This window comes from Ambystoma mexicanum, chromosome 6p (genome assembly GCF_040938575.1).
Source record: "Ambystoma mexicanum isolate Mex_15411 chromosome 6p, UKY_AmexF1_1, whole genome shotgun sequence".
Taxonomy (NCBI): domain Eukaryota; kingdom Metazoa; phylum Chordata; class Amphibia; order Caudata; family Ambystomatidae; genus Ambystoma; species Ambystoma mexicanum.
Window position 1 is genome coordinate 427,754,494 of NC_090935.1, and position 288,358 is coordinate 428,042,851.

General features: G+C 45.4%; 1 long non-coding RNA gene across 1 annotated transcript; it reads left to right on the forward strand.

The window, feature by feature from the left end:
• Positions 1-91,785: 91,785 nt before the first annotated feature.
• LOC138510932 (uncharacterized) lies at positions 91,786-237,943 on the forward strand. Its single transcript, XR_011280477.1, has 4 exons — positions 91,786-91,896; positions 91,985-92,195; positions 237,249-237,336; positions 237,796-237,943. It is a non-coding gene; the product is annotated as an uncharacterized lncRNA (long non-coding RNA).
• The last annotated feature ends 50,415 nt before the right edge of the window (positions 237,944-288,358 follow it).

Genomic DNA, 288,358 nt, shown 5'->3' on the forward strand with positions numbered 1-288,358 from the left:
ACAGTCCAGGTGCTTCTCCTTGGAGTTCCACAGCAGTCCCCATATCGGGTCAGTAGCCTGTCGAAGGTCTGTCTACCAGGGAGCGTTGGCAAAGATCAGCTGTGTACGATGGTCCCTCATAGCTCGGGAAGAGGGTGCCTTGCCAGGTCCTCTCTGGGTCAGTCATTGGAAACACAGCAGCCTTCAGATTGCGAGGGAGATTCACAGCACTCCTTCTCTTCCAGCAGGCATTTCAAGGTCAAGCGTCAGTTACTCCAGTTACTCGTCGTAGTGGACTTCAGCTTCTGAACACGATTCCTAGCAGTGAGAGGTCCCCAGATATACTGTTGATCTCCCATTCATTCCGCTGGGTCACACTCAAGCATCCAATCACGACTAAGGGCATTCATGCAGGCAGGCAGCCAATCAGGCACACAAGGTATTCAGGCCATTCACTTCTCTCCAGACACTCACAACAAGTTATGTGTATTGGGACAAGTACCGAGCCATTCAACACTCCAAGCTGCTTTCATACTGGTTTCGGGCAGGGTTGTCTCAGTCATTGTGTCAACCACCAGTTACTAGACACCCACAACACAGAATGCATATTCGTCACACACTCTATTCACCCAGGTCCCACCCACAGGAGGTACCCACAACATACATCACCGGGAAGGCTCCAGCTAGTCTGGCCGGGCCTTCACAACAACACCATATATGGCATTTCCACCCAACAGCCAGTCAGGGGGAAGGGACAGAGTCAGGGCTTCCCAGGACTTTGGGAAAACAAGCTAATGGGTAATAGAAAGCAAGAGGCCACCGGGGCCATCTTGTTTTCCATCAGGAATCAACGGATCCCAATGGCAGGGCCGGGGTATCCCAAAATGGAGGATACGCTGTGCACCTGTCACATTCAGCATGGAGCTGCCATCAGCCCATACCCTGCTCTGTGGGCCACCCACAGGCGCCCAAAAACATATACTAGGGGCACAGGGTTGTACCCCCACCCATGGGTGCTATAAGGGTATCCCACAGGTCCGTTCACCAAACCAAAAGAAACAGAGCTGCACCAGCAGGAGTCCCACATGAACTTCTGTGTGGAAAACATGACAAAACACACGATAAAAAGCAGTGAAGGACAAGGATACGGAGGCCCTGTCCCTCCGATGCATTTCCAGCATCACAGGCATCCACTGTCTATTCCAGCAGGGCACATGCAGGCTTATCCTGTCTTTGGGTTAGATGCTTGGGTTCCTGACACACACACCCCTCCTGCTTCCCTTTCCATGGGCTTGCAAAGGGTGTGACCAAGTGACAGTGACTTACACAGTGACATTGGGCTCCCATGAGCTGTGTGGGCAGTCTGTAGTCAAAACTGTGTGGACATCCCTAGTGGGGATTGTTGTTGTATTGAACACTGCATGGTGTATTGATATGTGCTTGTGTATCTATGTCTTCCTCCTTATTCACAGGTACCTTCTTCATGTCTTCACAAGGCTGTCTCCTTTGCAGATGCAGTTCATGTTGTATGCAGTACACTGAGACATGTGCCTGACAGCAACACTCTGCAGTTGGAAGGGGTCGATGTGCTGGCTTATTCAGGTTGTAAGATTTGCACTACTTTGATTTGGTACTGTCATATTTTGGCAATGTTTCATCCTGTGTTGCTGTATTGTGTTGCTGGTAAGTATTTGTTCATGTGTGCTGTTTGTTATTGATTACTGGGAGCATATTGTCTGTGACCTGTTTCCATTTGGGACAGTGCACTTTGTGACACTTGTGTCATGTGTTGTGCATTCCTTTGTTTGCTTTCACATTGCATGACATGCTATGGTGTGTTGGGTAGCGGAGATGGGGAGGGGTTGGGTGACATGGCACTCTTTTCATGTTGTATTTTGCAAGGGGGTAGTCATTCATGCAGCATAAATATGTGTCTTTTTGTGACACAGCATTGGTTGTCTTTCAGCAGGTAGGGATGCACACAATGTAACACTTCCAGGTGACCAATCTCAGGCTGGTATGGTTGTGACAGTTGACTGTCCCTTGTGTCATCATCATTGATTGTCAGCTGGTATGTGCCAGGGCTGGGTGCACTCAACAGGGGTGTGATTTTAGGAGAAGTAATTAGCCACCAGCTGCGTACGGGCTGCCTCACCACGTGCCCTTTCCCCTCCCATGCGCAGTGGACGTGCATGTGGTTGGGGATGTGGGGTCACCACCATGTCCACCAGCAGGCCCCGGCGGGTTGCAACGTTGTGCAGGACACATGCTGCCACTATGATCCTGCACACTACTGGGGGGCCGTATAGCAGCTACCCACCAGAGCAGTCAAGGGAGAGAAAGCATGACTTGAGCACTCCTAATGTGCGCTCCACTATGCCCCGGGTTGCAATATGGGCTGTGTTGTATCTTACCTTGGGTGGTGTGGTGGGGTTCCGAATTGGCGTCATCATGTGGGTGCTCAGAGGGTAGGCACTGTCCCCTGGGGAGGTGATGATGGGTATAATTAGTGAGGTTGTGACATTACTCAGTATCTGACATGCATGCATGTGCAGAGGCATTTATACTCACCAAGCAGCCATGTATCGCCATGCTGCCCAGCTTCTACGTCCCGGTTTAGGGGTGATATTCTGTAAATGAAACTGTCATGTGTGGACCCTGGATAGTTGGCATATACTGAGGTGATGATTCCCTTGGCATCACATACTACCTGCACGTTGATGGAATGCCAGTGCTTGCGGTTTCTATAGATGTGATCTGTTGCCCTGGGAGGATGTAGAGCCACATGGGTGCAATCAATGGCACCTAGCACCTTTGGGGAAGTGTGCCCCCCCCGTAAAAATCCTGGACGGCAGCCTGCCTTTCTGCAGGTGTTCTGGGCAGGTATATGTGCCTGCGGACTGAAGAGCGTGCATTCATGATGGCCAACACCTGGTGTAGGCGGCGTGACTGCGTGGCCTGTGACACCCCCCCCGCTATGGCACTTGTCCGCTGAAATGAACCAGTGGCCAAGAAGTGCAGTACATTGAGCACCTTTTCAAAGGGGCTCAGTGCTTGGGAGCATAGGGTGGGTGATGTGAGGTCATCATCCCACTCACTCACCAGGTCGAGTATTATGTGAGGTGTAAACCTGTACCTCCCATACACCTGGTCATCAGGCATCCCAAAAAGGCTGGTCCTGTGTGGAAAAATTCTGGGCCTGACTATCCTCCTCCTCCTGCGGTGTCCCACAACCACTGCTGTGAGGAACTCCACGCAGGATTTTAGCGCACATCCCTGGATTTACACGCGCACTGTCTTCCATGAATCGATGTGCGCGGCTTTCGCACGCTTGCGCTGCGATTTTCACACTTGCACTGTGATTCGACCGCTTTCGCACGCTTGCGCTGAGATTTTCGGCACACATTAATTCCATGAATCGGCCTGAAAGTTTTGTTTGGAAAGTCTTCTTTCCACTATTGAATGGTGTGCAGGGGACGGGAGTTCCTATTACCGATAGGAACTTTGTTTCTCCCAGACCTGGTTATAACCCAATGTAAGGGTCTGGGTCATCTTTAAATACTCGCATCCATTCATGCCCACAAGAGAAGAGGAATAAGCGACAAAATGACACATACCAGAATGCACCTTGTAGTCCTTCAATGATTTTGAAATCTATCAAGACTCTGATTAAACCATTCAAAAGGGAAGGGGATTGTTGTGTGGAAGATCATTTGAAGATGTTTCCTGATATATTCAAAGCTCTTCACAGTCCGCGGGAAAAATATAGGCAGTATTTGCAGCTCCCTCTAGATGCAGCATCTGCTAATATCATTCGTGGTCTCAATGAACAGGAGAATTTGTCATGGGCAGATTTTGAGAAAGAGATTAGACACCAATTCTCACCATATCAGTCGATACAGAAAGCCAAACAAGCTGCTTATATAATGGCAGCACAGCAAAATTAATCGCCTCACCAGTTCTTTCAAAACTTAAAAAGAGCATTTTCACATTTCAACGTGACTTTTATCCCTAACTCAGTAGAATTTAAAACTGCATACTTTTATGGGCTCCAAAAAGAAATTGTCTCCCAATTAGTCTGTGAATTTGACAGGGAAAAACCACTAGAATGTATGATAGAACAGGGGACCAAACTGTATGAAGTGATATTTGGTCAGAAAGAGAAGGGTACTAGTAATAAAGAGGTAAAACCAACCTCTTAGGAATCTACATCAGAGACTTTGGAGATAAAGTCTGTAAAGGTGCCACTAGAATCAGCCCAAACTCAGGCAAAGAACAACATGAAACATAATCAAAGGGGTGTTGCTCCACAAAGGACATCATGCCAACCTATGATGTTCTAATCTATAGAACCCAGTGACAGTCCTCGATACCTTGGTAGTTCTCCCAAAGTCGGATTTTGCCATGATATGCCAGGCCTAAATAACAATCAAAATGAAATGTACAATGTCCCATACCAGACACTAAGGGACCGGAGTAGATTTGACCCTAACACAATGGTGTATGGCCACCAAGAAAGACCAAGCTATGTGGATAGATTGATTGAAAATGGAAATCAGCTTAGGGAACTGTTCTTACCAAATGAAAGACAAAATATGAATTTTGTACCCTGCCAATATAATCAGGGCATACCTCAGGTTGACCATGGTTAAAGGTTTGTCACTCCACGTTCTCCACCTCCTGTGCCATGTGAATTCAGATGTAACACAAATAGAAACCAGTCTCCTGTAAGATATCAGAACAGACCTAATCAGGGTGGGTTTAATCATTACAGGCCCAGACCACAAAGAGAGGAATTCAGAGACGTTTACAGGTTTCAATGCTTAGAGGCCCAAGTCAAAATGTTGTCTGAACAGATAGGAAAATTATGTGCAGTTCAAAAGCAACAGCCAAGTGAAGGTGCAGACGGTCATAGAAGTAATCTTGTACAAAGCAACAACAAGTGACTAGCTAATCACCTCTGCCAAGATAAAAACGCAGATGCCCATGAATGGCCTTTGAATAAAAATACTGAATTGCTTGCCGATGTAAAAACAAGAGAACAAACAAATGAAAGTGAGACAGGGAATTATAACATACACAAAAAGGGAATATGGGTTAATTTGGAGTTGCATCAGACCATTCGGGTGTGTGAAGATGAAGAGCAAAAAAGGGAAAATGAGCAAAACAAACCCAAAGAACAGAGAAGCAAAACAATAAAAGAATATCCAATGTTAAAATGAAAACACAAAATGAAGAATTAGGATCAACAGATAGATTATCCTTACTTTATAATCAAAATACTGTTGATACCCCCACAGAGGAAACAATTGCCCAAAAGGCAGGTGCAGGTCCGTCACCTGAGGAGTATTTTGAGCCACAGATGTTCCAAGGAACAGAGATAACAGGCTTGATACAAAATGTAGACAAGTGTCACACACCAGAAATTGACATGCTGTCACATGACATGTGAAAATATACAGCCAATAGGTTGCAATGTGGAAGTAAGTAGAGAGGACCGAGACAATGGGAAATACAAGATGAGAAATTGGGGTGTGAACCCAAGTGGTCCCAAGTCAGAGGGACAGTCATTGGCTACACTCCAAATGGGTTCTGTAACCAGGGGAATAGACAAAGAAATTCACAGTGAAGTGGGCAAAAAGGAGGGTAAAATGTCTTTTCATGTGCCAAATTGCATAGCAAAAAGAAAAAAAGAGCTAAGAAAAGTAAGTCCTAAAATTAGTAGAAATTCACATTTTATATGTATACTGGAAGAGGTTGAGGATAGGTACTATGCTTCTATCACTATTGAAGAAAAATGTAATGCAATTGCAAAGAATGACACAGGTGCCCAAGCAACACTAATGTCAAAAGAACTGGTGAAAAGTATCAATGAAAGGAAATTCCCACCAAATCATGTAAAGGTGAGGCAAAGTGAAGGCCCCTTGTACAATTTCAATGGGGAAGAAATACCTATCGAAGGTGTCACTGAAGTTGACATAAAGATCGTGAAGCATCGGATGAGACAGAAAAGTGTTGGTCACACCTATCAATGAAATACACTTCCTCATAGGGACAAATTGCCTGAGGAGTTTTTCGCCCTTCATTTATAGGGTAAATGGGACATTTTCAACTGATTGAATAGTTTCAGCCAGACTTAGAATTGACTTCTGGACTGTGCATGTAGTTTGAGACTGGTTATAGTATCAGGACCCTAACAGAGTATCCTTCTCTTTATTTCTATGTCCCTTCCCCCCTGTCTCTCAATCGTTTCCATTTGCTCTGACTGTTCGTATAACTGCTTCTTTTCGGGGGGGTACCTTTATTCTCTGTTCACCCCGTAGTGCAGGGTGTTCATTTGGCTATCATGCACTTTACCTATATATATTCCATATTTATTGTCTATTTTTATGCTGTTTTATCATGGATTCAGCACTATGTGTTATGTGATTTAATATGTGAACAATAAAGATAACTTGATTTTATATTATCCTTGACCTGGCCTATCCCCTCATTGAGCTCTCATACTGATGGTCACTTACCTTTTTTGAATTTTCTAGTGGTTTGTCCCGCGTGACCCCTTCTCCCTTGGTTATTTGATCAGAGAATCCATGACAGGCCAAATCCAATGCGTAGTGCCTTTGTCATTTCTGGGATTGATTTTACATCATGCCCACAATGCCATAACTGCAGGCCACAGAGGTACACAGACAACTTTGGACATTTCAAAAGATTATGCCCATTGGCCACACAAGTCTCAAGATGTTGAGCTCTATACCAGAGGGTATTTAGTGTGTGCACAGTTTCAGCCTGCGTCACCAGCTCATAGAAGTCATTTCACTAGTTCATTAATGAAAAAATGTGGCAAATCTTGGGTGTAAAGAGGAATTTACACATTTCTTACCGGCCCTCCACTTCAGGGGGAGTGGAACAGTGTAACAGATAGATAATTGACATGTGGAAAAAGTTTGTAGCTGAAGCAGGATCCATTTGGGATTTGCAGCTTCCTTTGGTATTAATGGCTCTCAGGTTGACGGCATCTAACTCAACAAATATCAGCCCTCACAAAATGTTGATAGCTAGGAAAATGGTTTTGCCACAACACTTGCTCTACAGCACACATGAACAGGTTCTTGTAAATGCGTCCACCATCCATGAATATGTGGAAGAACTGAGGAAGCACTTGCAATACTGTTTTGCATTTGCACAGCAAAATGTGAAAAGGCTGCTGACAGTGCAAAGTCATATTACGATAGGTAGACATCTGTGAGCGAATATGAGATAGGAGACCAGATCGATAAATTCAACTTTGGGAAAGGTAAGCATAACAACGCTAAATTTCTTGCAGCATGGCACGGGCTATACAGAATTGTAGATAAGGTTTCACCTGCGGTCTACAGAATTGCTAGAAAGGAGGGAGAATTAACAGTGGAACGTTGTGCCCATGTTAATCAGATTAAACCCCTCCACCCAGAGCATGAGCTGAAAAGGATATAGCGAATTGAGACTAGCAGGGAGTGAAACATGTGATGGTATGAAAGAAAAGTGCTTACTTATTAAATGGATTTGCCATAGCACGTGGGTAGGTGTAACAAGTTAGTTATCAAAATGGGGTTTAAAGGGATAAAAGGGGAAATATATATCAAATTAGTAAACACACATGTAAATAGGAAACTAAGAGAAAGGGGGTTTGAAACGGTTGCCTGAAAAAGTGCTGTGTGGTATTAGTGTGTTTACATAATGTTATTTTTAGAGGGTCCTAAAGAGATGTCTTCGCTGCATCATATGGTATTTTCTGTATAATGTGCATTTGTGTGCATAATTAATTTTGATTTCAGATATACAAATAAAAATGGAAAATTAAATGGATTGATGTACTAGATTCTTAACTTGTTTTTTTCTTTTTACTATAGATAAATAATTGTTTTCCCTGATAGCTCTCTGGGCATTAAAGTGTGCTGGATCCCTGGAATCTCTGGATTTCAGTCCACAATTCAGTCATGTGGCCTCATTACAGGTGTTGCGGAAAGGCAACAACGGCGCCGCTAGTGCTACCGGCGCCGTTGTTACCTCTGCGCAACATTACGAGTATGCCTTCGGGTGCTGCTCTGGAATGGCTGGTCAGACCAGGCGTGCAGAGCGGCACTTGTGAGCAGTACCGGATGGCAGCAACGGCCCTGTTATTAACGGGGCTGTTGTTACCATCCTCCCCATTCAATTTGATCCCTATGGGGGCTCAAATGGGAATGGGGACGTACCGGGTCCAGGACCCACGAAAGGGATTTACCGGTCCCTCCAAGGTCGTAATGGCCCGGTAAGTCCCCTTTTGCGGGACACAGACCCGGGTTTGGGTGTAGGGCAATGTCTACCTCCAAACTCATAATGAGGCCCATGGTATCCTCCAAATGACCTCTGCCCCAACGCCAGCAAGACTGAGATCATTTGCATTGGGCCCCTGCTCCCGCTTTCTTACTCTCTCTCTGGCCAGCCTCCCTTGGCCCTGTGCCCGCACCCACCTGCGAGGCAAAAAAACTCAGGCTCATATTTTTCTCCACTCTCCCCTTCTCCACTCTCCTTTTGGATATTGTCATGACCACTGGCCCCAAGGTGTCAGACCTAGCCCAACATCCTTGGAAGCAGGGTCATGATCCTCATTCCAGGCACCAGCCGGCCCCCGTAGGGGCCTTTTGGACCTTGTCCTGGCGCCAGTGGCGCCAGGCTCATGCTCATAAAGGGACCCAGTCCCGGCACTGGAAGCGCCGGGCTCATATAAAAGGGATTGGTGCTTGGGTGGACTTACCTGCTGCAGATCATGCTGCCTTCCTACCTGCAGGATGAACTCTTCATCCAATCCTGCTGGGACTACTTTAACTGCTGGGTGGGGCCAGCACCACTCCCAAGAACCACATACTGGAACTCTTTTCTTACCTCTGGAGGCTGTGGAAGAAGACGCCTAAGCACTACTGAAGGCTATTTAAACCACACCCGATTGGTTTCACGTGCTTCGCGTTATTCTGCAATAGCAGCAGGACGCTCACGTGTCGGCTCCAGCTGATCTTCTTCTTCTGCACCTGAAAACAGGACAATCTTCAACTTACCTTCCTGAAATCCAGCTCCAGCCTTCCGTGACATCTGAAAAGGAAAACGAGAACATTAGTGTAGCACAAGAAAATACCAGAGCTGCTCTTACCACCCGTCGGCGCCTTCCAAGGCCCTGTGCCGCGATTCTTCGTTCTCCAGCCATCTGCAACAACAAAGAATACAGGTTAGCGATAACTCCATGATATCTGCTTACCTGTGCCACGGTCTCCGCGAGCTCCGTTCTGCGCCATTTGTCCGCACCTGTAAAATACAAGAAGGACATTATTAGAGCTAAGGACTCCACTTCTACTCACGTGCCTCAAGTGGTCCTCCGGCACGATCCTTCGGCATCAGTCTTCATCGCCGGTTGCACCGCGACCTGAAAGAAAAGGGGAAAAAGACATTTAAAAGTGCATTTAACTTCAGATGAACCTTTTGCTTGCCTGCAAAAAACTCCGGACTTTTCCACTTACCGGATCAACATACCGGACCTGCAAAGAGGCAAGATTCTGAAAGGACAATAAAAGACTCAAATAAGGCACTTACCGTTCGTGCAGCTAACAACGGTCTTGCCTTCTGGACTCTACCTCCGCAATAAAAGGCTGAACTATCGTCCAGTGAAGTAACTGGCTACAGCGCCCCTGCACAGACGCAGGATGGAGAGCGCCGCATTTACTTACCTAAGGTGAGCCCGTGCGGCCTAGGGGAGTCGTAGGAGTGTCAGGAAGGGGAAAGGGCCGAAACCCCGTCAGGCAGACGTTAACCCCTGTTTCCTCTCTGCCCGCAGACATCTCACTCTCCGGATTAAGATCACAGTAAGGAGGGGGCCCTTCCAGGGTGGTGCCAAAGACCTGCGTGTGACTCTGGAAGGTTTGGAGAACGCCCAGACCAGACCCGCGCCTCCGAGGGATTCAGGTGAGCGTTACAGAACGCGAAGCCTACCACAAATATCCCACCCAGGTGCAATGGAAACCTCGGATACAGACCAATTGGCCCAATTGCTTGGGGAGCTGAGGGCCGAGGTACATGCATCTCGTCAAGAAACAAATGCCTTACGAAGGGAATTGATCGTTTCCAAAGAGCGAGCGGACGACCTGGCCAGGCAATTGCTACAAATTCAAGCTGGGCAAGCACCTTTGCCTACCTCGGGAGGGAATTATCCACATACAACCTCAAGCAATCCGGTGCAGATTAATCTGCCAGGGAACGTGCCCCTGGCTCCACCAGAACGTTTCTCAGGTGATCCTAGACGCTACGCAGTATTCATCAACCAATGCCGCTTGCACTTTTTGTGTAGACCCGCTGCATTCCCAACTGACCAAGCTAAAGTAGCGTTCGTACTTTCTTATCTTAGTGGCAATGCGGCTGATTGGTCCATTCCTTTAGTGACACAGGATGATCCGATCCTCCAAAACTTCCAAGACTTTCAGGCCAGTATGGAAAAGTTGTTCGCACGGCATTCACAAGGGCAGGCCTTGGACAATGAACTCCTATCGCTAAGACAAGGTAACCAAGATCTCCTGGCGTACATAGCATCTTTTAACAGACTGGTGGTTGAAACCAGGTGGCCTGAAGACAAGAGGATCATGCTTTTCCACAGGGGGCTACGTGGAGAACTTAAGATGTCTTAGCACAGGTAGTAAATCCTCCGCAAGAGTGCTCCGATTATATCGACTTAGTAGTTCAATTAGAGTATCAACTACAGAATAGAAAGGCCGATCGCTCCAGATTTGAAACCAGGGCGTTCTCAAAGACTCAAAACCCTGCTAAAGGAAATGATTCAGTGGAACCCATGCAGATAGGCATTGTGAAAGGACCTTTAACTCAAAAGGAACGAGAAAGGCGAAGACAGTTACAGCTATGCCTCTACTGTGGGAAGTCTGGACACTTCCTTCGAGATTGTTCAGTGAAACCGGTCAAGAAAGCCTTGGGAGCTTCCGAAAAGGATGCAAAACAACAAGAATCGGGAAACAACCTCGCCCGGCAAGCGTAGAGGTCCGCTTGCCGAGCGTAAAAACCAGTTCCTTGACCTCGCATTTCGTACTGCCTATGGTCCTCATAAGCCCCGACCAACCAGATCGTATGCATGCTATTAAGGCATTCATTGATAGCGGATCAATCGGTAACTACGTGGATCAAGATATGGCAGCTAGGATGAATCTTCCTTTCTGTCCTAAATTGGTAAAAGATGTAATCACTACAGTGGATGGTACAGAAATAGTTTCCGGACCAGTCTCTCACACCACCGTGGAAGTGACGCTGCTCTGCCAGGACGGACATCGGGAAGGAATCGTGTTTGATGTAATCAAGGCCCCGCAGTTTCAAGTAATTCTAGGAGTTCCTTGGTTGGAAAAACACAATCCTCAGATCGACTTGCGAGCCAAGGTAATCCGGTTTCCAGAGTGCGCCCAAACTTGTTATTCTCGGCCCGACATCAGGCTGTCAGCCATCGCTTCCGAGAACCTCCAATTGCCTCCTGAATATCAAGAGTTTAGTGATGTCTTCCAGAAAGATCAGGCCAACACCTTGCCTCCGCACAGGTCATACGACTGCCAGATAGACCTGATACCCGGATCCACTCCACCGTGCAGTAGAATATATGCTCTTACTGAGCCAGAAAATCTTCACCTCAGACAATACTTGGACCAGTACCTGGCTAACGGATTTATTCGTCCCTCAAAATCTCCAGCTTCTACAGCTTTGTTCTTCGTCCCGAAAAAGGAAGGTGACCTGAGAACGTGTATAGATTATCGCGCCCTGAACCAGATTACAGTCAAAAACAGGTACCCGCTGCCTCTGATTCCCGAACTATTGGACCAAGTAAAGGGCGCCTGCATTTACACAAAACTAGATCTCAGAGGAGCCTACCACTTGGTACGAATCAGGGAGGGGGACGAATGGAAGACGGCCTTTCGCACAAAATACGGATTATTTGAGTATCAAGTAATGCCTTTTGGACTATGTAATGCACCGGCCGCCTTCCAGTTCTTTATGAATGACGTTCTCCGAGAGCTTATTGATGTTTGTGTAGTCGTCTACATTGATGACATCTTGGTATACTCCTCCTCAGAAGCTGAACACCGACGACATGTCACCGCAGTTTTGCAGAGGCTTCGCCACCATCGTTTATTTGCTAAGTTGGAAAAGTGTACCTTTCATGTAAAGGAAGTCGAATTTTTGGGGTTCATTTTATCACCCAACGGTGTTCACATGGACACAAGAAAAGTGGATACTATCACCAAATGGCCGTCTCCGACTTCGGTAAAAGGAGTACAGAGCATGTTGGGCTTCGCTAATTTTTACCGAAGGTTTATCCCCGAATTCTCTCGAATAGTCCAACCTATCACGGCTCTCCTAAAAAAGAACAAAAAATTCGAGTGGACTCCAGAGGCCGAACAAGCCTTCCAAGATTTGAAAGCCAAATTTATTTCTGCTCCAGTCCTGAAACATCCTCGTCCAGACCTTCCTTATATCGTCGAGACCGACGCATCTAGCCTTGCAATGGGGGCAGTTTTGTCACAAAGAGATCCTGAAACACACCAATTACACCCTGTGGCGTTTTGGTCCCGCAAATTTTCAGCCCCGGAAATCAATTACACAATCACGGACAAGGAACTTCTGGCAATCAAGTCCGCCTTTAAGGCCTGGCGGCATTATCTCCTAGGAGCCCGGCACACTGTCACTGTAATTATTGATCATCGTAATCTCCAATATTTGAAGTCAGCCAAGGCCCAATCTTCAAGACAACTCCGTTGGGCTTTATTTTTCGCGGAATATGATTTTGTGATAACGTTTCGGCCGGGCGTCAAAAACGGAAAAGCGGAAGCCCTTTCACGAATAGGTGTTAACGAACTTGCAGCTAATCCAGAACCAGTACCCATAATCCCCGAACAAAAGATTTTGGGAGTCATCAACACAATGTCTCTTGACGACATAAAAAAGAAGATCAAGCAAGTAATAACTCCCGAAGATTCCTTGACTTGGCTGCAGAAAGGAAAGGATTTTACGATAGAACAAGATCTATTATACTTCCAAGGCAGACTTTATTTACCGTGTGATGACTTACAGAAACAGGTCATCACCTGCTATCATGATTCCTTAATAGAGGGACATCCGGGTGTAGCCAAAACCTCAGAAAAAATTAAAAGACATTTCTGGTGGCCGTCCTGGAGAAAGGATATCAAAGACTTTGTGGCCTCATGCAGCATTTGTGCACAAAACAAGAGCCAGAGAGAAAAACCAGCCGGGCTACTGCATCCGATAGACATTCCACCTTGCCCTTGGCACACCCTCTCAATGGAATTTATCACGGATTTACCCCCTTGTTCCGGATATAATACAATTCTAGTAATTGTCGATCTCTTTTCAAAGATGGCTCATTTTGTTCCACTGAAAGGATTACCCACAGCTTCCATTCTAGCCTGAGAATTCCTTGAAAACATCGTTCGCTTGCACGGGTTCCCTTCAGTCCTAATCTCTGATCGAGGGAGCCAATTCATTTCCCATTTCTGGAGGAGTTGTTGTCGTCTTGCACAAATTGACGTGCGACTCTCTACCAGTCACCACCCTCAAACTGACGGACAGACTGAGAGGACTAACCAAACTCTGGAACAGTATCTTCGTTGCATGTTACAACAATCAGAGGGTACTTGGAGGGACATTCTTTGGATTGCTGAATATGCGTACAACAACTCAACACATACCGGAACAGGTAAAACCCCTTTCTTCCTGTTGTATGGGGTTCATCCTCGGACCTCTAATTTAGATCCGCCTCAAGATCTAGGAACACCCGCTGTGGACCATCTTCATGCGACCATAACTCAAACATTTAAGGAAGCCATCGCACACCTTCAACGAGCCAAAGAATCTTATAAGAAAGGTGCTGATCAACATCGGAAAGAGGCCCCTCAGTACCAAGTAGGAGACCAAGTCTGGCTGTCTACTAAACATCTATCTCTAAAAGGACCACGCACCTTTAACCCAAAGTACTTAGGACCCTACGCGATCACGGCTGTGATAAATCCTGTGGCAGTTAAATTAGAATTGCCCACTCGAATGAAAATACACCCTTTATTCCATGTTTCACTCCTGAAACCTATGCAACCCGGAACCCGTCTGACTAAACCTCCAGAGCCAATCCAAGTAGACTGAGAAACCGAATACGAGGTTCAGAACATCTTGGATTCTAAATTTTTCAAGTCAAAACTGTATTACCTGATTGATTGGAAAGGGTATGGCCCCCAGGAGAGATCTTGGGAACCTTCAGAAAATGTCCATGCTCCTCGTCTAATAAGAAAATTTCATCGGACCTTCCCCAACAAACCAAAGCCTCCGGGGAAGACCAATTTGGGAGGGGCCTTGAGGGGGGGTGCTGTCATGACCACTGGCCCCAAGGTGTCAGACCTAGCCCAACATCCTTGGAAGCAGGGTCATGATCCTCATTCCAGGCACCAGCCGGCCCCCGTAGGGGCCTTTTGGACCTTGTCCTGGCGCCAGTGGCGCCAGGCTCATGCTCATAAAGGGACCCAGTCCCGGCACTGGAAGCGCCGGGCTCATATAAAAGGGATTGGTGCTTGGGTGGACTTACCTGCTGCAGACCATGCTGCCTTCCTACCTGCAGGATGAACTCTTCATCCAATCCTGCTGGGACTACTTTAACTGCTGGGTGGGGCCAGCACCACTCCCAAGAACCACATACTGGAACTCTTTTCATACCTCTGGAGGCTGTGGAAGAAGACGCCTAAGCACTACTGAAGGCTATTTAAACCACACCTGATTGGTTTCACGTGCTTCGTGTTACTCTGCAATAGCAGCAGGACGCTCATTGTGTCGGCTCCAGCTGATCTTCTTCTTCTGTACCTGAAAACAGGACAATCTTCAACTTACCTTCCTGAAATCCAGCTCCAGCCTTCCGTGATATCTGAAAAGGAAAACGAGAACATTAGAGTAGCACGAGAAAATACCAGAGCGGCTCTTACCACCCGTCGGCGCCTTCCAAGGCCCCGTGCCGCGATTCTTCGTTCTCCAGCCATCTGCAACAACAAAGAATACAGGTTAGCGATAACTCCATGATATCTGCTTACCTGTGCCACGGTCTCCGCAAGCTTCGTTCTGCGCCATTTGTCCGCACCTGTAAAATACAAGAAGGACATTATTAGAGCTCAGGACTCCATTTCTACTCACGTGCCTCAAGTGGTCCTCCGGCACGATCCTTCGGCATCAGTCTTCATCGCCGGTTGCACCGCGACCTGAAAGAAAAGGGGAAAAAGATATTTAAAAGTGCATTTAACTTCAGATGAACCTTTTGCTTGCCTGCAAAAAACTCTGGACTTTTCCACTCACCGGATCAACATACCGGACCTGCAAAGAGGCAAGATTCTGAAAGGACAATAAAAGACTCAAATAAGGCACTTACCGTTCGTGCAGCTAACGACGGTCTTGCCTTCTGGACTCTACCTCCGCAATAAAAGGCTGAACTATCGTCCAGTGAAGTAACTGGATACAGCGCCCCTGCACAGACGCAGGATGGAGAGCACCGCATTTACTTACCTAAGGTGAGCCCGTGCGGCCTAGGGGAGTCGTAGGAGTGTCAGGAAGGGGAAAGGGCCGAAACCCCGTCAGGCAGACGTTAACCCCTGTTTCCTCTCTGCCCGCAGACATCTCACTCTCCGGATTAAGATCACAGTAAGGAGGGGGCCCTCCCAGGGTGGTGCCAAAGACCTGCGAGTGACTCTGGAAGGTTCGGAGAACGCCCAGACCAGACCCGCGCCTCCGAGGGATTCAGGTGAGCGTTACAGATATCTCTAAAAAGTCCAACTACCTGCTGCACCTCTTCAGAGGTACTCTTCATTTTCTCACTTTCCCGCAGTGGTTCACTGTCTCCAGAGCCCTGGTTCTCTCAAGGGTGGACTACTGCAACATCCTCTTTTTCAACTTCCCTGCCTCTGCTTTGCGCCCTCTGCAACTCATCCAGAACAGAACCGCAAGACTTATCCTTGGCCTTAAGCCCAGAGACCACATCTTTCTGGCATAGAAATCCCTCCATTGGCTCCCTGTGGCTGCAAGGATCAAGTTCAAGACCCTCTGCATTGTCCACAAGGCTTTCTGAGGCATGCAACCCTCCCATCTGCAACAATGCCTACCTAGATATTGTCCTTCCTGAGCCCTCTGCTCATCTACCTTCAACCTTCTGTGTGTGAGCCGATTCTCAAAGCAGAGATTTGGATGGAATCTTTGCCCTCAGCAGGGATCTCCCTCTGGAATAGCCTACCTGCGGCCCTCCATCTTGAGCCTGCTCTCCTGCAATTCAGGAAACTCCTTAAGACATTTCTCTTCTCCTCCTCTTTCTCTCTCCCTCTACCCTGCTAACCTCTCGCTAGGCTCTTTCCCTCTCTCCCTCCTTTTTCCACACAGTTTGCTGACTGGCCGCCAGGAGTACCGCAGAGTGTCACAGGTCCCTGGCAAACCCGTCAGTCCTCTTGCACTGCTTTTGGGCCTGCACTTGCTTCATTGCTACTGCACTTGCTCTATGACCCATGAGAGCGGCATCTCTAAGCACTTAACCCAGTTTTCTGACTGAGTGGGTGCACTGGGAGCCCCCACCCACTGCACGTGTTCCCCTCTCCCCTCACTTGTACCGTTTGTGCACTGGCAATGATCTGAATGCACCATGCTCTGAAGATCGTCTATCTATCTTCCCTGTCTCCCCTCCTTGCATGGCGGCACCTCGATGCACTTGGAAAAACTGCAGAATCATTATCAGACCTTTTGCTGTTATCTCTAGCATTTAATCATATTACATGCACTTACTCTGCCTCTGCTGACTGGTATTGTTCAGAATTTCAAGGGCTCTGAATGACTTTTTTCCTTCCCGGTTCCCTCCCTCCTTGAGCGCCTCGAAACACTTCCCTTGTGTATAGGTGCTTTACAAATAAACATTACCAATGCCTATACAAAAAAAGTCAGCTAAAACTTAATTCATTTTAGCACCCATGAGCCTTCACTTTCAAAAGTGCCTGTGCCTATTGTTAGCTATTAAAGTGTAATATGTTTTTTGTTTGGCATGCATGCTGGTAAAGCGCTATCAAACTACACATTTAAAGGTACGTTCCTGACCACATCCAGAAGGTGTCTGTTTTGACGTCAGCACAAGCACTGTGGTGATTATCTAATTGATTGAATTATGAACCTTTGAATTAAATACATTGTGCGTCCCTTTACCCCATAATTTGGGCCCACATGTGTAGACACATGGCCCACTCTAATAAAAGGGCTGAGCGATCTCCCGCTCAGCAGTTGGAATAGAAACTGGTATCTGGATCCTTACTGTACCGTGGCGCAACGCACCAGCAATGAGCCAATCGGTCAACCACACCAGGAGGGGCATTCACACAATGGCAGGGGCCAGAGACCCCGGTCCCCCGTAACAACTGACAACAAGGTTTCCATCCCCTGCATGCGGCCCGTCACCCACAGAAAAAGAAAAGGAAAGGACTCAAAACACAGTGTCTGCACACCCTACAGGAGGAGCCAGGGCATGTCTTGCATGGCCAGAGAGCCGGTGCCGGAGAATGGAGCTTGCCCCCCGGTGGCAGTGCTGTTGTCCCACCGCACTCCAAATAGCCACACTTAGAAAGTAAGTCTCCGGGCGGGTGGGGGGAAGCAGCGAGGCCGCCATAGTGATAGTCAACAACTCCCGCCTCAGCAAGAGTGAGCGGCATGGCCTCTGCTGCATGAAAAAGAAAAACATTATTTTCAAATTGTCTCACCTCATAGGAGGGAAGTGGTGTGATGAGCGCTGCCACCATGATGATGTGAATCTCCCACCTATGGGAGAGTAGGGAGAGTGGCGAGAGTGGCCTCTGCCAGTGCTGCAGTGGGAAAAAAATTGAACAGATGCTCCCGACTGGTTGAAAGAAGCGGACCAGCAGGATTGCCTCTGCAATGAAAAGTGAAAACTCCCCGCACGAGAGAAAGTGGTGCATCCTCTGCCACTGTTCCTTCCATTGTTCACCTTTTTGACCCTTTGAAAGGTGAACAATGGAAGGAACAGTATCCCACCCGGGAGAGCAATGAAGTGGCCCACCACTGACCTGTGGTGATGTCGCAATGATGAAATAAGCTCATGCATGGGGAGCGACGGAGCGGGCCTCTGCCGTGGGACCGTAATAAACAATGAATTCTCCTGCCTGGGGGAGAAATGCTGCAAGGCCTGTGACAGCCGCAACAAACAGGAATAACCAAAGTGAGAAGCTTCCCTCCTGCCTGGGAGAGAGGAGGGGCTTCCAGGCAATGGGGGCGGCCAGAGACCTCAGTCCCCCAACACAGTGTCCTCCAAATAATACATTGCTTTAAAGTCAACAAATTTAGTTTTTCTAAACCTCTCACTGACCTTTTCTGGAATTAACACAGAAATCAATTTGATGGAAAACAATGAGGCCTCAAATAAATGGTAGCCATGTGTTTCTAAGGGCAGGGCTTTGAAGGCATGCCCCTGAACGCTCACATCAGAGAGAATACAACCTAATAGGGGGGAAAGACCCAAGTCGATCTTGTAAGGATAACAAGTTTTAATCTCACACAAAGATGAGAGCAAGAGCAAAGAACTCTGCTGCTAAGAATATTCTGCAGAAAGAGGGTACAAGCAGGGGCTTAAAAGGAGATACATTGTCATCATGATGCAATACTAAGCAATACAAACCCGCACGGCTGGATGGTGTTCACCTATACAGGGTCCACCTACTCCAAAAGGGATGCCAGTACATTAGTTTCAGCCCAGTCCGTCCGTCTTCCATCACGTGGGTGCTGCAGAGATCATCTACTTCTCATCGATGAAGGTCAAAGAACAAATTAACTACACTCCTAACACAATGCTACTTCATCATTATACTGTGCACCTGGCAGGCTTTAATACTGGCGCAAAGGAGGTTCTGGGGCACTCTTACCTCCACACACATATTTCATTCACTCCCCTTCATGCCATCGGGCTCCAAGGTCTCCACCCTCGTTTTGAAGAATAATGTATCCCTCCCAGCACCTCACAAAACAAATCAAATGGTAGTAGCTCACAGACGTACAATGTACCTTCTCTTTGAACATCCAAGACTTGTTTTATAGTTGATGGTCGAAGGTCACCTGGTGAGATACAATTTAAAAATCTTGGGAGTCAGTTATATGGGCTATAACTCATGGTTGCCTGGCTGTGGCCGGGTCAGGCGTTAGCCAGTGTGAGATAACATGCACACCAGGCAGCGGTCTATGATTGCAGCCTTGTGGGACACATTCCTTTCTGGTAGAAAAACATCTTTGCAACACTGTTAGAACAATGAATGAGCCTTATGGCGGTTGGGGGTGTGGCTTGTCCTCATGGGAGCTTGGGCATGGCTGGAATTTTCCATCAATTAGGGCTTAGTGCATGAAATGGCACATTTTCTTTCCATGCCTTGTCCCCTATCTATGGTTAATGATATCTGCACAAAATGCACTAACATCTACGCAAAATGGCAGTCTTGCTTATGCCTTGCGCTACACTACGTGGGTTGATTATATTAGGGTGAGGTCCTACCACCGTCTCCCCTCCCCCTGGCCCATCATAGTGCTTTGAATGCCACTTGCCTTACTCTAAAGCACTTAGGGGGTGGGACGAGGTCGCCCCCTTCCCAACAGCTTGGTGAAAGGACCCACAGCATGTATCAAGCCCAAAGACATTGCATTTGGCAATGCTGGTTGAAAAATCAAACATGTATTGATTCGAGCCACTTCAAGCAGATTGAGCTGAAGTGCAACTACCATTGAGTTGCTGATGCTGTTCTACTTCCCTGTAGACTATGGCCTGTGCTTCCAGGTATGCTGCCACGTGTTGCCGCTTGGAAAATCCAGGCATACCATGTAATAGAAGCCAATTGCCACTAGTCTTCACATATAAGGCCAACATCTACTAATCATGACTGATTCACCGGCATAATTATATATAATCCAAATGTCAAGCGATTGAGCTGTGGCAACTGGAACCTCAGCCACCTCCATCTGGACATTGGCGAGCTCCTCAAAACGCCCATCAAGAGCAAACCATGCACCAGTGACCATATCCAATCGAGCCACTTGCCTTACTAGAAGCATTGAAAAGGCGAGCAGAGGCATGATGCTGCCAAAACTCAATAAAAGTCTATGGGCCTCATTACGAGTTCGGAGGTAGACATGGTGCTATTAGCGCCATGGTTGCATCCAAACACGGGTCCGGGTTCCTTGAATGAGGAATTACTGGGTCATTCCAACCATGGAGCACCCGGTAATTCCTAATTCAAAAAACCCATCCCCATTCCCATTTCAGCCCCCATAGGGCCCGTTATTAGCTCCCTGGTCCCCTCGTGGGACCCGCAAAGGACGTATGGTCTGACCAGACGTTCTGAGCGGGTCCCACACGGGAACCTTGTAATAGGGCGGAATGGGTTTACCGGCACCATTACCGGTGCCGTTAAACCCATTCCGCCCACCTCGTAATGAGGCCCTATGGTAGTGTTTTGAATAGACTAAGAGTTCAATACAAGTTTCTTTTTTAAGCTTCTACCGCACTGTACATGTTTCCTCCCTTCTGTCAGTTATACCCAGAGTCACCAGCATATAACTACGTTTCCATTGGAGTGTGTATTTACAGGTGTGGCAATGTTGTTAACCAACTGTTCGTCTTTTCAGCAAAGCATCTTTGTGTTATGAGAACTCTGTAAGACCACTACGTTTCGTTTGGTACCACTGGGCTAATGTTGTTTGGATGCTTCCATACTGGTTCACAAATCCCCTAAGAGTATAGCTTGACCTCCGGCCATGCTACTATAGGAGGTGAGGAGGTATACAATTAATTTGGGCGCCAGTTTCACTGGATCACTGTTGCACTGGTAGCAGTGCGGGATGAGGTACAGTGCAGTGAAGACAGTACTATTGCTGGTCAGTGGCCATCTTGTCACAATGAAGAAGGCTGAAAGATGGTCCAGTGTACGCCTGGAACCTCATACCTCTCCACATCTATTGTGTCTGTGTGGTTGGTATATGCATAGGGTTTTGGCTCAGCATGTTTTGCACAGAGAACATGGGTCTTGAGCAAGTTTGGTTATGCTACGTGAATGTGAGTGAACTATATCATATGCTTTAACCAGGTTGGAGAAAGTTCGGTTTACACAGTCCCTGGCTATGTGTTCCCCAGCAGGAGGATCTTGGAAGGTTAAACGTTTCAGAGGGTCAGTAGATGCCTTCGAGTCCAAAGGTCACACCCAAAGGCTGCACCATAGCATGTTCTAAGTAGTCCAATCTTGCCGTACCTGCAATAATGAAACATTAATAGTTTAGATCATATTGACAGCACTGTTTTCAAAGTGCTTCCTCCCCTTGTTCAAGCAGGTCCCTAAATACTAGTGTTTTGACTTTGAAGGTGTGGTAAAGTAGTGTGTCGTGTTAACGGCACTTCAGTGTTTCTGTTGAGTATAGATTGTTAGATTAAAACACCAAATAGTTCTTCTTAGCCCCCGTTGCAGATTTGAATGGCGATGGTGCCTAGTCGACAGATATGGGGTCTCCCAAGCTTGACAGCCGGGTCCCTAGCTGGAGCTGCAATTTTCCCTGAAGCTGGAAGGAGGAGTCAGTTTGTTAATGTGTTATCTGAGCTGCTTTAAGAGAAAGGAGATGTTCTATTGAGTATGATGGGTGCCATTGTTTCTCAAATCTGTGGATGCTGGTCTTGTTGGCATCTATGTCTTGTATATGGATAGTGACATACAGGCTCCTGTCATCTTCAAACGAGTATTATGCACCCTGCAGCACATCTTGAAGTAGCGACAAAGATGGCTGACAGCCATGCCACACTGTATGCTCCGAAGTGGCAAAGAAAAGTGAAGTTTGTTGGATAGGAAGGAGAGATCAAGATGGTTCTAAATGCCTATTGTATTTTTTCTATTACGGTAGGAAGGGGGCTGGGGGGTACTTTGAAAATGATTTGTACTCTTTGAGTCCCCTGTTGGCTCTTCCTCAGCAACCAATAATGCCCCACTCCGGAGGCCACTTAGATTTACTCAGCTTAAAAATCTTAGGCACAATCATGCACTACTCCCTACCATTAAATCAATGAATATTGCAGTTTTGGGAGCCTCTAATTATAATGAATGCATGGACTATACACTCATAAATGATGACACATGAACACATGAAAGTGCATTTGATCATTAAGGTCCGAAATTAGTTGTCATTAGACATCATTAGTCATCAAAAGTCAGAATGTATGTTAATGGCTTGTGTTTTGGGCGCACACACAATGTGTCATAGTAGGCAAGCATTGAATGTTCAGTGGCACTATGGCATGCTCTAACCACTGTCTCAAATGTACAATTATGCCATGGTTTCCACTTAGCTCTTTATGAGGTGGGAGGGATCCTCAGGCTCTGTGTCACCTCCCAGTGTTGATAACAGACTGCTTTGCCAGGCTTGGGCAGCTGTGAAGGAAGCTCCTGTTTCTCTGGTGGTTCTTAAAAAGCAGGCACGTACCCTCAGCCATGGCATAACTCCCAGGGAAGCGACAGCCAATAATGCCTTCCCAGGTGATATATGATATATGATACATGATATATGATATGGAATTTCTAACGCGCCTATACAGTTTGCATCAAAGGAAATGTAGTTCCTGAGGAGGCCCAACACATGCAATTACCCCTTGATTCCACAAATATCACGTGGGTAAATAACAATCCTTGGGGTGTGCCTTTCCAGGGATACAGAGCAGTCAACCTTAACTCAGGTTTCCACCATGCACTGTATGTGAATGAACTGTGTGACACTATATAAGGTAATGTTGTGGGTGTGCAGGGTTGCCCTGGTGAGTCTGATTGTGTTGGGTGGCTTTTGGGCCTATACTTCCTTCCAGATAAAGTATTGGGATATACTGACATGGATGTGGTTGTGTTAAGTAATACTAGTAGGAATGAGTGTGAAATGTGGTAGCGTGTTGGCCTGTATTGTGGGTTAGTTGTATGGTGTCAATAGTGATGGCTTTAACAGCCGTATTGGTAATTTATGGGGCTTCTCCTTGGCATTTCTATGTGTGTTTGTAGTATGGTAAGGTAAACAGGATGGCATGGTGATACAACCAACCCAAAACACCACGATCCATGCAGGGAGGAAGGGATGTGTTCTGAGCTATTGAGACATGAGGCTGTGTGTGAGTCGCCTTTGAGGGATAAAATAGTAATATCATTGTTTTCTTTTATATCCTGCATCGCTGGACCACCTGTCTGCAGCACAGTCAGATATGAAGCCTCCTAATCTAAACTGGAGTGTGTGTCCTGTTAGGACATCATGTAGGCACTCCATGGCAATACATTTGATACCTAGAGTGAGATTAAGTATTGCTATTAGGGTTGGGACTGTTGTAGGCTGCAGTAAAATCAAGCAGGATGAGTATCAAAGACGTATCAGTGCCCAAGGCTTTACGAATGTCTTCCCTCATGAAGATAATGATAATTTCCATGGTCCTGTGGGGCCTAAAGCCTGATTGAGTATTGTGGAGAAGCTTAATGAATTTGGGCCTTGAGGAAAATGTTAGAGATTGAATGGCAGCTATTAAGCTATTGAATATTGCAACGGGTCATCACGCTTTCCAAGCTGGTATGTGTTGCAAGTATGTGATGAGGGATTTCGAAGTGTGAAGTCATCTTTCCTTCTTTAAATTAGTTAGGGGGCATTAGCAAACTATGTGTAGCGACAGTGTTGATATGACACTTAGTGGGGACTTTTTCTGTTAAATGTTAAATGTTAAAGGTATTTGTACCGCGCACCGTCACCAACGGATTTGGTCCCCAGGCGCTCTGGCGGATCTGCAAATGAGAAGGTTGGATGGGTTAGCAGGTAAAGCAGGATTAGGATAGTGAGAGGAGTGGTGTTCTGTTGGCAGCTTCAACTCGGTATACACCGGGTGCTGAGCTTCGGTGCGAGTATTGGATCGATGTCAGTCCTCACGTGCTGTTGGTGTTGCTTATGTGTTGTTGCGGTGTTGTGAAGTACGTGCCGGTTGTTGTGCGAGAGATGGTTGTGTGAGATTTTGAGTGAGATAAGTCTGCAGAAATGCTGAGTTTTTTGTTAGTCGGTTGTATGAAGGTTAACAGAAGTTCAGAAATCTGTCCGAGTGTGGCACTCGCCTATCCTCCCAATTTCATCCGGGTAGGCAAATGGGCTACGCTTGGCAGGGTTTTGGTTTGTGTGGGGCACTCCCTGTGCTGTTCTAATGCGCTTTGTAAGTGTTATGATTGCTCCGTGCCGTTCTGTTCTAGCGAGCTCTGTAGGCGTTCTAATGCCGATGGATTGATTAATGTGGGTTGGGTGGCTATTCTCCTCCTTGGGTGCTGGGCTGGTGTGGTGGACTCCTCTCTAACTTTCTATCTAAATGCGTTTTCCATGATGGATATGGTACGTCCGGGGGTAGTGGGTGAGTCATTTAGGGCTTACGTCTGGGTCTGAGTATGTGATCAGTCTCTGGAGGGCTGCTTTTGTGGCTATTTCCCATGATATCTTATGGTCTGTCATGTGGTCGGTTCTTTGGGTTCAGTGTTTGTCTATTTGAGAGTGGCTGAGGTTGGTGTTATTTTCGTTATTGCATTCTAGTGCGTCGCTGTTGTGATTACGCTGTGAAGAGCCATGATTTGAGGAGTTTCCTGAATGCTAGGTGGTTTGTTGTGTTCTGTATATTCTTAGGTAGGTCATTCCAGGTTTTCGGTGCCTGGTGAAAGAAAGAGGATCCTCTGAGTTTTCTTCTGTTATAGGGTTTTGGTTCCAGGTGGATGTCGGTGCTTGATCTCAGTGTTCTTGTCGGTTGATGTAGGCATAGTTTATCGCTTAGGAATTCTGCGCCTTGTTTGTGTATTGCTCTTTGCGTGATGCACATGGACTTGAACTTTATTAGCTGTTTTAATGGTAGCCAGTGTAGTATTTTTTGCGCAGGTGTGATGTGTTCTCTTCTTGGTACCTTGAGGAGGAGTCTGGCTGCTGCATTTTGTATGCGTTGTAGTTTTTTTAGAAGTCGTTCGGGCATGCCCAGTGTTAGGCAGAATCCAGTGCAGTTCCCTTAGGGAGCACTAAACCAGATTAGGACTACAGGTGTGATCAATAAATCTCCTTTGGTATCAGTCTGTACCACAAAGATTTAGTTGGTAGCTGTAGCTGAGTAGTCAGACTTATCTCAAGAGCAGTATTCAAGGTTTACACAATAGGTATTACAGTACTATGGAACAAGGAAACACTGACCAAAGCTTTGTATCAAAAAGAGAATATATTTATTCTATACACATCTAGTTTCAACACATAGATCACATAGATCACAGTTGATAAAGTGATTTAAGTTTAATCAAGGAAAAACATACACAACTCCCTATTCAATTGTAGACAAGTTTGCGGTAGAGTGAAAACTGAGCAAAATGGCACAGTGAAAACAAACTACAAATGGCACTCTAAAAATTTAACGAAAGGGAGGGAAAGCACAAGTTAAACCGAAATATCTTCAGACACCCCCTAGCAACACTTCCCTGAAGTTTTGTGAACAAGTAATGCGCAGTAACACTTTAGCAGAAAGATACGTGAATGAAAAGTGAGCAAAATGGCACTCCACAAGTTAAAACAGTAGGAAGGAAGAGGGGTTTAGAAGATTTAGGTGCATCAACACATTTCTCATTGAAAACCAATCTAGTGAGTGCAGGTCTAACAAATCCGCCAGAGTCAATGGGCCTGAGCCAGAGTCGGTGGTACAGGACCAAGAGCTTAGGAGCAAACATTTTCTTGTAGCTGCAGTCAAGTCTTTAGTAGAAAAATATTGAAGAGGTAGATGCAAGGCGAAGGACAATGTTAAGAGAGAGGGCGGCCAACCCAACAAGTAGATAAAGGTTTTAAAACACCTTTAGGGCTACCACAGAGAAAGGGCGGCATGGTGGAACAATGTACCTTAAATGTGAAGAAGTGGCTCCTGCGGTGGCGGTTCTTCCTGGTAGTTCCTGCAGGTCGAGGGGTCCAGCAGAGGAAGAGAGGCTCTCGTCGCGGAGGAAGGTTCGAGTCACTGCACTACCCAGGGATGAAACGAGCCGCGGTGCTGCCAAACGAAGTTCAGAAGGTACGCTCCTTTTCATCGCGGTCCGGGTGGATAGCTGCCTGGCTATCCGGTCTCCAAGTGCTGGGCACTGTTGATTCGACCAAGGCAGGTCCGGAGAGCGATGCGTGAACTGGTTGTTCCCACCAGCTCAAGGGAAGAAGGCTCTTTCGATGAATATCTCCTCTCGTCGTGTGGAAGAAAAGTGGTGAGACGATCCGGCAGGGCTTCACCAGTGGTGTAGATGCTGAAGATGTCTGTGGCTTCTCTCCCCTTCGGTTCCGTATTTCCAGTGGTGGCGTCTTGCTCTTCCAGTCCTCAGGACCATGCTTTTATGCAGAAAGAGACCCATTCATACAGCCTAGATGTCACTCACACAGTGGAATGGTCTTCTTGGTGACCTATCAGGTTAGAGTGTGATCTGGGTTGCTGTAGCAACTCTGCCCAGGGGCTCTACTCCCCCTCCCAAACAACAGACCCACCCCTGACTCCGAGGCACCGAAAGGAGGGCTTCTTGGAAGAAGCCCACCAATAGAGCGAACAAAGGATCCCCGACCTGGGTTAGGAGTATGGAGTAAGACTCGAGAAAGAAGTTCTGGCAAATAAAACCTACCGGAGTAATGTTATAATAAAATAAACCGGCGGTATGTTAAAGGCTGTCTGTAAAAGTATTAGCCTCGAACAATGGGAAAATCCCATAGGAAAATATTTGCGGTTGAATATTTCTGGTAGTAACCACTGCCACCAGCCAGAAACTTTAAAGAGCGGGACTTTAGGGTACCTCCTCGAAAATTAACCCAAGGGAAAAACTATTAACCCTTTCCAATACCTCCATAGTAAGATGGGTTGTACTTGTTAAGTTCGTAAGATTTGACTAGAAAAGTCAATGGAGATTTACATGCTCTGGGAGACAGTAGTCAGTCCTAGGGTATGGAGTCTTTGTTTGGGGGTTGCTACAACACCCCTGTGTCACTGCACGGAGGGTGCTGTGTAACACATGAGCATAACGATGGTTCCTATGGGTGAGGGAAAAATCCCATAGGTATTAAACACAAATAATAGCCTAGAACACACATAGAAAAAATGCCTAGTAGTGGGAAAAAGAGTCTCACTCTTAGCAGGTAAAAAGAAACAAACACTTCAAATCCAGCAAAGCTGCTGGGGGACTCTATAGGTAAGCAAAATTAGCCATGAAATGAGAATTCTCCCTAACACTCACCCCCCCCACCCACACTAAGGGACGGGAGAATCTAATACACTCGTGGATGAGTCTCATACCTCTAGTCAGTTATAAACATCCTAGAGAGACCATCAGAATTTTGGTGGTGACATCCTGACCTGTGCTCAATGGTAAAATCAAACCCTTGGAGGCAGATTGACCATTTTAACAGTTTTGGGTTTTCCCCTTTCATTTGCATCAACCATCTCAAGGGTTGGTGGTCTGTTTGGATGATGAAAGTAAATCCATACAAGTATGGTCTAACCTTCTTCAAAGCCCACACAATGGTAAAACATTCTCTCTCAATAGTTGCCCACCTTGTCTCAGGCTCCTTCAGATTCCTTCTGATGAAACAAATGGGGTGCTCCCTACCTTTCTCATCCAGTTGACTGAGTACTGCACCTATACCTATATTGGAAGCATCTGTCTGTACAATGAAGGGTTGGTGGTAGTCAGGAGCTCTGAGAACTGGAGCTTGACAAAGGGCTTTCTTTAGGCTTTCAAAGGCCTGATTGCACTCCTCATTCCATTTGACCTTTTTAGGGAATTTAGGAGAAGAGATTACATTCAGTGGAGACGCTATGGATCCATAGTTCTCAATGAAATTCCTGTAGTACCCAGTGAGGCCTAGGAAGGCTCTCACCTGGTTTTGAGTAGAAGGGGTTGTCCAATTTTGCACAGCTTCAATTTTGCTGAGCAAAGGCCTTATTTCACCACCCCCTACCTCATGCCCAAGGTAGACCACTTTACTCTGACCAATTTGACATTTGCTTGCCTTTATGGTCAGATGGGCCTGTTGCAGAGCCTGCAAAACATATCATTGGTGGTCAACATGTTCTTTCCAAGTAGGGCTGAACACTGCAATGTCATCCAAGTATGCCATGCAGAACTCCTCCATCCCATTCAGAACCTGATTAACCATCCTTTGGAATGTAGCAGGTGCATTCTTTAGTCCAAAAGGCATCACCTTGAATTGGTATAAGCCAACTGGTGTGGAGAATGCAGTTTTCTCCTTGGCATGTTCAGTCAGGGCTATTTGCCAATAGCCTGACGTGAGATCAAATGTGCTGAGGAACTTGGCTGAACCAAGTCTATCCACCAGCTCATCTGTCCTGTCCTTGGCAAAGGATGGGCATCAGTCTTAGTGACTGAATTTAGAGCTCTATAGTCCACACAGAATCTCAACTCCTTGGATCCTGCCTTTGGTACTAACACAACTGGGCTAGACCATGGACTAGTAGAGGGCTCTATTACCCCGAGATCTGGCATCTTGTTGACCTCTCCTTTGATGTGGATTCTTACATTTTTTGACATCCTGTAGCCCCTACTTTTGACAGGTAAAAGTCACCAGTTTGAATATCATGCTGGCCCCAAGGGGTCAAGCCTGGCGCTAGAGAAAACAGGGAGGCAAATTGATTCAACAAAACTTTGCACTCATCCTGTTGCTCAGGTGTCAGATTAGAAGAGAGATTGACTCCTTCTATTTTCTGATCTAAAGGTTTGCCTCTGAAGAGGTCAGGTAGAGGTTCACTCTCCTCCTCCTCTTGAGCTGAAGCTAGAAGCAGAGCTCCCAGTTCTGGTCTCGAGACATAAGCTTTTAGACGGTTGATGTGAAAGACTCTAGGAGCCTCCTTAGGATTGCCTAAATCCACCAGATAGTTCACCTCTCCAAGTTTTCCCACAACCTTGAAGGGTCCCATCCATTTGTCCTGCAAGGCCCTCTGCCTTGTTGGTACCATAACAAGAACTAGCTGGTCTTGAGCAAACTCAACCATGTTGGCCTTCTGGTCATGCCAATATTTGACCAGAGCCTGACCTGCTTTCAAGTTATCACTTGCTTCAGCCATCATGTGTGACATTCTCCTCCGGAGTCCTATCACATAGTCAGTGACTCTGACTGGTGTGGGGGAAGGAGCACTCTCCAACCCTTCCTTGATCAGGGCCAGTGGACCTCTGACCGGAAATCCATAGAGAAGTTCAAAGGGACTGTAACCCACTCCCTTCTGAGGGACTTCTCTATATGCAAAGAGAAGGCATGCAGTAACAGATCCCACTTTTTCTTAAGAGGGTCTTCTAAAGCTCCTATCATGCTCTTCATGGTTCTGTTAAACCTTTCTACTAAACCGTTTGTCTGAGGGTGGTATGCTGTTGAGAACTTGTAGGTAACTCCACAGTTTTTCCACATGGCTTTCATGTAGTGGGACATAAAATGTGACCCCTTGCCGGATATTACCTCCTTAGGAAACCCAACCCTGGTAAAAATACCAAGGAGGGCCTTAGCTACAGCTGGAACTGTAACAGTCCTCATAGGAATTGCTTCAGGGAACCTAGTAGCATGGTCTACTGCAACAAATATGAACCTGTTGCCTGAAGAAGTTGGAGAATCAAGGGGACCAACAATGTTGATTCCTACCCTTTCAAATGGTACTCCCACCACAGCGAGAGGCACTAGAGGGTCCAAGTTCTTGGATCCACTTTTACCAGAGGTTTGTCAAGTGTGGCAACTCTTGCAATACTTATCTACATCAGCCCCCATTTTAGGCCAATAAAAGTAGAGAGCGAGCCTTCCCTTGGTCTTCTTGAAGCTCAAGTGACCAGCCAAACGTATCTCATGGGCTAGTTGCAAGAATTGGAGTCGGTTTGCTTGGGTCACTACAAGTCTTTTGTAGTCCCCAGGGAGTGACTCGGTTGGTTCACTATAGAAGAGGCCATCTTCCCAGTGTAACCTATACTTCGCAGGCTCTTTCCCTTCAAGCTGAGAAGCTGCCTGGTGGCAAAGACCTTCCAGAGCTGGACATTCTCTTTGTCCCTTACTAAAGTCTGCCCTTTGGGGTCAACCTTCTGCCAGTAACGACTGCAGCTCAGGATGACCCACAGGGTCAAGATCTCCAAAGAGTTCCTGGCCTCCTACTAGATCTGAGTCTTCAGGCTCTAGTTCAAACACACAGGGTTGTACCTCACTACCAGCCTCAGCTGGAGGAGGAATCACAGGTGTGATTTCTGCTAACCTAGGAGATTTCCAAGTTGGCAGTACTGGAGTGTGTTTCTGCTGTCTTTTTCCTGGAAGTCCTGGGTTTCCCCTTTGCTTCTGGTTGCTTGGAAATGGCAATTAGTAACTCCAGTGGTGTAGGAGTGATTTCTTTTTCTATGATCTCCTCAGGAGAGCCCCTCAAGGTCCTCTCTCTTGCAGGTCTGGTAAGCTCCTGTAATCTCTTACTAGGAGGTCTGGGAGTACTTTGCACTACTCCCAGGTCTTTCAGATCATTGCCCAACAGCACCCTTCCTGGTACTTCAGATTGTACACTTACAGGCATCCTGACAGTTATTTAATTGCACTGGATGAGAGCTGGTAATTTGGGAAGCATTGAAACATGCCCTCCAGCTAACTTGGTGAGGCGTTTGGGTGCCTTAGCAACATCCTCCACCTTGAAAAAAGATTCATCCACCACAGTTATGCTGACCCCAGTATCTCTAATGGCAGGAGTCTCCTGACCATTGACTAGGACACTGTCTTTATAATACTCGTTAGTATTTTGAGGGATAGAATTATACACATCTAAATGTTGTTGTTCCCACAACCCTAGAGATACTAAAGATACACTTGCTGAGACTCCAATGGGATCATCAGCCAGTAGTTGAAAGTGTCCACTGGCCATCTGTACTTCCTCCTCTGGAGCGAAGGCTAAGGAGACAGTGTGGTCCCCTGAAGGTTTACCCTTACATCTGGGATCCCCTTTCACATGATCAGTTGAGCCAAAAACATAACATTTTCCAAATGTCTTTATGAATGGTGGCTTGTTCTGACCTCCTTCTGGTCTGGGACCAGAAGGTGCACTAGCCTGATTAGGTTTCCCTTGTGGCTTACCCTTGGAATTTTGTTTGTGGCCCTCTTTGGAATTGGAACTATTTGAATTCTCTTTGTTGTCTTTCTTTGGCTGCTTTCCCTCATCCTTTTTCTGAGTTCTCCCTGAATCCTTGTGAGTAGCCCTGTTGGCAACCCACAAGTCTGCAGCCTTAGCTAATTTCTTAGAATCTAATTCCTTTGAATCAACCAAGTGCTGTCTGAGCTCAGGAGAGCAGGCATCATAGATAGACTCCATCATAACAAGATTTCTCATTCATTCATAAGTGTTAACTCTCTAACCCTTAATCCATCCCCCTAAGTTCTTCAAACATTCATTCACCCAAGTAGCCCAAGGGGTACTATCATGCTTTTTGAGGGTCCTAAACCTCTTAAGGTATTGAGAAGGAGTCTTCCCAAATCTAGCTATCAGAGCTAGCTTTACACATTCATAGTCCATTCTATCCACCTCCCCCAACTCCATTACCACATCAGATGCAACAGGGGGAGCCTAGAGAATAACCAGGGGATCAACTGATTCCCTGTGATATCCTGGAACCCATGATTATATTCAAACATTGCAAGCCAATCTAATGCATCCAACTTAGGTTCATACATACCCACAATCTCTTTAGGCATCCAGGGTCTTTTTGGACTGGAAGATCTAGAGGATTCGGGGAGAGAAGCATTTTCCAAAGACAATTTCTTCATCTAAAGCTCATGGTTGAGCTCCATTTCTTTGAGCCTTAGTTCTTGATCTCTCTGTTCTGTTTGGGCACTAATCCGTTTGAATTCAAGTTCAAGTCCCATTTTTTCTAGAGATATAAATTCAGGACTTAATGTGGGACCTGGTAAGGGTCCAGTAGCTACAGGTTGAGGCCTTTGAGCAGGCAGAGGACCAGACAGGGTGACATTGTTATCCTCCTCTTCCTCATCTGTCTCAATAATAACATTTTCAACATTATCCTCATTACTGTTTGCCACATTTGCTGGAGTAGTAGGGCCTACAGCACCACTATCCAGACTTTGTTTCTCTAACAGTCTATCAATCATTTCTGTTTTCTTGCCTTTGACAAGAAGACCTTTCTGTCTGCACAAATATTTAAGATAATCAGCAGTTTTTGCAAGGAGGGTCTTCTGACTACAACTTTCCATCTTTGACTTTGTTGTTAAAATAACGTTTGTGATTGTTAAACTTGTGGTTATTTGAACCAAGGTACTAGTAGCACACTAAAATGTAAATCCAATACTTTTAGCCTAACTGCTGTACACCAGTGTTAGGCAGAATCCAGTGCAGTTCCCTTAGGGAGCACTACACCAGATTGGGACTACAGGTGAGAGCAATAAATCCCCTTTGGTATCAGTCTGTACCACAAAGATTTAGTTGGTAGCTGTGGCTGAGCAGTCAGACTTATCTCAAGAGGGAGATGAGCAGTATTCAAGGTTTACACAATAGGTATCACAGTACTATGGAACGAGGAAACACTGACCAAAGCTTTGTATCAAGAAGAGAATATATTTATTCTATACACATCTAGTTTCAACACATAGATCACAGTTGATAAAGTAAGTTAAGTTTAGTTAAGGAAAAGCATATACAACTCCCTATTCATTTGCAGAAAAGTTTGTGGTAGAGTGAAAATTGAGCAAAACGGCACAGTGAAAACCAACTACAAATGGCACTCTAACAATTTAACGAAAGGGAGTGAAAGCACAAGTTAAACCGAAATATCTTCAGACACCACCTAGCAAGACTTCCCTGAAATTATGTGAACAAGTAATGCACAGTAACCCTTTAGCAGAAAGATAAGTGAATGAAAAGTGAGCAAAATGGCACTCCACAAGTTAAAACAGTAGGAAGGAAGAGGGGTATAGAAGATTTAGGTGCATCAACATATTTCTCATTGAAATCCTATCTAGCGAGAGCAGGTCTAACAAATCAGCCAGAGTCAATGGGCCTGAGCCAGATTCAGTGGTACAGGACCAAGAGCTTAGGAGCAAAAATGTTCTTGTAGCTGCAGTCAAGTCTTTAGTAGAAAAATATTGAAGAGGTAGATGTGAGGTGAAAGACAATGTTAAGAGAGAGGCCGGCCAACCCAATAAGTAGATAAAGGATTTAAAACACCTTTAGGGCTACCACGGAGAAAGGGCGCCTGGTGGAACAATGTACCTGAAATGTGAAGAAGTGGCTCCTGCAGTGGCGGTTGTTCTTGGTAGTTCCTGCAGGTCGAGGGGTCCAGCAGAGAAAGAGAGGCTCTCGTCATGGAGGAAGGTTCGAGTCACTGCACTTCCCAGGGATGAAACCAGCCTCAGTGCTGCCAAACAAAGTTTAAAAGGTACGCTACTTTTAATCGCGGTCCGGGTGGATAGCTGCCTGGCTATCCGGTCTCCCAGTGCTGGGCACTGTTGATTCAACCAAGGCAGGTCCGGAGAAGCAATGGGTGAACTGGTTGTTCCCACCAGCTCAAGGGAACAAGGCTCTTTCGATGAAGATCTCCTCTAGTCTTGTGGAAGAAAAGTGGTGAGACGATCCGGCAGGGCTTCACCGGTGGTGTAGATGCTGAAGATGTCTGTGGCTTCTCTCCCGTTCGGTTCCGTAGTTCCAGTGGTGGCGTCTTGCTCTTCCAGTCCTCAGGACCCTGCTTTTATGCAGAAAGAGACCCATTCATACAGCCTAGCTGTCACTCACACAGTGGAGTGGTCTTCTTGGCGGGAGACCCTCCAGCCTATCAGGTTAGAGTGCGACCTGAGTTGCTTTAGCAAATCTGTCCAGGGGTTCTACTCCTCCTCCCAATCAACAGACCCACCCCAGACTCAGAGGCGCCGAAAGGAGGGCTTCTTGGCAGAATCCCACCAAAAGAGCAAACAAAGGATCCCCTACCTGGGTTAGGAGTATGGAGTAAGACTCGAGAAAGAAGTTATATTAAAGTTCTGGCAAATAAAACCTACCGGAGTAAAGTTAATAATAAAATAAACCAGAGGTATGTTAGAGGCTGTCAGTAAAAGTATTAGCCTCGAACAATGGGAAAATCCCACAGGAAAATATTTGCGGTTGAATATTTTTGGTAGTGACCACTGCCACCAGCCAGAAACTTTAAAGAGCGGGACTTTAGGGTACCCCCTCGAAAATGAACCCAACGGAAAAACTATTAACCCTTTCCAATACCTCCATAGTAAGATGGGTTGTATGGTTAAGTTCGTAGGATTTCACTAGTAAATTCAATGGAAACTTTACATGCTCTGGGAGACAGTAGTCATCCCAGGGTATAGAGTCTATCTTTTGGGGGTCGCTACAACACCCCTGTGTCACTGCACATAGGGTACTGTGTAACACATGTGCATAAAGATGGTTCCTATGGGTGAGAGAAAAATCCCATAGGCATTAAACACAAAAAATAGCCTAGAACACACATAGCAAAAATGCCTAAGAGTGGGGAAAAGAGTCTCACTCTTAGCAGGTAAAAAAAAAAAAGCCCTTCAAATCCAGCAAAGCTGCTGGGGGACTCTATAGGTAAGGGAAATTAGCCATGAAATGAGAATTCTCCTTAACACCCAGGTATAGGCTATTGGCATAGTCTACTCCGGACATGATCAGAGCGTAGATGGTAAGTGTTTTGTTGGCGAACGACAGGAATGGTTGGATCCTTTTTGCTGTTCGCAGGAGGAAGAAACATTTCTTGAGTAGAGAGTTAAGTTGTGGCTCTAGGGTGAGGTTGTTATCCATCAGACCCCTAGGTTTTTAACAGTTGATGATGGTTCTGGTGTTGTGCCGAGCTCTTGGCCAGGGGATGTAGCTTATGTCTACTCCCTTTTTTGAAACAATATTTATCTCTGTTTTGGCTGGGTTGATTTTGAGGTGGAAGATTATTTGAGTATCGTCGACGGAGTTGTAGCATGTGAGGCCGTGGTTTTTTGATGAGTTTGATTAATAGGTACATGTAGATGTTGAATAGAAGCGGCGAGAAGGATGATCCTTGTGGTACACCGCCCGTGGAGTCTCTAGGCTTGGATTTAAAAGGTTTCATCAATACAGTTTTGGTTCTGTAAGTTAGGAAGGATTTGATCCACAGTAAGGCGTTGTCTGTTATCCTAAGTCCTTCTAATCTCTTTATGAGGATGTCGTGGTTGACAGTGTCGAAAGCTGCGGACAGATCAAGGAGAATCAGGGAGGTGCTGTTGTCCGAGTCTGCGTTCGTTTTTAGGTCGTTCCATATTGAGAGGAGAGCTGATTCTGTTCCTCTCATTGGTCTGAAGCCAACTTGTGCCTGGTCTAGTAGGCAGTGCTCTTCTATGAATTCTTGGGTTATTTTGTAGACGTACGTTTCTAGCAGTTTGGCTATGTAGGGTATATTGGAGATGGGTCTGTAGTTGGATAAGTCCTCTACGTTTCCTGTGTGTCCTTGAGTATCGGTTTGATGTACGCTGATTTGAAGGCCTGTGGTACTTTACCTATTGAGATTGAGGGGTTGAGGAGATTCCCGTGGTATTCCATGGGTGTTCCTTGTTTGAGAATTGTGTTGTATATGTCCGGGGGGGCAAGGGTCTTCAGGTTAGTCTGATTTGTTGCTTTGGTTTACCAGTTTGGCGAAAGCCTCAACTGATATTTCTGGGAAGCTTTGTAGCTTGTTTGGGTGTTCCTCGTCGGTGTCGCTGGGGTTTGAGCTGTGATTGCTTGGTCTGTTTTGTATGGTGTGTTGGATGGAGGTTATTTTGTTTATTAAGCGGTCTCCTAGGTTGTCGCAAAGTTTCATCGATGGAATTGGCGTGTTTTTGCAGCTCCGGTGGGTTTTTCATTTCGTTTAGGATTTTAAAGAGTTATTTTTGTGCTTTTGGTGCTCTGAAGATTCATTTGTCATAATGTTTCCTCTTCGCTTTTTGTATTTCCTTTTTATATGAGCGGATCTGTTGCAGGAATTTCAATTTGTTTGCAGTGGTGTTGTTGGTCCTCCATTCAGATTCTAGTTTTCGTTTCTTTCTTTTCATGGCGTTGAGTAGTGGCATGAACCATTTTGCTGTTGTTTTCTTACGTGATCGGGTGAAGGGATTTTCTTTGGCGATGTTGTCTAGAATTGTTGTGATCCAGGTGTGGAGCAGGGCAACATTTTCGTCTAGGTCTGCTTCTTCCATGGTTGATGTTTATGGTTTGCTGAGTTCTAGGAGCTCAGTTAGGTTCGAGTTTTTTATGGTTCTCCAGTTTCTTTTCATCATGATCAGTGGTTTTTCTTGTTGCTTTTTTGTTGGTGCAGCCGTTGTGATTATGAATGGAATGATGAGGTGGTCGCTCCAGAGTATTTGAATTGGGGGTGCCGTGGTGATGAGATCCTTGTTGGCGAAGATTGCGTCAAGTGTGTGCCCTGCTGAGTGTGTTGCTCCTTTGACTAGTTGTTGTAGGTTCATGGCTGCTAGTTGGGTGGTTAAGGATTTTGTGTGGTTGTGGTTTCTTCGTCGAACCAGATGTTAAAGTCTCTGACGATGATCAGATGATTGTACTTGATGGCTAGGATGGTGATTGCTTCTGTGAATGCGTCTATGAACGTCGCATCGTAGGTTGGTGGTCTGTATATCAGTATGAATTTCAGATTAGTTTTGGGGTTTACTGCTAGCCGTAGTATTAAGGATTTGCATTTATCAATGTTTAGTGGATCTTCCAATTTGATGGCCAGTTGTTCCTTGTGGATGATCGCTACTCCCCCTCCTCTTTTGAATTTCTTTGTTCCCTTGGATGCATTTGAAGTCTTCAGGCAGTTGTTGAGGGTGATCTTGTAGTTTTCGTATAGCCATGTTTTGGTTACAAATAGGAGGTCTATGCCTTCTTCTGATAGGAGGTCGTATATTTCCGTTGAATGTTTGGACATTGATATTGCGTTTATTAAGTTACACTAGATTCTCTGGGTGTGATTTTGTTTTGTGGCTATTCGTTGTTCAAGTTTGTAGTTGTCTGGTCGTGGTGCTTCCGCATCGGTGTTGGTGGGATGAAGAACGGCGACGGCTGCTTCTTCATTGAATCGGTCCAATAGGTTGATAACAGGGCTGGCCAGTCGTGGTGTTTCTGCTGTGATGCTGTTCGGATGGAGATCAGCGATAGTTTCTTCATTGAGTCCGATTGTTGGGTCAGAGGTAGCATTGTTGGTTGTCGGGGCTTCGCCGTATTGTGTGGGATGATTTGGAAATCAATGGTGCCCCTCTGTTCTTGTGATGTAAGGGGTGGTGGGGTTGGAGCCCTCCTACTCTCTTGTTGAGTGCTCCCATCTTTTTTCAGGTGTTTCGGGAAATTCTTTGCATGTCTCGAGGTTTCCGTGTTGAGGCGTTGGTGTTCTGCGGTTGTCGCGAGGTAAGGTGTGAGGTATAGGGATTTTTCTCTTACAGATTTTGTTCCGGTTATGGTTGCGTTAGGCGTGTTTCCTTCCAATGGGGCTGCTTCTTCTGGGTTCTGTCGATGTTGTGTGTTCGCGTCTCTTGTTGAACAATCTTGTTCTCTTTCTCAGTGTCTTTTTCTGGGTCGGGCCATTTTTCAGTTTAAGGTGCATGCGTAGACGGGTAGTTGGTCCTCTATGCTGTGTTGTGCAGGCGCAGTGATCTTGGCTTTTTCCTTCTCTGGATACGCTGGGTGCTTTCTAGTTCAGTTTGTCGTTTCTGTCGGTGGGTAGGGTGTGTTTCCTAAGGGTGCACTGTCGGGGAGGGTTAGGGTATTGAACGGTCTGGTGGAATGGGACTTGATTAAGCTAAGTAGTGGTGGGTTTCCGGGATTAATAGAGTACTGAACTAAGCACAGTTAGATTAGGGCCCTGTATAATGGGAGAAAGGTTTACACTTATGAGGGTGACAGAGTTCTGGACTTAATAGAGCTGGATTTGATGGTCAGCTGAAACAGCAGAGCACACTACTAAGCACAGATAGACTCGAGGGTCATGCACCTTAGGGAGGACGCCCACGGCTAGGAGAGCAACAGGGTATCAGATTGAGCAGCTGTATTTGAGGGTCAGTTGAAGTAGTACTGTCTGATACCAAGCACAGCTAGATTTGAGTATCAGTTGAGGCAGTGGAGCACGATACCAGTCACAGCTAGATCTGGGAGTCCTGCACAGTGGACGTCTCCCTTGGGTTCACCGCGGTGAGCTAGCCATGTAGGTTCAGGGGGGCATGTACTGTTTGAGGAATGAGTTTGAGGGCGCAGCTAGGACTTACTAAATATCTTACCATGCAATCTGGACACAAAGCCCAACTAGGTTTGAGAGACCTGCATAGTGGGAGAGAGACCTATCAATGCAATCTAAACATCGTATAATGCAATTTGGATACGGAACCCCTACTGACTTTGAGAGACCTGTATAGTGGGAGAGAGGCCTATCAATGCAATCTAATCATCATACAATGCAATTTGGAGACAGGACCCCTGCTAAATTTGAGAGACCTGTATAGTGGGAGAGAGGCCTAACCATGCAATCTAAACATCATACAATGCAATTTGGAGACAGAACCGCTGCTAAATTTGAGAGACCTGTATAGTGGGAGAGAGGCCTAACCATGCAATCTAAACATCCTACATTGCAATTTGGAGATAGAACCCCTACTAGATTTGAGAGACCTGTATAGCGGGAGAGAAGCCTATCAATGCAATCTAAACATTATACAATGCAATTTGGAGACAAAACCCCTGCTAGGTTTGAGGGATTAGTGTAGTTGTAGAGAGGCCTATCAATGCAATTTAAATGCCATACAGTGCAATTTAGAAACAGAACCCTGCTAAATTTGAGAGGCCTGTATAGTGGGAGTGAGGCCTAACCATGCAATCTAAACATCCTACAATGCAATTTGGTGATAGAACCCCTGCTAGATTTGAGAGACCTGTATAGCAGGAGAGAAGCCTATCAATGCAATCTAAACATTATACAATGCAATTTGGAGAGAAAACCCCTGCTAGGTTTGAGGGATTTGTATAGTGGAAGAGAGGCCTATCAATGCAATCTAAACGTCATACAATGCAATTTGGAGACAGAACCCCTGCTAAATTTGAGAGACCTGTATAGTGGGAGAGAGGCCTAACCATGCAATCTAAACATCCTACAATGCAATTTGGTGATAGACCCCCTGCTAGATTTGAGAGACCTGTATAGCGGGAGAGAGGCCTATCAATGCAATCTAAACGTCATACAATGCAATTTGGAGACAGAACCCCTGCTAAATTTGAGAGACCTGTATAATGGGAGAGAGGCCTAACCATGCAATCTAAACGTCATACAATTCAATTTGGGGACAGCACCCCACTAGATTTGAGGGACCTGTATAGTGGGAGAGAGGCCTATCAATGCAATCGAAGCACCACACAATGCAATCTGGAGACAGAACCCCCACCAAACTCCAGAGACCTGTATAGTGGGAGAGAGGCCCAATCTGCCTGGCTAGATTGGTACAGTATTAAATAATTATTACGTTTGGGGTGAGGGAACGTGATGCAGCAGGGGCTAATTACCTTCTTTACTTTGCGTTTGGTAAGTGGCTCAGAATCTAGGGTAGAGTAGTTGCTTTACTCCTGACCCAGGCCACTCCTACCTTACTGGTCCATTGTAGATGATGGTTGACGGCTGGCCACTGCTTCCCCTGCAGAAACCTGCTGACACTTCTTGGGGCTGCCTCTGTTGGAGCCGCCCTTGGCCTTAGGGCTTTAGCCGAAGGGCGGCATGGGCATAGGGCTGCCCTGGGAGGAGCAGTGATGAGGACCAAAAGGGTCCCGGGTGGCGGGACAGGAGGCGGGAGTGAGAGAGAACCAGGAAGAGGGCACCGGGTGGGAGCGGGCTGGAGCGGCAGCCGCAGGGTTTGCAGAGGGCCTCCGGGCCTATGAGGAATCCACAAAAGGACCTTAGCAGCAGACAGGGGAAAGACTCACCATGCTTTTGCGGGGGTTATGCTGGAGTGGCGCAGCGGTGGCGAGGCAGCAGGGTCAGCAGCCCTCTGCTTCCTGATGGCCTAAGTAGGCCCAATCAGAGCACAGGTGTGGAGCGGGAGGCGGGCTGGGGGATTCAGGGAGTGGGAGACTTCTCTGGCGCTTTGCGCGCTTTTAGGACAATGCCGGTGATGTTAGGTGGGCCTCTGGATGGGCAGGAGGCACCTCTCATTCACTGTCCCGCGGTATGCTGGTGTGGCGCAGCGGTGGCGAGGCAGCAGGGTCAGTAGCCCTCTCCTTCCTGATGGCCTACGTAGGCCCAATCAGAGCGCAGGGGTGGAACGGTAGGCGGGCTGGGGGATTCAGGGGGTGGGAGAATTCCCTGGCGCTTTGCGCGCTTTTAGAAGCAATGCCAGTGATGTTAGGTGGGCCTCTGGATGGGCAGGGGGCACCTCTCACTCACCATCCTGCGGTATGCTGGTGTGGCGCAGCAGTGGCGAGGCAGCAGGGTCAGTAGCCCTCTGCTTCCTGATGGCCTAAGTAGGTCCAATCAGAGCACTGGGGTGGAGCGGGAGGTGGGCTGGGGTATTCAGGGAGTGGGAGACCGCTGGGGCGCTTTGCACCCTTTTAGGAGCACTGCCGGGGATGTTAGGTGGGCCTCTGGATGGGCAGGGGGCTCCTCTCACTCACTGTGCTGGGAATATGCTGGAATAGCGCAGCGGTGGAGAGGCAGCAGGGTCAGTAGCCCTCTGCTTCCTGATGGCCTAAGTAGGCCCAATTAGAGCGGGGGGGTGGAGCGGGAGGCGGGCTGGGGGATTGAGGGAGTGGGAGACTGCCGGCGTGTTTCGCACGCTTTTAGGAGCACTGCCGGGGATGCTAGGTGGGCATCTGGATGGGCAGGGGGCTCCTCTCACTCACCGTGCCGGGGATATGCTGGAATAGCACAGCAGTGGCAAGGCAGCAGGGTCAGTAGCCCTCTACTTCCTGATGGCCTAAGTAGGCCCAATCAGAGCGCGGGGGTGGAGCGGAAGGCGGGCTGGGGGATTCAGGGAGTGAGAGACTTCCCTGGTGGTTTGCGCGCTTTTAGAAGCATCGCCGGTGATGTTAGGTGGGCCTCTGGATGGGCAGAGGGCACCTCTCACTCATCGTCCCGCGGTATGCTGGTGTGGCGCAGCGGTGGCGAGGCAGCAGGGTCAGTAGCCCTCTTCTTCCTGATGGCCTACATAGGCCCAATCAGAGCGCAGGGGTGGAACGGGAGGCGGGCTGGGGGATTCAGGGTGTGGGAGAATTCCCTGGTGGTTTGCGCGCTTTTAGAAGCATTGCCGGTGATGTTAGGTGGGCCCCTGGATGGGCAGGGGGCACCTCTCACTCACCGTCCCGCGCTATGCTGGTGTGGCACAGAGGTGGCGAGGCAGCAGGGTCAGTAGCCCTCTGCTTCCTGATGGCCTAAGTAGGTCCAATCAGAACGCGGGGGTGGAACTGGAGGCGGGCTGGGGGATTCAGTGAGTGGGAAACCGCTGGGGCCGCTTTGCACCCTTTTAGGAGCACTGCCGGGGATGTTAGGTGGGCCTCTGGATGGGCAGGGGGCTCCTCTCACTCACTGTGCCGGGGATATGCTGGAATGGCGCAGCGGTGGAGAGGCAGCAGGGTCAGTAGCCCTCTGCTTCCTGATGGCCTAAATAGGCCCAATCAGAGCACGGGGGTGGAGCGGGTGGCGGGCTGGGGGATTCAGGGGGTGGGAGAATTCCCTGGCGCTTTGCGCGCTTTTAGAAGCAATGCTGGTGATGTTAGGTGGGCCTCTGGATGGGCAGGGGGCTCCTCTCACTCACCGTGCCGGAGGTATGCCGGAGTGGCGCAGCGGTGGCGAGGCAGCAGGGTCAGGCGCCCTCTGCTTCCTGATGGCCTAAGTAGGCCCAATCAGAGCATGGGGGTGGAGCGGGAGGTGGGCTGGGGGATTCAGGGAGTGGGAGACTGCCGGGGCGCTTCGCTCGCTTTTAGGAGCACTGCCGGTGATGTTAGGTTGGCCTCTGGATGGGCAGGGGGCTCTTCTCACTCACCGTGCCGGGGGTATGCTGGAGCTAAGTTGATCCAGCCAGTCACATGACATAAAATAGGCATGTTCTCAGTGGCAGTACAGTTTTGCTGCAAGGCTTCATAAAAATGGAGACTTCATGCCAGAGACCAGCATCTAAGTGCGGGACCACAACTCAAACCCATCACGCTCTGTATTGTCTTACTTCCAAGACAAACGCAGTGCCCCTAAACTATTCTCCCAGCTGCATGAGGGCAGCTAGGGGGAAACGGGAGGAAAGAAATCATGATGTGGGAGCCCAACGGCCAGCTCTACTTAACGGAACTTGCCTGCTTCTCTATGATGATTAAAACATATGAACCGGCAGCCATTTCAAGTAGGAGTGTACTTTCCTCTTCTGACCATCCACGTGATTTATGGAGTGGCAAACATCAGCAGCGGCATTGTCGTGGCTTACAGTATCACAGGGTTGGGGCAAGCAGCTCAGAAGGGCAGAGATCTCTATGTGATGGTAGAAGTCGATGGTTGGGCCTACTCTGCTACACTGGCCAACATCACTGAAGTGATTCACATACTAATAAAGGCATGCTTTAGTTTAATGCACTTGTAAGCAGTTAGCATTGGGTTCAAACCTAAACAGTCAATAATGCCTTTTTTGTACTAAAGTCAACAAAATAAGGGCCAAGTGCCCAATCAATTCAATGTGTGCCTTGCTTGTTAAGCACATCTGTTAACTAATTTGGCTGGCTTGTAGGACATCCGTAAGCATTGCATTATTGCTATCAACTGGCAAATGCAGCAGCAGCGCATCATTCTGATCACAGGCCTGTCACTGTTGTGTCTACTGCTATGTGGGAGGTCTGCGGCGTTTCTGTCACAGTTGGCCCTTCTGTCAGTGTTTTAATGTATAGACCCTTAAAACCTGTAGTCACCTGGACCAAGAACACGATTAACACGTCGTCCATGATGCTGTACATATTGATGGGGGACGCCTTAAACATATTATTTACACAGATGTTACATTTACTATTTTCAAGCAATATGGCCATAACCTTCAATCAAGGTTAATCTTGACATAATGACCACAAGCAAAGTGTATGAAAATGTATCACTTGCTGCATTATTTTCAAATCTTGCCCCTTTGGGTTAATTTAATCAAGGAAGAAAAAAAACAAAGCAGTCATTCTTACACAAGACTACAGTTCGGTCGGTTATATATATAAAAAAAAAACATCTTTCTGCGAACGGCTCTTTAAGAACATGGCCTGGGGTTTAGTCCTACAATTATTCACAGGTGGGATTTGCTCGTTTTGCAAAATTCCATGAAGGCATTTACATTCGGCCAGTCGAAGCCATAGGATAAGATTTCTATGGGGAGGTTTTTTAACTGAACGGTGAAGTAACAGTGTCTGTTTGTAGTTACTGGGCTGTTGTGCGTTTTGTTTTGTAGGTCAACACACTGTCGTCTTATTAATTTGTGTCTGGGTCTATCACGCACAGGCAGCGGCTTCACAGAAGGTTTCAATCAAAGCAGCTCCAGAGCAGCAGAATGGATCATCCTGGGCAGGGAGAGTTTCCCAACCTCACAGTGAACTGATGCTTTTCAATACTCTTGGGTGAACACTTTATGAGCTAATAATTATATCATGCACATGTCGGAAGCCATGCCAGTACTTCGCAATAGGTTTGAGGTTATCTCATGTCACACAATTGGAGGCCGAGCAAAAACGTAATATTTCATAACATGCGTTTACTGAAAATGCGTTTTCGCAGCAGTCGGTGGCTGGCATTACTGTTTTTTAAATTCACTGTACTGATTTTTTGACCCAAAATACCATAATTTCAACTACATCACTACGCAACACATCGGAGGATTTTAGTTTAAGACTGACCATCCAATTTATAAACGTTGGGGTCATGTTCAACTGTCATACACATGATTATTACTCTACTGCACATTTTCATTCATTCGGATAGTGGAGTGAGCACACAAACTGGAATTCCACAGGTGGAAAGCCACATATTCAATATTTTTAAAACTCAACGTCAAAACGTGTTTCACTGGTGGAAACCGAGAGGATTGTATTTACTCCACATTCTATATCAACGCCATTCTGTTTTCCTTTTTTTTCCAGCTCAATGGGCCTCATTACGTGTCCGGCAGTAATCGTGGCGGTAAAACCGCCTGGTTACCGCTGGACTCATATTACCATTCCGCCTCTGTGACTCCCGGAAATACCAGGGCATTACGATCCTGGTGTCCTGGGAATCCCGGAGGCGGAATGGTGTAAATCCCCATTCCCATTGAGTCCCATAGGACTCAATGGGAATGGGGAAGTGGAAACACCGGCACCATCTTTTGATGGTGCCGGTGTTTCCACGTCCGCCTGCAGGCGGGAGGTGTTCAACCCGCCAGGTCAGACCTGGTGGGAAGATCACCTCCCGTCTGCAGGACTCGGGATCGGGCGGTCCAGAATTAACAGTTGCGGCGGGTTTACCGCCACTGTTAATTCCGGACCGCCCGACCTGTAATGAGGATAGCAGCATTGTCCTGTTGTCATAGCTTTTGTTCTCCATATTTATGGCCCCCTTCTCTATCCTTCAGATCAGTCTTAAATGCGCACCAATCAGGCCTCGGTTCATTTTATCCAATTAATTTGCAAGTTCTCTATGCTTCTGTTTACTCCTGAGCACACTGACATTTCCAATAAAAAAATTCTAAAATGGCAGTTTCGTCCAACTAGAGGCCTCTCCATGCTGTCATTCATTGTACCATGCTTATGCTTCCCCACTTTAGAGGATAATATGAACCTTTCATTGCTTGCTAATTTTTGCTTTGCAGCTGGCCCACATTTTGATTTCGTTCGGGCAACAATGGCTTGGCATTACATGGGATAAAGCCTAGTCAGTTAGGAGACACAAGAAACAACATATCGCAGAAACAAGACCTGACTTGTAGGAGATATTTATGGGGGAACAGTCAATGCAGGTAGTTTGCCCCCCTGCTCCCCAATCAAAAGCACCACACAAATATCTAAATATGTTTGGGTTCTTAACTAACGCTGTCTTTAATACATATAACACCACTATTATCCCTCACCCCTTTTCCAATAGGCAAACCAAGAATCAGGCCATCATGCAGAAAGAATAAATATTTGTTATTTATAAGACAACATTTTTTATCACACAATAAGTATCAAAATGCACGTCACCTTACTCTGTGGTTCCCAAAATGTACTTCCAACAACTTCAATACAAACAAGTTGGACACAATTCTCTTTTGGTAGATAAATTCACAGAACATCTATGACACATCTATGACACAACAACATGTTCATTTTTCATCTTTACTTTCTATTCTCCCTTGTTAAATAGAAACACAGGTCTATAGAAGACTTCATATACTTGGGTCACTCACAAAATACTCTTAATATCAAGTTAATTTCGGCAGCGCCTGCGAACATGATATATCAGTTTTGCTTAACATTATAGATTTTTAAATGGCTGACTTTAGATGACTTTGAATGCCTTTCTATTCGTCAACAGAGTAGACATGCGCAACACTCTTTATTTCGGTCCTCCCACCAAACGTTTCAGTTCTAGTAAGATTCTGACACAACAACATTAATCAACAACCACTTTTCTCAATACATAATTAACCCTTTTCCTTTACCCCGTGGCATTGGACAATCTCTCATTCAATTTGAAGTCTCACTCTGACTCTCATTAGAGAGTGTGCTTTTAAATCAATTGTTTCACTTTGTTTAACCTAAAACCTAAACCTAAACCTAAAACCTAATACACTTTCCTGAACAACACAGACTCAGACATTCAATAGGTATTATGTTCCTTGTCTGCTTTAATGCAAGGCACCGGGAGTGTTTAACAGTTTTAGATTTTGTTTTGCATCCCCCTTCCCTTAAGGGACATTTTGAGGATTGCAACAGGGATACAGGTGGTCGAATGTTACTTTATAGGACTATACCGTTATTCACACTGGTAGAGAGATTAGAGATTTTGAACTTCTCCAACATCACCCCGTGTGATTTGTCTATGTGGGAATTAATTACATTATTAAGACATCACAATGGTTAGGGATCTACTCCTGGATGCCCTCCCCACAAATGTCTCTATGGGAAAAGATACCAATTGAACAAGACCTCACAAATGGTTTGTTCTGTTGGGATTAGGTACTTACACTGAAGATCTCTCTGTATAAATGCTCAGGAAAGTCATCACACTCCAGGGTCATCTCATGGGAAGCATAGGAATCTGGTAAAACTTCCCCTGTAGACTCAGCTATAGATAGCCTCCAGCATCAATCCCTCTGACTTGGTTCCCTCGAGATTTGAGTCTTTCTCCTGGTCTCATCCATCGCCTTGTGTCTGTTAAAGTATGATTATGCCCTTAGTGGAAAAAAATGTAACAATCTCCAGCTCAGTAGTTTTCTAGGAAGGAGAGCACTAACCTGGACATTCAGCAGTGACCGGGAAGGAAAAGGAACAGACGAATGCAAGAATACCCCTACAAGCCCAATCACTTTCTACCCGGATAATGGTAACCAGGAGAAGAGAGGACTGCGCCCCCAGGGAAACCCTCTATGGGAAGAAAACCCTGGGTTGTGGCGAGAGCAGTCTGATGTTGTCTGGTCGTCAAGAACGGAACCCCTGTGGGAGCTTGTCGTTGTTTCAGATGTTCGGTTTCTGCAGGGAAGTTGTTCTGTGAATGAGAAAGGACAGGTAAGAGAGGCGGAGAGAATAGCAAACTGAAGGGAGTCCCACGGGAGCCGTCACCCACCTCAGATCCGCCTTGGAATCTCTAATGCTGATCAAATCTATAAACTGCGTTCTGTGAATCGGAAGACTGCAAGAAAGGGAGGAATGATCCTAAACAGGAGGGAGAAAAGGGTAAGTCAAAAATATCTGCTGTTAGAATGCATGAAGCGAATAGACGGTATTATAGTTAGGGAGTAAGGGCAAGATGGGAATATGTACCCCGGTGTGAATTTCAGTTGCGGATCACTTGAACAAGTTCCAGGCAGTGTTCCAAAGGAAAAGGGGACGAAGCCTCGGAGAGCGGGGCCAAAGATTTCCCGTGATCTGGATTAACAAAGGCGAAGCATACAAGAGGTAAGAGGTTAGGATTTAGACAATAGTCAGAAGGTAAAATCCCTAGGTGGCGGTCACTTATGAAGCGTCTGGACTTGGAGTAGCGACGCACTGAAGCAATACACTGGCCCCCCCTATATTCGGTCACATGATTGGCAGGCAAAGTAGGGGGAATACGTGCAACAACTAGACCGGTGCTCATAGAATGACAAGTAAGAACACCCGCATCTTAAAAGGACTCAAAATCGCGGCACAGCAAATTCGGCACGATGCCAAAAAGACCAACTTTTAAAGCAAGATGTAACAGTGTCTCCCTTCCAATAATTATATAGAGATCCAGTCACCTTGGACAGCTCAGATCATTTCAGACAGCTCTCCACTTTTTCGTCAGCTCATAATTGTGGACAGACATTCCTCATTTTGGCAAGAACTCCTTTTTTCCCCATTGTGCATCTACTTTTACACCCATAATCACACCCAAAATATCTCAATTATGAGGTGCCAACTTATTGGCACATGAATCGGATTGGACATCTATTTGTCCTCCCCCTTAAACAAAACCTAGCTTCTTTTCTCTGACTGGTCCCTTTGCGTTACTAGGCTCCATTTCTGGGAGTTACGGCTCGACCCATTTGGGATAGCATTTCTAAACACTTCAAATGGTCTGGTCTCATGTCGGCACGCAGTTGCTGGTGCAAACGGGAGATTTGTATGATTTATTCAAGCAGGATCAAATTTAGCATCACATGATTTTATATACAGTTGTCTAATTTAATAAGCTACCATCTTCCCAAATCTCCACTCCGTATTTATTTCTGGGAAGATATAATCAAATTTTTGCTTATACTTCTGGTTGCCACGGTCAAATTCAGATGGGTCTTTTCATTAGCTTTTCCAGCATATATGAACCATGTTTATAAATGTTGCAGCTCTCAAGTTGATGGACAAAATATGATTTTCTATATACATTTATGACATATTTAATAATGAAATACACACTTTCACTTCACTTAGTCAAACATATGTTCTTTCCAACACCCTGATGTGGCCCTGGGCACTCAGTGTTGATTCAGCCTGCAATAAAACAATTAGCTTATTTCAAAGTTAATGACCGGGGCCTGGTATCCTTATCTCCCTTGAACATAAGGGTACAACTCTACCCCCTCACTCATGTGACATTCTCTGATGCATGTGAATTGCCATTCGCTCAAGATTTCACTGCAAAATTGAATTTCATTTCATCTATTATTCCGAGTTCACATCCATTAGCAGCAGTTTTTGTTGCCTCAGTGGTCATCTGCTCACCCAATAAACCTTGATTAGGCACAAGCTACAGCCCTTTCTGAGCACTTTAGAGATTCAAGGAAATTCCCAGATGTCTTGCAAGCGTAAGGGGGATGGGGAGGGGTTTTGAATCAAATGGGGGGAGATCTCTAGACTTAAACACAAGTTTTAATGTCCACTCTGATTACAAAATATTGTGCATTTAAAATGCATTTTTCTTTCCACAATATACATTTTTCTTCAATGTCTTGCATCACACGAGATGCATTTTGCTACCATCTTCATTCTCGCAGCTAATTTTAAAACAGTTTATTTGTTTTGTAGCCACCAGTTTCCTTAATGTGTGCCATCGACTTTCTCCTGCAGGGGAGTTTTATGTGTAATCTAGTCATTTCCCTCCAAGCTCCAAAATGCACACATTTCTCCCTGGCATCTCTTTGTGGTAGCAAAGCTGCCTTTACAGGAATTAGGCCTCAGGCTTTTTCGGACTAGTTATTTGAAAACAAGCCACACTTAATTTGTATTTTCCTGAAATCAGCCCTTTTATGTTTGGCAGTTGAAAGTTACATGCTGGCCTTGGGGTCTGGAAGCCAACAATGCACGTTTGGGCTTAACTTCACAATAGACTGTTCATTTGCACCTGGGGCTTAAAATACCCCACCGACTATTACCCAATGATTTCACATTTTCATTTCATCCTACAGTTTCCTGCTTCATTGAACTACCAACAGATTACATCAGTGACAGGACAACAAATAAAGAAAACAAAAAATAAATTAACATTTTGAGCTGAAAAAATACATTCCTTCAAGCCTTAATAGATGTCTTTAAGCTGGACATGCAGGGACTAGTTCATGAGAAGTAGAAAAGAAAACAACTTGTGCAGATCATTGAAATTTGTAAAAATGAAATAAACGCCTGCAACACATTCTGTGTCATTGCCTTACTTCTTGCTGCATCTCGGTCTCCAGGTATGAGGACGCAATATATTTGGTGACTATCCCTGGTCATTTCCAAAATGTTCTGGTTTTCATCTGGTGAAGTATGCTGCGGCCCCTTCAATGCTCTTTACTGCTTTCCCATGGGAACCACATACTTTTTTTAAAACAGCAATTGCTTGCTTCCCTCTGTGCTGGTTGACCCTGGAGCGCAAGAGGTGCTGATCTTCATGCCAGCACTGCATCAGGCCCTTCACCCACTCCTGGTTCCTGCCATTGCACTTCTGGGCCGAATTTCCAATTCAGCTCTCTGTATGAGGTGGATCACATGATTGGTTTGGTCTGCTGGTACATCATGCTGCCATGGTGTTGGCTGTATGATCCTGGGGCCATCTTGGACTGGGAATGCACAGAATGTGTTGAGTACACAGTTTACTGTCCCCTCATATGGTTTACCTCATCTGAGTTTCCCTGTCAATCAGACTCTACATCCTGTACATTTTCAAGGCCATGGACATTGTGGTGAATATAAGCTTTATGATATAGAATGCAGGTTTGAGTTATGCTCTATCTGGTCTTGGTGGTGTTTTCAACTCCTTGTTCGGAGGTCAAACTAACAATGACATGTGAAGTAATTGGGTAGTGGGTACTTGTTTCTTTTATGTTGTCATGTATCCAGTTCCATGAGCATGGCTGATGCAGAGAGCAAAGCGGTTTCTGTGTTCCATTGCCCACCCCATTTTAAAATTCTGATGCTCAAGTGCTGGGGTTCAAATGGTAAACATAGGATTTGTCATTTTGTAAACTACTTGGATGAGCAGCAATATTAGTATTCTGACAAATGTGCTCTATGCCTCCTAATCAAGTCGGTGTAAAGTCTCATAGCGCATTGGACTGTGGGGCATGATGTTAATTATTTGGTACCTACCTTACCAAAGGATAAAATAAGATCTACTAGGGTTTGAAATACTGGGCCTCATTACGCAGTAGGCGGTAAGGGATTACCGGCACCGGTAAGGGTGCCGGTGCCAGTAATCCCTTACCTCCATATTCCGAGGTCCCTTAGCGGGTCCCTTCCTTAACGCCTGGTCTGACCAGGTGTTAAGGACGGGACCCGCTAAGGGACTTCAGAGCTAAAAACGGTACTGCAAATTGCAGTACCGTTATTAGCTACTTCCCCATTCCCATTCAGCCCTATGGGGGCTCAAATGGGGATGGGGAATGGTTCTCATAATGGGGATTTACCGGGTCCTCCAAGGTTGGAATGACCCGGTAAGTACCCATTCTGAGAACCCAGACCCGGTATGCGGTAAGGGGGTAGCCATGGTGCTAATAGCACTATGGCTACCTCCTACCGCGTAATGAGGCCCACTGTCTTTGGTAATACTTTGATCCTCAACAAAATATAACTGATGAGACACACACAATCAATTTGGTTTACCAACTACCTGGGGAGTCAGTAGACACATTTGTCACATTATTTCATAAATTCATAACAATTGCAAAGGCAGTTCTATCTACCTATGCATTATTCAGGGCTGCTTATCTGTGTCAATGTGAAAAAACTCCAGAAGGAACATATTTATATATTTATTTACATTGTTATAAAATGCCACATGCCCATGGCCTCAGAGCGCACATAGAAGACAAACAGAAGTGAAGCAGCAGGGGATCGGTGATCAGAGTGAGAGTTAGGGGATGCCAACTTAAACCTGGGTTAAGGTTGAACAGGTGTGTGTTTATTTGCTTCTTAAATAGTGCCAGGTTGTTATCCAGGCGTATATGGAAGTGAGTTCCATTGTAGTGGGACCTGGATGTCGAATGATGTCCCCCAAAAACGTGCCAGCTTGTTTCTGGTCTGTGCAAGGGTGGGGTAGGTGGAGGACCGTAGCTGTCTCCCTGCTCTGTGGGACTTCACTCAACCAATTAGATATATTGGAAAAGCATTGGTACCACCTTTAATTGATAGCGTCAGGATCTTTTGGGTGATCCTGTGTTGAACTGGCAACAAATATTAATGTCCTCCTAGTGTCGGACACAGGAGCACATTCGGACATATCATGGATGGCCCAACTGCATTATTTTGAGCAATCTGTAGTGTCTGTAGGTTTGAGCACATTGTACCTGCTAGAAGGCTATTGCTGTAGTTGAGTCTGGAGTTTATTATTGCAGAGGCCAACAGTGCACAATTCTTGACAGTAAGAAATGGATCAATGTAGTTTAGTAACTTGCTGATCGGCCAAAAGAGGATCGGAGGTAGGCAATGTGCGGTCTCATGGAAAGTCCATTGTCCAGGATAACCACCAGTGTCTTTACTTTCTTAGAACGGAGATCACGTTACCCGCAATACAAAAGATAGCATAGGCTGGGACCAGTTTACTAAGTCCGGCTTTAGATGCCACAATCAGAAGGTCAGTTTTGTTACAGTTCAAGGCAAGTGAGTTGCTTGCCACCCATGCCTGGATAGCATTGTAGATTTTATTTATGGCAGACAGATCCTGCTCATATTTCCTTCTGAGCACAAGGACGACCTGAGTGTCATCAGCATAATTCATATACTGGACACAAAGGGCATCCAGCAAGTCCAGCAGGGGCCTGATGTATATATTGAACAGGGTAGGCGACAGGCAAGAGCCTTGTGGGACGCCACATGTTTGAAGGACGGGACAAGAGCTTTCTTCACAGACTGCTACCCAGTCTGTCTGAGGACCGTGGAATGAGGATATGTAATGGGATGCTTGATATGTGCAATGTGCAATCTCCCCAAGCCTTGTCACCAGTAGAGTGTGATCCATCAGGTCGAAGGCTGCAGAGAGATCCAGGAGCATCAGCAAGGTGGGGTGACCTCTATCCACTATGCCACCCAGGGTGGATTTAAGATCTAGCATCGCAGTTTTCATCCCATGCTGAGCTCTAAAACCCGATTGACGAGAGCCGAGAATCTGGTGGTCTTCAATGTGTTTCTTTAGCTGCAGATATGCTAGTTTGTCCATGATCTTGAGGATAAATGGCACATTTGTTATAGGTCGGTAGTTGGCAATGAGGCAGGGATCTGAATTGGCCTGTTTTAGTAATGGTGTGATCCAAGCCTCCTTGAGAGAGGATGGTACCACACCTTTGTCCAAGTAGAGATTGATTTTTGGTCATCAAAATGGGCCAAAAGCTCCACTGAGTCCTTAAAGGCATCTGCCGGACAGCAATCAACAAGGCATGAGGTGGGTTTGAGATCTTGAATAACTTTGGAGACATGTTCCTCTGAGTAGTGGGCACAATGAAAGATGGGAATTTTATGAGGTACAGTAGTCGGATCCTGTGAGACATTCATGTAGGTATTACATTCCTGTGATGGAGTCTGGATGTTACTAATGGTCTGTATGTGGACCAAACTCTTGGCTAGGAATCTGTCGTGGATTTCCTGGCACAATGCAGAGTCCCTTATTAGATCTTGGTTTGTAGAGGGGGAGTCCTGAAAATCTGCCAAGATCTTAAAGAGTTCACTGGTATTAGAACGTGCATTGTTAATCCTGTTATTAAAGTAGGTAGATTTGGAGGTAATGATGGGAGTTTTAAATTCCTTTACTGCTTGTTTGTAGTGAGCTAATGTGACCAGGCTAGGGTTCTTGCGCCAGGCTCTTTCTTGTGCTCTCTTTGTCTGTCTGATGGTGATAATGTCATCATAGAACCACGTGTTTTTGTGTGCCTCAGGTTTGCTTTTCAGAGGTGCCAGAGCTGAGATGACTTGCTTTATGGATGTAGTAAGGTGTTCCACTAAATGGGAGGACTCTGAGAAATCGATGAGCGCTTTGAGGCTGGTTGATAAAAGGGTGGTGAATTTGGCAGGAGTGACATTTTTAAAGTTGTGTGACCGTTTTTTGACTCTAGGTAGTGTATTCATTTTTGTTGGTGGTGCAGCAAGATGCACAGTGCCGTGAATCAGGAAGTGATCAGACCATGCACATTGTGTGACATCGAGGCGTGCAACGGATGAATGTTGGGATACCAACCAGTCAAGCATGTGGCCACCTCTGTGTGTGGCCTCCTTCGCCCTTTGTGTGGGCCCTGTGGAATTCAGAGAGTCGATGAGTGAGGATGCCTGTTTGTCTGAGGATCATTTCAATGGTTCGATGGAGGATACAGACTGAGGCTCAAGTTTCAAAGATGGAGCAAGAAAAAATGAAAGCTGGGGCAAAGATCTGTCATGTGTCAACAAAAACATGTTTTAAAAATGGCAAGTTCTCAAGGCCTTAGACTGCTAGCGGAAGGTGTAGCAACTGGGATAAAATAAACAATTTTGTGAGCATGTGTAGAGCATATGTATTTTCATCGCTAAGACAGATATAGGGAAGCCACTGAATGACCACTGGTGGTGAATAAGAAAAGTCGAATCCTGGGACCAAGCAACATCTGCATCACGTTCTGGCAGCAGTTCAGTGGAATACATCTACATGATATTGATAAATCACAGAAAGAGATGCAGAGTTGGTGTGTTTCCATATGACCAAATGTGTAGTAGGCACTGGAGCCATGTTCAACCCCCTGTAAATATCTGCGTTTGAACATGTAGCCAACAAACCAGTATTGCCTCATTGAGATTTATTAGTATTCACCTGGGCTGCAAAACGTCCCATCAAGAATCACAGAAAATTCATAGCAACATAGTTCAATTGTTTTGGGTGAATAGAACAATCTGGGGGTGTCAGAGAAATTGTTGGAGGCGGTGGTGGGCAATTAGTGGCAGGGTGATTGACTGTGTGACACAACACAAAGCACACCACCTGTTTGAGTAATCCAAAAGAGAAATTTACTCTGGTCCAGCTTGTTTGAAAGGGCACACTCACACACAAAACAATCAGTTACATTGTTTTGATGGAAGACACACATCTTGGAGTGCTGTAAACATTGTTGGAGGTGTGGTGGGATCTTAGTGGCATGTTTATTGGCTATGGAATACAACACACAATCCTGCTGGAACTCATATTTTGAGGCGCTGCTGCACAATGAGTAGCAGGCTGATTGGATGTGTGATGCAACCTGCTTGAGCACACTGTGAGCAGCAAGATGGGGGAAGCATTGGCACTGAAGCAACTTGTCTGAATGTCACTCACACATAAAACAAGGATTTGATTTGTATTGGGGGATGAGAACATTTTGGAGGTAATGGAAAAAGTGCTGGAGGCGTTGGTGAGCAATTAGTGGGAGGTTGATTGGCTATATGATACAAAATACCACCTACTTGAGCAGACTGTGAGCCTTAGGTCGGAAGAGCAATTTGCATTGTGCCAGCTTGTATGCATGGTTACACTCACACACAGGACAAGTAGTTACATTATTTTGGGGGAAAAGAAACATTTGGAGGTGCTGAAATTGTTTGGAAGCAATGGTGTTGGGAATACAGCACTACTCTCTTTTGTAAAAGGGGATTTGAGTGTCTGTGGTGTTTGAGGCAAAAAAGAAAAGGACAAATGAAGAGGAATTTGCAGTGGAAATGTGCATGGTGTACTGAAATGCCTAACCAATAGTTGTTGCATTTTCTGGGGATGCATGAAATTTGGGCAATAACGTAGTACAACGTTTGTCAATAACCAAACGTTCATCCACCACTGCTACACGTTTTTGTAACATTCAATCTCTGGTTGTTGGGGCTGCGTCTAGTCCTTACAATGTCTTGTCTCCCTCAGTTTTTTTTTATTTTTTAATTTTTATTGTGACATGGTTTGGAAAACAAAACTTATACACATTTATGAAAAGACACATATAAAAAAATACAACGGAAATGCGAGAATCCAATAAAGTTCAATCATAACATAACCCATCAAAACCTAAACCATCAATAGCAGCATCTCATCAATGAATTGACACAAATCAACTATCAATAACACATTCTCGCCTAACATGAGAGCGACCAAAAAAGAACCTTTGAAAATTTGTAATTAAAACATTCCATATTTCTAAAAAATAAATGTTCCCTTAGTGTGGTAAACATCTGGCAATCCATCACCCAGTGCTTTAGGGTTTCAACCCCATCTGACTGCTTACACAGGCGATGCTTGTAGCAGTTACCAGGGTTGCCCACCATTTTCCAGCTTCTAGTTCTTTCTTTTGAATGGAATTGATTGAGCATAAAACGTAGGTAGACAGTTCACAGCTTACTATAAGGAAAGGTTTCAAGGTATGGAGCTAGCTGAGATCTTTTATGGGGGAAGCTCGCATATTCAGAATAAGATGCAAAAGATGCAAGCGCCTCTACCGTAATGCACCAGTCCTGTCTCAGCAGTTTCTGCTTGACTATCTGGGGAAACTTAACCAGATCCTTGTAGGAGGCCTCAATGGACTGCAGTAGCGTCGACATCCTAAGATTAAATTGATTGACTGAACCAACCGAAGACTCCATAATGATTCTCCCCAGGTCCATGTAAAGAGAGTTAGGGGTAGGCTTTAAGCACTTGCCGTAATTCGACAGATGTCACCAATAAAAGCAAATTTTTTAAAGAAATGAATTCCAATTCATGTTGAATAATGGCATTTGGAACCAACATAGCTAACCCCAAGACTCTTTTCCAAATGATACCTCGCACCATTCCAGGTAGGGGACTAGGTCTAACATGCACATATCAAGACCATATAAGATAATACGTTAAATCTTCTGTAAATAGTACTTCAGAATGGGTACAATCGAAAATGTGCAGAGTTTGCCATAGATGAGCTTCATATGGGATAGTACAGGACGCAGCCTCTCCTTAATTGCTGACTTCCACATCTATATTAGACTTGTAGCCCAAGTACATCATGTTGGACACCACTTCCACACATTGATCCCCCAGAAACCATTTCAGTGTTTTAATTTCCTTGGCAGCCCTGAAAATCACCACCCTCGATTTTGCACCGCTGGCCTGCAAGTTATTTAAGAAAGTGTATTGCTTAAAGGCATACAGTTTCCATTGCAGGCCAGCCGGTATTCTATCAAAGAGGATGATGTCATCAGCAAATGCCAACCAATGGAGCCTCAGATGTCCCAAACGAACAGGGAAGGTGCCATTGTTCCACCAGAGAGCCCCGATATCATGGAGATAGATGTTAAAAAGAGTAGGGGTGTGAATACAACCCTGTTTTAGGCCAACTTCAACTGGGATCCAACTGGTTGTTATCCATTCTCAATTATAGCGGACAATGCGCACAATCAAATGCAGAAGATGAGTCAAGCGAGGCCAAGTATATGTTCTCTCCATCATCATGTTTCACAGTGTAGAGTAAGTGGGCCAGAACAGTGACATTTAAAGGGGTGCCCAAGTTAACTCTAAAGACAACTTGACAAGACTGATGCATCAAATGGCTATTCAGGTCTCAAAGTAATACGAGTGAAAAGGCCTTACTAACCGCATCAGTCAGCGCAATTGGCCTGTTGCTTGTAGGATCTGTGGGATCCCCCTTTTTGTAAAGCGGGATAATGCTGGAAAGAGCCCAATTGGGAGGATGTTCTTTTGACCTACAGATGCTGTCAAACTGGATCTTAAGAATATATGACCATATCACCGGATCTTTTTTCAGAACATAGTTAGGCAGACCATCCAGGCCTGGGGATCTTAAAGGTTCAGGTTTTCCAATGGCTCACGCTATAGCCTCCCTACACCAGGGACATGTACCAAGGCATTTCCTGGGGATCAACCTGAACAATCATTTGCATCGGCAGACAACATTTCTTAGAACAACATTTAGCCCATTTGTCAGCAGGGGTGCAGTCCCCCCTAGAGGGGGTCGGGCTCCCTGTGATGTTGTTAATTCTCTCCGAAAAGTTCCTTGTATCTGAACCTATCCAGTATCTTAGAATCTACTGATTATCGTTTGCGTTAAGTTCATACTTCAGGGATTTAAAAACATTTTTTATGGTGCTGCAGAATAGGCTTTTTTTTCAAGATACGCGTCAATAGGGAGACACATGGATTTTAGAATGGTCAAGTTCTTTTGCTTCTCCAGTTTAGAAGCCTTGATTCTAAGATCAAAACGGTGTAAAAAGGGAATCTTGGGGGAGGAGTTGCCATCAGCTAACACCACCTTTACACATTGCGATACAATTTCATCCAGTAATGTAAAACTCAACACATCTGTTTGAATCCAAATTCTGTCATACAGGGCATCCATCTGTTTGCTATAAGTTCTGAAATCCCACCTACAAGTGAGACCATTCCTATTGAAAGTGAGCAGTCCCCAAAATGCAATACAAACTCCCCAATAAGAGTCAATAACGGATACACAAATGATCCCCTAGTTTAGGGTAAAAACCTGAATACCACCACCCTCTTGTAAAAACTTTGCAGAAACAAAGAAATAGTCCAACCACGAGGACGCCCCTCCTCTATGCCACGTGAAGGTGACGCCCTGGTCAGGCGGCACTAACTTGTAATTCCCAATCCCTCATAAAACAGTCCTAAATAGCCCCTCTCAAAATGTTCACCTTAGCTTGTGAAGGAGTGCATGCCCACTCATTATATTTCATTCCCTCTGCACAGTCTGCATTGAAATCCCCACCTACAATTACAGAGTGATCATGGTCATTCATAAGCCATGATTCAAAAATAGCGTGCACAGAGGACTGATATTGCTCAATCTACTCCATGGCAGGATTCTAATAGATGTTAACCTATGAGGTTTGCTGACCTGTCTCAGGGTCCCAAGTGCGGACTCCAAAACACTTAGAAAGGCGTGCCAAACCTCTGATTCCAGATTCAAGGAGACATTGACAGCAAACGCCAGACCCCCACACGGGCGCCATGACACTCCCTGGAAAGCTGGTGTAATAATGGACTTGAAACCCCTTCAAGTCAATCGAACCCCTTGTCATTGTTTCTTGAAAATACTGGAATCACTCAACATGGTAGATTCTTTCCAACCCCATAACACATTTTTCAGATCACACACATTCTATGACAGAACCCTTAAACACTGCTGGTTAGGGTTGGTTTAGCCTTGTTTCAAGGCCCCAAACATTTTAATTGCTGAATATAGCCAAGACCAGTCCTGTCCCTCATTAGGGGGTGAGAGAGATACTATAGAAATTACACCCACCCTCTTGGAACACCCCACCTTAATACACAGCGGTGCAGCCTGATAAATCCCAGAGTCTTCTTGGTAGCTAAGCCCCGAAAGTTGATAACCCAGTGTCTTAAGATTCTCCCTCTGCTCCCATACCATACCAGCCACCATTTCTGAGGAAAAGTATGAAACCATCTTATTATTATTCACCAGGGGAAGAGAAATACGGTTTATGTCCTCTGAGATCAGAGATCTAAGGGGAGGAATCTTGCAAAAGACTCCATCATCTTCAAATGATTAGGTCTTGTCAGTGCATGGGTTTCCAATGCCATCTCCCAACCCAGCATTTTGGCCCCACACAAATGTGAGAGGTCTCCCTCTGAAAGGGGCCCCTAGGGGACCCTGACGTCTATGGAAACAAGGCGAGTCACCACACACGATAGATACACCAGACACAAGGTTGTATTCCCAAAGCTAGGGTTTATTGCAAAGCAAAAGTCTCAGTTGGCCAACTCGGTCTCACGCCCCGCGACGTGTATCTCTAGACCTCGAGGGACGCAAGAGAGTGAATTACGTATATCAGATACATATATACAAAATGCATATCAAACAATCAGCTATGACATGTTTAACACCTCCCTTCTATTGGGTTTCTTTGAACTTGGTGTGATGATGGACATCTACGACAACTATGACACCTTCAAACATCTATTCTAGTATCAATTTGCAATTTGTGAGTGCGAAGGCATCTTTCAGTTGTTGAATAGAACACAGCACTTCTGTTCTTGGAAGCGAGCTACATACGGGGGGAAGAGTTGCATTCCGGACCTTGCTATCTATTAGGTGGCATTCGTGTCCTGGGAGCCGACACGCTCTAGCGGGCTCAGCAAAGGAGGGCCATAAGAAAAGCATAATTCAAGCCTTTAGCGGTATTATTCTAACATATTCTACCATATAACAAGACTGGCTGGCAGCTGCGAAATGATTAAATGCCCTGCAGCTCTGCTTCAAGGCTACATTCTGGAGGGAGCCGGGCATTCTTCCTGGCGCTGCCTACGTTTGTGTTTCAACAACCTCTTGTCATCCTCTCGGCCCTGCGGCCTTGTCCTTTTCACATACAGACAACAATGTTCTACAGTCGAGCAGTGTAAGCAGAAAATATACTGCAAAGCAATAGGAACTGAAAGCAATGAGCAATGGTTAGAAAACAAAATGGCGATTCTTGTTACATCAAAATGGCCGTTCATTGGCAAACTTGAAAACCGATAGTCTGTCATATCGTGCATTAGACGGTTGGCCCACGGCCACCAAAATACGTTTGCGGTCACAAAGTATAGGTATCCATTTTTCTAGACTGACACCTCCTCACAGTTGGAAGAATCACTGGCATTCACCTGTACTGGGTGAGCAGCCAACGGTACCTCAGTACCAGAGGAAACCATCAGATCAATTATGGGACACCCCACCACCGCAGAGCAGCAGATCCCTCATCAGTTATGGATCGCTTTGTCGGAAGTACCATTATGTGGCTGCCCTGCTTTGGGTTTTGAGATTGTCAAAAAAGATGTCATGTCATGTCAGAGGTCATTTTTGATTGTTTGGCCAAGTCCAAAGTGGCAATGGATCTTCCAAGACCCACCCCCCACCCCTCTGTTGCAATGGACTCCATCCCGGTACCCTGAGCCTCCTCCATTTCCTCGCCCCACCTAGCTGGATCAGTACCCATATCAATAGTCTTAGGACAAGCCTTAGTTACTTTGGTTGAGGGTTTAGGATTATGCTTACCCAATCCACTCCCCTTCACCTGGGGGCCCCTGTGCCTTGGCTTATCGACCCTCCCCTCCAATGCCTGCATGTCTCCCTCATTCTAATTAATCTGTGTGTTTAAGTCAACAATGGAGTTGCCACTAGACAACTGCCTAATTCATCAGTGTGAAGAATTGGGGGAAACGTGCTTAGATGGTGGCTGGTTCTTCGACTTTTCTTCCTGGCCACCTGTGCTTTTTTGGCTCTTTTGGAAGGAGGGGGGAGAAACAGGTCTTGCATGCTTACCACCTCACCATTGTGAGACAGCATACTTGTTTCAAATAACAGGAGGGAGACACTCAGCCGAGTGACACAAGGCAGCAAATCTGAGGAAGTATTTGAACTACAGTCAGGTATAGAGGGAACCGGAGACCTGAGCACCTGATGATCTTGACCAGATAAAATAGCAATACCGCCCCTCCTCGGAGTATCCGTCACAGCATTTGCCATATTTCCAGACACCTCCTGAACAGCCCCCATCCTCATATCATCTAAGCATGTAACCAAGGATCCCAACCTTTCGCTATTTGCCCGAACCACATTACTTAACATTTGGAAATTATTCATATCAATCCCAATTTTTCCCTGTTTGCTGCCACGGATACCTTTTTTTTGTCATAAAGTCTCAACATAGATTGCAGCACTAGATGTAGTGCTGAAATAGATGTTGTTCCCATCCAGTGACTGTCTGATGCAGGAGTCTTAGCACTGTTAATAGCCAGGGTCGTAGGTGTCAAGAGATCTCTTTGGATCCTTGATCCATTCAAAATAGATTGTGGTATGAGACCAAGTTGGTGTTTATGAGAATCTGGAAATGGGTCTGCCATATGGGAATGAGGTGGGGATCTGGCCATCCATGAAATGTCCATGTTTTTAGACAAGTTCAAGAATGAGGCAACCAAAATGGCAGAGTGTTCCAGGCAAGGTGACTTTGCCTCCTGGATTTGATTGGCAGTTGAAGTCAGCTGAGAAAGTTCCTTAGGCCTAATGTGAAAACTATCGCCAACAAAATCAATTGCTGTGTCTTCGGCATTATGGACTTGAGGGCGTGCTGGTAAACCGCCGGGTAATAAAAGATGAGGAGCCGCTTCTATCCCGATAACCATGGCAGATGGATTAGGTGTCCTAAGGTCACCCACATTCGAAGGCTGTACGTCCACTGCCAGGATTTGTGTATCCGCCACAGTATCCCTTAGACCAATAGACCCTGAGTTTACAGGAATGGCACACGTTTTGTCAACTGTCAGCACCTTGGACGCAGCGTCACATCCATTGCTCACCAGTACTTTAGAAACTTCTCTTGACAATTCTTGTCCTCGAACACCAAATGGACACTGTGTGAGAACAGATTGATAGTCAGCTCTAAGGTTAAAACCCGCAGTTGCCGACCGTCGACTGTAAAAACACTTCCAAATCTTAGAGATACAAGGGCACGTAGAAACCAAGATTCAAGCCATCGTTTCAAAGGTAGCAAAAGCTACAGTAACCAATAGTCAAAGCAAAGGCTTTTTAGAGCAAGTTCATGGTCTTCAGGCCTCATTCGCCACCTTTGCCATCAACAAACACTTCATAAGTTAATTGGACAAGACATATGCGCGGCAGGTCTGGGTAGATTAATCTACAAATACATGTGCCGTAGGTCAGTTAAATTGGTGTGCAGTGCTTACCAGAGCTCTCTCCTCTGTTGGAAGTGCTGAGTTGTCCTTGACCTAAGACTTAAGGCAGACTGAAGTGCCCCACTGCATACAGCCAGTGCAGTGCGCAAGCAACAGCCAGTGCGTCCCTATGCACCCGAACTCCAGAACACTTTGCTCACCTCGCCCACTTCGCTTCCGGTGGGTTTAAGTAGGCAGTTCCGTAAAGGGGAAGCTTTCCGTGTAGCCAGCAAGCAGGATGAAATTCAACCACAGAACGCAGTGTAATAGACACACCTGAACACATTGCTCACTTCCTTAGTTGTTTCCGCCACATCAGTGCATCCAGTGTCACGGATGGCTTGATAATTCCACCAACAAAGGGAAAACAGTAGAAGGGATTTTAGTTTTAATTTGTCAGACGATAGGGTGGCTTGAATAATTGAGGCCCCTTACTCTACCCTCAACTTCCCGAGGGTTACCTCCAACCCATCTCATGTTCTACTATTCCCCATGGTATAATGCAACTAGTGATCAGTAACCCCTACTGTCTAAGCTTACTTACTCTATTGGTGAGGACGCACAATCTGCACCCTTATTTAGCTTACTCCATCTAGGACTTTCTAAGGGTTCCCTAATCTCCTGGTGCCCCACAATGTGATGAATGATGTTCAAGAGGTTACCTGTCCCTTCACACCACACACTCTCTCACTCTTTCTTTCACTCCTGTCCCTGCTCTAGTCCTTTGTCATTTCTCTCCCTTGCACTCATCATGCTATCTCCTCCTTCCGCACCTCTGGCCTTTCCCCTTCCTCTCTCTGCCTCTCTCTCGCTCCCTCTCCCTCATGCTCTCTTTCTCTCTCTCTTTCTTTATGCTGTCACTTGCTTCTCTCCAAAACCCTCCTGTCTTTCTCTCTCCCATCCGTTTCCTCTTCCCATTTGCTCTTTATGCACTCCTCCCTTCTCTTTCTCTACACTCCCTCTCCTACTACTACTCTCTTCTATCACACACTTCTCTCCTCCTCAGTCCCTCCAGTCTTGTCACCCTCCTCCTCTCTCTATGCTCCCACTCATTCTACTACTCTCTCCCATCTCCAACCTCCCCCTCTAAATGTCTACTTTTATGTTTAACTCAAAATGTCTCTCTACCTATCATTCACTCTAATAATCTACCAATCTCACCTTTCACGATGTACCTCTACTCATTCCTATCTCGCACAACAACTCTCTACTACCACTCACAATTTAACATACACTCTCACAAGCACAACATCAAGCTTTCACCTGGTACAACTTTGACTTTAACATAGTACCTCAACTATGCTCATACCCAGCAGCTCCACAGACCTCTTAGCAATCCACTCCACCTTCTGCATTCCTCGTGGTCTCTTTGTCCACTACTACACCTCCTAATCTCACCTGAATACCTTTCATAACCTTTTAGACCCAGCCCCATTTTCATTCACAAATGTTTGTGCAGACTTACTGGTCAGGACAGGTTGGCGTTCGCTGGGCGTTTAACTTTCCCTTCTCCTTGAGATGCTACAGTTTTTTTTTAAGTAAACTGGAATTTGATGTGATCAGGAGATTCCTGTTTAGCGTTTTTCTCTACCTGCTCATTTTGAAAATGGTAAAAGACAAACACGACAGCAAAGAGGCTGGAAGGTATTGGGTAAATAACAGTCGAACCAACAGTAGCAAACAAGGCAAACTTATGAGGGTCAGGGACGGGGTCCCACAATTCCCTCACGTGTGTGGTGGCATTGGCTCTGGCATACATCCTGGTAGGCTGTTTACAAGAGCTTCACATGTTGCACCCAGAACTGAGAGGTGTGTCAGTCACATAGCAAAGTAGTCTGCCAGGTCCATCAACAGCCCCCAAAGGTGAAGCAATGGTCGGAGAACAATATCTATGTGCCAGCCCAACCTCAGTAAGTCATTTGAGCACAGACAGAAATATAGTCATGACCATCCTTGAAAACATCTGATCAATGCTAAATTAGAAATAATGCTGGCATATGCATTTGTTGAACACAAAGGTTTCAGAGAGCCAATGGCAAGTGCTGATGCACAGCCAGACAACACACAAGGTTGTACCTGCGTTGTGAAATATAGTAGTTCTTGTGTTGAGAAAGGCATTGGGCAGGTCAGAAGGTGGGCAATCCCACTCTGCTATGAATATCTGGACAAGTGGGCAAATCACTGATGACATGGCTGTAACAGTTCATTGTGTCACCTTCCCAACTAGTGAGTAAGCAATGGGAAGTAATCTAAGGGCTTCATGCTGTCCATCAACAAGCCTCTTTGTGAATGAATGCAAGATGTCCATGATAGGAGCCACACAGGAGCAGACATCTGGGTAATATGGAGCAGGTGTTGATAGAGTGGCTAACTACCGAGTATCTAGTATAGGGCCTTTTGACAGCAGATAATGGCTCCAATTACAAATGTGTAATACTGCACTTGAGAGGCAGTTGCAAAATCACTTGATTTTATGACAGTAAAGCGCTCTGTTGCTTCCCAAAGCTAGGTTTGTGCTCAATAAATACCCAAATAATAATAATAATAATAATAATAATAATAATAATAATAATAATAATAATAATAATTATAATTATAATTATAATTATAATACTTGGTTGCAGAGCAGAGCCTGAAGGCGAGGGAACAGTAGCCATAAATACATCTGATATCACCCTCTCGACTGCAATTGTGTCACGTGCAGGAGCAGAGTATGTATGGTGTGCAACTCTCACACATATCCCCTGCTGATATCTCTTTCAGATTCTTCAATGTTTAATGTTCTTGAACCCAGCAGAGCAACAGGTAGCGATAATGGGTGTACAGCTACACAAATGGTGAAAGTATCACATGCCAGCAACACATAACAGCTTGGAAAGGATGATGATCTGTTTCATATTGGTCCTCTATGTAGTCTGTGTGGCCAGCAGCACTTGTATATTTAGCGATTGACATTATAATCTTCCTCCTAGCTAGTGGAGGCAGTTGGTGAGCTGGTGCAAGTAGATCTAGGTCACATGACCTAAACCCCACCCACCTGTCAATCACTGCTAATCCTTTGCTGCCTTCTTGGTTTTCCACCTTTTCCCCACCTATTTAAGAAGCTTCCAGCCACTTTTCTTTTGCAGTTAGTGAGCTTGCACAAGACCTAAACATGACCTAAACCACACCTGCCCACTAAGGCGTGCCCCTTCCTTTCCCTTTTTTACTGTTAGGTCACAGGGCTCAAAATGAAGGTCAGTCAAGGAAAAGGACAACACCTATTTGGACCTGGTTGGGCCTGGTAAGTGCCAAGGGCCAGTTACTCTGTTTGTGCTACACCAGATGAATATCACAATTTGTCTCCACTCCCCACAACCCATTCCCATTCTCTCTAGGGATCGCACAGCTAAATGCCCAAAGCAGACCAGGACAGCTAACGAGGAAAACCTCATCAATACACCCCTACAACATGCACCTTCTATTCACATCCGCCCGGTTATGATAGTTAATGCTCGCTCGGTGGTCACACATGCTGCCGATAGCTCTGACCTCAGAACCAACAATGATCATGATGCCCTTTTCATTACTAAACTATGCTTTACATCCCCCTTTATCTTTGATATCCTCCTACCACACATCTACAGTATCCAACATACTAACTGTACATCCTTAAGTTTGACAGCACCTTTATGGTAATCCTAACGCCTCACCTCATGGTACGGGGGCAGCTACTTCAGATACGCATGCAAACGTAGCCCACAAAGGTCCTTTAAATCTCTGCCATGCCTGTTCTCCATCTCAAACAGCGACTCAGTTATATTCCACCTTATTCACAGGCCACCACAAGGGAGACAATTTTGATCTATGATCCTTCTAACTTTCTCTCCTATGCAACAGTTTCCTAATATAATAATTTCATTGTCATTGATTTCAACATCCCTGAGTCCCACCCAGCAAAACACCTACATGACTCCCTGGTCTCTCTGACTGACACTGTGGATCCTAACAGATCATTCCTCAATGCATGCCAAAGGTCACACAATCAACCTAATCTTCAGTCATGCCCCAACCCCCTTCTCCTCAACTGGACTGACCATGCCGCAATTCCCCTTCTCATATCACACATAAGGCTGCCCCACAAATGTCAGGCCAAACTCCCTGGTATTGAGTGCCGATCCTTCAAATCATGTCCCACTAGACACACTAGAGGCAGTGTTAACAACATTCCCCACCAGAGGGAATACCCCAGCCCTTATCAGTAATGAAGGTGGGGAGAATCGACAGTTGCCGTGGTACCATCCTTGCCTCCAAGAACAAAGCAGCGTCAGTGAAATCAAGAGAGCCGGTGAGTTGGCGAGACCAATACAAGACTGGTCTGTGTTGAAGCCAATGTTGCAAGCAGAAACGTTAAGCGTTGGAATGAACATTGTTAAAACGTGTGTGATAAAAGACAATGCTGAACGGTGATGAGTGATTGAACTTTGAAACCAATATACGATAACTTTGAGAGAGTGGTCCGGCACCACGTGCGTGCTCAATCCAAGTTCTCTGTAAGGTATCCAACTGAGAAGTGACATAAGTGAAAGTTAAAGTGTTGTTAGGAGAAAGAGTTTGTGAATCAAAGAGGTCCTGTGATGGGTCAAGCATAATCCTGCGCACAGTTCAAAGCCCTGTTGAAGTTGAAGTAAAGAAAGCTTGGAAAAGTAGATAAAGTTGGTCCGAGCATGGCAGAGGTAGATCAATTGAAAGCTCTGTGTTAAAGTGGGTCTGAGCGTGGCGGAGGGGGACCCTGGTTGAAGCGAAAATCACCTGAGAAGGTTTTGTGTTAAAGTGGGTCTGAGCCCGGCAGAGGGGTACCCGGGGTGAAGCGAAAATCACCTGAGAATTTGTACATGTAAAATCCCAAGAATAAAGAAACATTGATCTAGAGCATAGGTATTGAAACTTTGGGGCACGCCCCCGATGGGGGCAATGGCCGCATCCCTGGGGGGCCGTGGGAGCCCAGCATGAAATGTAAATTTATTGGAGGAAATGGGAAGGGGCCGCTCACATGGTCGGTCTGAAGCTTGGAACTGTCTCAGGCACCAATGAAAAAGTGGCCTGCAGTTGTATATGGATAGTCATTCCTTTAGTCACAGACTGTTTGAATAGTACCCAAGGTGGTGCTTTGTGTTAAAATGTAAGAAAATGGTGATATTTAAAGAATATTTATTCAGCAACAATCATCAAAATGAATAACTGCATAGTGAAGTAACTTATCAAACTGGGCCACATTGGCCAGAAAGGTGGCACATTTGGACTGGCCTACACCAGCATTTTGCATTTTTGGTACAGGCATTGCCCTATGGGCGATCCAAGCCTGGTGGCTCATCAATATTGCTGAGGAGGTGCCCACCAGTGGATCCCTCACTCATTATGGATGAGCTAATGAGCCAGCCCAGTGAAACAATGAGCACTCCCTCAGCTGCATTTTCCAGCAGTGGGAGTGCTCCTGGGCTAGCTGAACTGTCAAACGGAAACACTGTTTCCCTTTGACAGTTCAGTTCAGTTCGCCAGCCGCACTTGCACCCTGAGCCATGCAAAGCTGGGGTGTTTTGCTTTGCCAGTCTTGCATAGCTCATTGGAAAGGCTGGCTGGGGCACTGTATGTCAGTATGTGCAAGGGGGAGCTCCTGCACCTCCTCGCACATATAGACAGAGCAGCCTGGAGCAGGGCGTTCCAGCGCCCACACACAGGCCCCATCAAAAGGTATGTTTATGTTCATTTATTTTTTATTTAAACATGTGTATAGATGCATGTATGCTTGTGTTATGAGTGAGTGTATGGTGATGGATGTTTGTGTGAATTCTAGAGTGATTGCTGTATGAATGTTTGCGTGTTAGTTTGTTTTGGCCCGTTGAGCTGATTTTGGCAAGTGGTGGATAGAGGGGGAAGGAGGGTTGCACAAAAAGGCATTTCAAAAATTCCTAAATGCCCTTGTTGCGCAATCCCCCTACCCACCTGCAAAAATCTGCTCTCCTTCTGAGGTGCTGCAGAGCCCAGGGAACAGGGATGGTATTAAATTACTAGACATCTATCATAGATGTCCAGTCAAAAATACCATGCTTTCCCCCTTGGCACCCCAGCACCTTTCATACACACATAATCATGTTGATTGTGTTAGGCCCAGTGGTGGCCAGAGGACAGGGATGGTATCTTTTTACTGGGCATCAATCATAGATGTTCAGTAAAAAATGGCATGCCTGGCCTCTTGGCCCCCCAGCCCCAATTGCAAACGGTTTGGCTATTTATCCCTTTTCTTTTTAAAGTATGCTCTACAATGCAGCATTTTAACCCATTATTGGTTCTGGCTCCCTCGCTACGTTCGGTCGCTATGGCATTTTTGGGGGAAATATTTATGCCCCTCCACTTAAAAAATTCACCAGCCACCACTGGCCCTCAGACTTTGTTGGGAACGGGGTGGGGGGGGCCCAGGGACTGTGGTGGGAGCAGGATGGGCGGGAGTCATGGGATAGTGGTGGGAGCAGGGTGAGCCCAGGGTCTGTGATGGGGTGGGGAGTGGTATGAGGAGTGGTATGAGGGAGCCCAGTGACTGTGATGGGAGCAGGTAGAGGTGGAGCAGGTGGAGGAGCCCAGGGACTATACTGGGAGTAGGGTGCGGTGACGGCACGCAATAGTTCATAGCCATTTGTACATACTGTCCATTTGCAAAGGCGGGGCCCAGGCCAAAAAAGTTTGAAGACCACTGATGTAGAGGAAGAGTCAAAAGCCCCTACCAAAAGTTCTGCACCCATGTTGCCTATATGTTGGGAACTGGAAATTGAAACACGTGCAGTACCAGTGAGGATTCCTGTAGCACAGAGAATTCTGGAAACAAGGTTTCCATTGAGAAAACCCTATATGCATTCACAACGATATGATGGTCTTCTAGGCAGAGTCCCAGAAGAAGTGTGAAATTGAGCAGAAAGAAGACTGGTGATGTCATGCGGAGCAGAACTGATGCACCCTGAAAAGTTACACACGACAAAAGAACATAGACTTTCTATAAGATCTGAAGATGAGGTGTTAAAGATGAGCAACATTTTAGGCTCGAAATGAAGATACTCATGCAAAGAAACACGAAAAGAAAATACAAAGACATTTTACAATTGTACAGATTCAGTAACGCAAGTAGACAAAGTAATCTTCAGGCTGGCTGCATAGTGAATAGATTGTGGCGATGCGCGAATGTATATACATAAGAATGTATAGAACCTGATGTTGCACGATGCACTTTAGCAAAGCTTGAACCCCATGAATGGAAAGGGTTTCAGTATGGCACAGTTGGAAAATAGCTGATGGTGAAGGAGAATCCAAGAAATGCTGTCTGGCCCAACACCAAGAGTCGAGGCTACCGTGAGCCTGGTTGTCTGTCAAGTAGCTACATGAACATGAGAAAGAAACAAACTTCTGTTTGAGGTGGAATGAAAAAACACTGAAGGTGTCAAGAGTTCATCATTTAATAGTATTGTATCCAGCAAAGAGCTCGAAAACGTGGTCTTCAGTCCCATGCTCAGATTCAAATAGACTTTGGGTCGAGCTACAATAAAACCAGAAGATAAAACCCTGCCACACTCCCTTTAATTCTCAGGCATAGAGAGCTTCTGCAAGGCCAGGTTCAAAGCCTTAATTGAATGGCAGACAGCAAGACCAGCCCACAGGCACCTGGGGTACCAGCCTACGTGCTGCAAGCGTGTGGAATTTTCCAGAAAGGTACAAGCGTGCCAACCAATTATAGAGGGCCATGTAACAGAGCCCCCTATAGTTTGTGTAACCAATGGATTTTCGTGTATTTTGTAATGACAAAGATGACTTGCACTAGAGGAGGGCTTAGTTGTCCACCTGATGTTAGAGACCCTATCACAACCCCCGTCAGTATGGTACGTTCACCTAGATGTTCCCTGTAAGCCTATCACATCCCCAAGTAGGTTTTTGTAGTTTGCCATGTAGTGTGACGTCAATGATGATGGGTTGTGACTATAAAAATTGTGTTTTTTTTAAAAATTCACAGAGATTGTGCTTTTCGACATCCGTAACTCCCTGTTTTAGATCATTTCAAATAAAATAGTACTATCTTTTGCCAACTTCCTGAGTCATTTTGATTATTGATGTATGATTAATTTCTGCATCCCCATCCATCTCTAAGTATTGCTGCCTCGTCTTAAAGGACCCAGGTCTATGGGTTCATGTGGTAGCAGAGGTAGGATGGTTTATGATCCGTAGACTCAGTAGGCTTTTAAGGGTCTCGGAATATCGGGCATCCTCCGCCATTTAGCTGGAGGACCAAAGGCTTCCTGTGGATAGGGGTTGAAGAAAAGTTCTTGCAAGACACGAGACAGGTGGCATGGGTCCCTCTTTCACTGAATTCCCCTTCCACTTTCTACTGGCAGCTTGGCCGGTTGAGGAGGAGACGATCCCGAGGGAAAGAAGCTGAAAAGCGAATGGTGAGTAGATTGAGAAAGGTGGCAAAAAGCGATATATGCATATTGAGTGGACAAAGTAATAATGGGAAGAAAGTAACGGAGGGCTGGTGGGGTGGGGTATTTAGTTAATGACGAAGAGCGTCAAGTAGAAATATTTAGTTAAGGACGAGGAGCATCATAGATTAAGCACATAAAGGTTACATCCAGGGATGTCTAGAAGAAGTTATTTCAAAATCCAAGTGGATATACCTAGGCTACGAGCGAACAAGGTTTGCTAAGGGAAATAACTTACACTCTGGAGTAATTTTAGGGGTGAGAATAAGCAGCAAGGAGCGCTGAGAAGAGATATATGTTGGGGCCGGCCAGTCTGTCTGTTTGTATATTGTATGTGTTGTATGTGTTAAGGAAATGATGAAATGTCGCAGAGCGACAAATAATAGATTGTGGTAAAATGTTGAGATTTGTTTATTTATTTATTTGGTTGACTAATGGTGTTGATTGAATAGGTAGATTGAAACGAAGTGAGACATAGAGGTTTGGAGCGACGACGATTGGTGCACGCTCATATTATATTGTTTTTCTTTGTAAAATAACGGTAAGTATTGACTGTCAATTGTGACTTGTCATGATGAAGGATGTTACTCTGCTCATGCACCTGTGCAAACAGCTGCCAAAATACACATCCAAGCTTAAGCAGTATAGTGCAGAATGCGTTAAGGTCACGGCAGAAAAAATGTTAATGCCATGGCCACAGGGGGATAACTGTCAAAAGCAGTTTTGCAACACATGACCACATACTTTCATGCTGCATACACGGGAAAGAAATTGGAAAAAAGCTTAGCTAGCCTAGAGCTTTGAAAAATGTATCAGGAGGAACAGGAAGACCCACCTCCAGAAGACTGGATGCTTAACCAGGGAAAAGAGGGGGGTGTTGAGCCTTCTGTTCCCCCTAACGCAGCTGAAGTAAATGGCATTTGTGCGAAAGATGAAGGATTGTATCCATTTAGAGAGCTTGAGGCAGCAACAGGATACAGTAATCTGATACATGAGCCACCTGCGTATAGCAGTGATGAGAGTCCAGAGAGAATTCTAGAAAACAATGTGATCTCTAAAGTCCCGCGGGACAAAGAGAAAAGTGAACAACCAAGTATGACTCTAGAACGAGAAATAAAGAGATGGAAAGCAGAAAAAGACAAAGCTGACGAGATAGCGCTCATACAGAACACATTGATGGGTGGTCAGATATTGCTCAGACTTGATGGGAAGATCATCAAGGAAGTTCAGCAAGGGAAGATCAAGACGAGCAAGATAAAAAAGACAGGGAACTGAAAGAAGATGAGTCTAAAAGAAAGAGTAGACAAAGAGGGGAACACATGTATCAGGAAGAGCAGTAAAGAAAAGAAGAAAGAACAGAAGAGCAAAGAAAATATGCCAGTAGGCAGAGAGAAATCGAACAACAAGACAGGCTAAAAAAAAAGAGAAGATGAGGAAGAACAGAAATTAAGAGATAAAATAATACAAAGACGCAGAGATGAGGAGGTGCATAGAGCAAATGAGAGAAGAGAAGTGAAAAGACAGGAAGAGGAAAGGACTAGGGAGCAAGCAAAGAAACAAAGAGAATTTGATGAGGAAATGCAACATAAAAGAAGACAGAGGACATGCGACATTGATCGCATTGAGAGAGAGTTAATGGAACCAATTCCAGTAGTATTATGGGAGGATATAGAGGAGTTCCTCGCATCGCATCGCAAGAACCGATGCGAGGACCCACTAGAGTAGATCTAGCGGCGAATTCTGAGATAGGAAGCATCAGAGACAGAATCGAGAAGGCTTATCAGGAGATGAGGACAAAAAGTGAATCGAGAAATAAAGGGAAAGACGATCGATCTGAAGGTGTCCAGTCACAAGGCAAGGACGGAGGCCTGTTTAGACTCGATCATAGAGCCCTGTCTTTGGACAGGCTAACTCTGAACAGAGAAAAGAAGGATGATAGCCATACAAGTTGGGGACAAGATATGTCAGACCCAGACAAGGAAACCATCAGCGGGGAAGAGGGTGCTGGTGTGTGCGGTCCCGAGCGGTGTTCTCAGACTGATAAAGTGAGGTGGTCAGATTTGGAGAGATTTAGATTTGCCTAAAGAAAGGACCTATGGCGTGACCAGAGTGACCTAAAAGGCGACCTCTTAGTGAGAGGGGGGACTCGCCACCCTATGTGAGCAGGCTGAGGTCATTACCAGGAAGAAGGCGATCAGGAACCATTGTCCCTGCTATGAACAGACAAACGATGGGAAACAATTGCGATTTTGGGATTTTACAATTTCCCTTCTTAGAAAAAGGAGGGGCCAGACCACAGTTTATCCCATGGCCCCAGATGGACAAGGATAATCTAAGGTGTAAGCTCCTGAGATTGACTTCAGGTGCTGGAAATGGATCTATCAATTAGAGAAAATGACGGGAGGATGCACTTTCGCTTTAGGGGACATCAAGGGTCTTCTAGCGGCTATCCAAGGGGAGAGGGCTGACGATATTTGGACGAGAGCAGGATACTCAAGTGTCACAGCACAGAACACAGCGCATAATGGGGCGCCGTTCAATAATTGCAGAGTGGCAGTTTGAAAAGCGCTTAGAGTACAATATCTAGATATGGGCGCAATTATGGCACGTAAAATACAGGAATGTGAACAGACGCTTGCTTACATTCCGAATTTTCAGGAACAGTGGTCTTTGGAAACTGGAGAGCCGTGGGGGAAATCGATACCTGTATTCTATCATATTTTTTTGTCAGGGATTGCCAAACCAGGTATAGAGACAGCTCAAGAAGCTGGTGGGTATAGAAGCAAAGCCATGGTTAGAATTACAGCTGACCGTTGCGCAGCATTGCTGATTGTTGCAAGAGAAAAATTGAAAGAGAGAAGATGCTAGGAAGCTTGACCAAGCGAAATTAGTACAGAAAAAGCTGTTGAAATATGTATTGGAAGGGGCAGTGCTGACTAGTGGTGAAGGGCCAGGATCACAAAAGGCAGCAGTATGCCGCAGGTGAATAACCAACAACAGTTGGATCAAAGAGGGAACGGATTTATGCCGAGAGGCAGAAGAGGCTTACGCAGAAAGGCTTTCAGAATAATCAGGAAAACTTTCAGAATAACCAAGGTGGTTTTCAGAATATGCAGAATGGTAACCAAGGCATTCAGGGAGGGCAAATTAGAAGACCCCCTCCTGTGTGTTGGACATGTGGAATGACAGGACACATTGCGTGATCATGTGGGAGCCAAGGGAATGTACAGAATGGGCAATTCCCAAGAGGGGGGACAGCTTATCCTCCAGCATACGCCCACAAAGTAGGGACGGGTTCGCCCAAGATCAGACAGTGTATCAAGCACAAGTACCGCTAATGCACAGGCTTTACAACCACACCATTGAATCCGCCTCAAGGGAATTCACCCATGCAGATACAGCAGAGTGCAAACACAGGACAGTTATTGACTCCTAGAGTAGGGGGTGTTACTGTTATGTGACAGAATCCTTTTACAGGTACCGGAATAAGTATGTACCCACAATAGGACAGCTCACAGGGTGACTTGATGTGTTCAGTAATATCGGTGATGCCAAATCCTCAAGAGGAACCAAGGTTTGATGTTACCATAGGAAGCAAGTTCTTTTCTTTTTTAGTAGACATTGAGGCAACTCGCACATGTATACGAGAAGGAACATTTTTGTGATCAGAAAATGCCATGAATGCTCCAGGGATCTCTGGAGCTACAAGTAGAGTTCCTTTTACTGAGAAATTATTAGTCTCTGTAGGAGAGTGTGATATGTCTGTCCTGTTGCTGTAGTCAAGGAAGACTGGTTAATATCCTGGGCCGCCATTTAATGACAAAGCTAAATATGAACATTTCCTTCACTGATGAAGGCAAAGTGTGTTCACCGCCAGGAATACATTATTTAAACGTGAGCAAATTTATCGCTGCATTTACTGGACAAATAGCGCATTTTGTTAAGATGGTTAACTGGTTTTGTGGGCAAGATTGTGAGAATACCTGATTAATTTCTGTTCAGGCCACAGATACCTATGGACGAAGAAGGGGGACAGGCTTTTCCCTTGGAATTACAGGCAACCGAAGTGCGAGGGGAGTTGGGCATGCTCGAAGGATTTGATGATTAGGGCAGGCCATGGAGAACAGCTATTGGGGAAAGATATAGATTGACTGATGTCACTGACGAGGATATGTTTAAAGATGACACGTCAGATTACGAAGCAGTGTTCGAAATGAACATTACATATTGGATCAGGAGAGAAAGATGAGAGATTCCACAGAAAATGGTGATAGTGTGACAGTGTCCCGCATTATTTTGATGAGGATATGGAGAAAGTACCAATTTCCATATGGACTACGGCCCTTATGACATAGGCCTGTTAAAAGGGGTGGGAGAAGTTAAAATCAAGTTGAAACCAGGAACAATTTTACCTCGAGTATTGCAGTAGCCTATGTCTCGAGAGGCAGATGAGGGTATTTTCAAGACTATATCGGCTATGATGGAAAAGTTATCTTAGTGATGTCAGAGTCACCATGTAATACCGCAGTGTATCCTATCAAAAAATCAAAGGGTGCTGTTTAATTCAGGACATGGACTGATTGACCAGATTGTAGAGGCAGAGTTTCCGAATCCTGTGACGATTTTGTGCAGCATTCGCCCAGAAGCATGATATTTTACAGTGATTGACTTGAAAAATGTGATTTTCTCAATCCTGTTGCATAAAGATTCCCAAGATCTTACGTCATTTACGTTCCATCAGACTAAGCTGAAAAGTACACATTTGCCCCAGGGGTACTGTGAGTCTCCATCGATTTTCAATAGGGTCCTGCAGATGGACCTAAGCAATATTGATTTGCCAAGTATTGTACTGCAATACGCAGATGATATTTTGGTCTGTAGCACCACAGAAGAAGAGTGCAGAAGAGTCTCGATTCAGTTAATGATTATTTTAGCAGACAAAGCATATAAGGTGGATAAAGAGAAATTGCAGTATTGCCAGGAAGAGGTGTTGTACATAGGACCGTTAATCTCGCATGAAGTAAAGAAAGTTACACCTGAAAGAGCTAAAGCAATCATGAAAACATCAAAACCGCACACGATAAAGCAAATGCAACAGTTTTTAGGACTATGTAATTATGTTAGGGGATGGCTATTTGATTATAATTCATACACAAGATCTTTGTTGCAGACCCTGAAAAAGGCACAGGTGAATAAGGAAAAAATTGAATGGACTGAGGAAATGGAGGAGGGGTTTGATGAACTAAAAATTCACGAATTCCCAATTATTCTGAGGAGTTCTTTTTACTCTTGCACACAAATGGGACAGTCATGAAAGCAGTACTTATACAGAGAACTACATTGGGGTATTAACCCTTAGCATATTACAGTGGGATTCTGGACCCAGTTATGAGGGGTCACTTCCCTTGCGAACAATCGTTGGCAGCAGTCGCGTTTGCTATTGAGAAGTCTGCAAGCATAGTAATGGGGTGTTCCATGATATTATTTGTTGAGCATGCTCTGTTTTCTGTTTTGGAGAAACCTAAGGGTACACTGAAGTCTCAAAGAGCTTCTGCTTATGAGGCAGTCATATTGAATCCAGCGATCAAAATAGCCATTTGTAAAATGGTGAACCCTGCCACGTTTGTAGCTGAACCACTTGTAGAAGATCGGCAAGTGCATTAATGCTCAAACTCTGAGGATTCCTATGACGAAATCCCGAGAGTGAATGAAAATACTCTAGCAGCTGGGAAGGTTATTTTTATTGATGGTTCTTTGAAGATCAATCAAACTGATGGGGAAAGGCATTCAGGCTCATGTGGTAAGACACAAATTCACTGAGGAATTTCAAGTGGTAACAAGTGTGTGACTACCCTCTCATTTTTCAGCACAGGCTGCAGAATTGGTGGCGCTCAAGAATCACACAGGGCAGGAAGTGACAGTGTACAGTGACTCCACCTACCTGACATCAACCGTGCATGCAGGGTTGGCACATTCGAAAAAGGAGGAGCTACCTCCGAGCAGACAGCACCCCAGTGCAAAATGCCACATTATTGGACAGGCTCATTATACTGGTAGCCATCGCAATAGTTAAATGCGCAGCACACACTAAGAGAACTGACTTTATTTCACGCAGAAAGCAAGTCCGCAGATGAAGAGGCCAAAAGAGTTGCATATTCTTGTGATATTTTTAGTTTTGATACTCCTGATGTGAAAGAGAAAATGGTTGTAATAATGGTTGTGAATGAAAGCTTTAATCAATTTTTACAAACGCAGTTAATGGAGGTTTAAGGTGGAGCTCCACAGGAAGAGAAAAACCTGTGGGTGCGCAGGGGGTGTTCTTTATCCCCTTCTGAAGCATTGTGGTGACAAGACCGCACTGGTAAACTGGTGATGCCTGTAGCCTTATTAAGGGTGGCGTTTGAACAGCTAAACTGCCCTGCACATGTCACTAGGGAGCGCCTTGCAGCAACCACTGTGTGAAACGGTTACTGCTGGGTACACGCTGCAAACAGTCAGAGGAGTAATTCCTCAACCAAATGGTCCTTTGCCAGTGTTCCAGCATCATCTGCCTACTTTAAGCAGCATTAAAAAAGCGAAAAACAAAAATGTTCCCAAAGTGCATTTTGCAGTGAAATTTAATTTAAAAATAGCACAACAACACTGCACTAGTTTTGTAGAATGTTCCACCTCCTGCTGCCTGTATTTGCATGCACAAAGTCCTCAAAATCGATATTTTCACCTGCAGTTGCCATGTTTCAAATATGGCTGTCAGCTTCTTTGTGTCTGTGAGGTAGTGACTCTGAAGGGCCTTCCTCCACTGTCTTCGTTGATTGGCTGCTGTTGTTCCCTTTGAGCCAATTGGGACACCGGCACCCATTAGCCGGCCCCCTCTCCAAAGGCCCACTTCTAAGGCCAGGCCCCTGTCAGCTTCCCTGTCTGTTTACCAGGACACTACATGACGCTACTACAACAGCCTGACCCTCCCTGGAGCTGCCAGCTCCCTCAGCTATGAAACTAGACTTCCAGGACTCTCTTACTTCCCTCTCTATTGGTTAGTTTCCCTCCTTGTGCCTACCCTTTCAATTTCATTAATTGACCTTCACTCTACCTTCTTCTTATTTACAACGGGCCTTCCCTTCATGCTCTCGTCTAAGCACTCTCCTATAATCCAACCTCATTTCTTTTACCCATTGGTGCCTTAGCAATTGCCTTACAAGTCAAATGTGGGTGTGTTTGGGAAAGTCAAATTTGGGTGTGTTTTTTGGAAAGTCAAATTTGGGTGAGTTTGGGAAAGTCAAATTTGGGTGTGTTTGGGAAAGTCAAATTTGGGTGTGATTGGGAAAGTCAAATTTGGGTGTGTTTCTGTAAATAAAAATTGGCTATGTTCTTTTTCTCACCTTACCTCAGCCCTCAATTGTAACCTCCTAGCCCAGTGACTGCTCCATAGCTCTGATCTCCTCTCTCTGCCTGCCCATGGTGTTATCTATTTCTCCTATCTGTTCCAACTGTTTCTCTATCATCTTTCCTTCCCTTCTCACAAAGTCAGGTAAGAATAAATTCAAAAAGGATATATTGGCTTCCAACCCTGGTTCCCCCCATCGCTGATACCTATTCCAGCGCCTCTGCCAGATAAACCTTCACTGACACCCTCTTTTTCATACCCTCACCAAATCTCTGGACCCCTCATATGATATGTATGTTCTGTCCTGTCTCCTCCTCTCCCATTAATGGTGGCACCCGTTGGGAAGTCTGTATGGATGTCTTTGACCCCTCCAGAGTCTTCCCCTCCTCTTTGATAGGCAGTTCCCTCGCCTCATCAACTTCCTTTCATCTCCAGCTTTCCCCTACTCTCTTCCCTGGCTACCTTGCCCTCCTCCACATCCTCCTCTGCCCCATCTCAAGCTCCTTCCACATCTGTATCCCTCCCCGGAAGGTCTTTAAGGCTGGCATCCTTCTCCATCTCGCCACTCACAATTCTCGCTCGGCTGTTAAACACTCCTCTGGCATCTGTCTCATCCATGAAGAACTCGACCTTGATGCCCTCGGTCTCACTGAGAGGTGGTTCATGGGCAGCTCTGTCACAAGTTTTGACAGTCTCCTACCTGAGGGCTATAAGATCCTCTCAGCCCCCAGATCCAAAAGCCCTGGAGGGGGAGTAGCCCAGATCTTCCCTGAGTGGATTCCTGCCTCTCTCATTCCCACTCATGCTTACTCTTCTTTTGAATACCTAGTCTGCAGACTCTCTCTCTCTCTCCTAGCCACACTCTTACTGTTGCTACCCTTTACAGGCCCTCTGGTCAAATCACCTCTTTTCTCTCTGATTGGGCTGACCTCTCCTCCTCCTTCTTGGCCTCAACCACTCAACTTCTCCTCCTTGGTGACCTCAACATCCATCTTGATTTTACCTGCCCCTCATCTGCACTCTTTTGCAACCTCTGTGATTCACTCTCCATCTCTACCCTTCCCTCTGGCCCCACTCACTCTGCTGGGCACACACTTGATATCTTGATCTCATCTAGCCTCCCTCTCTCTCTCCCCTTACCACTCCTCTCTCCTGGAGTGATCACTGCCTCCTTTCCTCTCATCTCTCCATCTCCTTCCCCCAAGCCAAGTTCACTCCTAGATTGCCACCCACCTTCTCGGATATTCATCCCATGAAGCGTGTGTCAGTCGAGGCCTTCGCTGCAACCTTCTCCCCCCTCCTCCACCCCAGGCTGACATACACCCTGACACAGCCCTCTCTCTCTTCTCTACTCCTCTATTTCTGCTACTCTTGATACTCTTGACCCCGTCATGAGGATCTGTTTGAAGGCCAAATCCAAGTGCAATTCTTGTTATGACTCTGACCTAGCTACACTTAAAAGGAAGTGTAGGGCAGCAGAGAGGAAATGGAGGGCTGCTTGCTCATCCTCTGACAAACTGGCCAGCTCCAAAGGCAATACCGACTCGCTGTCCGCTCTAAGAAGAGAGTCCACATACATACCCGCGTCTCTGCGGCATCTAACAATTTGGCCGAACTCTTCAAAATCTGCAAGGAGCTGGCCAACCCTGCTGCAGTCGCCACCCCTCCTCTTGCCTCCCAGGCTCTTTGCAATGCCCTTGCCTCTCACTTTATCTCTAAAACCCAGGACATCCTGTCCACTCTCTCCTACGCTCCCCCTCCTCCTCCCTCTTCTTCTCGTCTTGCTGACCATCCCTCAGCTACCCCCACCCTTTCTCTTCCTTTCCTCTTTTTCTCCCCTGATGTGGTAGCTAGACAAGTCCAATCTATGGAAACCTCATCAAAACAGATCCATCACTGTTCCTCTAAAACCATTAAGGACCACATTGACACCCTTGCTCCAGCCCTTGCCGATTTCTGCAACCTCTCCTTTGCCTCTGGCTCTTTCCCCTCCCCTCTTAAGTACTCTATTGTGCATCCTCTCTCAAGAAACCCACTGCTGATCAATCATGTCTGGCAAACTACCGTCCAATTTCCATTACTCCCCTTTTGGGTAAGCTCCTGGAAAAGCTGCCCATCTCCAAGATTAATCTTCCTTCCGACTCTGTTGGCTCCCTCCATGACCACCAATCTGGCTTCAGAGCATGGAAATTGCTCTCCTGAACATCCGTGAAGACCTGCTCTCCAACCTCGATTCTAACATTCCCTGTGCCCTCATCTTACTTGAACTCTCCTCTGCGTTCGACACGGTCAACCATACCACCCTGCTCAATCATCTCTGTGACAACCTGGGTATCACTGATCAGGTGCTGGCCTGGCTGACCTCTTTTCTCTCTGATCGACCCTCCCAGGTACAACTTGGGTCCTTTCTATCTTCTATCTCCCTCTCCACATGTGGTGTCCCCCAGTGGTCTAACCTCTCACCCTGGCTTTTCAACCAATACCTGGAAACTCTCGCCTACAGCATCTACATTTTCTGCTCAACTTTCCAGTGCTATGCTGACGACACCCAACTATTTTCAAGCTTCCTTCAGCATCCACCTCTCCTTCCCTCATCTCTGATTGTCTAATCGCCATTCAAAATTGGTGTGCCGATCTATGTCTAAATGCCAACAAGACTGAGATCCTCCTTATTTGTACACCATCTCCATCCTTTCCTCTCACTTTCTGGCCGGCCTCCCTTGGCCCTCCTCATACACCCACCTGCGTTGCCAAGAACTTCAGGGTTATCTTTGACTCTACACTTTTCTTCTCCCCACACATCTCTGACGTCCCCAAAAAGCCATACTTTTTATTGCACCTCTTTAGAGGTACTCTGCCTTTCCTCTCCTTCCCTCAAAAGCTCACTGTCTCCCAAGCTCTAGATCCCTACAGAATGAATTACTGTAACAGCCTCTTTCTAAATCTACCTGCCTCCACTCTCCGCCCTTTACAACTAATCCAGAACAGGACTGCAAGACTTGTCCTTGGTCTCAAGCCCTGGGATTCTATCTCTCCAGCTCTGAAATCACTTAATTGGCTCTGAGTGGATGCAGTGATTAAATTTAAAACCCTCTGCACTGTCCACAAGGCTTTATGGTGCCTAGGTCCAAAATACCTTCAACAATCCCTCTGTAAAAACCTTCCCTCTGGAGCCCTTTGCTCCTCTACATCTAACTCCCTCTGGGTTAGTTGTTTTGCAAAGAAATGAGCTGGGGGTAGATCTATGTCTTCTGTTGGTGCCTCTGAGCCACCTTGAAACTTGAGGAAAATCATCTCAGGTTCTGGAAGTATTTCAAGACCTTCCTCTCAAGCCCTTCCTCTTTGCCTCTGCCTTTGTCCCCCTTCTTCCCTGTTGATCTGTTTCTTCTCTTGGCATTGTGCACCTGGCCACCCTCTGTCATTCGGGACCAGGTACCTGCTCACCCTGCCACCCTCCTGCACTGCCTCAAGGCCACCTTCTGCACTAGGGTTCTGTATCTGTACCCATACAGTCACCCCCACTTTTCTTCTGCATTTATCAGATATAACTTATCTGACCAACTTTCACCTGCCACTTGCTGGCTGCAATACCATGGTTTTAACGCCCTTATTTATTCATTTATTTTATTTAATATCTATTCTGTTTTCTCTCCTCTGCTCCACACTTTCCACTCTCCCCTTCCATGTACTTTCCCCCTTTTCCCTTTTCCATGCAGTTGCGCCTTCTTCGATGTCACTGGGCCAGTAAGCTTGCTGTTTTATTTTTTTATTCTCCCATGTTTCCCTCGATTTTGCCTGGTTGCACTCTGGAACACGTGTGTATTAGTGCGATATAAATAAAATATAATTTCATTTCATTTCAGCATCTGCATATCGATTATGTTGATATGCTGCAGATTTGTAATGTATATAGGTATATTATAGTGGTAGTGTGCCCGTTGTCGAGATGGATTGAGGCTCGTCCATGCACACATACTTATGCCACTGGCGCTGCAAAGTTCATACTCCGAGAAGTATATCCTATATGAGGATTATGTGAGGTGTTGAGATCAGATAATGGCCCCCATTTTGCGAATGAAGTATTTGAACAGGTTAGCTTATTGCTTAGCATTAAATACAAGTTTTCTTCTGCTTATCACGTGCAAGTGAATGGAAAATGTGAGAGACTTTATGGTCTGCTCAAGGAGAGAATAGCAAAGTTGATACTGACCCTCAAGAAGTGGTGGCTGTATTGCCCGCCCCTTGCATTATATGCATTACGGAATCGGACTGGCTCTGACGACCACCTCACACCCCACAAACTAGTCACAGGAAGGTGAATGAAAATGGCTCTGACTCCTCATTCGAGGACAAGGAGTGATGCCCAGACAAATGCAGAATTTTTAGGAGATGAATTACGTGCGTACTTAACATGTATGACTGGTAGTGTCTCTGTAATTTCAGCTTACCCTGCTCTTGTTGGGTGTAGCACTGCCGTGCATACTTTTGTCCAAGATCCTAAAAATGGCCCGACAATTAGATGATTATTGGCAGCAATTATAGAGCAGATAATACTATTACCTGAACATCCTTCCGGACACACAGATGGTCCCATCTAACGACAATGCCCACCAACCACTTGTGATGATCTTTTACTATTTACTTCAAGTACATCCTTATCTTATTTGGCGAAACACTAACACTTACGTGTTTATGCGAGATCCTATGCATCGTCCAGCAAGCAGCCAATTACTTGTGGAGATCATAGAGCAAATTCAACAACTAATGGAGCATCTAACAAGATTGCCTGAATGAAACAAGTGTTTCCTTCCTTAAAAGTAATTACAGGCAATCATGTGGTCTATAGAGAATATTTCAGTTCCAGAAAGTGAGCAGAGTCAAAACGACGTGTGGAGAGCCATCGATGGTGGAGCCTAATGTATTGGTGCATAATCTATGCCTGTTCAGCATCCATTTTTCTGCTTCTATTGATTCACACTGTTTACTTTAATGGTTCCAGAAGGGATGGAGTTCCGTTAATCATTCCCACTCCAGTTACTTTGGCAGAACTAGACACTGTAAGAAGGCCAAGGCCTTATGTGATTGCTCCTACTCCAGTAGCTCATGTGAAGGCACCCATTTCTCTGACAAGTGTCCCTATGATTCCCACAGTAGGAAGAATGTTTACTGATGTCTTTCATTAGTTGCTTATACGAGCTCATTTGGCAAGAAAGAAACATAAACGAAGTGCAAGAAAGGATGATTACAAATTAAATGATTATTTAGACAGTACAGCATCATTTGGGGAACAACATATGGTATCAGCACTTGAAAGAGATGGGGAAAAAATACTTTCTCAGGAGGATTCCTATGTATGTGCACTCCTGCCTTATGCTCTGGGGAGGTCTAAGCTATTCATAGCTATTGAAATAGATGTTCAAACAGCTCATTGCTTGACTCGCCTTGCACTCTGTCATACAAGAGGTCAGTTCCAGGGTTAAACGGCATCCCTGCTATGGGTGACAGAATGGACATCCCCAGATGAAGATGATTATGAAGATATGAAGAGCCCGGCATAAAGGGAGCTGGAATCAGATGGGAGATAAACAGGAAGCTCAACTGCCAAGGAAAGACTGATGAGGAAGTTTGAAGCTGCAAGGAAAGAGGCCAGCTGTGAATCTGGGGAACAGTACTTTCTCCAGATGGCTGAGAAGAAGTCATAGTCATATGCAGAGCTGTGGCAGTAACTGCTCATCACAAGCAAGTTATTGAGAGGAAAATGGATGCAAACCTCCAAGGCCAAGGCTTGCGAAGCTTCTGACATGGTTCGGAGACAAAGGAGGTCCACTACAGATAATGCAGTGCTATGTTTCAGAAACAACGGCATGAGAAAAGTTGGAGAGAATCAACAGTGCAGACAAATTTTTGATGTACGGGGAATGAAGGATGGGACAGTAGTGATAATGAATCACTATTGGGCCTGCGGATCCAGAGCATACCTGATTTTACCCACTGACTGGGGAGGACTATGTTCCATTGTGATCTTTCATGTTCCAGCATTGGTGATTGCAAAGAGTGATCTGAACATTAGCGAGTTCTCAAAGGCAGATACTCACCTGAGTAAAAAGAGATCTGCTAAACTCCTGAATCAAATGAAGAGAGAAAACTATTTCTCAGCCAAATCAATAGAAGTCCTTGATGCCATTCCATAATAACATAGTTTGCTCTGTCAGACTTCAGCAATATTCTCAACAATCTATATGCCCAGGATCCAGGTGATGACTGTGATGCTGGAAATGCATCGGAGGGACAGGGCCTCCGTATCCCTGTCCTTTACTGCTTTATATTGTGTGTTCTATTGTGCTTTCCACGCAGGAGTTAATGTGGGACTCCTCGCGGTGCAGCTCTCTCTTTTGGTTTGGTGTACAGACCCATGGGATACCCGTATGACACCCATGGGTGGGGGTACAGCCCTGAGCCCCTAGTGTATGTTTATGGGTACCTGTGGGTGGCCCACAGAGCAGGGTACGGGCTGGTGGTAGCTCCGTGCTGAATTGACTGGTGTCGTTAGCGTCCTCCATTTTGGGATGCCCAATCTTGTCAATGGAAACGGTAGATTCCTGATGGAGACAAGATGGCCCCCGTGGCCCTTGCCTTCCATCACCTGTTACCTTAATCTTCCTGAAGTCACAGGAAGCCCCGACTCTGTCCCTTCCCCCTGACTAGCTGTTGGGTGGAAGTTCCATATATGGTAGTGTGGTGAAGTGCCGACCAGACTGGCTGGAGCCTTCCCAACGACCGTAGGTTGTGGGTACACCTGTGGGTGGGACCTGGGTGAATGGATTGTGTGACGAATATGCACTTCTTGTTGTGGATGTCTGGTATCTGGTGGTTTACACAATGACTGAGACAGCCCTGCCGGAAACTTGTATGAATGCAGTGTGTAGTGTTGAATGGCGTGGTACTTTTCCGAATCCACATTCTCTGTTGTGAGTGTCTGGATGGAGAAGAATGGCCTGAATGCACCGTGTGCCTGATGGGCTGACTGACTGTCTGGGGACCTCTCACTGCTAGGAATCGTGTTCAGAAGTGTTCAGCTGAACTACGAAGAGTAACTGGAGTGAAACTGAAGCTTGCCCTTGAAACCCTTCTGGAAGAGAAGAATTGCGTTCCTATTCTTCATCAATCTGAAAGCTGCTGTGTCTCCAAGGACTGACCCAGAGAGGACCTGGTAAAGTGCCTTCTTCCCGAGCTACAAGGGACCATCATGCACCAGCTGATCTTTGCCAAAGCTCCCTGTTAGACAGACCTACGACAGGCTGCCGACCGGAGACGGGGACTGCCGCGGAATCCCAAAGAGAAGCGCCCGGACTGTTGTCCACCACCATCGATGACCACTGTCGCCGACCTGAGCCGCCGTGCTCCAGTTACTTAAGAACTTTCGATTAACGGATGCGCTCGTCCGCACCGCCGCCCGCCTTATCCCTCTGGAGAAGGGCAGGCCGTTGATGCGCTGTGGAGCATTCGCCAGTGGGTTTCCCACCACCCAAAGACCACAGAGACGCTGACGACTCGACGCCCTTGCTGGGCCACAGTTCTTCAAACTCTTTGCGTTCCAGAACTATCGATACCGAGGTGGCCCACACGCCTCTTCCTTGCATGATGTTTACGCTTCCCCATCGACAAGCACCACTAGGAGAGAAGCTGCCACCTAACCACTGTAGTTCACCCCGTTCTCCGTTGGACGTTTGAAGACCCATGACTCCTGCCTTAAATGGAGGGCACGCAAGAAGGGTTGTCGATTCCCCGACGAGGAACACTACAATGCCAGGTACTTTGGGGTTGCAGAACTATTGGAAAGTCTCTTGTGAACAATATATGAACTGGGCTTGTGATATATCTTTATTCCACAGGTTGCCTAGGTGGGGGGATCTCCACACAGAACTGTGTCTAGGTAACGGGGCCAGTATTCTGCCAATTGCTCTCACCAACTGCTTTCCTCTTATATCTATTGTTGGTTTCCTTTACAAACGGATATGTGTGACATTTTACCATAGAGTTGATGCACTTCAAAGAGATCAAGTAGTAATTGTGGTACCATGTAGAACTGTATATTTGCCATAATAGATAACCGAGTACAAAGTGAGTTATCGTGATATTGTACAAAACCTTCTATCTATCTATCTATCTATCTATCTATCTATCTATCTATCTATCTATCTATCTATCTATCTATCTATCTAGGTTCTTGTATTGCACCACTAACCCAAGGGCCTCAGGGCGCTCACAGAAGAGAGAGAGAGAGCAGACAACAGACAACAATGACAAACAAGTAGCACAAAAAAGACAGTGACCAAGGGAGGCCAGTCATCACACAGGCCAATCATGATGAAGAGAAATGACAGAAAGAAGACCAGATATCAGAGTGCAGGGTCGGAAAAGTTGAGAATGTCCTAACCTTTATCAAACAAGAAGGTCTTTAGTTGCTTCTTAAAGGTAACCACGGAGTCGCTGTTAGCAAAATAGCTACAGAGTGAATTCCATAGAGCCGGAGCCCAAGAATCAAAACTAACACCGCCAAATCTTTTCAGGGCAAATGGTGGTTGAGCCAAGATGATGTTACTGTTAGAGTGCAAAGAACGGGTAACTTGCTTCTTTCTGAGCTTATCTGTAAGATAAGATGGTGCTTGACTGAACAGACATTTAAAGACTATGGATAAACCTTTATGATCTAGGTGCTGTTTAACTGGCAGCCAATGCAGACTACGCCTAGCATCGGAAATGTGCATATTACGCTTAAGGCCCATTACAGCCCGAACTGCACTGTTTTGAATAATCTGCATGGTTTTCACGTTGGCCTGCGAAGTACCAATCATCAGACTATTACAATAGTCCAGCTTGCAGTTTACAATGGCAGCTGCGATCAAGGCAAGATTTTCTTTAGACAGAAACGGACAAATCTGCCATAAGAGCTGGATATAATAGTAGCAGGAAGATTTAAGGTAATTGACCTGACGGGTGAAGGATAACTGAGGGTCAAAAAAGACCCCTAGAGTTTTTACAGAATTAGAAACAGCAATGACGTGTTGGCCTATCAGGAAGTTGTCATACTTTGTATCAAGTTTCTTTAATCTCTGCTGGGTGCCTAAGATCAACAGCTCAGTCTTAGCGTTGTTAAGGGCTAATGAGTTAAATGCCATTCACTTCTGGATTTCAGCAAAGATAGCATTAATATGTTCTGCATCTTTTACGTACTCACCAGTAAGTTGGACAACAATCTGCGTGTCATCGTCATAGTTGGCAAAATAAATGCCCATGGTTGACAAAAGAGCACAGAGGAGACGTGAGTAAATGTTAAAAAGTAAGGGGGAAAGACATGAGCCCTGTGGGACACCGCATAACAATAGGGATGCTATAGAATGAGCATTACCTTTGTTACCCTCATGTTTCGTGGGCCCAGAAAAGATTTAAACCAAGCTGAAGCTTCTGGAGAACATTTACCAATTGTGATAGATCTAATAAAAGCAGCAGGGCTGTATGACCTTTGTCAACAAGACCGGCAATATAAGATTTTAAATCTAAGAGCGCAGTCTCAGTCCCATGATTAGGGCGAAACCCAGATTGTTGTGATGCCAGTATGTCATGTTCCTCGACGAAACCTTGAATATTAATTATATAAAGACTGTGTTTTAACTAATACAGTGTGCGGGCATTCCTTTGTGGGTGCTTGGGGACTACACTGTACTTAAGAACCAGCCCGCATCAACTCCTGAGAAGCTAGGTCTTGATTGCTCGACCACGCACCAATAATAGAGAATCTTGGCTGGGGTCCTCTGTGCCTCTCCTCTACCATATAGAGAGCAGAAGTACAGACTCCCCCTCCGGTCCTTTACAATGGCCAAATGGTTACAGATAATCATATGGGAGCTTCTGCAGATGATCAGAACTGCCATAAAGGGATTTAATGCCATCAAGGAGGAGCTAAGATCCATACGACTAATGACTCTACAGAACAGATATGTCTTGGATATGATTACAGCTATGGATGGAGGTGTTTGTGCCAAAATTGGAGAATCATGTTGCACATTCACACCTTCTCACAATGACGAGAATCGCACCTTGACAGAGGCCATAACCAAGCTGACAAACCTACGCATCAAGATGGAAGATTAAGTGGAAAGCATTGCTGATGACAGCTGATTAGCGTCAATGTTCTCCTGGGTTCCACAATGGATGGCGAACATTTTCAAGTTCCTTGGAGCCATTGTGGTGATGATCATGTTTGGGTTCTGTGTGATCAGGATAATAATCATACAATGCAAGAAGACTGTGAATAAAGAAGTAGGAATGAAGATTGTGATTGATGTTGTATCGGGATTTGAACCTAAAGAGCTGACAGATGAAGAAACAGAGACTACGTGAAAGCCAGTATTCATGCACCTGAGGGAATTAAGTTCCTGTACCCGAAGAACCTCAAGAAGTATGTGGGAAGATGGATTTACTGCAGTCTCAATTGACAATGCAGTCGTATGACCAGGAGTGTTGATGAGCATGTGAAATCAGCAGGATGCCTGCAAGGCGTCATCAAGATATGGACCCCAAAGAAGCATTTCTTCAGACCAGGATGTCTTGATGTGAAAATTGATGAGAGAGTGGTTGATGAATCACCCAGAGGGGGGAGTGTAGAGGAAGAGTCAAAAGCCCCAACCAAAAGATTTGCCCCCCAGTTGACTATATTTTGGGAACTGGAAATTGCGACTCATGCAGTACCAGTGAGGATGCCTGTACCACAGAGAATTCTGGAAACAAGGTATCCATTGAGAAAACCCTTTATGCATTCACAAAGAAGAATTGTGAAAATAAGCAAGAAAGAAGACTGGTGACGTTATGTTGAGAAAAACTGACGCACCCTGAATAGATACACAAGACGAAAAAACATAACATTCTATAAGATCTGAAGAGGAGGTGATATAGATGAGTAACATTTCAGGCTCGAAATGAAGATGCTCATGCAAAGAAACGCTGAAGAAAATGCAAAGTCATTTTACAATTGTACAGATGCAGCAACGCAAGTGGACAACGTAATCTTGAGGCTGGCTACATAGTGAATAGATTGTGGCGATGCACCAATATACATAAATAGGAATGTAGAAAACCTGGATGTTCAACGATGCATTTAAGCAAAGCTTGAACCCCATAAATGGAAAGGGTTTCAGTGTGGCACAGTAGGAAAATAGCTGATGGAAAAGGAGAATCCAAAAAAGGCTGGCTGGCCCAGCACCAAGAGTCGAGGCAATTATGAGCCTGGTTGTCTGTCAAGTAGCTACATGAATGTGAGAAAGACACAAACTTGTTTGAGGTGGAATGAAAAAACACTGAAGGCATCAAGAGTTCATCATTTAATATTCTGATATGCAGCAAAGAGTTCAAAAACATGGTCTCCATTCACATGATCAGATTGAAATAGACTTTGGGTCGAGCTACACCGAAACCAGAAGATAAAACCATCCCACACGCCCTTTTATTCTCAGGCACAGAGAGCTTCTGCAAGGCCAAGTTCAAAGCCTTAATTGAATGGCAGAATGCAGGTGTGATGATAGATGTCAGGCTAACTAGGTGGGAATCTATGGTCAAGATCAGCTCACAGGCAACTGGGGTACCAGCCTGCGTGCTGCTAGCGTGTGGAATATTCCATAAGGATACAAGCATGCCAATCAATTATAGAGGGCTATGCAACAGAGAGCCCTATGGTTTGTGTAACCAATGGATCGTTGTGTATTTTGTGACAACAAAGATGATTTGCACTAGAGCAGGGCTTAGTTGTCTACCTGATCTTAGAGACCCAATCACAACCCCAGTCAGTATGTAATGTATAACTAGATGTTCCCTGTAAACCTATCACATCCCCATATAGGTTTCTGTAGTTTACCACGTAGTGTGACGTCAATGATGATGAGTTTTGACCATAAAAGTTGTGTTTTTTATCAAATTCAGTGAGATCATTGAGATCACAAAGCATTGAAACGTCAGTTGATGTCCATTGTAACTCCCAGTTTTAGATAATTGAAAATAAAACAGTAAAATGTTTTTCCAACGTCCTGAGTTGGTTTGATTATTGATGTATGAGTAAGTGCTGCATCCCCATCCATCTCTAAGTATTGCTACCTCGCCTTAAAGGTCCCGGGTCTATGGGTTAATTGATGCTTATCATGTTGCATCAGGCCCTCTGAAATAAGAGACTTCGGGGGTAATTCCGAGTATGGCGGTAGGGGGTTAAAGGCACTGGTAAGGATGGCAGTGCCGTTAACTCCCTGCTGCCACATTCCGAGGTCCCTTAGCGGGTCCCACCAGGAACGGCTGGTCCAACCAGTCGCCCTTAGCGGGACCCGTTAAGGGACCATGGAACTAATAACGGGCCCTCAATTTGCATGCCTGTTATTAGCTTCTTCCCCATTCCCATTGAGCCCTACGGGGGCTCAATGGGAATGGGGAATGATTTTCGGAATGGGGACTTACCGGGTCTGCATAGGTTGGAATGTACCGGTAAGTCCCCAATCCGACTATCCGGACTATTGGTATGGGGTGGTCTTCCCTCTGGGTTGTTCCTATTTCCTCTTCGGGTATTCACCCTTGAGTATCCCTATCTTCTGAATCGGTGCTTGAGAAGTTATCTGTGCTGCTTCTGTTCGGTTTTCTCTGTGGTGGAGCCGCGTATCTGTCCATCCACGTATAGACATCCCCACTTAGGTAGTAATACGTGTCTCTTCTGAATTTACTGTTTTGTATGATTCAAGTTTCTCATTGATATCTTTCACTATTTCATCAAGTTCTTCGTTACCTCGTGTTGTACTTAATTCACTCTCAATTTCTTCTATCTCTAAATTAAGGGTTGTAACATTCTTAGTAAGAACTACGAGGAAGTGACAAATAAAAGAAAGAAGATAACCCCATGGTGTTAACATGAGGACATAACAAGAAGGCTCAACCAACGTGAGTCTTTTTGGATAGACAGACTGGATTCAATCAAACCGGGTGGAATCAATGAAGAAATAAACTATGTATGCTTCCTATAGCATGCACTGGAAGGAGCAACATGCAATAGTAAAGAATTATATTTAAATACTTTGATAAAACGTGTGGAGCCATTGTGGTAATATGAACTGTATTCTCTACATTGGACTATTATTTATGTTATTTATGTTATTTAGTTTCAAGTTCCTTGGATCCTTATATATACATGTTTATTTCAACACAACCTTAATAAGCCTCGACAAATTTACGAGGGGTGAGATTCCCATTTGTAACGCACATCCAAGCGGGACCCAAGGCAGAGACGATGTCTACTGCCGAGGTTCACCCCGGGATTATGACCACGTTATGCATGTATTTACTAACACTGTAATGCAACAATATGACTTAAGCTGTTTGTGCCTTATACTGCATACGGCTAAGGGAATTCAATATGAGGGTCCCAATAGTACCCGATGAACACGAGTGAGACAATAGCAATAAAGTTCACGAGGGGTGAGATTCCCGTTTGGTACACACATCCAAGCGGGAGCCAAGGCAGAGACGATGTCTACTGCCGAGGCTCACCCCAGGATTATGACCACGATATGCAGGTATCCAATAACGTTGTAATGTAACAACTCGTGCCTCAAACCTATTTAGGCCTAGGGGGTTCACTATGATGGTCCCAATAACACTTGGTAAACACAGAGTGAAATGATATTCTCATCCATGGTATTTAGTTCAATTTATAACAACAATTATGAAGCTTATTTTATTGATTAAACTGCAATTAATACATAGAAAATATAGTAGAAGTACCAAAGTCACTCTAATGGCAGGTATGCAAATGCCTAAATGACACTATGTTCTTAGTTCATAACAGCGTTAAAAGAATTGGGCGCACTGTCACTTTAACTGACAGTGTGTCGGCGGCAACGCGAACGCGCTAGATGCGAAACTAACCCTTCACCTGGATCTGCGCACGCGCGGGTTGCCAGGCAACGTAAGTAAACACTTATAACCAGCGTCTGCTAAGGACTGTGTTTCTCCGAATCCAGCACACTCGGCGGCACAGATTTAAACGCAGGTAAGCTAAACACTAAAGATAGCAGTGATAACAAGACTGGGAATATGTGGTACACACATAACTAATATCGAATTGTGGCTTTTCACAGGCCATCTCTTGCGAGCCTGGCTATGAGGCAAGACGGGATGAAATAGAACGGAAGGCACACACATTACTTCTAAGACAGGAACACCTTTCGAAGTTCATATTATAACGTGCTTCAACTAGTAACCATCCATAAGCTTACTGGTATTTTGTCTGTTTCTGTTTTCTGTTACTTACGGTGATACAAACCTTGGTGCTTGGAATTACGCTAAATGGTATGTGTTTATGCACATTTATTATTGAACATCTTAGTTTTTTATTGCAATTAACATTCCACAATGATGCATGTATTATATGAATGACATCATTGAGAAATATGCTGAACTGATGTAATAGTTTTTCACCTTCATCTCAACTGTCTATCATTTAAATGCGAAATGGGTCCCTTTGTACATGAACTAAATGTGATTATGATTTGATACTTGATTTTTTCATTCAACAAATGATGGTAATTTGTATAATGATATGAAGGCTAGTGCCTAGAGCCCTGATGACGGACAACGTCCGGAATGCATTGGCATAACACACTGATAGGCACAATATTAGTGAAGAATGCCTAAGCCTCAATAATAAAGAGAAGACAAGATTCTTCATAATTTTACCAAAGAATACAGAGTGGTGTTTTTGAAACAATATTACAAAATACTACCGCGGTATTAATCTAAATTGATGCAACTCGCTTTGGAGGGCAGAAGAGAGCACACCTAGGGCCAGATTTGGTTCTGATCCCTTCTTATTGTTTACACTTATACCTTGTGCCAAGGTTTTAAGGTGTGCCCCAAACATATGAGTATGAATAGAAATATAACAGAAGGAACTGTAATTAAGCACAGCTGTGCCCACCCTCTCCAATTCAACTAATTCTCATGTGCTTCGAAGGATTCACCCCTCAACTGTAAAACTCAGCCCTATCACTGTGCTTCATTGTTGACAAAAGCACATGGCCAGGAAGGCACAAACAGCATGGCTACAGATCCACATACTCTGCGCAATCAAACCCTTTATTCCCACAAATGAATTCCAGTCACTGGTCATAGCCCCAATTATCTCACACATCAATGGGGAAATTACAATTACATGTGCATGCAAATTGAACTGTATCTCTCCAACACTGTGCACACTCCACTGGCTCCCCCACCCTGCCAGGATCATATTAAAAACTGCATGTATTACCTACAATAGAGTCTTAAACGGGACACCAACATACTTGACGGCTAAACTGCACACCTCTGGATGCTCTCGACCCTCACATAGCAAAACTATCAAAAGGTTGCCCTAACCATCCTCCAGTTCTGCAAAACACTAAAAAACTGTCTCTTTTAACAATAACTGCCAGAGGAATAAAAAAACCCTCTCTCCCTCTGTCCCTCCACCAACAGTACTACGTTAATGTTTAAAATGTCAAGCACAATTCTGGCACAATCCTGTTGTAAAGTGCTCCCCTGCCGCAGGTAAGAGTACTCATCATGATATATTTTCCCTTAATGTGAGTACAGCGACTTTTCATCTTCGAAGCAGGTGAGTGCAGCTTCCTCAGCAACCCCATTTTGTTCCAAATTTTGTTTAAAAAAGGATCTCCAGCTCCTGTGTGCCTGTGTAGCCCTGGAACCTCTTCCTGGTCTCCCTGCCGCCTCCCCACCTGCGCCCCGCCTCCCATAGGCTAATTCTCCCGTTGTTCCTCGGGTCTAGTGACCCTCTTGCTGCCCCCTGCTTCCACTTTTTATCTTGAAAGCAGGTGAGTGCAGCTGCCCCAGCGACCCCATTTTGGTCCAAATTTTGTTTAAAAAAGGATCTCCAGCTCCTGTGTGCCTGCGTAGAGCTGTGATCAGTTCATGGTCTCCCCGACCACCTCCCAACCTGCCCCCGCCTCCCATTGGCTAATCCATCTGGTCATAACTGACCCTCCCAGGGCAGCCCTCTGCCCGCAGCCTCTGCGGCTAAGGCCCCCAAGGCAAAGGGCGGTTCATACAGAGGCAGCTCCAAATCGTATCTGTAGGTATCCACAGGAGAAGCAAGAAGCCAGTAGCCTGCCATCAACCAGCACCAACCAAAAGTAAGTGTGGCAAGGGTGGGACTGACTGAAGCAATTACTTCACGCCAGAAAGCCCTACCACTCTTCCTTAAAACTTAAAGTTTTTACTATGTTACATCGTACAGTCGCAAATTAAGGTCAAACGATTACTCGTACCCTAACATCATCACTATACTGAACCTTGCAGCAAGACTGTGCTCCCAACAAAATTGAGTGTGCCTAATAGCATCACTATGTAGAAGTTGAATATAGAAAGTGTGCCTAATAGCATTAAAGTCAAATTAAGAAAGTGTAAATAATTGCCTCACTGTGTTAAAGTGGAATTCAGAAAAGGTGACTAATGGCGTCACTGTGAGGTTGAAGTTAGAAAGCGTTCCCAACAACATTGAGTGTGCCTTATAGCTTTAAAGTCGAATTGAGAAAGTGTAACTAATAGCCTCACTGTGTTAAAGTTTGAATTTAGAAAGTGTCCCTAATAGCGTTAATGTGTTAAAGTTGAATTTAGAAAATGTGCCTAATAGTGTCACTGTGTTAAAATGGAATTCAGAAAGGTGACTAATGGAGTCACTGGGCCTCATTACGACCCTGGCGCTCCCGTAATGAAGCCGGAACCCTTCATTACGGGAGCGCCTGTAACGAGGTTCCCTTTGTGGGACTCGGAACAGACGTCTGGTAAAACCAGACATTCTCTCCGGGTCCTGCGAGGGGAACAGGGAGCTGATATCCGGCCGTTATTTACGTGTCCGTTATTATCTCCCTCCCCATTCCCATTGAGCCCTATGAGGTCTCGAATGGGAATGGGGAATGGTTCCTTCAAGGAGGAATTACAGGGTCCTCCAATGTTGGAATGACCTGGTTATTCCTCATTGAAGGAACCCGGTATTTGAGCCCAGTATGGAGGCAGCCATAACGCTAATAGCACCATGGCTGCCTCCATACTCGTAACAAGGCCCACTGTGTTAAAGTATGAAATTAGAAAGCGTTCCCAACAACATTGAGTGTGCCTAATAGCGTTAAAGTCGAATTAAGAAAGTGTAACTAATAGCCTCACTGTGATAAAGTTTGAATTTAGAAAGTTTTCCCTAATAGCATCACTGTGTTAAAGTTTGAACTTAGAAAGCGTTCCCTACAACATTGAGTGTGCCTAATAGCGTCACTGTGTTAAAGTTGAATTTAGAAAGTGTGCCTAATAGCGTCACTGTGTTAAAGTTGAATTTAGAAAGTGTGCCTAATAGCGTCACTGTGTTAAAGTTGAATTTAAAAAGTGTGCCTAATAGCGTCACTGTGTTAAAGTTGAATTTAAAAAATGTGCCTAATAGCATCAATGGGCCTTATTACAACTTGTGCGGAATGGATTTAAAGGTGCCGGTAATGGTGCCAGCAGCGTTAAACCCACTCCACACTATTACGAGGTCCCCTCACGGGACCCGCTCTGGATGTCTGTTTTTTCCAGACATCCATAGTGGGTCCCGCGAGGGGACCAGGGAGCTAACAACAGGCCCGTTCGTAATGGGCCCGTTGTTAGCACCCTCCCCATTCCCATTGAGCCCTATAAGGACTCAATGGGAATGGGGAAGGACCGGACCCTCCATATTCAGAATGGCCCGGTATTTCCCCATTCTGTGAACCCGGACCAGGACACGATTTTGAAAGCAGCCATGCCCTTATTAAGGGCATGGCTGCCTCCAAAGTCGTAATGAGGCCCAATGTGTTAAAGTTGAATTTAAAAATGTGCCTAATAGCATCACTGTCTTAAAGTGGAATTCAGAAAAGGTGACTAATGGCGTCACTGTGTCAAAGTCTGAAGTTAGAAAGCATTCCCAACAACATTGTGTGTGCCTGACAGCGTTAAAGTTGAATTAAGAAAGTGTAACTAAAGCCTCACTGTATTAAAGTTTGAATTTAAATAGTGATCCCTAATAGCGTCACTGTGTTAAAGTTGATTTTTGAAAGTGTGCCCAACAACATTGATCAAGGGATATCATCGAGTGTACCCAACTATTTCACTGTGCTGAGTTTCACATTTAAATTGCGTACCCAAATAGCACTGAGTGTACCCTAACTGCTTCAACCGTGTTGAGTCTCACTTCTAGATAGTGCGCCCAAATATCACTGAATGTACCCAACTGTTTCACAGTGCCGAGTTTCACAGCTTGATAGCTGCCCAAATAGCACTGAGTGTAGAAGGTATTCCAAACATCATGAGTGTGCCTAATAGCGTCACTATGTTAAAGTTTGAACTTAGAAAGTGTGCCTATAGCGTCACTGTGTTAAAGTTTGATCTTAGAAAGTGCGCCAAGACCATTGAGTGTACCTAACAGCGTCATTGTGCAAATATTTGAACTTAGAAAGTGTGCCTAATAGCGTCACTGTGTTAAAATATGAACTTCGAAAGTGTGCCTAATAGCGTCACTGGGCCTCATTCCAAGTTGGGCACAAAGGGATACCGGGCACCGTTAAGGACATTGGTGCCGGTAATCCCTTTGTGTCCTATTCCGAGGTCTCTTAGCGGTTCCCGCAATGGACGCCTGGTTTTTATCAGGCGCCCTTAGCGGGAACCGCTAAGGGACCAGAGAGCTAATAACGGTACCGCAAATTGCGGTACCATTATTAACTACTTCCCCATTCCCATTGAGCCCTACGGGGCTCAAATGGGAATGGGGAATGGATTTTTCAATGGGGATTTACCAGGCCCTCCAGGGTCGGAACGGACCGGTAAGTCCCCATTGAACCAGGTCGGACTCTGACCCGTTATGGGAGGTAGTCGTGGCGCAAATAGCGCCATGACTACCTCCATACTTGGAATGAGGCCCACTGTGTTAAAGTTTGAACTTAGAAAGTGCGCCCAAGATCATTGAGTGTGAAAAGCTTACAATACCGCAAATGTGAACTTGTAGCTATATAATACTGTTACTAGACTTGTAAAATAGGATCTACGTGATTTTACCGAACCGAAAAGTTTGACTCCCAAAAGTCTTTTTATTTATTTATTTATTTATGTATTTCAATTTTCCTCAAATATATATTTTGGGGGAGACCCCCCACAGACCCCCACCTTACCCCTATACATTTTTTATTCACTTTACCCCACCACTATAATATATATGCGGAAATTGGGGGGCAAACTTTTGGGAGTTGAACTTTTGGGAGTAGATCATTTTGTACAATACCTGTAAAATAGACCAACACTTATTTCCTGTGATGTGGAAAGTTTCCATTATTTCTATGAGGCTTTGCTAAAAAAAAAAAAAAAACAAGAAGACGTGTTACTGGGCATATTGAGCTGAAAGAAATGCTGGTGGGAATGTCGATCCATTTATACTGTTAGAGGTATTCGACAATGACAATATTGACATAGGGTAAGCATCAACATGTCACACTTATTTGGTGTACAAAACTAGGAATAACTGCAAATGTGTATTTGATGCTGGCAGGTGTGAGCAGCCACCACTGTAGCCCCACAACCACTGTGTGTGTCCTCTGTGTACAGCATTGTCTTGCTTCCTGGTTAGGTTCATGCTTTCCATAAACCCATAAATATATTTATACATACATGCATATATACATACACGCCTGGTGGGAGAATTAGATGGAAGAGAGAAATGTGTTACTGTAACCCCCTACACTGTAGAATGGGAAAATTATAGGCTTATAGACTGAGTGATAATGACCTGCTGTCAAGTGATGGCGAAGCAAACGGCCATGAGTTGGGAAGGGTCATTATCGCAAATGAAAATGACTTCTCCCAAGGTTTATAAGGCTATTAGTGTGCCCTAATTGTTTCACTGAGGTGAGCTTCACATCTAGACATGTGTCCAAACGGTTTCACTGTGTTGAGTTTATCATCTAGATAGTGTGCCCAAGTATCATTGAGTGTGCCCTAATAGCGTCACTGTATCAAATCCTGCATCTAGATTGTGTTACAATTTGAATTTAGAAAGTGCGGCCAACATCATTGAGTGTGCCTAATAGCGTCACTGTGTTAAAGTTTTAATTTAGAAAGTGTTCCCAACAACATCGAGTGTGCTAATAGCATCACTGTGTTAAAGTTTGAACTTAGAAAGTGTGCCTAACAGCGTTGCTGTGTTAAAGTTTTACATATGCTATCTACCTGTATCCCCATGTTATCTGTATCACATGTTTACCCTACCCATCCTGTAGCTTTATATATGTATCCCGCTATGTACGCCCTCCTGTCCTGCTCTCGTGCCTGGTCGCAGGCGCTTTACTGATAAACACCATATCACACTACTACGCTTATTCTCTTCTATACACCATCATTCAACTAGAACACAGCTATACCATGATAAATTAGGTCTAGCTGTTCTCATACTAACATGACCCCACAAGCACCTCATCATCCTATTAAAACACAGCTAGCTGAGCAAATTCCGGCTAGCTTAGGCATCACCACAGGCTTAACACAACCAGAACTCAGTCTGTGTGTCCACCCTCCAGACTGAACACATCCAACTGATTCCTCAGCACCACACCTACCGCTAAGAAGCAGCTATCATGCAACAACCACACCAGCTGCACACATATCCGGTGCACCCGTGCACCATACGACACTCTATCTCTCTACTGGCTTGAACTGCGGTTCACGAGGGTGTTCAACCTACCAGTGCTTTGAGGTCATACCAATGATTTATAAGGCGCTATATAAATGTCAATTAACATAAGATAACTTAACGAAATTCCATGCCACAGTATAAAAAGATCCAGACTGCCAGCCCCAATGTAGTACCTTCCTGCCACTGCAAATCCCCTGCATGTAATAACACTCATCATCATCGCTTTGCTTTGCCCAAAGATAATACCAGTAAAGCATTGCATGCCCTTGTCAAAAATGTGTAATGCTCCAATGCTAAACTGGGTCCCACCTAAGCATGCACACACACATGCAAGCGCAAACACACATCCATACGCATTCACCCACAAGTCAGAAACCCACGCAGCTTCTCCATCTTTCGCACTCACACCCAGAACATTCACTGTGCATTCTCATTCACATGCACACTCATACCCATGCAGACGATACACTGCATGCATTCATCTGCACACATTTACAGACACTCCATCACATACACACATACAAACATATGCACACATATGCAGACACCCTCTCGCATGCATGCATACATTCCTACAAACAATCCTCGCACACAATCACACACACGGATAACATATTTTTCTTTTCCTTTCCTGTTCCCTCCAGACTCGACAAGACACCCTTAGCTGCTCTCTAGACCTACATGCTACTGGGCTCCACACAGACAGGAACCATGATGCCGGGAGAGCTTCCTTATTCCAGACATGCACTGTGGAGCCAGAGAGCAAGCCCTGCTTGCCTGTACTTAAAACCGGTTTATTTTCTGGAATGTGCCTATGAAGTTTGTAAATATTCTTAGGGGAAAAGCATTACTAATATTCATAGGAAATCAACACATTTATAATCGAGTGGTTTATCTCAGCATACCTCAAAGTATTTAACAGCGATCTCACATCAGATCTCTCATTTTTGTTTTATCTGGGATCATGACCCCCCCAAAAACAGATTTCTGGATATGGGTCTGTTTCTAAACCCATACAGTTAATCTCACATACTGAATAACATCTTGATGCAGGATTGACATATATGCAGCTGATAGGAAACCTTGCTCACATGTGTCCACATCCATTCTACGTGTGTACTTTCACACCATTTATTCCTACAATTATGTATAAACCGATTCCTGCCCATAAAGATTTGAAGATTATGAATCGGAAGGCCTGAGAGCTGCAACATTGACATCTGAAAATGTCCACTCAGCACTGCTAAGTTGGCATTTACAGTTTTTAGGTGGGCCCTTGCCCGCTCAGGCCCTACGCTGTCTATGCCTCTTCATACCCCTTGCCAGAAGACCGTAGTATGTGGGAAACCTTCTGCTAGTCAAAGACAGCCACAGCCATCTCACCATACACCAGAACTGAATCAACGGGCCTCATTACGAGTTTGGTGCTATTCGCTCCATGGCTGCCTCCAAACCAGGCTCCATTACCGGGTTCTTTCAATGAGAAATAACTGGGTCATTCCAACATTGAATGACCCGGTAATTCCTCCTTGAAGCAACTATTCCCCATTCCCATTTGAGCCCCCATAGGGCTCAATGGGAATGGGGAGGGAGGTAATAACGAATGGCCCGTTATTACCTCCCTCTTCCCCTCGCGGGACCCAGAAAAGAAATCTGGTTTTACCAGACGTCTGGGCCGGGTCCCGCAAAGGGAACCTCGTAATCGGCACTCCCGCAATGAAGGGTTCCGGTCCTGAACCGGCACCCTTCATTACGGGAGCGCCACCCTTGTAATGAGGCCCAAAGATTTTTCAGACAATGGGCCTCATTACGAGTATGGCGGTAGCTGTGCCTGTAGTAAAGGCACGGCTGCCGCCGGTATTGATTTTTATCCAGCGTCCAGAAAAGGGCAATTACCGGGTCATTACGACGTTGGCGGACACGGTAATTGCCCTTTTCTGGGCGCCGGTAAAAATGAATCCCCATTCCCATTTGAGCCCGATAGGGCTCAATGGGAATGGGGAGGTAGGTAGCAACGGTACCGTTATTAATGGTACCATTACTACCATCAGGTTCTGCTCGCGGGTGCCGATACGGCCACCCAGTAAAACCTGGTGGCTGTAAGGGCACCCACGAGGAGAACTCATAGTATGGTGGTACGGTAACAATGGTGCTGGTAGCGATACCGGCAACGTTGTTGCCTTACCACCATACTCGTAACGAGGCCCATTGAGTAACATCACTCCTGTTCCTGTGGCAAACTTGTGTTGGCCCGGTTTATGGCTCATATCCCAACACTAACAGCATGGCTGCAATTGCTAGGTGGGCAGGATAGCTGTAGAGGGGCAGAGGCTGTGTCCAATGACACCTGCCTCTCTGATAGATAGACACGTGCAAGCTCAAGGCAGATGTGCGTGTATTGATTGCACTTTTGGAAACAGCTAAGGACCCATATTGTTCGTATGTAGGCCACAATTTAGAAAGATGCCGCCTTCCCATTGCTATACAGGAACCAGGGATGTATCCTGATAGCTTCCCTCTTCAAAGATCTACCAGAAAGTTCAGCAGCTTCCACTTCACCAGATCATATTTGCTGCTGGAGGAGGGGGAGGGGGGTATCTGCAAATATGTGTTGCTTGGCATGTGAAGCACTGTTCAGCATGTGGAAGCCTATTGCTGGAAAGTAAAGTTGCCATTAGTGTCTCTGGGTAGCGAGAATCTATGTATACCCAATACTGGGCAGGAGCAACTGGCAATCCCTGGGAGGAGGCATGTCTGGTTGCTAATTTGATTTGCGTGCATGTCAAATTGCCAATACTAGCCCTGGGCATTCAGATGCTGGCAATGCTGGTACTCAGCATGTGGACATTTGTTATTTGATCTACGAATACTCAATACTGGGCATGAGAAAATGCAATCCCTGGGATGAGGCATGTGTGGTTATTAATAGTACTGGCTTGCATGTCAGCCCTCGGCATGCGGTTGCTTGCAATACTGCGACCCAGCATGAGGAAATGTGTTATTTGACATGCAAAACTAAGACAACTATTAGTCAGAGTGTGCAAGATTGTTATAATATTAGAGAGCTATAACGATGTTAAGTTGTCTGCATAGTAACTGAAATGAAAAGCTTACAATACCGCGAATGTGAACTTGCAGCTGTTTATTTATTTATTTATGTATTTCAATTTTCCTCAAATATATATATTGGGGGAGACCCCCCACAGGCCCCCACCTTACCCCTATACATTTTTTATTCACTTTACCCCACCACTTATATATGCGGAAATTGGGGGTCGAACTTTTGGGAGTTGAACTTTTGGGAGTAGATCATTTTGTACAATACCTGTAAAATAGACCAACACTTATTTCCTGTGATGTGGAAAGTTTCCATTATTTCTATGAGGCTTTGTTAAAAAAAATAATAATAAAAAAAATAAACAAGAAGACGTGTTACTGGGCATATTGAGCTGAAAGTAATGCTGGTGGGAATGTTGATCCATTTATACTGTTAGATGTATTCGACAATGACAATATTGACATAGGGTAAGCATCAACATGTCACACTTATTTGGTGTACAAAACTAGGAATAACTGCACATGTGTCTTTGATGCTGGCAGGTGTGAGCAGCCACCACTGTAGCCCCACAACCACTGTGTGTGTCGTCTGTGTACAGCATTTTCTTGCTTCCTGGTTAGGTTCATGCTTTCCATAAACCCATAAATAATACATACATGCATATATACATACACGCCTGGTGGGAGAATTAGATGGAAGAGAGAAATGTGTTACTGTAACCCCCTACACTGTAGAATGGGAATATTATAGGCTTATAGACTGAGGGAGGAGTTGTTATCTCTGGATAATGACCCGCTGTCAAGTGATGGCGAAGCAAACGGCCATGAGTTGGAAAGGGTCATTATCGCAAATGAAAATGACTTCTCCCAAGGTTTATAAGGCTATTAGCACATGAGGATAGTAGCAATTCATGTTTTGGAGATTGTCTGGTGAAGTTAAAAATGGTGCTTTAACAGTGAGTAAAGTAAATAGACAAAACTGAGCTACTAAATTAAATGTGATTTTATTTTGTAATATTTAAATAACATAGGGCCTCCTTACGAGTTTGGAGGCAGCCATGGAGCTAATAGCTCCATGGCTGCCTCCAAACCGGGTTCCTTTACGGGGTTCCTGCAATGTCCCATTGTTACCTCCCTCTTTTCCTCGCGGGACCCGGAAAAGACGTCTGGTTTCACCAGATGTCTGATCCGGGTCCCGCGAAGGGAACCTCATAATACACGCTGTCGGAATGAAGTGGGCCGGTCCTGTACCGGCCCCCTTCATTCCGGGAGCGCAAAGGTCGTAATGAGGCCCATAGTCTTTATAAATTAAGTATTTTAATTGCAATTTGGTTGAACTGGCACAGGTGCACATGAGCATGCATTAAGTGACATATAAAAGTAAACAGTTTCTCTATAAGAAACTGGAAGCATTTTCCAATGCTTTCTCTTTTGTGTGTTAAATAGCATGTTGCTGCAAAAAATAAAAGGTACTCCAAGTGAGGAATTGTCCTGCTGAAACAAAATATTGCCTGGAAATTGCTTTGTTGTTTCCCTGTCTGCTTCTAAAGACAGGATGCCTCGAATGCAGTCAAAAACAGAATACATTGACTGCATTGAAGCCAAACATTCTGATTGGCTAGGAGGAGGTCAATAACTATGTCCATGTGCTAATTTGAATTTCTGATCCCTGTACTAGAAAACTGAGTTTAATGTTTGTCAAAAGTGAACCACATATTTTGATGGAGACTGAATGAAAGCCAGGAGTTTCATTAGACATGCTTTTCCTCCAAAATCCCAAACCTCTAACTTAGCATGTGAATTTGTGACTATTGTTTACATAAACAAGCTCCAGAAGGAAGGGCCTGCCATGTTGCCAAACTACCCCTTCACTCTCCATTAATAAAACATATGCAGGTCAAAAGTTATCTAGGCAATTTTGGGCCAGTTAATGAAACATATAAGGAGAGCAACAATCAGAGTGCAATTCGAGATAGATGAAGACATGAAGAGATAAAGAGATGAGGCAGCAGAGGTGTGAAGAGATGAGGCTGCCAAAAGCTACAGAAAGATCGACCAGTATGCAATGTAAATCCAGCGAAAATACAGCTACATTTTCAAATGCAGTTTTTGTTAAATGCACATATGGATTGTAGGTTAACTTTAAAACAGAATGCATATTATTTTTAAGTGTCACATTTTACATATTGAAGGCACATTAGTATCTGTACACTCAGCAACTGTTTAATCAGTAGTAACTGTGCAATTAGTTGTAACTTTTTAAAAAATTATTATTTGTAAATTAGTTATACATAAAACCTTACACAAAAAAGAAGACATAATATACTTAATCACACAGAATTAATCCTTTGAACTAAACACACATAACATCCCTAATATCAATTGACAACATTAATATAATTAATTACATCTACAGAAATAAAACATTTAAAATTGAATTTAAAAAAAAATGTAAAACCACAATGGACAAAGAGGTTAAATTCTCTAATAATATTCTACACCAAAACTGGTCTGTAGCAAGATTTTGTCCATTATGAAAAACATGCCTAAATAATTTATATGTTGAGGCCGACAAACTCTGACATTCAATATACCAGTGATATAATGTCTCAAAGTGGGAAAGACCAAATCTGCATTGTCTTTCACATCTTGGTATATTAAGTTGTGCTACTTTGATTTCATTTGTTAGAACAAGGTTACATTAATATCTCATTAAATTCATACTGACTCTTTTATCAAGAACGCATATTAAATAATCTCTATATTTGGAGTTCTATGGTTCCGTCTTTGCATGAAGAATCAATATGACAGAAGATGTTGTCTAATTAAAATCCAATTGTGTATCCATAATTTCTTTTTAATCTTGTCAGGATTGACAATAATGTATTGTTTGTCAGCCTCAAGTGACAATAGTATCATCGAACAATATGAAGCCCATGTGTTTAGTGTCTCACAGAAGATAACCTGCATTATTTTATGTCAGCTAATAGTGAATTCAAGGGTGAATTCAGTATCTTCTGTAATAATTGCTATGTTTTCCAGTCAACTGGAACTTGTAAAGATATGAGCCCCATTTCATATCTAATAACTGTGATTGGGAAACCTTGAGGTAGATTTAAACTCTGATGACACACACAGGCGTTATTCCAGTTCATTTTCAAGTATAGTGATTCAGTTCCAAAAACTATGCACAATACAATTTTAGCGTCATAAAAGTTTAACATAGACATCATGCAGACTATGTCAAATTGCTGATCCACTGTCTTTAGCTAAGATGCATAAAGTATTGTTCCTGATTTTATGTATATATATACATATATTACATGGACAAGTTGGTGTTTCCATAGGAAGAGCACTTTTTGGGTGGCTTATAACTTCGCTCCCTCTGGACGAATCCTCACTAAACTCTGCAAATAAAGTATATGGCCCAGTCTCAATTATTTTACAAACTTTGGAGAGGTTTGGTCCAGGGGGGCAAAGTTATAGGGGGGGTCCCAAAACTTTTGTTTTTTCCTATAGACATAATGGGAAAAAACTTTGCGCATGGCTACAGCCCGAACCGCTGGACGGATTTACACCAAATTTGCAGCAGGAGCGGCGGCTTGGTCTCAAAAGCGTGCTTTTGCAAATTTGGTGTAAATCCGTCCAGTATTTTTTTTAAAATGACCAAAATGTAAGGCAAAAAAATGAGTGATATCTGTGTTCGCTTCGCGGATGGACTTCCCTGTTCGCTTCGCGGACAGCACCCCGATTGGCCCATGGGCTTGCGTCATGTCCGCGGACATGCAACGTGTTCGTTGATTGGATGGCATGGGGCGTGGGGCGTGGAGTGCGTCAGATTTTCTGTGGCGCCCGCCATCTTGTATTCGCCGTCGACCGCGTCAGCGCGGTGAAACTTGGATTAAAAATTGTATTTAGTGGAGTGTGTTGGTGTGTAAGAGTGTTTGGGGAGGGTGGGGGAGTATGAGATAGGTTCAATGTTTTGTTTTTTTATGTGCTGTACTCTTTTGTTGTGTTCGATTTGTCCGCGGAAAACATGGCTGTTCTGACATTTTGTAAATAAACTAAATGGTGGGGTGTTCAGAGGACGGAGTATGTGTCCTTTTTGTTCGCAAGGAAGGTAAAATTGAGCTAAAAACACTCGCGGTGTATTTAAATGTTCGTAAACACACAAGCTGGGGGTGTCCTGAGGACGCTGTCCGTATTGTAATCTGTCAAGTTGAATGTGTTCTAAGAACACTCGCGGTGTCCCGAAATGGTTGCAATTACACACAATGGGGGTGTTCTGAGAACGTTGTTTGTATTGTTCGTTGTCAGGTTGAAAGTGTTCTACGAACCCTCCTTTTGTCCGCTGATAGTACAATTTCCTATGGGCCTCACCCGACTTTTTGTCCACTAAAGAAATGATAAATCAGGCTGGTGTGCGTCGACATTATGTGATAATCCTATGACTGGCGCTATTGACCTGGCTGACTTGCTTTTGCGACAGTAAATCATATCTTCCGCCCCTAAGCCTGACATTAGGAAAGCATTCATATTCCCCGCCCCTCTGCGTGACGTTACAGATGCGTCATCAAACGCGCCCAGTCGTCTGCAGTCCTACTCGACTTTACACAGAACCCGGAAGACAACACACATTATGTCACAACACAGCGCGCCACCATTCGGAATATGAAACTGTGATTTAAAAGCAAACAGCAAGATTGTAAATTTTGTAAAGTACATTTATTTGACATCAAATGTTTAGAGAATATTCAGCGATTTGCATTTGTCTTTTTTTTGTCGATCCGCAAAAGTTCATGTTGAGCCACGCGATGTTCCTTTGCGGTACAGAGGGTGTAAGATCAGCTTAGAACACAGTGCGCCACAATTCGGAATATGAAACTGTGGTTTAAAAGTAAACAGCATGATTGTACATTTGGTAAAGTACATTTACTTCACATGAAATGTTTAGTGACTATTCAGAGATTTGCAATTGTCTCTGCTGTCGATCAGCAAAAGTTTATTTTGAGCCACGCGCTGTTCCTTTGCGGTAGATAGGCTGTTGGTTTATGATAAAAGCAGTAAATGGTCGCACTGATAATCGGAAGGTTGCTCCAACAATGAGGCATTAGACCACCATAATGGTTGGTATGTTGCTTCTAGCCGCTAGTACTGCGTAAGGGGATATTGGTCCTTGGTGATTGTCCCATAAAATGGTGAGGGTCATGAAGTTGCTTACATGGAGCTGCACCTGGCAGTTGAAAAATCCATCCGCTGGAGTCTGAAAATCATGACATTGGCAAAATGGGGCAACATACCTGTTTTAAAAAACATAAATTAGTCTCACCAGCCGATCTTTATTAAAAATATTAATTTTATTTATTAGGCCATGCCGGGATTCGAACCCGCGTTAGCAAGCTGTGCACGGATGTCAAAGCGAGCACTCTACTCGCTGTGCCACTTGACCAGCTACAATGAGGTTGCACAGCGAGTAGAGCACTTGATCGGCTACAGACCGGTTAAATTATTTCTATTAACCCACCCTGTGTCATCTGCCTTTTTCAGAGCCCTCAAAACAACAGGGGATCAATTTGGCGGTGATATTGTGCGGTAGAAAACAATATGCCACATTGAACGAACAAGTACAACTTGACCGGGCTTTAATGCCACGCTATTGTTATTATATTCCGGTATAAAATAATCTAAAGGTTTATTTACATTATAATTGCATTTTCCATTGTCCAAGTGTAGTGCAGGCCCAAAATACGACTCTGCGTGCGCCAAAGATCTTTCTCAAAGTGATATAATATACAAAAGTTGTTTCATTTCAGAAATTTAATCTTTATTGTGTCTTACGTATTTACTACACTTCTTCAAAAGAAGTGTTTCAGCACAATCTCTGTCTGTCAAGGTAAAAAAAAAATAGAACCTTATACTGGGCGTCGTTGGCCTCTCCGGGCCGCGAGAAAAAAATGGAAGCAGCTGACCTTCACTGTGAACGAGCATAAATGCTTACTTTGCAACATTCTGTGTAAAGCCATCTGTGAGAACTTGCTGTTTACACTACATCTTTGTATATTGTTTGTGTGCTAATAAAAAAAGTTTGTTTAAGGGATGTTATGGTTCCAAGTAAAGCCGAAAAACCCCTGAAATTCACCAGTTATGGTAAGCTAAGCAACCATAACTTGCGCCACCACCGTGCACTGCTAAGACTAACACCAAGGACATCGCAAATGTCATTGATGACATCACTGATGACATCACATGTGCATTTACTTTTCATGAAATTTGTGTACTAGGGATTTTTATTATAATGTTGCGAAAAAAGTGTCAAGGATCATTGCAATAAATATCATACCGTAATTAGTGCTTTGAACGATGCATTGATATAAATAGCATTGTATTATGGGGTTCTATCTAGTATACTGAGCTACTAATGGAGAAACACAGCATTGTGTGCAGCGTACAAGATGAAAGTATAATATTTGTAATGTTAATATGTTGAATAATGAAATGATAATTGTCCTGAAATGTTCGAAAATAAACAAAATGTGGGTGTTCTGAGGACGTTCTTCGTATTGTGTGACTGCTTAGCTGTATGCAATGAGGGAATGGCACAGAGAGTAAAGTGGAAATGGTAGAAGGGGTGTCGAAGAGTTACGCGGTCCGCGGACACCGCGGCTGTCCGTGGACAGGGCGTGCTACATCCAGGGTTTTCCAGCAAATCCAACATGGAAAGAAGACTGTACGGATTAGCCAATCAGATGTCGAGGTTGTGGATTTGTGTTGAAAGAGACTGTGTGTGGTGAAGATGGCAGAAGTAGAGAAAGTTAGGGTGTTAGTGCTTGGAGATATGTTTGTGCATGGTTTACAACAGTACGCTCGATGCAGGCATGTTGAAAAGAACTTTGATGTGAAAAGAGTGGAGGTGGTGTGGAGCACTGTGCCTGATTGCAATGTACAGGGAATTGTCCAAGTTTGTGAGGATATGGCCACGATGAACAGTCCGCATGTGGTAGTTTTGCACTATGGTGCTTTCCATTTGGGCAACGTCAGTGCCCCTACTTTGTTGGCTGATTTGGAACGCTTGGTTCAAGCCCTAATGAAGATCCTTCCAAATGTGAAAGTAATTTTTTCTGGATTACTACCTAGGGCAATATGGGACAATAGTTCAGTTTTTTGTCCTCAGCAAAACATTGCTAGGTGTGTCATCAACCGAGACATGTGTGCCTTCATGCTTAGAGCTGGTATGTTCTTCTGTAATAATGAGAATATTGATGCCAGTAATACTGTTAATTTTAAAGAAGATGGCATCTCTTTATCTTTTACGGGAAATGCCTTTTATTTTGGAATGTAAGGGTTGCTTTGGAGAAGGTTATGTGAAGATTTTAGGAGTAAAGTAAGAAAAAAAACAAGAAAAAAAATACAAAATAACAGGTGTCTGTCAAGCATCTGTAAAAAACCCCAAAAAACGGCTCTTTTCAGAGCCAACTTCAAAGGGAAAATGGGGCACACTATTTAAATGTACATTCACCACACTCAGATTCTCGGTATGTCCGCGGACATGGCGGTAGTCCGCGGACATCAAAATCACTACGTGGGGGTTCAGTATGTTCTATGTTACATGTATATGAAGTCAGGGATATTATGGTTAAGTTGTGCTACTAAAAACCTATGAAATTCAGTGAAAAAACTTTGTTAAAGGGACGTTATGGTAAAACCCTATGAAATTCAGTGAAAAAACTTTGTTAAAGGGACGTTATGGTTCAAAGTAAAACCGAAAAACCCCTGAAATTCGGCAGTTATGGTAAGATAAGCAACCATAACTCGCGCCACTGTGCACTGCTAACACTAACACCCAGGACATCAAAGATGACATCACAAATGTCATTGATTTCATCACTGATGACATCACATGTGCATTTACTTTTCATGAAAACTCTGTACAAGGGATTCTTATAATGCTGACCAAAAACTGTCAAGGATCATTGGGATAAATATCATGAGCTAATTAGTACATTAAGCAATGCATTGATATAAATAGCATTCTATTATGAAGTTCTATCAAGTATACTAAGCAACTTATGCAGAAACATAGGCAGTGTGTGCAGAATACATGATGAAGGTGTAATATTCATAATCTTGCTATGTTGAATAGTGAAATGATAACTGCTTTCTTATTAGAGTTTTGCGTACTGTGAAGGTACCATAATTAGCACCAAGGTCCCTTTGCGGGTCCAATCCTTAATGGCTGGTAAAACCAGCCGTTAAGGTGGGAACCCGCAAAGGGACCTTGTAATCAGGCGCTAAGGGATTTCCAGTACCGGTACCGGTAATCCCTTAGCGCCAGGGTCGTAATGAGGCCCCTTGACTGTTACTGAGCAAAACCATGTGGCCTAGATATGTCAGTAAAGGAAAAAAAGGGGGAGCCAGACATGTGATGTCATCAGTGATGTCATCAATGACATTTGTGATGTCATCTTTGATTTCCTGGGTGTTAGTGTTAGCAGTGCACGGTGGCGCGAGTTATGGTTGCTTATCTTACCATAACTGCCGAATTTCAGGGGTTTTTCGGTTTTACTTTGAACCATAACGTCCCTTTAACAAAGTTTTTTTCACTGAATTTCATAGGTTTTTAGTAGCGCAACTTAACCATAACGTCCCTTTAACAAAGTTTTTTTCACTGAATTTCATAGGTTTTTAATAGCGCAACTTAACCATAACGTCCCTTTAACAACGTTTTTTCACTGAATATTTATATATATATATATATATTTTTTTTAAATCACCTTTAGATTGCCTTTTAGCTCTAACTTCTACTCCCAAATATTTAAAAGTATCCACACATTCCTGAGCAACCCCATCCAGGAGCCTCCTGAATCTAGTATTCTTAGCACTCAGGTGTTTCAAACACATTACCTTAGTTTACAATATATTTATTTCTAGGATCAGGTTCTTTAGATAACTGGAGAGTGCTACTAAAATATGTTGGAGCCCTATGGGGTCCAATCAAATAGTAAAATATCATCTGCATATAGCATATAAAGGATTGATAAAGAACCTAATAGTGGAGTGAAAAATGTATCTAACGTAAGATAATGGCCCAGATCTAAAATATATGCATTACACAGAAAAGGGGCTGAGACTGTCACGACCCTCGCCCAAAGCACCCTCTGGCAAACCCATTGGCCAGGTGGAGTCAGGACTCGGGCCTCTAGAGCCTGGCATCCTTTTCAAAAGCCTTCATGGGGCCAGTCCTGGCGCCTATGGTGCCAGGCTCATACACCATGAAAAACAATGTGCTTCGGAACTACTTTAATGTATTGTCAGCCAACATGGAGACATTCACATAGCTTGGTTCCTAAAAAAACAAGCTATGCGGTCTAGTGTTTTGGGTGTGGTAGCCCAGGGACTACTTTAGCTGGACTATTTTGTTGGGGCTATTTAAACCACACCCGAGCAAGACAACATGCTTCGTGTTACTTTGCAGCTTGCAACGTGACGCTCACCGTGTCCAGCTATTCCCTCGAACCTCTGAGAAGCAGAACCTGCAAGGAGACAAAAGGAACATCATTAGCAGCAGCATTTTACCTGCAGTCTTCATCTTTAAACACTTGCAGCTACTGAGAACAGCTTCCTCGAATCTGCACGCCTCCCGGACAGAACAACCTGAAAGAGGAAGATAGAGGCAACATTAAAGAAAGCAGTAGAGACATTTACAAATTACGAACTGCTCAAAAGGCTTACCTGGCTGGTCGCCTATCGGCTGGCAACACTCCGGACATTCCACTTGCGCTGAAGAACACAATGAAGACCTACAAGGAAGGAAAACAAAGATTAGCAAAGGCAAGACTTCGAAGCGCAGCGCATAGCGCTTACTTACCGCGTGATAGCGCTCTTAATACGCCATCATTTACCAGTGGGGCTCAACCAAGCCAGTTCACCGCACTGAAGCTCTGCATACCTAAGGGAGAAAAAAGAGACATTTTAAACAAAGAAAGGCATGCAAGATAGCAACAAAACTAAAGAACAGCAATAAGACCTACCTGAACAATATCAAACGGGCCGGCGTCAGTGAAGTAACTGGACCGCACTCGCCCAATGAAAGACAACGCGCCCCTGCAAAGAAGGCAGGACGGAGAACATGCCTAATTCTACCACAAGGTGAGGAGAGGGCGCAAGAGGGACTGACATCATACGGGGGTGGAGCGAGGATACGTACCCCAGTCGGTTAGTCTTGAACACAGTCCTCCTGTATTTTCAGGCAGAACCTTCCCTGCAGACCACATCAGGGCAAAGCTGAGAAGCATACCAGCGAGTAACCTGGCTGGGTGGCGTCCCTGTGGATACCAGGTAAGCATAACAGAGACACACCCTTGATGCAGACCATAACTCTTCTATATGTATCATGAGCAGTTTCCTTCTCTGTAAAATCTAGCCTGATTTTTTTTTACCATCATGAAGGTGAACCAGGAGATTTAATAGAGCTGGAGGACAGCCCAAACCCTGTTCTTTAGAGCATAATGTTAAACGATTAACACAGTTAAACACCAACGTGAGGTCTCTAATTTGGCACATAGATTGGGCATTTAGAGGTTTGAGCTAGTTGGAGAAAATGATACAGTGTAAAGCTATTTTGGGTGATCCCTACTGATTTTCTAAATCCTGCTTGATTTTCATATCACATATCTGAGGATATTGCCCAATTTACAATTCTTTAGAATGGGAGTTGAAAAAATCCTGCTTCTAAAAGGGAGATAGCCTGTAGTTGGCCAAATTAAGCCTATCACTCTTCTTAAAGATTGGAATTACATAGGAGGTCTTCCATGATTGTGGAGTGCTTTGAAGTAATACCATTTTCTTAAATAGATCTTCTAAAGTAGATGAAAACCTACTCAGATTTACAACAGAGGTCACATTTGACAATTTGTCTGGCCCAGATGCCGTTGATGAATTATTTTTCTGAATAATGTATAAGATATCCTCTCTAGAGAAATGTATATGCCAGTCATCACTGCAAGTTAACTCCATAAGGAACCTTCAAATTATTGCCACCGTATGTGTTTTCAAAATGAATAATCCAGGCTCCCTGAGTTATGGGTTGAATCTGGGCTCAAGGTTGTTAGGTCAGTTGAGGTTATTTGTCACAGTCCAAAATGGTGGAGCTTTACTCGGAAATTAGTGCATTTCCCATAAACTGTGTTGTAAGAGAGTGCATTTATGAGTTTTGAGCCCATTTTTATGTTTTCTTTACTTTCTTAACTATAATATCATTTGAGTTCATTTTATCATCTCTTTTCTTTTGTTGAACAACCTCATCAAAATGGGGAAATCTATTTGGATTAGTGTATTTTTTATGTTTCCTATTATTTTCAGCCAAAGAGGTCAAGAGATTCTGACTATAAGATTCAGAGATTCAGATGTGTGAACTTTTCAAGTTGGGAATCCTTCTTTACAATATTTATAAATAAGGAGGAATTGAAATTATTATTATTTTTTTGTGATCTTTTAGTTTATTCAAACTTTTATCACAGAATCTCTATGTGGTTAGTATTCATCATTGAGGGTTAAAGTCTTCCTAAGCACGTGTGACTTGGGTTCAAGGGTTTAACATTTGGAACTTCTATTATTCTTTCAAGATTGTGTCTAAGAAATTATTTATCGCGCAGGTTATTTTCATATTGGGACCAGCTGTCACACGCGACTACCAGTCTTCTCTATTTCGATTTATTGGAAAGCAAAAGTCTAGATGTAGGGTCCTTTGACTCGAGATTGCATCGCAGTTTATGATCAGATGATAAAGTGATTCCGTATCTTTATTGCAATGTCTGCATAAGTCATCTTTTTGATCCAGGTTTTTTCTCATCCATCTCATTTCAATTGTTTGCAGTGGATTTAGTTGCATTCGCAAAAAATGATCTCGGTGGTGACGCGATGGACATTTGAGTAAGTATTTCGGCTGTACATTTAGTCTATTTGGTGCGGGTCCTGACGGGAGTGTACATTTAAGGAGTGCTCTTTTTTCGCTATTCTGAATCCATCCCCACCATTGAAGATGTTTTTTGACAATCTGCGGGTGGAGTTGCAAGGACTCTATTTCGATGTCAGCGGTCGTCATTATTTGGTCTACTTTATAAGTCCACTCCTTTAGAATCTGTGAGTTTGGGCTGGCTGTATCTTGTTTGAGTATTTTGTACGCTGGTTCTCCAGGATGTTCTCTTATTTTGCGTAGAAGTGCACAAGCTTTCCAGATTGTTGAATTGTATAAGGAATTTATTCCCAGTTCGTATCGCAGGCTCATCATCGAAACGTATCTGGGTAAACGTAGGGCTTTGCGCCAAAACAACCCTTCTAGGGCATCCCATACTTTAAAGTCAAGGTTCCATGCACATTCGGCTCCAAATGTGATTGCAGGTAGTACTTTATTTAGATAGAATGTTAGTACCGGTCGAACAGAACATTTTCCGTATTCATTGTGAATTTTCAGTCCTTGTAGGGCGTATGTTAACATTCTGTTTCGCAGATCCTGGTACCATGGTCATTCTCTGATGGAAGTACTGTAAATGATTCCGAGGTAACGTATCGACGTTGTTGTTTCGATTTCCTCGTCTGCCACATACCATTTAAAGTGGTTTGATTTCTGACCTATTGTGTTCTTCATTTTTATGATTTTGGTTTTGGCTGTGTTGATCTCAAGCATATTCTTTATGAGATAGCTGTTTAATTTAGTCAGCAGCCATTGTAGTCCTATTGCTGTCTGGTCAGCCAAGACAATATCGTCTGCATATAAGATACAATTTAGTTCTTGGTCATTTATTCTCGGTGGGAAACATCTTACTTCTTTTAGCTCAATAGGTATATCGGAGATGAATAATTTGAATAGCAATGCAGCCAGCGGGCATCCTTGTTTAACACCTTTTGACGTCGGGATTGAGTGTGTCAGATCTCCATTCTGATTAGTTCGAATCCGAACCGATGTTTCTTCATGTAATGCTCTAATCGGATTCAGTATTTGTGGAGGGCATTCCCATTGTGTGAGCTTTTGCCATAGGAGGTTTCGGTTTATTTTATCGAAGGCTTGCTGCATGTCCACAAATGCTATGAAGAGAGGTTTCTGACCTTTTAGCGAGGCTAGTTTTAGAAGGTTTAATAGTAGTAGATTTACTTCAGTGCCCACGCCTTTAGTGAAACCTGTTTGCCGACAATCACCGATCTTTTCTTGTTTAGCCCAAGCTGACAGTTTTTTTTTGTAAGAATGAAGCGCATAATTTCCCAATTGTATCTAGCAAAGCTATCGGGCGATAGTTTGCCGGGTCAGCTCTGGGTCCCTTTTTGTGAATTGGCACTACCACTGCTGTTCGCCACGAGGAAGGTAATTCTTGGGTAGTTTCTATTTTCTCAAATAGTTTCTCGATAAACTGTGCCCACCGCTCTGGTTCTTTTTTAAGCATCATATTTGAGATGTTATCGGGTCCTTGGGCTCTTGAATTCTTTAGTTGCATAATTGCGTTTGTGATGTCAGTGCGAGACTCAGTTACGTTCCATCGGACAGCTGGTGTTTCAAGCTTAATTTCCTTTTTGTTGGCATCATCATTAAATAATTCAGAGAAATGTGATTCCCAATGCTGGGGAGCTACTTCATTAATCAGCACTTGGTTGCTTTTGGTGTTATCTGCGTTCAGCATGGCCCAGATTTCCCTCGAGTTATATTTTTGAAATAGATCTAGCATGGTTTCTGCTCGTTCTTGATCTCTTTGGATGGAGAACGCTTTGACCCAATTTCGATAAGGTTGTCGTCGAAGGCGCAACTGCTCGTCCTGGTTAGGATGGTTTGATTTCTTCAGTTTTCTGTTGTCTTGCTGCAATGTTTTTTTTCCCTTCACTAGCTGTTTACTAAATTTATGTTGGTGATGATGGCTGGCTATCCCTTTTGAGGTCGTTTTCACCATGAATTTGCTTAACAGTGGCACGTAGTTTGTGTCTTTTCCGACTGTGATTTGGTCGAACATAGCAGTGAGTTGAGAAATCTGCTGTCCGTTGATCCGAAGACGTGTTCCAGTTGCATTGGACCAAATCTCGTTGTCATATTTGGCCAAATGTGACTGCTCACTCGTTTGCCAAGTCAGCTTCACTGGATTGTGGTCGCTGTTGAAGGCTTGGGTCACCTTTAGTTGTGTGACTTTTTTAAATAGATTATGAGAGGTCCAGATGTAATCTAATGCTTTCTTTGTTTGATTTTGGTGCCAGGTTGTATTGGCAGGTACATCTCCTTGAACCTGTCCGTTAAGCAGTATACAGTTTCGGATCTTCATTGCCGTGTGCCATAATTTGGCATCTCCTGACAGTTTTTCAAAAGTTTTAAGCTTTTGATTCAACGTCAGATCGTCTCTCTCGAACCAAGTGTTGTTTAGGTCCCCACATATCATAATTTGGAGCTTGTTTCCAAGTGTTAGGTAGGTGTCTATTATTGTTGTTACAGAATTTACAAATTTGGCAGGGCTGATCATTGCCGAATTCCAGTAAGTGTTTATGAGCAGCATCTGATTTTTTTTTGGCAGATTCAGTTTTCTTAGCTATATGTGTTTTGGAACCAGAGGGACTTGCACAGGAGGTGTGTTCAGGTGTCAAGCCCTCAGAGTTCATGGTTGATAGCCAGGTCTTCATGTTTGGGTGTTCAGTATTGTTGGTGAGGGGTAGGAATTCAGTCTTGGAGGGGTTGAATCACTGGACTCTCTTGGGAGAGCAGTCCTTTCCTCCAGTTGTGAGGTGAAGGCAGGTGTTCCAAGGCAGAGGCAATCTTGGCCCCCTAACAGTACCTAGGGACTATTGGGGTGAACTGCTGTTGAAACAAGACAGGCCTCTCTGCCTGACACATTTGTACCAAGGGCCTCACTGCGCTTAAGGACCCCTGCAAATGTGTGCGAGCCTGCCCTGTGTTTGCAGGTGTCAATTTATCACACTTATACGATGTTCACACTCTATCAAATGTGGATGATTTTCATAACATGTGACTTGACTACTGAACTCTTTGAATACTATAGCCTCTGTCACCTGCACTGTAAGCACCTAAGCACCTAAGCACCTTAGAGCTCAGTTTGTAAGCAAAGAAAATGGTTTTCCCTAATGTGTCACCTGCCATGTATGGGGAGACACAGGAGAGAGGAAAATTAAACAAATGTTACTGTTACATTTGGCCATAGTAGTATTGTGCATTGAATGTCATGTTAGTAACAGTACAATTTCCCCATGTATAGAGAAGGTATGGTCTATCTCTGCCATTGCACATGTACACTCCTACTGGCTACAAACAGCTAATATATATTTGCATTTTATGAATGGGTTTCTATGACTTATTCAGTCCTGGGACCTAAACTACTGAGATCATTGTTTTGTATCTTGGTGTCATCCTGTGAAGCAGGCTAGAGAATACAATCCCACCACCCTACAGGATGGGATGGACACTGTTGGACAGGCAATAGTGTCATGACAACATGTTTTCGGGGGATATTACCAGGACCTCCAAAAGTAGGATGGTGATGGCACTTACCCGTGTAAAAAATTGACATGTCTATCTGAGGGTGCAACTTGACTAACAGGACAAGAAACAGTAAGGTCAAAGGACAGAAGCCTAGCATGGTGTGACTGCCTCACCACCTCATGTGAATTACCCTTTATGCCTCACAACACTTTCCTAAATGCTTCTACACCCATACAAGCATGACTGTTATTATCATTCCTGTCAATTAACCTAACCCCTCAAATGAGCACTCAGGGGAATACAAATAGTGCTGAGATATGCATCTCAATAGGAAGGGAGTCATTTTCATATATCTTCACGTGTGATTTGTCTACTAATGTTTTACATTCATTAAAAGTGGATCCTTGATAACCTTCAGAACGAGCATGACAGGGAGGAGGATGGCAAAGAAGAAAACATTGAAGGGGTACGTGAGCCTGGCCTGTGAACTCAGGAAGAGACAACAGTACATCCAACCAGCTACAAGTGATACTGCACTCCTGCCCACCATTATCCAATCTGTGAAGATACAGGCCCATGGTGATCCAACAACCCCCTCGTTTCCAGTGACATTGTACAGGACCCCCCAGTCATTTAGAAGCTGAAGGCAGGAGACCTTCTGCAGGTGGTGGACGTCACTAAGGACCCAATACTTTCTGTGGAGCTGTCTCTTGCCCGATACTCTGGGGCCCTCCCCAGGCAGAGACAATCAGGGTCCCCTAACCAGCTCCTGTACCCCCTCCTATTCCCACGGCTGGCAGTATCCTGAAGACCATCATGTAGAGACTGTTACCACTGTTTTGTGCTCATGCATGCCCGTGTTCAACATCTATTTATTCAGTCTTGCTTCAGGCTTATGAAGAGTCTGTGAGATTTCCTTGAAATGATGTGCTGTGTGAACCATAGATGGCCTTTATTTTTGAAGATGTCTGCTTCAGCAATCCTTTGTTAGTGGCTAGTGACCTTTTTGAATTGTTGTGTTATGATTCACATTGCAGGATCGATGCAAGCTGCCACTGCTTTGTGGAGATTGGTAGATGTTGTTTATAGTTCTGAGCTGGCCTGTTTGCAGATGCACTTGCATTTTTTTTCCTTCTAATTATAGCGGTTTGCCTTGTCATGGTCTGGAACCTCTGAAAACATGTTGCTCAATGCTGGTGCTGTTTCAAGTTACAGCCATAGATTAAGGTGAACTTTAATTCATGTGGTATTCGTTTTTTCAAATATACAAAATGTGTCAATGTTCTGCAATGCTGAAAATGAACTATTACATTATTAAGGGTATATCAAAATATCACAGCACACCATTTTAATATAGGTACATATGCTTATGATGCATCTGTACAAGTGTGTTTGCCAGTTTTTTCCGTTTATTAAATGGAGTGCAAAGCATTGTAGAACACAGCTCCCTTTTCTAGTCTGAAACCTGCAGCTCTCCGGTTGTGTTGGACTCTAACTCCCATGATCCCTCACCATTGATCAGGCTGTCTAGGGCTGATGGGAGCTGTAGTCCCAAACATATGGATAACTAATGGTTGTAGACCCCTGACCTATGCTATGATGTTAATTATGAAATAAAGAAATCACAAAATACCATATATTTTTCCTTTCAATTAAGGGTTTGTACGATCACTTTAGAAAACAAACATTGACAGCGTCAGGACTATCAGATTTAATATGAATATTGCATAGTCAATTGTAATGGAATGCCTTCACATTCCCAGCTACTCAGACATGTTGTCATCTAATGCCATCTCATGCCTAAGTAAATCTATCCCTTCCAAAGCAGGGGCATGGTATTCTCTTTTACTCACAGCATATAATGCATAGTCAGATCATATACAAGGCGCTTGTATTTGGTTTTGCATTTGGTATGTTATACAGTGCAAATCTAGCTAGGAAGTGCCAGAGTACTGTGCGTGTTCATGAGGGGGAAAATATGACATACGACCAGGGTTACACTCTGTGAGATAGTATGTTGCAGCCATGGGTGAGGAATGTGATATATAAATGCAAGAAGCTGTGGTAAAACCTGGGTATTGACTGAAGAGCAAGGTTGTGTATTTCTTCCTAAACTACAAGATCAGTGTCTTAGTCCGCATTGTCACCCATCTGTTGTTGCAGTTGGCATGATCATAGCAAGAGAAATCCTGTTTCCTGTTTTTTTTCCAGGTGTGGCATTTGTTTTTTTTTTTACTTGAGTCTAGTGATGGACTGGCTCCTACGAGAGTGTAGTGCATCATAGCAACCACGTTTTGCAGCAAGGTAGACAGGTGTCCAAGCAGTGGTTTCATTATTGGTAATGAAACCCGTATACTGGCTCTGTGAAGAAGCCAGTGCAGCTCCCCTGGATTGGGTGAAATGTGGTTTAATTTCCTGTTGACTGGTACGAGTCATGCCATTCCATGTTGAGTGGCTTAAGAGGGACCAAATGCATCAGTGGAAATGTCATTTCCTCACTGATAACGTTGATTACCTGGGCCTGGACTGTAGATCTCAAGATGGAAGGGAGTGTTTTGGCATCTGAGGGAGGGTAAACTGGTATTTTTGATGATATTTTGTGTGAATAAGAAGATGTTGTCTATAGTGAACCTGGTGATTTGGCGTCATGTGAGGATGCCAGGGGCATGTCATTTAGTAAACCTTGATTGATATCCTGCTTACATGGGTGACCATGGGTGACCAAGTAGGACGGATTCCATCTTTGGGGGATTGAGTTTCGGGTATGTGTTTGTTATACAGGCTTGGATAGAAATGAGGGAATTTCTGAGAATTATATGTGCTAGTCACTAGGAATATTAAATAAAAAACATCCTGGTCATTAAGATGGGACCTCATAGAGTAAGTACTGTAACAAGGAAGAACAGGACTCCCCGTTTCTCCCACTCTCTTTGTCTTTCTGTCTTGCCCCTCTTCATCGCTTTCTCTCTCGCTCTCCCTATGGTACCATTTCTGCCTCTATGTCCCTCCTGCATCTTCTCTCTACCACCTGCTCACCATATTGTATGCCTTTGCCTTTCTTCATGTCCATGTTCCCTCTCTCACTCAGTTCTCCTTAACTCTCCCCCTATCTCTTTGTCATCCTTTTTCATATCTCACTTACTCCCACACTCTCTCCACTCTCACATTATTGCCCTTTCTCTCTCCTCTCTCACACACACATTGCTATGCTAAGGGTGTCAGGGAGCATTTTGCTTGAAGGGCCGGGTTTTGGCTCTGCCATCCCCTGTAAGCAACACTCCAGGAGCTTTCTCCCACCTACCTCTCGATGCCACCTGCACCCCCTTGCAGTCCTCCATGTTCTCCCCATTTTCTCCCACAAGAGTGTGTCCACATATTGCAGTTCTGCCGCAGTTCATGCACACCCTCTAGGGCTGCGCTGTCCTGCATGGCTGATCTGTTCTGCATGACCACTGCACGACTGCTCTTCCTTTCCGCCAGCCCTCTCTACTATACAGACCGAGTCGGGAGCTTTGTACCTGACAGCACAATTTTAAGTGGCACAATACATTGGTGAAACTTCTTTTCATACACCTGACACCCAGGCCTCATGGGTCATTCCTTTTGGACTGACTAAAAAAAGGAACAGTTGCCATGTAAGCGCACATAAACCTACTTATTCAATGGCATGAGTGAAAGTGTGACTACAAGTGCAGCAATATAGGTTCATGGCACAAATCAAATTAAGTAATTTTTTTTTTATTTTTATTTTATTGTAATTTTTAGTTTTGAATCAAACTTTTATCATAACATTTTTCCTTAATTTTATCAGAACGTTTTAAGAAAATCAACATCTTCCAATTCAGTTTATTAGCCCAGACTTAAATTACGTTGTCCAATTAAGTAATTTAACGCAAAAAAGCAATTATTTATGCTCAAGGAAGAAAGAAATGATGTCCAAGAAATTCCTGGAATGCAGCACTACATATTCCGCAAATGGCAAGGAGTTTTTGTTGCTTTTATTGCCAAAATACTATGTACCCATTAGTCACCGACTGCCATGTAATGTGACAAGCACTTTCTGATGGGTAACATTTGTGAATGCCTCTGCTTGACATATAATATGACCACGGGTTAAGTATGGGTACCTTTTGTGAATTTTTCCACTTGTGACATAATGCAAGTGGGGCTTCATGCTGCGTAACTATTGTGATTGACCCTGCAACTACTAAATAATGTGAGCAAGGCTTGGTAGTTGTTGTATTTTGCTGTGCCTGATGGATGGATGAATGCAAGCTCGTCTGGAATTCATGATATGATTTCATATAATGAGTCATTTATAACGTGCCTGCACACAAGTGTTTCTAGGTGCAATAAGACAAGGTGGGGAGACAGAGGGAGGATGAAACAAATGATCATATTAGGCCTTGAGTCATTCAGACTGTGTAAGTGCAGGGGGAGGGGAGAAGTGCCAGGGGGGGAGAAAGGTAAGTACGATCAGGGCAGCAAATCCTCTAAGTGCAGCCGGGGGAGCCAGCTATGGGAAGTACAAAAAAAGGGGGGTGTACGGTTAACAGATACAGCCTCTAAGTGTGCAGAGGCCTGGAGGCAGTGCAGGTGCCTGCAACTCGTGGAGGAAGCCTGGTCCCCTTTGAGTTCAGAGGGTAGCCAGGCAACCAACTAGCGTGGCAGACAGGTGGTCAGCAAGGGAAAGCAAGAGAGAAACCAGAGGCGAAAAGAAAGGTCTTGAGCTGCATCCAGAGCCTGAGGTGGCTCGAGTTTGAGAGGGGCAGTGAGGTAATTCTTGGGGGAGGCAGCTGCAGAGGAGAGAGATCTACCTCCAACGCTCTGCCTGAAGAAGTGTCTGACAGTCAGAGCATAAGAGGCAGCTGAGTGAAGGGCTTGCAAAGGAAAATGTTTAGGTAGAGAGAGTTGGATGTAATGTGGGCTCGACCCCAGACAGCCTTGTGGACAATACAGAGGGTCTTAAACTTGATCCTTGCAGCTACTAGGAGCTAGTGGAGAGATTTCAGTTCTGCAGAGATGCGATACCTGAGCAAGAGGCCAAGGACAAGTCTCGAGGTCCTGGACTGGATTAGTTGCAGAGGGTGGAGAGTAGTGGAAGGCAGGTTAAGATAGAGTTGCAGTAGTCCAGCCAAGAGAGAACCAAGGCTCTGGAGACATTGAACTTATAGGGGAAAGAAAGAAAAAGAAGAATTTTTCTGAGGAGGTGCAGCTGATCGTGGGCCTTCTTCGAGAGGTCTGTGATGTGAGTGGAGAAGTAGACATTGGAGTCGAAGATGCCCACAACATTTTTTGCCTGACAAGAAGGCACAGGGAGTGGACCCCATGAGGAGGGCCAGAGTGAAACATTTCAGAGCGATATATGATGTCAGGGAGAGTGTTGAAGGAGAGAGAATGTTGATGTATGAGTGTGAGAGTGTTGCTGTTGGAGATATGTAACCTGGCTGGTGGGAGCCAGTGGGTCCCGCTCTGTAACTTCAGTCTAACTGGATTAAAGGACTTACTTATAAAATACCTGTATTGGCTGATGATATTTCATTACGACAGTAGTAGCTATTGCAAATTGAAAGTAAACATCACAGCATAGATTGCTTGGGTTGTAAGGCATTCTGATACTTGTGGACTGCCACTGGACTAAGGGTCCGCTTTCGATTGTATACCTCTGTGGCTGTTATCTTTGGGACACTACAACAGCCAAGCCCACTGCACCTGTATGTGGAAGGATTTCATTGTGCTATGCTTGGGCCAAGCCTGATATAGGGGCATTAAAGACAGCCAGTAAGATATCTCAGGGTATTGAGCACTTATTGCACAGGGGCAGTGGGTAGGTAGGCTGCCTGCCAGTCACTGATATGAATTCCATCAGGATCCATGAAGTCCTATACCCTTCTGTGTTTGATTAAAAAAGAAACCAGTAGGTTTGTTAAAAATAGCATTGCTAAGCACATAAAAGCACTTCAGTTTGGAACATGAGTCGCATCAATGATTATGATCCCTCTGTCCGGCTAACTATCGCCCGATCTCCATTACTGCTTTTCTGGGCAAACCCTTCTAAAAGCTGGCCATATCCCAGCTTAACCTTCACACTGAATCTGTTGGTTTTCTGCGTGACCATCAGTCTGGCTTCAGAGTGGCCAGAAGCATGGAAACTGCACTCCTGAGCTTCCGTGAAGACCTGCTCTCAAACCTTGACACCAACCATCCCTCTGTCCTCATTCTCCTCGATCTGTCTTCTGCTTTTGATACTGTCAACCACGCCATCCTGCTCAACTAGCTCTGTGATAACCTGAGTATCATTGATCAGGCCCTGGCCTAGCTGACCTCCTTTCTCTCTGACCGACCCTCCCAGGTCCAACTTGGGTCCTTCCTCTCCTCTATCTCTCTCTCTACCTGTGGTGTTCCCCAAGAGTCTAATCTTTCTCCTTGGCTGTTCAATCAATACCTGACAGCTCTCTCTCACTGCATAGCTGCTCTGTGCTCCAACTTTCAGTTCTATGTGGGTGACACTCAGTTCGCTTTCAGGCTCCCCTCAGCCACCTCGTCTCCCTCTCTCATTGGTGTGCCGCCAATGATCTATGCCTTAATGCCAGTAAGACAGAGATCCTCCTCATCGGCTCACCAGCACCGTCCTTTCCTCTTACACTCTGGCCGCCCACTCTGGGCCCTCTTCCTATGCATTACTGTGAGGCAAAGAACCTCAGGATCATCTTCGACTCCACACTCTTCTTCTCTCCTCACATCTCTAACGTCTCTCAGAAGTCAAACTACCAGCTGCATCTCCTCAGAGGTATTCTCCCTTCCTCACTTTCCCCTAGCAACTCACTGTCTCCAGAGCTCTGGTTCTCTGTAGGCTGGACTACTGCAACAGCCTCTTTCTCAATCTAGCTGCCTCTATTCTCCATCCTCTACAACTCATCCAGAACATGACTCCAAGACGTGTCCTTGGACTCAAGCACAGGGATCCTATCTCTCCAGCACTGAAATCTCTCCATTGGCTCCCAGTGACGGCAAGGATCAAGTTCAAGACCCTCTGCATTGCCCACAATGCTTTCTGAAGCCTGGGACCGCAACACCTCTATGTCTCGCTACCATAATATCTTCCTACTCAAGCTCTTCACTCCTCCACCTCCAACTGGTTGAGGGTCAGACGCTTCTCCAAGCAAAAAGTTGGAGCAGTCTCTTTCTTCGGCTGTTGCCTTCCTCTGGAACAGCCTCCCTACCTCTCTGAAACTTGAGCAGAACCGTCTCTGGTTCTGGAAGCACCTCAAGACCTCTTTGCTTCTGCCTTCTCTCTTCCTCTCCCTTGACGAGCCTGTTACATGCACTGTTCGCCTGGCAACCCTCTGAACTGGGGCCAAGGTCCCCGACTGTCCAGCTGCATACCCACACTGCCTCTTGGCACCCCCCGCACTTGTGGTCTGTGTTAGGCAGAATCACCTGCAGTAGCCTTTGGGAACACTACAGGTAATTAGGACTACAAGTGCAAGCACAATTTCACCTTTGGTACAAGCCTGTACTACACAGTAAAGTGGTAGCGATGGCTGAGCAGCCAGACTTATCTCAAGAGTTTAAGTGAGCAGTAGAACACGTTACACAAAGGACCAACAAATACAGTGATATACATTTACTCAAGGTTTCTTGGTAAAAGAATATACATTTATTTACTCAGTCAGTTAGAAAACATTACACTAGCACAAGCAACTCAATATCACACACTAATAAACCACAAAAATACAATGGGTAAGTAAATGAACAAGTTTAGCTGCAAAATGAAGTGGGAGCAAAGTGGCACTTCAGATACTTAATAAAGGGGTAAAAAGACAAGGTTATAAGAATAGACAGCCCAAATACATTCATAGGCAGGGCAAAAGGTTTCAGTTAAATACAACCAGCAATTATTCTCAATTGGACTGGGCCAAAGTCAATGGTTCAGAGTCTTTTGTATAGGATAGCACAGTTCTGGTAGGTAACGGTTAAGTCTTTGCCACAGAGTTTAGAAGAATTTGGTTAGGCGAAAAGTTTGACTGATGTTAAGGGAAGGAAAAGCCTTCGTAGTTGAGGAAAGTTTCACGCACTTTCTTGATGGTCGAAAAGATTTCCGGACCGCATTTGCACAGAACCTTGTCAATGAAGAAAGCTGTAGCTGAGGCAGTTGTTCCAGGCAGTTTGAGCAGACCCAAAAGCTATAGCAAGACGACGGTTTAAGATGTGAGTGCCTTGAAGGCCACAAGCTGATTTCCTTCCCTTTGGCTATCCGGTTTTCAACAGCACTCTGATGAAAATTCGACCAGATGGGGACTGTGTATAGGTGGCTAGCTAGTTAGTTGGTCCCACCAAACTCAAGGGAAGAAGTTAACCTTGAAGAGCTTCTCTGTCGATGGAGTTTCAGGCAATTTCAGGCAATTCGGATCTGCAGCAGGGCTTCACTGGTCGTCAAGGAGTTGCAGCAGTCCTCTTCCTTCAGCTCATCTTCGGTTCTTTCGTTCCAGTGGTCAACTCGGCTTTCCAAGTCCCAGAGACCTGCTTTTAAACAGTTTTCACCCATTCATTCCAGTCTGGCTGTCACTCACACAGCAGGGTGGCTGTCCTTGCTGGACAGCCAGCCGGCCAATCATGCCAGAGTGCATTCAGGTCTCCTAGGAGACTAAGCGCAGGGAGTTTCAGGCACCTACCTCACATCCTGTCCACCCCAGACACTCAGGCGCCAGAGGAGGGCTTCAGCACTGAAGCCCACCGAAGGCCAACGTACAAAGGGACCAAACCTGGTTTGGCGTGCAGAGACAAACACAAGAAGGACCTTTCCTAAAAGAAATGGCGAAAAAAAGATGACCGGTGTCTGTTTTTACCAGCCATTTTAAGTAGGAAAGGGTAACATTTTGCAGTTACATGAGTGTTTTGACTCAAGGGAAGCTAAGCAACCCCTCCAGCACTCTATAGGAAGATAGGGTGTGCTGGGTCAGTAAATTTAAAGAGACTAGTAAAGTAAATTTAACTTTACATGCTCTAGGATATGGTAGCCAGTCCCAGAGAAGGTATTTAAACCTTGGGAAGTCTGAAAGACATCCCTGTGCCACTGCACCTAAGGTGCTGTGTGACACAAAGAAAAAGGTGATGCCACTGGAGTTGTTTTAAAACTCCGTAACCAAAGAACACAAAAGTAAAACACACGCAAAATACATGGAAGAGTGGGAAAAAAGGCTCACACTCTTCCCAGGTAGATAAATCAAATCTTAGAAATCCAGCAAAGTTGCTGGGGGTCTCAAAATGTAGGGGAAATTAGCACATTTGGAGAATTCTCCCTAACAGTCTGTATCTGTAACCCTACAGTCGCCTCTCCTGCACTTATCAGACAATTGTTGTCTGCACTTGCAACACTCGCACGGCCACCTGTTGACTGCACTACTTGTTGTTCTTCCTGTTTTTCCCTGCACTTGCTCAATCTGAATGTCACTAGGCCTAGTAAGATTGTTGTCTTTTTTGTCCTCCATCTGTTTCCCCTCCCTTGCCTTGTCGCGCCTTGAAACACGTGTATAGGCACGTCATAAATGCCATATCATGTCATATCATATCATATCAGTCATTGGAATATCAGATGGGTCATGGCAGACTCCTGGCCAGACTCCTGGATGGAGTTACTGTGTTAGGTCATACATGGGTGCACTGATATTTACAAATACTTGTATTGTTGTATTTGATGTTTTCACTTCCTGATGGATGTAAACCTAAGGTGGTGCTGGCTGACACAGAGAAGATAACCCCACCAATCAATATGCTTCAGTTGATTGGGAGTATGCCCAGTTAGTGTTCACTATGTGGAGAAACTGGGCATACTAGTCAATGTCAATTCCTTTCCACATGTCCACACGCAAAATGTTTGTATCCTCCCACCTGAAAAACACTGGGTACAGCTGACTATAATGCCAGTAATTACACTTTTTTAATAACTGTACATCGATTGGGGAAAACAGAAGTGTCACCTTGTTGCCTTTCAACTCTGGTTCCTCCACATCAGTCACCTGCTTACAAAGAAGGATTCATTGCTACTCAGCAGGCATTCAGTGTTTCAGCTCCTTGTTGATTAGAAATGAATCCTTCTTTGTAAGCAAGTGGATCACAGTTGACTGCTGGCTTGCTGTCTCGTGATAATGGGCAGTGCCTCAGACGGCCTTTCAGTCTAAGCAAAGGAGGGGGGGGCATACATTACAATGGTGCTGAAGATAAAGTAAATTGCCACTCTAAAAGAGCTGCAGACTTTTGTCTCATATGCCTGACCCCAGAAATGGTCCCAGGCAAACTGTTGACTTATGTAATAAAATGCGGCCAACTGCTTGAAGTTGTCCGTATTTCATTACAAAAGTATAGACTCTTAGTTGGGTTGCTTCTCACGGGATGGAGGGCCAAATTTGGCCTGGGGGCCGTATGTTGGGCACCCCAGATCTAGAGGGATGTCAAGGTCGAAATGAAGCCATCTCTATGACTCCATGCATGGATTAAAGATCACCTTAGAGAGTTATTGAGACTTTTGGGACTGTAGGTGTCCAGGTGGTGTTCTGACCTGAAGTCGCACATCTGGTCAGCTTGGTACTCATGCTAGATGTAAGACACAGACCTTCACTGTGTGTCAGAGAAGCCATTCTGTTCACAAGTATGATGGGCCATGTGAATTGGTTGACCATGTCAAATGTGGAATAGAACCTGGAGGCATGAGCCCCATGCTATGAGTTGAAGAGCATCATCTAGGACCTGGATAGTGGCCGTTTCAATGCTACATTTTGGTACGAAGCCAGATTGGAGCAAGCCTTGTTGGTTAATACAATTATGGAATTGATTGGCATGTTCCTTTTCCCATGAATGGACGACTTATGATCAATCAGCAGTTCAAAATATTGTTTGGGTACAAGATGGGGTTTTAGATGGGGTTTTAGATGTGAAGGCCTGTTTCTGTGCGTGTAGTGATGCCTTGAATGAGTGAGACATTTACTGTTTAGAAGAGGGGTGTTTGGATAATCCCTTGACCTGCCTTAGAACGGTATCCGGGAGGGCATCATCGGTTTATACAGTTGGATTAAGTGATGTGAGGCTGTCAGCAAGAACCTTGGGTATTGCCAAGAAAATCTGAATGATCCAGATGATTGTCAAGTTCTGCCAATATTATGGCCATCACTTGCCAATATTATAAATATTATTTGTCTATGTGCATATATTGGGCCTCCTTCCAAGTCGGCCGGTCTGGCAAAAAAGTGCCAGTATTGATATATACCGGTACTTTACCGGATCAGTGACCTACAGGTTTGTCAGTGGGGAATCTGTGTTACCACCAGCTAAGAGTGTGAGGTAAGTCAGGTGCCCTACCAGCAAGGAATGCTGTCATTACCAGTACAGGTATTGTCGGTGCCGGTAATGACGGCAAATCCCATTATGGTGTCCTATGGGACACAATGAATGGGGATTAACACTGTCGCTCTGGCACTCAGAATCTAGCGACAGTGCCACCGGACCAAGTGCTGGAAAAAGGTAATAGCCTTTTTCCGGTACATTGTTGGGTTTACTGCCAGGATCCTGGCAAGGTTAAAATGAGGCACATTGTTTTCCAGCTATTGCCATCAAATTCCCAATTACTCATGCCATTGACAGGTTGTCCCAAACAACGGTTCTCACTGATTTTCCAATCAATAGACAGAGTCTTTACACTTTGTTAACTCAAAAAGAATGTAGTTTCTAATTTGTGTCCATACTAAGCAAAACTTCAGAGAGGCTGTGCTTACACCATGTACCACACTGTTGCTATAAGAGCAGTCCTTCATGTCTGGCAGTGTGGAAACCAATTTCAGAATGTATAGCATGGTTGTACTATTGCAATAAGGCTAAAGGTTATCCCCCCCCAGGAGTCCTTTTCGACATCCAGACATTGTTTCTATGTTCAGACTGTGTCTGACAAAGATGTGTCGACTTGGGGTTCCAGAGGAATCCCAGGTTAACATACAATGTAGCTAGCATGTCTGGCTTCTCTGGAGGTTGGGCTAAATCAACACCAGTGAGTTTGCTTTTTAAAGCACTTTAATGAGGTCAAACTAGTTTAAGGGAGTGTGGCATGGCTGCACTACTGGAATGGGGCTACCTGCTATCCATCCACAAAGTAATGTTCTAAATCCAGACATTGTTTCTATGGGAAGATTGTCTCTGACAAGGATATGTCAGATTGGATTTCCAGAGGAATCACATGGCAACACAATGCTGATGACACTCCGATTCTTATTTGTTTAGATCTAGATAAGGCAGAGATGGCGTCATGCCTGCATGAGTGCCTGATGGCCGTGGGTAAATGTATGAAGCACAACTGGCTCAAATTGAATGGTGATAAGACTGAGGTCCTGATAGTGGGGTGCCCCCTGAGCCATCATTTTGGGTGTCCTCTTCCTGGCCTGCTTCTTTGGGAAACCTCCCTACTCCTACAGGGAAGGTTAAGAACTTAGGGGTCATATTGACAGCTTCTCTCTCTATGGAGAGTCAGGTTGCTACGGTATGTCAAACTGGCCATATGCAGCTGAAAGTTCTAAAAGAAGTGCTGCCTTTAATCCCTGAATATCTTCATCCCCCTGTTGTGGCTGCCCTTAATCTATTATGGCTGGATTATTGTAATTCTTTATATTTAGCCCAACCGAGAGGGCTTATCCAAAGACTACAGCGGCTACAAAATCTAGCCGCTAGAGTAGCCACTGGCTCCCCTATGGGCCACACATACCCCACGTCGTGCCCTCCCTCCACTGGCTGCCAGTATGCCAGCGTATTAGATTTAAAGCTCTGTGTATTGTCCATCGGGCAATCCACAATGTGGGACTTGAATTTCTGATAACCAAGTTTGTGCGCTATTTCCCCAATCATCAGCCTCGTTCGGCCACAGCTGATTGACTTGTAGTTCCGTCATTTAATCGCGCGAGGAAAAGGGGCTGCTCCTTCTCTGTGGCTGCTGCCATTGCATGGAACGAGCTGCCACCTCCCATAAAGAAATTAGCTAGCCACCTAGCTTTTAAGAAAGCTATAAAGACCCTTCTCTTCTAGTTGTGCTTGTGCTGGCTTTCCCCTCTACATGGACAGCTTGCCTTCTTCTAGCGCCAAGATGCCCTTAGGCGACCGTTTGCGCTTAAGAAATTTCAAATGATAATAATAACACAAGATCTGGGTAGCCTCTTCGGCTTGATTTGTGGGATAATTTGACCCACTCAGCAGAATTCCCCTTCATCACAAAGTTAACAGCAACATGGCTGCACTGGCTCCTTTGAGCACCATGGGCCCCTATCAAAACTGCATTTTGCAGCTACCAATGATAGCTGCACTGTCTTGCACGGGCAAGTTGGAACAGGGAACACACCGAGAAAGGCTGCCAGGGTGTGTTTTTGTGTGTACTAAAGAATCAAAGTGAAAAGCGGTGGTGCTTTGCTGCTAGCCCAAAGTTTCCCATTGAAAAAGGAAAATATTTCACATTTAAAATGATGCCCCCTGACGCTCTTTTCATCTGTTCAACATCACACTGCTTCTATCAGTAAGGCCCTGCCATGCCCATCCATATTCAGATTTTGCTCCAGCAGAAGAGAGCATTATCCCTGAATAACAGGCTGTGGCACACCAGATCAGGGAAATCCACAGAAGCTTTACTTTCAGCTGCATGGAAAAACGCTTGACTTTTGGGCTACAAAATGTCAAAAATCAATGCTTCAAAAGAAACCCTAGCTCTAAGGGCATATGTCAATTTCAGTGGACCTGTGTCCTGAACAGATTGATGTATAAGAGAAAATGACTAGTGCTGCAAAATAATGTTGGGAAGTCAGATGGAAGAGAAAAGCTTTTGAAAGGGACACACCAGCAGACTTCACTATGTGTTAAAATGTGCTTTCGCAAATAAGGAAAAATACCTGTGTATTGTTGAATAAGGCCCTGTCTTGGCCTAGCAATGTAAAGGGGGGTTTTCTGGGAAACATATATGGGACTTTTCATTTCAATAGGCTTGCTTCTGATTCAGAAGAAAATATAATAAAATAAAGAAATCAATTTTTGGCTGTACTGGGAAATCAGCGCAAACTGGGTTTGGCTAAAGGGACATGTGGGGGCTGACAACAGGAATACCCTACTCCCAAGAGAAGCCACAAGGGATTTCTGGGACACCTATTTGTTAATTATGCCCTTTGAAACTTTGAATTGACCAGGAGGCAGCGTATCACAAACTCGTCAGACTTTTGTTCTGTGCTCCAGGTAGAGACAAAAGATTATGGGACACTTACGTGTGACTTTTAGAAAACCACCTCCCCTCAACTTCTACTGGGGAGCTTCAAAGCCAACTCCAGAGCAGCCTTGTAAGCTATTCCCTTATTTGGAAAACAATGCTGGCCATTTGGCTAAAAAGGCTATTTTATTAATACATTTCAAGACTTTTTATCTCCGAAATTGGACAGCACAGTAATATGAAATTTTCACAATCTAGATGTCATTTTAGTGGTTTTAATTGAAGACGTGGTAGCCTTCACTGGCATATTGGGGACAGAAATGGCAGCAAATTGGATATTCTGAGGAAAGTGTACATGATGCAACTTTGAAATGTAATATTCACATGTTTTATGATAATCTATGCACATGTATAAAGTTATAGAATTTTAGGTAAAATAATTTCATTGAAAATGACGAAAAACTATTAGATGACGAAACAAAGTCCTACCAACTGGATAGTTGGACTGTCATGCTCTGTGTGAAATATGTAATCTGCTTATGTAATTTGCAAACTTGCCACAACTGTATAAATGTGTGATTTATGTTACGATGGATTTTTGGCAAAAAAGCCTGTGGGATGGCTTTGCACCTCATAAAACACAAACCCATAAACTGAGTCCCCCCCTGGAGGAGGCGACCACCCATCCGGTTCTTGGGGGGTAGGTCCAGCTTAGTTCTGCCCAACAATAGACCAGGTGATGTCACCTGCTTTTATATAAGGGTTGGGAGCTCAATGGGACAGGACACTCTCTCTTGAATTTCCAGCGCCTGCGTATCCAGACCTTCCAGATCAACCTTTGCAAGATTCCAGACTCTACTGCCAGGCCAAAGCATAGCTGACCCTTTCCCAGCAAGTCTAATAACAATCAGGGAATATATGCTTAGAAAAACAGATGACAATTTTATCCTCGAGTGTTACCTAAGATAACTGCAGGATCACACATCAACACTTCCTAGGGGCATCTCAAAATGCATTCAACTCATTCAATTTCTGATAATCAGTGTGAACCCTATTGGTTTCCCTAGGCAGAAGCACACCCTGTCCCTGGTGGGTGTACCTAACCCTAGGAGAGGGGTGTAGTAAGGCTGGTCTAATAGGGAAAGTGGGAGAGACTAGCACTGCTCCTACAATGTGTTTGTTCCCAAATGTTGGTGTAATTTAAAAAGACAAGCGGTTGAACACATTCTACGAATTCTCTCATGAACATTCTCTGGAGGTATTTCCTATATGTCAGAAACTGCTTTATTTTCCTAAAACTGAGTCTACTTCCACATTGAAAATCTCATGCAGTTATTCAGCTAGAGTCACTCTTTCACTGCTATATTATCCCTGTGATGTGCATCTATCCCCAGCCTAAAAACCACATTTCGATTCTGTTTATTTCACCTATTTTTTAAAAAATCGGCACTTAAAGCTGAAAAAAGGGTAAATTGCAATTTTTCCACGTGCGATCTGACTGCACTGTGTGCTCACTTTCCAATATCTTTTGAACTGTATGCCTTTTGTGATACATTGCTTTATAGTTGCTAGTGATATTACATCCCTGATACTGTAATAAAACATATGTACCTCGTTAGTTAACCACACATATAATTAATTTGTCAAAATCTGAGTGTTCAGTTCATGCAATTGCAAAGGGATTTTTGCTACCTCATATCCTTGACTCTTTGCTGCTTCCTTTTATCCGCTCAGAATTGTATTAATTGGGGTTTGAGGGAACATTGCAGGGGGAAATCTTAACTTGGGTGCTATGTATAATAATTGAAAAAGTGCTCCCATTCATTTGTGCTTTGAATATGTTCGCGTAGAAGGTTACTCAAGTGCATTTCAGTGGTTTCCATTGTAATTATCACCCCATTGGTGATTGCTACCCAATATAAAAATTGTGTGATTTTCTTTGAATTTAAAATAAATAAATATTGTGTTAGCACCCACCGACCTGGTTCATGGTCCATTGTGACCCGGGTTATTTGCAAAAGGGGGTGTGAGACGGGTTGGGTATTGGCTCAATTTGAATTTGTAGAAAATAAAGAAAAATTATTCTCATTGAGCGCTACATCCTAGGCTAAGACCAAGGGCTCTGGTCCGGTGTGTGACACCCAATTGGAATCCTTCACAGTTTTGAAGTTTGCCAAAATCCACAGCCAGGCAGGTTACTCTTTAAAGAGTTTTGATGATGGCAGGGGCTTTGAATTTATACAGAGCATGGCTTGCTTTCACAGGTACTTGTGAATAGGACACAGTCTCAGAGTCGTGCAGACTTCTGCTCATTCCATACCCACCCTTTAAAAGCAAACCTTACATTTCATTAAGGTCTCCAACATTACTGTAAATTCCTCAGCTAACACAAAGCTTCTGTCTGCATTCTGCTAAAGCTCCTTGTGATACATTTTGCTGGAGAATTGTACTCCAAAGCAGATCCTTCGGCTGGTAAATCTAACTGGTCCTTGAGGACACCAGTTCTAGCTTGATAAAATGAATGCCTACAAAATATCATAGTTAGAGATCATCCTTGCCAACAACTAAATTGGGGTCTTGCACCCACAGTGTCACAACTACTATAAAACCCCTATTCATGGACCACAATCCCCTTTAGCTAAAATGCTCTGGCTGGGTAGGCGGTCAGTGCCTTTTACGAGTAGTTGGTCTATAATGATTAGGCTGGTCCCAGTTTCCATTAGTGCAGGAACTGTCTATTCATCAATGAGCATGCTCTGCAGAACTGGTGTGTATTCTGAGGGACTAACACTAGAATGCCTGGCTCGCTATCACAAACCCCCAAGTATGTACAAATTAGTTCACTGGTAGTATGGAAACCTGGACTTGTGGTGTAGTGACATAGGTTCTTCCTCTGTCACTTGGGTTCATTCCTCACATGATTAAAACCCCCACAGTCCCTGCCCACTTCTGTAGAGTGTTGTCATTCGTCTTACCACCACTGACAGTACTGCCCTTCTGTTTCTAATAATACCTGACGCACTGTGACATAATTTCTTATTAGAACACTTTCCAGATTCTAATTTGTGTGACTACTGTTTTGCTTCTTGATGGTCCATTTAGATACCTACATGTCTGCAGAACAGTTTGAAACAAGCCACAGTAAAGAGGTGGGCTGCCTTTCCTTGGATTAGTGAGAGTTTGACACAAATCCATAGTGCAAGTGTTCTAAATTTGATAACATGGTCATGATATACAAGCTCTCAAAATTGCCAAATTTATTTCCGTCAACCAAACCATTAATATTACTAATAGTTCCAGACACCCAGGTTTACCAACTCATACTTCCTTTGTGCAGATGAGTCATAAACACCAGATTTACTGGGTCAGTATATTCCCAAACATTTAAAAATGTTCTCACTTTCTTTAAGCTCCCAAATTGGTTCAATATAACTGAGAAGAATGTGGCTGACTAAGCATACATCCTATTCATCCTCATTCCCTCATCCATATGTTAAGGATTTCAATCAGGCAATACAACCAGGTCTCAGCCTAGCATGCAATGCACAAATGAAATATTTATTGTGTATATAGGTTCAGTATTCTGAGTGATACACCACTCATATCATACCCCTTCTCAAAATACCCCGGGTCACAATGGACCAGGAATCAGGATGGTTGGCAAATGTAATATTTATTTATTTAAAATTCAAATCAAACACATGTTTTAATATATGGGGTAGCAATCACCAATGTGGTGACAATACAAATCAGAAAGTCAGTAAGGCAGTTGAATTCACTTATAGCAACACAGAATATAAAACACAGGGGAAAAGAACAGTTTTGACTGGTTTCAAAAGATAGCAATTAAGTTAAGATGTCCCCCTGCAAACTTCTCATTTTACAAAGAAGCAATTCTACACAGATGTACGGAAGCAGCAGGCATTCAGGAATAAAGAACACTGTACAGGGTTTGAATACAATCTTCCCTCCCCAAACAAGAGCGAAAAACATTTTGGAAATTTTACACTTTTAAAATGACATTCGAAAATGGCTGTGTGAATCCATGAAAAAAGTGCAAAAGTCGTTAAATGAATATAAATTCCTATTGGAGCAACACTGAAAAGGTCCTAACAAATATAAGCTATAATATGAGCAACAGTACACACTCTGAATCCGAATGGAAGTTTGGGTGGGGATGTAGCTGAAGGTCTTATGTTTAAGTCAGAGTTGAAATGAAGTCTCTAGCTATTGTATTGTGGAAGTTATGCAAGTTTTAATGAGAGGTGTTTTTGAAATAGAACAGAGAAAAGCAGAAACTTTCTTTTAAAATGAAAGGTTGATTTAATTGAAACTAGATTTAATGACTATGTAAAAGAAGAATGCACCCATGAATCTCTACAGTTACACACGGCCGCTTGTAACCCTTCACTTGGCGGATACCCTGTTTGCTTTATGGTAATTACTTTATTTAATCCAAATCACTAATGGTTATGCTCTAGTAAAAGAGAATGAGGAGAAATCAGCGCTAACACTCGGAATCACAAATAGGGTGGCAAGAATGGTTCTGACAATATTATAAGTTCTTAAGTTAAAGATGGGAAAGGTTATAGAGTGGGATAGGACAAGGCAAGGCAAATAAACAATGGTTTACTGTGATTCCTATTGATGCTTACAGTCCACTTTAATTTAAGATTTTGGACCGTCAAGCGCTATGGTCATCACGGATCAGGTCTAAGGACAGCAGGGTGCATCTGGCGGAATTGGATCAGTGGGGCAGTTCTGGTCAACTGGACTGGCACCTCAGACTGGACTGGACTGGACTGGACGGGATTGAATTGGCCCTTCTGGTTGCTGGACACTGTAGATCAGTGGTATGGCGAGTTTCAGCAGGCAAGCATTAATGATAGCAAGCCAGACTGGATCAAAAGTTCTTCCCTTTGGTTTTGGGATGGTTTCAGGATTTGGGCCTAGCTGAAAAGGAGTTTAGCAATGCTAAGGCCTGGGTTTTGCAAATAAATCTGGAATCAGGACAAGATGGAGAATTCAGGAACAGGGTAGCACGCAGAAATCAGGATGGAGTCAGGAATCAGTGTCTATGTGTTGTGAGGTTCCCTTATTTATCCTGCCAAATGACATCACTCAGTTTATGATAGGGGCTGACTCATAACCCACACCCATAAGGCTATGATTGGTCAAAGGCACAATTCCCGTCTTGCTTTTTGCTGGTTGGATGAAAGAAAGGGCCGTCATGTTTTTTGATGTAACTTGGAAACTTCCCATAGTTATTGGGACCAAAATTTAGCTTTCTCACAAATACATATTTATATACTTATGCCCTCTAAGAAAATCAGACACATAGATTTCATATTTCGTGGGTCATATTTATATCCAACTCCCAAGTCGGTGGGACCTGGTCATGTCTTTCTGTGGAATTGTGGCAATTTTAATCATAAAGGTTGGGCCTAACAATTCCTAATTCAGTACATATATGTGCAATCACCCCTAGGACATGGGTACAAAATATTAGATTTTCAGCATTAATAGTTTCTGCGCAATTAGCCATTTTTCATAACTTCAGTTCGTTACGCAGTAAGAAATCCTACCAAGTCTTCAAATGGCTAGCCTAAGTTCAGATTTATATGTTTTTATTTTTCACTCATTTACTTATTCTGGCTGCCAAGTTAAAGGTCTTGAAGTTCAGTGGCAATAAGCATTTTAAATCCAAAAATCACAAGTCATTTTTTTCTTCCTTCACAAGTGTGAGCAAATGGCAAGTCTTTTGAAGTTCAATGAGAAGTCTCTTCCTGGAGAGCGGAGCATCCTGCCCCTCCCCTGGAAGGATGAGTGTCCAAGCCTTCTATTGTCTTTGCCTGTGGAAAAGACGAATGTCTAATGAGGCCCTTTGTCATGAGTATGCAAGGCCTCCCCACAGCGATTAGCCTTTCCTGCCAGCAGTGAAGTGTCAACCTTGCCCAGGCTACAGACTGTCAAAGCAGAATTGTTTTTTTAAATAGTTAATTAACTCAAGACTGGGTTTTAACATTAGGTTTCACCTAAATCTCTCATTTAAACATATTAAATGAACACAGTTTATAGGTGGATTTTTACATTAGCAATCCTTTGACATTTCTTAAAGAATTAAGCCTTTAAACAAAAACATGCTTTTACAACAGGTGATTTTGCTCTTTCTTCATGGAAAAGCACATTAAACTGAGTTTTTTTTTTATTCGATTTTCCTATGCAGCACATACACAATTTATTCAGAATTAGGTCTTCCCTTGAGTGCTTGGATTGTTTGCAGTGTGGATGCATGTATCCAGCCTTTGTTTAGAGTTTCTCTCTGCACAGCTAATTCTGTTACTTTAGCCGCGTCCCCGTCCCACCCCATGGAAGATGAAAACAATGGTTTCTGGGATGCTTTTTCATTAGATACATTTTATATAGCTGCCAGTGAATGAGGCCCAGTTCATCTGAGCCACACTGGATGATCCTGGGCATTGCAGTACCCTTTTAATCTCAATGATTCAATGGAAATGAATGGGTCTACCGCCAAAAATAGCACTTTTTAAGGTTGCAAAGCTAACATTTTCAAAGGCATTTTTGGTTTAAAGTACAATTCTGCTGCTTTGCTCCATGCTGAATGTGGCAGAGGCCACTGGCATGCTCCTGCAGTGAGAACTCTGTTTTCAACCCCCCTGACTGTGTATGGCAGGGTGTGCCGCTTTTCTGGTTTTGACCCAAACGCAGTTTCAAGATTTTGGCACACACAGGAGTCAGCGCATCCATTTGGGCTGTTTCATGTGTTTTGTGACTCTTTTACACATGCGTCAGTGTCAATCTGGTAAACCACTTTTCCGATTCTTCACGCTTTTTACAACAGACTGTCCGCAGGGTTTTCTGCATGGGTCCCTGGCCTTACTTTACACTTGAAGTCGTATCTGTATGATAAGTTGTACTGTCACTAAGGCTTTTTCTACCACGCGGGTGATATACCCTTTTGGGAAATCTCTATCGTGATAGTACATGATATGGTGATGGCTGATGATCTGTTTGTGCAAGGCATTTTTTAGAGCTTTATGTCCCCATTTGTCTTACAGATTGATACTGCATGATCATGTGGATTTTTCCATTGCAACACGTTTACTGCTGGATTGCTTTTTGCAGTACTGGTCCCCACATTTGTGGAGGTAAATATGATTATATCTTTGGCGCTATTTTTATTTGAAGCCCCTGTCAGAGTGATTTCTGGATGTAACAGAGCATGTGGTCTCTGTGTATTGGTTTGTCTCATCTAGGTGTGGCGATACCCTGGCGGACTGTGACGCCTCCTGAAGTATTGGTCTCTCATTTGTCGAGAAACTAGCAAATTTGTCATTCTGTGACGTGCATTGAAGGTTCACCAATTAAAGGTAAATCTTGGGTGCCCATTGGGACCCTTGTGAGTGTGGCACATTTTTTGAGCCATGATTCCATCTACATTCTGTAGTACCCCCCCACCTGGAGCTTATTAGTTTCCTCTGTTTTTTCCTTTACTTCTACAGGCCCGGAGGTTTCCTTTTTTTCCCTTTGAGGGTGCCTGAAACTACCCATTCAACACGGTGTTGAGGAGAATAGTGGATGTTTTAAATGTATCCCCTGAAGAATGTTCGCCCGAACGGGGCTGTGAAGAACATAAACATGTTGGGATTGTTGTTTTAATGACACATTGAGATATTTTTGTGTTTTGTTATGTGATATCTTCTGTGTCGCGTAGATAAGTAGATATTGTGGCTTATGTTTTAGTAATTGTTTTTTAGTGTTAGCTGCACTGTGTTAGGTGAGGGTAGTGTTTTATGCTCAAATTTAGTTGGAATATTTTGAATAAATCTTATATATTTTTGCAAATCAATCATAGAACGCGGTCCATTTTTTCAGGACTAGTGGTTCCGGAAAACCTTACAGAGTGTCCTATTTGAGGGGGTTGGAAGAAAGTAGAGAATACGTATTCATCTTGCTCTTTATTGTATTATACAATTTGATATCCCTATTGGTGGAGTAAGATGTCATTATATAGATAGGGACTGTGTGTACCTATTTGAACATACTAGGGCTGTTTCTTTCACCATTTGTAAAGTGATGCATTGGGGCACATTGGAATGGGTCAAAATATCCCACACATAGAACATGCCAAATTGAGTCTAGCCAGACAAGCTATGAGATCTCAGCCCACAACATCCCCAAAAGACCTCTGCAAAGATCTGTCTTTTTCTTTTTCTTTTTCTTCCAAATCCTTCTGCCTTTCTTGTAGAATACAGCCAACCTTTTCTGTTCCTTCTGAAGTTTGGCTTGCTTCAGATCGCTTTAAGTATTTTGTTTCACAAGCCATGGTCATGGTCATGGAACCTCCAACCTCAGTGTCATAAAGTTTTTGAAGTTGTTCACTGTCGCCCCTGAAGAAGCTCTGCTATCTCCACTGGGTGGGCAGTTTTAACTAAGATCCCAGATTAATCTCTCATATTATGCCCAGATAGTACAGCATGACCAGATTGCATTGTACTGAATTAGTGAAGAATTGCCAGATTCCATTATGCCCAGTTAACACAGAATATATTTAAATTGTAATATGTCCATGTTACACAGCAAGGTATGTTTACATTCCATTACTTTCACTTAGCACAGCAGGGCCAGTTTATTTTTATGGCAAGTTACAAAATCATAGTCAGAATCCATAATGCCCAGTTATTAGGACCCGCACATATTATGCCTAATGTGGCCAGATTCCATTAACCTAGTAAGAGAAGCATGGTTGGTCTCCTGTATCCACAGTTAGAATTTAGAAGGGGTACAGTGGGATCAGATAGAACAGCATGTGTGCATTCTGTTATTCATTGAATGCAAAGCAGGTGCAGATGTAATTGTACCCAGATAGTACTTGAAGCCCTGATTCTGTTATGCCAAATTAGTCTAGCAAAGTGTAATTCCTTTTCAATATGCCCAGTAGGCACAACATAACCTCTTTACATTAATATTGTTTTTATCGTCATTTGTCTCACATACCATACCCAAGTGCTATTCAGTGAGGGTTCAGGAAGGGGAAGGGTGATGGAATCATAATGTGACCAAACTGGATGCAACAGAATAATCACCTTTGTCAGTCGCACAAGAAAACCCGATTGCTAGGAGGATCCCGACATGAAGAGTTTAGCAACAGCACTGGCAGTATAATGTGTCAAGATTATGGAGGTGTATGTATGTGTGTGTGTGCGTGGGGGGGGTGGAAATGGGGGGAGTGACGTCCATGCCTCAGTAGTTCCCAGGCAAGTGAGCCAAACACTCAAACACTTGTTCATATTCAGTACCCTATTGAACGATCTTTGGAAATCTTGATGTTTGAGCTCAAATGGTAGGTTGCTCTACAAAAATTGCAGACATTGAAAATCTGAGATGTTTCTTACATTAGTAGCATGAAAGTGCCTAATGGATACTTAGGGGCATTCTTCTTGTAGCCTTTGTGTTTGATGCAAGGGGATCACATGGATGCTAGGCACATGTGTCCCCGTCTGAGTGATTCCAGGCCGTGGTGATGTGGACCTTTTAGATGAGGCTGAAGATAATCCTAACTCCTTAATTGAGCACCAATTGTAGCTGTCGGAATAAAACCTCTGTGAAGCCTAGGTAATCCGCAGTAGTCGATTTTGCTGAAAGGATAAGCTGGACTTTATGGTGAAAGTCAAGAAGATTGATTTGTATTTACAGGTGTACAATGAATAATGCCTTTTTGATACAAAGTGTAAACTTGCAGTGTGATTGGAGGATATGAAGTAAAACATTAAAGTATTCAAAGTGCATTATATATTTTGTATGACAGGGACACCTAATAAAATACCTAATTAAAAAAGAAATAGACAGGAGTTGGAAATGATGCATAGGTTCTTTGTTTTGTCTAGCGAGGCTAGGGGGCCCCTGAAAAGAGGGCACCATAAGAATGGAAGGCCTCTGAGTGTGTTAATTCCAATATCGATTATCCCTGTCTTGTTAGTGTTGAAACAAAGTAAGTCTTCAACCATTTATGTAAAAAAAAGAGGCATTCAATAATTCTGAGAACAGATCACATATCAGTGCTAACGCTCAGGATTAGTTGGTTCTTTTCCATGTATATTTCAAAGAAATATGTCTGATATTCCACTATCAAGTGCAATCATCTCATATACATGTTCATCAATTAGGTTGAAATGGGTCTCTTTGGGAAAACACTCATGTGTCTCTAGCCTGGGGGAATAACAATGCTGCAATATGAATTTGGAAGGACTGGCCATGGAGGCAAGGTCCTAACATGCTGAGCACAACACCTTCTACACATGTTCAGTATTCATAACAAGACAAAGTGAATCACTGTGTCAAAGGTAGTGGACATACACGGTCAATACTGCCTTTTCATTGATATCCAGACAGTGCCCAAGTGGCTTAGTTTCTGGGCTTCTCCGATGAAAAGGGTCTGATGCCATGTCATAAAAAAGGTTATATTTTTATTTTTATTTTTTTATTTACTTGAATTTTAATTAAAAAATACATTTTCAATTTTTACAAGGGTTTTTCACGACTTAAAGATTCCCGAAGTGAGGGCGTGTGCTTTTGAGTCCGGAGTCCTTTCATCCCAGTCTATTTTCTTGTTTGATTTTACATGCTACAGATGTCTCCCTCTTCGGTAGTCGGATTCAGGTTATTAGATTCACTTTGAGCCTGAAATTATTTAGTCAGTTGACTCCCCAGATAATTAGTGAGCAAGGGACGAGTGGTGATTAGGTCTCAAGCTGGCTGGATGTGATACGCCTTCATTGAATTTCTTAAAAAGTGGGATCATTATTGCTTGTTTGATGGGCTTGGGGACTGTTAAATGACTTCAATTCAACCTTCCCACTAAGTCAGTGCCTTGTCTGGGATTGCTCAAGGGAAGCCCTTATTTGTATATTTTTATGACAAGTTATAATCTGGATGATGAACCCTTGTATAACACCCCTCTCTTAGAATCCCCCTGACCCCACTGAGCCAAGAAGTAGGTTTGTTTTGCAAATTAAAAAGGTTTATTTGAAAAATTATACAATAGATATATATCACACTTTATAATAAATTATTATTTGATATCACACTTATGAGTATAATGTCGATCAACAATGGATAATGTTATACTAGCAAACTTATTTTATTACTTAGGAGTTGGTACGGAAAGAACAAGGTAGCTGGGAATGCTTTATGGTTTCAAGGAGATGCAAAGATGAATAAAAGGCAGTACAGAAATAAACTTGATATGATTTCAGCAAAAGATAATATGATCACTTTTTCTCTGACAATTCACACCCCCTATGCAATGTAAGGAGATGGAAGTAACACACACAGTCTTCAGGAATACAATCACAGTACAATACAAATTCAGTTCCCCCCTAGCAAGCTTATAGCACCAGGGATGATTTTGAAACACAGGCGAAAGACTTTCAGGTGATTTGCAAGGGAGTGAAATATGCTAAAATTGATTTTAATTCTCTCTAGAGGTTAAGGGTGAGTGAGAGATACTTTAAATCAGTTCAGGCCAGCCCTATCAATGATTCAGGGATGGTTATCTGGTTGAAAACGGAATTCCGTAATGTAAGCAAAAGACAAATATTTTTACACGTGGCTGAAATGAAGCAAAATGTCAAATCGCGACAAATTAGTCGCGTGCATCGAGCGCAATTACGGAGGAAGTATAAGGAGTAGCAAGTCGCTTTAGACCTTGTTGGGAAGCTTAGAATCTCAGCTTTAAAACAAAAATTTAAAAAATTAAATCTCGCTTCTATCACTAACGGTTCAAGAGATACGGATGATTTTGTGAAGGTAGATTCTCAAAATAAAAGTCAAGCTCAGAATGACAGATGACATTTTTGCAGCTTTGAGATGACAAGAATGAACACACGATTCCTATGATGCAGTTCTCAATAGGTTAAAATAGTTGGAATTAGATTATTTTAAACTAAGAGATTGGTTCTGCACAGTTCTGGCGAGATACTCACACTATAAATTTAAACGGAATGGCCTCGTCACGGATCTGGTCGATAGGTTTAGCTGTGGTTCACTCCGCTCGGCGGGTCAATCAGGCACCGGTTCTGCTCACAGCGGTCTGGGTCTGGTCTGTGTTTCTGGATACAGCGGTCTGGTCTGGCACTCGGCACTGCACGGATCTCTCGTTCTGCTGGTCTGGATCAAATGGATTCTGGATATAGCACTGCTTTCTGGGTAATGGTTCTGTTCTGGATACACAGGACTCTTGGCAAGCAGCAAACTGCACAGCCCGGCGGTTGAATAGTTTGCAAAAGATTTTGAGGCCTGCTGAAGAGTTCAGCACTTTGCAATTTTTTGTTCTGGAGTTAGTCTGGATCTCTGGAGTTCTGGGTTCTGGAGTTCTCCGTCAGCGTGCTGCGCAGGAATTCAGTTGAAGGTTGGAAAATGAATGTCCCTGTCTGGCTTCCAGAGCCTCTTTTTATGTCTTTTGAAAATGGGTGTAGATGCTAACTTTCTATGCCCAACCCACTCACGATTTGATAGGTCAAGGATTTCTCTTTGACCTGATTTGAGAAGGGAGCAGTGAGTCAGAGTCTTAAAGTCTGTTGAAGAAACGCCCCTTTGCTTTTAACTTAGAAAATCATTTTCATAACTAAACATATTTCCCAAATACACAAGTGGTTGACATTACATGTACACATCATATATTACTTCGGGTAGGTCTCTGTTCCAACTCTGATGTTTCTAAGAGCCAGGGTTCAAAACTGGCAACTTATTTTCATTTTTAGTTGGTTTACCAATATTGGATTTTTACCAAAAATTACACAAATGTACACCGCCTTTCTACACATATTCCAGTACATTTTAATTTTTCTAGCGTGAACCCCGTTTTTGCAATCTCCATAATTCATGGGGTTTTGCCTCAGAACATGGTACAGAGTCCTAACACCTCTTAAAATGTGCACAGAAAAATCACAAGAATAATGATATTAATTATATAATTTTGACAAGTCCGTACTATGAATTATCCATCTTTTTAAAACTATGCTCTGGCCCAGAGGGGTGTGGTTTCCCAAAGCACATGGTGACATTTCTGGTTTGTCCACTTTCTCCAACTCAAGTTGCTCACAGAGGCACTGCCCCTCCCCGTTTCTCTCAAGAGGAAGCCATTTACGACCCCCCTGAATTACCATTTGCCTGAGCCAAGGAAGGCTCATTGTTCAGTTTCCTGCAGTCCCCAGCTGCTCCTCCCCTAATCCAATCGGAGAGGTGTCATCTCCCGTTGGTGAGGGCAGGAGAATGCAGGCCAGGCCTGGGAACATTTGTTGAGCAAGTTTCAACTCCCGTCGGGGGTAGTTGTGAGGCAGAATTAAGGGGTCGATTCATGGAGCAAACGTGCGCTGAAAATCCCAGCGCAAGCAGGCGCAAGGTGGCGCAAGCGTGAGAAACCCAGCGCACGCGCACGCGTGAGATTTAAGGTAGACGCTACGCATGTTTCTCGCTGTCCGTGCGCCAAATCCTGCCATGGCGCACGCGGGCACACACGGTGTGTGCTACGCGCACAGCAAAAGCGCACATAGCGCGGCGCACACAACCAAAGTGGGCGGAACAGTGGGCGTAACACGCGGAATGGGGAATAACGCGTGAAAAAGAAGGCATAACTGGGGAAGTACTGCAGGGAACTACACGGAACGCCCATACAACCCGTATTCATGGATTCTAATATGGGAAACCCGTGCACGGCAAAAGACGCGCACAGGCGTCAACGCGTCCGCCAAACGAAGGCAGGCGGAAGCGTCCCCGTGCACAGTATAAAAGAGCGCGCAAACAACAAACACGTATATACAGCTACAATGAATGCCCCATTTGTCGCAGCACTGATCGTGGGACACCGCAGGAGGAGGAGAATAGCCAGGACACGCATTTTTGCACCACGGACAAGCCTTTTTGGGATGCCTGATGACCAGGTCTACGGCAGGTATAGGGTTCCACCCCATATCATCCTAGACCTGGTCAGGGAGTGGGAAGATGACCTTACATCCCCCACCCTTTGCTCCCAAGCATTGAGCCCCTTTGAGAAGGTGCTCAATGTCCTGCATTTCTTGGCCACTGGGTCATTTCAGCGGACTACTGCCATAGTGGGGGGGGTCTCACAGGCCACGCAGTCACGCTGCCTAAACCAGGTACTGGCAATCATGACAGCGCGCCCCTCAGTCCGCAGGCACATATACATGCCCAGAACACCGGCAGAAAGGCAGGCCGTTGTCCTGGATTTTTACAGGGTGGCACACTTCCCCAAAGTGCTCAGTGCCATAGATTGCACCCATGTGGCCCTACGTCCACCTAGGGCCACTGAGCACATCTACCGACACCGCAAGCACTGTCAATGTACAGGTGGTATGCGATGCAAAGGGAATCATCACCTCTGTCTATGCAAACTACCCTGGCTCCACCCATGACAGTTTCATATACAGAATGTCCGCCCTGAGCTGGGCCTTGGAAGCTGGGCAGCATGGCGACACCTGGCTCCTAGGTGAGTACAAATGCCCTTGCACATGCATGCATGTCACACACACACACACAAATACACAAACCCCAATAATCACAACCATTTACACCTCCCCAGGGGACAGTGCCTACCCTCTGAGCAACCACATGATGACACCAATCAGGAACCCCACCACACCACCCCAGGTAAGATACAACGCCGCCCATATTACAACCAGGGCCATAGTGGAGCGCACATTCGGAGTGCTCAAGTCACGTTTCCGCTCCCTTGACCGCTATGGCAGGCAGCTACTCTATGCACCCCCAGTAGTGTGCAGGATCATTGTGGCAGCATGTGTCCTGCACAATGTTGCAACACGGCAGGGCGTACCGGTGGACATGGTGGTGCCCCCACATCCCCAACCACAGGCACAGGCGCTGCCCATGGGAGGGGCAGGGCACGTGGGGAGGAAGCCCGGACCCAGCTTGTGGCCACATTTTTCACCTAAACTCCCACCCCTGTGGAGTGCACACAGGCCTGGCACATACCAGGTGACAATCGATGATGACAAAGAGACAGTCAACTGTCACAACCCTACCACCCTGAGATAGTTGCCATGGAAGTGCCACATTGTCTGCATCCCTAGCTACTTAAACACAAGCTATCCTCTGTGACCAAAAGGCACACATATGACATATGACATGACATGATATGGCATTTGTAATGTGCCTATACACAAGTGTTTTAAGGTGTGAAGAGGCAGGGAGGGGGGAACAAGGGAAGACAGACAACGATACTACTAGGCCAGGTGTCATTTAGATTGCGCAAGTGCAGGGGTAGGGGGAAGGGAAAAGTGCAAGGGGAGGGGGGAGTGCAGTACAGGGTAAGTAGAATTAAAAACAAATAAATAGGCCAGCTGGTGGCAACTGCAAAGGTAAGTGCAGACAAGTGCTGGGAAGGGGGGGCTGTACGGATAGAGAGACAGTCCCGCAGTGCAGGGGTTGCCAGGGAGGCAGTGCAAGTAGAGAGTGGCTGGGCCAGGGACCGAGGTCGGTGAGAGTGGCCCAGTTGCAGATCCAGTGCAGTTCCAGTGAAGAATTTAGCAAGGGAGAGAGAGAGAGAAAGCAGAAGCAAAGAGGAAGGTTTTGAGGTGCTTCTGGAACTGGAGATGGTTCTCCTAAAGTTCCAGTGAGGCAGGAAGGCTGTTCCAGAGGGAGGCCCCTGCCGCGGAGACAGATCTACCCCCAGCTAGTTGCTTTGAGAAGTGGATGACCCTGACATGCAAGGTGTGAATCACACACACCTGCAAAACAGGCCATGACCATCACTGTTATGTCACTCAAACCCTCCCAAACCACAACATGACATGGCAAGCAATAGCCATACACCAACACAGTACCAATAAGGTATACATTGCCATGTCAAAAATGTACAGTGGCATCAGACAATGATGCCTGACATGGAATTAGATGAAATGACTGACCAACAACCTCCCACCCAAAATAAGTGATTCCCAAATGCATTACAAATTTGTAGACGTAACATAACAATGAATGCCTGTCTATATGCACATTGTGAATTGCAAAATCAACACTGCAGCTTCTGTGTGCTGTGTCCAACTTCTGCAACACACTGCTCAGCACACAGCACAGTGAACAGCTATTGTGTGTGATGCACACCCTGAGAATCACATCTAAGCGACAAACCACATCAAAAAGCAAATTAGGCATGTACAGGATCCATAATTGGTCACAGAACATGTGCTGCAGGGACACAGTGGGCACCAGAAGGCAAACAGAGTGTACACGTGGATATCCAAGGGTGGTTGTACATGTAGTGCATCATAGTGCACACTGGATAACTGGAATGAGTGGCAGGAGAGGGGAGGAGGAATGACACATGAAAGTAGGGAATGCACGAAAATGTACTACCTGCATGAACACATACACAATCCGAACAAACTTGGACATCATTGTCATGGCCTTCTGTAGTCCAGGCTTAGGAGTGGCACGAACCAACCACCCCCTCAAGGGTTTTGGTGCCTGCAAGTTTGGGGCTTACACAGGCTTCTGCAACCCCAGCGGGGAAAGTGGGTTAAGGAACGTTGCTTGGATAGGTACGGGAAGCAGGAACACCGGGTAGAGGGTACAGGGTTTAAAATTGGATATGACTCCGGGTGATTAGGGGAAAACAAACATACCAAATTGAATTACACATTCATCCATGCATTAGTGCACCCCCCAGCAAGCCTATGCAGAGCAGTTTGAAAGAAAAACAACAAGACACTTAGCTCTGGTTTTGAGTGCGGGCCTCCTGCTTGCGCACTCTCAGGTCCGGTTACAGGAGCACTTCAATGCTGCAAAGAGAGCCACAGTTAATAATCTGTCCGTGCCCATAACACAAAAACACACCACCAAATATGCCCCATAGCAACAAACTACTCTACAAACAGACAATCTGGTGTAGATGCTTCGTACCCATATGTAACATTACCCCTGTGATGGGTCATACACAGTCAATGCAGTAAGTCAGCCGCCGGTGGGTGCGTGGCAAATGGAACACCAATATGTCACAATTCACACAACATGCAATGTTCCCTGGGTAAGCAGACAGACCCATATAGCAAGGCATGACTTCAGAACAAGTCGTGTTCCACCATGACCAACACAAAGTAGGCAGTGCATGTTTCAAAATGTACATGGAAATGAAATGCACTGCACCCGAGTATGTCCCTTGCTGTATGTCCCTGTGAGCTGCCCCTTTCCATGTCTCGGAAGGCTACATGGTTGATACAAGTGCCTCAATGGACCTTGGTGTACCGGAGGGTATGTGCCACTGCCCCTGCAGGTGCCCCAGACACCTTACTATCAACAGCCATCAGTCCACCAACACATGTGAGCTGTATTGTGTGCTTCAACACCAATATTCGTCCAAGCTCACCCTCAGTGCTGTTACTAAGCCTGCATGTGCAACTCACCTGGTGCAAGCTTTGCTGTGTTGTGGACCCCCTGTGCTGCTCACCTTGCCTCGAGTTCCTTGGAACACGTCAGCAGTTCTAGGATGTAGGTCTGCAATCCCTGTGCCTCTGCTTGTGCACACATGTGCATGTGGGCACCAACAAGCGTGTCCAGAATTCAGATGTCCAATGGGCCATGTCTGCTGGTATGGAGGCTCATCCCCCTGCAGAAAGGGCATGAAACACATGATTAATGCTTTAAAGTCATCTGTGTGTGTTTCTTCAGGCATCTCATTACTGGGCCATGTCAGAGACTTACATCAGAAATCACACCATCAGTCTGTCTTTCACATCCAAAGTGTGAAACACACTATCTACGGCATGAATTGCAACAAGCATGTGTACAGTAAAGATAAGAAACATACTACACAATGCATAGCAATTAATGTACACATTAATCATGAAACACCCCATCTAGCAAAAGCTGAACAGTGGACAATAACAACGCAATCATCCCCACTAGGGGTGTCAACACAAGTTACACAGCACCAGACATGCCAGAGATATGACAGTCCAAAGCCCTTGTGTAATAGGCTGTCACACCGAACCATCCTTGCGAGCCCATGGAAAAGGGAGGCAGGAGTGGCATATGTGAGTCAAGGACCCCAAGCAGCAAACACATACACAAGACAAGCCTGAAGGGCCCAGCTGGAACAGAGAGTGGATGCCTTCAAAAGCCACAAAGCACCACACTGTCACATGAAAGCACAATAGACAAGCAATTTTAAACTATATTAACTAATTACACTAACTATGAAAAACCTACACTACCTAATTAAACTAACTATCAAACAGAAACTTAACTAACTAAACTAAAAGAAAAATCAAAAATGGCCACATACGACCCGGGGGGGAGGGGAGGCACCCAGGAGGGGGGAGGTACAGGGTGCTGCTCAACACCCACATGCAATGATGCTGAGCCAAAATAAAACCTCCATGGGCTCAACGCCTGCACAGCCCGACCTATGTGGGAGATAGATGGTCGTCCGAGTCTGGCTCATCCTGGAAAGGAGGACGTGGCACAGTAGCCTGGCCACGCCTAGCTGCAGCTAGCCCCTCGTCGGCAGCAAGTCTGCCGGACGGGTGAGCCTGGTTCTGTGTGGCGATGTGACGTAGGTATGCAGAACCTCACGTGATACACGTGCTTCCTCTTGCATGGTAGCACGTGTAACACGGAGTTCCTCCTGCAAGGCCTGGCTGGACAACCGCTGCACCTCCCGGCAAGCCTGTAGCTCAGCCGAGATGGTACGCTCAAGCTGTGCAAACCTCTCCTCTGCCCGCTGCCTCTGGGAAATCATAAGGACACCCAGAGTGGATTTGAGGGAAGCATACTCCTCCCTCAGGGCATCCATATGCACCTCTGCGTGAGCAGCAATTGCTTTACGCAGAGATGACATTTCAGCCTGGCGTGCCCTGTCTGAGGCCGCCATGCCCAGCCTGAGCGAGCGGGCCGTGGACCGTGCCGCCTGCTGCTGGAGAAGCACCTGCCTAGCAGGGGGGAGCACAGATCGGGCCACACGCTCCATGCTCTCAGCAATGTTCTCCATTGCTGCCCCCTGCCGTTCTGAATTGGCAGTCATGTCTTGCTCCCACTCAGTATACTGCGGTTGCGCGCGGCAACCGCGTTGCTGGGCTTGACCCCTCCGGGACACAAGGACCGGGTGTCCTCACTGTGTTGGCACCGCCCGCGGCTGCACGACTACATGCTCCCGTCAACGTGATGTCCCAGGCACATCAGTGACTGGTGTGGAGGGTGACCCTGCGTCCCGATCCACCACGGGCCGAGGAACCAAGACTGTCTGATCCCTCAGTACAGGTGTCGCGGACAGAGGAGTTTCCACATCAGAATCACTCATGGACTTGATGATCATCCAACTCAACATGGACGTCAGAGTCGTCATCAAGGCTGGACTCATAGGCAGCCAGAGACAAGATGGACTGTAGCACTTGGGGGTTTTCGTGGCCTACCACCCCACGACCCCCACTTGTGCCCGGTTGATGTAGTGGTAACAACCCTGTGTCTGGCATGACAACACCATCCTCCGGCTCCATTGCGTCATCATCTGAAAAATAGAGAGAAAAAAGGTCACTACACATGTCAGAAGCACACACACACATCGACAACAAACACATCAGGCAGACATGTGACACACAACGTATAACCTGGCATGCATGCTGGGTCAACTTTGAATTGCTTCTGTGATCAGACCTGTTGAAAGGTGGCAGTTTCCATGGAAGTGGGTCTATGCAGTGCAGAAGATGTGTACACTACTCACTACCTACATGTACAAGGACTCCATGGTGTGTGTCAGGAAATGTGAAGGCAGTGCAAGGTCAAATTCAGGCATCACGTGCATTGTGCATTCAATGTGTAGCATATCTAGAAGCCAAGCACCCCTCCACACAAGTACAAAAGCAACGATGCCTAGCATGGTATCAAAAGGCTGACCATAGACCTGTGTATTGACAGGCAGTGTTGACTGGCATCAACAGCTTAATGTGATTGAAGTGACAACACTGCAAATGATGATGGGACAGTAAGCAGGACACATGATGAAAACTCTGGAGGCCGCCCACGTGTGAACAAGACACTACAACAGTTGGACATAGTCATTGGCCATTAAACAGGCTGAGGCCGTTGAGCCACACAGATTGTCAGACCCTAAACATGTGTGCAACACAGTACTGACCCACAGTTGACATGGGAAGGCTGATGAGATGCCATGCAATGTATGTCACCCAGGACTTGTATCACAGTGATCATCCAGTCAAGGACACATAGGGGCATGCGTGCAATGCACATGGAGCATGAATGGGCACTCATGTCCCTGCGGGACATCTGACCTATGCACAGTACAAGTGAGATACCCTGCATCAAGTACTAAGGCTGTACCACACGGCATATGTCTAGCAGATTGTACGCTGGAAGTTAGCATCTACACAGGACGCATGAACAGGAAAGTACACATTGGAAAGATTGAAGCAGACCAGTGCAAAGGTGGAACTGGGGTGCAGAGTGGCGGAGGAGGGGCAAGGGAGCATGCCTACATGGAGTCCCCGCATGCAGGCAGAGGAGACATGCACGTCAGTCATGCAATTACATTGTGCCTGGGCTGAGAGGAAGGTCACCCTACGCCACATGCAGAAGGGCCAGTGAGTTTAGCACTCACCTGATTCCCGTAGAGGCGCCGGTCTTGACTGGGCGTATACCGTATCTGCAAAGGTGATGTGTAACACACGGCTGGCTCTTTGGGCTGGACCTCTGTGCACTGTATGTCTGACTTGAAGGGTGAGATGTCTGCAGATAGAAAATATGGGATTAAGGAACTGGGTTATTGAATGTCTCTCTCTTCTTCCCTTTCTCTTCTCCTGTAGAACCCCAAAGGTTAACGCTCTCACCTTAGGTAAGTGAACGCCGTGCTCTCCATCTGCCTCAGGGCAGGGTGCTGTAACCAGTTTCTTCACTGGATAAGGGAGCAGGCCTCTTGACTTCAGAGGACAGCTGTCCGTCGTTTACTGCACGAACTGTAAGTTTCGAGTAATTCTAATGTCTTTAAAGTCTTTAGTAATGATGTTTCTTGTTTTGCAGGGTTCCGGCGATGGCGGATGACGGGCTGAAGTGAGTTGAAGATGGAGCCCGTGTGATGAATAGAAGCGCCTGGAAGCACGTAAGTAAGCGCTTGTTGCCTGCTTCACGATGCGCTCTAACTGTCTTTTTATTTTGCAGGTACAAGTTTGGAGCGGCTGCAGGGTGCCGGAATACCCACTGGGTTAGATGTGGAAAGGAGTAATGGCACGTGAGTATTAAAGTTCCCCAATGTCTTTAAACGCACCTTGTTTTGACTTTCAGATGCGGGATGCAGCGCCGAAGGCCTCCGGAGCGTGCGAAGAGTTGGTAAGCTTTTGTCTTTCAGATGCCGGAATGCAGTGTGAAGACCTCCGGAGCGCACGAAGAGTAGGTAAGCCTTTGTCTTTCAGATGCCGGAATGCAGCGCGAGGCGTTGGTGACAGCCGATGGACCAGGTAAATGAAGAGCTGTCACTGAAGACCGTAATGCTAACCTGTTCTTTCTTGTCTTTATAGGTGTTGCTGAAGACTGGATTCAGGATGGTAAGCCTTTTTCCTTAGGCCCAGGATCAGATGCAGAAGACACGATGAACGTTCTGCTGCAGAGGATGCAGAATAACGCAAAGCAAGATTCATCCATCGGGTGTGGTTTAAATAGCCTCCTGTAGTGCTTAGGTGTCTCCTTCCACAGCCACGCCTAGGTAAGAAAAGAGTGCCTGCTTTCCAGAAGAGTTCCAGTGTTCTGAATCTAGGAAGTGGCTCCTGCCCCACCCAACAGGAAAAGTAGTTCCAAACAGAAGAGGATCAGAGGCTCAACTGGCAGGCAAGTAAGCAGCAGGGTCTGCTGCAGGTAAGTCCACCCAAGCATTATGAGCCCGGCGCTTCCAGCGCTGGGACTGGGCATATTTATGAGCCTGGTGCCACTGGCGCCAGGACTGGCTCCAAAAGGTCCCAATTGGGACTGGTTGGCACTCGGAACCTGGGTTATGGATCTGCTTCCAAGGGAGTTGGGAAAACCCTGACCTTTTGGAAGCAGAGATCATGACAGTACCCCCCCTCAAGGCCCCTCCCAAACCGGGCTTCTCCGGGGGTTTTGGCTTGTCAGGAAATGTTCGGTGAAATCTTTTGATTAGGCGAGGAGCGTGGACATATTCAGCAGGTTCCCAGGATCTCTCCTGGGGGCCGTAGCCTTTCCAGTCAATTAGGTAAAATAGTTTAGATTTGGAGATCTTGGAGTCCAGAATGCTTTTGACTTCAAACTCGAGTTCTCCATCAACTAGGATAGGTTTTGGAGATTTAGTTAGTTGGGTTTGAGGTTGCACGGGTTTTAATAGAGAGACGTGGAAGACCGGATGTATCTTCATGTGCGGGGGCAAGTCCAACTTGACCGCTACTGGGTTTACTATGGTAGTGATGGAATAGGGACCAAGGTATCTTGGGTTGAATGTGCGTGGCCCTTTTAGAGGTAGATATTTGGTGGATAACCAGACTTGATCCCCTACTTGATATTGAGGGGCTTCATTCCGATGTTGATCTGCTCCTTTCTTGTATTGTTCTTTAGCCCTTCGAAGGTGAGAAACAGCTTCCTTAAAGGCTTGGGTGATTGTAGAATGCAGGTAGTCTACTGCTGGTGTTTCAAGATCTTGGAGGGGATCCAACTCCGAGGTTCGAGGGTGACTGCCGTACAAAAGAAAAAACGGGGTTTTCCCAGTTCCCGAATGGACAGAGTTATTGTAGGCATATTCGGCTATCCAAAGGATGTCTTTCCAAGTTTTTTCAGTTTGTTGCAGCATGCAGCGTAAATACTGTTCCAGAGTTTGATTGGTCCTCTCGGTTTGTCCGTCGGTCTGAGGGTGGTGACTGGTCGATAGTCTCACATCAATTTGAGCCGACCGACAGCAACTTCGCCAAAAGTGAGAAATAAATTGACTACCTCGATCCGAAATTAGAACCGAAGGAAAACCGTGCAGTCGGACGATGTTTTCGAGAAATTCTCGGGCCAGAGTTGCTGCTGTTGGCAAGCCTTTGAGCGGAATGAAATGCGCCATCTTGGAGAATAAGTCCACGATTACTAGAATCGTATTGTATCCGGAGCATGGAGGTAGATCGGTGATGAAGTCCATAGAAAGCGTATGCCAAGGGCGAGGTGGGATGTCAATAGGGCGTAAGAGGCCTGCTGGTCTTTCCTTTTGACTCTTGTTTTGGGTGCATACTCCACAGGACATTATAAAGTCTCTGATATCTTTTTTCCAAGACGGCCACCAGAAGTAGCGCTTGATCTTTTCTGAGGTCTTGGCCATACCGGGATGTCCTTCCATTAAAGAATCGTGATAACAAGAGATTACTTTTTTCTGTAAATCTGTGCTGGGTAGGTATAATCGTTCTTGGAAATACAATAAGTTGTCCTTTACTGCAAAGTCCTTTCCCTGCAGATGCCAATTCTGTATGTCTGCTGGAGTTACAAGTTGCCTGGCCTTATCCTTAACTTCCTCTATGGATTCTGTGGCGATTACACCCAGAATTCTTTGTTCGGGAATGATTGGTACAGGTTTAGGGTTGATCAAGTGTTCTTCCACTCCCATCCGAGAAAGGGCATCAGCTTTACCGTTCTTTGTACCAGGTCGATAGGTAATTATGAAGTCAAACTCGGCAAAGAATAATGCCCAACGGAGTTGTCTAGAGGATTGGGCTTTTGCGGTTTTCAAATATTGCAGGTTTCGGTGATCCGTAATCACAGTAACGGTGTGTCGGGCCCCCACCAGATAATGCCGCCAAGCCTTAAAGGCAGACTTGATAGCCAGAGGTTCCTTGTCAGTAATCGTGTAATTGATTTCAGGAGGCGAGAATTTGCGGGACCAAAATGCCACGGGATGCAACTGATTGGTTACCGGGTCCTTTTGTGATAGAACTGCCCCCATGGCAAGGCTTGAAGCATCAGTTTCCACGATGTAGGGGAGTTCGGGGCGAGGGTGTTTTAAGATTGGTGCAGAGATAAATTTAGTCTTCAAATCCTGGAAAGCTTGTTCCGCCTCGGTAGACCATTCAAAATGTTTGTTTTTCTTTAACAAGGCAGTGATGGGCTGGACTATTCGAGAGAATTCGGGGATAAACCTGCGGTAAAAGTTAGCAAAGCCTAACATGCTTTGCACACCTTTTACGGAGGATGGTGATGGCCATTTGAGAACTGCATCGACCTTCTTTGAATCCATACGCACTCCACCAGGTGATAATATGAATCCCAAGAATTCAACTTCAGTCACGTTGAAAACACATTTTTCCAACTAAGCGAAAAGTTTGTGTTGACGCAATCTTTCGAGGACCATTTTCACGTGTTTCCGATGTTCCGATTCCGATGAAGAATAAACGAGGATGTCGTCAATGTAAACAACAACACACACATCTATGAGCTCTCTGAGGACATCGTTCATAAAATATTGAAAGGCGGCCGGGGCATTGCAAAGTCCGAAGGGCATGACCTGATATTCAAATAGTCCATACTTGGTGCGGAAGGCCGTCTTCCATTCATCGTCCTCTTTTACTCGTACCAAGTGGTAAGCTCCTCTAAGATCCAGCTTTGTATATATGCATGCTTTTCTGACTTGGTTCAGGAGTTCAGGGATCAAAGGTAACGGATATCTATTCTTAACGGTGATCTGGTTCAGGGAGCGATAATCTATACAAGTTCTAAGGTCTCCTTCCTTTTTTGGAACGAAGAACAAAGCTGAAGAAGCAGGGGACTTGGAAGGACGAATAAACCCATTTGCCAGGTATTGATCCAGGTATTGTCGAAGGTGAAGGTTCTCAGGCTCGGTGAGGGCATAAATTCTACTACAAGGAGGAGTAGATCCAGGTATCAGGTCTATCTGGCAGTCATAAGACCTATGAGGAGGTAGAGAGTTAGCCTGATCCTTCCGGAAAACATCTTGGTATTCTAGGTATTCGGGAGGTAACTGGGGAGTCTCTGAAGCAATTGCTGCCAGTGCAACACCAGGTGGAGGGTGACAAGTAGAGACACATTCTGGAAACTGGACCGTTCTTGCTTGCCAATCGATCAGAGGATTGTGTTTCTCTAACCAAGGTATTCCTAGAATAATCTGAAACTGAGGGGCCTTGATCACATCGAACACGATCTTCTCATGGTGTCCATCTTGACTTACTAGCGTCACCTCTTGAGTGGTATGCGTTACTGGCCGCCCGGAGGCTATCTCCGTACCATCCACCGTAGTAATGACGTCCTTTACAGCCTTGGGACAAAGAGTTAGATTCATCCTCAAAACCATTTCATGATCCACATAATTGCCGATGGCACCGCTGTCGACGTAAGCTTCAATTGCATGTAATCGATCCGGATTATCAGGGCTAATGAGGACCATAGGTATCACGAAATGCGAGGTCACGGAACTGGTTTTCACGCTCGGCAAGAGGACCTCTATTCTTGTCGGGCGAGGTCGTTTCCCTGCTCAGAGTTTGTAACTTTGGTAACTGCAGCTCCCACTGCCTTCTTGGCAGGTTTCACCGGACAGTCTCGAAGAAAGTGCCCTGAGTTTCCGCAATAGAGGCATAATTGCAACTGTTTTCTCCTTTCCCGCTCCTTTTGTGTTAGAGGACCTTTCAGACCCCCTATTTGCTTGGGTTCCCCAGAGTCTACTCCTTTGGAAGGAGTTGGCGGTTTGGAAAATACTCGAGCATCAAACTTGGAACGATCGGCCTTCCTGTTCTGCAGTCTGTGATCTATTTGAACGACTAAGTCTATATAGTCCGAACAATCTTGTGGGGGATTCACTACTTGGGCTAACACATCTTTGAGCTCTCCACGTAGACCTCTATAAAACAGCGTAATCCTTTTGTCCTCAGGCCATTGAGTTTCCACTATCGGTCTGTTGAAAGACGCAATATAAGCCAAAAGGTCTTGATTACCTTGTCGCAACGAAAGAAGCTCATTGTCCAAGGCCTGCCCCTGTGAATGTCTTGCGAACAGTTTTTCCATACTGAGCTGAAAAGCTTGAAAATCATGGAGGACCGGATCATCTTGATTTACTAGAGGGATCGACCAGTCTGCCGCATTGCCACTAAGGTACGAAAGCACGAAAGCTACTTTAGCTTGATCAGTTGGAAAGGCTGCTGGCCGGCAAAAGAAATGCAACCGGCACTGATTGATAAATACTGCAAACCTCTTTGGGTCACCAGAAAATCGTTCGGGCGGAGCCAGAGGTACATTCCCAGGTAGGTTGATCTGCACTGGATTCATAGAGGATGTAGAAGGAAGATTTCCCCCAGATGCGGGTAACGGGGTCTGTCCGGCTTGTGACTGTAGCAATTGTCTAGCGAGATCATCCGTTCGCTCCTTGGAAATAATCAGTTCCCTTCTTAGAGCGTTCGTTTCCTGACGGGATGCATGCACTTCTGCCCTTAGTTCCCCAAGTAACTGGGCTAGCTGGTCGGTATCCAAGGTTTCCATAGCGCCTGGACGGGAGTTTTGTGGTAGGCTTTGCGTTCTGTAACGCTCACCTGATTCCCGTAGAGGCGCCGGTCTTGACTGGGCGTATACCGTATCTGCAAAGGTGATGTGTAACACACGGCTGGCTCTTTGGTCTGGACCTCTGTGCACTGTATGTCTGACTTGAAGGGTGAGATGTCTGCAGATAGAAAATATGGGATTAAGGAACTGGGTTATTGAATGTCTCTCTCTTCTTCCCTTTCTCTTCTCCTGTAGAACCCCAAAGGTTAACGCTCTCACCTTAGGTAAGTGAACGCCGTGCTCTCCATCTGCCTCAGGGCAGGGTGCTGTAACCAGTTTCTTCACTGGATAAGGGGAGCAGGCCTCTTGACTTCAGAGGACAGCTGTCTGTCGTTTACTGCACGAACGGTAAGTTTCGAGTAATTCTAATGTCTTTAAAGTCTTTAGTAATGATGTTTCTTGTTTTGCAGGGTTCCGGCGATGGCAGATGACGGGCTGAAGTGAGTTGAAGATGGAGCCCGTGTGATGAATAGAAGCGCCTGGAAGCACGTAAGTAAGCGCTTGTTGCCTGCTTCACGATGCGCCCTAACTGTCTTTTTATTTTGCAGGTACAAGTTCGGAGCGGCTGCAGGGTGCCGGAATACCCACTGGGTTAGATGTGGAAAGGAGTAATGGCACGTGAGTATTAAAGTTCCCCAATGTCTTTAAACGCACCTTGTTTTGACTTTCAGATGCGGGATGCAGCGCCGAAGGCCTCCGGAGCGTGCAAAGAGTTGGTAAGCTTTTGTCTTTCAGATGCCGGAATGCAGTGTGAAGACCTCCGGAGCGCACGAAGAGTAGGTAGGCCTTTGTCTTACAGATGCCGGAATGCAGCGCGAGGCGTTGGTGACAGCCGATGGACCAGGTAAGTGAAGAGCTGTCACTGAAGACCGTAATGCTAACCTGTTCTTTCTTGTCTTTAGAGGTGTTGCTGAAGACTGGATTTAGGATGGTAAGCCTTTTTCCTTAGGCCCAGGATCAGATGCAGAAGACACGATGAGCGTTCTGCTGCAGAGGATGCAGAATAACGCAAAGCAAGATTCATCCATCGGGTGTGGTTTAAATAGCCTCCTGTAGTGCTTAGGTGTCTCCTTCCACAGCCACGCCTAGGTAAGAAAAGAGTTCCTGCTTTCCAGAAGAGTTCCAGTGTTCTGAATCTAGGGAGTGGCTCCTGCCCCACCCAACAGGAAAAGTAGTTCCAAACAGAAGAGGATCAGAGGCTCAACTGGCAGGCAAGTAAGCAGCATGGTCTGCTGCAGGTAAGTCCACCCAAGCATTATGAGCCTGGCGCTTCCAGCGCTGGGACTGGGCATATTTATGAGCCTGGTGCCACTGGCGCCAGGACTGGCTCCAAAAGGTCCCAATTGGGACTGGTTGGCACTCGGAACCTGGGTTATGGATCTGCTTCCAAGGGAGTTGGGAAAACCCTGACCTTTTGGAAGCAGAGATCATGACAGTGAGCTGGAACATGGACCGGAGGGGCATACTTGTAACCAGCATGTCAGTAGGGTGCAATAGTGGTGATGTGGACAGTCCCCGTCTGCTCCACATGTCCATCATCCAGCAGAGCAGACATGCATCACGGAAGCATTGCATTACTTACACATCAGAACCATGTACATGTCACATGTAGTGGCAATCATTCACAACACATCCCACAAGTGAAACACACACGTCCTCAACAAACACGCATCAACACTCACTGGACTGGACATCAAAGTCCAGCATCTCTCCCACTCCTTCGACCAATTCAGGTGATATGAACTGCAGAGTGAGCTCTTCCTCCTCTTCCTCCTCTGGTGCAGGCACACCGCCAGTCACCAGATTCAAGTTGTAATTAGAGGCACGCTTAGCCTTAGTGCTGCGTTTGATGTCATTCCAACGCTTTTTGCACTCTTGCGCCGTGCGCACCCCATGGCCGAATGAACTCACATGTTCCGCAACATGCTTCCAGTGGGTGTCACGGTGGGCAGCCATAGTCTGACTATTGGCACCCACTAGCATGTCACGGCTGTGGCCCCGCACGTAGTCCACGAGGAAGTCCAGTTCCTGCTTGCAGAAAGGCTTCTTCCTCGACTTGCAGGAGGTCGTGGCTGTGTGTGGGGTCCCAGCCTGTGCTGCAGGTGCAACCTTCCTCCTCTTGGACTGTGGCGCAGACCCTGGCTGGCTAATGCCGCCATGACCAGTATGGCCAGTGGGTTCGGTGGATTGAGCCAAGGGAGTGGCAGGTGGAGGGACGACCAAAGGCCTGACTTGTGTCAGTGGCATCTGGGTGCCCTCTAATGGACCCTGCGCAGCAACATCCGCTGTGGCAGGGTCATTGACCGCAATGGTCCTGGTTGGCAGACTCACAACCGGGGTGTTGTTGGGTGCATCTGCCCTTGCACTTGCCAACACCTGGCTGTTCGGGGCAGCAGATGACATAACTGCCCCAGGGACACGTGTCTTGGTCTGAGCAGCCCTGCCTGCCCCTATGGTTTCCCTGATGGCCTGTTGGAAATCTACCAAGGGCTCCTCAAGTGCCAACGCAGCATGCGCTGGCAGACCCTGAGTCTGGGTGGCGGTGTCCACAGCTGCACCTGCAGCTACCACTACCCTTGGGCCCGTGGCAGTCGATGGAACGGACTGCCGGGTCACACGGGCGCCAGTGCCAGATGCAGAAGCTGCATCCCCCGGAACCACAGGGGGTGGTGGCATGACTGCACCGACACATGGCACAACATTGTGCTCAAGTGGCGCACCCCTGCCTCTTTCCCCTCTGTGGCTGCCCTGGACACCCTGGAGTCCCCCTACTCCCTGGTCACCACGGCCACGTCCGCGACCACGCCCGCCACGAGGAGTATGTCCAGCTGAGGCACCCCTCACCTTTGTTGTCCTCCCAACCATGGCACAGATGTAGTAGTGCCGGCACAGATGGAGTAGTGCCAATGGGAGGTATACACAACAATAGACCTGGGCAATTGGGGTGAAGGGGGTGGGAAGCAAGATGTTAACAGCCCCCCTGCAACTGCAAGTCGGTATGTGACCCCGGTGATGTAGTGACGGGTCATGCAACGCTCAGGCACCCCAAAACTGCAGTAAAACCGTGCACGCAGCCTACGTGCGTGGAATCAACCTCCCGCAGTACGCGGTGGCACCCAGTAACACGAATAACGCGTACACGTGGGACACGCAGGCTACTATGACCTTGAAAATGGGTGCGATACACAGGGGCACCCGCAGTGGGAAAAATAGCGTGTGCGACTCACCGTCTGACTAGCGCGATGCAGAAAAACACACATAGCCAATACCCCGGCCAAAAGAAGAGATACGTCCTTGATAGCTGTGAAGTTGTGATGGCGCGCGAAACAATAGGAAGCATCAACACACGTCGGTCTCCACGAAAGGCACGTACAGCGAACTGCTGCCCCCGCTCACCTTTAACCCGTGCTGAGGGAAACGCCCGCGCGCTTCACGTCACTTATGCGCATGGGCCCTTTCCTCAGATTACACGCATTCCCACGCGGAGGTGCAGTTTTTCACGCGCGCTGAAACGCCCATGCACGCCTGCGCGCGTCACGTCACAGAGGCGCTTGCGCTTGAAGAGCCTTCTGTCCAATGAAATCTCGTATGTGTGCAAACGCGCTTACGTGCTAAGGGCCTTTCCTCGAATTACACGCTGACGTGCAGAATTTTCACGTGCCAAATCACTGGCCACGCGTAAGCACACGGAAGACCACGCTCCTGCCCAAAAGGCCGAATTACTGCCCCCCAGATCCCCGAGCAGCCTCCCACGAGCCATCTGCTGCTGCCTGCCTGCCTGCTGCCACCGTGCCCTGCCATTTGGTGCCTGCACATCAGCCATCTGCAGGGGTCCAGTTGCTGTGTCCACCCCTGCTGGAACAGAAGACTCCCGACTGGGATACCATCGCTCCACAGCCCAGCCCCAGGACCCAGTTGCCCACCCACACCTGCCTCGGGGGTCGCCATATCGGGGCAAACACCATCCGAGACCACTGGCGACCCCCAGCCAGAGGGGCAGAGGGCCACCAGCTTTAGTCAGAAGGAAGTTGGTGTTGTGGTGGAGCATGTCCTGGGGCATTATGATGCCCTCTTCGGATCATCACGTGCCGACAAGGATGGACGGGACAGGATCTGGTCGGACATCGTGACTGGCATCAACGCGGAGGGGGTGGCAGTCCGACTATTACATCATGTCAAGAAGCGCTGGGAGGACTTCAGGTCCAGGACCCTCAACAAGGCCCGGCGCCTCTTGAAGGCAGCGGATGCTAAGGGGCGCCGGGGCCACTTGTCGGAAGATCAGATGAGGGTCCTGGAACGCATATCCCTAGCGGTCCACGTCCAGGTCCTTGAGAGGCAGACTCGTCTGGAGTCGAGCGGTAAGTGGCCAGGCATTGCTGTGTGAGACAGGGCATGTTGCAGTGTGCTAGTTTTCTGATACTTGCCTGTATGTGTGACATAGGCCATGTACGCGTGTGTGTGTGCAGGGACATCATGGTCATGCATGTGAGACCAGTAAAGTGTGAAGCACACGGTTGGTGTATGTGTTTAAATGCTACATGGGGAGCCCTATGCGGAATGGACACATGAGAACATGCCAGTCTCTGTTCCTGGACATGGGTGGGGGTGAGGGATGGGTGATGATGCCATGTACATGTATGGTTTCCATGTCTGTGTGTCTGACCTGCGTGTCTGTGACTTGTGAATGCCATGGATGCATGACACATGTCTGTATCAATGTTCAGATCCACTGATGCAGCCTAGCTATCCTTGCATTCACTGTGTCTGGGGTGTACGAGTCCAGATGGATGAAAGTACGGTGAAGTGTGTGAATGTGATAGGCATGACCCATGATGCATGTGAATTCAAAAACAACATTGTATGTTTCAAGAGTCCCTTGGACATGTTTGATTATGTCCATAGCATGCGCCATGCCTGTTACTGCATGTGTTTTGCCTGCACTGACCCATGTGTTGTGGAGGGACATGATGGAAGTGATCTTTGACAGTGCCACTCATCTGCTATTGCTTCCTGTCAAGAGACCATTGTACAGTACCCTGATGCTTGGCGGTGGGAGTGCAGGGGGACATGATTGGGACATGAGTGGGGGCCTGTAGTCTCCCTCTACACAGCGCAAAGTGAAGAAGAGGGCGGAGACGGCACTGTGGAGCAAAGCAGCGGGGATGCCCCCACGGCTGCAGCGGAAGGGGTGGGTGAGACCCCACAGGGGCTTGCAACGGCGGAAAACGGTGTGGAGCCATCGAGGTTGGTGGTTTCCAAAGAGGAGGAGGAGGCCGCTACTGAGCCGCACATGGGGCCTGGTGGGGGCATCCCCGCTGGTGCAAGTGGTGCAGTCCAGGGGCAGGGGCAGGAGGCAGCACAGGTCGCCGTGGAGGTGCCTGTGCATGTCACTGTCCCTGACACTGTGACTTCACCACCATGCACCAGCAGGGATTCCCCATCCCAGGCCCATCCGCAGGTAGGGGGGATGTCCATGTCATCTGACTCCCCTCCACCTGCGGACGAGGGGACCCCTGGCCGTATGGAGAAGGTCCTGATTGGTGTCGCATTGCGCACGGGTGTCATTCGTGATGAGGTGCTTGCTTCCCGGGGGGAGCACGCACGTCATCACGAAGAGCACCGTGCCAACGTGGCCCAGTTGGGAGCGGTTGTGGTCGGGGGTCTCGTACATGTGTCGGGCACTTTGGCGACCCTCTCCTCCTCTGTGGAGGCTATGCGCCAGTCGTTCTCCATGCCGTCTTCCGGCCCAGATGCCACCAGGGCCCCCTGTGGACCTGCCACGACCAATGCAGCAAACTCGGTGGGGATCCCATCCCTGCCACAGTCGGGAGTCGGAGGTCCAGCAGGGGTGGACACACCAGCAACTGGACCCCAGCAGATGGAGGATGTGACGGCATCATCGGGCAGGGCACGTGCACGACGGCGTTGGTGGATTCCATCAGCCTGGATGCCGTCGTGCTGGCACAGGCAGTTGCGTCGGAGGAAGCGGCAGGCTCGACGTGGGAGGCATCATGGCTCGGGGCCATCAACATCAGGTGTGCAGGCATTGGCCGGAGGGCAGGAGAACCCTGGAATGAGAGTGGCTTCCGTGTGGGAGCGGTTGGGCCAGCAGATAGGTGCGGAGCGGCAGCGGGCAGAGGAGGAACGGCTCACAATGGTCAGGGCGGAGAACTCCATGCGGAGGGCACTGAGGCGGGCTGAGTGCCTCGAGGGACTTCGCAGGGAGTTGGAGCTGGACACTGCTTTATCCCTGCGAGACCTCGGGGCAAGGGAACATGCCCGCCTCCAAGCCATTGAACAGGAGTTCGATGATGCCCTGGCCAATGCAACATCCAGTGAGCCATTGGACTAGCCTGCTGCCCTTGTAAATAGTTATGTAGTTAGTGTTAGGTTTCCTTTGCTTTTTTCTTGATTTTGGACCTTTTGGACAATGGCCAACATTTTTGTATATGATTTTTTTATTACGTAGTATTTTTAGATAGGTTTCATTTCTTCAGTTGGGATCATGGACCCTGGATTTTTTATCTGTATATAATTGACTGTTGGATTATGTTTTTTTTTTTTTATTTACCCATGGAGCAATGGTTTTTGGTTTTGTTTTTCCCTTGGATGTACTTTTTTGAACTGTGACTTTGGACACCTTTCCTTTGGATTATGATTTGTGGTTTTTCATTATTTTACGGACATGCTGCTTTTTTGTTTTTTTTCATCAAACTTCAATGTGTAGTATCATATCATTGGTTTCATGCATGTCATGATATGGGTTTTGACATTCACTTACACCCATTGTGTGTATGTGAGGGACATGTGTTCATTTACAGACTTGCCATTGGGGTTGTATCATGTAATTGGCAATTCTGAGTGGGTGGATGCAATACTTGGGTGGGTGTTTGGCATGTGGAGGCTGCCCATAAGGGCCAGGGATCTAGATTGTGATGACGTGTTGGCTGGGGGACATGTGTCAGGGCCTGCTGGCAGGTGCCCCACAATGCTGGGGGGTGGGGGTGCAGGGGGACATGAGTGGGACATGAGTGGGGGCCTGCTGGCAGGTGCATTGCAATGCTGGGGGTGGGGGTGCAGGGGGACATGAGTGGGACATGAGTGGTGGCCTGCTGGCAGGTGCCTCGCAATGCTGGGGGGTGGTAGTGCAGGGGGACATGATTGGGAAATGAGTGGGGGCCTGCTGGCAGGTGCCTCGCAATCCTGGGGGGTGGGGGTGCAGGGGGACATGAGTGTGACATGAGTGGGGGCCTGCTGGCAGGTGCTTTGCAATGTTGGGGGGTGGGAGTGCAGGGGGATATGATTGGGACATGAGTGGGGGCCTGCTGGCAGGTGCCTCGCAATGCTGGGGGGTGGGGGTGCAGGGGGACATGAGTGGGACATGAGTGGGGGCCTGCTGGCAGGTGCCTCGCAATGCTGGGGGGTGGGGGTGCAGGGGGACATGAGTGGGACATGAGTGGGGGCCTGCTGGCAGGTGCCTCGCAATGCTGGGGGGTGGGGGTGCAGGGGGACATGAGTGGGACATGAGTGGGGTCCTGCTGGCAGGTGCCTCGCAATGCTGGGGGTTGGGGGTGCAGGGGGACATGAGTGGGACATGAGTGGGGGCCTGCTGGCAGGTGCCTCACAATGCTGGGGGGTGGGAGTGCAGGGGGACATGATTGGGACATGAGTGGGGGCCTGCTGGCAGGTGCCTCGCAATGCTGGGTGGTGGGGATGCAGGGGGACATGAGTGGGACATGAGTGGGGGCCTGCTGGCAGCTGCCTCGCAATGCTGGGTGGAGGGGGTGCACGGGGACATGAGTGGGACATGAGTGGGGGCCTGCTGGCAGGTGCCTCGCAATGCTGGGGGGTGGGGGTGCAGGGGGACATGAGTGGGACATGAGTGGGGGACTGCTGGCAGGTGCCTCGCAATGCTGGGGGGTGGGGGTGCAGGGGGACATGAGTGGGACATGAGTGGGGGCCTGCTGGCAGGTGCCTCGCAATGCTGGGGGGTGGGGGTGCAGGGGGACATGAGTGGAACATGAGTGGGGGCCTGCTGGCAGGTGCCTCGCACTGCTGGGGGGTGGGAGTGCAGGGGGACATGATTGGGACATGAGTGGGGGCCTGCTGGCAGGTGCCTCGCAATGCTGGGTGGTGGGGGTGCAGGGGGACATGAGTGGGGGCCTGCTGGCAGGTGCCTCGCAATGCTGGGGGGCGGGGGTGCAGGGGGACATGAGTGGGACATTAGTGGGGGCCTGCTGGCAGGTGCCTCGCAATGCTGAGGGGTGAGGGTGCAGGGGGACATGATTGGGACATGAGTGGGGGCCTGCTGGCAGGTGCCTCGCAATGCTGGGGGGTGCAGGGGGACATGATTGGGACATGAGTGGGGGCCTGCTGGCAGGTGCCTCGCAATGCTGGGGGGTGGGGGTGCAGGGGCACATGAATGGGACATGAGTGGGGGTCTGCTGGCAGGTGCCTCGCAATGCTGGGGGGTGGGGGTGCAGAGGGACATGATTGGGACATAAGTGGGGGCCTGCTGGCAGGTGCCTCGCAATGCTGGGGGGTGAGGGTGCAAGGGGACATAAGTTGGTGTTCAGTAGTGCAAGGAGACATGCGCCTTTGCTGGGGGGCATGGCCATGTTGGGTGGGCTGCCTGCGGGACATGACCAGGGATGCAGGGTAGTCCCCTGTGGTGTGGGCTGCCTGCAGGGGCCGTGGAGGGTGTACAGGGAACACCTGGGAGGACCCACACTGCCAAATCACGTGTGGGACGCCCCGGCACCCCAGTAATACACGTACCCAGCTGAAATTGCGTGTGAAACGTCCCGCGCACCCCAGTAATACACGTACCCAGCTGAAATCGCATGTGAAACTTCCCGCGCACCCCAGTAATACACATACACTGCTCGCACAGGGCCAATCGCGTGTGGAACTTCCTGCGCACCCCAGTAATACACGTACCCCACTTGCACAGGGCCAATCGCGTGGGAAACTTCCCGCGCACCCCAGTAATACACGTACCCAGCTGAAATCGCGTGTGAAACTTCCCGCGCACCCCAGTAATACACGTACCCCGCTCGCACAGGGCCAATCGCGTGTGGAACTTCCCTCGCACCCCAGTAATACACGTACCCGCTCGCACAGGGCCAATCGCGTGTGAAACTTCCCGCGCACCCCAGTAATACACGTACCCAGGTGAAATCGCGTGTGAAACTTCCTGCGCACCCCAGTAATACACGTACCCCACTCGCAAAAGGCCAATCGCGTGTGGAACTTCCCGCGCACCCCAGTAATACACGTACCCTGCTCGCACAGGGCCAATCACGTGTGAAACTTCCCACGCACCCCAGTATTACACGTACCCAGCTGAAATCGCGTGTGAAACTTCCCGCGTACCCCAGTAATAAACGTACCCCGCTTACACAGGGCCAATCGCGTGTGGAACTTCCCGCGCACCCCAGTAATACACGTACCCCGCTCGCACAGGGCCAATCGCATGTGAAACTTCCCGCGCACCCCTGTAATACACGTACCCAGCTGAAATTGCGTGTGAAACTTCCCGCGCAGCCGAGCAATACACGTACCCAGCTGAAATCGCATGTGAAACTTCCCGCGCACCCCAGTAATACACGTACCCAACTGAAATCGCGTGTGAAACTTCCCGCGCACCCCAGTAATACACGTACCCCGCTCGCACAGGGCCAATCGCGTGTGGAACTTCCCGCGCACCCCAGTAATACACGTACCCACTCGCACAGGGCCAATCGCGTGTGAAACTTCCCGCGCACCCCAGTAATACACGTACCCAGCTGAAATCACGTGTGAAACTTCCCGCGCACCCCAGTAATACATGTACCCCACTCGCACAAGGCCAATTGCGTGTGGAACTTCCTGCACGCCCCAGTAATACACGTACCCCGCTCGCACAGGGCCAATCGCGTGTGAAACTTCCCACGCACCCCAGTAATACACGTACCCAGCTGAAATCGCGTGTGAAACTTCCCGTGTACCCCAGTAATACACGTACCCCGCTCACACAGGGCCAATCGCGTGTGGAACTTCCCGCGCACCCCAGTAATACAGGTAACCCGCTCGCACAGCGCCAATCGCATGTGAAACTTCCCGCGCACCCCAGTAATACACGTACCCAGCTGAAATTGCGTGTGAAACTTCCCACGCACCCCAGTAATACACGTACCCAGCTGAAATCGCGTGTGAAACTTCCCACGTACCCCAGTAATACACGTACCCCGCTCACACAGGGCCAATCGCGTGTGGAATTTCCCACGCACCCCAGTAATACACGTACCCCGCTCGCACAGGGCCAATCGCATGTGAAACTTGCAGCGCACCCCAGTAATACACGTACCCAGCTGAAATCGCGTGTGAAACTTCCCGCGCACCCCAGTAATACACGTACCCAGCTGAAATCGCGTGTGAAACTTCCCTTGCACCCCAGTAATACACGTACCCAGCTGAAATCACGTGTGAAACTTCCCGCGCACCCCAGTAATACACGTACCCCGCTCGCCCAGGGCCAATCGCGTGTGAAACTTCCCGCGCACCCCAGTATTACACGTACCCCGCTCGCACAGGGCCAATCGCTTGTGAAACTTCCCGCGCACCCCAGTAATACACGTACCCAGCTGAAATCGCATGTGAAACTTCCCGCGCACCCCAGTAATACACATACACTGCTCGCACAGGGCCAATCGCGTGTGGAACTTCCCGCGCACCCCAGTAATACACGTACCCCACTTGCACAGGGCCAATCGCGTGGGAAACTTCCCGCGCACCCCAGTAATACACGTACCCAGCTGAAATCGCGTGTGAAACTTCCCGCGCACCCCAGTAATACACGTACCCCGCTCGCACAGGGCCAATCGCGTGTGGAACTTCCCGCGCACCCCAGTAATACACATACCCGCTCGCACAGGGCCAATCGCGTGTGAAACTTCCCGCGCACCCCAGTAATACACGTACCCAGGTGAAATCGCGTGTGAAACTTCCTGCGCACCCCAGTAATACACGTACCCCACTCGCAAAAGGCCAATCGCGTGTGGAACTTCCCGCGCACCCCAGTAATACACGTACCCTGCTCGCACAGGGCCAATCACGTGTGAAACTTCCCACGCACCCCAGTATTACACGTACCCAGCTGAAATCGCGTGTGAAACTTCCCGCGTACCCCAGTAATAAACGTACCCCGCTTACACAGGGCCAATCGCGTGTGGAACTTCCCGCGCACCCCAGTAATACACGTACCCCGCTCGCACAGGGCCAATCACATGTGAAACTTCCCGCGCACCCCTGTAATACACGTACCCAGCTGAAATTGCGTGTGAAACTTCCCGCGCACCCCAGCAATACACGTACCCAGCTGAAATCGCGTGTGAAACTTCCCTTGCACCCCAGTAATACACGTACCCAGCTGAAATCACGTGTGAAACTTCCCGCGCACCCCAGTAATACACGTACCCCGCTCGCCCAGGGCCAATCGCGTGTGAAACTTCCCGCGCACCCCAGTATTACACGTACCCCGCTCGCACAGGGCCAATCGCTTGTGAAACTTCCCGCGCACCCCAGTAATACACGTACCCAGCTGAAATCGCATGTGAAACTTCCCACGCACCCCAGTAATACACGTACCCCGCTCGCACAGGGCCAATCGCATGTGGAACTTCCTGCGCACCCCAGTAATACACGTACTGCGCTCGCACAGGACCAATCGCGTGTGAAACTTCCCGCACACCCCAGTAATACACATACCCAGCTGAAATCGCGTGTGAAACTTCCCGCGCACCCCAGTAATACACGTACTCTGCTCGTACAGGGCCAATCGTGTGTGAAACTTCCCACGCACCCCAGTAATACACGTACCCAGCTGAAATCGCGTGTGAAACTTCCCGCACACCCCATTAATACACGTACCCAGCTGAAATCGCATGTGAAACTTCCCACGCACCCCAGTAATACACGTACCCAGCTGAAATCACGTGTGAAACTTCCCGCGCACCCCATTAATACACATACCCAGCTGAAATCGCATGTGAAACTTCCTGTGCACCCCAGTAATACATGTACCCCGCTCGCACAGGGCCAATCGCGTGTGAAACTTCCCACGCACCCCAGTAATACACTTACCCAGCTGAAATCACGTGAGAAACTTCCCGCGCACCCCAGTGATACACGTACCCCGCTTGCCGTGCTGGTACAGGGTTAGCACAGCCCTTTGCGCTGGATTGGGGATTTTGATGGCTTTTCCCTGTGCAAGGGGCGTTCTTGGGGGCGCAACTGGTGCTGTTTCAGGGTCGCTGCGCCACTGTGCGCCACGGCTTTAGGTGGCTGGAATCCATGAATACGCTGTGCGCTGAAATGTATTTTAGCGCACGCAGCTGGCGCAGGAATTCGCACGCGCACACTGTGCACCAGCCGCGTGCGCCACTTGTGCGCTGAATTCTATGAATTACCCCCTTAGTATCTTTCAGTCCAATTTAACTTAGGCTGCTGACATCCACAGCTCAGCCAGTTTCATTATGAACATTATTTTAAGTTCTTTCTCTTTCCAGATTTTGTTTGCACACAAGAATACATTCTGCCAAATGTCTGCTGGTGTTCAATGAGATTTTTGAATATTTTGCAATGTTTAAAATAGGCATTTTTAGCTTGCATTTCAGAGAAACAAAGGTGATTTCAAAGCGCTTTCTGAGCTAACCGGCACTGCTGTTTTTCCTTTGGCACCACGTTTCACTCCTGGCGCTTCTGGCCCAACACGCCCGGACTGGTGGGTAGCAGGTCAGGCGACCATTTTGGTGTGCGCAAAACTGCACGGTTTTCCTGGATTCTGGCACAAATGTGGGCTTTTTCGGCCATCTTGGATTTTCTGAGCCCACTGCCCCAAATGTTGCAGCATAATAGTCCAAACGTGGGTCTGGACACCCAACAGGACAATCCCCCATTTTGGGGGGATGATACGCAAATCAGTGACAGGAGCTAATGTGCTAACTTGGTCCTTGAAGACAGAGGCGGGGCATGGCCAGACCAGCTCCACTGTGGTTTTCATCTTTCCTACCACCTTGATAATGTTAACTTTTGGGATGATCCTAAAGGAGTGAAATGTGCATGGACCGGGATAGCTAACCAAGCCAGGGGTGGGATACATGTGCTTGTGTTGAAGGAAGTTTTAACAAGATCATGTTAATTTTGTTAATCGCTGCTGCCTCATTTGCCAATTTACCAGAGTAAACAGGATAATGTTTGAATTGCTTTTCATCAGGAGCTGCAAGTCTTTCAGAAAAGTGTTTTTTTTTTTTGGAGCTTGAGAAATGTGGTGGATAAAGTATTATCTTGCATGGCCTTGGAATACCATTTAGCTCTATGAACCACCCAGTTTAAGTCTGGTTAGCAAAGAATTAAGAAAATCCCCTTAGAGCAAAAATGCCAGATTCAATAATGGCCCTTTATCTAAGCAGTACCAGATTTAAGTATTTCCAATTACATCAGCAAGACCATATTCCACTATGTCAAGTTATTCAGCAAGGGCATCTGTTCAGTGAGATCAGTGTGACCAGCATGACCTTGCACAAAGAATTATGCCCAGTCAACAGAGAGAAAGACAGGGATACACAATGTTGTTGTTAATTAGTTACCAAAGCAATATACACCTTACTTGATACCTTTTGAATAAAACATGGGCAGGTTCCATTATGCCAGGTGAGTTCAGCAAATTCTGATTCCATTGTGCCCAGTGATAGCAGACAAGTCTGATTAGATTATGGGCAGTAAGGACAGCAAGGGGTGCTTACATTAATCTCACTTAGTAAGACTTCCATATTATATTACTCCTACTTGTTAGGTTATGATAGAGCTTTAGTAGAGTGGGTAGTTGCTGCCAAAACAATCTCGAGGCACTGGTTGCCTCAGACAACCCAGTGTTTTCTTACCATGGACCATACATTACTGGGGAAGGAGGACATTGGGATCTGTAATCTGGAAAGTGCTCCATAGAGTGGAGGCATAGAAAGAAAGAACTGCCCCATATTTGATTGAATCTGAACTTCGGAAATGTAATAGAGAATGAGCCTGATGATCTTAACCTATTCAGGGACAGTACTTATGCAATCTGCCCCTATGAAACTGGGAAACAGAATCAAGAATGTCCTTATGCACTATGCCAAGTGTTTTAAACATAACGCAGTCCCGATGGAAAGCCAGGACCAGTGCCTTAGCAGCAGAGCGGCGTGATTACATTGGCGGCGCCTCAGAAATACAGACTACAATATACTGAGTGTATACATGTCAGATTCCAATTGCACATTTAGCACAGCAGGACCATATTCCATTATGCCAATTAGTGCAACAATGTATGATTTCACTAGGGCCATTAGACAGCAAGTGAAGATTCCATTGGGCCCAGTCATAACAGTGTGCCTGGTTTATATTAAGCCCCATGAGCAGTGCAAGGCGAGAATTCATTGTTACATTCTTCTAGTGTGCACAGTAAGCAACACAAGAAAACAATCCAGTATGAGAAGTGAGCACAAAGAGTCCCAATGCCATGTTGCCCTGTGAGCACAGCACAGGCTTATTCTATTGTGCCTAATTGGTACAGCAACGCAGTATATAAGTAGGTTTACTGGGAACAGCCCAGTAAGCACAGAGGAGACAGAATCCAACCTGCCCAGTTTAAACAGCAAAACCAGTGCCTCTGCATTGCACTCAGCTCTGTCTTGGTTCTGGGTCTGCTGCCTTTAAAAGTGGGGCGTGGGCTGGACAGAGATAGACATGGACGGGAAGAGACCAGGTATATACTCAGTGCTATCCCACTGTACCCCATGCTAGTTCCTGATGTTAAAGGCAGCAAGGGCAGTGAATGTGAGGAAGCCAGTGCATTCCAGTGGGTCTGGGGGGCGCAGGTAGGTGAGAAGGAGCAGGAAGCTCTCTGGTGTTGTAGCGTGGTTTGGACAATGTGTAGCCTGAGGGGCAAGGCCAACTCTCTTTTCCCTAAGGCTAAACCTACCACATCATGTTGAGGGGATGAGTGTTGATGCTGTTCATTAGTTGTATGAATACTGCTCGTAGTGTGCAGATAAACGAACATGCTTAAAAGGACCAGAAACAATGTCACATTTAGAAGAAGGCAGTGCAAAGGGGAACTAAGCCCCTGGCACCCATCAACACCATGGCCCTGTCTAAAGATATATGTCCTATATTAGATAACATGCTCTGCCCGATTCATGTGCCTTCCATGGATGAACATGGTGCCTGAGTACATGATTAAACACATATATTGTTGTGCAGTAGTTCCCTTCTCTGTCTGCAGGATGTTAGACGTTGGTTCTACAATGCACAACTGCGTGTTCATAAAGTGTACCCCTGCAGATGTATCCTGCTAAGAAAATTCAAGTAAACCCCCTGATTTAGTGTGAATGGTCCCATCTCAAACTCAAGGAGAAGGCTGTAACTGTGCATCTGTTGAATGGGCTTATATGTGAATTTGGAAATTGTGTGTGCTTTACACGTAGTGGCAAGATGCTTCCACATATCAAATAATGATTACAAGCAGTTGAGTATCAAAAACAATTTTCTAGTGTGTGTCTTAGTTCAAAAGTAGTACACAATGCAGGACAGTATGCCTGGTTCACAAGTTGTCAGATATAAGGTAATAACCCACTCGTGGTAGTTGGTATGCACTTATGATAGACTTGCAATAGATCTGTTCACCATATGGTTAAGAAATGTGTGTGTGCATAACGTGGTGATGCTTGGTGTGTGATGGAGGTAGTGTGTCTCAGGTTAGTAGCTTTGGCAGACGTTAAAAGGTTTGTATTCACCAGTGATCTTGATACATCCTGTATTCATATAGTTGAATTCTGGCTGTACCATATCTTTCATTTATATGATGTTCATCAAAACAAAAACAATCCATCTAAGTGTTGGTGCATGTTCGGTTGGTAGCCGTCATGTGGTGTTGAGGTCTGGTTGTGTATGATTTGGTTTCTTGTGTGTTGTGAAGTGCGTGCAGTCTGTGGTGTGGTAGAAGCGTGGTTGCCTTTACAATTAGTGTTTGAGGGTGACTATGCAGAATGGTGAATTATTAGTATGATTAGTGAGTAGCACTACATTTCCCACCCCAACAATTCATCGGAGTGTGATGCATGTCCTACCCCAACAAACCATCTAAGCGTGATACATGTCCTACCCCAAACAATCCATCTAAGTGAGATACATTTCTTACCACCAACAATCCATCAAAGTGTGATATATTTCTACCTTCAGCAATCCAAGTGTGATATATGTCCTACCCCCAACAATCCATCTAAGTGTGATACATGTCCTACCCCCAACAATCCATCTAAGCTTGATATATTTCTGACCCCCAACAATCCATCTAAGAGTGATACATTTCCTACCCCTAAATGCAAAATATGGCTCACTAACACAGTTAGGCTAAATGCTAATCATGTCTATATTACACCTTTAGGCTAAATGCAAAATATGGATACCTTACACTACTAGGCTAAATGCAAATGTGGCTGACTTACACAGGTGGGCTGAAGGCAAGGTAAGGCTACCTTACACAGTTATGCTACATACCAAACAAGTCTGCCTTAGATAATTAGGCTAAAGGCAAAATAGGCTGACAAACACAGTTGGGCTGAAATCAAGGTAAGGCTCCCTCATGCAATTAGGCTGAATGTGAAATAAGGCAAACTAAACCAGATGGGCTACAAGCAAGGTAAACCTACCTTACACAACCAGGCTAAATGCAAAATATGTCTGACTAACAAAGTTGGACTGAAAGCAAAGTATGGCTATCTTACACCATTAGGCTGAATGCAAAGTAAGACTGACTAACCCAGATGGGCTGCAAGCAAGGTATGGCTCCCATACACAAATAGGCTAAATGTAAAATATGTCAGACTAACAAAGTTGGGCTGAACGCAAGGTAAGGCTACTTTACATGGGCTAAATACAAAATATGGCTACCTTACAACGTTAGGCTAAATACAAAAATAAGGCTACCTTACACAGTTAGAATAAATACAACAATATGGCTACCTTACACAGTTAGGCTAAAGACAAAATATAGCTACCTTCGACAGTTAGGATAAATACATATAGGTATATGGTATTAGGTTGTAAGATTGGTGGGCTTTTACTAGAGTACAGTAATGGCTGTACTCCCCGCCCATACCACATTTACCTTATCAGTTGTGGTAGGCTATCTGCTTCAGGCATCCCAGGCAAACACGGGCAAACATAGAGTGGAGCTGCTCAGTGGAGCTGCCCTTTGCCTTGGGCCCTTAGCCGAGGGCTGCCCTGGCAAGGATGCCCATGGTCCTGCAGTGAAGAGGATTGCAAAGGATACCAAGAGCCAATTGCAGGTGAGGGGAAGCAGGAAGAGGGAGGGCACAAAGCCTAGGGTGGGAAAGCAGAAAAAATAGCAAGTCAGTTCAAGGAGATGTGTAATGTAAAATGTTGTGAAGAAGCTAATGGTACACTTAGATGAAGTAAATTGTTATTCATTGGCAGCCTTTACATTGCAGTAGTAGTGTCAAAGTAGGACTTGGGATTGTCCTGTTATTTATTGAGCAATGCAAATTTACATTAAAAACAGGCTATTTTACATTGACCATCCCCTTCACTCCTGCAATGCCGACAGCTACCACTCATGGGAACCCCATCCTTCTGAGGAGACTCAATGATATGAAAATAAACCATTTCAGTGGAAATTGCCTTTTATACGTTGTCCATGAAAGTGTGAATGTTGCACTGCAATGGGTGCAAGTGGAATCATCCAAGACATCAGACTTGATCACAAAGTATTGCACTTTACTTTTTAAACTGCTTTCAAAATGTTCATATGTGTTTATTAGAGATAAAAGCACTGTTTTGCCTTTTCGTGGCACTTCACATTTGTGGGCATATCACACACAAGCACATGCTTCCTGCTATTGGGAAACAATGTGTACAAGCTTGTGAAATGATCACACAGTTTCTTTTGTTGTTTGCCTTGAAAGTACAGAAGTAAAGCTCAGAGGAGAGGTTTTGGGATTTACTTTACTTTAGGCATCATTTATAAAAATTTGCACATTGCACGGTGGGAAAAATTAATGTGCACACTCACGTGTGCTGCATTCCCCTCCAAAGTACAATGAATGAATGTACACCCTGGTGTATCTGGATTTACATTCATTATTTTGACATTGTAGTGCAAACAAGTATAACGGCATCCTGTAATGTACACATGGTGGGATGCATGTACAGCGCATTGTTATGGTTTCCGCTAGCTTTCAGCAGGTGTCGAAAGCTAGCAAATGCCACAAGAATCCGTTGCTTTTCCACCACATTCAACATTTCAATTTGGTCAAAAAGCAATGATTTTTAACAGTGAGGATGGGCATGGCGAATATACACATTTTGGTCCAAACCTCTTCTTGGCCTCCCAAAACAGTAAAATCCTCTGGGTAGGTACAATATGGATGCAGCAATGGATTCCTTTTTTACACATGGTTTCGATGTATGTTTTGCGTATCCCCTTTGTGTTCTGGTACACTTTTTTTTGTTTTGTTTTTTTAAATTTTATTTATGAGTTTAAACAAATACAAATAGTAACAACCTGTATCTAGGGATACATACAACAAATCTATGTTCATAACACGCATATCATTCCATACAGTTCTTCGCGGAATTCTTATTCAACATAAACTCCATCCGTTGGGCAGTCTAGACGATCCGCTCAGTCGTAGTGGGCGAGGGAGGCGTGATTGCAAGAAATAGCACAATTTAGGTGGCTACGATTGGGAGCTTGTGACATCTGGGGTGGAAAGGAGATAAGTGATGTAGGGGCCCCAGATGTCTGGGGGGCGAGCGTGGAGGGGGAGGGTTCTTATAAACTCGTTATCCATATCTTGACAATAGATAATGTCTTTTTTCCACGCTGTTAGTGTAGGTAGTGGGCCACGGCCCCATGTTAGAGCCACCCTTCTACGTGCGAGGATCAGAAGCAGAGCGGCCAGCTTCCTCACCAGGGCTTGTAGGTGTTTAGTCATACTCAGGAGTGTGACCGTCGGGCTAGGAGTTAGTACCTCTCCAATCACATTGCTTGTGTATTGTAAAACCAAGGACCAGAACCGGGCTATTCCTGGGCAGTACCATGCAAGGTGGATAAAATCTGCGGGGGAGGTGCTGCATCTTTCACATTGGTCGGAGGCTTTGGGGTGGTGATGTCGTTTCAGTTGGGGGGTGTAGTATGTTTGATGCACGAAATTGAAGTGGATCTGCTTGAAGCGAGTATTTAAAGCAACTTTTTGGGTTTGCCGGAGGATGTAGGTCCAGTCCTCTGTTGGTATTGAGGAGTGGATGGCTGCCTCCCAACGTTGCTTTGCCTTAAGAGTGGTAGCAGTTGTATCGGTTATCAGTGATCTATATATCGCAGAGACCAGTCTGCCTTCCCCCTTAGCTTGGATTACTTTGTGCAATAGGGCCCACGTCGGTGGTTGTTTTGGGAATGCTGGGAAGTGGGTTTGCAGGGTGTGCCGCAGCCTGAAGTAGATAAATAGATAAATATATCGAGTGAGGTTGTGCCACCTCTTTCTCTTATCATTTGTGGGGTTATAAACATCCCATCCGGGAAAAGATCACTGATGGAACGAATGTTAATCTTATCGAGCCAAATCAGGAATACTTTTTCGTTAGTGAGGGGGATGCCGGGGATAAATTTGATTGGTAGAAGCGGGGAGTATCTTGTTTGTACCTCATATTTCTGGGCAATTTTTTCCCAAATGGCGTAGGAGGATAGAACCGTGTTCAGCCTATTATAGGGCACCGGCAGGTTGCTAAGAATGACAGCTGTTTTTCTCTGACAATTCACACCCCCCTATGCAATGTACGGAGATGGAAGTAACACACACAGTCTTCAGGAATACAATCACAGTACAATACGAATTCAGTTCCCCCTAGCATGCTTATAGTACCAGGGATGATTTTGAAACACAGGCAAAAGACTTTCAGGTTATTTGCAAGGGAGTGAAATATGCTAAAATTGATTTTAATTCCCTCTAGAGGTTCAGGGTGAGTGAGAGATACTTTAAATCAGTTCAGGCCAGCCCTATCAATGATTCAGGGATGGTTATCAGGTTGAAAACGGAATTCCGTAATGGAAGCAAAAGACAAATATTTTTACACGTGGCTGAAATGAAGCAAAATGTCAAATCGCGACAAGTTAGTCGCGTGCTCGAGCGCAATTACGGAGGAACTATAAGGAGTAGCAAGTCGCTTTAGAGCTTGTTGGAAAGCTTAGAATCTCAGCTTTAAAACAAAAATTAAAAAAATTAAATCTCGCTTCTATCACTAACGGTTCAAGAGATACAGATGATTTTGTGAAGGTAGATTCTCAAAATAAAAGTTAAGCTCAGAATGACAGATGACAGTTTTGCAGCTTTGAAATGACAAGAATGAACACACGATTTCTATGATGCAGTTCTCAATAGGTTAAAATAGTTGGAATTAGATTATTTTAAACTAAGAGATTGGTTCTGCACAGTTCTGGCGAGATACTCACACTATAAATTTAAACGGAATGGCCTCGTCACGGATCTGGTCAATAGGTTTAGCTGCGGTTCACTCTGCTCGGCGGGTCAATCAGGCACCAGTTCTGCTCACAGCGGTCTGGGTCTGGTCTGCGGTTCTGGATACAGCGGTCTGGTCTGGCACTCGGCACTGCACAGATCTCTGGTTCTGCTGGTCTGGATCAAATGGATTCTGGATATAGCACTGCTTTCTGGGTACTGGTTCTGTTCTGGATACACAGGACTCTTAGCAAGCAGCAAACTGCACAGCCCGGTGGTTGAATAGTTTGCAAAAGATTTTGAGGCATACTGAAGAGTTCAGCACTTTGGAGTTTTTGTTCTGGAGTTGGTCTAGATCTCTGGAGTTCTTGGTTCTGGAGTTCTCCATCAGCGTGCTGCGCAGGAATTCAGTTGAAGGTTGGAAAATGAATTTCCCTGTCTAGCTTCCAGTGGCTCTTTTTATGTCTTTTGAAAATGGGTGTGGATGCTAACTTTCTATGCCCAACCCACTCACGATTTGATAGGTCAAGGATTTCTCTTTGACCTGATTTGAGAAGGGGGCAGTGAGTCAGAGTGAGTCAGAGTCTTACAGTCTATTGAAGAAACGCCCCTTTGCTTTTACCTTAGAAAATCATTTTCATAACTAAACATATTTCCCAAATACACAAGTGGTTGATATTACATGTACATATCATATATTACTTCGGGTAGGTCTCTGTTCCAACTCTGATGTCTAAGAGCCAGGGTTCAAAACTGGCAACTTATTTTCGTTTTTAGTTGGTTTACCAATATTGGATTTTTACCAAAAATTACACAAATGTACACCGCCTTTCTACACATATTCCAGTAACTTTTCATTTTTCTAGCGTTAACCCTGTGTCTGCAATCTCCATAATTCATGGGGTTTTGCCTCAGAACATGGTACAGAGTCCTAACACCTCTTAAAATGTGCACAGACAAATCACAAGAATAATGATATTAATTATATAATTTTGACAAGTCCGTACTATGAATTATCCATCTTTTTAAAATTATGCTCTGGCCCAGAGGGGTGTGGTTTCCCAAAGCACATGGTGAAATTTCTGGTTTGTCCACTTCCTCCACCTCAAGTTGCTCACAGAGGCACTGCCCCTCCCCGTTTCGCTCAAGAGGAACCCATTTACAACCCCCCTGAATTACCATTTGCCTGATCCAAGGAAGGCTCATTGTTCAGTTTTCTGCAGTCCCCAGCTGCTTGTCCCCTAATCCAATCAGAGAGGTGTCATCTCCCGTTGGTGAGGGCAGGAGAATGAAGGGCAGGCCTGGGAACATTTGTTGAGCAAGTTTCAACTCCCGTTGGGGGTAGTTGTCAGGCAGAATTCAATCTCTTTAAGCCAGGCTTCAGCTAAATGTCACTTTTGTTCCCAGTTTTTCTTCTTCCAAATCAAACTTACAATGTTTACACATGCAGCTAGAATGCTAATTCTAAGTTCAAAACTATGACATTTAACAGTTGCAAACTATGTGACACTCAACAGTGGGTCACTCATTTATTTTAAACATTTACATTTTAGTATCATTCAGTCGAATTTAACTTAGGCTGCTGACATCCACAGCTCAGCAAGTTTCATTATGAACATTATTTTAGGTTCTTTCTCTTTCCAGATTTTGTATACACACAAGAACACATTCTGCCAAATGTCTGCTGGTGTTCAGTGAGATTTTTTAATATTTTGCAATGTTTAAAATAGGTATTTTAGCTTGCATTTCAGAGAAACCAAGGTGATTTCAAAGCGCTTTCTGAGCTAACAGGCACTGCTGTTTTTCCATTGGCAACACGTTTCACTCATGGCGCTTCTGGCCCATCACGCTCGGACTGGTGGGTGGCAGGTCAGGCGACCATTTTGGTGTGCGCAAAACTGCACGGTTTTCCTGGATTCTGGCACAAATGTGGGCTTTTTCGGCCATCTTGGATTTTCTGAGCCCACTGCCCCAAATGTTGCAGCATAATAGTCCAAACGTGGGTCTGGACACCCAACAGGACAATCCCCCATTTTGGGGGGATGATACGCAAATCAGTGACAGGAGCTAATGTGCTAACTTGGTCCTTGAAGACAGAGGCGGGGCATGGCCAGACCAGCTCCACTGTGGTTTTCATCTTTCCTACCACCTTGATAATGTTAACTTTTGGGATGATCCTAAAGGAGTGAAATGTGCATGGACCGGGATAGCTAACCAAGCCAGGGGTGGGATACATGTGCTTGTGTTGAAGGAAGTTTTAACAAGATCATGTTAATTTTGTTAATCGCTGCTGCCTCATTTGCCAATTTACCAGAGTAAACAGGATAATGTTTGAATTGCTTTTCATCAGGAGCTGCAAGTCTTTCAGAAAAGTGTTTTTTTTTTTTTGGAGCTTCAGAAATGTGGTGGATAAAGTATTATCTTGCATGGCCTTGGAATACCATTTAGCTCTATGAACCACCCAGTTTAAGTCTGGTTAGCAAAGAATTAAGAAAATCCCCTTAGAGCAAAAATGCCAGATTCAATAATGGCCCTTTATCTAAGCAGTACCCGATTTAAGTATTTCCAATTACATCAGCAAGACCAGATTCCACTATGTCCAGTTATTCAGCAAGTTCATCTGTTCAGTGAGATCAGTGTGACCAGCATGACCTTGCACAAAGAATTATGCCCAGTCAACAGAGAGAAAGACAGGGATACACAATGTTGTTGTTAATTAGTTACCAAAGCAATATACACCTTACTTGATACCTTTTGAATAAAACATGGGCAGGTTCCATTATGCCCGGTGAGTTCAGCAAATTCTGATTCCATTGTGCCCAGTGATAGCAGACAAGTCTGATTAGATTATGGGCAGTAAGGACAGCAAGGGGTGCTTACATTAATCTCACTTAGTAAGACTTCCATATTATATTACTCCTACTTGTTAGGTTATGATAGAGCTTTAGTAGAGTGGGTAGTTGCTGCCAAAACAACCTCGAGGCACTGGTTGCCTCAGACAACCCAGTGTTTTCTTACCATGGACCATACATTACTGGGGAAGGAGGACATTGGGATCTGTAATCTGGAAAGTGCTCCATAGAGTGGAGGCATAGAAAGAAAGAACTGCCCCATGTTTGAATCTGAACTTCGGAAATGTAATAGAGAATGAGCCTGATGATCTTAACCTATTCAGGGACAGTACTTATGCAATCTGCCCCTATGAAACTGGGAAACAGAATCAAGAATGTCCTTATGCACTATGCCAAGTGTTTTAAACATAACGCAGTCCCGATGGAAAGCCAGGACCAGTGCCTTAGCAGCAGAGCGGCGTGATTACATTGGCGGCGCCTCAGAAATACAGACTACAATATACTGAGTGTATACATGTCAGATTCCAATTGCACATTTAGCACAGCAGGACCATATTCCATTATGCCAATTAGTGCAACAATGTATGATTTCACTAGGGCCATTAGACAGCAAGTGAAGATTCCATTGGGCCCAGTCATAACAGTGTGCCTGGTTTATATTAAGCCCCATGAGCAGTGCAAGGCGAGAATTCATTGTTTCATTCTTCTAGTGTGCACAGTAAGCAACACAAGAAAACAATCCAGTATGAGAAGTGAGCACAAAGAGTCCCAATGCCATGTTGCCCTGTGAGCACAGCACAGGCTTATTCTATTGTGCCTAATTGGTACAGCAACGCAGTATATAAGTAGGTTTACTGGGAACAGCCCAGTAAGCACAGAGGAGACAGAATCCAACCTGCCCAGTTTAAACAGCAAAACCAGTGCCTCTGCATTGCACTCAGCTCTGTCTTGGTTCTGGGCCTGCTGCCTTTAAAAGTGGGGCGTGGGCTGGACAGAGATAGACATGGACGGGAAGAGACCAGGTATATACTCAGTGCTATCCCACTGTACCCCATGCTAGTTCCTGATGTTAAAGGCAGCAAGGGCAGTGAATGTGAGGAAGCCAGTGCATTCCAGTGGGTCTGGGGGGGGGGCAGGTAGGTGAGAAGGAGCAGGAAGCTCTCTGGTGTTGTAGCGTGGTTTGGACAATGTGTAGCCTGAGGGGCAAGGCCAACTCTCTTTTCCCTAAGGCTAAACCTACCACATCATGTTGAGGGGAGGAGTGTTGATGCTGTTCATTAGTTGTATGAATACTGCTCGTAGTGTGCAGATAAACGAACATGCTTAAAAGGACCAGAAACAATGTCACATTTAGAAGAAGGCAGTGCAAAGGGGAACTAAGCCCCTGGCACCCATCAACACCATGGCCCTGTCTAAAGATATATGTCCTATATTAGATAACATGCTCTGCCCGATTCATGTGCCTTCCATGGATGAACATGGTGCCTGAGTACATGATTAAACACATATATTGTTGTGCAGTAGTTCCCTTCTCTGTCTGCAGGATGTTAGACGTTGGTTCTACAATGCACAACTGCGTGTTCATAAAGTGTACCCCTGCAGATGTATCCTGCTAAGAAAATTCAAGTAAACCCCCTGATTTAGTGTGAATGGTCCCATCTCAAACTCAAGGAGAAGGCTGTAACTGTGCATCTGTTGAATGGGCTTATATGTGAATTTGGAAATTGTGTGTGCTTTACACGTAGTGGCAAGATGCTTCCACATATCAAATAATGATTACAAGCAGTTGAGTATCAAAAACAATTTTCTAGTGTGTGTCTTAGTTCAAAAGTAGTACACAATGCAGGACAGTATGCCTGGTTCACAAGTTGTCAGATATAAGGTAATAACCCACTCGTGGTAGTTGGTATGCACTTATGATAGACTTGCAATAGATCTGTTCACCATATGGTTAAGAAATGTGTGTGTGCATAACGTAGTGATGCTTGGTGTGTGATGGAGGTAGTGTGTCTCAGGTTAGTAGCTTTGGCAGACGTTAAAAGGTTTGTATTCACCAGTGATCTTGATACATCCTGTATTCATATAGTTGAATTCTGGCTGTACCATATCTTTCATTTATATGATGTTCATCAAAACAAAAACAATCCATCTAAGTGTTGGTGCATGTTCGGTTGGTAGCCGTCATGTGGTGTTGAGGTCTGGTTGTGTATGATTTGGTTTCTTGTGTGTTGTGAAGTGCGTGCAGTATGTGGTGTGGTAGAAGCGTGGTTGTATTTACAATTAGCGTTTGAGGGTGACTATGCAGAATGGTGAATTATTAGTATGATTAGTTAGTAGCACTACATTTCCCACCCCAACAATTCATCTAAGTGTGATGCATTTCCTACCCCAACAAACCATCTAAGCGTGATACATGTCCTACCCCAAACAATCCATCTAAGTGAGATACATTTCTTACCACCAACAATCCATCAAAGTGTGATATATTTCTTACCTTCAGCAATCCAAGTGTGATATATGTCCTACCCCCAACAATCCATCTAAGTGTGATACATGTCCTACCCCCAACAATCCATCTAAGCTTGATATATTTCTGACCCCCAACAATCCATCTAAGAGTGATACATTTCCTACCCCTAAATGCAAAATATGGCTCACTAACACAGTTAGGCTAAATGCTAATCATGTCTATATTACACCTTTAGGCTAAATGCAAAATATGGATACCTTACACTACTAGGCTAAATGCAAATGTGGCTGACTTACACAGGTGGGCTGAAGGCAAGGTAAGGCTACCTTACACAGTTATGCTACATACCAAACAAGGCTGCCTTAGATAATTAGGCTAAAGGCAAAATAGGCTGACAAACACAGTTGGGCTGAAATCAAGGTAAGGCTCCCTCATGCAATTAGGCTGAATGTGAAATAAGGCAAACTAAACCAGATGGGCTACAAGCAAGGTAAACCTACCTTACACAACCAGGCTAAATGCAAAATATGTCTGACTAACAAAGTTGGACTGAAAGCAAAGTATGGCTATCTTACACCATTAGGCTGAATGCAAAGTAAGACTGACTAACCCAGATGGGCTGCAAGCAAGGTATGGCTCCCATACACAAATACGCTAAATGTAAAATATGTCAGACTAACAAAGTTGGGCTGAACGCAAGGTAAGGCTACTTTACATGGGCTAAATACAAAATATGGCTACCTTACAACGTTAGGCTAAATACAAAAATAAGGCTACCTTACACAGTTAGAATAAATACAACAATATGGCTACCTTACACAGTTAGGCTAAAGACAAAATATAGCTACCTTCGACAGTTAGGATAAATACATATAGGTATATGGTATTAGGTTGTAAGATTGGTGGGCTTTTACTAGAGTACAGTAATGGCTGTACTCCCCGCCCATACCACATTTACCTTATCAGTTGTGGTAGGCTATCTGCTTCAGGCATCCCAGGCAAACACGGGCAAACATAGAGTGGAGCTGCTCAGTGGAGCTGTCCTTTGCCTTGGGCCCTTAGCCGAGGGCTGCCCTGGCAAGGATGCCCATGGTCCTGCAGTGAAGAGGATTGCAAAGGATACCAAGAGCCAATTGCAGGTGAGGGGAAGCAGGAAGAGGGAGGGCACAAAGCCTAGGGTGGGAAAGCAGAAAAAATAGCAAGTCAGTTCAAGGAGATGTGTAATGTAAAATGTTGTGAAGAAGCTAATGGTACACTTAGATGAAGTAAATTGTTATTCATTGGCAGCCTTTACATTGCAGTAGTAGTGTCAAAGTAGGACTTGGGATTGTCCTGTTATTTATTGAGCAATGCAAATTTACATTAAAAACAGGCTATTTTACATTGACCATCCCCTTCACTCCTGCAATGCCGACAGCTACCACTCATGGGAACCCCATCCTTCTGAGGAGACTCAATGATATGAAAATAAACCATTTCAGTGGAAATTGCCTTTTATACGTTGTCCATTAAGTGTGAATGTTGCACTGCAATGGGTGCAAGTGGAATCATCCAAGACATCAGACTTGATCACAAAGTATTGCACTTTACTTTTTAAACTGCTTTCAAAATGTTCATATGTGTTTATTAGAGATAAAAGCACTGTTTTGCCTTTTCGTGGCACTTCACATTTGTAGGCATATCACACACAAGCACATGCTTCCTGCTATTGGGAAACAATGTGTACAAGCTTGTGAAATGATCACACAGTTTCTTTTGTTGTTTGCCTTGAAAGTACAGAAGTAAAGCTCAGAGGAGGGGTTTTGGGATTTACTTTACTTTAGGCATCATTTATAAAAATGTGCACATTGCACGGTGGGAAAAATTAATGTGCACACTCACGTGTGCTGCATTCCCCTCCAAAGTACAATGAATGAATGTACACCCTGGTGTATCTGGATTTACATTCATTATTTTGACATTGTAGTGCAAACAAGTATAACGGCATCCTGTAATGTACACATGGTGGGATGCATGTACAGCGCATTGTTATGGTTTCCGCTAGCTTTCAGCAGGTGTCGAAAGCTATCAAATGCCACAAGAATCCATTGCTTTTCCACCACATTCAACATTTCAATTTGGTCAAAAAGCAATGATTTTTAACAGTGAGGATGGGCATAGCGAATATACACATTTTGGTCCAAACCTCTTCTTGGCCTCCCAAAACAGTAAAATCCTCTGGGTAGGTACAATATGGATGCAGCAATGGATTCCTTTTTTACACATGGTTTCGATGTATGTTTTGCGTATCCCCTTTGTGTTCTGGTACACTTTTTTTTGTTTTGGTTTTTTAAATTTTATTTATGAGTTTAAACAAATACAAATAGTACAAACAACCTGTATCTAGGGATACATACAACAAATCTACGTTCATAACACGCATATCATTCCATACAGTTCTTCGCGGAATTCTTATTCAACATAAGCTCCATCCGTTGGGCAGTCTAGACGATCCGCTCAGTCGTAGTGGGCGAGGGAGGCGTGATTGCAAGAAATAGCACAATTTAGGTGGCTACGATTGGGAGCTTGTGACATCAGGGGTGGAAAGGAGATAAGTGATGTAGGGGCCCCAGATGTCTGGGGGGCGAGCGTGGAGGGGGAGGGTTCTTATAAACTCGGTATCCATATCTTGACAATAGATAATGTCTTTTTTCCACGCTGTTAGTGTAGGTAGTGGGCCACGGCCCCATGTTAGAGCCACCCTTCTACGTGCGAGGATCAGAAGCAGAGCGGCCAGCTTCCTCACCGGGGCTTGTAGGTGTTTAGTCATACTCAGGGGTGTGACCGTCGGGCTAGGAGTTAGTACCTCTCCAATCACATTGCTTGTGTATTGTAAAACCAAGGACCAGAACCGGGCTATTCCTGGGCAGTACCATGCAAGGTGGATAAAATCTGCGGGGGAGGTGCTGCATCTTTCACATTGGTCGGAGGCTTTGGGGTGGTGATGTCGTTTCAGTTGGGGGGTGTAGTATGTTTGATGCACGAAATTGAAGTGGATCTGCTTGAAGCGAGTATTTAAAGCAACTTTTTGGGTTTGCCGGAGGATGTAGGTCCAGTCCTCTGTTGGTATTGAGGAGTGGATGGCTGCCTCCCAACGTTGCTTTGCCTTAAGAGTGGTAGCAGTTGTATCGGTTATCAGTGATCTATATATCGCAGAGACCAGTCTGCCTTCCCCCTTAGCTTGGATTACGTTGTGCAATAGGGCCCACATCGGTGGTTGTTTTGGGAATGCTGGGAAGTGGGTTTGCAGGGTGTGCCGCAGCCTGAAGTAGATAAATAGATAAATATATCGAGTGAGGTTGTGCCACCTCTTTCTCTTATCATTTGTGGGGTTATAAACATCCCATCCGGGAAAAGATCACTGATGGAACGAATGTTAATCTTATCGAGCCAAATCAGGAATACTTTTTCGTTAGTGAGGGGGATGCCGGGGATAAATTTGATTGGTAGAAGCGGGGAGTATCTTGTTTGTACCTCATATTTCTGGGCAATTTTTTCCCAAATGGCGTAGGAGGATAGAACCGTGTTCAGCCTATTATAGGGCACCGGCAGGTTGCTAAGAATGACAGCTGTTTTTCTCTGACAATTCACACCCCCCTATGCAATGTACGGAGATGGAAGTAACACACACAGTCTTCAGGAATACAATCACAGTACAATACGAATTCAGTTCCCCCTAGCAAGCTTATAGTACCAGGGATGATTTTGAAACACAGGCAAAAGACTTTCAGGTTATTTGCAAGGGAGTGAAATATGCTAAAATTGATTTTAATTCCCTCTAGAGGTTCAGGGTGAGTGAGAGATACTTTAAATCAGTTCAGGCCAGCCCTATCAATGATTCAGGGATGGTTATCAGGTTGAAAACGGAATTCCGTAATGGAAGCAAAAGACAAATATTTTTACACGTGGCTGAAATGAAGCAAAATGTCAAATCGCGACAAGTTAGTCGCGTGCTCGAGCGCAATTACGGAGGAACTATAAGGAGTAGCAAGTCGCTTTAGAGCTTGTTGGAAAGCTTAGAATCTCAGCTTTAAAACAAAAATTAAAAAAATTAAATCTCGCTTCTATCACTAACGGTTCAAGAGATACAGTTGATTTTGTGAAGGTAGATTCTCAAAATAAAAGTTAAGCTCAGAATGACAGATGACAGTTTTGCAGCTTTGAAATGACAAGAATGAACACACGATTTCTATGATGCAGTTCTCAATAGGTTAAAATAGTTGGAATTAGATTATTTTAAACTAAGAGATTGGTTCTGCACAGTTCTGGCGAGATACTCACACTATAAATTTAAACGGAATGGCCTTGTCACGGATCTGGTCAATAGGTTTAGCTGCGGTTCACTCTGCTCGGCGGGTCAATCAGGCACCAGTTCTGCTCACAGCGGTCTGGGTCTGGTCTGCGGTTCTGGATACAGCGGTCTGGTCTGGCACTCGGCACTGCACGGATCTCTGGTTCTGCTGGTCTGGATCAAATGGATTCTGGATATAGCACTGCTTTCTGGGTACTGGTTCTGTTCTGGATACACAGGACTCTTAGCAAGCAGCAAACTGCACAGCCCGGTGGTTGAATAGTTTGCAAAAGATTTTGAGGCATACTGAAGAGTTCAGCACTTTGGAGTTTTTGTTCTGGAGTTGGTCTAGATCTCTGGAGTTCTGGGTTCTGGAGTTCTCCATCAGCGTGCTGCGCAGGAATTCAGTTGAAGGTTGGAAAATGAATTTCCCTGTCTAGCTTCCAGTGGCTCTTTTTATGTCTTTTGAAAATGGGTGTGGATGCTAACTTTCTATGCCCAACCCACTCACGATTTGATAGGTCAAGGATTTCTCTTTGACCTGATTTGAGAAGGGAGCAGTGAGTCAGAGTGAGTCAGAGTCTTACAGTCTATTGAAGAAACGCCCCTTTGCTTTTACCTTAGAAAATCATTTTCATAACTAAACATATTTCCCAAATACACAAGTGGTTGACATTACATGTACATATCATATATTACTTCGGGTAGGTCTCTGTTCCAACTCTGATGTTTCTAAGAGCCAGGGTTCAAAACTGGCAACTTATTTTCGTTTTTAGTTGGTTTACCAATATTGGATTTTTACCAAAAATTACACAAATGTACACCGCCTTTCTACACATATTCCAGTAACTTTTCATTTTTCTAGCGTTAACCCCGTGTCTGCAATCTCCATAATTCATGGGGTTTTGCCTCAGAACATGGTACAGAGTCCTAACACCTCTTAAAATGTGCACAGACAAATCACAAGAATAATGATATTAATTATATAATTTTGACAAGTCTGTACTATGAATTATCCATCTTTTTAAAATTATGCTCTGGCCCAGAGGGGTGTGGTTTCCCAAAGCACATGGTGAAATTTCTGGTTTGTCCACTTCCTCCACCTCAAGTTGCTCACAGAGGCACTGCCCCTCCCCGTTTTGCTCAAGAGGAACCCATTTACAACCCCCCTGAATTACCATTTGCCTGATCCAAGGAAGGCTCATTGTTCAGTTTCCTGCAGTCCCCAGCTGCTCGTCCCCTAATCCAATCAGAGAGGTGTCATCTCCCGTTGGTGAGGGCAGGAGAATGAAGGGCAGGCCTGGGAACATTTGTTGAGCAAGTTTCAACTCCCGTCGGGGGTAGTTGTCAGGCAGAATTCAATCTCTTTAAGCCAGGCTTCAGCTAAATGTCACTTTTGTTCCCAGTTTTTCTTCTTCCAAATCAAACTTACAATTTTTACACATGCAGCTAGAATGCTAATTCTAAGTTCAAAACTATGACATTTAACAGTTGCAAACTATGTGACACTCAACAGTGGGTCACTCATTTATTTTAAACATTTACATTTTAGTATCATTCAGTCGAATTTAACTTAGGCTGCTGACATCCACAGCTCAGCAAGTTTCATTATGAACATTATTTTAGGTTCTTTCTCTTTCCAGATTTTGTATACACACAAGAATACATTCTGCCAAATGTCTGCTGGTGTTCAGTGAGATTTTTTAATATTTTGCAATGTTTAAAATAGGTAATTTAGCTTGCATTTCAGAGAAACCAAGGTGATTTCAAAGCGCTTTCTGAGCTAACAGGCACTGCTGTTTTTCCATTGGCAACACGTTTCACTCATGGTGCTTCTGGCCCATCACGCTCGGACTGGTGGGTGGCAGGTCAGGCAACCATTTTGGTGTGCGCAAAACTGCACGGTTTTCCTGGATTCTGGCGCAAATGTGAGCTTTTCGGCCATCTTGGATTTTCTGAGCCCACAGCCCCAAATGTTGCATCATAATAGTCCAAACGTGGGTCAGGACACCCAACAGGACAATCCCCCATTTTGGGGTGATGATAAGCAAATCAGTGGCAGGAGCTAATGTGCTAACTTGGTCCTTGATGACAGAGGCGGGGCATGGCGAGACCAGCTCCACTGTGGTTTTCATCTTTCCCACCACCTTGATAATGTTAACTTTTGGGATGATCCTAAAGGAGTGAAATGTGCATGGACCGGGATGGCTAACCAAGCAAGGGGTGGGATACATGTGCTTGTGTTGAAGGAAGTTTTAACAAGATGATGTTAATTTTGTTAATCGCTGCTGCCTCATTTGCCAATTTACCAGAGTAAACAGGATAAGGTTTGAATTGCTTTTCATCAGGAGCTGCAAGTCTTTCAGAAAAGCGTTTTTTTTTTTGGACCTTCAGAAATGTGGTGGATAAAGTATTATCTTGCATGGCCTTGGAATACCATTTAGCTCTATGAACCACCCAGTTTAAGTCTGGTTAGCAAAGAATTAAGAAAATCCCCTTAGAGCAAAAATGCCAGATTCAATAATGGTCCTTTATCTAAGCAGTACCAGATTTAAGTATTTCCAATTACATCAGCAAGACCAGATTCCACCAGGTCAAGTTATTCAGCAAGGGCATCTGTTCAGTGAGATCAGTGTGACCAGCATGACCTTGCACAAAGAATTATGCCCAGTCAACAGAGAGACACAGGGATACACAATGTCGTTGTTAATTAGTTACCAAAGCAATAAACACGTTACTTGATACCTTTTGAACAAAACATGGGCAGGTTCCATTATGCCCGGTGAGTTCAGCAAATTCTGATTCCATTGTTCCCAGTGATAGCAGACAAGTCTGATCAGATTATGGGCAGTAAGGACAGCAAGGGGTGTTTACATTAATCTCACTTAGTAAGACTTCCATATTATATCACTCCTAATTGTTAGGTTATGATAGAGCTTTAGTAGAGTGGAGGGTTGCTGCCAAAACAACCTTGAGGCACTGGTTGACTCAGACAACCCAGTGTTTTTTTACCATGGACCATACATTACTGGGGAAGGATGACATTGGGATCTGTAATCTGGAAAGTGCTCCATAGAGTGGAGGCATAGAAAGAAAGAACTGCCCCATGTTTGATTGAATCTGAACTCCGGAAATGTAATAGAGAATGAGCCTGATGATCTTAACCTATTCAGGGACAGTCCTTATGCAATCTGCCCCTATGAAACTGGGAAACAGAATCAAGAATGTCCTTATGCACTATGCCAAGTGTTTTAAACATAATACAGTTCCCGATGGAAAGCCAGGACCAGTGCCTTAGCAGCAGAGCGGCGCGATTACATTGGCGGCGCTTCAGAAATACAGACTACAATATACTGAGTGTATACATGTCAGATTCCAATTGCACATTTAGCACAGCAGGACCATATTCCATTATGCCAATTAGTGCAACAATGTATGATTTCACTAGGGCCATTAGACAGCAAGTGAAGATTCCATTGGGCCCAGTCATAACAGTGTGCCTGGTTTATATTAAGCCCATTGAGCAGAGCAAGGCGAGAATTCATTGTTACATCCTTCTAGTGTGCACAGTAAGCAACACAAGAAAACAATCCAGTATGAGAAGTCAGCACAAAGAGTCCCAATGCCATGTTGCCCTGTGAGCACAGCACAGGCTTATTCTATTGTGCATAATTGGTACAGCAACGCAGTATATAAGTAGGTTTACTGGGAACAGCCCAGTAAGCACAGAGGAGACAGAATCCAACCTGCCCAGTTTAAACAGCAAGACCAGTGCCTCTGCAGTGCACTCAGCTCTGTCTTGGTTCTGGGCCTGCTGCCTTTAAAAGTGGGGCGTGGGCTGGACAGTGATAGACATGGACGGGAAGAGACCAGGTATATACTCAGTGCTATCCCACTGCACCCCATGCTAGTTCCTGATGTTAAAGGCAGCAGGGGCAGTGAATGTGAGGAAGCCAATGCATTCCAGTGGGTCTGGGGGGGGCAGGTAGGTGAGAAGGAGCAGGAAGCTCTCTGGTGTTGTAGCGTGGTTTGGGCAATGTGTAGCCTGAGGGCAAGGCCAACTCTCTTTTCCCTAAGGCTAAACCTACCACATCATGTTGAGGGGAGGAGTGTTGATGCTGTTCATTAGTTGTATGAATACTGCTCGTAGTGTGCAGATAAACGAACATGCTTAAAAGGACCAGAAGCAATTTCACATGGAGAAGAAGGCAGTGCAAAGGGGAACTAAGCCCCTGGCACCCATCAACACCATGGCCCTGTCTAAAGATATATGTCCTATATTAGATAACATGCTCTGCCCGATTCATGTGCCTTCCATGGATGAACATGGTGCCTGAGTACATGATTAAACACATATATTGTTGTGCAGTAGTTCCCTTCTCTGTCTGCAGGATGTTAGACGTTGGTTCTACAATGCACAACTGCGTGTTCATAAAGTGTACCCCTACAGATGTATCCTGCTAAGAAAATTCAAGTAAACCCCCCGATTTAGTGTGAATGGTCCCATCTCAAACTCAAGGAGAAAGCTGTAACTGTGCATCTGTTGAATGGGCTTGTATGTGAATTTGGAAATTGTGTGTGCATTACACGTAGTGGCAAGATACTTCCACATATCAAATAATGATTACAAGCAGTTGAGTATCAAAAACAATTTTCTAGTGTGTGTCTTAGTTCAAAAGTAGTACACAATGCAGGACAGTTTGCCTGGTTCACAAGTTGTCAGATATAAGGTAATAACCCACTCCTGGCAGTTGGTATGCACTTATGATAGACTTGCAATAGATCTGTTCACCATATGGTTAAGAAATGTGTGTGTGCATAACGTAGTGATGCTTGGTGTGTGATGGAGGTAGTGTTTCTCAGGTTAGTAGCTTTGGCAGACGTTAAAAGGTTTGTATTCACCAGTGATCTTGATACATCCTGTATTCATATAGTTGAATTCTGGCTGTACCATATCTTTCATTTATATGATGTTCATCAAAACAAAAACTGTTTACATGGGTAGTGTTATCATGTTAATGTTAATGGGTCTTGTATTGCGCAGTCACCACTTGCTTGGTCTCTTGGCGCTCTGGTGAATTGGCAATGTGAGGGGTTTTGGGCGTTTGTTAGTAGGATTGAGAAGTAGAAGAGCAAGAGTGCTTTCATGCGATGTTGGCAGCCTCAGTTTGGAGAAACCAGTCACTGAGTGTTGGTGCATGTTCGGTTGGTAGCCGTCATGTGGTGTTGAGGTCTGGTTATGTATGATTTGGTTTCTTGTTGTGTGTTGTGAAGTGCGTGCAGTCTGTGGTGTGGTAGAAGCGTGGTTGCCTTTACAATTAGCGTTTGAGGGTGACTATGCAGAATGGTGAATTATTAGTATGATTAGTTAGTAGCACTACATTTCCCACCCCAACAATTCATCGGAGTGTGATGCATTTCCTACCCCAACAAACCATCTAAGCGTGATACATGTCCTATCCCAAACAATCCATCTAAGTGAGATACATTTCTTACCACCAACAATCCATCAAAGTGTGATATATTACTTACCTTCAGCAATCCAAGTGTGATATATGCCCTACCCCCAACAATCCATCTAAGTGTGATACATGTCCTACCCCCAACAATCCATCTAAGCTTGATATATTTCTGACCCCCAACAATCCATCTAAGAGTGATACATTTCCTACCCCTAAATGCAAAATATGGCTCACTAACACAGTTAGGCTAAATGCTAATCATGTCTATATTACACATTTAGGCTAAATGCAAAATATGGCTACCTTACACTACTAGGCTAAATGCAAATGTGGCTGACTTACACAGTTGGGCTGAAGGCAAGGTAAGGCTACCTTACACAGTTATGCTACATACCAAACAAGGCTGCCTTAGATAATTAGGCTAAAGGCAAAATAGGCTGACTAACACAGTTGGGCTGAAATCAAGGTAAGGCTCCCTCATGCAATTAGGCTGAATGTGAAATAAGGCAAACTAAACCAGATGGGCTACAAGCAAGGTAAACCAACCTTACACAACCAGGCTAAATGCAAAATATGTCTGACTAACAAAGTTGGACTGAAAGCAAAGTATGGCTATCTTACACCATTAGGCTGAATGCAAAGTAAGACTGACTAACCCAGATGGGCTGCAAGCAAGGTATGGCTCCCATACACAAATAGGCTAAATGTAAAATATGTCAGACTAACAAAGTTGGGCTGAACGCAAGGTAAGGCTACTTTACATGGGCTAAATACAAAATATGGCTACCTTACAACGTTAGGCTAAATACAAAAATAAGGCTACCTTACACAGTTAGAATAAATACAACAATATGGCTACCTTACACAGTAAGGCTAAATCCAACAACATGGCTACCTTACACAGTTAGGCTAAAGACAAAATATAGCTACCTTCGACAGTTAGGATAAATGCATATAGGTATATGGTATTAGGTTGTAAGATTGGTGGGCTTTTACTAGAGTACAGTAATGGCTGTACTCCCCGCCCATACCACATTTACCTTATCAGTTGTGGTAGGCTATCTGCTTCAGGCATCCCAGGCAAACACGGGCAAACATAGAGTGGAGCTGCTCAGTGGAGCTGCCCTTTGCCTTGGGCCCTTAGCCGAGGGCTGCCCTGGCAAGGATGCCCATGGTCCTGCAGTGAAGAGGATTGCAAAGGATACCAAGAGCCAATTGCAGGTGAGGGGAAGCAGGAAGAGGGAGGGCACAAAGCCTGGGGTGGTAAAGCAGAAAAAATAGCAAGTTAGTTCAAGGAGATGTGTATATTAAAATGTTGAGAAGAAGCTTATGGTACACTTAGATGAAGTCAATTGTTATTCCTTGGCAGCCTTTACATTGCAGTAGTAGTGTCAAAGTAGGACTTGGGATTGTCCTGTTATTTATTGAGCAATGCAAATTTACATTAAAAACAAGGCTATTTTACATTGACCATCCCCTTCACTCCTGCAATGCCGACAGCTACCACTCATGGGAACCCCATCCTGCTGAGGAGACTCAATGATATGAAAATAAACCATTGCAGTGGAAATTGCCTTTTATACGTTGTCCATGAAAGTGTGAATGTTGCACTGCAATGGGTGCAAGTGGAATCATCCAAGACATCAGACTTGATCACAAAGTATTGCACTTTACTTTTTAAACTGCTTTGAAAATGTTCATATGTGTTTATTAGAGATAAAAGCACTGTTATGCCTTTTCGTGGCACTTCACATTTGTGGGCATATCACACACAAGCACATGCTTCCTGCTATTGGGAAACAATGAGTACAAGCTTGTGAAATGATCACACAGTTTCTTTTGTTGTTTGCCTTGAAAGTACAGAAGTAAAGCTCAGAGGAGAGGTTTTGGGATTTACTTTAGGCATCATTTATAAAAATGTGCACATTGCACGGTGGGAAAAATGAATGTGCACACTCACGTGTGCTGCATTCCCCTCCAAAGTACAATGAATGAATGTACACCCTGGTGTATCTGGATTTACATTCATTATTTTGACATTGTAGTGCAAACAAGTGTAACGGCATCCTGTAATGTACACATGGTGGGATGCATGTACAGCGCATTGTTATGGTTTCCGCTAGCTTTCAGCAGGTGTCAAAAGCTAGCAAATTCCACAAGAATCCGTTGCTTTTCCACCACATTCAACATTTCAATTTGGTCAAAAAGCAATGATTTTTAACAGTGAGGATGGGCATGGCGAATTTACACATTTTGGTCCAAACCTCTTCTTGGCCTCCCAAAACAGTAAAATTCTCTGGGTAGGTAAAATATGGATGCAGCAATGGATTCCTTTTTTACACATGGTTTCGATGCATGTTTTGCGTATCCCCTTTGTGTTCTGGTACACTTTTTTTTTGTTTTGTTTTTTTAAATTTTATTTATGAGTTTAAACAAATACAAATAGTAACAACCTGTATCTAGGGATACATACAACAAATCTACGTTCATAACACGCATATCATTCCATACAGTTCTTCGCGGAATTCTTATTCAACATAAGCTCCATCCGTTGGGCAGTCCGTAGTGGGCGAGGGAGGCGTGATTGCAAGAAATAGCACAATTTAGGTGGCTACGATTGGGAGCTTGTGACATCAGGGGTGGAAAGGAGATAAGTGATGTAGGGGCCCCAGATGTCTGGGGGGCGAGCGTGGAGGGGGAGGGTTCTTATAAACTCGGTATCCATATCTTGACAATAGATAATGTCTTTTTTCCACGATGTTAGTGTAGGTAGTGGGCCACGGCCCCATGTTAGAGCCACCCTGCTACGTGCGAGGATCAGAAGCAGAGCGGCCAGCTTCCTCATCGGGGCTTGTAGGTGTTTAGTCATACTCAGGAGTGTGACCGTCGGGCTAGGAGTTAGTACCTCTCCAATCACATCGCTTGTGTATTGTAAAACCAAGGACCAGAACCGGGCTATTCCTGGGCAGTACCATGCAAGGTGGATAAAATCTGCGGGGGAGGTGCTGCATCTTTCACATTGGTCGGAGGCTTTGGGGTGGTGATGTCATTTCAGTTGGGGGGTGTAGTATGTTTGATGCACGAAATTGAAGTGGATCTGCTTGAAGCGAGTATTTAAAGCAACTTTTTGGGTTTGCCGGAGGATGTAGGTCCAGTCCTCTGTTTGTATTGAGGAGTGGATGGCTGCCTCCCAACGTTGCTTTGCATTAAGAGTGGTAGCAGTTGTATCGGTTATCAGTGATCTATATATCGCAGAGACCAGTCTGCCTTCCCCCTTAGCTTGGATTACGTTGTGCAATAGGGCCCACGTCGGTGTTTGTTTGGGGAATGTTGGGAAGTGGGTTTGCAGGGTGTGCCGCAGCCTGAAGTAGATAAATAGATAAATATATCGAGTGAGGTTGTGCCACCTCTTTCTCTTATCATTTGTGGGGTTATAAACATCCCATCCGGGAAAAGATCACTGATGGAACGAATGTTAATCTTATCGAGCCAAATCAGGAATACTTTTTCGTTAGTGAGGGGGATGCCGGGGATAAATTTGATTGGTAGAAGCGGGGAGTATCTTGTTTGTACCTCATATTTCTGGGCAATTTTTTCCCAAATGGCGTAGGAGGATAGAACCGTGTTCAGCGTATTATAGGGCACCGGCAGGTTGCTAAGAATGACAGCTGTTTTTCTCTGACAATTCACACCCCCCTATGCAATGTAAGGAGATGGAAGTAACACACACAGTCTTCAGGAATACAATCACAGTACAATACGAATTCAGTTCCCCCTAGCAAGCTTATAGTACCAGGGATGATTTTGAAACACAGGCAAAAGACTTTCAGGTTATTTGCAAGGGAGTGAAATATGCTAAAATTGATTTTAATTCCCTCTAGAGATTCAGGGTGAGTGAGAGATACTTTAAATCAGTTCAGGCCAGCCCTATCAATGATTCAGGGATGGTTATCAGGTTGAAAACGGAATTCCGTAATGGAAGCAAAAGACAAATATTTTTACACGTGGCTGAAATGAAGCAAAATGTCAAATTGCGTCAAATTAGTCGCGTGCTCGAGCGCAATTACGGAGGAACTATAAGGAGTAGCAAGTCGCTTTAGAGCTTGTTGGAAAGCTTAGAATCTCAGCTTTAAAACAAAAATTTTAAAAATTAAATCTCGCTTCTATCACTAACGGTTCAAGAGATACGGATGATTTTGTGAAGGTAGATTCTCAAAATAAAAGTTAAGCTCAGAATGACAGATGACAGTTTTGCAGCTTTGAAATGACAAGAATGAACACACGATTCCTATGATGCAGTTCTCAATAGGTTAAAATAGTTGGAATTAGATTATTTTAAACTAAGAGATTGGTTCTGCACAGTTCTGGCGAGATACTCACACTATACATTTAAACCGAATGGCCTCGTCACGGATCTGGTCAATACGTTTAGCTGCGGTTCACCCTGCTCGGCGGGTCAATCAGGCACCAGTTCTGCTCACAGCGGTCTGGGTCTGGTCTGCAGTTCTAGATACAGCGGTCTGGTCTGGCACTCGGCACTGCACGGATCTCTGGTTCTGCTGGTCTGGATCAAATGGATTCTGGATATAGCACTGCTTTCTGGGTACTGGTTCTGTTCTGGATACACAGGACTCTTAGCAAGCAGCAAACTGCACAGCCCGGTGGTTGAATAGTTTGCAAAAGATTTTGAGGCATACTGAAGAGTTCAGCACTTTGGAGTTTTTGTTCTGGAGTTGGTCTGGATCTCTGGAGTTCTGGGTTCTGGAGTTCTCCGTCAGCGTGCTGCGCAGGAATTCAGTTGAAGGTTGGAAAATGAATGTCCCTGTCTAGCTTCCAGTGGCTCTTTTTATGTCTTTTGAAAATGGGTGTGGGTGCTAACTTTCTATGCCCAACCCACTCACAATATGATAGGTCAAGGATTTCTCTTTTACCTGATTTGAGAAGGGAGCAGTGAGTCAGAGTGAGTCAGAGTATTACAGTCTATTGAAGAAACGCCCCTTTGCTTTTACCTTAGAAAATCATTTTCATAACTAAACATATTTCCCAAATACACAATTGGTTGACATTACATGTACATATCATATATTACTTCGGGTAGGTCTCTGTTCCAACTCTGATGTTTCTAAGAGCCAGGGTTCAAAACTGGCAACTTATTTTCGTTTTTAGTTGGTTTACCAATATTGGATTTTTACCAAAAATTACACAAATGTACACCGCCTTTCTACACATATTCCAGTAACTTTTCATTTTTCTAGCGTTAACCCCGTGTCTGCAATCTCCATAATTCATGGGGTTTTGCCTCAGAACATGGTACAGAGTCCTAACACCTCTTAAAATGTGCACAGACAAATCACAAGAATAATGATATTAATTATATAATTTTGACAAGTCCGTACTATGAATTATCCATCTTTTTAAAATTATGCTCTGGCCCAGAGGGGTGTGGTTTCCCAAAGCACATGGTGAAATTTTTGGTTTGTCCACTTCCTCCAACTCAAGTTGCTCGCATAGGCACTCCCCCTCCCCGTTTCTCTCAAGAGGAAGCCATTTACAACCCCCCTGAATTACCATTTGCCTGAGCCAAGGAAGGCTCATTGTTCAGTTTCCTGCAGTCCCCAGCTGCTCCTCCCCTAATCCAATCAGAGAGGTGTCATCTCCCGTTGGTGAGGGCAGGAGAATGAAGGGCAGGCCTGGGAACATTTGTTGAGCAAGTTTCAACTCCCGTCGGGGGTAGTTGTCAGGCAGAATTCAATCTCTTTAAGCCAGGCTTCAGCTAAATGTCACTTTTGTTCCCAGTTTTTCTTCTTCCAAATCAAACTTACAATTTTTACACATGCAGCTAGAATGCAAATTCTAAGTTCAAAACTATGACATTCAACAGTTGCAAACTATGTGACACTCAACAGTTGATCACACATTTATTTTAAACATTTACATTTTAGTATCATTCAGTCGAATTTAAATTAGGCTGCTGACATCCACAGCTCAGCAAGTTTCATTATGAACATTATTTTAGGTTCTTTCTCTTTCCAGATTTTGTATGCACACAAGAATACATTCTGCCAAATGTCTGCTGGTGTTCAGTGAGATTTTTTAATATTTTGCAATGTTTAAAATAGGTATTTTAGCTTGCATTTCAGAGAAACCAAGGTGATTTCAAAGCGCTTTCTGAGCTAACAGGCACTGCTGTTTTTCCATTGGCAACACGTTTCACTCATGGCGCTTCTGGCCCATCACGCTCGGACTAGTGGGTGGCAGGTCAGGCAACCATTTTGGTGTGCGCAAAACTGCACGGTTTTCCTGGATTCTGGCGCAAATGTGGGCTTTTTCGGCCATCTTGGATTTTCTGAGCCCACAGCCCCAAATGTTGCATCATAATAGTCCAAACGTGGGTCAGAACACCCAACAGGACAATCCCCCATTTTGGGGTGATAAGCAAATCAGTGGCAGGAGCTAATGTGCTAACTTGGTCCTTGATGACAGAGGCGGGGCCTGGCGAGACCAGCTCCACTGTGGTTTTCATCTTTCCCACCACCTTGATAATGTTAACTTTTGGGATGATCCTAAAGGAGTGAAATGTGCATGGACCGGGATGGCTAACCAAGCAAGGGGTGGGATACATGTGCTTGTGTTGAAGGAAGTTTTAACAATATGATGTTAATTTTGTTAATCGCTGCTGCCTCATTTGCCAATTTACCAGAGTAAACAGGATAAGGTTTGAATTGCTTTTCATCAGGAGCTGCAAGTCTTTCAGAAAAGCGTTTTTTTTTTTTTGGAGCTTCAGAAATGTGGTGGATAAAGTATTATCTTGCATGGTATTGTAATACCATTTAGCTCTATGAACCACCCAGTTTAAGTCTGGTTAGCAAAGAATTAAGAAAATCCCCTTAGAGCAAAAATGCCAGATTCAATAATGGTCCTTTATCTAAGCAGTACCAGATTTAAGTATATCCAATTACATCAGCAAGACCAGATTCCACTATGTCAAGTGTTTCAGCAAGGGCATCTGTTCAGTGAGATCAGTGTGACCAGCATGACCTTGCACAAAGAATTATGCCCAGTCAACAGAGAGACACACAGGGATACACAATGTCGTTGTTAATTAGTTACCAAAGGAATATACACGTTACTTGATACCTTTTGAACAAAACATGGGCAGGTTCCATTATGCCCAGTGAGTTCAGCAAATTCTGATTCCATTGTTCCCAGTGATAGAAGACAAGTCTGATCAGATTATGGGCAGTAAGGACAGCAAGGGGTGTTTACATTAATCTCACTTAGTAAGACTTCCATATTATATCACTCCTAATTGTTAGGTTATGATAGAGCTTTAGTAGAGTGGGGGGTTGCTGCCAAAACAACCTCGAGGCACTGGTTGACTCAGACAACCCAGTGTTTTCTTACCATGGATCATACATTACTGGGGAAGGATGACATTGGGATCTGTAATCTGGAAAGTGCTCCATAGAGTGGAGGCATAGAAAGAAAGAACTGCCCCATGTTTGATTGAATCTGAACTTCGGAAATGTAATAGAGAATGAGCCTGATGATCTTAACCTATTCAGGGACAGTACTTATGCAGTCTGCCCCTATGAAACTGGGAAACAGAATCAAGAATGTCCTTATGCACTATGCCAAGTGTTTTAAACATAATACAGTTCCCGATGGAAAGCCAGGACCAGTGCCTTAGCAGCAGAGCGGCGTGATTACATTGGCGGCGCCTCAGAAATACAGACTACAATATACTGAGTGTATACATGTCAGATTCCAATTGCACATTTAGCACAGCAGGACCATATTCCATTATGCCAATTAGTGCAACAATGTATGATTTCACTAGGGCCATTAGACAGCAAGTGAAGATTCCATTGGGCCCAGTCATAACAGTTTGCCTGGTTTATATTAAGCCCCATGAGCAGAGCAAGACGAGAATTCATTGTTACATCCTTCTAGTGTGCACAGTAAGCAACACAAGAAAACAATCCAGTATGAGAAGTCAGCACAAAGAGTCCCAATGCCATGTTGCCCTGTGAGCACAGCACAGTCTTATTCTATTGTGCCTAATTGGTACAGCAACGCAGTATATAAGTAGGTTTACTGGGAACAGCCCAGTAAGCACAGAGGAGACAGAATCCAACCTGCCCAGTTTAAACAGCAAGACCAGTGCCTTTGCAGTGCACTCAGCTCTGTCTTGGTTCTGGGCCTGCTGCCTTTAAAAGTGGGGCGTGGGCTGGACAGAGATAGACATGGACGGGAAGAGACCAGGTATATACTCAGTGCTATCCCACTGCACCCCATGCTAGTTCCTGATGTTAAAGGCAGCAAGGGCAGTGAATGTGAGGAAGCCAATGCATTCCAGTGGGTCTGGGGGAGGACAGGTAGGTGAGAAGGAGCAGGAAGCTCTCTAGTGTTGTAGCGTGGTTTGGGCAATGTGTAGCCTGACGGCAAGGCCAACTCTCTTTTCCCTAAGGCTAAACCTACCACATCATGTTGAGGGGAGGAGTGTTGATGCTGTTCATTAGTTGTATGAATACTGCTCGTAGTGTGCAGATAAACGAACATGCTTAAAAGGACCAGAAGCAATTTCACATGGAGAAGAAGGCAGTGCAAAGGGGAACTAAGCCCCTGGCACCCATCAACACCATGGCCCTGTCTAAAGATATATGTCCTATATTAGATAACATGCTCTGCCCGATTCATGTGCCTTCCATGGATGAACATGGTGCCTGAGTACATGATTAAACACATATATTGTTGTGCAATAGTTCCCTTCTCTGTCTGCAGGATGTTAGACGTTGGTTCTACAATGCACAACTGCGTGTTCATAAAGTGTACCCCTGCAGATGTATCCTGCTAAGAAAATTCAAGTAAACTCCCCGATTTAGTGTGAATGGTCCCATCTCAAACTCAAGGAGAAAGCTGTAACTGTGCATCTGTTGAATGGGCTTATATGTGAATTTGGAAATTGTGTGTGCATTACACGTAGTGGCAAGATACTTCCACATATCAAATAATGATTACAAGCAGTTGAGTATCAAAAACAATTTTCTAGTGTGTGTCTTAGTTCAAAAGTAGTACACAATGCAGGACAATTTGCCTAGTTCACAAGTTGTCAGATATAAGGTAATAACCCACTCCTGGCAGTTGGTATGCACTTATGATAGACTTGCAATAGATCTGTTCACCATATGGTTAAGAAATGTGTGTGTGCATAACGTAGTGATGCTTGGTGTGTGATGGAGGTAGTATGTCTCAGGTTAGTAGCTTTGGCAGACGTTAAAAGGTTCGTATTCACCAGTGATCTTGATACATCCTGTATTCATATAGTTGAATTCTGGCTGTACCATATCTTTCATTTATATGATGTTCATCAAAACAAAAACTGTTTACATGGGTAGTGTTATCATGTTAATGTTAATGGGTCTTGTATTGCGCAGTCACCACTTGCTTGGTCTCTTGGCGCACTGGCGAATTGGCAATTCGAGGGGTTTTGGGCATTTGTTAGTAGGATTGAGAAGTAGAAGAGCAAGAGTGCTTTCATGCGATGTTGGCAGCCTCAGTTTGGAGAAACCAGTCACTGAGTGTTGGTGCATGTTCGGTTGGTAGCCGTCATGTGGTGTTGAGGTCTGGTTATGTATGATTTGGTTTCTTGTTGTGTGTTGTGAAGTGCGTGCAGTTTGTGGTGTGGTAGAAGCATGGTTGCCTTTACAATTAGTGTTTGAGGGTGACTATGCAGAATGGTGAATTATTAGTATGATTAGTTAGTAGCACTACATTTCCCACCCCAACAATCCATCTAAGTGTGATACATGTCCTACCCCCAACAATCCATCTAAGCTTGATATATTTCCTACCCCCAACAATCCATCTAAGAGTGATACATGTCCTACCCCTAAATGCAAAATATGGCTGACTAACACAGTTAGGCTAAATGCTAATCATGTCTATATTACACCTTTGGGCTAAATGCAAAATATGGCTACCTTACACTACTAGGCTAAATGCAAATGTGGCTGACTTATACAGTTGGGCTGAAGGCAAATTAAGGCTACCTTACACAGTTATGCTACATACCAAACAAGGCTGCCTTAGATAATTAGGCTAAAGGCAAAATAGGCTGACTAACACAGTTGGGCTGAAATCAAGGTAAGGCTCCCTCATGCAATTAGGCTGAATGTGAAATAAGGCAACTCAACCAGATGGGCTACAAGCAAGGTAAACCTACCTTACACAACCAGGCTAAATTCAAAATATGTCTGACTAACACAGTTGGACTGAAAGCAAAGAATGGCTATCTTACACCATTAGGCTGAATGCAAGGTAAGACTGACTAACCCAGATGGGCTACAAGCAAGGTATGGCTCACATACACAAAAAGGCTAAATGTAAAATATGGCAGACTAACAAAGTTGGGCTGAACGCAAGGTAAGGCTACCTTACACGGGCTAAATACAAAATATGGCTACCTTACAAAGTTAGGCTAAATACAAAAATAAGGCTACCTTACACAGTTAGACTAAATACAACAATATGGCTACCTTACACGGTAAGGCTAAATCCAACAACATGGCTACCTTACACAGTTAGGCTAAAGACAAAATATAGCTACCTTACACAGTTAGGATAAATGCATGTAGCTATATGGTATTAGGTTGTAAGCTTGGTGGGCTTTTACTGGAGTACAGTAATGGTGTACTCCCCGCCCATACCACATTTACCTTATCAGTTGTGGTAGGCTTTCTGCTTCAGGCATCCCAGGCAGACACAGGCAAACATAGAGTGGAGCTGCTCAGTGGAGCTGCCCTTTGCCTTGGGCCCTTAGCCGAGGGCTGCCCTGGCAAGGATGCCCATGGTCCTGCAGTGAAGAGGATTGCTAAGGCTACCAAGAACCAATTGCAGGTGAGGGGAAGCAGGAAGAGGGAGGGCACAAAGCCTAGGGTGGGAAAGCAGAAAAAATAGCAAGTCAGTTCAAGGAGATGTGTAATGTAAAATGTTGTGAAGAAGCTAATGGTACACTTAGATGAAGTAAATTGTTATTCCTTGGCAGCGTTTACATTGCAGTAGTAGTGTCAAAGTAGGACTTGGGATTGTCCTGTTATTTATTGAGCAATGCAAATTTACATTAAAAACAGGCTATTTCACATTGACCATCCCCTTCATTCCTGCAATGCCGACAGCTACCACTCATGGGAACCCCATCCTTCTGAGGAAACTCAATGATATGAAAATAAACCATTGCAGTGGAAATTGCCTTTTATACGTTGTCCATGAAAGTGTGAATGTTGCACTGCAGTGGGTGTAAGTGGAATCATCCAAGACATCAGACTTGATCACAAAGTATTGCACTTTACTTTTTAAACTGCTTTGAAAATGTTCATATGTGTTTATTAGAGATAAAAGCACTGTTTTGCCTTTTCATGGCACTTCACATTTGTGGGCATATCACACACAAGCACATGCTTCCTGCTATTGGGAAACAATGTGTACAAGCTTGTGAAATGATCACACAGTTTCTTTTGTTGTTTGCCTTGAAAGTACAGAAGTAAAGCTCAGAGGAGAGGTTTTGGGATTTACTTTACTTTAGGCATCATTTATAAAAATGTGCACATTGCACGGTGGGAAAAACGAATGTGCACACTCACGTGTGCTGCATTCCCCTCCAAAGTACAATGAATGAATGTACACCCTGGTGTATCTGGATTTACATTCATTATTTTGACATTTTAGTGCAAACAAGTGTAACGGCATCCTGTAATGTACACATGGTGGGATGCATGTACAGCACATTGTTATGGTTTCTGCTAGCTTTCAGCCGGTGTCAAAAGCGAGCAAATGCCACAAGAATCCGTTGCTTTTCCACCACATTCAACATTTCAATTTGGTCAAAAAGCAATGATTTTTAACAGTGAGGATGGGCATGGCGAATATACAAATTTTGGTCCAAACCTCTTCTTGGCCTCCCAAAACAGTAAAATCCTCTGGGTAGGTAAAATATGGATGCAGCCATGGATTCCTTTTTTACACATGGTTTCGATGTATGTTTTGCGTATCCCCTTTGTGTTCTGGTACAATTTTTTAAAATTTTTTATTTTATTTATGAGTTTAAACAAATACGAATAGTAACAACCTGTATCTATGGATACATACAACAAATCTACGTTCATAACATGCATATCATTCCATACAGTTCTTCGCGGAATTCTTATTCAACATAAGCTCCATCCGTTGGGCAGTCTAGACGATACGCTCAGTCATAGTAGGCGAGGGAGGCGTGATTGCAAGAAATAGCACAATTTAGGTGGCTATGATTGGGAGCTTGTGACATCAGGGGTGGAAAGGAGATACCTGATGTAGGGGCCCTAGATGTTTCGGGGGCGAGCGTGGAGGCGGAGGGTTCTTATGAACTCAGTATCCATATCTTGACAATAGATAATGTCTTTTTTCCACGCTGTTAGTGTAGTTAGTGGGCCACGATCCCAAGTTAGAGCCACCCTTCTACGTGCGAGGACCAGAAGCAGAGCAGCCAGCTTCCTCACTGGGGCTTGTAGGTGTTTAGTCATACTCAGGAGTGCGACCGTCGGGCTAGGAGTTAGTACCTCTCCAATCACATCGCTTGTGTATTGTAAAACCAAGGACCAGAACCGGGCTACTCCTGGGCAGTACCATGCAAGGTGGATAAAATCTGCGGGGGAGGTGCTGCATCTTTCACATTGGTCAGAGGCTTCGGGGTGGTGACGTCGTTTCAGTTGGGGGGTGTAGTACGTTTGATGCGCGAAATTGAAGTGGATCTGCTTGAAGCAAGTATTTAAAGCAACTTTTTGGGTTTGCCAGAGGATGTAGGTCCAGTCCTCTGTTGGTATTGAGGAGTGGATGGCTGCCTCCCAACGTTGCTTTGCCTTAAGAGTGGTAGCAGTTGTATCAGTTATCAGTGATCTATATATCACAGAGACCAGTCTGCCTTCCCCCTTAGCTTGGATTACGTTGTGCAATAGGGCCCACGTCGGTGGTTGTTTGGGGAATGCTGGGAAGTCGGTTTGCAGGGTGTGCCGCAGCCTGAAGTAGATAAATAGATAAATATATCGAGTGAGGTTGTGCCACCTCTTTCTCTTATCATTTGTGGGGTTGTAAACATCCCATCCGGGAAAAGATCACTGATGGAACGAATGTTAATCTTATCGAGCCAAATCAGGAATACTTTTTCGTTAGTGAGGGGGATGCCGGGGATAAATTTGATTGGTAGAAGCGGGGAGTATCTTGTTTGTACCTCATATTTCTGGGCAATTTTTTCCCAAATGGCGCAAGAGGATAGAACCGTGTTTAGCGTACTATAGGGCACCAGCAGGTTGCTAAGAATGATGGCTGTTAGGAAGTTGGGGGAGGCTAAAGCACGTTCAACCTGCACGTGCTGTCGGACGTAATCAGTGGCGTACCCTGTGGCTCAGAAATTGTGCCTGTGCGGCCCAATAGTACTTCTCTATATCAGGAAGGGCGAGGCCGCCCTGAGCAACCGGTAGTGTTAACGTAGTATAGGTGACCCTTGCAGGTTTACCAGCCCATATTAGTTCTAGAATAAGGCTTCTGATTTTCTGAAGGAACGAGCGTGGTAGTATTAGGGGTATGTTCGTGAACAGGTAAAGGAATTTAGGAAGGATCATCATTTTAGTCAGCGAGACTCTCCCCCAAAGCGTCAGCGGGAGCGACTTCCACCTCTGGACGCGCTCACGGAGAGATTGGAGTGCTTTCCCTTAGTTGTCTTTGAATATTTCATCATGGTTTAGTGACATGAAGATGCCGAGTTAGCGGACTTTAGAGTTCTCCCACTTAAATCCGTGGTCGTCGTGAAACTTGGGAGTAGCTACCGTCAGCGGGAAAATTACAGATTTGGAGTGATTAATTTTAAGCCCAGAGATTCCGCTAAAGAGAATCACCTCACGAATGATTGGGTTAAGGTTAATTTGGGGGTCGTTGATGAACAGTATCACGTCGTCTGCATATAGGGAAACTATTACCTGTGGGGGCCCAGAGTGAGGCCTCTATTTATCCGATGGGTTCTTAATCTGGAGGCAAGTGGTTCCATAACTAAGGCGAATATAAGGGCCGACAAAGGACAACCCTGCCGGGTGCCGCGCTCTAATTGAACTGCGGGAGATTTTGTGTTACCCAGGGTGATAAAGGATCGGGGGTCCTTGTACAGTAATGCAACCATTTTGATGAAGAATTTCCCCAGGCCCATTTGCATGAGAGTTGCAAAGAGATATGGCCATTCGACAGAATCGAAAGCCTTCTCGGCGTCTAATAGGATAGCAATCGCCTGTTGTGCAGGGTCAAGTGCCGCAATGACCCCAAACAGACGACGAATGCCGTAGGTTGTGTTGCATCCAGGGGTGAAGCCGGCTTGGTCACCCAGCACCAGCGCGGCCATGAGGGGAAGGAGTCGTGTCGCTAGAATCTTGGCTAGGCTCTTATTATCTAGATTAATTAGGGAGATCGGCCTGTAGGAGGAACAGTCATCCTGGGGTTTGCCTGACTTGTGGATAAGGACTACGCTGGCTTCGCGTAATGTGGGTGGAAGAATCCCTCGCTCTAGTGCCTCTTCATATACTCGGAGGAGCAATGGGACTATCGTCGGTGCATGTGCCTTATAGAATTCCCCGGTAAGTCTGTCGGGCCCTGGTGCTTTAGTGTTCGGAAGGGATTTTATCGCCTCATTGATTTCCTCCTGTGATATGGGAGCGTTCAGTGGTTCTCGTAGTTCTTGGATTACCCAGTACAATTCAGTATCGTTAAGGTAGCTCTGGAGAACCTCGGGGGTGGTGACGCTTTGAGAGCTGTACAGGTCTTGGTAAAATCTGTGGAACGCGTTGACAACTTCTTCTTCAGTGTAAACCAGGTTCCCATGTGTATCGCGGATTCGTTCCACACGAGGAGAGGTTTGGTCAAGCCTCAGGAGGTGAGCCAGGAGTGCCCCAGGTTTCTGCCCTTCTCCGTACTACCTGATTCTGTGTCTATGGCCCAAAAACCTCAACTCGCGTTCGGCGGCCTCTTGAAATTTTGATAGTTCTATTTTCAGGTCAGCCTGGGTCTACAAGTCTGGGGACGTTGATTGCTTAAGTTCGAGTTCTTTTAAGCGTTGCTCGCACTCGGTTAGCTCGTGCCGTATCAATTTTAGGATACCATTTTCTTTGGCCATGCACACACCTCGTACATAGCATTTCAGCGTTTCCCATAGGGTGCCGGCCGAGGTCACTGATTCTTGATTGATTTCAAGAAAGGTGGTGATCTCTTGTTGGAGTTCAGATGCGAAGACAGGGTCTGCGAGTGAGCCTGATTTAAATCTCCAATTGGGGGAGGTCTTTCGGGTATCGGGTAGCATCAACTCAAGTGTAACCATGGAGTGGTCTGAGAGGGACCTAGGCAGGATTTGGCAGGGTCCCCAGTTGTATGGGCTGTGAGTTGTGACTAATATATAATCAATGCGCAAGCTGGTGTTATGGACCGCCGAATGAAATGTGTATTCTTGTAAATTCGGATGGATGTGTCTCCAGATATCGGACAACTCGAAAGTCTGGCAGTTTTCGGTAACTGGCGACTAGCCTTGGAGATCCTGTTGTTTGTGCTGTGGGATTTGTCTATTTGGAGATCCAGGTGAGTGTTGAGATCCGCACCCCAGATAATTGTTGCTGAGGCATATGCTGCCAGATGGGACATGACCCAGTTAAAGTTACTCGGGCCGTCGGTGTTGGGGCGTATGTGTTCACCAATATTATTTCTTTCCCAGCCAGCAGTCCTCTCACCAGAAGGGTCCTGCCCTCTTCATCTTTCTTAGAGTCAATCAGGCTAAAATTGGCTCTTCTGTCGATCAGTATTGCAACGCCTCTCGCATATGAGGAGTGCGAAGAGAAGTAGCAATGACAACCCCATGAGAGGGCCCAGTGATGCTCTGCGGCTGGTAAGAGGTGGGTTTCTTGTAGCATAGCAATATTGATCTTGTGCCTGTGCAGGTATTGGAGGACTCTGCTGAGTTTAGCAGGTTGATTGCCACCTCTGATGTTCCAGGTGGCGATTTTAATAGTACCCAGTCTGAGGAGATTGCAAGAGGGGGACGCATGCCGTCCCGTCTGTGCGGATCAGGTAACGCATACGCGTGCAAGAGGAGCTGTTGAAAACTGCATGTTCCGAAGAGGGATTCCGTAGTATCTGCATGTTTGAACGTAACAGAGCAAATGAAGGTAACTCAATAACTTTAACAACCCTCCCTTGCGTGGGCAACCCCCAACACGCCCGCGATGTACCCACCCTTAACATTCGAACTACAGACATTGCTGTGCTTGGGGCATTAGTCACTGTGCAGGAGGCAGTGTGGCTCAGAGACGTTTAGATATGAGGTTCTGTGGTGAGTAGCGAATATCGATGACTTCGAGAGGGGCTGTTCCGCTGCTCAGTGCCGAGGTTGGAGGCTTATGGTGGGTCTCTCTGCATACGCTCTTCATGTCGTGGATTCGAGTTGTTTGAGGCAGGTCTACAGCCGGTTGATCTAGGTATTCGATGGCCTCCTCTGGTGTGGTGAAGAAATGGGCTTTCCCGTCGTGCTGGATACAGGGTTTGGTGGGAAACAACATGGAGTAGAGTGTGTGGTTATCTTGTAGCCTCCGTTTGATTGACGTGAAGGAGCGCCTCTGTGCTTGAACTGATGGTGAGAAATCTGGAAAGAACTGAATAGGGTCGCCATCAAATTGGAGTTTCCCTTTTTCTCTGGCTGCTTTGAGTATTGCGTCCCGGTCCTTATAGTTGAGTATTCTGGCAATAATCGGACGTGGATTCGCTTCCGGGATAGGCCTAGCTGTGGGGATTCTGTGCGCTCTTTCACGATGAACAGTTGGGAGAGGACTCCCGGCCCGAACAGTTCAGCACAGATACGCTTAACGTGGTCCTCCATCTTAGTCTGGAGTTGTTGCTCCCTGACTCCGATGATTCTAATGTTGTTCCTACAGGAACGGCCCTCCAAATCTTCGTTTTTAGCAGTGATGGCTTTCACTTGGTTTTCTAACGCGGAGACTCTGGTGGTTAGAGTTGCCGTGCCATCATCAAGGTCAGACACACGTTGCTCCACGCTGTCTAGTCTTTCAACGTGTTGGTCGAGGCGGTGTTGAATACGATCCACTTTGCACGATAGATTGTCCAATTTACTCCCTAGATCGCCTATTCCAGCTTTTATATCCAGAAGGATTTCTTTGATGTTGAGACCTGAGGTCCGGTTGTCGGTAGGATCAGCGTCCGTAACAGGGGACGCAGGTCTGCTGGAAGTATTTGTTGGCCTGGTGGAGGAGCTGGCCTCGAAGTTCAGTTTTTTCTGTGTTTTGTCGTTCTTCCCCATGGCTTGTGACCGTCCGGGGCACCCACTCTGACAGTAATCGTAGTTGGAGCACTGATATGTCAGATCAGGGTCCATTTGCTGAAACTGGTGGTGGCGCGTGGAGTGTGGCTGGTAATTGCTGGACTTCATTAGGCAGGGAGTGCCTCAGCTTCAGCGGGCGTGGAGGTTTCCTGCAGCTGAAGTGGCTGGTCGCGAGTAGTCGAGGGGTGTCCCGGGAGACAGCGAGGTTGTCTGTATATAGTTGGACTACGCCGGGGCACTCAGTCGGGGTCTGAGGGGTGCGTTTCAGCGGTCACCCTGGAGAGTGACACCAGTTCTGCCGGCAGGCGTCTCACCGTCTGCCTTTCGGTGTAGGGGCGTTAGTTGTCGTATGGCAATCGATTTGTGCCCGCTCGCAGTAGTTGGACTCTTCTATATGGTGCTGGTCCCATAGGCAGGGGATTGGAAAGCAGAGGAGTAGAGTGTGCTTTACCGCGGCCCATCCCCCAGTCTTCGTTCATTGAGGTCCATTTGGGGCACAGCAGTGATTTCGGGGTGCAGATATGCCCTGGTGGGCGCTCTGTCACAAGCTCCACAGAGTGGTCCAGGGAAGGCTCTTTATTGTGCAATCTTCTCTGTGTGGTTAACCTTTAATCATGCGTGTATGCTGCTGCATTACGTCGCCCAGCGGTTAGGGCGTCTTGCGCTTTGGTGCCCTAGGGCCTCGCTCATATCCGACTGGAGGAGAGCATCACAGGCCGCCAGCTGAGGAAAGCGTGTGTTGGAGTCCGCGGGAGTGCGGGCAGTCGCTCCACGGAGCTTGGAGTCGGGCGCCGACTCCCACGGTGTCACCGCCAGCGCCAGCGCCAGCCGCGCGGATCTGAGAGGGTCACAGCTCACTGGATCGCCGAAGCAGCGTCACGGGTGACTGGCAGGGCTCCTACCTTCTCCGCGGGTCAAGTCGCACAGCAGGATGGGCTGCGAACCGCCACGGGGACGGAGACCTCTGTGTCTCTTCACGCATAGAGGGTGTGCACGTCAACCCGCTTCCTCCGGGAGCCTCCTCCGGGTGGGTGGTGTGACGGCAAGCCTGTGTCGATGTTATTATGGCGGTCGGGCACCGCGGGGGCGATCTCCTCTCGGCCCGCGGCCCTGCCCGCCTCACGGATGTCAGCTCACTCGAGTTGGCGGGTTGCAGAGACACGTCCGTATCTCTGCAAATTTTGGGAGTTTCGAGCTCAGAGTGGTAGCAGAGTGTGCAGCTCGGCTTCGGGAATCAGTTCAGCGTGATCAGCAGTAAGATTGACACCACAGACGGATGGATGTGTCAGGATTAATTCTGTGCCACACAGAGCTCCCTACGAAACCGCCATCTTGCTCGGCTCGCTAGCGCCCCCTCTGTGTTCTGGTACACTTGAAGGGAGCATTTGGTTGAATTTTGTCTTTTAGCTTTTTAGCTCACAATTTACAAACCCTGTGTGGCTAAAATATAGAAAACCTATTAAAGTTCTAACTTTGGTCTTGCAGGATCGGCTAAATATCAGGGCTCTGTTTTAATTGCCAGGAAGCCCTGCCGTAGATCTACGCGTGCCCAGTGCAGCCCTACCCTGTGATGAGGTCCTGGGTACACCAAGGAGCAAACCGCAGCCCTCTCTGCAAAGCATCCTCCTTCGCACTGCAAATGTTGTCTCTCGCACACGCACACACACACATTCTTTGAGATAAAGTTGCCACTGTGCTTTCTGACCCATTGTGCTGTTTGTCAGCATTGAACAATAACTGCGTTTTTCTGCCTAAGAAATTCGTCAACAGAACATTGGTCACTAACGATAGGTTCCCTGAACGCAATTAGGAAAAAGTGAAGATTGCAATGTGTTCTTGACAATAAGAATACACGTGGATTTGGGATTAATAATGCAACTGCATAGAGGTTGTTCAGCCGCATCCTGCTTTTGACCTGCGGGATTTAGGTTCGCCCTCTTGAAATTCCCAGCGGTAAATTTTGCAGCCAGTGCCCGCGCTGAACAGCACGTCGGCACCGTCCCACTCGCTTCTTCCTCACGTGACTGCCACCGCCTCTATTTTCTGTCTGGCACTGCTCACTGAGTGAGGATAGCGAAATCCTGTTATTACGTGTGTAAATACCACTCCCATAAGAACAAAAATGCATCCTTCTGGGAACAGCATTACAGTTCAGGAAACACCAATTTCCTGGCAGTTTAAGCACTTCCAGAAGGGCCACCTTTATGAGGCAGCAGCACGTCCAGGAATGGAGGACATTACACAGGAACTCGTCAGCCGTGCATCACAGAGGGGCACATCCTCTAGAGTCTGTGAGTGGTAGGGACCGGCACGCATCTCCACCCAGTCCTCACAGCGTGCTGGTGCACGCCCCTCTGAGGTTACTCTTACTCTACTGTCATGCAGAGGACTGCTGCAGAGAAGCCCACCTGTTTGAGTAGGTGTACTACGTCCAGTGGCGGCTCCCAGCCCTGGACCAAACAGCTTGCCATGCAGCTCAAACCACGCTATTTACGTGTGCCGCAAATAATGTCAATTCATGTTACATACATACATACCCATGCCCCTTGAGGCACTATTTTTATAAGTTTGTATCACCGCCCCCCCCCCACCCCCTGTGGTTCTATGCACAGAACTGCGGTTTCGAGACGCTCTCGTCAAAGTGCGTCACTGTTCCATGGCGCAAGAGTCCTACGTGGAAATACTTGAAGTGGAAACAATTTGTTACGGTTTCGGTTGAGAAACTTCTGAAGTGTTTTCTTATGCACTCTCAAGGGTCCCCTTCCACGCAAACAGAGGCCCACAAACTGCCCCTGGGAGTAATTTCTCACTTCCCATAATTACGTTTGCGGTGCAGACTTCTAATTCCAGGGTCTTTAATGTTGAGGACCTATATTCTGCCTCAGCACGCCTTTGAGCGGGGACTCAATAATGCACCCAGTGTGCGGCTAGACAGAGTGCTCTGAGCCATGAAATAAATGCTTAAACCTTTTCAGAAGACCTTTCATCATGGCAAACAGAGAAAAATATCTCTACTCAATTCATTAAGCTTGAAGGAAAGCTATTATTAGAAGTAGAAAGAGTCATTTACAGTTGTGTGTCAACAATATTTCTTAGCTAACAAGCCCAGCATGACCAGACCAAGAACAATTATAGCTAAACCAACTGAAAAACACGTGATTCAAAGATTATAAAAGTACAGCGACAACAAACCTTGCCAATAAGACAGTTCGTTCAATGTGTAGTGTGCTCAATGTTACAGGCCACTCGATCTTACATGCCATTATTCCCCATTGAGAGCAGCCAGTCCAGCCCAGGATTCCGTGTTGGTTATTGGGTGGTGCTTAAATGCAACCTTTCACCTGAAACTCTTACTTTGGAGTACAGCTAGGAGGGAGATGACATGTGAAGGCAAACATTGTTTGGTTATTTGCTCACTTTTGAATGGCTGGTTTACAGTGAGACAAATGGTTCTGAAAGTTTACATAATTATTTAATTCCATTATCATTTTGCCATGCACCTTTGATTTTACTCTACATTTTATCTGAAATGCATGCATATGGTTTGCTTATTAATCAACAGAAACCATGTGCTTCAATTTGACATTTAACTTTCCAGGAGCATGCAGGAGGTGCAGGATTACAGGTTTCGGACTCTTTTGCAAGCATCAATAATTCCTTGCAGAGTTGGCGTTGGCAATAATTAAATCGACCATTCATCAAGTTAATGTGATGATCCTTTGCAATACAGTAGGAAGTCACCAGAAAACAACACAATGGGCCTCATTACGACCCTGGCGGAATGGGTTAACGGGTGCCGCAAATGTATGCGGACCCGTTAAACCCATTCCGCCTGATTAAGAGGTCCCCTCGCGGTACCCGGTAAGGACGCCTGGTAAAACCAGGCGTCCTTACCGGGTCCCGCGAGGGGACCAGGGAGCTAACAACGGGCCGGCCGTAATCGGCCCGTTGTTAGCTCCCTGCACCCATTCCCTTTGAGCCATATGGGGGCTCGAATGCGAATGGGGAAGGTCCGGGCCCGGGATCCTTGAGGGAGGAATTACCGGGCCCTCCAAACTCGGAATGGCCCGGTAATTCCCCATTCAGGGAACCTGGACCCAGACCCGGTTTTGGAGGCAGCCATGCCGCCAATAGCAGCATGGCTACCGCCAAAGCCGTAATGAGGCCCAATACGTGGTACTTGTGGGAAAATGACTACTGTTTTGAAGGCGTATATCGATGAATAGTGGCTAAACCACAACTGAGACCCACACTAAAACTAAAGCAGCAGCACACTACCCCAAATTTATGGGGTAATTCTTGGAATATTTACGCCAAAAAAACAGGTTTTGTGCGCCATTCTGCCCACAAATCCTTGTTGAACAAATGGAGATTTGTGGGCAGAATGGCTCACAAATCCCATTTTTTCGGCGCAAATAATCCATGAATTATCTTTCACACCTAGAAACACTTGTGTAGAGGTGTGTTATACATGCCAAGTATATATCATATCATAGCAATTGTATTCATAACGTTTGGACAGGCACAGCCCAAAAGGTATAATTCCTTTGCCTTGTGTTGTAGTGCAGGCTGAGTGCAGGCTTCATCTTTAGGAGTATTGTGAGTTTATAACAATAGCAATCCAAACAGCATAGTACAACGAGCCTAACATAACACGTTTTATATTAATATAGAATTGTATTAAACAAAACAAATGCTAATAACTAAGTAGATAAAAACACCAGCAAACACCCAACATTTTAAGGAAACACAGAAACATGTAAGCTGTTTTATAACTGCATTTTGGGGTAATGAACAGGAATGTTCAGGAACTCGAATGGTACAATGTCAATGTTAAAGAAGATAACTGGTAAAAAAAAAGGTAGAGAAGGGGGGTATTAAAAGTCAGTATGGTCCCAAAAGAAAGTGGACTGAGGATTGGGTCGCTTCACACTACCTTATTTCTTTGTCTTTACTGCCCCACATCATCAAGCCAGGCTTCTATGCACTTTACTGTGGTCAAGCTGGTGTTGAGACAATTGAGTTGTGTTGCTCCAGTGGCACGTTGCTGTCCAGATTTCGGCTCTTCATGGATTGAGGCAGCTCTTGAGAAGCAGTCGAGTCGGGTTGAAACAATGCTTCCACTGGGACATGATATCTACCAGCATTTTGAAAAAGCAGTTTAGTCGGGCCAAGTCAAGGTTCTGCTGCTCAGGGTGCTGCAAATTGGATGCTTCCTCAGCAGTGAGTCAGCACATAAATGGGGAAGGCAGTGATCTTCACTGATGCATGATACTGCAGAGATGGTTCAAAGAAACAAATAAGCAGTTTAAAGTCCTGTCTTGACTCAAAAGTCATCAAGCCCAGTCACATGAGCTCAAATATGTTTCATGGCAGTAGAACAGGAGGGCAGCTGCTCTTGATCTTCTGAGTTGCTAAGAGTCTCAATCCGGGGGCTCTAGGACCAGGTCAGTCCGTCTCTTGCATTCCCACTGCAGCGAGCTTGGCAGTCACCTACGAAAGTTCCTTAACCTTCAGTGACAGGATCCTGGTTCCAGTACAGCCACACTGAATCCTTGGTCCTTCAGAAGTGACCCCCTTGGTTGCCTGGGAATGCTTAGGGCCTTTGATGCAGATGTTTTTATCTCTTGACCTCCCTGGCAGAGGACTTTGGAATGGACTGCAATCATAAGAGATCCAAATGTCTATTCCTCTTGGTCTTCTTTGAGTCCAGGAATGAACCAAATATTGAGGTTGCTCTTATTTCCTTTTCTTTTTTCAGCAAAATGCCACAGGAGACTGGTTCAAAGCAAGCATCCCAAGCAAGGAGTCCAATTCTGTTGTTGCAACCTGTGTCCTTTGCATGGTAGGACCCTTCACCGGGCCTTCCTTCCCTCTCTGTCTACTTTAGCCATGCTCTGTTCCCTAAGCCCACGCTTTCAAAGGCATTCCAGTGATCGGCACCCTGGTGTGAGGCTGGCTCTATCCTGCTAGTGCTGCCTCTGAAGCACTATTCCCAGAATACCTCCACAGGGAAGTTTCTATGCCCTGGGAGAAATTGTAGATACATATGCCTCTTGAAGAAGGCATAATCCTGACTATTCTTCAGCACAACAGATGTGGTGAAAGGCAGCCTAGACATCACTACACATTTCATCTGAGCCCTGTTCACTAGTGTGATATCAGAATGATGTGACATCAGAATTGTGTGCTCTTCTCGGTCCCCATGCAATAACAAGGAATGGCTTATTATTAGAGCTTAACCTGCCACCCGGCTGATTATGGCAGGCATGTGTTACATTTTCAGAGATGCAGAAACTAAGTTGCTACCACCGCATGCAGTGACTTTGTGTCCCAGCAGGAGTGATATACAACCTATGAACCTGCTTTGTGCCACTGTAAGAACTGGCACTGTCATGTCAGTACAGGAAATCATTTCATTTTAATACAAATAATATTCCAGGTCTTTCAAGCCCCAATCAGATTGCATTCTGTATCAGTTCTGTAACCCGATAATGAAGTTTTCCAAAGCTACTAGAACATAAATGACTCTCTCATAACTAGGAAGAACAGGACATACAGTACTGTAACTCCCATATGAAACCCTCACAGGGCCCGTATGGGAATGGGGGAGGTCCGGGCCTGGGTTCCCGTATTGTAGAAAAGTGGTGGTAAATAGACAAGCTAATTCTGTAATGTAAAAGGGAAAGACACCCACTGTGCAGCAGACTATTTTACCATCCAGGATTTATAATCAGAATTGTTCATTTATAACACGTTTAAAACGAACAAGCACGGGATCGAGATTCAAAACTGTGTTGGGCTGCATTGTCTAGCTTCCAAGACAGACGTGTTGCCACTGAGCTATCCTTCCTCCCCAAATGATTGATTGATTCATAGAATCGTGTTCCTCCTCTCAGCTTTGGCCTTTGAGGAGACATTCTCCTTCTTAAGCTAGTTGGTCCCCATTCAGAGATCAGAGCCACTAACAGACCAGGCCAGGCCAAATAGTGTGTTCATACTTGAAGCTGCAGGAATGGAGACACTTAGAACCCCTGCCTTGGTTTCTAGTGGTACCAGGACAATTGGACTGTCTACCTCAGCAGACAGTCTACCATGCTCATTGGTGTATATTTTCTGTGCAATGCACATGAAATCTGCATTCTATATTCTACATACTTCACGCACACAACTAGCACAAGCTTCTTCAACATTGCTTTTTGCAGAACATACCCTCCCCACTCGCCTTTCCTTTCCTCCCATCATTCCATCCTGAATGAATGATGAGTGCAGAGGCCTATGGGCTTTGCAAAACAACATACACATTGAGAATCTTGAGTTTGTTAGCGGTTCTCTAAAATGTGGCTGGCCATATTTGGAAGCATAACTCATTTTGCAGTATGTTACTATAATACAAAAGTTTCATCCAGGCATTTTCACATGTTATGTGTTTGTATGTTGCATCTGCCTTCGTTCGGATCAGTGTCCTAAAATCTCTCATTGAGTTTGGCAAAAGCTTCTTAATGTTGTTTTGCTACATATCACACTTTTCTGAGAAGTAGCTAAGTATAACAATTACTTGGTTTACATTGCTGCAAGAATGAGGAAAAAAGTTTGGGGATCATGTTGAACGTTTCACTTTGTTTATATGTATTCACTGTTTTGTTACAGACAATATCCCAGTTGACCACAGTGTCTAAAAGTAAATAATACTGCCTAAGATTCTATGACTCTGTAGTCCCACCCTCCCATCACTCCTTGCCTAGCATGATGCTGCCAATCCGTCTCTTCTCATGGCTGCTCTTTCCCCCTCTTTTCGTTCCACTCCTTTTGGGTCCTCTTACCCTATCTCCACCTACCCATTTTCTAGTCACCTCTCAAACAACACTCAGGCCACTCTTCTCTCTTCTATCCCAAGCAATCCAACCACATATTCCCCACCTGCTTTCCTTCAACTGCTCCAACAACTGTCTCTTTACATGTGGTCCTCCTTTGGGCCTCACCCTGTGTCTTCTGAATGCCCAGTCACTCTCCAAAAAAAAATAATTTATCATTAAACATTTTGATTTCCGCCACCCCAAACTGCTCACTTACCCCTGAGATAAGTCTGGCTGCTCCGCTAATGCTACCACTATAACTGTGTAATACAGGCTTCCACCAAAGGTGAAATTGTACTGTCACTTGTAGTCTTAATTGTGTGTAGTGTTCCCAAAGTGTACTGCATATCATTCTGCCTAACTCTTGTGTACAGTGGTGACGATAAAAGTATATTGGTTATACTTGGAGACCTGCTATTACCTTGGATCAACTAACCACAAGGCTAACATCACTAAAAAGCCAAATTAATCATGTCTGATATGGAAAGCCACAGTCAGACCCTCCTGAGTTACACTGCTGATTATTTAAGAAACATGTGCAAAGAAAGGAAACTCTCTGCCAAAGGCAAAAAGATTGAATTAGTTGAAAAGTTGTTAAAGAACCCAAGTCTAGAGAGTGGGTCTGAAATGCCTGACTCCTTAGCAAATGTGGAAAGTATTGAGGATGATGTTATGTCTGTTAATGATGAGTTGGAAGAGGTAGACATGTCTCCTAATGTTGGTCACTCTGCTCCCTTGCCTGCTCAGCAACCTCAACCCTTGTCCACTGGGACCCCCACATGTCCTACAATCAGTCCTGAATTCATTGCCCTAGAGAAAATGAGGCTTGAACTGGAATTTAAACGGTTAAATGCTCAAACTGAACAAAAACATCAAGAACTGAAACTCAGAGAAATTGATTTGAATCATGAACTTGAAATGAAAAGATTGTCTCTTGAAAATGTTTCTCTCTCAGAATCTTCTAGGTCTTCCAGTCCTAAGAGACCCTTTATGCCTAAAGAAATTGTGGGTATGTATGAGGGTACGCTTGATATTTTAGATTGGTTCCAATGTTTTAATATAAACATAGTATTCAAGGTCTCACAGGGAATCAATTGCTTCCCTGGCTCTTCTCTAGGCTACCCACTGTTGCATCTGATGTTGTAATTGAGTTGGGGGAGGTGGATAGGTATGGATTATGACTTTGTGAAGCTAGCCTCAAAAAGCATGATGGTACCCCTTGGGCTACCTGGGTATGTGAGTTTTCAAAAAACTTAGATGGTTGGATTAAGGGTTACAGAGTAAACACTTATGAAGGAATGAGAAATCTTGTAATGTTAGAGTCTATTTTTGATGTCTGCTCTTCTGAGCTCAGACAGCACTTGGCTGATTCTAAGGAGATAGATTCAAAGAGGCTAGCTAAGGCTGCTGACTTGTGGGTTGCCAACAGGGCTACCCACAAGGATTCTGGGGCTACTCAGAAAAAGGATGAGGGGAAACAGCCAAAGAAGGACACCAAAGAGAATTCTCATAACTCCAATCCAAAAGAGGGCCACAAACAGCAACATAAGGATAAACCACAAGGGAAACCAAATCAGGCTAGTGCACCATCTGGACCCAAACCAGATGGAGGTCAGAACAAACCCCCATTCATCAAAACATTTAGGAAATGTTATGTTTGTGGGTCAACTGACCATGTGAAAGGGTATCCCAGATGTAAGGGTAAACCTTCAGGGGTCCACACTGTCACCTTAGCCTTCTCCCCAGAGGAAGAAGTACCTATGGCAAGTGGAAACTTTCACCTACTGGCTGAAAAACCCATGAGAGTCTCAGCTAGTGTTTATTTAGTGTCCCTGGCTTGTGGGAAAAACAGAACTTAGATATCTATAATTCCATCCCAGATAATAGTAAAGAGTATTATAAAGATAGTGTTCTTGTGAATGGTCAGGAATCCCCTGCCATCAGAGACACTGGAGCCAGCATAACTGCGTTGGATGAATCATTTTTTCAAGGTGGAGGATGTTGCTAAGACACCCAAACACCTCACCAAGTTAGCTGGAGGCCCTGTGCAAATGCTTCCCCAGTTACCAGCTCTCATCCAGTGTAATGATATGACTGTCAAAATACATACCTGTTAGTGTGCAGAGTGAAGTACCTGTGTGAGTCCTGTTGGGTAATGACTTTAAAAATCTTGGAGTTGTGTCAAGCACCCCCAGGCCTCCCAGTAAAAGGAAACAGGAGCTCACAAGATCTGCAAGGGAGAGAACCTTGAGAGGCTCTCCAGAAGAGATGATGAAAGAAAATATCACTCCGACTCCACAGGAGTTGCTCACTGCTATTTCTAGAAAGAATGAGGCAAAGCGGAAACCCACGACCTCCAGGAAAAAGTCAGACAACACCCCTGTGCTACCAACAGGGACATCACCAAGATTGTCCAAGGTCACTCCTGTGACTACTCCACCTGCTGAGGCAGAGTGTGAGGTGCAACCTTGTGTGGTTGAACCAATATCTGAAGAGTCAGACATAGAAGAAGACACTGTCTTAGTTGGACATCTTCACCCTGTTGAACATCCTGAGCTGCAGTCTTTACTGGCAGAAGGTGGACCCAACAGGGCAGACTTCAGCAAAGGACAGAGATAGTGTCCTACTCTTGAAGGTCTTCAACAACAGGCTGCTAACCAACTTGATGGGCAAGAAGTCATGAAGCACAGCTTAAGCTGTGAAGATGGCCTCTTCTACAGTGAACCAACTGAGTATACCCCTGGAGACTGCAAAAGACTTGTAGTGCCTCTTGCCAACAGACTCCAGTTCCTACAGTTCGCCCACGAGATACCTTTGGCTGGTCACTTGAATTTCGAGAAGACCAAGGAAAGGCTCTCTCTCTACTTCTACTGGGATAAAATGGGTTCAGAAGTGGACACATTCTGTAGGAGCTGTCACACTTGCCAAACCTCTGGCAAGAGTGGAGCCAAGAATGTGGCACCCCTGGTGCCTCTCCCAGTGGTAGGAGTTCCTTTTGAGAGGGTGGGCATTGACATTGTCAGTCCCCTTGACCCTCCCACACCTTCAGAGAACAGGTTTATCCTGGTTGTAGTAGACCATGCTACTAGATACCCAGAAGCTATACTTATGAGAACTGTTATGGCTCAGTCTGTGGCTAAGGCTCTACTTGGTATTTTTACCAGAGTAGGGTTTCCTAAGGAAGTGATATCCGACAGGGGATCCAACTTTATGTCCCACTACATGCAAGCCATGTGGAAAAACTGTGGTGTCACTTACAAGTTCTCTACAGCCTACCATCCACAGACAAATGGACTGGTAGAGAGGTTTAATCGTACTATGAAGAGCATGATAGGTGCTTTAGAGGAACCCCTTAAGAAAAAATGGGACCTTCTACTGCCATGCCTTCTCTTTGCATATAGTGACGTCCCTCAGGAGAGAGCTGGATACAGTCCCTTTGAACTTCTCTATGGTCATCCAGTCAGAGGTCCATTGGCCCTGATCAAGGAGGGGTTGGAGAGTGCTCCTTCCCCAAAGCCAGTCAGAGTGACTGACTATGTGATAGGTCTCCGGAGGAGAATGTCAAACATGATGGCAGAAGCAAGTAGTAACTTGAAAGCAGGTCAGGCCCTGGTCAAACATTAGCATGACCAGAAGGCCGGCATGGTTGAGTTCGCTCAAGACCAGCTTGTATTAGTTATGGTCCCCACAAGGCAGAGGGCCTTGCAGGACAAATGGATAGGACCCTTCAAGGTTGTGGGCAAACTTGGAGTGGTGAACTATCTGGTCGATTTAGGCAGACATAAGGAGGCTCCCAGAGTCTTTCACACCAACCGTTTAAAGGCTTATGTCTCGAGACCAGAAGTAGGAGCTCTGCTTCTAACTTCAGCTCAAGAGGAAGAGGAGAGTGAACCTCTAACTGACCTCCTCAGAGGCCAATCTTTAGATGAACAGATAGAAGGAGTTAATCTCTCTATTCAACTGACTTCTGAACAACAGGAGGAGTGCAAAGTTCTGTTAAATCAGTTTGCCTCCCTGTTTTCACTAACACCAGGCTTGACCCCTTGGGGCCAACATGATATTCTCACTGGTGACTGTTTACCTGTGAAAAGCAGAGGTTACAGAATGTCAGAACATGCGAGATCCCACACCAAAGGAGTGGTCAACAAGATGCTTGATCTCGGGGTTATAGAACCCTCTACAAGTTCATGGTCTAGTCCAGTTGTTCTAGTACCAAAGGCAGGATCCATGGAGTTAAGATTCTGTGTAGACTATAGAGCTCTAAATGCAGTCACTAAGACTGATGCCAATCCTTTGCCAAGGACAGATGAACTGGTGGATAGACTTGGTGCAGCCAAGTACCTCAGTACATTTGACCTAACCTCAGGCTATTGGTAAATAGCACTGACAGACCATGCCAAGGAGAAAACGGCAATGTTCTACCCCAGCAGGCCTCTACCAGTTTAAGGTAATGCCTTTTGGACTAAAGAATGCACCTGCTACATTTCAAAGTATGATTAATCGAGTTCTGAATGGGATGGAGGACTTCTGCATGGCATACTTGGATGACATTGCAGTGTTCAGCTCTACATGGAAAGAACATATTGATCACCTAGGATATGTTTTGCAGGCTCTTGAGCAGGCCCATCTGACCATAAAGGCAAGCAAATGTCAAATTGGTCAGAGTAAAGTGGTCTACCTTAGTCATGAGGTAGGAGGAGGGGAGATAAATCCATTGCCCAGCAAAGTACAAACTGTGCAGAACTGGGCCACCCCTACTACTCAAACCCAAGTGAGAGCTTTCCTAGGCCTCACTTGGTTCTACAGGAATTTCATTGAGAACTATGGGACCATAGCTTATCCCTTGAATGTGATCTCCTCTCCAAAATTCCCTAAAATGGTTAGATGGAATGAGGAGCGCACTCAAGCCTTTGACAACCGGATGACAGCCCTTTGTCAAGCTCCAGTCCTAAGAGCTCCTGATTATCACCAACCCTTCATTGTGCAGACAGATGCCTCCAATATAGTTATAGGTGCAGTCCTTAGTCAACTGGATGGGAAAGGTAGGGAGCACCCCATTTGCTTCATCAGTAGGAAACTGAAGGAACCAGAAACAAGGTGGACAGCCATAGAGCGTGAATGCTTTGCCATTGTGTGGAGATTGAAGAAGTTTAGACCATACTTGTATGGATCTACTTTTGTTATTCAAACTGACCACCAACCCTTGAGATGGATAATGCAAATGAAAGGGGAGAACTCAAAACTTTTGAGATGGTCATTCTGCCTGCAAGGGTTTGATTTTACCATTGAGCACAGAGCACAATGCCACCACCAAAATGCTGATGGTCTCTCTAGGATGTTTTTAACCGACTAGAGGTAGAGATTCATGCAGGAGTGGATTAGTGGATTAAATCCTCCTGTCCCTTAGTCTGGGGGGGGGAGTGTTAGGGAGAATCCTCATAAATGGCTGATTTCCCTTACCTAAAGAGTCCCCCAGGAGCTTTGCTGGAGTTCTAGGATTTATTTCTTTCACCTGGTAAGAGTGTGAGCCTTTTTACCACTCTTGCATGTGTTTTGCTGTGTGTACGTCTACTGTTTGTGTGATCTTGGACACTGGAGCCTCACCTACTCCATGTACACCACTTTTTGTGTGTGTTACACAGCACCTTCAGTGCAGTGACACAGGGATGTCTTTGAGGCTTCCCCCTGACTCCATTTTTATGGGGCTGTGTCCTGTCCCCCAGAAACAGGTAAAGTTGCCATTAACTTTATATAGTCACTTTAAACCACTGACCCAGTACACCCCATCTTATATGGTGTATTGGAAAGGGTTAATTCTTATCCATTTTTGTCTGTGCCTCTTGGAGCCTTGTTTTGCTCCCTTAACATTAAGACTTGGCTGGTGGCAGTGGTAACTACCCAAACTTTCCTACCGCGATTATCTTATATAAACGTGGTATTGTTCCAGGCTATTATAGTAGCCTCGAAATTAAACACTCTTGACCAAATACATTTTATTTTGGTTCCAGCTGGGTTTATTCGCCATTTCTTTTTGCTAAAGTCTTTCTTGTGTTTTTCTCTGCGCGCCAAACCGGGCATAATTCATTGGTTCGCTGTCTTTTCGCGGGCTTCTGCACCGAAGCCCTCCTTAAGGCGCCTGATAGTCTAGAGGGGCAGGATGTGAGGGAGAGATCTTTGGACCTCTGCCATGGGTTGCCTTAGCAACCCAAGTCGCACTCTTGTCTGATTGACTAAGGGGAATGGCCTTGCCAGGCCAGCCACCCTGCTGTGTGATTGACAGCCAGGCTGTATGAATGGGGGAAAACTGCATAAAAAGCAGGTCTCTGGACTGGAAGAGCAGAGTCGCCACTGGAACGAAAGAATCAATGAGAAACTGGAAGAAGAGGACCCCTACCATAACTGAACTGCCCGGTGAAGCCCTTCTGCAGGTCCGAATCTTCAAATCCGACGACAGAGAAGATCCTCCAGGAAACGTCTTCCCTTGAGCTGGTGGGACCAACCAGTTCGCCCAAACTGCAAGCCAGGACCCCTCCTCTGGTCGAATTCACTGTACCAAGCTACAGTGGGCCGGATAGCCAGGAAGGTCGGACCCTGCTTGGGTTTTAAGGAGCACACCTTTTATTTGTTGATTTGGTCCGCTGCTGCTTTCTTTCCTGGGTGACGCAGGACCCTTCAGTCTTCCTACTTCGTGTCAGTCCGACAGTCGCTTCAGAAACCGTGAGCCTGCAGGAACCACCAGGATCGTCAGCCTCAGCTACAGCTCCCTCTCCGTGTCAAGGTAATGTGGAAATCCGGTTGTCCGTTTTGGTCAGCCACGGTGAAAGTGTTTGAAATCTTTCTCCAATCCGAGGGCTTGCCCTTCTCTTCTCTTTGAACTAACTTTTCTACCAACCAACCTTGTCCAGAATCTGCGCCACAAACCTTACCGCAAGCTACCCTGAACTGTGTGATCTTGAGCAAAATACTTTTGTCCAATTGACTTTGGCCCTAAGCCTTTTCTCTCTGATCTCCTCACTGTAGTCTCTCTTGTTCTATTGCCCTGATTACTTACATGTTGGTTTTGCCTAATTTCTTATAACTTTGTCTTTCCCTCCCTTTTAAATTGCTAGAGTGACATTTTGCTCCCACTTCATTTGAGAGCTTAACTTGTCTGGAATTTAAGGGAAGTGGTGTGTGTATTCATGATTATGATTTTTGACTTGCTTAGAAAGGTGAACTGTTATACAACTGATATGTAAATAATTATATATTCTTTTACTTAGAAACTTTGAGTCAGTGTTTGCCTGAACCATAGTAATTGCTGTCCCTTTGTGTAACTCTTGTACTGATCACTTGCTCTTGAGATAAGTCTGGCTGCTCAGCCATCGCTACCACTTTACCGTGTAGTACAGGCTTGTACTGTCACTTGTAGTCTTAATTGTGTGTAGGTGAAATTGTACTGTCACTTGTAGTCTTAATTGTGTGTAGTGTTCCCTAAGGGTACTGCATATAATTCTGACTAACAACACCCATCCTGACATCACTTCACACTGATATTTCCTCTTTCTCCCACTCCCCTTGTCTATCCAAAAAAGGCATCAGTTTTGGAATCATGATCAACAAGAAAACAACAATGGCATCTCATCCTCTCTCTGATTTCATTCCCTCCTCTGTGCACATCTCAGTCTCATATTCCTACCATTCATGAGATTCCACTGCTCTCACTAGTGACCTCTCGCCCTTTGACCACTCGCCCATTCACTTCACCATCTCTATTCCTCCCTGACTCTCCCATCCTCCTCCCTCACCTATCACCAAACATAAACTCAAACCTGACTCCATTATCCCCTATCTTGAGTAAGTCAACATCCCAATCTGGGAGGATATAACAGTTGCCATCAATGTGGAGAACTTCTGGAGTCTGCTGTTGAGTAGGCATGTGGTGCAATGCCCGATGGGGCATGTGTGTTGTGTATGTGAATGCATGTTTGTGTTGTAACCCTTGTGTTGGCTGCATGTGTTTATCAGCTTTCAGCAGCATGCAGTCCCTGGACAATGCAGGCCATGTGTGAGGTGTGATGTCTGTGTATTGGACATGCGCTGCTATTTACAGTGTGTGTCATACAGTTGAACCAACCGTGCCCATGCCATGTCACTAGTGGATGAGGTGTGCTTGGATGCCAAGTGTGCCAGATGAGTATGGGGTGGCTATGTCATGTGCATTCCTGATGTCTATGATGTTGTGCCAACATAGGCACTGTGTGACTATGAATCTCCCACATGTGGAGGTGACACGTGCATTTGGATGTTTGGTGTTATGTCGCAGCATTGGTTTTACTCGAATTCTGATGTAATTGCCATGGCATTGCTTGTGCACTCGCAGTCAATGAGTGTGCATGCCGTGTGAATGTGCCTGGGGCTATGGCTTGCCAATGTGTAGCTGTGCTATTGAGGCATGTATGTGTTGCATGTGTGCCAGACGGGTTGTGACGGAAGCATGTTGTTTGTTGTGATTGTGTGGAGAGGTGCCCATACAGGTCTTTGCATGGCCATGCTGGTTGTGGTGCAATCATGGGTGGCTAATGGAGGTCAGGATTCCACTGTGTGTCTTGTCCACAATGTGTCCACAGCAGTGGACTGGCAGATCAGTGCTTCCATGCATTTGGTGTGTGTGTGCATCCTACCAGTTTAATCCCCTGCACACGTGTGCCCCTGTGGCAAGTCTCCCATGGATGTGCATCAGGTTGCAGTTGTGTCACATTCACTTTCCCATTGGTATATGTCATTCACCTTGGTTTGTGTTTGTGCAATGCCCATACTTTGCAGCCTTTACATGCGTGTGTGTCATGACTGTGGTTTGCAATGTGCATGGGTTGTTGTGTCTGTTTGGATGTCGATTGCATGTCCTAGTGTGGGGTAGTGTTACACTCACCTGGTCTCTGTGGTGGCGTTGTGGCACGGTTGGAGCCCTCCCTGCACTGCACTCCTCAGGTTTGAGCTGTTCCCTCGACTGCGATAGTGTAGACTGCTCGAGTTGCAGGTTATACACCTGGGAGAAGGTAAGAGGCAGTGAGAATGCTGCGGTGGAAGTGCGATCCCCCTCGGACCCTTCGTGCCAGAATGATATGAGCATGCGCTTTCCGATATGACCTCACCTGTTGCTTTGGGTGAAGCGCAAGATTGTGAGTTGCGCAGCCAAGGAGTTAAAAGTTTATGCAGTTGCTAACCTTATGCTTTATGTCTCCCTTGCAGGTTCAACCAGATGGTGCTGATGGCGAGCGATGTTCCGAACACCTATCGGCTGCCAGATGGAAGGATCCACGAGGATGTTGAGACAGAAGATGACTCCTGTGTTGTCGTGCATTCTGAACAGGTAAGGATGCAAGGACTGCAAGATTTGGATCAGCAGAGACAGGTAAGATGCGCACGGTAACTGCAGAGTTGGAAACGGGTAGCAGTGCTTAGAGCGATGGTGTGGCTGGTCCCAGGTAAGATGCGTGCGGTAGCTGCAGGGTTGGATCGGTAGCAGTGCTTCGAGTGATGGTGTGGCTGGTCTCAGGTAAAATGCGCACGGTAACTCTAGGATGGAGTTCCGGAGACTGAAGATAAGCGTGATGAACTGGAAACAGGTAAGAAACTGTAGACGGTGGTAAGCGTTACGCTGCTCCAGCAGACTAACGCGAAGTGCCAGCAAGCGGGTGGGGCTGGCTTATATAGCCTGGCCCCAGCCACTCCCTTTAGGCCCCGCCTTGTGGCCCCACCTTACCACTCCCTCTGACTTCTGCACGTACCTCCAATGTCTTTGGAGGGCAACGCCCGGCCTGGATGCACGTGCCTTAGGCACACTGTGTGCAGAGCACACTTTTAAATGAGCTTGGCGCCAAAGTCGCCAGGATTGGGTGCATTGGGACCCTGCAGGGCATGAAGGTAATGGCCCTTGAACAGTGGCCATGACAGGTTGTGCCTTTGACAGATGATGTTCCTGTGAATGTTGCTGCTGCTGCACCAGCTTCAACGCAACACACTGATGTAGCTGTTCTGTGTCTCCTTTACCACAGTTGCTTCAGCTGATGAAGAGGGTGGAAGCGGTGCTATGGAGTATGTATGTGGGGACGCTTCCACTGTGAAAAGAGAAAAGATAATATGAGGCCGGGAAACCCAAAGGAAACACACCAAACACTGATTACAAAGGAACATACAAAGTACTTTATTTTAAGGTCAAGCAATGACAAAGTCAATGACAGGTCAGATAGCTATCGGCCCTCAGTACAACACAACGAACTTCAACGGGGTTCGATGTATTCAGTGAGAGACTGTACATTAGGACATTCAGGCTTTTATACATTTCTCCAGCCTGTTGTCCAACCCCTTTGCGTGTTAACCATTCCATGAATGTATTACTGGTTTAGGGTCTTTGCCAGGTCAATCTTCTAATACATACATCAGTATGCGCATAGATCAGTTCCGTTGATACAGGTAATCCATATACATGCAGGTCAACAGAAGGACAAGGTCTCGGTTCACGACCCTAACAAGTGGCTTGCAGGCAAGTTATACATTAGCTGTACGGAGGTCATGTCGACCAGATTCTGTTTGGAATGGCATTGTCCACCAACCTAAAACGGCGGTTTGATTTAAAATGGCGGCTTACATCAATTTCTAAGGTCAAGACCTTGCCGTAGAGAATTATTCGCGTACAGTTTTATGCAACTTGGCATAGGCCAATATACATACAATCGTTTACAATAGGAGACATAATTTAATATCCAGTTTGACGCCACCAGACAAAAGGGCAGGCCCCAGCCACTCCCCTGTGGAAGCTCATCTTCGGGGGCGATGTGGCTGAGGTAGCACCTGTACCATCTGGCGTGGCTGCTGGGGTAAACTCAAGGACGTGAGGGTATTAAGGGACTCCTCAGCAGCGGTGGGGCACACAGGGACCATCGATGGCAGAAGACACTCTGGAGGCATCAGGGTTAACAGAGGGGGATATAGACGACATGGCCATGGTAGCACAACCCAGGAGGCCAGGTGGGGGTGTCGAGGTGGGAGTGTATGCTGCAACCCAGTCCCAGGTCAATAAGGCTGTACAGATCACCGTGAAGGTGCCTGTGGAAAATCCTGTCCCTGGGACATTCGATGCAGTACTGCACGCATTTTGCGATGCCCTACAACCAGACCAGCATCCCGGCTGATGTGTTCACCACGGAACATGTGCTACCCCTGCTGATGGGCCTGATGAGGCAAACCAGAGGCATGCGTGATGTTGGCCACGCTACTCATGACCTGCTTGTCCATCATCACAATGAGTTGTACCGTGTTGTTGCCTTGCTGACAACAGGCCTGTTCCCTGGTGGACTCCATGAGCTGTTCACTGCTGCCATCTCCTCCACGACTTCCCCCTTGGTACTCCAGGCCACATACCAGCAAGGCTCCCTGTGCATCCGTCCCACCCACAACGCCCTGTCTGGTGGAGCTTGTATCCCCGCTTGAGGTGGGAGTCACAGGTATGGCAGCTGAGGTGGTCGCTGTGCCTACCCAGGCACAAACAGGGGCACAAGCAATGGAGGGACAGAAGGCAATGTAGAGCAGTGCAGGTGCTGTATGCCCCCGACGAAGATCATCAGGTCAGAGGGTGTACCAACGTACCGTGCACAGGTCTCAGTTGCAGCAGGTGGCAACTAGGAGGAGGCAGAGTGTTGCAGGGCAGTCCATCACAAGGTGGTAGGTGGCTACTTCGAGGCAGGAGGACCATGTGGCAGCCCTCAACGCTATGGTTCTGATTCATGGAAAGTTTTCCTATGGGATTGCGCCATTATAAACCACTTCCATGAATCAGGCCCTATGTCTTCCATGTTCCGTTATTGCGAGAGGCAGCTGCTGGCAGAGAGGCAGCGGGCACATGAGGCACTGGTAATGGTGGCCAGGGCTTAGGTTGCGCTGCGTCAAGTGAGAAGGCGACGCCATCCTGGAGACCACTTGTAGGGTGGCGCAGGACATGAAACGGCATATGCTTTCCACTCTGCAAGCCATCCAGGAATCAACAGAGGCCAACCTGATGAAGGAGGAAGTGGCATGTGACTCAGCCCTGGTTGACATGTTGGGTAACATTGAGGATGAGGATTAGCCCGCTGCCTTTGTATATATTTATTTAGGTATAGGTTTATTTTATTATTATTTATCTTTTGCCCAGACTTTGGTGATTTTCCATCCCTGTTTTTAATGCATATAGGTTTTTAGGTATAGGGCTCTTTTCATTTTTTCATCATTTGCCACAGACTTGTACCTTCCTTCCCTGATTTAGTTGTATATAGTTATTTTTATATTTAATACAGGTTTTATATGGTTCCATTCGACACGTCATGAATTTCATTTGTGTGTCTGCAACTTTCATTGTTGACATTTCACACAGTGCATCTCACCATTGCAGGTCATGTGTATTGTGCTGTGCCTGTGTGTGATGTTGTTGCTGTGATGGTTGTGGGTGGATGCTTGCACATGTGCCTGACATGTGGGGTTGGGTCCATCAGACAACTGAGGGTTGCACTGGGTGTTTTGAATTACATGTACATGTGAAGCTTCACTGTGTGTTTGGCCTCAGTGTGGTTGGGAGGACGGGGGGCTTCTGCTGTGTGTGAGATGATGTACACCCAGGTATGGTTGCATTGATGTGTTCGTTATTTTTTATTTGACTCTGATTGTGGATGTAAGGCCCCTGTTCCTGTGTGTTTGCACAATTTCACATTGTTTTAATTTCATGCCCACGGTTGTTCATGGTCCTCTTTACACATGCTTGGAATTGGGTATTTGACCACGCTCTTTTCACTGCACTGTGTATTTTGCATTGCAGTTGCTATGATGGGAGATGGTCTCACTGTGGATGGGTGGCCTGGTCACATCACTTACACATTGGTTTATAATTGCTGTTTCACTCCCATGTCATGCACACACACCCACCAATATGTGCAGTCACACACTGCCTGCTCTCATGTCTTGCTCCACCTCTGCCCCTGGAATGCTGTTGTCCCATGTTTGCTCATTCTGTGAGGCAGCACACATTTCCTACCTCAGTGAGTCATGCACTCTCTGACTGCACTCACATCACTCATGCAGAGGCCGGTCATGTTGTGGTCCCTTACAGGGACTTTGCCAGCCCTTCCAGCCGGATCACTTATGCACAGGCTGTAACGTGCAATGTCATTATTTGTTGACCTGGCAAATGTTCCAATGGGTTTACTTATTTTCTAAGGTCACATTCATTTGCTGTGCTTTGGTGCCTTTGCAGTGACCCATGGCCAAAATCCACATGCCACTTTCCATTGCATTCACTTGTCACATTTGGATGGAATTGCCATAGTGCTATTGGTGCAATATGGTGCTGTCTGGCTGGGGTGCTGCAGATTCAGGTCTACCAGGGAGTGACAACGGATGTTCCGGTCCTGGAATGGTATTCGATGCTTCCTATTGATCGTGTTGGCGGTGGAAATGTTGGGTCTCAGCTTCATAGTGGAGGCAGACCACACACTGAGGTGAGGGGCTGCCACGGGGGAGTGTTGGCGTTGAGGAGGGCTAGTGGGTAGTGTCTGGGTTTGGCGGGGCTGGCTTGGGTAGTGTTGGAGGCGAGGGGGGCTGGTAGGTAGTGTCTGGACTTGAGGGAGCTGCCTGGGGGAGTGTCAGAGGGGAGGGCAATGCGCTGAGGGGAGTGTACTGTCAGGGGGCTGGCCAGTGTGGGGAGCGATAGTGTTGGAGGTGAGGGGGGCTGGTGGGTAGTGGCTGGACTTGAGGGGGCTGCCTGGAGGGAGTGTCGGATGTTAGGGGGGCTGGTGGGTAGTGTCTGGGATTGAGAGGGCTGCCTGGGGGGAGCATCAGAGTCGAGGGCAGTGTTGGGAGGGGAGTGTAATGTCAGGGGGCTGCCTGGGGGTAGTGTCGGAGGAGAGAACAATGCAGGGGGTGGAGTGTACTGTCAGGGGGCTTACCGGGGTAGTGTCAGAGGTGAGGGGGCTGGTGGGTAGTATCTGTAATTGAAGGGGTTGACTGGGGTAGTGTCAGAGGTTAGGGGGGATGGTGGGTAGTGTCTGGACTTGAGGGGGCTGTCTGGGAGAGTGTCAGAGGGGAGGGCAATGTTGGGAGGGGAGTGTACTGTCAGGGGGCTGGCTGCGGTAACGTCAGAGGTGAGGGGGGCTGGTGGTTAGTGTCTGGGATTGCGAGTGCTGCCTTGGGGGAGCATCGAAGGTGAGGCAATTGTGTGGGGAGCGGAGTGTAATGTCAGGGGGCTGTCTGGGGGTAGTGTCGGAGGTGACAACAATGTGCGGAGTGGAGTGTTCTGTCAGGGGGCTGACTGGGGTAGTGTCAGAGGTGTGGGGGGCTAGTGGGTAGTGTTTGAACTTGAGGGGGCTGCCTGTGGGGAGTGTCGGAGGTGAGGGCAGTGTGGGGCGGGGACTAATTTTTACCAATCCAAGATGGGAAATAATGTGAAGGAGAAAGGGGTATCTAGTATCAAAGGCATCCTTCTTTGCTGCATTACTGTGCTGGATTGAAGAGGGCTACATAGTTCTCCAGGACCATTCCCACCAGGATGCCAACTTCCTTCCTTGTAGCTGAAGTTGACAGCCACCTGCCTCACTGCCATGGGTTTGCTACTCTGGTCTGAGGAAGATGGTGTGGACATGACAACACCTGAGGCAGGTGTGGGTGGGTAAGATGTCCCTGAAGATGGGCCATGGACCAGTGATGGTGGTATGCTGAGGCGGAAGTCCGGAACAGCAGCTGAGGTGGTCACAGGGCTGGAGACAGGAGCATAGGCAATGGCAGGATGACATGCACTCACAATGCAGTGCAGGTGGGCAGCGGGCACATGCACACAACTTGCAGCAATAGATGGCAACATGGGAGGCAGCACAGGGCTGGAGGAGGCAGGCTAAGTGGTACGGAGGCAGGAGAGTGTCTTCCGTGTCTCACTACGAAGGCAACGAAAATAGAGAAAAGACCCTGAGCACATACGGCGCATGGCTTTGGCAAGGATACATAAGGACGTAGAAATGCCTCAATGGCTGTGCACATGAAGGAATGAAGACAGAGTATTGTCATTTACACATATTTTGGGGTGCCACGCAATCCGTTCCCTTCAGGTAGCGTACCTTTTTTCGTTTGGGGGCTTATGCCACTGTGCATACATTTTCTTTCCCCAATTTGAGGCTTGTGGTCTGTCACATTTGCAATTTTTCTGTTTCTGCATGCCACTGCGTATTGCGTACCTCTCATTGCATACCAATTCCTTTCAACTTTGGGGTACATTTGAACCTTGCTGGACCACACATCTATGTTGCACATCACATAGATTGCTCCCTTACTCATTTTGCCCAGGACAATAACTTGGTTTGCCTTCCATTCATCCCTTACACCGTTGACATATGTGGAAAGGCCCCAAAGGGGAAAGGGGCAGCAGACGGGTTTGGGGTGGGTGATGTGGTGATGAAACATCTTCTCCAGTCCTAGCGGTTTGGGGACATGGTATGGAGTGTGAAGATAACTGCTCCAGCCCCAGGAGGAAATGGCAGGCCACAGTCCACAGATGGCCCGGCAAATGGATGCTAACGTGTTTCCAGCCAGATGTTGGGGATGTGTGCAGGATGGGGAGATAGAGTGGGAGCAGCAGATGTTGCATGCCACCCTCCGACATGGGAATGTGCTGACACTCTCTGGACAACTCAGTGCATTGCGGATGTGCACGCATACCGACTCTGCTGCCATTCGTGAGGAAATACATGGAGACATCACCAACCTCACAGTGCTGGTGAATTTGGCCGTGTCATGGCTGGCTGCAGCCACTAAAGATCAGGCCAGAGCACTGCATGGTGGGGCTCCAACGCCACAGCCACCTGCAGATGAAATGCAGGATGGGGGTCCCAGCACATACCAGCCTGACCACTGTTGCTGTGAGGTCCATGAGCCCATGGAGGGACATTTCTTGTTTTCTTATTATTTGTTTGTCAACTTGACATGTACCCGACCCCTCACCCCTCCTGGGTGGACTCCCCCATTCCATGATAGACTATTTTTTATTATTTTATTTTATTGTCCATGGCCAGCCAAGCACAGTGACGTCGACTGGTATGGTTGCATCGTGCTGAACAGGAGGGCATGTGCAGGTAATATTGGTTTGAGCAAATCTTTACATGTGTGTATTGTATTCTTGATTGTGAAATATGGCTGTTGTAATGCATTGTCCCATATGTCTGCAGTGCTACAGAAGCATACAGTGCCTGCACTCCATGAGAGTTCCACCTTGCACACTTTCACCTCCCTAGTCCCCATACCCTCTGCCAGGCACTGGCCCTCCTCTCACGCATTTGAAGGCACAGTACCTGGCTGAGCTGATGAGGGAATCACATCATGCCAGCTCAGAAAGCAGGTAAGTAGGTGCATTGTCTCGCATTATTTGTCAGTGTTATTGGTCACCAGGGTATTTGCTTGCAGTACACATCTTAAGATACTGGTGGGTTAACCTAGTGTCATAGGGAATGTATGGGAAGATGTGGTCTGTACACATGCATGTGTGAGTATGTGCAGTTACACTTCAATGAGTGTGCATTGTTTGGGTGGAAGTACTTAGAAATGTGACACCATGATTGGAAGTGAATGGACAGCACTATACATACTTTCCACATTGGCCGTGTTTCATTCGGTTTGCATGTATGTACTGATTGATGGCATGCATTCACTGTGCATCTACATAACCAACAGTGATTATGTGTCCTTACTGCCATCCTTAAACTCACCATGTACCCATGTTTCCTACAGTGCCTTGCCTTGCACTGTAGGAAACATATGCCACTTCACAATCCAATCCCTTCTCCACTTACATGATCTGCCCAGACATGCCACTGTTCAACATGTGCCACACATATTGATTCTCATGTATCTTCATCCTCCGCTGCAGAGCTTCATGATGTAACCTATGGAGAATCATCCTGGCCTTTTGTGTGAATTGACTCCACAGGACATGTTTATCACACTTGATGCATGTTGGGTTGGCCACATATATGCATGTGTTCCCGTGACTGACTGCTTCTGTGCTACACAATGATGATACTTTTGTTACAGTGTTTAATTATGTCGATTATCTACACCAGGGTGTGTTCCATGTTCATAGGTTTGGATTACTTCTTCATGTCATCTGCTAATGTCAGTTAGTGAACATTGTGTGCCAACATTGGATACCCATGCGTGCATGTGATTCTCAACTCCCCACAGGTTGTCTTCATCTGTTCTCCCTGTGTGAGTTGCAAGTGCACCCTGGAATCCATGCACACTTACTGGAACAGTCTCAGTCAGGGTGGGTGGTGTGTTGGGGCGTGATTGAACAGCTGCATGTTGTCTGGAGGTCCATTTGCAGTGTTGTACACAAGGGTGTATGTTGGTTGTTGTATGATCTGGCTATATGTTTGTAGTACCTTCTTAGTACACATGTGGCGTACATGGGTATTTTTGTGATTTGCATGCCATGCTGGGTGTTGCCCGTGTTGTTTCTGATGATTGACTTTTCACATGTGCACATTCTTTGCCAGTCTGAACATCAGCATCACCCTCTTTTGTCCTTCATGGACCACTACATGTGGTTATATTCCATCTCTGTGCCTTCCGTGCTCTCAAACTAGGATGCTACTTCCAGAGGTGCAAATTTCTCTTTTTTCATCCCGAGGTTGCCTTATCTATGCCATCACCCACTATGTTGTCAGACATATCCGTCCTCATCTACACTGTGCACAGTCTCCTCCTTGAAATGTGTTTTGCCTATCCTTCTCTGCCTCTCCCTCTCCACTCCACTGCTGGTCAGTCGTCACTCAGTGTCCTGTCTACCTCTTGCACTCTGCGATCCAAGTACACTGGGAGTTAAAAGCTAAATATCTTGTTCACTATATGAGTTGTCAGGGATTTCCAGTATCTTTTGATTGTTTCAATGAATGTCTTTGCAATTTGTAAATGTATTTCCATGTGTGATGCAGTTGATGCAAGCCAGGTGGGTACCCTGTGCAGGTAGTTGAAGGGCACTCAGGGTGTCACTTGTCTTGTGGTTTGTGGCAAGTAGTCTGGCACTGTGTGGGTTGCTTTTCTTTTCCTTTTTTTGTGGGTAGGGGTCCAGCTTCATGGGTGCATGGCACACATGGTGTTATTGGGCTGGTGCATATATGCATGAGGATTACAACACACATTGATGGTGATTTGGGTTGCAAGATCCTATTGGGCGGTGGCTATCACTGTAGGGCCTTTGCTGGTGAGTTGTCATGAGAGTGGCATGCCCGGCTGGTTGTGTGCTGTGACATGTGTTTAAGGTTGGAGTTGGGAGTGTTTACTTGCACTTTTCGCATTGCCTGCTCCATTTTGTGTGTGATTGTCCTTGGCCTCTGTTTGTCATTGTTTTATGATGTCTACTTGTGTCTTTCAGGACAGTTGACTTGATGCCCTGCCTTCCAGTCTGACAACTGCATCTGTGAAGTGCTGCCTTCTGCAAGATCCTGTCTTTTGTGCAAATAGTGAGATTTTTGTTTCACTTCTTCTTCGGCTTTCCATCATTGGCTACCCTTACAGTGTTTGCTGCATTGTCCCACTGCCACATTTATGAGGGTGTGGCATATAATGGCCTTTAGAATACTGCAAAGGTGCTCCTGGGTTCCTTCCTCTCAGTGTCACGCTGGATATGTGTGACATGGTCCTTACTGCATGGCACGTGAGGTGGGGGCAGTGTATGTTTTGTGGGTAGGTAAGGTGTCACTGTGGGGATGGGTGGGTAAGGAGTCACTGTGGGGATGGTAATTGTTTAATTGGCATGAGGTGGGCAGATGTGGCTGCATTTGTGCCAGGACACATGGTGATGAGTATCTGGTGTGCTATTGTATGCATTTGTTGCAGTTCACTCAGGGGGTACATGTTCCTGTATGTCTAGGTGAATGGATGTATTGCCTGCCCTCACATTGATTTGTATTTCTCTTCAGACGATTTTTCCATGGAATGATGGATGCAGCAATTGTGGAGGAAGATCATGCTGGATGCATACACAGGGCACTGCAATCATGTTTATTGGTGTACAGTCCAGCCGAATTGAGGAGGATTACACAGTCCAGCTGCTGGTAGCTCACATGGTATGAGGTAAGATTTGCATTCTCTTGCAGTGCACTTTCTTTTTAAAGATTCAACATGAATGCTTTGTTGTGACTGTATATTGTGAGCATAGTGCTTGTCAGGGAATGGGTTGGCAAATGAGCAAGTTCTTTGTTGTGTAACACACATTGTGAGTCCAAGGCTGCCCGTTCTTGAGTTTGATACCATCTATATTGTACTATGACTTCCTACTTGTGGTCTGATGTGTGTGGTTTGGTCTCTACATGCAGTGCAGTTGTTGCTGTCCATGTGACGGTGGTCAGGCACTGTGTTTCTTGTGGTTTGTGCCTTTGGATGCACTACATGGACACTGTTGGTGGAAGTCACTATGCCTGTGTTCATTTCCGCATTGCCATACATATTGGGCATGTATCACAGGCTATTGTTATGTTTGATTGCACCATTATTTTATGCTTCTGTAAATGTGGCCCTTGCGGTGTGAAAACCACTTTTGGTCACTTACACATTGTGACTTGTTCAGTGGTTGTTTTGATATGGGGTTCAATCTATCCATATTCCCAATGAGTATGTCGTATGTGCAGTCTTGCACCCCTGCTTTCACGCACACATCTACATGGTTATGTTTGTGCCTGTAGTGCACATGGTCACACAAGACTTCAATCCGATTGCGTTTTGATAATGTGAATTGGTGGAATTGTTGTTTGGTGCCCATGAATGGCTGGGTGCTAATATTTTATTGTTGCCTAGTTCATGCATTTTTCATTCTCAACATATTTTTAATTGGCCTTATAAGTTTGGCATTTGTACAGTTGTTGAGCCTCCAGAATGATTTCACTCCACACTTCACAAAGTGGTAGTGATATACTCCCAATAACATGTTTTTTTCTGGGATGTTGTTTTATGTCAAATGGACACACACATTTTTGCACACCTAGTGGCACATTCTCAGGGTGTTTTGGGCACGGAGGATAGGCCCAAATTCATCATTGAATGGCACCTGGGAGGTGGCTTCACGGTTTTTAGGGGCTGGCATGTATGTAAAGTATGATTGCACCAGCTGCGTGCATGCAGTCTCTCCACGCGCCCTGTGGCCAGGCATGTGGAAGGTTGGTGCCTGTGGGTGAGGCCGGTGTCCCACATGCATGTCCACTGGTACACCATGCCGTATGACTAGATTGTGCAGGACACATGGAGCTACAATGATTCTACAGACTACTGGTGGTGACTATAGCAACACTCCACCAGAGTGGTAAAGGGAGCGGAACCGTGACTTTAGTAGTCCAAATGTGCACTCCACTATGCCCCTAGTGGCTACATGTGCAGTATTGTACCTCACCTGAGCTGGTGTTGTGGGGTTCCAGGTGGGTGTCATCATAAAAGTAGTCAGCAGGTAGGCACTTTGCCCTGTAAATGTGTACATGGTTGTCATTGTCATATATTGGCGGGGTCTATTGTTCAGTGTGTGACATGCAGGCATGTGCAAGAGCTTTCATACTCACAAATGAGTCATGCCATGTTTTCCAGATACCAGGGCCTGGTGCAGTGGTAACATGCAGACGATGTAGCTGCCATGTGTGCTGCAGGGGTAATTAGCATTGACTTCCATGATTATTCCCTTGGCATCACACACTACCTGAACATTGATGGAGTGCCAGTGCTTTCTGTTCCGGTAGATATGCTCTGTCAGTCGGAAAGGCCGTAGCGCAACCTTTGTGAAGTCTATTGCACCTATTACACGGGGGAAGCGGGCCACTGCATAGAAATCCTGCATCACTGTATGCCTTTCCGCTGCTGTTCAGTGCATATATATGTGCCTGCATGCATGTGCGGTTATGCAGGACAGCACCTGGTGTAGACAACCTGACTGGGTGGCCTGTGATATCCCACCAACTACTGCAGTGATCTGATGGATGGACCCAGTGGCAAGGAAATGGAGGGCAGTCAGATCTGTTTGTAGCAGGCTAGGGGCTTGGGAGTAGATTGTGGGTGATGTTAGGTCATCTTCCCACTCCCTGACAAGGTTTAGAATGATATGGTGGGGAATCTCTACCTGCCATAGACTTGGTCATCTGGCATCCCAAAAAGTGTAGTGCGTGTTGTGAAGATCTGGGCCCTGGGCATCCTCCTCCTCCTGTGTTGTCTGTGCCCAATAGCTCCGAGTACTGCTGGATTTATCGTGGCTTTAGACGTTTGTTTGGTGTGTATTGTGCGCTTCATACGGATGTGTTCCTCTGAGTGTTGAATGCGTGTTGACATTTAAGCCTGCTATCATGTGGCATATGGCTTCTAGGATTTATAAGTACTTTTTCTCAACCCGATGCTCCAGCTCAAATCCATGAATTCGGTTGTATTTGTGCGGTGATGGGCGTGTGCGATTGCTTAGCCGTGCATGTCCCTCAACACACCCACATTATCATGTGTTCTTCCTCATTCTGCATATTCCTCCCCCTATTTTGGTTGATGCGCAAGCCTGGCCCACACTCTGCGTGGAGTCACACGCAAGGCACTCGTCGTCTCGCAGAGATGTGCCGTGCCTGCGTGAACTCCATGCAAGTCCCAAGAAGAACGTCCTGCGCAGTTGGTTCCATGAATCGACGAACGTGGATCTGCGTGCTGTTTGCCGCACAAGTTACCTATTTTCAGCCTAAATAATTCCATGAATTGGGCAAGCATTGCTCTGGTGTAAAAGAATGTTAAAATAATATGCTTTGAGCACTACAGCAAATGTTGGCCTTATGCCCTTAATGTTTGTCATGTAGAGCTTTATATTGAATTCTTCCTAATTCAAATCCCAAATAGGTGTCATTATTACCCAATTTAATGGCACTTAATTTATTTTCAGAAGGATAAAAGGCTGAATCCACCCTGTTGGGAGTCAAGCTTATGAAGTGCAGACTGGCCTTGCGCTTAGCCTGCTGATTTAGTCACACAGTCTACACAGCATTATTGAAGATGGCGTATTTACACCACCTAAATAGGCTAGCTTGATATTGAATTGTTTAAGGGACTGGTCTACATGTTATTTATTTATTACATTTATATAGCGCGCAGGCAGCCCAAGGGCATTGTGGCGCTGTTACTTGTAAGGGAACTTAGTTACAGGTACAGGTATAGGTTGTGCCTTGGGTTACAGTGAGGCAGGATCCTCCTGTTTATTTCTCCAGGGTGTGAAATTCCATTCTGGGAATGGACAGTGGGGAAGGTTTTGTGATATATACCTTCATCCCACGGTGAGAATAGAAATTAATGAATAGATGTTGAAGAGCTGTTGCTGGTTGAAATATCAGGGAATATCAGTGCATCTTTTTTCATCGAGTATTAAGATTACGTGTAGTAGATTGCATCAACTGTATACCCTTGGGATTCAGGATCTCATTATATTGTATTTAGTTATTTATATAGCGCTCTTTCCCCATTTGTATGCCCTCAATGCACTTTTTTCTGGTTGGAACACCCTCAGTGACCACAGTCAAGGTGTCAAGGAAAGTCCTAGAAGTTTTAGTTTTAGGAGATCCGTGTGTGCATTTTTTCCGGTCTAGGGCTTGCGTGGCTGACAGGGTTCGACTAAGTAGCCCAATGGTCCAGGCACCTGGGAGGGCCCTGTTGGATGTTGTGATAGAGAGCTATTGTTGAGAGATTCGATGTGTGGCCGGCTATACCGAATTTCCTATTGTTGGTAGTCACTGTATGCTAGTGGCAGAAGTGTTGAGGTAAGTATAGTGTTTCAATGTGAACGGTTATGTGTGCTGCTAGAACAGAAAGCATAGCCGTAGCTGCATTGTATGGTGCCTGGGTGCTTGGTCGTGCCTGCAACCTGCGTCCTCAGATGCAGTGTAGATATACGTACCACAGGTCTTCAGGGTATATATGTACCGTGGTCTTCAGAGTTGTTTGGCTGGTGTGATCTCCATTCTGAGCGAACGGGGTGGTCTCATCATTCATGGTCTCTCTGGTGAAAAGGGCCCTAGGATGCGCCTGGCGTGGGTGGGTATATTGCATGGGTGTGGGCTACTCAGGGCTACTTATCTCATTTTTTGTGGTCTCTCCTGTGGACGGGACTGGTGGGCGGGGAGCGTGGTGAGAATGTCGAATGCTGTGTCAGGAGTAATTCCCCTTCCAGATGCAGGGCTAATTAGGATATTTCAATATGAAATGTTACTGCTTGGTATATAATTGCTCTAGATTGGAAGTTGGAGTTTCTATACACTCAGGGAATTGCAATACGGCTAAAATAATCCGCCCGGAATAGTGTTTGTACATGAGAAGGAGAATGTTCCTAAAGGTGAGGAATGATTTCTCTCTAGAGTGCACCCTGTTCTCACCCCTGAGACTCCGTCTTGCTTATTCAAGTTATATCTCCTCAGCAAGGCCCTTGTCTGTGTTTTGTAATTATTCCTTAGTACAATTACGCAATATAAATCAATACTCTGGTTTATATTTGTGTTTATGTGTAGATAATCAGTGAAATGACACCAACAGTTATGCATTCCTGTATGGAGAAATGAAGTACGGGACGGGTACACTGTTACAGGCAATATCTGATTTAGGTTAAGTCCAAGATGTAGAGCTGAAATAGATCACAGTTCAATCACTGAACAGTCGCACTGGCTATAATCACCTCTGAACCCACTGGGCAATTACATGTCTTCCTTTATGGGTAATCTTACAGAAACATGAACTATTCATTCAAATGCACTTTCTTAAATTATTGGTGGAAGCTTCAGTGCGATTTGAAAGCCACTGAGAAAGTTGTATGGGAATTACCATCATAGCAAGTAAATCATATTACTACATGCTCAAGCTGTCTTTAACATAAGGCTGGTCTTCGACAGTTAAATATGTGTGTGTCCTCATAGTCAGCCAGCTCTATGACACATCAAGTGTGACACTAGAAGCAATCAGATTTTGTTTAGAAAATGATGCGTTTGTTTTTAACAAGCATTTTTGTTGTATCCGATTCTAGGAATAACAATGGAATCATTGTTTATTGCCTGCAATGCAAACCAAATCTTTGGGTGGTGGGAGCACATGGCGGTATTTGGCTGTGATGTACTGCTGACCTCATGGTTGTGTGTGATGTGAGAAAGAGCAGTTCCATGAGCAGGCTAAAATACGTTATTGCAATAACACACATCTCAAGTTAACCATCAATATTATAAGATTCGAGGTGACCTTGTTGATGTGAAGGTCAGCATTGCGACTCATGAAATGGTGCTGCGAATTATACGAGCCCACAGCAACATAGCATTTCTTTTAGTTCCCAATCACCATTATTTACATTTCTAAAATAATACAACAAATGCGATCAGCTGTATTATGGGGCTTTATGATGAGTTATTGTGCACTACGGATTTAGTGAAGACTGTAACTGGTATGCACATTGTTCTAAGGATAGGTGCCACAGTGGGGATAACTCCTAAGAGCAGGAGCCTTAGCTATTCTCGAGCCAATACTGTTATTCGTTCATTGATTGTCTAAATCAGGATGTTGGGTCAGTCCATTGTTCCCATTTGGCTATCCCATCACAAAAATTATCCAAAATCTATTGCAGCATTTATTTAATGCCAAGCCATTATGGTATTTTGCAATATCAAGGGACAAATACTGCAGTTCTAACTTTAACCATTCTACAAATGGCCACTGCCTTAAAACCCCAGACCTTCAATAACATAAATAGTGGTGTCATTAAAAGACATGCATTGTGCACTGTAGTACCTCCATATCACTGGCGTATGATGTATGCTCGAACGGTTCTCCAAATAAAGTGGTGCTAGCAGACCAACAGGGCAACCGTTTCTGGTTGGCATCCCTCCTTGTACCATAATGTTTCTGCACTATATAATTTTAACAATAACCGTAGACATCTTTCCATGGGCACCGAGCACAGTAATGTCTATTTAGTTCATGGGTGAAAAAAAGCACTCTTGGTTGTAGTGCTATAGGAAATTGAGCCTGTTTAGCAGTGATGGATGCCCACATAGTCTGCACACGATGGCAGGTCTAGCACAGGTCAGCAGATGTTCCTGGTTAACCATATTTCATCCAGCAGTCCAGCCAATACTTCAGACAAACCTGACACATGTTGAAAACATACTACATGCTTTGGAGTCGCTTAGACTGAATGTCTCTGTTCTTTACTCTGCAACATCTGCCATAATACGTAAGTGACCATATCCACTGGTTCAGTCTTTGGCCCCCTGGTATTCTAAACAAGCATATGTTAAGATCACATTTCTATCCATGTTATCATTAATCACTTACGGACAGAATTGTTTCATTTTGTGCCCATTGCCTGAAAGTCCACTTCCCAGTGTATCAGTTTTCTGTCCAGTCTCCCACATTTACTGAGCTCTGACAACAGAGTATAATGATGCCCCAAAAGATCTCAAAGGTCACTCGTCAGTGTCTCAAAATGGACTTTTATTGAATTGTTTTAAATGTCCCTCATATTAAGAAAGCTTGTTCCGTGGTTCATGCTCCAATCCACAGCTTTTATTAACTTGTCAGCAAGTCAAAAATAGCTGTTAGTTATAAAATGGGAACTCGATTTCCATTTGACCCCTAACTTGTTCGGTCCAAACCACCCAGACCAAACCAGGTAAGTGTGGTCTGGGTGGGGCGTACAACAATCACAGTATTAAAAAAAGCCCTGCCAATCTTCTTACCTACATAACATAGCATACCAAAATTAGCAAGCTAATAATTAGTATTCCGATCACTGCTGTGTACCAACCTTTAGGTAGTTTTTATATTACTGATGTGTCCCATACTTAGGTGTTCTTCCTTTATCCACATATCTCAAATCTAGATGTTTTGTTTTTACTGTTGTGCCTCCAATTTAGGAGTTCACCCTCTGTCCAGGTGAAGTTTAACTAGGCATCACATTTAGAGTGAATTGTGAAGTGTAGCTATGCATCACACTTCAATAGAGCTGTGAGATTTAGCCAGGCATCACACTCAGAGTGAAATGAGAAGATTAACCATGCATCACACTTAGAGTGACATATGAAGATTATGCATGCATCACACTTAGATAGAATTATGACGTTTAGCCATGCGTCATATTTAGATGGAATTGTGAAATTCAACCATGCGTCCCTTCTGGATAAAGCTGTGAACATTAACCATGCATCACAGTTAGTGTCAGGTTCAGGTCAAACTCCCCCATCTCCTCAGCTGAGTCCTCAGAGGAACGATCCTTAAGTACAGTTTCAGGCTTCTTATTGTCCTTCTTCCTTTCCTTGGGTTGGTTATCCCTTAGTTTCCGACCTTTTCTTTCGTGTAAATAAGGTCTGGCCCCTCCAGAGGCCACCGTGACAGAGATGAGAAACTGCCCAGGGAGGCCCCCAGGAGGGCCAGCCTCGCCCCAGGGAAAAAGCCGGAAGGCAGAAAAAACCCTGGTTCTGCAGAGGAAAGTAAAAGTTGTTTCCAAAGACAAAATTCTAGTAATGAATCTCGTACTGCAAGATGTTAATGGCTCAATTACACAGAAGAATATTCTGAACCGAAATTCAGGGGAAAAGTACTGGAGCGGACAGGAAATGTAAATAAAGTATAAACTGTGGTAAAGAATCCCCTAATACCAAAAGAATACTAAGTTAAGTAGGACCGGCTAGTCGCCGGGAGCAAGTAAGAAAATGAAATGTAAGTCGCGAGAGCTGTTCGCGTACAGAAAAGAAACCCTGCCGTTCGCCTGTTAAATAAAAGCGGCAGGGTTAGTATGGCAAGGCGCCGTGAATGTAAGCAGGGAGGATGAAAGAATAGCAACAGAAGGCAACCAGAAAAAGGGTAGCAGTTAAACAGGCAGGAGTCCGTACAAAAAGCAAAGGAGAAATTGAAAACACAGATACCAAAATAGATGGCCCCCAGGAGGAGGGGGGCCGGAATACTATGGAGTAATCACAAGAAAAATGCACAAGAGTAGCACCGGAGTGCGAGCGAAGTAGCAAGAGGAAAACAGATACAACGCACCGGCAGAAGGGGAGGAGGCGGAAGTTATAGTGCAGACCGCCATGTTGGATGAGGACTAGAGCGCTACCCAGAATTGAATTAATGCCGCCAGTAATTCCACACTTTCCACCCACCGATCCTGACAGTATACCCCCTTCTCCTCGGGGGTCCCCCTGGTTTGCCCGGGTGGAAGTGGTGAAATCTCTTAATCAATCGGGGAGCATGAATATGGCTCACTGGTTCCCAGGATCTCTCATCCAACGGATATCCCTTCCAATGCACTAGGTATTGTAACCTACCCCTGCGGTACCGGGAATCAACCAAATAGGCCACTTCATATTCTTCAGGTGTTGGTTTAACTTGAGCACGTACCCTGTGGACTGGTCTTTGGAAAGGATCTTCCTTGTATTCCTTGAGTAAAGAGACATGGAAGACCGGATGTACCTTCTTGAGGTAATCAGGGAGTTTGATCTTAAAAGCAACAGGATTAATCCGTTGGACAATGGGGAAAGGTCCGAGGAATCGGGGGGAAAATTTACCAGAATGGACCCACCTGGGCAGGAAACGGGTAGACAACCAGACCAATTGACCCACCTGCCAAGTAGGGTTGGGGCTTCTACTCTTGTCTGCCCATTTCTTTTGAGCCTGTTGACTGACCAGGTGTGCCCTTTGCGCAAGTACATGTACCTCCTGTAAGTCCTTCAGAACCCCGTCCACAGCAGGAATCTTGGTGGGAGGGGTACTGAGCCAGGGCAAATGTTGGGGATTATACCCATAGGTACAAAAAAAAGGACTCATCTGGATGGACGTATGAATGGCATTGTTGTAGGCAAACTCTGCTTGTGGAAGGAAGCGATACCAATTCTCCTGCTGAGGACTACAAAAACATCTTAGATACTGTTCCAGACTGGCATTCAATCTCTCGGTTTGTCCGTTACTCTGAGGATGGTAACCCGAAGAAAGAGCCCTGTGAATTCCCAGTGACTGGCAAAGAGAAGCCCAAAATTTCGAAGTAAATTGAGGTCCTCGATCTGAAACCACAGTCCGAGGCGACCCATGTAAGCGGACTATATCCCGGAGGAATACAGCTGCTGTCTCTGAGGCTGATGGAACATGCTTGAAAGCGGAGAAGTGAGCCAACTTACTGAAGGAATCGACCGTTACCATGATCACAGACATGTCATCCGAAGGAGGGAGATCCACGATAAAATCAGTGGAAATATGTTCCCAGGGACGTTCAGGTAAGGAGTCTTGCTGTAGTAATCCTAGCGGTCTTCCTGTTCAATGTTTGTTGGAGGCACAAACCGAACAGGTAGAAACATATTGGCAAACGTCGTTCCGCAGAGTAGGCCACCAAAAGCCCCTGCGTAGGAAGTTATAAGTCTTCCTGACTCCTGGGTGTCCTGTTAAAGGGGAGTCGTGGCACCAGGACAGGACTAGAGTCTGAAGCTTCTTGGTGGGAATGAACAAGGCATCACCATGATAATATAACCCATCCTTGCCTTGGATGACAGAGGACGGAGGATCCAAGCCTGTTTGATATTGAGGTATCAAATCTTGAAGAAAGGATAGAGTGGATGCAACAATCCTAAGCCCTGGGAAGACCAATTTGTGTCCCCTATAGGTTCCAGAGCCTTCCCCTAGACTACGAGACAAGGCATCCGCCTTCAAATTTTCTGTACCCGGAATGTAGGTGATGTTAAAATCATATTGCAGGAAGAAATAGGCCCACCTGGCATGGCGTGCATTGGTGCATTCCATTTGTTGTAAGACCCTAAGGTTACGATGGTCAGTTCTGATGTCAAAGCTGTGAGCGGCCCCTTGCAACAGATGACGCCACTCTTGACAGGCTAACTTGATTGCCAAAAGTTCCCTTTCCAGTACTGAATAGTTGCGCTCACTAGTCGTAAGGGTCTTTGAAAAATAGGCCACAGGATGTTCTACATCGTCCTCTGACTTCTGTAGTAGGAAAGCCCCGACTGCACCTATGGAAGCATCCGTTTCCAAAATGTATGGTTTAGTTGGATCTGGCTGTATAAGTATAGGTGCCTTAGAAAAGCATTCCTTGAGTGTTATAAAGGCTCTTCTGGGTTGCTCATCAAAGATGAACCTTACACCCTTCTTCAACAGAGAGGTAAGCGGAAGCACAGTATTAGAAAAATTGGATATAAATCTCCGATAAAAGTTTGCTAAACCCAGGAAACTCTGTAGCTCCCTTATATTGGTAGGTTCCTTCCAGCCTTTGATAGCCTTGATCTTGATTGGGTCCATCTCTATACCCTCCTTAGATAGGATGAATCCTAAGTAGGATACTGATGTAGCTTGAAATTGGCACTTTTCCGGTTTGATAAGCAGCTGATGGAACATAAGGCGCTGCAACACCTGTACAACAAGTCTTCTGTGTTCTGAAAGCGTCTTGGAAAATATCAAGATGTCATCAAGGTAAACCACCACTGTTATGAACAACATATCGGAAAACACCTTATCCATGTATCTTTGGAATATCGCTGGAGCATTTACAAGGCCAAATGGCATGACCCTATATTCATATAGACCAAATGGGGTGCGGAATGCCGTCTTCCACTCGTCTCCTTGTCTTATCCGCAATAGGTGATAGGCTCCTCTTAGGTCGAGCTTAGTGAAATAGACCGCTCCTTGTACAGCTTCTAATATATCCCTTATAAGTGGCATGGGATATCTATCACGGATGGTAACCTTATTCAAGCCTCGATAGTCTATACAAGGACGTAACTCTACAGAATCCTTCTTAGGGATAAAGAATAACGAAGCCCCACAAGAAGACTTTGATTCTCGGATAAGGCCATTCTATAGATTAGCATTCAAGTATTCCCTAAGAGCATTCCGTTCCAGAAGCGATAACGGATACATGCGTCCAAAAGGAACAATGGCTTCTGGGATCAAGTCGATGCAGCAATCCTCTGCCCTATGAGGAGGCAGAATCTTGGGTATGGTATCCAGGAATACTTCAGAAAACGCCTGATATTGAAGAGGGACAGAAGAAATGATCATGGAATTGTGGGTAGATCTTCCTTCTTCCAATCTAGTATTGGTGGTTTGGGTAGTAGGGAGATCCATACAGTTGGTCTTACAAAACAGTGAATCAAAGCTCACCTTATTGTCTGTCCAGTTAATGTGCGGGTTATGCCTTCTTAACCACGGGATCCCTATAACCACAGGAAAATGAGCGGCTCTGATCTGATCAAACACCAAGATCTCTTCATGGTGGCCCATCTCCATCTTCAGCGGGAAAGTCTCCGAGGTGATGGGTCCAGATGATAAAGGCCTGCCATAAACCCCTTCTACAGAAATGGGAGTTGACTTGAGTCTGGTAGCCACCTGGTGTTCCTTGGCCCATCTAAGGTCCATGAAATTGCCCGCTGCTCCGCAATCCAACATGGCTAATACCTCTGTGGGGGCAGAATTAGACAGCCACAGCTTCACCTTGAACACCATCAGACTGTTCTCTTCCGTGTTGTCGAGGGTTCTTGAGTTGTTGCAAGGGTATCTGTCAAGTCCCCCGACACTTCCCTTGCAGCAGAGCGGGGGCTGAAGTTTCCCTTCCGTCGAGGGGGTACCTCCGGGCAGTCTCTCAGAAAATGTTTGGAAGACCCACAGTACATACACAATCCTGTGTCCCGTCGTCTTCTTCGCTCGTCTGGAGTCAGGGGACCTCGAGTGGCTCCTATCTGCATGGGTTCTTCTGCCAAGGCTGAGAGTCTTGCTTGAGGAGAAGGGGAAGGGAGACTCATGGTCTGAGGAGTTCCTCTGGTTCGTCCTCTTTCTTGTCGTCTTTCCTGTAGGCGAAATTCTATCTGGAGAGACAATGTTACCAAATCTCGGAAGGATGTTGGTCTGGCAACTCTAGCAAGCTCATCCTTAATTTCGTCGTGAAGACCTCGTCTGAAAATGGTCTGTTGGGCTGAATCTGGCCAGTCAGCCTTAGCTGCTAATCTCTGGAAGCGGGAAACGTAGGTTTGAAGATCAGAGTCTCCTTGACAAACATCCAGAATGGCTTCCAAGGAGGAGTAGAAAACCTCCGGTCTGTCAAACCTTTCCTGGAATAGTTCAACAAAACGGTCATAATCATTTAGGGACGGGTCGTTATTAGTAACCAACGGTGTGACCCAGGATAATGCGTTTCTGGAAAGGTTTGCGATGATGAAACCGACCCTTGATCTGGCCGTTTCATAAGCATGGGTCCTGAAGGCAAAGTACACCTTACATGCATCTAGAAAGTCCTTAAGACCTCCAGGGTCCCCGTTGTACTTGCCGAAAGAGAGTGGCATAGTGGGCAAGTCACCATGATCATCCCGACGTAAAACTACCTGTTGTCGGAGTGCAATATTCTCCGTTCTCAGGGCTTGAACCTCCACAGTTAAATTCTGCATTGCAGCAAACAGTTCTTGGTATTGCTCCAATGATGCCATAGTGTGAGTAGGGCGTTGTATGCTGTCAGGTTCAGGTTCAAACTCCCCCTTCTCCTCACCTGAGTCCTCAGAGGAACGATCCTTAAGTACAGTTTCAGGCTTCTTATTGTCCTTCTTCCTTTCCTTGGGTTGGTTATCCCTTAGTTTCCGACCTTTTCTTTCGTGTAAATAAGGTCTGGCCCCTCCAGAGGCCACCGTGACAGAGATGAGAAACTGCCCAGGGAGGCCCCCAGGAGGGCCAGCCTCGCCCCAGGGAAAAAGCCGGAAGGCAGAAAAAACCCTGGTTCTGCAGAGGAAAGTAAAAGTTGTTTCCAAAGACCAAATTCTAGTAATGAATCTCGTACTGCAAGATGTGAATGGCTCAATTACACAGAAGAATATTTTGAACCGAGATTCAGGGGAAAAGTACTGGAGCGGACAGGAAATGTAAATAAAGTATAAACTGTGGTAAAGAATCCCCTAATACCGAAAGAATACTAAGTTAAGTAGGACCGGCTAGTCGCCGGGAGCAAGTAAGAAAATGAAATGTAAGTCGCGAGAGCTGTTCGCGTACAGAAAAGAAACCCTGCCGTTCGCCTGTTAAATAAAAGCGTCAGGGTTAGTATGGCAAGGCGCCTTGAATGTAAGCAGGGAGGATGAAAGAATAGCAACAGAAGGCAACCAGAAAAAGGGTAGCAGTTAAACAGGCAGGAGTCCGTACAAAAAGCAAAGGAGAAATTAAAAACACAGATACCAAAATAGATGGCCCCCAGGAGGAGGGGGGCCGGAATACTATGGAGTAATCACAAGAAAAATGCACAAGAGTAGCACCGGAGTGCGAGCGAAGTAGCAAGAGGAAAACAGATACAACGCACCGGCAGAAGGGGAGGAGCCGGAAGTTATAGTGCAGACTGCCATGTTGGATGAGGACTAGAGCGCTACCCAGAATTGAATTAATGCCGCCAGTAATTCCACACTTTCCACCCACCGATCCTGACAGTTAGAGAGAAATATGAAGTTTAGCCATGAGCCAGACTTAGATAGAATTGTGAAGATTGGCTACGTGTCCCATTCAGATAGAATTGAGAAGATTAACCATGATTCATACTTAGATAGAATTATAGAGATTTGGCATTTGTTACAACAGATAGAACTGTGTAGATTAGCCACATAGAACATTTTTGCGAGTAGCCAAATCTCTAATACCCCGCTTCTACTTCCCCAAACACACCACCCAAACACTATTACATGCCCACTCGGGCTAGCCCACCTATACACAAACACAAGCAACACACACTTGCAACAAACAAACCCGGACACTGGACTTTACCCGTATGGACAGAACAAGCCAGTGTGCACAACCTTAAACACCTGCCAATCTACACATAAAACACACACATGCCCCAACATAACAGTCACATAGAACCATCTCCAGGCTTTGGACCCTACCCATACGGATACAACATATCGGTGTGCACAACCATAAATACCAGCAATCTACACATAAAACATACAGGAACAACCCAACACAACAGACAGCCACACAGACACCCTCCCAGGCATTGGAGCTTACCCATACGGATACAACAACCAGTGCACGCAACCTACCATCTGTAAGCCAACACACACACAGATGCCAGTTTCTCCTAGTTCTGAAACTATCCTCACTAACCAACCCCGTCCTCTTTCTTGCAGAGCCAAGTGAGCGCTTGGAGACTGCACTTGGGTGGTATCAGTGTGCAGTATAAATCAACATAAGATAACATAACAATAACATTTCAATGTGTATTCTACAACTGTGTGGATTCTGAATTTCATTTGATAAGAACTCAAGCAGAAGGAAGAGTATGTCACAACCACAAAATGGAGATACATTCAGCTCCTTTACAAACATAAAACAGATTATAATTAATATTTATTATAATCATTAGGGTAGTTATTGAGAATGAGGCTAGCGTCGGGAAGAAATTGATCATTTTACAAGTCATAGGGGGACATATATGGATAGGAAAGCAGATCGCAGTGTATCATTACATGATAGTGGGAAGCTGAAAATGGGTTAGGAAGCAGATGGACAATTTAACAGCAAGGGATCTACGAGCTACCAGTTGATATAACAGGGAGGAGCACAGCACTCAGTCTAAACCTAGGTGGGTAGTTGAGGGTGTGTGTATCATCTATGTGTTAAGGAGAAGCCATTCCTTGAATTGGAGGGTCTTCAGAGTCTTCCTGAGATGTAAAAGTGAGGGGTCAGTCTGGTGTTGGCAAGGAGAAGCTTCCAGAGTCTGGTGGCGTAGTCAAAGAAGGCCTGGCTCCTGATTATTTCCTTCCTGAAGGAGATGATGCTGCATGATTTGAAAGTGACACATGCTTGCATGGGTAGCCAATGCATTTTGATGAGGGGCAAGGGTTGTGGCCGAATTGTTAGAGTTTGTTGAGGAGTCACACTGCATCATCCAGAACACATCACATGATTGCCAGGTGGTGACTGGATGGCTTCCAGTGGGGAATTGCAACCAACCAGGTGGAAGAGGAATATTGCTTGGATAGTAGAAGATATGAAAATGTTTACTGGAGTGAATGGATTAATTTTCAGTAGGAGGGTAAGTTGGTGCAAAGCCATTTGTGTCTTCCTTGCTATGTGCTCATTGAAGGTGAGTTAACTGTTGATTTAGAACACAAAGGACTTGGCACAGGTGGTCAGCTTGAGTGTGAAATCCCACTGTTTCATAGCGGACTGGCATGTCTGTATGTCATGGCGTTCAGTGTTATTCGTCAGCAGTCGGAATTCAGTCTTGTGGATGTGAGCTTCAGGTAAACATTGGATATACTGAACTGGAATAATATGAACAATGTGAGCGTGGCCTTGAGCCTGGAGATGTCTTGGATGGAGGAGAGCTTGTGATAAAGTTGCCTGTAATTTATGTATTGCTGGATGTGGATACAAGGTAGAGCCAGAAGGTTCTGAGTTTATCTGCCTTTTATATCTTTGCCCTAATAGCAGATCTCTTATCTCTTCAAATATAATTATTGACTTGGCCAGGTACCTCAGTAAGCACATCTTATGGACTGTTTGCTGGTATCATTTTTGTCAGATATAATAGTATCTGCATAGAATTAATTGTAAGGCCTTTTTCACTCTACCGAGACTGATCTTCTCTCTGTTTCAAACTCACTTGTGTCTGCTCCTCGCTCCAACCTCTCAAAAATCCTCATCCTACTTGATCTTTCTGCAGCTTAACAGTTGATTACCCCACACTTATTCACACTTTATCTTCCCTAAGCCTCTCCGGGAATGTATTACAATCCTTTAAGTATTAGCTGACTAACCATTCCTTCTCCGTCTACTGGGCTGACAAACTTTCTTCCGCCTTTCCACTTCTTCATAATATCTATTAGGGAGGCGTCTTTGGTCCTCTAATCTTTTCTCTATTCTATTATTTTCTCTCTACCCATCTCACCTTTCCTCTAGTGATTCATCTGTTGGTCTGTCTTTTAATGTTATGCTGATTGCTCACACATCTTCGTCTTCATTCCTCTTTCTCAGATGTACTTCATTCTACTATTTCTTCCTGTATATTGGCAAACCAGTAATGGATTCATGATAACTTGCTGCACCTCAACCCCTCTAAAACTGAGATAATTTTCTTTCTGAACCGAACAGCCGACCCAGTCCTTTAAGATGAGGTAACAATACTTTGAGATGAATGGGGATGCAGAAGATACTCAAACATCAATAATCAAAACGACTCAGGAAGTTGGCAAAGTTGACTGTTTTAATGTCAATTATCTAAAACTGGGAGTACAACGGACATCAAGGGATGCCTCACTGCATGATGTCAATGAAGTTCATAGAAAACATTAGTTATATAGTAAAACTTGTCATTGCCGACGTCATCCTATGTGGCAAACTACAAAAACCTAGTGGCAAATATGATAGAGTTAGAGGGATCATCTAGGCATACGTTCCATACTAGTCCAAAAAAGTGATAGGGTCTCTAACATCAGGTGGGGCAACTAAGCCCTCCCCTTGAACATGTAACTATCAACGTCACTAAATACACAACGTCCCATTGGGTACATAAACTATAGGGCCCTTAGCTGCGCGGCCCCCTATAATTGGTTGGTACTTGTACATCTGTCAGTACTTTTCCACCTATGCTAGCAGCACGCAGGCTCTTCTCCAGGTGCTAGTGGGTTGGTCATAACCATAGCTTCCCACCAACTAGCATATCATCTATCTTCACCTCAGTGGTCTGCACATCAATTAACGCTTTGAACATGGCCTTGGAAATGTTATTTGCTCTGCAGAATATGAGGGAGTGGTGTGGTTCTTCATAATTGTCCATTTTCACCCCTCCACGTGACTGAAAACCACAAATTTGAGCTTTGGTGCATTTAAAATACTATTATTTAATGAACCTCTGACGTCTTCCTTGTTTTCATGGATGTCTTCTGGACAGTAGTTTTGTTCTTTCACACAATTGTAACTAATGTCTATTCATTCAGCCTGACATGGCCTTGGCTTCTTGGGGCTCGTCCAGCCTCACCCTTCTGAGATTGACTCCTGTAATTCAATTTCTTTCTTAACTGCGACACACTGGACACAGCCTTCCTTTTCCTAGTCCTGCTCTGCTATAATGTGTAGTGGAATCGACCATAGTTCACTCACTCCTATTTATATATACGTTGGCCCTTGCCGCAATCTATTCACTACATAGCTAGCCTCAAGATTACTTTTTCTCCTTGCGTTTCTTTGCATCTGAACACGTGTAAAATAACTTGATATCTTCATCATTTCTGCAACATAAGTCTCTTCATCTCAAGCCCAAGAGGTTACTTATCTTTGACACTTTTTTGATGCCTATATTCTCTTGTCTCTGCATCTCTTCTGGGTGTGTCAGTCTTGCTGCGTGTGATGTCACCAATCTGATCTTTTGCTAATTTCTGACTCTTCTAGTGGGATTTCATTGAAATGACCAGCATACTCTCTTGTATGCACGTATGGCTTTCTTAATGCAAACCTTGCTTACATGATTCTCCTTGGTATTGGTATTTTCACTGGAACTGCATGTGCTTCACACTCTGGTTCCCAACATATGGGCAATATGGGTAAGATGCTTGAGGTGGGGGTACTTGACTCCTTCTCTGCACTCCCCCCCGGGTGGTTCATTGACCACTCTCCCATCATTCTTCACATCTAGAAATCCTGGTCTGAAGAAATGCTTTTTTGGGACCCATATCTTGATTACTCCTTTCAGATATCCAGCTGATTTCACATGCTCATCCTTATTCCAATACATGAGCATGCACTATCCACTTGGATTACAAAAGATCAATTTTCCCACATACTTCTTATGGTTCTTTGGAACCTGGAACTTTGTTCCCTCAGGTGTATGGACACTGGTTTTCACAAAATCTCTGTTAGCTCTTTGGCTTTCCATCCTGATTCAATATCAATCATGATCTTCATCCCAGTCCTCTTTCATTGTGAGATAGCCAATCTGATTACACAGACTCCAAACATGATCATCACCAACAGGGCTCCAAGGAATTTGAACAGATCTGCCATCCATTGTGGAACCCAGGAAAAGAGTGATCCAAACCAACTGTCATCAGCAATGCCTTCCACTTCGTCCACCATTTGGACGTGTAGCTTTGTCAGCATTTCTATGGCCTCTGTCAAAGTGCCATTCTCGTAGTCATGAGAAGGTATAAATGTGCAAAATGATTCTCCAATTTTGGCACAAACACTTCCATCCAAGGCTGTGATCATGTCCAGGATGTATATATTCTGAAGAGTCATCAGTCGTATGCCTCTCAGCTCTTCCCTGATTGCATGAAAACCTTTTATGGTAGTGTTGATTGTCTGAAAGCGCGTCCATCTGGTTATCTGTAACCCCTTAGTATTTGCTGCTATCTGGATCCTTGGCATGAAGATTATCGTGAATATTGATGAAGTCTGACTGAATAATATGTGCTCATAAGGGATGGAGGCAAAAGCTTCTATTGATTTGACTGAGAAATAATTCTCTCTCTTCATTTCATTTATTAGCTCCACAGATCTCTTCTTCTTCAAGTGAGCATCTGCTTTTGGAAAGTTAGAAATGTTCAAATCACTTTTAGGAATCACCAATGCTGGAACATGAATGTTTACTATGAACATCATCTTCCCCAGTCTCTGGGCAGCTTCATGTAAGCTCTGGATCCACAAGCCCAGTAGTGATCCATTATCAGTGCTGTTCTACTGTTCATTCCTGGCACGTCAAAGATTCAACCACCATTCTTGTTCTCTCCAACTTTTCTTGTGCCATTGTTTCTGAAGCACAGCATTGCACTTTACAAAGGTATTATTTGCAAAGGTCCTCCTTTATCTTCAACCCATGTCAGTACTTTAGCAAGTCTCGGCCATAAAGGTTTGCATCCATTCTGTACAATGTCAATGGTTGGTTGATAGAAACCAATGACTACTCATGCTCTGCAAATGATCACTCCTTCTTCCCATCAATCTGGTGAAAGCACTGATCCCCAAATCTGCATTTGGCATCTGTTCTTCCATCTACAAAATTCTTCTGAAGATTTTACTGGACTATCAAGTCTTCTGTTTACTTCCCATCTGATTCCAACTCCTTTCACTCCAGGCTTTTCATATCTGATAACGCCATTCTTTGAATGAGCTCTTAGCCTTGTCCTTGTATCTTGGACATAATCATCTTCTTCTGGATCTGTCCATTCAGTTACCCATTTGAAATGACCCCTGGTACAGAAGAACGCTCTGTGAGATAGACAATGTGCTGTCTGGACATCTATTTCAATAGCTATGAAGATCTTAGACTTCCCCATACTATAAGGCAGGAGTGCACATACAAAGCATTCCTTTTTTTGGAGTTCTCTTTCCCACTTATTTCATATGCTGATACCATTTGTTATTTCCCAAATATGCTGTACTATCCAGATAATCATTCAACTCATGATCATCTTCCCTAGCACTTCTACTTGGCCTCCTTCTTTTCCAATGAGCTTCTATAATCATCTCATGAAGTATATCAGCCTAATTCCTTCTCACTGGAACAATCATATGAACAGTTGTCAGTGAAACTGGTATTTTTGCTTGTGCTGCTTGTGTAGGTTTAGTCACAAAAAATCTCTTCCTTTGTCTCTCCTTACAAATCTGTACCTGGTGTTCAAGGAAAATCTCTATAACATTCTTTCCTAAATAAGGATGTCTGGTGACATTTGTCACAGAAGCAGGAACTTCTACATGGGCTACTGGAGTAGGGACAAAATTACATAAGGTCTCAGCTGCCTTGTAGTTGCCAACATCTGTACTCTCACCTACGTCATAGCACTGAATATGTTCTTCGTGTGGATTGGTGTGGGAGTGTCCAGTGTGCATGTTTGCACGGGTGTGCTGACTGTTGGCTAGGTCGTCATGGCATCTCTAACGATGTGTTCATTTACTGTTGAATGGTTCAGTCGAGTTCATCCATGCCGCAGGTGTCGGCATGGGCAGGGCCGGCTGGTGGGCAGGCTGGTGGGCACATCCGTATGTTCCTGTACCAGGGTATTTGGTCGTCTGGTAGATAGGCAAACTCCTCTCGTGGCGGGTGTCTGGGCCGCGATCCTCTAGGCCAGGGGTGTGAGGGGATTGGTGGGAGCCTTTTATTCCATTCTCCCACTTCAGTCCCCCCTCTGGTCGACTTGTCGACCACAAACATATCTTTTTCCTTATCTCCTCTTACTCTCCATATTTTAGTTACTCCTTCCAAATGTCCATAGTGGTTGACATGGTCTTCAAATGACCAATACATATATACAGGTGTGCAGTATACCCATTTCCCTATGTAGCTTCTTGGGTTTCTTGGGTTTTCCAGCTTCACAGATGGTGGGTCCAGGTGGTTGGTGATGATCTGTTTGCGCAGTTTTTCTCTCTCTTTTATTATTGTGCCTGTGTGCTGGCCATCATCTGCCGGCATCAAGGGGTGCATACCAACCATTTCGATCATTTTGTCTGTGGTGCGTGCCTTCCGGGCCTTCCAAAATCTTATTATGATGAGTGCAGCTCCAGCCAGTATTATGCATCCAACTATAATCTTCAGTCCGTCCGACAGCCAAGATGGCATCCATGACCATAACATTGAAAACCAGCTGTTGTCCTTCTTCACTCCTTTACTTTCATCCATCTTTTTGGAGTGCATCTGGGCCAGTTGTGATACTGCTTCTGTCAGTGTACCATTGTCAGCATCGTTAGCAGGAATGAATGTGCAGCATGATTGTCCTATCTTTGCGCAAACTCCTCCCAGAACATTGCTGCTCTGCTGAATAGTCTGTGTTCTGGTGGGATTGAAGTGAGTGCTGTTTCCGACCTTCCCCATAGGTAATTTCCTGTCAGAGGTACTCCTTGTCTTTTCTTTCTATTCAGGACATTGTTGTTGTTGTTGTCTTCGTTCTCTGGCCCCTTCTGAGGTTTTACAGATCTCTTCTTCCTCTTGTTTCCTTCATCCATTTTAGGGAAGTTCGCCACGTTCACATGTTTCTGGGGCACCACTAGTGAAGGTACATTAACGTGTACCATTGTGCATTTGCCATTCCACAGAGGGGGCAGTGTGTTGTATGCCTTGTTTCCGCAGGCCCAGTAATGGTCCATTAATACTGCGGTTCCTGCTCCCCCCTCAGGTAACTCCATCACGCTTGCCCAGTTGGTGTTGTATCCCACGTCCACTTCTCCTCTATGTTGGTAGCATACCTTAGGTGCAGACAGCGGCAGTATGGTTATTGGGTCTTCATCCTTCTCCATCCATGTCAGCATGGGTACGTACTTGACCCAAATTGTCCAACATCTGTTATTATGTTCCTCAATAGTTGTAATATTTTCTCTTGTTACCATGTTGCTGCCAATCACTCCTATATCCCATTTGTTGTCCATGTACACCTTCCCTGTTATTGTTACCAGTGGTCTTTCCCAACATCCTTGTTTACCAGGAACTTCAGTGGCGTACCAGTCACATGGTAGGTATTGTAGTGTTACTTTTTTTGTTTCTCCCTTTTCAGGGCCACTTGTCATGTACCTGAATGCTTCAGCATGCAAACTGCTCTTGTGGTAACTCAAATAAGTCTTGAGGAAGTTGTTTTCGTATGGATATGTGTCTCGCGTTTTCCACACCAGGTTCATCACCGTCCCTTGAAATCTCCCTTTCGTTTGGAACAGGGCCAAGTATACTATACATCGTGCTGTCTTTTCATCTATTTCCGTGGCAACGAATGTTCGAGAAGCGCTCATGGCGTATGGGATCAATGAGCAGACGTAGCAGCTGTCTTCTGTTGTCTGCTTACCTATTTGGGTCATGTGTTGGTACCACATGTTGTTCGAGACGTGTGCTGAATCTGTTATGTAGTTATCAATACCTTTATTATCTGAGTATGTGCTGCGTTTAACTCTATTTCCCTTATGTGGAATCTTGCTAGTACACCTGACGTAACACCTGTTGCAGCCGTGGGTGGGGGTATATTAGGTTTGGGTACAGCCAAAATATTGATAGCATAACTTTTCTGCCATACAGAGGCAGCCAAAAACCCGGTGATCATCAAAATCCCTATCATTTTTATTACAGAAGCTAGTCTCACCGGCATTTTGCTCTTACCTCGCTGCAGTCCGGCAGCTTATTCTTGCGACGTTAAAGTTGCCCACCTGAAAATTCTCAATAGGCTTGTTATTAGTGTTAGTTGTTGTTTTCAAGCTCTCCCTATCAAGTAGTCGTTCAGTGCCCAGACGAAGAGCTGTTCCCACGCCAATCTAAGCGATCTGTCTCTTAGGGCAGGCAAGTGTTGGTGAAGATGGGGCATTGATTGTTCTATGGCCAAGATAAATGCTGTGTAGTAGACACGTACCCTCCTTCTTTTCAGGTACTTTGGCCTTTTTATGTGATAGACAAATTGGTGTGATAGGGCTTCAGGGTAGTTATCGTCTGAGGGTAGCATCTACTCCTGGGCAATGAACTTTGTTAGTTATCTGTTTTCTTAGCAATACAATAATATGCGGTACCTGCATGTGCGAGAAAGAAAAAGAGAACATTCAAGTGTTTACATGTGTATATGTGCAAGACAATGTCCTTCAATTGAGTGGTTACTGTAGTGGGTAGGGGTGGATGGCAGAGGGTTTGGGGCTCAACTGGCGGAAGTCTCTTTACTCTTTGATCGTGTGACCATGGGGTGGGCGGTATGTGAATTACCAGTTTCTATTTCAGTAGTTGTCTCTGGGGAATCTGGGGGGTGGCAGGGTATGGAGACACTTAGGCCGTCAGCTGTGGTATAAGTCTCTTCCTCCGTGGGTGACGCTGTTGCTGTTTTTCCAATGGCCCTGTCGGTGACGCTAGGGCGGGTCTGGAGTTTGCAAATCTTTACGTCGTGTAGGTGGTTCCAAGCACGCTTATCCTGCAACTTTACTGCTCTCGTAGATACCTCCTCTACAAGGTGAGGACCAGTGAAGCGTGGGCTGTTCCACTTTCTATTGAAATTGCGGAGTAGCACGTGGTCACCTTTAGCAATTTTGCACAGTTTTTCCTTTTCCGGTCCTTGGTCCTCGTCTTCTTGTCGGTAACTCTTAGACCCGCCCCGCGTGCGCTCGAGCTGTTGAGACACAAACACTACACTAGTAACCAAAGAAGACACATATTGGTACATTTCATCACCAAGAACAGTTGCAGTGTTTTCATAGTCTGTGAATGCCCTTGATGTTGGCGTTAGAGGAAGGCGCATTTGTCGTCCGGTCACCACCTCATGAGGAGTGAGGTGGTGGTCGGAGCCTGGTCTATTCCTCAGCTCAAATAGAGCTAACGGAAGGCAATACAACCAACTCTTCTTTGTTGTTTGCTGTATCTTTGCAATTGCCTCCTTCAGTAGGCCATTCAGGCATTCGCATATACCGTTGGCCTGCGGGTGATATGCACATGCAAATTTATGCTTGATGTTCAGTAAGGATGTGATGTGCTGGAACATTTCATTAGCGAAATGCGGGCCGTTATCCGACCGCAGTACCTCGCACACTCCCCACCTGGGGAAAACCTCCCTCACTAGAAATTTAGCTGCTCTAAATGCATCTGGATGTGAGCAGGGTCCTGCCTCAATCCACCTGGAGAATGGGCAAACTACTACAATCATATACCTATTTCCTTGACATACGTTGATCATATCAACATAGTCAATATGAATGTGCAGGAAGGGTCCCTCTGGCCGGGGTATAGTACCTTTTATCACTTTCAGTGTGTGACCGGCCGTAAACTGTTGACATGTGAGACAATTGCTGATAAAATTTGTCACATGGGAACTTAACTCGGGACAGAACCAATCTTCCCTAATTCGTGCTGCAATAACTTCCTTGCCTGTGTGGGCTGGGTGGTGGAGTTGGCTCAGGGCGGTGTTCAATAGTGCCAATGGCATTACCATCTTTCCAGTGTTACCCTGGCGCCATAGTGCGTCAGTTGGCGACATTGTACATCCTCTTTTTACCCATATTTCTTTTTCTGCCATTGGTGCAGCCGCTTGTAACTCCATTATCTGTGTGGCTGGGAGATGGGTGTACCCTTCTCTTATCAACATCTCTTTAGCTATCCCCCTCCCTCTCCCTCTCTCTGACTCTGGGGGGTTCCATATCTCACCAAAATATGCAGCATACTTTGCATGTGCGTCTGCTGCTGCATTTCCTTTTGAGATATGATCTTCTCCATTAGTGTGTGTGGTACATTTGACCAAAGCTAATTCTTGGGGGTCATTTATTACTTCAATTAGTTCAGCTAATAAGAGAGCATGTTGCACTGGGGTGCCATCAGCTCTCCTAAACCCTCTTCTCCTCCATTTGGACAATCCTGAGTGGACAGTAGACGTGACATATGCGCTGTCAGAATATATAGTCACTCTTTTGTCAAAGCTTTCCTTCAACGCCAAGATCAGTGCAAACAATTCTGCTGCTTGAGCAGAGCAATGTTGTGGTAATTGTACGCATTTCACCACCACACACACCAATTCCTCTGTCATTTTTACCACTGCTGCCCCAGTTCTCCTTATCCCATCACTTTGGTCTATTGTTGATGACCCATCAATGAACAAGAGCTCTCCTCCATCTAGTGCGTCCTCTTCAACTTTTCTAGTACATGATTACATTTCGGTAGTCTGTGTACAATCATGTGCATAGTCTCCTTCCTCAATTACTTCCTCTATAAACCTTGCAGGATTAACTGTGCTGCATCTAACAATTGATAATTCTAGTCTAGATAAGATGATCTCATAACCGGACGCCCTCTGCGTGGTTAGTGTGGACTTAGGCTTGTTCAATATTCCAATAGTGCATGTTCCACAAATAGTGTGGTTGGGCACCCCATTGTGATTGATGATGCTTTCTCTACCGCAAAGGCAGCTGCGGCGAGACCTTGTTCGCCAGGGAAATGTCCTAACATCACAGGATCCAAGTGACCACTGTAAAATGCTACTTTTTTTAACACATGCTTGTTTTTTGAGCCAACACTGCTTTCATTACTGCTGAGTCGCAATGTGAAAATATAAAGAATTGTCGTTCATAATCTGGGGTGGCCAGTACCGGAGCAGTTGATATTGCATCTTTCAGTTCATCAAAGGCCTCTTTCATTTCCATTGTCCACCCCAATTTTTTCTCCCCTTTGTTAGCTTCTTTTAATGCCTCAAGTAGGGGTCCTATGTATGAGCTGTAATCAAATACCCATACTCTACAGTAGTTGCACAGTCCCAGGAACTGCTGCAGTTCCCTCACTGTTTGGGGCAACGGCGTTTTTGATATGGCCTGTGCTCTTTGTAGTGCAATCTTTCTTCCGTATTGGGATATGAGCTGACCAATGTATAGTACCTGTTCCTGACAGTACTGTGACTTTTCTTTGTCTACCTTGTAACCCTTTTCAGCCAATATTGTCAGCATCTTCAATGAGTCCTCTCTGCATCTTTTTTCGCTTGTGCTTCAAATTATTATGTCATCAACATACTGCAAGACTGTGCTTTCCACTTCAATGTTTCCCAAGTCCATCTGTATTACTCTGTTGAAAATTGAGGGTGACTCGCAGTACCCTTGTGGCAATCTGGTGTGTTTCCATTTTGTGTTTCTGCACGTGAAGCTTGTTAGATCTTGTGAGTCTGGATGCAGGGGTATTGAGAAAAAGGCATTTTTGAGGTCAATCACTGTAAATCGTGACGCCTCTGCTGGAATGCCACACAATATTGTGGCCGGGTTTGCTGCTATGGGGTATTCTGCTTCCACTATGTTGTTCAAGGGCCTGAGGTCCTGGATGAAACGCCAAGACCCTCCTTTAGCTTTGCGCACTGGGTATACAGCTGTGTTACATGGTGATTCTGATGGTACCAATATGCCATTATTTATAAGGGCCGTTATTGTTTCATATATGCCCTCATCTGCCTCTTTTGATAGTGGGTATTGCTTCACTCTAGGGAGTATTGCACCTTTTTTCAATTTTATTCTTACTCCCCCTATACTCTTTATGCACCCCACGTAATAGGGAATAGTTGTCCATAATGATGTTGGTACTTTTGCCATATCCTCCTCAAAGAAGGGAACTGGGGTGGATGTGGGTGCTCCAAGCGCCATTGCAATTTTCTGTGCCACTTGTTTGTATGTCACTCTTAGCCATATGTCTACACTCATCATAAATACCATTTCACCTTCTTCCTTTTCTTCTGAAAAGAGCTCCTTGTCTGACACCTGGGTGAGCCTGCATCCCTCTGCTAGGGCTATCACTGCCCTCCATGCTTTTCCTTCTCTGTCTTGGGCATGTACTGCGATATAGTCAGCAGTTGCTATAATGCTCTCCATGCTCACTGAAATCACCTTTCCTTCTGGTTCATTGGCTGGTGTTTCTGGTCTAAACAAATAGGCTGTTGGCCTCCTCCAGATCTTTCCTTCTATTCCTGGCATCCATGCAAATGCCATGTCCGTTCCGTACTGGAACAGTTCACCATCTACTGGCTCAGCCCTAATCACTATCTGTCTGCAGTATGCTTGCATAATTTGTCGTGCAGTGAGCATGTTTATTCCTGGAGTGGAGCAAATTATGCCGTCCTCCGTAAAGGAGATCGTCATATTCAACCTGCTCATTATGTCTCTCCCCAGTATGTTTACTGGTGAGGCCCTAGAATATAAAAGCGGGACGGACATGTCATAATCCCCTATTGATAAGGGAATGTTATCAGTAAAGGGAACCAACCCCCTAGCCCCAGAGAATCCTTGGGTGTTCATGGCTTCACCTGACATTTTAAATTTACCTTCCCTTATGCAAGACCGGGTCGCCCCGGTGTCAACAAGGAATGATAATTTTTTGTCACCTATCGTTACCTCTATGCGTGGTTCCTCCGCACTATTAGGTGTTACCGACAGGATGGGACACACCAAGGCCGTCTGTGGGCTGTCCTATTGTGGGTATAATGATTGACCACTTCCTGTGTAAGGGTTGTGTCCCAGGACCGTCACCCTTCCCAGATTTGTGTTTGCTGTAGTTGTGTATTGGTAGAGGTTATGTTATGGTCTTGAATTTGGGCAGGTTGCTGTACTTGCTGCACTTGAGGTTGTTGTGTTATCGCTACCTGTTGTTGTGGTAGTGAATATGCCTGTGGCTGTAGTTGTGTTACTAGTTGTTGCTGCACATTTCCTGGTTGCAGTGCCTGCTGTTGTTGGATATCCTGCTGTTCCCTTGTAGGCCCTTGTTGTCCCTGTTCTCCCCATGACGGTGTGCCTGGTCTCATTCTACATGTGGATGACATGTGCCCTACTAATCCACAAATCCAACATACCGGTGGTTCCCTGTTCTGCCATGGAAAGCTCCCTGAATTGTCCTGGTATACTGGTTGCCCGGTGGGGTAGACATTTCTGAATCCCCCCTGTGTGTTATAGCCGTATCCCCTCCCCCTCATCATTCCTCCCCTTCGCCTGTTATAATTATAATATCCAGCTCCTGGCATTGAGTATCCTCCTCCCATGTTAGTCGTGTATGGTTGGGGTGGTGGCAGCTGTTGTGCTACAATCTGTGATGATTGTATTTGGGAGGGATCTTGTGCAGCCACTACTTGTGTGGGGTTTTGAGTCATTGTTGCAGGTGTAGTTATTAGTGCACCTTCCATTGTGTATTTAGTAAGTTTTTTCTGTACCAATTTAGCCTCTTCCGCTTTTCTATCCTCTTCCTTTTGTTTCATCTTTTCTTGCCATGTCCTACAATGATGTACTATCGTCAGTTGTATTTCTGGCCATGCTTTTGCTTCCATCCCCACCAGCTTCTTCAGTTGTTTCTGAACTGCTTCTGGAAGCCCTTGTATTAGTATATGATAGAATATTGCTGGTGTTTTGTCCCATTGTTCTCTAGTCTCCATACGCCACTTCTCTTGAATTTCCTGGATATAATCAACAGGATCTTCGTTCTCACGCATCTTGCGTGAGGTAATTGCTCCTATGTCTAATGTGTCTGGGTATTGTACCCTCAGCGCTTGCCATAATGCATGTCTGCAGTTTGCAAATGGTGCCCCATCGTGTGATGTGTTTGTTATTGTGATCCCGGGGAAGCCTGCTCTCTTCCAGATGTCATCTGCTGCATCCCCCAACATTGATATTAAAAGGCCCTTTACATCCCCCACTGCCAGTTTCTGTCCTGCGGTGTGTTTTTCCATTTCATATATCCATTTTCCCGCACCTCCACTTAATGATGGGAGCCTGCACTTTATATTTTCCGTGTCTGAATGCTTCCAAGGGACGTATTGTGGTCTAACCCCTCCCCTCTCCAGAAGTGGCATTAAGTTGTGTCCTGTTTGACCCCCTGGGTTCCACAAAATCGAGTCCGTGCACCCCTCCTCTTCTTCCGTCTCTTCTACATCGTCAATTGTGTCCATATTTCCCCTGATCGTAACTGTTTCACCTCTATCTCTTCCCCTTCTTTTATCATCTCCTTTATTTAATGTGGGCGTGTGTATTCGTTCTCCCTGCCTGCGTCCAGGGAGGTCTCTAAGCCTGCCTGCATAGGGTGTCAGTTCGTGGGGGAAAGGTGCGAGTTTAGATGGGCATGTTGTACGTAATGAGCGTGGGGTGGTGGAGCATGTTGGACGGGATGATGAGGGTGTAGCTGCACGTGTCTGCCTTTCCGCCATTCCTTGCTCTTCCCCCTCACTTCCCTCCAGTTCTTCCTTTCTCCTGCAGATCCATGGTGATTCTCTATTTGTCCGGGTGATGTATAATTTATCTAAGCTTTCCCTTTCACTATTTCTTCCTTCCTTCTCCATTCCTTCTCCTTCCTCACTGCAAAAGTCATCCAGGAATGGCAACCCCCAATCTGTCTTTTTCCCCCTAATCGTTACTGTTTTTAAGTCTATTAGATCCGTTCCTCCCTTTTCTTCTTTACCAATTGCTCCCCTTTGTGCTGATGTTGTTGCTACTTCTGTGTCTCTGTGTACATACCTCCTTACTTCACTCTCCCCTCTCCTATCTTCTCTTTCCCCTTCATTTTTCTCTGCTATTTCTCTACCAATTTCCTCTCTTTTCTTTTTCAATTCCTCCATTACTTCACTACTCATCTTTTCCGTTATCCTTTCTTCTTCTCTCTTCCTTTCCCATCTCGCTCTTTCCCGCTGTAATATACCCTCTATCATCCTCCCTTCTTTGTATTTTCTTGTCGTTTCTGATAGTAATCTCCTTTTCCATATTTCCATTTCTTTTTCTTTCTCTTCTTCCTCTCTTTTCTTGTCACGCAGTGCTGATCTGGATACCCTTTCTGCTACTGCCTTCACCCTTTCGGCTTCTCTCTTTTGCTCCTCAGTTCGTTCCCTCATTTTTTCCAACTCATTCTTGCTCTCTTTCCTTTCCCGTGCTCTCTCTCTTTCCTCTCTCTCGAGCTGCTTGATCAGTGCATTCTGCTCATCCCTTAATTCTGCTAATCGTTCCTCCAAAATCTCTTCCTTTTGTCGTAAGAGCTCTTCCCCCTTTCTTTTCCCCTCTTCCCCTTTCATTTCACTCTTCCTGGTATTATCCCCGTCCATTTTCCTTACTGCCTCCTTCTCTTCTCCTGTTAATGAACCTCGTAATTTTAGTAGTACCTGCGCAGCTACCCACTCATCATGTCCTATTTCCGCGACCTGCTCTTCGCCAGTCCTCCCCTCCCCTGCGGGCATCTTCGTACGAGCTGATCCCGTCGTACTACTCTGCTCCCCTTCCATGTGGCCACCTGTAGCTGTATATGGTGGTGGGCTGTATGCCGGGTTCGAGTACCCCTCAGCCGCCCTTAATTGTACAATTTCTCGTAGTTCTGTTAAAGGATATAACCCCCCTTCCTCCTTTTTCACTACCTTCGCTAGGGGCATATCGTCGCTCTGTTCCTTTTTTATTTCCTTTTCGTTTAGGTTGTTACTCTTTTCTCCTCCCTCTTGTCCGTTCCCCGTGTTCTGTGTGCCTTCACTCTCTTTTTCCCCATTCTCTCCTTCCTCCTTAATCTTCTTCTCTTCCGTTGTTTCCCCATAATGAACATCCCGTTTGGTCCTGGTCGGGACCCTTGGAACATCCTCCATAAGTTAAACACCTCCACGTGGTGTGTCAACTTCTTCCCCTTGTATGTGTTATGCAGATGGGTTAATAGTGAATGTTGGGTATATGGATCGAAACTGCCATTAGGCGGCCATGGTGTCGTCATTTTGTTGTCCGTCCCCTGTGTCCATTCTATGCTGTATTTGATCAGTTTCTCCCTATGGGGTGACAGTGTTTTACATATGTGCTGTAGCGGGGTAGTGAGGGTGTTCCCCCACCCTCCCGAACCTGTCCCGTATGACATAGTAGCACTTCACTTGTTATCCCACCCCTATTTGGTAGCGGTTATCTTGCTAACAGTGTGCGCTATACAATCTTAGATCTTTACCTGGCCCCGTAATATTGGGGACTTGCTAAGGAAAAATAGTAAAATATAGCATTTGCATTTGTATATTCTTTTCTTTTTTTTTCTTCCTTTATCGAACACCTTTACGGCCCCCTACGGCCGAGGCGCACGTAGCCCCCTGCGGCTGCGTGCCCCGTGTGATGTTCTTATACAGCCGTCCCACTTTGTTTTACCCCTCCTCCTCTTTCTTCACTTGTCGTGGCCGGCGTTCTCTGTGCGCAGCCACGTCCCCCTTTTCACCTTGCCCCGATCTACTCGTTACCGTTTATCTCCGTCTCCACTCCCTTACCATTATTCTCTTCCCCACCACTCTCCGAAAAAATGCCTTGTGTTCGAGATATCCTATGAAAGCCCTACTGGTGACGTCATCGATCTCTTCCACAACTACTGGTAAGTTCTTTACATGTTTTTAAAAGGCCAAAATACGCTTGCAATCTACCCCCGTTAACCCCACAGCTGTCTTCCTGTTACGTCTGGAACAAGGTAATCAACAATATAATCGGACTGCGCACGCTGCGTCGCCTCGCGTGTGATACGCCTCTCGACAGGAGGGCTTAACCAGCCAATTATCTTCCGTATTAGGCAACCAGCTAGCTACCGCCTACAGGGAAACATCATCTATCTATCAAGTTTCCTGCTCGATCAATAGGGATCCTCATCTACTCATTGATCAATAATCACCAAATCGTAGGAAACCGCACACACACACCCTTACACGTGGTCGCGACCTAGGCCAATCAGTGTCTACGAGCGGCCGCACGTGATGTTTTCGTGCTCCGCCCCCTCCTCTTCCATAACGTAGCGGACTGCTCTCGCACTTGTCCAGCTACCATTCACTTCACCGTCAACACTTATTTGTCAAACCTTCTCCGCGCACCTGTGTAACACCTCCCTCCTCCCGTATTCTATTCCTCCCCCCTCCCTCACAATTTCACATTGCTTGTTGGGCGTGGCATACTCACCAAGTTCTCTTGATGCGGGGCCGCTCGACTGCGTGCACCCCTCCAAGCGGCTCGCCACCTCCCCTCGTCTGGACCACGTCTGGACACTCGCCAACCGCGGGCGGGATACTTCTCAACCGGCTCCCGAAGGCCAATATCCGGATTGCGCTGTCCGGTCTTCTCGCAGTTCCGCAATGGTCCTGTAGTCCTCAAAAGGGGGCAGCGGCAGAGGGGGCCGCGCCGCCGGGCCTCCTCGCAACGGGAGCACTCGGAAAAATAAAATAAAAGCAGATCTTAAACAGATCTCAGCAGTGCCTCCAATTTGTCGGGTGGAAATTCTCCCGGGATCGGCTGGGCCGTCCGCGGACCTCCGGGCAGGGAGGCCCTAACTCCTCCTGTGTATCCCAAAAATGAGTATGAGGCACACGCAAGAAGCAAGGTGATTCTGCTGTTTATTAAATAAAACGGCAGGGATGGGTCAAGGATCGTACGCGTCCGTCCTGACACTCTCTCTCCATTCGTGGGGCTCGCAGGCCCTTTTTACCTCAGCATGACGCGCTACTTGCGTCACCTGGGAAAGTTAGCAAAAAACCTATCGATTGGTTCCTCGAGTGGTAGGGTTAGTATAGCATACGTATAGAGGGCGCTGTTAGTGGTTGAGGGTCAGTAAGGTGGTATACTTGGGTTGTCCCTTCAATTAGATACATGAAAATTGTTACATGAAGACCCCTGAGGATTGGCTAATGTTAATGGCGTCAGTGATAAGAGCCTCATGTTCTGATTGGTCCACTCGCGAGCCCCCCGGTCTGGGACCATCGCTGTTCCCAGCTCGCGGTGCACCTGTCATTTGCAACAATGTATAACTATGGGTATGTGCAGACAATGCGAGGATTTGTTCATATGCTGGAGGGCAGACTACTCCCACCGCTGCAGATGTCCATTGAGTCGCTTAATTGTTGCTGCCTGCGTCTCAAAACGTGGGATCCAGGCGCCTCCTTCCTCCTGGGCCTGGCACCCTGTCAGGTTCGGCTTAGTGACGTGAGGAGAGACCGTGGTTGAGGCAGAATTCTGCACATTTAATATTGCATTTTCCACTGTGTGTCTGACTTAGTTTGCAGGTGTGACCTTGGCTTCGGCTTGTGGCATGCGAGTTTGCAACATTGTGCCCTTGACTGTCTGTTCTCGCCGGGCTCATTCTGCAGGGTCAGCAATTGTACTCTTGCTCATTCAATGTTCATGGAGGCTCTTGCTTGCGGCCTACTTGGGCCTGGTGCATAGGTGGGGACGTTTGATGCACGGCGCTTTAGGTTATGGTATCATATTGCTTTATCCCCGGTATCATGTCTTCGTTATATTTCTCATTGCAATGCATGGGGTAGGAGAAGCGTCAGCAAGCATTTTAGATGAGTTTGTTGTGCGTCTTGCGTTTCTGCATTTTGAAAAACCTATGTGAAAAATAATAAAGATGCGCGTCAGTGGGTGTGTCCGTCACCTACGTCATAGCACTGAATATGTTCTTCGTGTGGATTGGTGTGGGAGTGTCCAGTGTGCATGTTTGCACGGGTGTGCTGACCGTTGGCTAGGTCGTCATGGCATCTCTAACGATGTGTTCATTTACTGTTGAATGGTTCAGTCGAGTTCATCCATGCCGCAGGTGTCGGCATGGGCAGGGCCGGCTGGTGGGCAGGCTGGTGGGCACATCCGTATGTTCCTGTACCAGGGTATTTGGTTGTCTGGTAGATAGGCAAACTCCTCTCGTGGCGGGTGTCTGGGCCGCGATCCTCTAGGCCAGGGGTGTGAGGGGATTGGTGGGAGCCTTTTATTCCATTCTCCCACTTCAGGGACATTTACTTTACTTGGATCCAAATAGTAGGCAGTAAGTACTGTAAGTGATCACAATAAACAAGATGCATGTATAGATAACATATAGATAGGCCCATTTGACGCAGTAGTAGTTCCTTGCTCGTCATGGTGGCCTCTCGTTGTTAGCAACATCATTATTGCTGTTGATGTTACCCCTTCTTAATCTTTTTTAAGGAAGAAAAAAGTCAATTTTATTCAGGTAACATTGCAAAACACTCTGGCAGCATCTGAAACTGCTCCATGAGTTCTTCAAGCAGCTGGCTGATCGTAGGACGATTCACAGGATTCCTAATGTACACAAAGGAGACGTCCTTTCGCCAGACAACGTACAGGTGCGTCTCCAGCAAGAAGCAGAAGATTATTTACAGTAAAATCCTAATCTCTTCCCTCAAAAGCCTCATTCAGGACGTTCTCAATGTACTTTCAGAATATAAATTGACTTGTTCAATGATGTCATGTAGCAATTCATTAAGTGCCACTTTCTTCCTTGGATCTCTCAGGAAAGTACTAACATCAGTTTTCTTCCAACAAGATGTGGGCATTCCTCAATCAGATAGTGAAATACCATTTAAAGGGTGATTCTCCAGCGTAGATTTTTACGTCTCTGGGAAATATCCACACACATCTTCCTAGAACCTTCACAGCTGGCGGTGTTACGTCCTGCATGATAAATGGACCGTTGAATGGTGTCTTGTGCCACTTTCTCAGAAACTTCCTAATTGGGATCTCATCACTGGGAAAAAGTTTGGGAAGCCATAATTCTTCAAGTCCAGTTGTTTTAAGGTCTCCATCTGTGTTGTGAGCCCCACACCCCTTCCGCTTGAGCTTATCTGAAATGACAGAGATACTTGAAGTCATACATGTTAAGTAAGCATGTAATACCTTTCCTACCAATTCTGCTGTTGTCTGGGCATCATTTCTAGTTCTAGATGGAGGAGTGAGGGGTGTCCTCATTCGCCTCCCTGTCACTATTTCATGGGGCATAAGATGATGGTCAGAGCCTGGTTGATTTCTCAATACGTACAATGCCAGGGGGAGGCAATGCAACCATACTTTCTTCAAAGTAGGCTTCAATTTGGCTATCAAGAGGCTTGTACCCCAATGTAGTTATTTGCATGATTACTGCCGTCATAACAGTACCATTCGTGTGTGAAAATAAGAAGAATTCCTCAGCACATTTGGGAATTCCTAGAACTGGAGCTGTGCACATTGTTTTTTTCAGCTCATCAAACCTTTCCTCCATTTCCTCAGTCCAGACCTGGTGGCTGTACCAGCACCCACCAGCAGAACATCACAGTAGCATCGGTACTGTTATTAGCGGTACTGGTGCTACCACCCTCCCCATTCCCATTGAGCCCTATTTTTTCCGGTGCCCAGAAAAGGGCAATTACAACGTCGTAATGGCCTGGTAATTGCCATTTTCTGGGTGCCGGAAAAAAATGAATACCGTCGGCAGCCGTGCCTGTACCAAAGGCACAGCTACTGCCAGCCTTGTAATGAGGCCCAATGAGTTGTTGAGCTCTACTCTTCCAAACTCCATGCCTTTAATCCGCAGCCACAGATGCCCCACTGTGAACAGCCAACGTGCAAGGGAACTTGTATCAAGATGCCTCGAATAAGGTGTAATTGAGCAACCAAGTCACATTCCAAAGTATAATTTAAGGTCCATAGAGTTTAGAACAGCTGCTCAAGGTTCTCAATAAAGAGCTCACATATTTCATGTAAATATGCCCTCAAATCCAAATGTTACTTGCGAGCTCAACAGATTCCTGTCAAATGTGTTTCCCTTCATCTGAGGTCAAAATCCCATAATCCACAGCATGGACAAAAAAGTCAAAATCCTTCAACCTGCATACATTGTCTGACCAATGTCTTTTATGGATAAGCTCTGTCATGACTTAAAAATGAATGTGTAGAACATGTCCTTACAGTCTGAAGGAAGGCATTTCAGAAAAATGTCAACATCTATAGTTCCCAGAGATATTGTTTGGTAAATGCCACCCGGGCTTGCATCCTTACTATATTTATGAAAGAGTACTCTGAAAGCCTCATAGATGATCACATGCTCATAGCTTTATCCAAAATGTCAGTGAGTAGCTGTTCCAGATGCAGGAAAATAATTAACTAATAAAGTACTAGAAAACTATACTGATTCTGGCCAGCCCTCACACTTTTCCTTTATTTTATTTCCTATTAGCACCAATCAGGTTGCTTGGATTGCAGGCTGAATCCCATGATCTAAACCTGCATTCTGAGCATCCTGGGGGCTGCCTCTGCTGCCATGCCATCTTCTACCCATCCTCTCTTCTCTTCTCCTTCACTTCCCCATCCCTCCCATCCCAACTTACCAGATGACTACAGCAGTGGCAGCGCACCCACCACCACCACTGCTGCTGCGTATTCCTTTTGACCGCCATGGAAATGGAAGAGGGGCTCTTCTAGGAGCCCATCTTCCAGCTCTATGGTGGCTACCTTGAAACAGTCTTTTGTATGAATGAACAAGATGCCTGCGTACGAACAACAGAATTCATTTAGAGGATTGGGGGTTGTCGGACTCAGAAATGGGAACAGTGTTAAACATGTGATGGCTGAAATGCCAATGCCTGCCTGCACCTGAGGTTGCCTGCCTGAACCTCAGGGCAGGGCAGGCCTGGCTTTTGTTATGGAGCAGCTTAGTTCAGTGCGCCCTCTGCTCAAGGGCATTGTGCTGAATGCGGCCGGCACTGATACACCAGCCAGCACAGTAGCCTGCATGACAACAGAGGAGGAATTTGAGACAAGGCACAAGGGTGGAGGAGGCATGCAAAGCATGACAGAGTGTGAGGCGTACTCGAGCTGCCTAGAACCAAGGAGGCAGATTGTGCACATGGGACGGCGTGCTGTGTTTGCTGCTGCCTGCTGACCTGCCATCTGAGACGACTTTGAATGTCAAGCCACTAGTAGTCAGCCTCAGCAAGCAAAAAGATATAGCCAATAACATCAACAAACACACAAACAAGTAAGTAGAATACACATAATTGATTTAAGGAGAAGGGGAAGTAGTCGAGTTGCGACTGAACGTAGTGTGTGAAAAAGGGCAGAGCTGGCTCCGGCCGGCCCGGGGGAAAGGGAGGAGGTGGAGTCATCATGCACATGGTGTTATGGTTGGTGGGGTGGCTAAGGCGGCTGAGAACATAGCAGACATGTACATGCACAGTCACGGACTAACCCAAAATGTATTGCCAACTCTCTCATGCCATCATACACAGCTGTTTCCACAAAGGTGGTGTCTTTCGGCTTCAAGCTTTTCATAAAAAGGTTTCACAAGAAATATGTGCAAGGGAAGCTCTATGTTTCAACGTGGCTGGATCTATGCCATTGTACCAGCTGGCTTCTTTATACAGTGAGATTATATGTATGTCACAATGATCAGGTCATGATCAAGCCTTTCTGGAAGCTCTCTAAGACTGAAAATGAACTGAAACCACATGTCCCTTTTTAACCATGGCTAGAGCTCTGATGATCTCCTTAAAAAGCTTGTCTGAAATTCAACATGGACAAACCCCACAAATTCAGTGATTCAGCGTTTGTCTGAAAAAATGTGTCTAGGTCAGACTTGTGGCCAGGAAAAAGTGTCATAATTTTAATTTACAGAAATATACATTTCCCCTAAACTGTAATGAATGTTGCTGCATGTATGTGTATTGTGCGCATGCCCATTGACTCGGAATGTCCAATGTACAGTGTTTCTTATAAGAGCTGGTTTCTTAAGTTCCTGTGTACAATTATAGGAAAGTCAATTGTACTTGTGTATTAGGTATAAAGTTTGGCAAGCACATAGTGTGTACTACTATTTGTCAGCATTTGCTCCTTTCACTTTCAGTCCAAACAGTTGGCATTGAAGTCTACCCAGTATTTGACCTTGCTTATGGCGGTGGCATTCTGTAAGCCCTAGGATTGTATTTCAGAATGTACTACATATCCAGAAAATGGGGACTAAGGATATCAGCAAAACTGTTTTAATAAAAAAAAAAGAAAAAAAAATATTTCCCAGAATGTCTTGCACACCTCTTCATCCTTACCTTTGCAGGTCAAGTGTGGGGGAAATGAAAAAGAATATCTGTGGCTGGCAGATGGTTGCATTTGCCCATACCTGAGACATATGATCATTATTCTCTCTGAAAAGCCTCAGATTTGTTTATTCTGCTAGTCACTGTCTCTGGCCTCTAAATGCTGGTGCTTATTCCAGTCTGCATTTAGTATATATTAGGCATATGGTTGAATGTACAAGTGCTACCTTTTATATGCCTGCACACTTGCACTGCTGAACCCCGCTACATATAATTATGAAAAACAATGTGTGCTGTGTGCTTCCCTGTGCATTTGATGGAGCTTTGTTACAGGCCCCTCAGTAAGTGGGGTGGTGGGCTTGGGCTAGGGCTCGTAGTGCAGAGGAATGGGGGGCAGCCCCCAATTTAAAAAAGAAAATCAAAGTAAAATATTCAAGCAATTACTTTGAAGTAAATTACTTCAAAGTAATTACTGGCATTGAAAAGACATGGAACCCAAATATGTATTTTTAACAGCTGTTTTCAAACATAACAATGGAGTAGGATTTACAGAGAGCAGGGAAGGGAAGCAATAAGAAGGAATGGTAGGAGAGACGAAAAAGATTGATGGTAGAAGGATGGGAAAATCGTTGAGAGGAAAGATGGTAGAGACTAGAGACATGAAGCAAACAATGTAAAGGGGAGAGAATGGAAGGGGAAGCAAGAAAAACGGAATACCCAAAACAAAAAAAGACAGAAGAAAATCAGAAAAGGAAGGAAGGGAGATAGGGGTGGAGAGGGAAGAAGGAAGCAAGGAAGCAAGGAAGGAAGGAACTTCTTGCTCCTCCTAACTTATTCCAGTAATATAGACCAGCAGGTTGATTGATTGCTCCCTAGCACTGCTGCAATCTATCTGTGATCCAGCAGGTAGCAGGTTTAAATCCTGGCAAGGCCAGCTCAGCCTTTAATTAATCCGATGGATATAAATGAGTACCAACTACTTTGGTTGGGAATAGTTGTACGTACATATGTTCTATGTACAGTGCTTTGGCAAAAACACTATATAAATAACACATCATTATCAAATGCTAGGGCCATGGCTCCTGCCTGGAGTAGCTGGAAAAGTCACTCACAAGTTAACTACTCACCTGCTGTTGTCGCTCACGGTGGAGGCAGCCTGTGTTTCACAACTTTGAATCCTGCACCGAGCCCATTGAGCCTTACTATTTATTGGGATAATAGCACCTTTTTTATTTAGAGGAATCAGGTGCAAGTATAAAGCACACTGTATAAAAATGCAAATTATCATATGGGTGGAAGTGGGAGCATGAATGCAGTGTCTCTGGTGTTGGAAGATGTATGCATTCTGCTTGCTGTGTTGGTTTTCTCACTGCCCAGCAGGAATGCTGTAGTATCAAGAGTCATTTAATTGTGGAATAGTTATAGTTTACATGTCATGTAGAACTAGTTAGTTTTCTGGAATATTGTTATGTTGTGGAATACTAACTTTTCACTCTGGAGCTGCAGGGAAAGCACCTGTGTTTTGGATGATGCCGTATATCCGGGGGCTTCCTTTACCTCCTTCTTATAATATCTTTGTTACAACCATACCTGTATGTATAGGTATGCATACAATATATACTGTGTTTCTATATTTTTCAGCCATACAAAATCTCGTGTCCACTCCAACCGCCAGAGAAGCCCAGAAATGTGGTGGTTAGTTAACCGCCAATAGTTGTGTACCAGTAATGCAGTGTAATGTAAGGTGGTCATGTTTGGAATAATTTTGCCATTTTGGCAGCCTCTCTGCACAACTGCTGTCACCCCAGGGGAGTGTTTTTGCATCAGTGATCCATGCAGAATTCCTATGCTGATCGTCCAGGCCTAGATTACAGTTGAAGAATCAATCTGCCACCTTTTTCAACGTGGTCAAGTTGTGTTCTTGTGAGCGATTAAACATCTTATCCAGGTGCCTGCCCTGCACCCCACAAACAAGAAAAACTTGATTTACTGTTGCAGGGCACAAAGGTGGGGACACAAGCAGGGGTACACATGCCACTGTTGTGTGCTTGCGGCAGGAATACACTTGCTATAAATGTATGCAATATTGCATGACATTCTTTGCATTTTATTAATTTATTAATTAGTAGGATTAATTAGCAGTTTTCCTTAGACTTCAGACCATAATTTAATTGTTTTTTAGTTTTGTGTGGTGAGGTGCAATGGCAAATAGGGATATTTTTATGTTCTATCTCTAGGACGTACCATCCGATCACCAGGCTAGGTTTCCTCAATAGACAACTAAACAACTAAACACAGTGATACTCTTGGGAAAAAAAGAACACAAAAGATAAAAATATAAAAAAAAATGCCTAAAGCTAGGTCAACATATGTTATATATAATAACTCAATTTAATATGGTTAAAAAATAAGTAAACACATTCACATGTCATAGTTTGGGCTAGATAGCTTCATCTCAAATACATGTTTCTTCACCAATATATGTCATTTTTTTTACCACCACCAGGTACGTTGCCAAAACTAGTTGGTGCTTAGTGTTGCTACATTTAATTTCAGCCTGAACATTGATTGGTTTTATTGTTTATAAAAACATGAATACTGCCAGGCCTTTTACATTCATTGTACCTGGTGGTGGTACAAATCACATATAACTGCAGTATGTTGCTACTCAATAAAAAAAAAAAGTATAAACGTTTCAGTATTGCTTACCAGCAATTGTATTTGGCATACAAGTACATCTTGATGTTATCTTGTACACCAGTAGCATGTGAAAAATGTTTTTCAAAATTGAAAAATATAAACATTTGCCTAAGAAACCATCTCAGCCAGGACAAACTCAAAGTGTTTATGGTCATGTCTGTGGAACAAAATGTGCTAGTCCAATTGCAAAATGACGACATAATCAACCTGTTCGCCCAAAAAAAGTGCATTTTTGCAAGAACTCTTGATTCTGTGATTTTTTAGGTTTCCAGGAAGTTTTTTGTCAGCTTCTCTATGCATACAACTATGTTCTTAGATTGTATGGCCAAACCAAATCTCCTGAAGTCAAACAGCCTAATTTTGTCTTTTAAAGTAAAACAGTAAATTTGAGTTTGGATAAGTCGTGTACCAACATTTTAAAAACATACTATATGGTACCTGCAAGATTCACATTTGACCATCATCACTTCAAACACTATGGTCTCAAAGACTAAGTTCAGCTGAAATGTGAAATACATGTAATCTGAAACCAAAATGTGCCCAATCGGGAAAATAAGTACATGATTTAGTTATGTGAAGATGGGCCTCATTACAGATCAGGCGTTAAGGGGTTAACGGCACCGTAAACGGCGCCGACCCTTAACGCCTGATTCCGAGGTCCCTTTGCGCCATGGTGAGTTTAACGCCTGCTTTTTGCAGGTGTTAAAATCCATGGCGCTAAGGGACCATGGTGCTAATTACGCCACGTGATTAGCGCTAATTTACGGTGGCGTGATTAGCGCCTTCCCCACTCCCATTATGCCCTATGGGGCAAAAATGGGAATGGGTAAAATGGGAAATGGGGATTTACCGCCCCACTCACCTTGGAATGGGGCGGTAAATCCGCCATCCATCATGGTGGTAAGGGTACGACCCAGGCGGTAACTTACCGCCTGGGTCGTAATGAGGCCCGATGTCTTTTTATTTTAAAAGAACAACATGAATTTTACACACAATATTACATATAACAAACACCATTAACACTCCATAAATTGTATTTTCTGTAAAGTTGTGAATGTATTAGATTCAAGAATGAGAATGAACACTACTTTTGTTTAAGGTGATGGACACTTTTTGAGATGCCCTTGTCTATTTCTATTCTCAGTCCTTGCTCTGTGTCCCTCTTTCCTCTAGAAACCCTGTTTGGAAAAGAGGCCCGTTGCCCATCACTAACAGTGTACCGATTTCAAACCATAGAATCATAAACATTTGATGGGGCATCATTTTGGAATGTTATATGTTATGTTATGTTACTTTGCATTTATATAGCGCCTTATGTACCATTGGTATGATCTCAAGGCGCTGGTAGGTTGAACGCCCTTGGGAACCATAGTTCAAGTCAGTAGAGAGAGAGAGAGCCATAAGGTGCGTGTGCACACCGGATATGTGTGCAGCAGGTGTGATAGCTGCTTCTTAGCGGTAGGTGTGGTGGTTGGGAGATCAGGAGTATGTGTTCGTTCTGGCTGGGTGATAACAGACGGATTATGGCTGCGTTAGGCCTGAGGACAACGCCTAGGCTGGCGGGTGTGCAGCCAGCTGTGTTTAGTTAGGATGATGGGTAGTATGTGGCAGGTGTTGGTATGAGAACAGCTATTCCGAATGTGTCATAGTATCGCCGAGATCAAGCACCTTCATGCTCATGTATTCCATTCACTCCGACCATTCCATGCACTCTAACCGTTCGATGCTCATCAGATGTTCAATGCACTCCAACCGTTCCATGCACTTCAACCGTTCCATGTGTTCCAACTGTTCCATGCACTTCAGCCGTTACTTGCACTCCAACCGTTGTTTGCACTCCAACTGTTACTTACACTCCAACCATCCCATGCATTCCAGTCGTTCCATGCAGTCCAACCGCTCCATGCCTACCAACTGTTCCATGCACTCCAACCGTTCCTGCACAATGTCCATTCCATGCCCTCTATTTGTTATATGCATTCCATTTGTCGCATGTTCTATGCATTCCGTCTGTTCAATAATTTCCATGCATTCCTTCTGATCCGTGCACTTCGCCTGATTCATGCATCCCATCCGTTCCACCTACTTCATCCGTTCCACCCCCTTCGTCCGCTTCGCACTCTTCATCCGCTTCACACTCTTCATCCGCTCCACACTCTTCATCCGTTCCACCCACTTCATCTGTTCCACCCATGTCGTTTGTCGCACGTACTCATCCTTTTGTTCCTCTCATCACTTTATTCCTCTCGTCCATTTCATTTATTTCATCCGTTTCTTAATTTCATCCACTTCACTGCTATCATTCGATTTATTCCATTCATCCATTTCACTCCTTTAATCCACTTCACTCGTTCTATTCAGTGTATACGTTTTAAATTGCCTTAGTGGTTTATAGTTTTTGATTTCTCGCTCGGATCATGAAGCTGGATTGTTCTTTATGAATAAGGCAGCTTTGGGCTAAGGTCATTGATTGCTGTTATCCAGTTTGAGTTAAGAGTCAATTTTAGGAGAAGAGCCAAGTTTTTAGTAATTTGCGGAAAGACATGAGGTCCTTGGTGAGTCGGATGTGGGGGCCAGGGCTGAGAATGATGATCCACCTAACCTGACTGAGTTGGTTTTTGGTATGACTAGGAGGCCTGCAGAGCTTGGTTTTGGGGCCGCATTACGACTCAGGCGGTAAGGGTTTTACGGCGGCGTAAACAGCGCCGACCCTTACCGCCTGAGTACGAGGTCCCTTAGCGCCATGGCGGACTTAACACCTGCTTTTAGCAGGTGTTAAAATCCATGGCGCTAAGGGACCATGGAGTTAATTACGCCACCGTAATTTACGGTGGCGTAATTAACGCCTTCCCCAATCCCATTATGCCCTATGGGGCAAAAACGGGAATGGGGAAGGGTAAATGGGGATTGGGGATTTACCGCCCCGCCAAACTCGGAATGGGGCGGTAAGTCCGCCAACCACCATGGGGTAAACGTAGTTTACGCCATGGTGGTAAAGTCACGGCCCAGGCGGTAACTTACCGCCTGGGTCGTAATGAGGCCCTTAGAGTGTGAGAAGGATGGTATGGTGTTTGGCTTGCAGATATTGAGGTCTGGTTTTATGTATTGCTCTGTGAGAGAATAAGGTTTTGAAGGTCACCCGACTGGCAACTGGAAGCCAGTGCAGAGTTTTGAGGGCTGGGGAGATGTGATCTCTTGGGCCAAGTGCTAGTAGCAGTTTGGCTGCAGCGTTTTGTGCTCTTTGTAGTTTAGTCAGTTGGTATGCATGAACTCCGAAGTAGAGGAGGTTAGCATAGTCCAGTCTTGACATAACAATTGATTGGACCATGGAGAGTCTGTTGGGAAAGGAGAGGTATGGAAAAATGCACCTAAGAGTTTTAAGGTGGTAGTGGCAGGACTTGGAGACGTTGTTGACTTGGAGCGATAGGGTTAGGTGTGAGTCTAGGGTGCATCCAAGGTATTTTACTGATTTTGAGGGTATCAGGGAATTGCCCATGGCAGATGGCCAGGGTAGCGGGTGCGGAAGAAGTTCGGTGTTGCCACATAACATGATTTCAGTTTTTGAGGGGTTTAGCAAGAGGTGGTTTGTGGTCATCCAGTGATCTATGGTTGGCAGTTGGGTTTTGATTTCAGGAGTTTTAGGATTAGTTGTGTGTCATCGGCGTAGTTGTAGCATAGGATGTTGTGCGAGCGGATAATTCGTGGGAGGGTGGACATACAGAGGTAAAACAGGAGGGCTAATAGGCATGCTCCTTGTGGAACTCCAGTGTTGACTGGTCGGGAGTGGGAGGCATGGGTGGAGAGTACGGTAATTTGGTTCGTATTGTTGAGGAAGGATGCTATCCATTTGAGAGCGTTTCCACGGATTCCCAGGGAGTGGAGGCAGTCAAGGAGGATTGATTGGTTGATTGTGTCGAAGGCGGTGGATAGGTCAAGAAGGATTAGTGCCGTGCATCCCACAGAATCAGCTATCTTTTTAAGGTCATCCCAGATTGAGGTTAGGGTGGTTTTGGTTCCATGCCAGGCTCTGAAACCTGATTGAGCGGGGTCTAGGAGATTGTTGGCTTCGACAAAGGCATTTATTTGGAAGTAGGCAGTTTGGTCAATGAGTTTGGCAAGGAACCTGGTGTTTGAGATGGGGTGGTAGTTTTTGGGCTCGAGAGTGTCGAGGGAAGGTTTTTTTAGAAGAGGCTTGACATGAGCAGTTTTGAACGCGTCGGGAAAAATTCCTGAGGAGAGGGAGTCGTTTATGATGGTTCTTGCATGTTCTCCTGTGCAGGTGGATGCGAAAATGTCCTTGAGAGTTGTGGCTGGGCAGGGGTCCAGTGGGGAGCCGGATGTTTTGCGGGCAGAGGGAAGTTTGAGAAATTGGTCGATTGATATTGGAATGAAGTAGTCGAAAGTCGCTTGGGTAGCGGTCGCAGGTGGTGGGATGGCAGGTAGGGTGGGTGGATTGCGTAGTCGGTGTAAGAGGCTAGTTTGTTGGTTAGAGAGTTTGTTCTTTCGAGATCTGTGGTTTAAAAGTGTAGAGAGAGTGAATCGCACAGTGATTGTGAGGGGGTGGGAAGAGTGATGGTACATGACGGTTTGGTGAATTCGACAATGATTTTGTGAAGTTCTTTGCTGGGGGTTTTGCAGTTTAGGATTCGGGAGTTTAAATGGGCTTTCTTAGCTTTCCGGATTTCCACCTTGTAGAGGCGATGGTGCCGGGCCAAGGTGGATCTGCTCAGGGCTGTTTTGACTTTCCGCCATTTGTGTTCTAGGAATTTATATAGTTGTTCAGTGGTCTTCAGTTCTGGTGAGAACCCTCTAGGAAAAAGGCCATGGCAAGCTGATGGTTTGCAAGAGGGGGTGAGCGGGATTAGTGAGGTGTTGAGCCATGAGTCAAAGGCGTCAGAGGTTAGGTGTTAATTGGGTAGGCGGGTAGGGGGAGGAGAATTAAGGAGTGCATCTGCTAGGTCCGGAAGTATTTTTAGTTTCTTCCAGCATTTGCGTAGGTTCGGAGGATCTGGTTCGGGTAAGGGGAGCGGGTTGGGTAAGCGAAAGGCGAAAGAAACAATGAAGTGATCCCACCAGATGATAGGGGTGGGGGGGGTTAGAGGTATCAGGTTGTGGGAGCTGAAGATGGCATGAAGTGTGTGTTCTTTATAGTGAGTCGGCCTGTTTATGTGGGTATGGAGGTTAATCGTGTCTAGGCCCTCAACCAGAGAGTGGGTCATAGGGTTGTGGGGATGTCAAGCCATATGTTGAAATCTCTTAGAAGTGTGAGGGTGGGATGGTTTAGTTGGAGGGTGGCCATAGAGTCGCAGACGTTGTTTGAGAATTGTCTATCATTGCCAGGGGGTCTGTAGATGATTAGGAAGCTGTGGGAGAACGAAGGGGGGAGGGATAGTTTTACAAGGAGTGATTCGCAGGAGGGAATGAATGGCTGGTTGTCGATGATTGAGGCGTGGAAGTGGGACTTGAAGGCGATTGCTATTCCTCCTCCTCTAGAGGGATGGATCAATGGGATGAGGGAGTAGTCTGGGGGGAAGGCTTCATTGGCGATAGGGGTGAAGTCGTCAAAGAACCAGCGGATGCAATTTACTTTGGTAATGGAAGATGGTGAGGGAGTTGCAGAGGTGGGGGGTGGGAGGGGAGAGGTTTGAAAATGGGGAACGAGAGGGGAGGTGGTTGGTGGTCGATCGGAAGAGTACGCGGGAAGTTGAGTTGGTGGGTTTGGAGGGGGAGGGGTTGGTGTGACAGGTTTATTGGATTTGGGTCGGAAGATTTGAAGGTGGGGCGTGAAGGATTAGGAGATTCAGTTGTGGTCGGTGAGAATTCGAGGGAGAGGGGTTTCATTTAGATGTGGGGGGGTGGGAGATAGGGCGGGCAGGATAGGAAGTGGGCACGGGGGGGTCATTTCGATCTTGGTGGGTTGGGTGGACCCATGGTTTGGATTAGTTTGAAATGGGTTATAGTTGGCTTTGAATGATTTTGTTCTCTATGGGACACACTTCCTGCTACCCAGCAGGGCCACCTTGACTCGAGTGGAGTTTGCGTTTCGCAAGTGATATATTATTGCCTTACCAACAGGTAGACAAGGTACATATGAGACTACAAAAGTGTTGACTCTGAGAAAAGCATGTCCAGAAGGGCCTCAAAAGGGGTGGGCCTTGAGTGAAATTAGCGATTCTCGCGCCCTGTGTGGGGGTGGGGTGACATCAGCCAAAATGGCCAACTGCTGGCAGTGCTGGAATTAAGTGGAGATTTGCTCAATAACTTGGCTGGAGAGCTTCATCATGTATCATTTGATGTTTTTACGCCTAACACTTGATGTACGCTCCATGTAACTAAGCCGCCTTCTTGTAACAGTGCCTCAATGCGCCCGGCTGTTTGTGCACCTTATACATTTAATAGCTAAAATAAATCAATATTGAATAGTTAGTTAGATTGTTCATCACCTAGGCACCAAGACATTAGTGTTGATTGAATATTTGTCCCACTCTGTGATTATCCGTACACCATTTTTCCCTCCAGTGGGGACGAGAGGTGAGCACTCACTGGTGGCTACTAGCAGAAAGCAGGGGTGCAGGCCAAGGAAGGTCTGAGGCTGCTGTGCCCGGTGTAGGTATCAGGGAACCGCCCTCCAAATGTTTTGGCGTGTCTCATAGGGAGATTGACAATTTTTTGGGGCAGACTTACTGGGCGAGGCATGGGGCACAGTTGGCGGCTATTCACTGGCTTATGGAAAAGTGAGATCTTTTTTGGTATCAACTGTCATAGTTGTGTTTTTTTTAATAGAAGATAAATGTGTTGAATGTATTAAATCTGTGACAATAACAAAGGTTTTTCCAAACAAACCACCTGCGTATGCGATCATATGTGAGCTGACATACTGCGTATGCGATCATTTGTGCTGGGACATACTGCTTATGCGATCATTTGCGTGCCAACTTACTGCGTATGCATTCATTTGCACCGGGACTTACTGTGTATGCAATAATTTGCGCCGGGGCTTACTGCGTATGCGATCATTTGTGCCGGGACTTACTCTCCCCTTTGGAGGCCTACAGAATACCTGAGGATCCATACAACTTGTATAAAGCCCTTTTGCGGATTCTTTTCGATAAAAACATTCCCATTCCTTCTCTTAATATTTTATTATTTCTTTTCATGGGGGTATAATAATGCATTGCGTTGAGAGCAAGCTTCGTCCAGGTGGCGTGGGGCAAAAAGGGGCACAGACATCAAGCCAGCTTCAGATGAGCTAAGTGGCTGGCAAGAATGCTGGAATGTTCTGTTTGAAGGCACTCAGTTCTTGCTGGCCACTTATAAAATAAAGCTCACAGTAACATTGACAAGCCGTCAAAATGGCAAACAGCGTAACACAAAGTGTACATCTGTTGGCCAGTCGGTCTGTTTTAGTGCAATGATAATTACAAATCGCACTTAGGCTGCAGAACATCACTAATATTAAAAGAGCATATGCCGATAAAAGTTATTACAAACAGATGGCATTATCCTCAAGGAGACCACGTGCTTCGTCACTGCCCCTGTTGGTTGAAAAAACCTGATGCCATTTGTTATTCCATTCTTATATATATATATCAATCAGAGACAGACGATTATCGGATCATCTGCTAATACCCAAAAGTCTATCTTTTTGGCAAGTCTAGACGTGGCTAACAGCCATGTACCAGAAAACTACCTGGGTCTCATTCCGACTTTGCCAGTAATTCAGCGGTAATCTGTTGAATTATTGCCCATATTGGGTATCGTTACCACCACTCGGCCCAGTAGACTATCCATGGCATTCTGAGTTCTGGTTTGGCACGGTTCCTCCCCATTGTTGAAGTCCATAGGCCTCCATGGGGATTTTGGTAGATTTTCTATGTGCCTCGTTCCAAGTCGGGTCGTATGGGAAAACAGTGCCGGTATTTGCGGATACCAGCACTTTATCGGAGCACCCGACTACGGGTTTGCCGGTCGGGCACCTTGCTAAGGCAGGCACCCTCCCAGCAAACAAAGCACTCATTAGCGGCACCTGCATTGCCGGTGCTGGTAATCACAGCAAATCTCCTCATGAAGTCCTATGCATGAATGAGGATATACTCTGTGCCATGAACAGCAATTCCACCACAGTAAATCTGATTTTTGGTGTTAAACTAGAGGATTTACCGCAAGCTTTAATCTCGCTGATTTTGAGCGAATTTTATTGCTCTTATGTTTACGGTCCGATTGTTATATACGGACCTGAACATTGAAATGTACTACATATTCTTTTTGGTATCTGCACATTTTGTATGTTACGTTAACCAATTTTTTTACTGAGCCAGTGAGACCCCGCCAGGGTGTCACCAGACCTTAGTCTGTGGAAAGGAAGGGGAGGAGCTGGGAGGAAAAAGAGAGTCTACTAGACAATAGAACGGCCAAAATCAGAGAGGAAAAAGAACTGGTACGAGTGGGACGGAATTTGGTTGTCAATGTAGGGGTGCGTGTATCTCAAATACAACAAGTTATTGGTAAGCATGAGTGTGGGACTCAGGAGAGTACAGCTCGGATTAGAGCAGAGTTTTATTGTGATGGCAATATCTAGAACCGACAAAGCATGGCACTAGATGTCTCATCACGACTTGGGCGGTAACGCCGGCGCTATTAGCGCCAGCGCTATCTGACCTACCACCGAACCCCCGGCGCTAATAGTGCTGGATCATGAGTTCGGCGGTAATGGTATTCCCCATTCCCCATTGAGCCCATTGAGGAATGCCCCATTCCCCATTGGGCTCAATGGGGAAATTTCGCGCTCATACCGCCGGCGGATTTCCCGCCGGCGGTATGAGCGTGTATTTTTAGTGGATTTCCCCCCAGCTCAGAGCTTGGGTGAAATCCGCAGAAGCCCTGATTTGGCGGACCCTTAAATCCGGCGGTAATAGTGCTACCGCCAGATTTAAGGGTTACCGCCAAAGTCGTGATGAGGCCCATAGTTGCATGGTGAGTGATTGCGTGATGGACTTTAGAGGTGCTCAGTCAGGCCCTAGTAGTGCATGACAACTTTGTTGAGTCAGACTGCAATGACTTAATAACAAATACATACTCATTAAACATCCTGAGCAAATAAGGCCATGGGTCAGGGGGCTTGTTCACAATATCTATTGGGGGAAGTGTATCTTGTATATAATCACTCATTTGTAATGCTACAACTGAAGAACAGTGATAAAATCACACAGTTGTGATTTCACAACTGAACGGCTATAATAAAATAACAAATGTGTGAGATACCTACAGAATAATAAAGTAGCCACAAATGGAGAAGCAGAATCCCCCAGTACTGATGTAACCACAGGCTTACAATATAAGCCTCATTTGCGGCACCACAACCAGAGATTAATAACAAATGGAGTTAGCTGTGAGGTCACACCAAAATAATTACATAATCACCCTGATGTGAAGTCACAGCAGGATGGTCACGATGCAATCAGCACGTTGTCATGTCACAATGCGAGAATTTTGATAAAATCTTTGAGTCCCGACGACCAAAAAAGAGAATGATTCTATGATTGCCCGGTTGTGATGCTACACCTACAGGTGTGTAAGGTTTGTATTTGTATTTATTTGAAGAACATGGGTGTCAATTTGTCAATTTCAAATAGAAATGATCAACAATAACACATTAACTGGTGACATAGGCATTCCCTGAAGGGTGTATGCATGATAGCATAAACATGAGAACAAGTAGTGAGCTCGTTTATGAGGGTGTAAAAAGACAATGAGGACAAATGTCAGTTCCTCAAAGTAAAGAGGAGTAGTGATGAAAGATACAGCGTTGCATATTCAAGCGTCAGTAACTCCTTTGGCCTGCGAGAGAATGCACAGGGCACCCGGCTGGCGGTACCACGCATGGTGTCGGAATAGAAACAATATTTTGCCTCCTATTGTAACAATTGTATGTGTATTGGCCTACGCCAAGTTGTCTAAACATTATGTGCGAACAAACTCCACGGCAAGGTCTTCACCTTAGACAAACCAATGTAAGCCCCCATCTTGGATTGAGCCGCCATTTTAGGTTCTCTTGTTATGTAGAAGTCACCCTGAACATCAAAATGGAGGCCAAATGACATTCTGAGTAAGATTCTGGCCGTTGTGACCTCCGTACAGATGAATAATTAATATTCCTGCAGGCCACTTGTCGGGGTCGCAAACTGAGACCTTGTCCTACCGTTGACCTATATGTAAATGTACTACTTATATCAGCGAAACTAATTGAAATGCATATATTAAAGGATTGACCTGGCAAGGAAACCTAAGACCAGAATTAAATATTTCGCAGAATGGTTAACCCGCAAGAGGGTTGGCCAAGGGCTGGACAAATTGTATAAAAGGCCCGGGTATTCCAATATGTAGTCTCTCACTAACACATCGAACCCTCGTTGAAGTTTGTTATGTTATACCGAGAGCCGAATAGCTATCCATTTGTCAATTGACTTGGTAACTGTTGTAGCTTGAAATAAAGCACTTGTATTTTTCTTTGTAACCTGTGTTGGTGTGTTTCCTTTTGGGCTTCCCAGCCTCATATTATTTTTCTCTTTTCACA